A 288358-nucleotide genomic window follows, 5' to 3' on the forward strand; every position below is an offset into this window, starting at 1 on the left:
CTATCATTATACTTCCAGACTGTATGAGGAAACCAGAGAACCCAAAGGAACCCATGTAAACACAAAGAGTAAATACAAACTCCGCACAGATGGCACTGAAATTAAGAATCAAAAAGTAACATATGTACCTTGTTCACATGCCAGTCAGTCAGACTACCACACCCACCTCCACATGCCACTCAGCCCACCCTATCTGCCTTGCCTTCACATGCCACGCTAACGTCGCTAACCGCCCTATATGTTTGCAAATACCACAACACGTGCAACTATGACCACCCTACATGTGTGCAAGTAACACAACACGAAATACATATGTTTTACTGGCGGCATGGATCCCGGCTGTCATGATCCAGACAGCGGGATTCTGGCCAGCAGCGGTGCAAGTGCCAGAGAGCCCCATGCAGGCTTGACACACTGCATGCTTGGTAGCTCACTGCACTCGCCACAGGTTATATTCTTTTACTATGGGACACCCGCCGTGGACACCCACAGAGGGAGATAAGCCTGTGGCGCAGGTATTCCGGCGGCATTTCACCGCCTGTCGGGATTCCAGCGTCGGCATTGTGAGTGCTGGGATCCTGACAAGCGTTCTCATGATTGCCTCCCCAAAACACATGCCACTCTGATCGATCCCTACATATTTACAAATAATACAACACACGCCACACGGACCGCCTTGCATGTGTGCAAATACAACACATGCCACTGACCACCCTTCATGTGTGCAAATACCACAACACGTGCCACACTAACCACCCTACTTGTGTGCAACTACAACACATGCCACACTGACCACCCTACTTGTGTGCAACTACAACACATGCCACACTGACCACCCTACTTGTGTGCAACTACAACACATGCCACACTGACCACCCTACTTGTGTTCAAATACAACACATGCCACACTGACCACCCTACTTGTGTTCAAATATATCACATGCCACTCTGACAACCCTACATGTGTGCAAATACAACAAATGCCACGCTGACCACGCTACATGTGTGCAAATAATACAACACATGCCACACTAACCACCCATAATCACTCAAATCATGTATAGAAGGATGTTTTGTTTAAATGTTCACGAAGCAGGGAATTAGGGGCGTTGTGTGACCCACAAAACTGTGATTGACTGATGGAATCTGCCGCTCCGGATCAAAGCAACTGGTTGACCCTCTGAATTGTTTGGGAGGGACCAGCCTCCCCCATTGCACCAACACCGATGTCCCTCACCTTTCATGTCCGTCTTATGAGCCAATCTTTCCGGCCAGGAGTCACCACAAACCTCTGCTAGCCATCCATGCTTGTGCTGTGTGTGTTTCACAGTACACTGGAGCTAATGGCCCTCATTCCGAGTTGTTCGCTCGGTAGCTGCTTTTAGCAGCATTGCAAACACTAGGCCGCCACCCTCTGGGAGTGTATCTTCGCTTAGCAGAACTGCTACTAAATAATTCCCTGCAGTTTCTAAGTAGCTCCAGACCTACTCCTAGATTGCGATCATCTCAGTCCGTTTAGTTCCTGGTTTGACGTCACAAACACGCCCTGCGTTCGGCCATCCATTTCTCCAGCCACTCCTGCGCTTTTACCTGGCACGTCTGCGTTTTTTTGCACACTCACTGAAAACGGCCAGTTTCCGCCCAGAAACACACACTTCCTGTCAATCACACTACGATCACTCCAGCGATGAAAAAACGTCGCTCGAGCTTGTGTAAATCTACAAAGTTTTGTGTGAAAGTACTTAGCGCATGCGCGCTGCGTACCATGCACATTTTTGCCGTTTTTTCAGTTGATCGCTGCACTGCGAAAATCGGCAGCGAGCGATCAACTCGGAATGACCACCAATATCAGAAACATGGGATGTCGGCTGTATATAATGTTGCGTTTGTTGGAACTCATTTTTCTCCATGCCCCTTAATGTGGCAATGCCTAGCGTTGTGATGGCATCACCACCATGCCCTGTTCACAGCCAGCTAGCTATGGTTATGATACCAGGAACATCCCCTCCTCCAGCTGCTGCTATTATACAAGTAAGCTATGGCAAAGTGGGGGTAGGGGGTAAACATGGCAGACCCTCAAACAGGATGTGGTTAATTTACCGGCTGTTCGGATCACAGCGGTCAGAAGCCTGGTATTCCCATTCGGGTGGTGGTCCACTTAACTGTGCATATCACTCTGCACTCCTCACCTCTTCACTGTTATACCACCACTGAAAGAGCACAATACATAATTGAAGGGGAATGTTAATATACAGCAAGGTAGTTTTCATGTACCAAACCCTTGCCAAAAAAAGTAACAACAAAACAGAAGAGTCTACATATATAAAGTTTTAATTGTGAAGAAGCTGAAAAAAAACAGTAATTTATAAATTATTAAAACAAATACATAACCACGATCTTGCTTTGTGTAGTTCTACACAAAATACAAGTTATATGTAGAATTATACCCTAAATGGCCACTTTATCAGATGGATCTGCTTGTAAATGCAAATATCTAATAAGCCAATCATGTGGCAGCAACTTGATGCAGCTAAGCATGCAGACATGTTCAAGCGGTTCAGTTGTTGTTCAGACCAAACACCTGATTGGAGAAGAAATCTGATCTATGGGAATTTGACCGTGTAATGGTTGTTGGCGCCAAAGGGATGGTTTGATGATCTCCAGGGATATTCACACACAACAGTCCAGAGAATGGAACACAAAATAACTTTCAGTGAGTGGCAGTTCTGTGGGTAAAAATGTCTAGTTAATGAGAAAGGTCAGAGGAGAATGGCCAGAGCGGCAGAAGCTAATAGAATAGTTACAGTAACGTAATCAAACATTAAGACTCTGGTATACCAGAAGAGAGGTCTGGTATGATATGGTATAGTTGGGCAAGTGTTGGCAGTTGGATGATATGGAAGATGATGGGGTCTATGGGGATAAACCAGAGTTGATCACAGCAGCAAATTTGTTAGCAGTTGGGCAAAACCATGTGCACTGCAGGTGTGGCAGATATAACATTTGCAGAGAGAGTTAGATTTGGGTGGGTTATTTTGTTTCTGTGCAGGGTAAATACTGTCTGCTTTATTTTTACACTGCAATTTAGATTTCAGTTTGAACACACCACGCCCACATCTAACTCTCTCTGCACATGTTATATCTGCACCCCCAGCAGTGCACATTGGGCCTAATTCAGAGTTGATCGCAGCAGCAAATTTGTTAGCAGTTGGGCAAAACCATGTGCACTGCAGGGGGGGCAGATATAATAGGATTTTGATAACCTACCGGTAAATCCTTTTCTCCTAGTCCGTAGAGGATGCTGGGGATGACATCAAGACCATGGGGTATAGACGGGATCCGCAGGAGACATGGGCACTCTAAAGACTTTTCATTGGGTGTGAACTGGCTCCTCCCTCTATGCCCCTCCTCCAGACCTCAGTTGTAGGAACTGTGCCCAGGGAGACTGACATTTCGAGGAAAGGAATTACTTAACTAGTGGTGAGATATCTACCATCTCACACCCTCAACCATGCCGCACACATGGCATTCAACATAACACACGCCAACAGGCATGAACTAATTGCAGCAACATGCTGAAACCAAGATAACACAACTTGTGTAACTGTAATAATTAAACTGCAGGTAAAGTACGCACTGGGACGGGCGCCCAGCATCCTCTACGGACTAGGAGAAAAGGATTTACCGGTAGGTTATCAAAATCCTATTTTCTCATACGTCCTAGAGGATGCTGGGACGACATCAAGACCATGGGGTCTATACCAAAGCTCCAGTACGGGCGGGAGAGTGCGGATGACCCTGCAGCACCGATTGACCAAACTTTAGGTCGTCATTGGCCAAGGTGTCAAACTTGTAGAATTTTGCAAATGTGTTTGACCCTGACCAAGTAGCTGCTCGGCAAAGTTGTAATGCCGAGACCCCCCGGGCAGCCACCCAGGAGAAGCCCACCTTCCTAGTAGAATGGGCCCTCACCGACATCGGTAACGGCAATCCAGCCGTAGAATGAGCTTGCTGAATCGTACCTCTGATCCAGCGCGCAATAGTCTGCTTGGAAGCAGGACACCCAATCTTGTAGGGAGCATACAGGACAAACAAAACCTCTGTTTTCCGTATTCGAGCTGTTCTAGCGACATAAATCTTCAAAGCTCTAACCACATCTAGAGACTTTGACTCAGCGAACGTGTCAGTAGCAACTGGCACCACAATAGGTTGGTTTATGTGGAAAGAGGAAACCACCTTTGGAAGAAAATGTTGATGAGTTCTCAACTCTGCCCTATCTTCATGGAAGATCAGGTAAGGGCTCTTGTGGGACAAGGCCCCCAATTCAGACACCCGCTTTGCGGATGCCAACGGCAAAAGCATCACCACTTTCCAAGTGAGAAACTTCAACTCTATTTCTTGTAGAGGCTCAAACCAACCCGATTGAAGGAACTGCAACACCACATTAAGGTCCCATGGTGCCACTGGAGGTACAAATGGAGGCTGGATGTGCAGAACCCCTTTCACGAACGCCTGAACTTCTGGAAAGGTTGCCAATTGTTTTTGAAAGAAAACTTATAAGGCCGATATCTGGACCTTGACTGACCCCAATCTAAGGCCCGCATCCACACCAGCCTGCAGAAAATGGAGAAAACATCCCAACTCAAACTCTTCCGTAGGAGCCTTCTTGGATTCACACCAAGACACATATTTTCTCCAAACACGGTGGTAATGTTTAGACTTTACTCCTTTCCTGGCCTGAATAAGAGTGGGGATGACTTCCTTGGGAATACCCTTTCGGGCTAGGATCCGACGCTCAACAGCCATGCCGTCAAACGTAGCAGCGGTAAGTCTTGATATACACACAGCCCCTGCTGTAGTAGGTCCTCTCGAGGAGGAAGAGGCCAAGGATCTTCTATGAGCAACTCCTGAAGATCTGGATACCAAGCCCTCCTTGGCCAGTCTGGGGCAATGAAGATTGCTTAAACTCTTGTTCTTATTATTATTTTGAGAACTTTTGGAATCAGTGGAAGTGGAGGGAAAACATATACCGACCGAAACACCCACTGGGTCACCAGTGTATCCACTGCCATTGCTTGAGGGTCTCTCGACCTGGAACAATATCTCTGAAGCTTCTTGTTTAGACGAGATGCCATCATGTCTACTTGAGGAACTCCCCAAAGACTCATCACCTCTGCGAAGACTTCTTGGTGGAGGCCCCACTCTCCTGGATGGAGATCGTGTCTGCTGAGGAAGTCTTCTTCCCAGTTGTCCACTCCTGGAATGAAAATTGCTGACAGAGCTCTAACATGTCTTTCTGCCCAGAGGAGAATCCTTGTCACCTCTGCCATTACCGCTCTGCTTTTCGTTCCGCCTTGCCTGTTTATGTACGCGACTGCTGTTACATTGTCCGACTGGATCTGCACGGGATCTTGAAGAAGATGTACCGCTTGTAGAAGGCCGTTGTAAATGGCTCTCAATTCCAGAACGTTTATGTGAAGGCAGGCTTCCTGACTTGATCATTTTCCTTGGAAGCTTTCCCCCTGTGTGACAGCTCTCCAGCCTCGGAGACTTGCATCCGTGGTTATTAGGACCCAATCGTGAATCCCAAACCTGCGTCGCTCTAGTAGGTGAGAACCGTGCAGCCACCACAGGAGCGAAATCCTGGCTTTGGGGGACAGGATTATTTTCCGGTGTATGTGTAGGAGGCATCCAGACCACTTGTCCAACAGGTCCCACTGGAATACTCTGGCATGAAATCGGCCAAACTGTATGGCCTCGTAGGCCGCTACCATTTTCCCCAACAACCGAATGCATTGATAGATCAACACGCTTGTTGGTTTCAATATTTGTTTGACCATTTTCTGGATTTCCAGAGCCTTTTCCACTGGAAGAAATACTCTCCGTACTTCTGTGTCCAGAATCATCCCTAAAAAGGACAATCTTGTCGTCGGTTCCAACTGCGACTTTGGAAAATTCATGATCCAACCGTGTTGTTGGGAGTATTGACAGGGGTAGTGCGATGTTCTGCACCAACTGTTCCCTGGATCTCGCTTTTATCAGGAGATCGTCCAGATAAGGAATTTATATTGACTCCTTTTTAATGAAGGAGAACCATCATCTCCGCCATCACCTTGGTGAATACCCTCGGTGTCGTGGAGAGTCTTCCAGACTGGAAATCACTACCCTCAGGGATTCCATCTTGAACTTGAACCTTTTCAGGTAGAGATTCAGATTTTCAGGTTTAAAATCGGTCTGACCGAGCTGTCTGGCTTCGGAACTACGAAGAGGCTTGAATAAAAAAACCTTCTCCTTACTGTGCCAAGGGTACCAGGACAATGACCTGATCCTGACAATTTTTGAATTACCGTTGTTACTGCCTCTCTTCCTGGAAGAGAAGCTGGCAAGGTCGATTTGAAAAATCGGCATGGGGCTCGTCTTGAAACTCTAGTTTGTGCCCATGGGACACTATTTGTAAGACCCATTGGTCCAGGCCAGATTGAATCCAGATTTGGCTGAAAAATTTCAAACGTGCTCCCACCCGAGCGGACTCCCGCAAGGGAGCCCCAGCGTTATGCTGCAGATTTGGCAGAAGCAGGGGTGAACTTCTGCTCCTGCGATCCGGAAAACGCTGCAGATTTAATTCTTTTTCCCCTTCCTGCAAAAAAAAAGTCGAAAGGACTGTATGCGAGAGTGATGTGTCTTTTTCGCTGGTGTAGGAGAATAAGGCAAGAATGTCGACTTACCAGCGGTAGCCGCCGGGACTAACACATCCAGCCCATCCCCAAACAAGGCCTCACCTTTATACGGTAGAGCCTCCATAATTTATTTTGGAATCTACATCAGCATTCCACTGGCGAATCCACAACGCCCTCCGAGCCGATACTGCCATGGTAGCGGTTCTTGATCCCAAGAAACCAGTATATTTCATGGATTCTAGTACGTACGCAGCAGCGTCTTTGATATGACCTAATTTTAGGAGTATCTCGTCTCCATCTATTGTGTCAATGTCTAATGACAAGTTTTCTGACCACTTTTCAATAGCACTACTCACCCACTCACAGACAATGGTAGGCCTGAGTAGTGTCCCATTGACCACATCAATAAATCACCTCACTCACTTGCGGTCTGTCGGCTCCTTAAGTGAAGCCATTCCAGGCGCAGGGAGAAACACCTTTTCTCTTTTATGACAGGGCCCTGTCTAAAATGCGGGGTGACTACCACCTTTTTTGGAAAAAGGTAAGCTGCCTGAATTCCTTTTGAGAATCTGAAATTTCTTTTCAGGTTAAATCAGACCTGAGGTGGAGGGAAAATTACATTACTTTTTTACTAAAGTAAACCCTCTCCTTGTTGTTAAAGAAGGGGCTTCGTACCTTCTAACACCTCCTTTATAGCTAAAACATGTTTTGAATGCTTTTTGCTAACTTAGGACCTATTCCCCTGGAATCACTAGTGTCGACACACAAATCAGAGTCCGTGTCGGTATCCGTTTGTACTACTTGTGCAAATTTGTATGTGACCCAGAAAGGTCCCTGTGGATGAAAGGCAGAACTATTAAAAATCACATCTTCAACAGATTATTTTCATTTTCTGTATGAGATTCAGGCCAACATGTAACCTTTCACCCAGTCAGGCTCTTGGTGTCATATTACATCTCTGTGTCCCTAACATGTCTTCACTTTCTTGATTGAAGATCTGTCTTCTATGTCTTCTGACTTCTGGCTCTGTGAGGGGGGTGACGGCGTGCTGTGGGAGTAAGTAACTAGGCACGGCTAGCGTTCAGTTCCCTTCAGGAGCTAATGGTGTCCTGTCAGCCAGAAGCAGAGCCATGAAACTCTTTAGGAAGTTGGTTCCTACTTCTGCCCCCTCAGTCCCACGAAGCAGGGAGTCTGATGCCAGCAGATCTCCCTGAAAATAAAAAACCTAACATAAGTCTTTTCAGAGAAACTCAGTAGAGCTCCTCAGAGTGCATCCAGTTGACCTGGGCACATTTCTAAAACTGAGGTCTGGAGGAGGGGCATAGAGGGAGGAGCCAGTTCACACCCAATGAAAAGTCTTTAGAGTGCCCATGTCTCCTGCGGATCCCGTCTATACCCCATAGTCTTAATGTTGTCCCCAGCATCCTCTAGGACATATAAGAAAACATGTGCAGAGAGATTTAGATTTGGGTGGGGTGTGTTCAAACTGAAATCTAAATTGCAGTGTAAAATAAAGCAGCCAGTATTTACCCTGCACAGAAACAATATAACCCACCCAAATCTAACTCTCTCTGCACATGTTATATCTGCCACACCTGCAGTGCACATGGTTTTGCCCAACAGCTAACAAATTTGCTGCTGCGATCAACTCTGAATTAGGCCCTATGGGGGTCATTCCGGTTGATCGCTAAATAAAAAAGTGAAAAAGCGGCACTTCTGCGCATCCGTATGCGGCGCAATGCGCACGTGCGACGTACTTTCACAACAGCTGATGTAGTTGTACACAAGATCTAGCGAGGATTTTCATTCGCAATGAATGTTCGCCGCAGAGTGATTGACAGGAAGTGGGCGTTTCTGGGTGTCAACTGACCGTTTTCAGGGAGTGTCCGGAAAAACGCAGGCGTGGCTGGGAGAACGCAGGGCGTGTTTGTGACGTCAAATCCGGAACTGAACAGTCTGAAGTGATTGCAAGCGCTGAGTAGGTCTGGAGCTACTCTGAAACTGCACAATTTTTTTTTGTAGCCGCTGTGCGATCCTTTCGTTCGCACTTCTGCTAAGCTAAAATACACTCCCAGAGGGTGGCGGCATAGCGTTTGCACGGCTGCTAAAAACTGCTAGCGAGCGATCAACTCGGAATGACCCCCTGTGTACTAAGCCGTGGAGAGAAAGAAAGTGGACGGAGATAATGGTCCTCATTCTGAGTTGATCGCACGCTGAAGATTTTCGCAGCGCAGCGATCAGGTTGTGCAATGCTTCTAGCGACGATTCCATTCGCACAGCCGTTCGCAAGGAGATTGACAGGAAGAGGGCGTTTATGGGTGTCAACTGACCGTTTTCAGGGAGTGGTAGGGAAAACGCAGGCGTGTCCAGGCGTTTGCAGGGCGGGTTTCTGACGTCCGTTCCGGGACCGGACAGGCTGAAGTGATCGCAAGGGCTGAGTAAGTTCAGACCTACTCAGAAACTGCAAAAAACGTTTTCGTCCCGCTCGGCTGCACATGCGATCGCACACTTGCAAAACGAAAATACACTCCCCCGTGGGCGGCGACTATATGTTTGCACGGCTGCAAAAAGTAGCTAGCGCACGATCAACTCGGAATGAGGGCCAATGTACCAGCTAACCAGCTCCTGACTGCCATTTTTCAAACACAGTCTGTGACAGGGCAGTTAGGAGCTGATTGGCTGGTACTTTATCTCTGTCCATTTTATCTTTCTCCAATGCTTAATACATAAACCCAAATATCATGTAAAGTGTCAGTTGGCCTCAATGTAAATGTATATTGCCAGCTGCGCTTTCAGTTAGCACACTGACTCACAGGACCATGTGATGTATAGTAGTCATTCTACTTGACTTTTGCAGTAAGGCACTTACACTAGGACAACAACCTGCAGCAAAGGCCTCGTGCAATTCCTGTGGCTTGCCAGCAAGAGATTTCCATGTCGGGTAGCTTTAGAGCAGCAGGTCCTGTGTGGTGGAGCCCATTACTCCTCATAGAGCAGAAAGCGTATGACACGCTGAGGGACGGGGAGGCTTCCAATCGATAACAGTCTGTGTTTTCCAACCACCCTCCTCACAGCAATACGGCACAGGCTGGACAGGATCCGGGGACAGCCTGTAAGTGGAGAGGACACAAACTTAGACTGATAGATTTTAGCCGTCTGCATTGCGAGCTCCAAAATAAATGGAGATCCCCACCTGTATTCACAGTCTGCCACGCTGCCCCTATTTCTCCACTATCATCACAATATACAAGAGATGCCTCTGAATGGAGATACTTACCACTCTCCCCACATATGCTGGTCTACAGCGCACGCGAGTGTGAATATCCGCCGGTACAGCAGACCTGACTGCCACGCTGAACCAGCCCCTTCATCCTCAATCCACTAATTCGCTGCAGTTTTGTTCACTTTTATGAAAATCTTAAGAATTCTTCTCAGTAATAAACACATGCACGATGAAGGAAGTCTGAGAATAAATAATACTCCTGCATCTAAGTTTATCTTTGGGACAGTGTATTAATAAAGGATTATCTTTTTTCCTCTGGGATTTATTTATTGAACTGTAATTCCATCTTTACCCCATCTACACAACAACCGCTTACAGATGATCTGCTGTCATCAGTTGTATCTGGTAGATGTACAAAGCATAATTCCCTCTCCTCATTGGTTGCTTTTTCTCTGCCCCGTCCTTCTCTCCATGTCTTTGCCAAATACAAAGCTCTACTTTTCTATCTATGTCTAACGTGGGCTAAGATTACATTTGTGTGTACGGTTTACAGTTGCCCTAATATCAGAATATTAATAAGCCCCCCTATCCAGAGAGGATTAATACTCAATTGCAGCTCAATAAAACACAATAAAATTCTAAAGCAATGCTCTCTAAGGGTGGTCTTCAGTATGCCGACTGACGGGATCCCGGCGCACAGTATACCGGCGGCGGGATCCTGACAGCCGGCATACCGACAGTTATTCTCCCTCGTGGGGGTCCACAACCCCCCTGGAGGGAGAATAAAATAGCCGCACCACTGTGCCCGTAGCGTGGCGAACGCAGCAAGCCCGCAAGGGGCTCATTTGCGCTCGCCACACTGTCGGTAAGCCGGCGGTCGGGCTCCCGGCGCCGGTATGCTGGTCGCCGGGAGCCCGACCGCCGGCATATCGTAGTGAACCCCTCTCTAAAGTAATTGTATTTAACACTTGAGGTTTGTGTGTTTAGTGTAACCTTTGACTGTCCTGGCTATAATTGCTGGAGAGGGGGGGTGGAGCAAGACAGAGCAGCAGACAGAGGGGGCGGGACAAGACAGAGCAGCAGACAGAGGGGGCGGGACAAGAGAGTGACAGACAAGACAAAGTAGCAGGCACAGGGGAGTGGGACAGGACAGAGGAGCAGGAACAGAGGGGATGGGACAGGATAAGAGTAGGAGGTGGACAAGACAGAGGAGTAGGCACAGAGGGTGGGACAGGAGAGAGGAACAGAGGGGATGGGACAGGATAAGAGTAGGAGGCGGACAAGACAGAGGAGCGGGCAGAGTGGGGGAGGGGGAGCAGACTAGTACATAATAAGATTTTACTTACCGATAAATCTATTTCTCGTAGTCCGTAGTGGATGCTGGGGACTCCGTCAGGACCATGGGGATTAGCGGCTCCGCAGGAGACAGGGCACAAAACTAAAGCTTTAGGATCAGGTGGTGTGTACTGGCTCCTCCCCCTATGACCCTCCTCCAAGCCTCAGTTAGGATACTGTGCCCGGACGAGCGTACACAATAAGGAAGGATATTGAATCCCGGGTAAGACTCATACCAGCCACACCAATCACACCGTATAACTTGTGATCTGAACCCAGTTAACAGTATGACAACCGTAGGAGCCTCTGAACAGACGGCTCACAACAATAACAACCCGATTTTTTTGTAACAACAACTATGTACAAGTATTGCAGACAATCCGCACTTGGGATGGGCGCCCAGCATCCACTACGGACTACGAGAAATAGATTTATCGGTAAGTAAAATCTTATTTTCTCTGACGTCCTAAGTGGATGCTGGGGACTCCGTCAGGACCATGGGGATTATACCAAAGCTCCCAAACGGGCGGGAAAGTGCGGATGACTCTGCAGCACCGAGTGAGAGAACTCCAGGTCCTCCTCAGCCAGGGTGTGCCCCTGACCAAGTAGCAGCTCGGCAAAGTTGTAAAGCCGAGACCCCTCGGGCAGTCGCCCAAGATGAGCCCACCTTCCTTGTGGAATGGGCATTTATATATTTTGGCTGTGGCAGTCCTGCCACAGAATGTGCAAGCTGAATTGTACTACACATTCAACTAGCAATCGTCTGCTTAGAAGCAAGAGCACCCAGTTTTTTGGGTGCATACAGGATAACAGCAAATCAGTTTTCCTGACTCCAGCCGTCCTGGAAATCTATATTTTCAGGGCCCTGACAACATCTAGCAACTTGGAGTCCACCAAGTCTCTAGTAGCCGCAGGTACCACAATAAGCTGGTTCAGATGAAACGCTGACACCAACTTAGGGAGAAACTGGGGACGAGTCCGCAGCTCTGCCCTGTCCGAATGGACAATCAGATATGGGCTTTTGTGAGACAAAGCCGCCAATTCTGACACTCGCCTGGCCGAGGCCAGGGCCAACATCATGGTCACTTTCCATGTGAGATATTTCAAATCCACAGATTTGAGCGGTTTAAACCAACGTGATTTCAGGAATCCCAGGACTACGTTGAGATCCCACAGTGCCACTGGAGGCACAAAAGGGGGTTGTATATGCAGTACTCCCTTGTCAAATTTCTGGACTCCAGGAACTGAAGCCAATTCTTTCTGGAAGAAAATCGACAGGGCCGAAATTTGAACCTTAATGGACCCCAATTTGAGGCCCATAGACACTCCTGTTTGCAGGAAATGCAGGAATCGACCGAGTTGAAATTTCTTCGTGGGGCCTTCCTGGCCTCACACCACGCAACATATTTTCGCCACATGTGGTGATAATGTTGTGCGGTCACCTCCTTCCTGGCTTTGACCAGGGTAGGAATGACCTCTTCCGGAATGCCTTTTTCCCTTAGGATCCGGCGTTCAACCGCCATGCCGTCAAACGCAGCCGCGGTAAGTCTTGGAACAGACATGGTACTTGCTGAAACAAGTCCCTTCTTATCGGCAGAGGCCCTGAGTCCTCTGTGAGCATCTCTTGAAGTTCCGGGTACCAAGTCCTTCTTGGCCCATCCGGAGCCACGAGTATAGTTCTTACTCCTCTACGTCTTATAATTCTCAGTACCTTTGGTATGAGAAGCAGAGGAGGGAACACATACACCGACTGGTACACCCCTGGTGTTACCAGAACGTCCACAGCTATTGCCTGAGGGTCTCTTGACCTGGCGCATAAACCTGTCCAGTTTTTTGTTCAGGCGGGACGCCATCATGTCCACCTTTGGTCTTTCCCAACGGTGCACAATCATGTGGAAAAAACTTCTCGATGAAGTCCCCACTCTCCCGGGTGGAGGTCGTGCAGCGGAAGTCTGCTTCCCAGTTGTCCACTCCCGGAATGAAAACTGCTGACAGTGCTATCACATGATTTTCCGCCCAGCGAAGAATCCTTGCAGTTTCTGCCATTGTCCTCCTGCTTCTTGTGCCGCCCTGTCTGTTTACGTGGGCGACTGCCGTGATGTTGTCCCACTGGATCAATACCGGCTGACCTTGAAGCAGAGGTCTTGCTAAGCTTAGAGCATTGTAAATTGCTCTTAGCTCCAGTATATTTATGCGGAGAGAAGTCCCCAGACTTGATCACACTCCCTGGAAATTTTTTTCCCTGTGTGACTGCTCCCCAGCCTTTCAAGCTGGAATCCGTGGTCACCAGGACCCAGTCCTGAATGCATAACTGTGGCCCTTTAGAAGATGAGCACTCTGCAGCCACCACAGAAGAGACACCCTTGTCCTTGGAGACAGGGTTATCCGCTGATGCATCTGAAGATGCGATCCGGACCATTTGTCCAGCAGATCCCACTGAAAAGTTCTTGCGTGAAATCTGCCGAATGGAATCGCTTCGTAAGAAGCCACCATTTTTCCCAGGACCCTTGTGCAATGATGCACTGACACTTTTCCTGGTTTTTGGAGGTTCCCGACTAGCTCGGATAACTCCCTGGCTTTCTCCTCCGGGAGAAACACCTTTTTCTGGACTGTGTCCAGAATCATCCCTAGGGACAGCAGACGTGTCGTCGGAGACAGCTGCGATTTTGGAATATTTAGAATCCACCCGTGCTGTCGTAGAACTACTTGAGATAGTGCTACTCAGACCTCCAACTGTTCTCTGGACCTTGCCCTTATCAGGAGATCGGCCAAGTAAGGGATAATTAAGACGCCTTTTCTTTGAAGAATCATCATCATTTCGGCCATTACCTTGGTAAAGACCCGGGGTGCCGTGGACAATCCAAACGGCAGCGTCTGAAACCGAGTGACAGTTTTGTACCACGAACCTGAGGTACCCTTTGTGAGAAGGGCAAATTTGGACATGGAGGTAAACATCCTTGATGTCCAGGGACACCATATAGTCCCCTTCTTCCTGGTTCGCTATCACTGCTCTGAGTGACTCCATTTAGAATAGGTCTCACCGAGCCGTCTGGCTTCAGTACCACAATAGAGTGTGGAATAATACCCCTTTACTTGTTGTAGGAGGGGTACTTTGATTATCACCTGCTGGGAATACAGCTTGTGAATTGTTTCCAATACTGCCTCCCTGTCGGAGGTAGACGTTGGTAAAGCAAACTTCAGGAACTTGCGAGGGGGAGACGTCTCGAATTTCCAATCTGTACCCCTGGGATACTACTTGTAGGATCCAGGGGTCCACTTGCGAGTGAGCCCACTGCGTGCTGAAACTCTTGAGACGACCCCCCACCGCACCTGTTTGTGCGGCCCCAGCGTCATGCTGAGGACTTGGCAGAAGCGGTGGAAGGCTTCTGTTCCTGGGAATGGGCTGCCTGCTGCAGTCTTCTTCCCTTACCTCTATCCCTGGGCAGATATTATGGGGACGAAAGGACTGAGGCTGAAAAGACTATGTCTTTTTCTGCTGAGATGTGACTTGGGGTAAAAAAGGTGGATTTTCTAGCTGTTGCCGTGGCCACCAGGTCCGATGGACCGACCCCAAATAACTCCTCCCCTTTATACGGCAATACTTCCATGTGCCGTTTGGAATCTGCATCACCTGACCACTGTCGTGTCCATAAACATCGTCTGGCAGATATGGACATCGCACTTACTCTTGATGCCAGAGTTTCGCATATATAGAAATGCATCTTTTAAATGCTCTATAGTCAATAAAATACTGTCCCTGTCAAGGGTATCAATATTTCCAGTCAGGGAATCCGACCAAGCCACCCCAGCGCTGCCCATCCAGGCTGAGGCGATCGCTGGTCGCAGTATAACACCAGTATGTGTGTATATACTTTTTAGGATATTTTCCAACCTCCTATCAGTTGGCTCCTTGAGGGCGTCCGTATCTGGAGACGGTAACGCCACTTGTTTTTATAAGCGTGTGAGCGCCTTATCCACCCTAAGGTGTGTTTCCCAACGCGCCATAACTTCTGGCGGGAAAGGGTATACCGCCAATAATTTTCTATCGGGGGAAACCCACGCATCATCACACACTTCATTTAATTTATCTGATTCAGGAAAAACCACATGTAGTTTTTTCACACTCCACATAATACCCTTTTTTTGTGGTACTTGTAGTATCAGAAATATGTAACATCTCCTTCATTGCCCTTAACAAGTAACGTGTGGCCCTAAAGGAAAATACGTTTGTTTCTTCACCGTCGACACTGGAGTCAGTGTCCGTGTCTGTGTCGACCGACTGAGGTAAAAGGACGTTTTAACGCCCCTGACGGTGTTTTAGACGCCTGGACAGGTACTAATTGGTTTTCCGGCCGTCTCATGTCGTCAACCGACCTTGCAGCGTGTTGACATTATCACGTAATTCCTTAAATAAGCCATCCATTCCGGTGTCGACTCCCTAGAGAGTGACATCACCATTACCGGCAATTGCTCCGCCTCCTCACCAACATCGTCCTCATACATGTCGACACACAAGTACCGACACACAGCACACACACAGGGAATGCTCTGATAGAGGACAGGACCCCACTAGCCCTTTGGGGAGACAGAGGGAGAGTTTGCCAGCACACACCAAAAACGCTATATTATACAGGGACAACCTTTATATAAGTGTTTTTCCCTTATAGCATTTTAATACAGGTTGAGTATCCCATATCCAAATATTCCGAAATACGGAATATTCCGAAATACGGACTTTTTTGAGTGAGAGTGAGATAGTGAAACCTTTGTTTTTTGATGGCTCAATGTACACAAACTTTGTTTAATACACAAAGTTATTAAAAATATTGTATTAAATGACCTTCAGGCTGTGTGTATAAGGTGTATATGAAACATGAATGAATTGTGTCAATGTAGACACACTTTGTTCAATGCACAAAGTTACAAAACATATTGGCTAAAATTACCTTCCGGCTGTGTGTATAAGGTGTATATGTAACATAAATGCATTCTGTGCTTAGACTTGGGTCCCAACACCATGATATCTCATTATGGTATGCAATTATTCCAAAATACGGAAAAATCCGACATCCAAAATACCTCTGGTCCCAAGCATTTTGGATAAGGGATACTCAACCTGTATATATATATACATATCGCCAAATAAGTGCCCCCCCCCTCTCTGTTTTAACCCTGTTTCTGTAGTGCAGTGCAGGGGAGAGCCTGGGAGCCTTCCCACCAGCCTTTATGTGAGGGAAAATGGCGCTGTGTGCTGAGGAGAATAGGCCCCGCCCCCTTTTCGGTGGGCTTCTTCTCCCGTTTTTCTGAGACCTGGCAGGGGTTAAATACATCCATATAGCCTCCAGGGGCTATATGTGATGTATTTTTAGCCAGAATAAGGTATTATACATTGCTGCCCAGGGCGCCCCCAGCAACGCCCTGCACCCTCCGTGACCGTTGGTGTGAAGTGTGTGACAACAATGGCGCACAGCTGCAGTGCTGTGCGCTACCTTCATGAAGACTGAAAAGCCTTCTGCCGCCTGTTTCTGGACCTTCAATCTTCAGCATCTGCAAGGGGGGTCGGCGGCGCGGCTCCGGGACGAACCCCAGGGTGAGACCTGTGTTCCGACTCCCTCTGGAGCTAATGGTGTCCAGTAGCCTAAGAAGCCAATCCATCCTGCACGCAGGTGAGTTGAACTTCTCTCCCCTAAGTCCCTCGATGCAGTGAGCCTGTTGCCAGCAGGACTCACTGAAAATAAGAAACCTAAAAACTTTTTCTAAGCAGCTCCTTAAGAGAGCCACCTAGATTGCACCCTGCTCGGACGGGCACAAAAACCTAACTGAGGCTTGGAGGAGGGTCATAGGGGGAGGAGCCAGTACACACCACCTGATCCTAAAGCTTTAGTTTTGTGCCCTGTCTCCTGCGGAGCCGCTAATCCCCATGGTCCTGACGGAGTCCCCAGCATCCACTTAGGACGTCAGAGAAATATATTTTACAGATAACAAATAAAAAAAGAAAGAAAAAAAAGAAAGAAACATTCAGGTGACTTTTACTCCCAGAGTGCACCATGTTCCCCCTCCTACCCATAGCAGTCAGGACATACATTTTGCTTCTCTGAAGAGTTGCAGGGCTTCTGCATTCACTTTCTGTCTGGTGTGTCCTCCAGCACCCGATTCCCTGCACGCGAGATTCAGATCTGCCCCGAAGTCAATGAGTAGCCGAACAAACTGATAGTCACAGCCGTGGTGAAGAACAGCCTCAAGCAGGCAGGTTGGAGACGCCCGGGAAAGGTTTGCCTCAGAAACCAAGCCCCAGCTATTATAGTTGGGATTGGCACCGGCCTGGAGCAAGAGTCGGAAGCACGGTAGATTGTCGTAGGCTGCACTTATATACAGTGGTGTGCAAGACAAGGAGGTCAGACATCGCGGCTCAGAACCACATGACAGTTGGTGATCAACATCCACATCTGCACCGTATCTGGTGAGAAAATTATTATATAAAATATATATTCCCCACGAGGGCATAACACACACACACACACACACACACACACACACACACACACGTATATGTGTACCGAACATCAACAGTAAGACTCCTCTGTGACTCCCCACGCCCATTACTTACTAATTTACGATATATTATTTGCAATGACCTAGTGCAGAGTTTTCCAAACTCTGCCATTACAGTCCAGGTTTTTAATGATATCTATGCTTGAGCTCAGGTGACGTAATTATAGCCTTATTGTGATTTAACCATCTGGTCCAAGCATGGAGATCATTAAAACCTGGACTGTAATGGCATAGTTTGGGAAACTGCCCTAGCGCATCATCAAATCTTACATACAGCATACCTCCCAACATGACCCTCTCCAGGAGGGACACAATGCTCTGCTCCTGGACGTCCCTCTTAATTTAGGATCGCCATCACCTGTGCTGAAACACCTTTCTTATCCATTAACCTGTTCAACACAGGTGCCGGCAATCATAAATTAAGAGAAAAGTCCAGAAGCAGAGCATTGTGTCCCTCCTGGAGAGGGTCATGTTGGGAGGTATGCATACAGTGCCCCCTTTATAGAGCCCCAGACAAATAACAAGCAGTGGCGGTTCCAGAGGCAGGGCTGCAGCACAGTACAAAATGTAAAAAGGGGAGCCACACCAACTGCCAGTGAGTCCCGGCCAGTGATGTTTGGCAGGGTTTGTAGTGGCAGTTGGTGTGGCTCCGCTATTTGAATTTTGCACTGTGCTGCAGCCCCGCCTCTGGACCTGCCACTGATAACAAGCACCTTCATCAAAAGTCAACCATATACACGCAGCCCCTCTGTCAAATAGAACAGAGAATTCATCAGTCACTATATGAGTAAAATAAGATTTTACTCACCGGTAAATCTATTTCTCGTAGTCCGTAGTGGATGCTGGGACTCCGTAAGGACCATGGGGAATAGCGGCTCCACAGGAGACTGGGCACAACTAAAGAAAGCTTTAGGACTACCTGGTGTGCACTGGCTCCTCCCACTATGACCCTCCTCCAGACCTCAGTTAGGATACTGTGCCCGGAAGAGCTGACACAATAAGGAAGGATTTTGAATCCCGGGTAAGACTCATACCAGCCACACCAATCACACCGTATAACTCGTGATACTATACCCAGTTAACAGTATGAAATATAACTGAGCCTCTCAACAGATGGCTCAACAATAACCCTTTAGTTAAACAATAACTATATACAAGTATTGCAGACAATCCGCACTTGGGATGGACGCCCAGCATCCACTACGGACTACGAGAAATAGATTTACCGGTGAGTAAAATCTTATTTTCTCTGACGTCCTAAGTGGATGCTGGGACTCCGTAAGGACCATGGGGATTATACCAAAGCTCCCAAACGGGCGGGAGAGTGCGGATGACTCTGCAGCACCGAATGAGCAAACTCTAGGTCCTCCTCAGCCAGGGTATCAAACTTGTAGAATTTTGCAAATGTGTTTGACCCCGACGAAGTAGCTGCTCGGCAAAGTTGTAAAGCCGAGACCCCTCGGGCAGCCGCCCAAGAAGAGCCCACCTTCCTCGTGGAATGGGCTTTCACTGATCTAGGATGCGGCAGTCCAGCCGCAGAATGTGCAAGCTGAATCGTACTACAGATCCAGCGAGCAATAGTCTGCTTTGAAGCAGGAGCACCCAGCTTGTTGGGTGCATACAGGATAAATAGCGAGTCATTTTTCCTGACACTAGCTGTCCTGGAAACATAAATTTTCAGGGCCCTGACTACGTCCAACAACTTGGAATCCTCCAAGTCTTTAGTAGCCGCAGGCACTACAATAGGTTGGTTCAAATGAAAAGCTGATACCACCTTAGGGAGAAACTGGGGACGAGTCCTCAATTCTGCCCTATCCATATGGAAAATCAGATAAGGGCTTTTACATGACAAAGCCGCCAATTCTGACACACGCCTGGCCGAAGGCAAGGCCAACAGCATGACCACTTTCCACGTGAGATATTTCAAATCCACGGTTTTAAGTGGCTCAAACCAATGCGACTTTAGAAAATCCAACACCACGTTGAGATCCCAAGGTGCCACTGGAGGCACAAAAGGGGGCTAAATATGCAGCACTCCCTTAACAAATGTCTGAACTTCAGGCAGTGAAGCCAGTTCTTTCTGGAAGAAAATCGACAGAGCCGAAATCTGGACCTTAATGGAACCCAATTTTAGGCCCATAGTCACCCCTGACTGTAGGAAGTGCAGAAAACGGCCCAGCTGAAATTCCTCCATTGGGGCCTTCCTGGCCTCACACCACGCAACATATTTTTGCCATATGCGGTGATAATGGTTTGCGGTCACTTCTTTCCTAGCTTTAATCAGCGTAGGGATGACTTCCTCCGGAATGCCCTTTTCCTTCAGGATCCGGCGTTCAACCGCCATGCCGTCAAACGCAGCCGCGGTAAGTCTTGGAACAGACAGGGCCCCTGCTGCAGCAGGTCCTGTCTGAGCGGCAGAGGCCATGGGTCCTCTGAGATCAGTTCTTGAAGTTCCGGGTACCAAGCTCTTCTTGGCCAATCCGGAACAATGAGTATAGTTCTTAATCCTCTTTTTCTTATTATCCTCAGTACCTTGGGTATGAGAGGAAGAGGAGGGAACACATAAACTGACTGGTACACCCACGGTGTCACCAGAGCGTCCACAGCTATCGCCTGAGGGTCCCTTGACCTGGCGCAATATCTTTTTAGCTTTTTGTTGAGGCGGGACGCCATCATGTCCACCTGTGGCCTTTCCAAATGGTGTACAATCATTTGGAAGACTTCTGGATGAAATCCCCACTCTCCCGGGTGGAAGTCGTGCCAGCTGAGAAAGTCTGCTTCCCAGTTGTCCACTCCGGAAATGAACACTGCTGACAGTGCTAACACATGATTTTCCGCCCATCGGAAAATCCTTGTGGCTTCTGCCATCGCCATCCTGCTTCTTGTGCCGCCCTGTTGGTATACATGGGCGACCGCCGTGATGTTGTCTGACTGGATCAGCACCGGCTGGTGTTGAAGCAGGGGTCTAGCATAACTTAGGGCACTGTAAATGGCCCTTAGTTCCAGAATATTTATGTGTATGGAAGTCTCCTGACTCGACCATAGTCCTTGGAAGTTTCTTCCCTGTGTGACTGCCCCCCAGCCTCGAAGGCTGGCATCCGTGGTCACCAGGACCCAGTCCTGTATGCCGAATCTGCGGCCCTCTAGAAGATGAGTACTCTGCAGCCACCACAACAGCGACACCCTGGCCCTTGGAGACAGGGTTATCAGCCGATGCATCTGAAGATGCGACCCGGACCACTTGTCCAACAGATCCCACTGGAAGATCCTTGCATGGAACCTGCCGAATGGAATTTCTTCGTAAGAAGCTACCATCTTTCCCAGGACTCGCGTGCATTGATGCACCGACACCTGTATTTGTTTTAGGAGGTCTCTGACTAGAGATGACAACTCCTTGGCCTTTTCCTCCGGGAGAAACACTTTTTTCCTGTTCTGTGTCCAGAACCATACCCAGGAACAGTAGACGCGTCGTAGGAACCAGCTGCGACTTTGGAATATTCAGAATCCAGCCGTGCTGTTGTAGCACTTCCCGAGATAGTGCTACTCCGACCAACAACTGCTCCCTGGACCTCGCCTTTATAAGGAGATCGTCCAAGTAGGGATAATTATAACTCCCTTTTTTTTTTGAAGGAGTATCATCATTTCGGCCATTACCTTGGTAAATGCCCTCGGTGCCGGGGACAGACCAACGGCAACGTCTGGAATTGGTAATGACAGTCCTGTACCACAATTTTGAGGTACTCCTGGTGAGGAGGGTAAATGGGGATATGCAGGTAAGCATCTTTGATGTCCAGTGATACCATGTAATCCCCTTCGTCCAGGCTTGCAATAACCGCCCTGAGCGATTCCATTTTGAACTTGAACCTTCGTATATAAGTGTTCAAGGATTTCAATTTTAGAATGGGTCTCACCGAACCGTCTAGTTTCGGTACCACAAACATTGTGGAATAGTAACCCCGGCCTTGTTGAAGGAGGGGTACCTTGATTATCACCTGCTGGAAGTACAGCTTGTGAATTGCCGCCAGTACTACCTCCCCTTTCTCCGAGGGCAGCAGGCAAGGCTGATTTGAGGTAACGGCGAGGGGGAGTCGCCTCGAACTCCAGCTTGTATCCCTGTGATACTACTTGCAGAACCCAGGGATCCACCTGTGAACGAGCCCACTGGTCGCTGAAGTTCCCGAGACGCGCCCCCACAGCACCTGGCTCCACCTGTGGAGCCCCAGCGTCATGCGGTGGACTCAGAGGAAGCGGGGGAAGATTTTTGATCCTGGGAACTGGCTGTCTGGTGCAGCTTTTTCCCTCTTCCCTTGTCTCTGTGCAGAAAGGAAGCGCCTTTGACCCGCTTGCTTTTCTGAAGCCGAAAGGACTGTACCTGATAATACAGTGCTTTCTTAGGCTGTGAGGAAACCTGAGGTAAAAATTTTTCTTCCCAGCTGTTGCTGTGGATACGAGGTCCCAGAGACCATCCCCAACAATTCCTCACCCTTATAAGGCAGACGTGCCTTTTAACGTCAGCATCACCTGTCCACTGCCGGGTCCCTAATACCCTCCTGGCAGAATGGACATTGCATTAACTCTGGATGCCAGCCGGCAAATATCCCTCTGTGCATCCCTCATATATAAGACTACGTCTTTAATATGCTCTATGGTTAGCAAAATAGTATCCCTGTCCTGACAGGGTAACAGACCACGCTGCAGCAGCACTATCCATGCTGAGGCAATTGCAGGTCTCAGTATAGTACATAAGTGTGTATATACAGACTTCAGGATAGCCTCCTGCTTTATATCAGCAGGCTCCTTCAAAGTGGCCGTATCCTAAGACGGCAGTGCCACCTTTTTTGACAAACGGGTGAGCGCCTTATCCACCCTAGGGGATATCTCCCAACGTGACCTATCCTCTGGCGGGAAAGGGTACGCCATCAGTAACTTTTTAGAAATTACCAGTTTCTTATCGGGGGAACCCACGCTTCTTCACACACTTCATTCACTCATCTGATGGGGGAACAAAACACTGGCTGCTTTTTCTCCCCAAACATAAAACCCCTTTTTTGTGGTATTTGGGTTAATGTCAGAAATGTGTAACACATTTTTCATTGCCGAGATCATGCAACGGATGTTCCTAGTGGATTGTGTATATGTCTCAACCTCGTCGACACTGGAGTCAGCCTCCGTGTCGACATCTGTGTCTGCCATCTGAGGTAGCGGGCGTTTTTTGAGCCCCTGATGGCCTTTGAGACGCCTGGGCAGGCGCGGGCTGAGAAGCCGGCTGTCCCACAGCTGTTATGTCATCCAGCCTTTTATGTAAGGAGTTGACACTGTCGGTTAATACCTTCCACCTATCCATCCACTCTGGTGTCGGCCCCACAGGGGGCGACATCACATTTATCGGCATCTGCTCCGCATTCCACGTAACCTTCCTCATCAAACATGTCGACACAGCCGTACCGACACACCGCACACACACACAGGGAATGCTCTGACTGAGGACAGGACCCCACAAAGTCCTTTGGGGAGACAGAGAGTGAGTATGCCAGCACACACCAAAGCGCTATATAATACAGGGATTCACACTACCCACAGTGATTTTTCCCTTATAGCTGCTATAATACACAATTTTGCGCCTAAATTTAGTGCCCCCCCCTCCCTTTTTAACCCTTTGAGCCTGAAAACTATAGGGGAGAGCCTGGGGAGCTGTCTTCCAGCTGCACTGTGAAGAGAAAATGGCGCCAGTGTGCTGAGAGAGATAGCCCCGCCCCTTTTTCGGCAGACTTCTCCCGCTTTTTTCTAAGTATATCTGGCAGGGGTATTTTACACATATATAGTCTCTATGACTATATTATGTGTTATTTTGCCAGCCAAGGTCTTAATATTGCAGCCCAGGGCGCCCCCCCCCCCCAGTGCCCTGCACCCATTAGTGACCGGAGTGTGAGGTATGCATGGGAAGCAATGGCGCACAGCTGCAGTGCTGTGCGCTACCTTGGTGAAGACCGAAGTCTTCTGCAGCCGATTTCCAGCACCCTTCTTCTTGCTTCTGGCTCTGTAAGGGGGGCGGCGGCGCGGCTCCGGGACCGGACGATCAAGGTCGGGCCCTGTGTTCGATCCCTCTGGAGCTAATGGTGTCCAGTAGCCTAAGAAGCCCAAGCTAGCTGCAAGCAGGTAGGTTCGCTTCTTCTCCCCTTAGTCCCTCGTAGCAGTGAGTCTGTTGCCAGCAGATCTCACTGAAAATAAAAAACCTAAAAGTATACTTTCTTTTCTAGGAGCTCAGGAGAGCCCCTAGTGTGCATCCAGCTCAGCCGGGCACAAGATTCTAACAGAGGTCTGGAGGAGGGTCATAGTGGGAGGAGCCAGTGCACACCAGGTAGTCCTAAAGCTTTCTTTAGTTGTGCCCAGTCTCCTGCGGAGCCGCTATTCCCCATGGTCCTTACGGAGTCCCAGCATCCACTTAGGACGTCAGAGAAATTTCAAACACCCCCAATCTAACTTATCCTATTAACCTGTCTCAGTCACCTATTCATCCAGCAATGTCCTCAATCTTCCATCACAAACATAACATATGTTTGCAGTAACTTGCATACATGTGCCTCTGGGTTCTCACCGGATTAGCTCTTGTAGTATGTCGGCACGGCCCACTCGAGCCGCATGGTATACTGGGGAGCTCCTGTTATGTGGGCTGCCATTTGGATTTGCTCCAGCTTTCAGAAGAACTTGCACACATTCCAAGTGTCCATTCTCTGTAGCCACAAAGAGTGGGGTCTGACCTTTTACATCCACCAGTTCCAGGTCTGCCCCATGTTGGATAAGGAGAGACACACAGTCGGCGTGACCAGCGGTGGCCGCAACGCGAAGAGGTGAACAGGGAAGCCAACCACTGCACCACACAGACTTCTCGTTTATACGGCTGTTTACCAGAGGAAGGGGGAGATAATAATACATTTAAAAACATTTTTTTTAAAAAGGTATATGTTGGAGAATAAAGAGTGCAGACTCACAAAACAATTAAGGTAAGAAAATCAGAAAATTGGATTTTTATATTCCGTTATGTCTTTGGGGCACACTGGAAATACTGCGGTATAGAGTGCAGCTTGGGTACTTTCATATTAGCCTGCAGAAGCTCAAGATCCTCCTCTTGTACAGCCGGCCGGTAAGCTTAGTACTTTTCTAACGAAGCCCCGAGGACAGAATGTGAGTGAGACGGAAGAGCAAGTCCTCTAACAACACAAGGAATGAAAACCCTAACAAGGAGAACAGTAAAACAGTAAGGATGTGTCCTAAGAATGTAAGGAGACTCTTGTTGGGCTCTATATCCATTTGCTAACCGTAAGCCAGATAAAATATGGAGACTGCAGGGGCTTATATACTAGACCCAAAGAGTCCCACATCGATGGCAACATCCACCATATATTCGAAGACCTCATAAATATGCTTCACAACCAGAGGCGTAACTACAGAATGGCTAGACTGGCAAATGTCCAGGAGCCCACAAGGAGATGGGGATCCACCAAGCTGGCGTCTGGATAGGCCCAAAGCCACGGCCTGGATTTCCAGACTCCCGGATCACTGTCTGCTGCGACCACACCGATGCTGCTACCTTTGGGCCTGCCTGATCCCCATTTGGCTCCATTGAATAAAGGGTTTATAGAAATTAAATAGGAGGCTCAACTTGAGAGTTTGCCAGGGGCCCCAAAGCCTCTAGTTACGCCCCTGTTCACAAGCATATGTGCTCTGGGTCTGCCAAATTCAAATCTAGGATCCAAACCCTCCATCTTATTGACCCAAACTGCAGCTAGGGAGGCCAGTGATCCCATGTAAACTGACTTAAGGGTGGCCTCAATTTTCTTATAAGTGCTATCCCATAAGGGAGGAGCCATCGTACACATAAAAAAATAAGATTTTACTTACCGATAAATCTATTTCTCGTAGTCCGTAGTGGATGCTGGGACTCCGTAAGGACCATGGGGAATAGCGGCTCCGCAGGAGACAGGGCACAAAATAAAAGCTTAAGGATCAGGTGGTGTGCACTGGCTCCTCCCCCTATGACCCTCCTCCAAGCCTCAGTTAGGATACTGTGCCCGGACGAGCGTACATAATAAGGAAGGATCTTGAATCCCGGGTAAGACTCATACCAGCCACACCAATCACACCGTACAACTCGTGATCTGAACCCAGTTAACAGTATGATAAATGCAAAGGAGCCTCTGAAAAGATGGCTCAAACAATAATAACCCGAATTTTTGTAACAATAACTATATACAAGTATTGCAGACAATCCGCACTAGGGATGGGCGCCCAGCATCCACTACGGACTACGAGAAATAGATTTATCGGTAAGTAAAATCTTATTTTCTCTGACGTCCTAGTGGATGCTGGGACTCCGTAAGGACCATGGGGATTATACCAAAGCTCCCAAACGGGCGGGAGAGTGCGGATGACTCTGCAGCACCGAATGAAAGAACTCCAGGTCCTCCTCAGCCAGGGTATCAAATTTGTAGAATTTAGCAAACGTGTTTGCCCCTGACCAAGTAGCTGCTCGGCAAAGTTGTAAAGCCGAGACCCCTCGGGCAGCCGCCCAAGATGAGCCCACTTTCCTTGTGGAATGGGCTTTTACTGATTTTGGCTGTGGCAATCCTGCCACGGAATGTGCAAGCTGAATTGTACTACAAATCCAACGAGCAATCGTCTGCTTTGAAGCAGGAGCACCCAGCTTGTTGGGTGCATACAGGATAAACAGCGAGTCAGTTTTCCTGACTCCAGCCGTCCTGGAAACATATATTTTCAGGGCCCTGACAACGTCTAGCAACTTGGAGTCCTCCAAGTCCCTAGTAGCCGCAGGCACCACAATAGGTTGGTTCATGTGAAATGCAGAAACCACCTTAGGTAGAAATTGAGGACGAGTCCTCAATTCCGCCCTGTCAGAATGAAAAATTAAGTAAGGGCTTTTATATGATAAAGCCGCCAATTCTGACACCCGCCTGGCTGAAGCCAAGGCTAACAGCATCGACACCTTCCACGTGAGATATTTTAAGTCCACAGTGGAAAGTGGTTCAAACCAATGTGATTTTAGAAAACTCAATACAACATTGAGATCCCAAGGTGCCACTGGAGGCACAAAAGGAGGCTGTATGTGCAGCACCCCTTTCACAAATGTCTGAACTTCAGGTACTGAAGCCAGTTCTTTCTGGAAGAAAATCGACAAGGCCGAAATTTGAACCTTAATGGACCCTAATTTTAGGCCCATAGACAGTCCTGTTTGCAGGAAATGCAGGAAACGACCCAGTTGAAATTCCTCTGTAGGGGCCTTCTTGGCCTCACACCACGCAACATATTTACGCCAAATGCGGTGATAATGTTTTGCGGTTACTTCCTTCCTGGCTTTGACCAGAGTAGGGATGACTTCTTCTGGAATGCCCTTTTCCTTTAGGATCCGGCGTTCAACCGCCATGCCGTCAAACGCAGCCGCGGTAAGTCTTGGAACAGACAAGGCCCCTGTAGTAGCAGGTCCTTTCTTAGAGGTAGAGGCCACGGTTCGTCCGTGAGCATCTCTTGAAGTTCCGGGTACCAAGTCCTTCTTGGCCAATCCGGAACCACGAGTATAGTTCTTACTCCTCTCCTTCTTATGATTCTCAATACTTTTGGTATGAGAGGCAGAGGAGGGAACACATACACTGACTGGTACACCCACGGCGTTACCAGAGCGTCCACTGCGATTGCCTGAGGGTCCCTTGACCTGGCGCAATATCTGTCCAGTTTTTTGTTTAGACGTGACGCCATCATGTCCACCTTTGGTTTTTCCCAACGGTTTACAATCAGGTGGAAGACTTCCGGGTGAAGTCCCCACTCTCCCGGGTGAAGGTCGTGTCTGCTGAGGAAGTCTGCTTCCCAGTTGTCCACTCCCGGAATGAACACTGCTGACAGTGCTATCACATGATTTTCCGCCCAGCGAAGAATCCTTGCAGCTTCTGTCATTGCCCTCCTGCTTCTCGTGCCGCCCTGTCTGTTTACGTGGGCGACTGACGTGATGTTGTCCGATTGGATCAACACCGCCTGACCCTGAAGCAGAGGTTTTGCTTGACTTAAGGCATTGTAAATGGCCCTTAGTTCCAGAATGTTTATATGAAGAGATGTTTCCATGCTTGACCACAAGCCCTGGAAATTCCTTCCCTGTGTGACTGCTCCCCAGCCTCTCAGGCTGGCATCCGTGGTTACCAGGATCCAATCCTGAATGCCAAATCTGCGGCCCTCTAGAAGATGAGCACTCTGCAGCCACCACAGGAGAGACACCCTTGTCCTTGGCGACAGGGTTATCCGCTGATGCATCTGAAGATGCGATCCGGACCATTTGTCCAGTAGATCCCACTGAAACGTTCTTGCATGGAATCTTCCGAATGGAATCGCTTCGTAAGAAGCCACCATTTTTCCCAGGACCCTCGTGCACTGATGTACTGAGACCTGTCCTGGTTTTAGGAGGTTCCTGACTAGCTCGGATAACTCTCTGGCCTTCTCCTCCGGGAGAAACACCTTCTTCTGGACTGTGTCCAGAATCATTCCTAGGAACAGTAGACGTGTCGTTGGAATCAGCTGCGATTTTGGAATATTTAGAATCCACCCGTGCTGACGTAACACTACCTGAGATAGTGCCACTCCGACTTCTAACTGTTCCCTGGTTCTTGCCCTTATCAGGAGATCGTCCAAGTAAGGGATAATTAAGATGCCTTTTCTTCGTAGAAGAATCATCATTTCGGCCATTACCTTGGTAAAGACCCGAGGTGCCGTGGACAATCCAAACGGCAGAGTCTGAAACTGATAATGACAGTTTTGTACTACAAACCTGAGGTACCCTTGGTGAGAAGGGTATATTGGGACGTGGAGATAAGCATCTTTGATGTCCAGAGACACCATATAGTCCCCTTCTTCCAGGTTCGCTATCACTGCTCTGAGTGACTCCATCTTGAATTTGAACCTTTTTATGTAAGTGTTCAAAGATTTCAGATTTAAGATTGGTCTCACCGAGCCGTCCGGCTTCGGTACCACAAAACAGCGTGGAATAATACCCCTTTCCCTGTTGTAAGAGGGGTACCTTGATTATCACCTGCTGGGAATACAGCTTGTGAATGGCTTCCAAAACTGCCTCCCTGTCGGAGGGAGACTTTGGTAAAGCAGACTTCAGGAACCGATGAGGGGGAAACGCCTCGAATTCCAGTTTGTACCCCTGTGATACTACCTGTAGAATCCAGGGATCCACTTGCGAGTGAGCCCACTGCGCGTTGAAATTCTTGAGACGGGCCCCCACCATATCTGAGTCTGCTTGTAAAGCCCCAGCGTCATGCTGAAGACTTGGCAGAAGCAGAGGAGGGCTCCTGCTCCTGGGAAGCGGCTGCATGGTGCAGTCTTTTTCCCCTTCCTCTGCCCCGGGGCAGAAAAGAGTGGCCTTTTGCTCGCTTGTATTTATGGGAACGAAAGGACTGAGTTTGAAAAGACGGTGTCTTTTTCTGTTGATGTGAAGTGACCTGGGGTAAAAAGGTGGATTTTCCAGCCGTTGCCGTGGCCACCAGGTCCGATAGACCAGCCCCAAATAACTCCTCCCCTTTATACGGCAATACTTCCATGTGCCGTTTGGAATCTGCATCCCCTGACCACTGTCGCGTCCATAACGCTCTTCTGGCAGAGATGGACATAGCACTGACTCTTGATGCCAGGGTGCAAATATCCCTCTGTGCATCACACATATATAGCAATGCATCCTTTAAATGCTCTAAAGTTAACAAAATACTGTCCCTATCCAGGGTATCAATATTCTCAGTCAGGGAATCCGACCATGCGACTCCAGCACTACACATCCAGGCTGAGGCGATTGCTGGTCGCAGTATAACACCAGTATGTGTGTATATACTCTTTAGGATATTTTCCAGTCTTCTATCAGCCGGTTCTTTGAGGGTGGCCGTATCAGGGGACGGTAACGCTACTTGTTTAGATAAACGTGTGAGCGCCTTATCTACCCTAGGGGGTGTTTCCCAGCGCGTCCTAACCTCTGGCGGGAAAGGATATAGTGCTAATAATTTATTAGAAATTAGCTGTTTTTTATCGGGGAAAACCCACGCTTTATCACACACCTCATTTATTTCATCTGACTCAGGAAAAACTATTGGTAGTTTTTTCACCCCCCACATAATACCCTTCTTTGTGGTACTTGTAGTGTCAGAAAGGTTCAATGCCTCTTTCATTGCTGTGATCATGTAACGTGTGGCCCTGCTGGACATCACGTTTGTCTCGTCACCGTCGACACTAGACTCAGTATCTGTGTCTGGGTCTGTGTCGACCCACTGAGGTAACGGGCGTTTTAGGGCCCCTGACGGTGTCTGAGACGCCTGGACAGGCACTAATTGATTTGCCGGCTGTCTCATGTCGTCAACAGTTTTTTGCAAATTGCTGACATTATCACTTAATTGTTTAAATACAATCATCCAGTCAGGTGTCGACTCCCTAGGGGGTGACATCACTAACACAGGCAACTGCTCCGCTTCCACCTCATTTTCCTCCTCATACATGTCGACACACGCGTACCGACACACAGCACACACACCGGGAATGCTCTGATAGAGGACAGGACCCCACTTAGCCCTTTGGAGAGACAGAGGGAGAGTCTGCCAGCACACACCCAGCGCTATATATATATACAGGGATAACCTTATATAAGTGTTACTCCCTTATAGCTGCTGTTAATATATTTATTTGCTGCCAAACGTGCCCCCCCTTCTCTTTTTTACCCTGATTCTGAAGCAGGACTGCAGGGGAGAGTCAGGGAGCCGTCCTTCCAGCGGAGCTGTGAGGGAAAATGGCGCTTGTGTGCTGAGGAGATAGGCTCCGCCCCTTCACGACGTCCTTATCTCCCGCTTTTTCTGTGTAAAATGGCAGGGGTAAAATACATCCATATAGCCCAGGAGCTATATGTGATGTATTCTTTTTAGCCACCTAAGGTATATACTGTAATATTGCGTCTCAGGGCGCTCCCCCCCCAGCGCCCTGCACCCTCAGTGACCGGAGTGTGAAGTGTGCTGAGAGCAATGGCGCACAGCTGCGGTGCTGTGCGCTACCTTAGTCTGAAGACAGGATCGTCTTCTGCCGCCGATTTCACCGGACCTCTTCGTCTCTTCTGGCTCTGTAAGGGGGGCGGCGGCGCGGCTCCGGTGACCCATCCAGGCTGAACCTGTGATCGTCCCTCTGGAGCTAATGTCCAGTAGCCTAAGAAACCCGATCCACTCTGCACTCAGGTGAGTCCGTTTCTTCTCCCCTTAGTCCCACGATGCAGTGAGCCTGTTGCCAGCAGGACTCACTGAAAATAAAAAATCCTAATACTAAACTTTTATTCTAAGCAGCTCAGGAGAGCCACCTAGATTGCACCCTTCTCGGCCGGGCACAAAAATCTAACTGAGGCTTGGAGGAGGGTCATAGGGGGAGGAGCCAGTGCACACCACCTGATCCTTAAGCTTTTATTTTGTGCCCTGTCTCCTGCGGAGCCGCTATTCCCCATGGTCCTTACGGAGTCCCAGCATCCACTAGGACGTCAGAGAAACATAAGAATTAGCGCCTAGGTCTGGCAGGCATTTAATGAGCTGCTTCTGGGGTATAGAGGGGGAGAAGTTTGAGCTGTGGGAGGTTAATGTAAAAGTTCCCAGGTTCCTGCACCATTACCCTGTGTTTCCAGGGTCTGCCAACTGGTCAAAAGAGGAATGCCATGGAGTAAACTAACTCCACAGAAAACCAACAGACCCAGGTTGTTCTAGGAAGAGGGGATCAATATGTTAAATAAATTAATCAGCAATACTATAATTTCTCATGGTTATACAATGCACTGCTTTATTGCAATAGAACATAGAATTTGACGGCAAAAAAGAACCACTTGCACATCTAGTCTGCATATGCAGTATTTTACTCTACTACAGTACATATTTATAGCTTTGTAATCACATACCCCTTTTCTAGACATATGCTCTTAAATGTTACATATTACACCTCTAGTAAGATCTGCCCATCATACAGGATTACTGTATTTTTGTTTTATTATTGTAATCCATACAAGGGTAGGCAACCAGCGGCACTTTAGCTAGTGTGGAACTACATATCCCAGCATGCCATCACAATTTTTCTATTAAGGCATACTAAACAATGGCCGGGCATGCTGGGCTGTGTAGCTCCACTGCAGCTGGAATGACGCAGGTTGCCTACCTCTGCACTAAGACATGGGCACATATCTTTGATAAATGGAAGCCATTGAGATGAATATATAAAGTGCAAGGCAATTTATATCCCCAGTTACACCACTATAGATTTTTTTTTTTTACTCAATATAACTTCTTCAAAAGTGTTTGTTCGGACGTTTTTTTTAAAGCAGAAATAATTTACAAGGCATGGTTTTGCCTTGTAGATAATTGCCGCTTTAAAAAAACAAACCTTCGAGTTCGGCCAAGAATCGGCACCTCCGGCCAACTTGGACTTCATTACATCAGGCCCAATGTCTTTGTACGTATACAGAATATCCATTCCTCTGTTTATCTTATCACTCAGCCTTACCGCAGGAACCTCTCCTCCTGTAACAGGGTCCTCAGGGTATCCATGTCCCCCACACATGCGGCATTGTGCAGCAGTGGGTCCTGGCACTGCTCTGAATGATGGTCACAGTACTGGTCTTGCAGCCAGGCCTTCAGGTTGCGCCCTGTATAATGAGAAAGAGCTGCCATCTCAATTCATTTCTATACTTGAGGGCACGGTAAGTTTGTACTACCTAGCCTTCTGACATAAAGAGGAGTTGGGTATGTATCCCGGTAGTCGGGATGTCACATGACCGACATCCCGACATAGAAGATCCCGGCGACGATTTTTAGCCCTCCTACCTTAACACCAACTTTCCTGGGGTGGCGGCTAAGGTTAACCTCTTCACTGCTGCGGCCACTATTAACCACGTGGGTCTTGGGGGTCACCAGCCACAGGGCCCATTTATCAAACAATATTTTCAGCTATTTCCCCCAAAACACAGATTTTTGATCGTTATACTAACTTGTAAAGAGAAAACACAAATCTTTCTCATGTAATACAGTTCAAAATCAAAATGTCTCTAAATGTCCCATACAGTAAATCTAAATCACTGATAGAATTTCTACAATGTCACCACCAATTAATAAAATTTTAAACCTACCGGTAAATCTTTTTCTCGTAGTCCGTAGAGGATGCTGGGGACTCCGTAAGGACCATGGGGATAGACGGGCTCCGCAGGAGACATGGGCACTTTAAGAAAGACTTTAGGTCTGGGTGTGCACTGGCTCCTCCCTCTATGCCCCTCCTCCAGACCTCAGTTAGAGAAACTGTGCCCAGAGGAGACGGACAGTACGGGGAAAGGATTTTTGTTAATCCAAGGGCAAGATTCGTACCAGCCACACCAATCACACCGTATAACTTGTGATATACTAACCAGTTAACAGTATGAAAACAACATAGCATCAGTCCAAGACCGATGAAAACTATAACATAACCCTTATGTAAGCAAAACTATATACAAGTCTTGCAGAATTAGTCCGCACTTGGGACGGGCGCCCAGCATCCTCTACGGACTACGAGAAAAAGATTTACCGGTAGGTTTAAAATCTTATTTTCTCTTACGTCCTAGAGGATGCTGGGGACTCCGTAAGGACCATGGGGATTATACCAAAGCTCCCAAACGGGCGGGAGAGTACGGATGACTCTGCAGCACCGATTGAGCAAACAGGAGGTCCTCCTCAGTCAGGGTCTCAAACTTATAGAACTTTGCAAAGGTGTTTGAACCCGACCAAGTAGCAGCTCGGCACAGCTGTAGTGCAGAGACCCCTCGGGCAGCCGCCCAAGACGAGCCCACCTTCCTAGTGGAATGGGCCTTGACCGATTTCGGTAACGGCAATCCTGCCATAGAATGTGCCTGCTGAATCGTGTTACAGATCCAGCGAGCAAGAGGAGATTTTAAACTACAGCCTGGGGGGAGGGTTTAGCTAGAAACTACGGGTCATGCAGTGAGAATAGTGGGGATGGCGGTAGTAAACGAAATGGGGGAGAAGTTGGGGGGAGGGTAAGAGCAGGCGGTAAGGTTACCAACATGGGTACTAAAAGAGATTTTACCAAAGCACTAACCAATGACGATTACAGGTCATCATTGCTACATAAGGTGAAAGATGTCCCTAACGCAAGGGAAAATACTTATCTTAGTTGTATGTATGTAAATGCCAGAAGCATTACTGGTAAAAAGGGTGAACTAGAAATACTTGCAGCAAGCAAACAGTATGATATTATAGGCATTACTGAAACTTGGTGGGACGAATCTCATGATTGGACAGTCATTCTAGAGGGCTATACACTGTTTAGGAGAGACAGACTAAATAAAAAGGGTGGAGGGGTGTGTCTACGTAAAGCCGTTTTTAAAACCTGATATACGGGAAGATATTCAGGAGGGGACTGTAGACACTGTCGAGACGTTATGGGTAGAAATTGCATGCGGGGAAAAACAAATAAAAAAGTTAGTATTGGGTGTATGCTATAGGCCGCCTGGTATCAACGCATTTGATGAGGAATTGTTACTAAAGCAAATTGAAAGACCAGCAGGAGTAGGAGACATAGTAGTGATGGGAGATTTTAACTGTCCAGAGATAAACTGGAAAAACGATTCATGTGATACTGCTAGGGGCAATATGTTTTTAAACACACTTAATGATAACTACTTAGTTCAACTAATTGAGGAACCAACTAGGTACAATGCAATCTTAGACCTGGTATTAACAAACAATGGGGATTTGGTATCAGGTATTATAGTAGGGGAACCCATAGGAAACAGCGACCACAACATGGTCACATTCAATATCAGTTTCCATAAACAGCCCTATACTGGCTCAACTAGGAGTCTAAACTTTAGCAAAGCAAATTTTGAAAAGATGAGGGTATTTTTCAGGGATATTGAATGGGAAGGTTTGTTTTTAGGAAAAAATACTACGGAGAAATGGGAGGTACTAAAATTCCTGCTAGCTAAAAATACACTCAAATTTATTCCTACGAGCAGCAAAAAAAGGAATAAAAATCATAAACCGATGTGGCTTAAGAAAACGATTAAGGAACTTATGGGCAAGAAAAGGCGAGCATTTAAAAAATACAAATCTGACGGGGAAGCAGCGTAATTTCAGCACTATAAGGAATGTAACAAAATATGCAAAAAGGAAATAAGAGCGGCTAAAGTAGAAACTGAAAAACTAGTAGCAAAGGAAAGCAAAGCGAATCCCAAAAAATTATTTAAATACATTAATAGCAAGAGATTAAAGAAGGAGAGTATAGGCCCTTTAAAAGACAAGTTGGAAGTCTTAAGCAAAAATGATAATGACATAGCGGACACACTAAATGAGTTTTTTTCAACAGTATTTACTAGAGAGGACACAATTCAGGGACTAACATATAATCTCAATAATGAGAATATCTCACTGATAGGAACTTATTTAAGCGAGGAAGTAGTCTACGACCGATTAAAACATTTAAAGATGGGGGGCGTGGCTTGGCTGCTGAAGGAGACAGTTGTGCTCTGAGAGTGCTCCTGGGACCAACAACTATATATTACATATATATTCCTTTCCTGCCCTCTTCCAACTGCCCCAGTACTTGCTTTACCCCTGCTGTCCCCCCTGCTGTCCCCCCCTGGGGTGCCGCGGAATCGGGGAGCAGTTTTCACTGCTCCTGCGGGTTGCGGCCTGCGGGGAACACAGAAGCCGGGACCTCAATTTCCCTCTCATTCCAGACGTGACACCGGGACCCACAGTTCGGGCTGCTGACTCCCCCCGGAGCTCCCTTATACACGCCGCCGCTGACCGCGGCCAGAAGAAACCTCCCTGCTGCTGGCTGCTCGCCTCTGCACGGCGTGGAGGACTCACCGCTCGGGACGGAGCTGACGGAGGCCTGGCGGCCATTACTATACCGGGTCAGTGTCCCCCATCCTCCCTCCCGCACAGAGCGATACGCCTGAGTGCTCCCCCGTCCCTGCCTTACCTCCGTGGCACGTCCTCTGCCTGACGAGCCCGACGGGGGACCCTCTGCCCCGCTGTGCGGCCTGGAACGGGGCCCTGGGGATCGGCGCCGGGTGACGGCGGAGCACAGGAACTGGCGCGACCGCGAGAGTAGGTGCGCTGGACACAGCCGCCCGCTCAGCCTCCTGGTCCTGGCTGCTTGGGGAATATCTTACACTGCCACCAATGCTACGGGCCACTCCAGGGACACATTAGAAAACACAGTCCCGGAGGCCCCATAAGTGAAGCCGACGCCGCCATATTAGCTATGGGCTGCATGCCCACTCAGCCCCCTATACGTCCTGGGCTGCATCTATAATACCCTGCTGCAAACTAAAATAGTCAGGAGACTAATTATATGTGGGGACAACACCCCAGTCTTATGGGCCCCCCTGTATCTGCATATTAAAAACTGCCCAGCACTCTTGCTAGCTGAGAAGCAGGCAGTCAGCCTCACCTCTCTATACTGCTGCTGGGATTGGAGCTCCCTCTTGTGGCGAATCTTGAAACTGCACCCCTTTCCCCAGATTCTCTTATACTACCTCACTTTTTTGGCAGAGAGGCTAGGAAAGCATCAAGATGGATGAACGATATGCCGACACTCTCCAACTACGATACTTAACCCTTCGCTCTATGGTACCTGGACTTTAAACTACAATGATCTGATCAAGCCACGCTGGGGGGAACGCGCGTAATGACACCCGCACCTGTACGTGGATGCCCAGCTCGACGATAACCTCCTCCGATCACGCCTAGCATCGTGCCTCATGCCGGGCAGACGGTCTACCAAAAAAAGGTCATCTGCCTTAGCCAACTCATCCCGAACCAAGGCCTTTCAGACGCTATTTCGACCGCCGACACCTGTTCCTACTTCCACCACTCCTTCCTCGTCCTCCTTGCCCTCCAGAGCTATGGCAGACAAGACGGCTGGGGAGAAATCTGCTCTCCCTCTGCCATCTTCTCCCGTGGTGGAATCCTCAGACTTATCTACGATTCTCTCCACATTGCGGTCCCTGCCCACCCGGCAGGACCTTCAATCCATGGAACAACGAATACAGGATTCTATCCAGACCCGTCTCTCATCCTTGCAGTCGGACATCACGCAAGTCGCAGATAGAGTAGCAACACTAGAAGGTTGCGCTGAGAAGACGGATACAAAAATTTCAGACCTTCACGATCTTATCTCTCGGCAGTCGTCTTCTCTGGTAGCCATGGGTCGACGACTCGATGACGTAGATAACAGAGGTCGCCGGAATAACCTAAGAATACGAGGTTTGTCTGAGGACGTAGCACCCCAAAACCTTGAGTCTGCCCTAACCAAAATATTCAATGAACTTTTGGAGATGGACTCGGAATACCAGATAGTGTTTGACAGAGCACATCGGGCTTTACGTCCTAGAGGAGCGCCGACGGAACGACCCCGAGACGTTATCTGCAGACTCCACTACTTTCAAGAGAAAGAGGAGATCCTCAGAGCAGCTAGACGAGCACCGGACATTATTTTCCAGGGCCAGAGGATACAAATCTTCCCGGACATCTCGTGGTCTACCTTACAGCAGAGGCGTATACTTCGCCCCATCACAGATGAACTTAAAAGCCGTAACATCAAATTCCGCTGGGGTTTCCCAATATCTATCCAAGTGACCTATAAAGGTTCCCTTTATGTTCTGCAGGAGTATGATGGCGTCAAGGACTTCTGCTTAGCTCTAGATATCCCGGCCCCGACCCTCCCTAATTGGCTAGACCCGTCTGAACTTTCACTGGCTCCTCCACCCCAAAGGGAGCGATGGCAAAAAGTCCGTAATACTCGGAGGCGTCGGCGGAATGACACATCCGGAGAGCCCCCACCTGTGCCTGATGCTGCGAATACCACAGATGACATGAGATGACAGGACCGGACAAGAGTTCCGGCTAAGATCCATAAAGACGCGTGACTAGTAGATATGTTTATTGAATAGTGATATATTGTTTTCTCTTTTACGCTGTTCTTTCGATACAGGTTGAATAGTCTACTCTGACGGTTACTCAAACACGCGATTACCACTCATAGATGCCTACGTATTGATACCCCCTACCACATTATAATACCCTGGCTTATGTGTTTGTTTCCTGGTTTCTAGGTTACCATTTTTATACTGGACTACCGATTCCTGTTTCGTTGTCTTGCCCCCATAGACCTACTGCCCTACTGGGTTCTTACAATTTACCGATCTAGTCTTTCCCTTACTAGAACTATTATATCCACTGATTAGCATTGAACAGTACTGTTTATATCACAATGCTACCTATGATGGTGTGTCCCGGTTCCCCCCAGACCCCCCCCTTGCTCTGCTATACATTCGTAGATCATGGGCCTTTTCTGGTTTCCCATGACTAATGATGCAGAGTATTGCTGTTGCATTGACAGCAGCAGTTGTCTTTATCTCTTTAAGTCTCTGTTACCCCCCTCCCTCCCTCCCTCTTGTGTTTTCCTACCCCCCTCCCCTTATTTAGATAAGGTGTTCTGGGCGGCTGCTCTTTTCGTAAGACTACATGGGTATCACAGCGAACCAGCAATGCTGGTACCCACGACCATCAGACCAATATGGCTACCTTAAAGCTGGTATCGTTTAATGTGAAAGGCCTCAATATCCCTGAGAAGAGGTCCCGGCTCCTACACTCTCTACACACCGACAAAGCGGACGTGGTGTTCCTTCAGGAGACGCACTTTAAAAAAGGAGCCTCTCCGAAGCTACACTCTCGTCATTTCCCGCAGGGATATTATAATGATTTCTCTGGGGCTAAGGCCAAGGGAGTTGCAATCCTGTTTGCCAAACATATTAGATTACAGGATGTGTTAGAAATCCCTATTGGAGATGGGAGGGGCCTGATGGTGAAGGCTACCATTGCTGAACAAATTTTTACATTTGTTAACCTTTATCTTCCTAATCAGGGTCAGATTCGCTTTATGAGGGAGGCCTTGGAGTTGATAGAACAATCTTTGACAGGGGTATTAGTGATAGGAGGTGATCTTAATTGGGCATTGGAGCCTCTTCTAGATACTTCAACTGGAGCACTTAGATCCTCTAAGACTGATGTTAGACGCTTCAAGTCAATTTTGCATGATTTTCAGTTAATGGACACCTGGCGCCTGCTCCACCCCAAAGATAGAGACTACACGTTTTATTCCCACCCACATAATTCCTATACCCGTATTGACTATATCTTTATTGACCATAACTCCCTCGATTTTCTAGTAGATGCCACAATTGGTCAAATAGTCGGATCTGACCATGCCCCAATAACTGTTACCCTGTCCTGGCGCTGTCCCCCCCCACGTCAATGGCGCTGGCGCTTCAACGAGCATTTCCTTAGAGACCCAGACTGCCGAGCCCAACTGGACAGTGCCATTGAGGACTATATAGCTCTTAACATGACTAATGAAGTCTCCCCAGTGACGCTGTGGGAAGCCCATAAATGTGTTATTAGGGGCAAGTGTATCCAACTGGGCTCCCTCCTTAAAAAACAAAAAAACGAATGTCGAGAAGCCCTACTTACTAAAATTAAACGGCTGGAATCCATTCATAAATCCACGCTAACTTCAGACGTGTTAGCAGAATTGCAAGACGCTCGATCTTCTCTTAATGGCTTGCTAGACGAAGGCACTCGTAGGGCATTTCGCTGCTGTCGACACAAGTTCCACAGATGGGGTAATAAACCTGGGAAACTTCTTGCCCGCGCCCTTCGTGCCCAAAGATCCCTGACTTATATCAGAGAGATTAAGGACTCCTCTGGTGTCCCCCATGCTTCTGACGACAAGATGGCTGGGATTTTTCATACGTACTATACGAAACTCTATAATCTGACCTCTCAGCGCTCCCAGTGTGAGCAGTCGGTACATGGGAAGGCAATAGAGGATTATCTAGAAGAGATTAAATTCCCGTCCCTCTCCCCTGCTATAATTGAGGCCCTTGACATCCCTTTTACATCCGACGAATTGCTGTCCGCTCTGAAATCCTCCCCGTCTGGAAAGAGCCCAGGTCCTGACGGCTTTCCCATATCCTATTACAAAGCATTCCAAGATAAACTTCTCCCCCTCCTGCTCCGGGCATGTAACGCGGTCTCTCCACAGATCCCCTTCTCAAACCAGTCCCTGGAGGCCCATGTCACGGTCATCCCTAAAGACGGAAAAGATCCTTCATTACCATCTAATTACAGGCCAATCTCCCTCCTTAACGTTGACCTTAAATTATATGCTAAGCTCTTGGCGAATCGCCTGTGTCAGCTGCTTCCAACAGTAGTGCACCCGGATCAGGTTGGTTTCGTACGTGGTAGAGAAGCGAGGGACAACACCATACGAGTGATTGACTTGATTGCCCATGCGAACACCGCTAAGGTCCCCATGATGCTTCTCTCCATAGACGCTGAGAAAGCCTTTGACCGCATTGACTGGGTCTTTATGGAGGTCGCGCTGCGTCGGTTGGGCCTGGGAGAGGTGTTCCTGCAAAAAATATTGGCGCTATATCGAACACCCTCAGCACAAGTGCGGGTAAACGGAATACTATCTGACCCGATAGTCATCTCTAATGGGACTAGACAGGGATGCCCGCTGTCACCATTGATATATGTTATCTGTATGGAAGCTCTGGCAAGAGCAATTAGACAAAATCCGGATATCACTGGCCTGAGGGTGGGCGGAAACGAACATAAACTTGCATTATTTGCGGACGACCTTTTAGCGATAGTTACAAACCCTGCTGTTTCCCTGTCTGGACTTATGAAGGAATTTACACGCTTTGGAGCATTATCCAATTTCAAGATTAATTATGCTAAATCAACGGCTCTTAGTATCTCTCTCGCCACAGACTTAGTCTCGTCTCTAAAAACATCATTCCCATTTGCCTGGCACCCCTCACATATTAAATACCTAGGTATTCTGATCCCCTCCTCCCTCTCGACCACTGTCACTCTGAACCATATTCCTTTATTGCAAAAACTGCGTAAGGAAATGTCACAGTGGCTCCAACAGAAGTTCTCCTGGCTAGGCCGTATGAACATTGTAAAAATGAATATCTTACCACGACTACTTTATCTTTTCCAAACTATTCCCTTAAAGCTCCCCCATCAGTTTTTGGCAAATGCGCACAAAGCAATCAGCCACTTTGTTTGGAACGGCAGAAAACCCAGGTTTAAACACTGCTACCTATTCTTAAAGAAATCTCAAGGGGGCCAGCAGCTGCCCATGATTACGGCATACTATCAGGCTACAATTTTGAATAGGGTCCTGGATTGGTCACGGCCTGATGCCGGCTCTAAGCGGTGGGTTGACTTGGAGAAACGCTCTTCAGGTTTGCATTTACAGGCAGTACCCTGGCTTGGATCCATTGGCCGCTCTTCGCACCTGACGGTTGGGCCCACCTTGGCTCTATGGAGAACACTGAGATTCAAAATGGGTCTTTCCTCATCAACTTCTCTGCTTCTCCCACTCCTTGACAACCCACTGTTTGGACCAGGCATGGGTGGGGGTGTGCCCACTAGGTGGAACAGGGCAGGTTTGACTAGAATAACACACTTGCTCTCTGGAGGGAAGATTAAAGCTTTCAATGACATTAGAGAGGGAACTGATATTCCTGCGACTGACTTCTGGTTCTATCTCCAAACTCGCCATTTTATTTTATCTCATAGGACAGCTACTACACTGACTGGTAGTCTTACCCCTTTTGAAGCAATGTGCACCCAATCCTCTGAACCCTCACATGTTATATCAGGTATCTATAAGATATTACTGCATGGTCGCTACACCGGTAACCCGGCTTTCTGCGCGAAATGGGATGCAGATCTCATACCTAGAGGTATACACATCAACTGGCAGAAGCACTGTGAAGCTATGTCCCGTTGTTCTACTAGCTTAGAAGTTATTGAAACACAGTATAAACTTCTTACCAGGTGGTATCGCTGCCCTTCCCTTCTTCATAAGTTTTATCCCTCAGTATCCCCCTTGTGCTGGAGGTGTGGGAAAGAATGTGGCTCCCTTCTTCATATATGGTGGGACTGTCCCCTGATCACCACCTTTTGGAACCAAATAATTCAAATATCCTCCAAGATCCTGGTGTTTCAGGCGCCTACTGGAATCGACTTCTGGTTGCTCTCCCACACTACAATCCCACTGGCAAAATATAAACATTCCCTTCTCAAACATCTCAATAACGCAGCGAGAGCTGTAGTGCCAGTCCATTGGAAGTCCCGGGCCCCCCCTCAAATATGGGAATGGTTTCAGCGGATAGAATTCTATAGATCGATGGAGGATATTTTTCACTCTGTCCTTGACTCACGTGCCGATTATGTTGCCACGTGGTTCTCTTGGATAGAGTTTAAGTCTACCTCTACCTACAAAGACCAGATCCCACTAGACTCAACATGATGCCGTTTATCTGTGTATCACACCTCGCTACGTGGAACCCGCGCTAATATTTAATAAAGACTGATTAGCTTGCCCATTTCCCCCCCTGTTTCTATTCCCATTCCCCCCTCTAACCCCTGTCTTGTTTAGTGTGTAGATGTTGGATGTTTTATATTTTACAGTTACCTTAACCCATGTATTTCTACACTGTACGACTTGTTGTACTCTTGAAAATGTCCTAATTTTTTCTGTAAAACCAAAATAAAGAATATATAAAAAAAAAAACCATTTAAAGATTAATAAGTTGCCAGGTCCCGATGGTATTCACCCAAGGGTTCTAATGGAGCTTCATTCTGAACTTGCAAAACCGCTATTTTTGATCTTTAAGGATTCAGTAATATCAGGTATGGTTCCCAAAGACTGGCGTATAGCGGAAGTAGTGCCTATATTCAAAAAGGGAAGTAAAGCTGAACCAGGTAATTATAGACCAGTTAGTCTTACATCTATAGGTGGGAAATTATTGGAAGGTATTCTAAGAGATAGTATTCAGAAGTTCCTTGAAGTCAATAAGGTCATTAAAAGGAATCAACATGGGTTTATGAAGGACAGATCCTGTCAAACCAACTTACTTGGCTTTTATGAAACAGTAAGCGCAAACCTAGATCAGGGTAAAGAGGTGGATGTAATCTTTTTAGATTTTGCCAAAGCGTTCGATACTGTACCACACATGAGACTTATCTACAAGCTACAAGAATCAGGGCTAGGAAGCACAATATGCACTTGGGTCAAAAACTGGTTAGATAATAGGGAGCAGCGCGTTGTGGTTAATGGATCTTTTTCAACTCATCCCTACCTTAACTAACATCTGTAATCTCTCTCTCTACTGGTATTTTTCCTTCACTCTTCAAGCATGCAGTGATTACTCCCATTTTAAAGAAACAAAATTCTGACCCTAATGCTCTCTCAAACTACCGCCCTATCTCTCAGCTCCCTTGTCTCTCTAAGCTACTTGAGAGACTTGCCCACACTCGACTCACACACTTTCTTAACTCATACACTTTATTGGACCCACTTCAGTCAGGCTTCCGTTCCCAACACTCCACAGAGACAGCACTGACTAAAGTGGTTAATGATTTGGTCACTACGAAGTCTAAAGGCCATTACTCTCTACTTATTCTTCTAGATATATCTGCTGCATTTGACACTGTAGACCACTCTCTTCTCATACAGACATTACAATCCCTAGGTTTTAAAGACACAGCCCTTTCTTGGTTCCTATCCTACCTATCTAATCGCTCCTTCAGTGTTCGCTTCTCTGAATCTACCTCCTCTTCGCTACCTCTTTCAGTTGGAGTACCGCAAGGCTCAGTCTTGGGTCCTCTGCTTTTCTCTATCTATACCTCATCTCTTGGTAAACTAATCAGCTCTTTTGGTTTTCAGTATCATCTGTACGCAGATGATACTCAAATCTACCTATCCTCACCTGACTTGTCCCTATCTGTACTGGACCGTGTCACTGAATGCCTTTCTGCCATTTCATCCTGGATGACATCTCGCCACCTCAAACTGAATATTTCAAAGACAGAGTCAATTATATTTCCACCGGCCAATAGTAGGTACCAACCTGATATCTCTATCACTGTTGAAAACTCGACTATCTACCCTACCCCACAAGCTCGCTGCCTAGGTGTCATCCTTGACTCTGATCTGTCCTTTGTTCCCCACATTCAATCTGTCTCAAGATCATGTTACATGCATCTAAAAAACATATCCAAAATACGACCATACCTTACACAAGACACTGCTAAAACTCTAATCCACGCTCTCATTATCTCCCGCATTGATTATTGCAATAGTCTCCTAACTGGTCTTCCCAAAACGAGACTCTCACCACTACAATCCATTCTGAATGCAGCGGCGAGGCTTATCTTCCTCGTTAGACGTTCATCGTCTGCAGATCCACTCTGTCAGTCCCTCCATTGGTTACCTGTACTCTACCGCATTCAATATAAAATACTTTTACTCACACACAAGGCCATGTACCAAACTACACCAACGTACATCACTTCGCTTATCTCAAAATATCTCCTAATCCGACCTCTTCACTCTTCACAAGACCTGCGCCTCTCATCCACACTCATTACTCGCTCCCACTCACGATTGCAGGACTTTCATCGGGCTGCACCCACTATGTGGAATGCCCTACCACGCACAATAAGACTCTCCTCTAGTCTCCAAACCTTCAAGCGTTCCCTGAAAACTCACCTCTTCAGGCAAGCATATCAAATTCCAGAACCGCCCACATAACTTTCATAAACCTTCCTATCAAATTGCATCCACTCTGTACAGTCCACACATATCCTCACATGTCTTCTCATTCTATGCAATAGATAGCACCTTTCCTTATGTACACATGCCTATTTCCCTATAGATTGTAAGCTTGCGAGCAGGGCCTTCCTACCTCTATGACTGTTTGTTATCACCAATTTTGTTATTGTTATTTCAAATTGTAAAGCGCAACGGAATTTGCTGCGCTATATAAGAAACTGTTAATAAATAATAAATAATAATAAACTTGGACTGAAGTGCTAAGTGGTGTGCCGCAAGGCTCAGTATTAGGACCGCTATTGTTCAATATTTTCATTAACGACCTAACAGAAGGTCTAGAGAGCATGGTGTAAATTTTTGCAGATGATACCAAATTGTGTAAAGTTATAAATGCGGTGGGGGATGCTGAGTCGCTTCAGAATGACTTAGTTAAATTAGAAGCTTGGGCAGCGAAATGGAGAATGCGCTTCAATACAGACAAGTGGTAACAAGAACAAAAATAAAACCTACCTACTAAATGGGGTAAAATGAGGGGATTCTGTTCTGGAAAAGGACTTAGGTATCCTCATAGATAGCAAACTAAGCAGTAGTACCCAAAGTAGGACTGCAGCAAAGAAGGCTAATAAGATATTAGCATGCATAAAACTGGGAATTGATGCTAGGGACGAGAGTATTATACTCCCGTTATATAAATCACTTGTGAGGCCACACCTTGAATACCGTGTACAATTCTGGGCACCTTACTACAAAAAGGATATCCTGGAGCTAGAAAAGGTTCAAAGGCGGGCGACCAAACTAATTAAGGGTATGGAGACGCTGGAATACGAGGAAAGGCTTGCAAGACTAGGCATGTTTACACTGGAAAAGAGGAGATTACGAGGGGACATGATCAACATTTACAAATATATAAGGGGACAATATACAGATCTTGCGCAGGACCTGTTTTTGGTTAGATCAACACAGAGGACTTGTGGACACTCGCTCAGGTTAGAGGAGAGGAGATTCCACACAATACGGCGTAAAGGCATTTTTACGGTAAGGACGATACGTGTTTGGAATTCCCTGCCTGAGGGAGTTGTAATGGCCAACTCAGTCAACACCTTTAAGAATGGGTTAGATAAATTCCTAATGGATAGGGATATAAGGATATCCAGGGTTACGGGGCATAGTCACGCACTATGGTTATTATAAAAAAGAGGGGTTAATCGGAACGGCAGTCAGCAACTTCAGTCAAAATTTTATACAAAATAATCGTGCATAGGAGACCACAAATAGGTTGAACCCGATGGACAATTGTCTTTTTTCAACCTTAGATACTATGTTACAATAGTCTGCTTTGAAGCAGGGCACCAACCTTGTTGGCTGCATACAGGACAAACAGTGCATCTGTTTTTCTGACTCTAGCCGTTCTGGCCACGTAAATTTTCAAAGCCCTGACCACAGCAAGGGACTCGGAATCCTCCAAGTCACGTGTAGCCACAGGCACCACAATAGATTGGTTCATATGAAAAGATGACCCCACCTTAGGCAAGAATTGAGGACGAGTCCGCAATTCCGCTCTATCCATATGGAAAACCAGATAGGGGCTTTTATGAGACAAAGCCGACAATTCCGACTCTCGCCTAGCCGAAGCCAAGGCTAATAACATGACCACCTTCCAAGTGAGATATTTTAACTCCACCTTTTTAAGTGGTTCAAACCAATGCGACTTAAGGAAACTCAACACCACGTTAAGGTCCCAAGGTGCCACCGGAGGTACAAAAGGAGGCTGAATATGCAGCACTCCCTTCACAAAAGCCTGTACTTCTTGGAGAGAAGCCAATTCTTTTTGAAAGAAAATGGATAAGGCCGAAATCTGAACCTTAATGGAGCCTAATTTTAGGCCCAAATTCACTCCAGTTTGTAGGAAGTGAAGGAAATGACCCAGATGGAATTCTTCCGTAGGAGCATTCCTGGCCTCACACCAAGAAACATATTTTCACCATATACGGTGATAATGTTTAGAAGTCACGTCCTTCCTAGCCTTTATCAGCGTAGGAATGACCTCATCCGAAATGCCTTTTCCGCTAGGATCCGGCGTTCAACCACCATGCCGTCAAACGCAGCCGCGGCAAGTCTTGGAACAGACAGGGCCCCTGTTGCAACAGGTCCTGTCCTAGAGGAAGAGGCCACGGATCTTCTGTGAGCATTTCCTGCAGATCCGGATACCAGGTCCTTCGTGGCCAATCTGGAACAATGAGAATTGTTCTCACTCCTCTCTTTCTTATTATTTTCAACACCTTGGGCATGAGAGGAAGAGGAGGAAATACATAGACCGACTGGAACACCCACGTCTACAGCTACCGTCTGAGGATCTTTTGATCTGGCGCAATACCTCTGTAGCTTTTTGTTGAGGCGGGACGCCATCATGTCTATCTGGGGTAATCCCCACTGACTTGCAATCTGTGCGAAGACTTCCGGATGAAGTCCCCACTCTCCTGGATGCAGGTCGTGTCTGCTGAGGAAGTCTGCTTCCCAGTTGTCCACTCCCGGAATGAACACTACTGACAGTGCGCTTACATGAATTTCTGCCCAGCGAAGAATTCTGGTGGCTTCCGCCATTGCCACTCTGCTCCATGTGCCACCTTGGCGGTTTACATGAGCCACTGCGGTGATGTTGTCTGACTGGATCAGAATTGGTTGGTCGCGCAGTAATGTATCCGCTTGACGTAGGGCGTTGTATATGGCCCTCAGTTCCAGGATGTTGATGTGAAGACAAGTCTCTTGACTTGACCAAAGACCTTAGACGTTTCTTCCCTGTGGGACTGCTCTCCAACCTCGGAGGCTCGCGTCCGTGGTCACCAGGATCCAGTCCGGAATGCCGGACCTGCAGCCTTCTAGAAGGTGAGCACCCTGCAGCCACCACAGGAGAGATACCCTGGCCCTGGGGAACAGGGAGATCAACTGATGAATCTGTAGATGTGACCCGGACCACTTGTCCAGTAGGTCCCACTGGAAAGTCCTCGCAGTGAGTCTGCCGAAGGGAATGGCCTCGTATGATGCCACCATCTTTCCCAGGACTCGAGTGCAGTGATGCACTGACACCTGTTTTGGTTTCAATAGGTTCCTGACTAGAGTCATGAGTTCCTGAGCTTTTTCTATCGGAAGATAAACTCTTTTCTGGTCTGTATCCAGAATCATGCCCAAGAAAGTCAGACGAGTCGTCAGAAACCAACTGCGACTTCGGGATATTGAGAATCCAGCCGTGTTTCTGTAACACCTTCAGTGAAAGTGATACGCTGTTCAGTAACTGCTCTCTTGATCTCGTTTTTATGAGGAGATCGTCCAAGTACGGGATAATTGTGACACCTTGCTTGCGCAGGAGTACCATCATTTCCGCCATTACCTTGGTGAAAATCCTCGGGGCCGTGGAAAGCCCAAACGGCAACGTCTGAAATTGGTAATGACAATCCTGTACCGCAAATCTCAGGTACGCCTGATGAGGCGGATAAATGGGAACATGAAGGTATGCATCCTTTATGTCCAGAGATACCATAAAATCCCCCCTTCCAGGCTGGCGATGACCGCTCTTAGCGATTCCATCTTGAACTTGAACCCTTTCAATTATAGGTTCAGGGATTTTAAATTTAATATGGGTCTGGCCGAACCGTCCGGTTTCGGGACTACAAACAGTAGGAGTAATATCCCCTTCCTTGTTAAAGCAGGGGAACCTTGACCACCACCTGTTGAAGATACAATTTGTGAATTGCATTTAACACTATCTCCCCTTCCTGGGGAGAAGCTGGCAGGGCCAATTTGAAAAAACGGCGAGGAGGCACCTCTTCGAATTCCAGCTTGTAACCCTGAGAAACGATTTCTATTGCCCAGGGATTCACCTGCGAGTGGACCCAGATGTGGCTGAAAATTCGAAGACGTGCCCCCACTGGGGCGGACTCCTTTAGCAGAGCCCCAGCGTCATGCGGTGGATTTTGCAGAGGCCGGGGAGGACTTCTGTTCCTGGGAACTAGCTGTGTTGTGCAGCTTTTTCCCTCTGCCCTTACCTCTGGCAAGAAAGGACGCACCTCGTACTTTCTTGTTTCTTTGTGATCGAAAGGACTGCATTTGGAAATGTGGTGCTTTCTTAGGCTGTGAGGGAATATAAGGCAAAAAATTTAGATTTACCAGCTGTAGCTGTGGAGACCAGGTCCGAGAGACCTTCCCCAAACAACTCCTCACCCCTGTAAGGTAAAACCTCCATATGCCTCTTTGAGTCGGCATCACCTGTCCATTGCTGGGTCCATAGGACTCGTCTAGCAGAAGTTGACATAGCGTCTTTGAGCATCTCTCATATATAAGACAGCATCTTTTATATGCCCTAGGGTCAATAAAATGGTATCCTTATCTAGGGTCTCAATTTCCGCTGATAAGGTATCTGTCCATGCTGCTACAGCGCTACAAACCCAGGCCGACGCAATTGCCGGTCTGAGTAAGGTACCAGAATGTGTGCAAATGGACTTCAAGGTAATCTGCTTGCGGTCAGCAGGATCCCTGAGGGTAGCCGTATCTTGGGATGGCCGCGCTACCTTTTTGGATAAGCGTGTCAATGCTTTGTCCACCCTAGGGGAGGATTCTCACCGTATCCTGTCCGTTGGCGGGAAAGGATACGCCATAAGAATCCTTTTGGGAATCTGCAGTTTTTTGTCTGGAGATTCCCAAGCTTTTTCACATAATTCGTTCAACTCATGTGAGGGGGGAAAGGTTACCTCAGGTTTCTTTCCCTTATACATGTGTACCCTCGTGTCAGGGACAGGGGGGTTCCTCTGTGATATGCAAAACATCTTTTATTGCAATAATCATATATCGAATACATTTAGCCAATTTTGGCTGTAATTTTGCATCATCGTAGTCGACACTGGAGTCAGAATCTGTGTCGGTATCTGTATCTATTATTTGGGATAGTGGGCGCTTTTGAGACCCCGAAGGTCCCTGCGACATAGGAACAGACATGGGTTGACTCCCTGGCTGTACCCTAGCTTCAGCTCTAATCTTTTGTGCAATAAAAATAAGAATTCACTTACCGATAATTCTATTTCTCATAGTCCGTAGTGGATGCTGGGGACTCCGAAAGGACCATGGGGAATAGCGGCTCCGCAGGAGACTGGGCACAAAGTAAAAGCTTTAGGACTAGCTGGTGTGCACTGGCTCCTCCCCCTATGACCCTCCTCCAAGCCTCAGTTAGGATACTGTGCCCGGACGAGCGTACACAATAAGGAAGGATTTTGAATCCCGGGTAAGACTCATTACCAGCCACACCAATCACACCGTGCAACTTGTGATCTGAACCCAGTTAACAGCATGATAACAGAAGGAGCCTCTGAAAAGATGGCTCACAACAACAATAACCCGATTTTTGTAACAATAACTATGTACAAGTAATGCAGACAATCCGCACTTGGGATGGGCGCCCAGCATCCACTACGGACTATGAGAAATAGAATTATCGGTAAGTAAATTCTTATTTTCTCTAACGTCCTAGTGGATGCTGGGGACTCCGAAAGGACCATGGGGATTATACCAAAGCTCCCAAACGGGCGGGAGAGTGCGGATGACTCTGAAGCACCGAATGAGAGAACTCCAGGTCCTCCTCAGCCAGGGTATCAAATTTGTAGAATTTAGCAAACGTGTTTGCCCCTGACCAAGTAGCTGCTCGGCAAAGTTGTAAAGCCGAGACCCCTCGGGCAGCCGCCCAAGATGAGCCCACTTTCCGTGTGGAATGGGCTTTTACAGATTTTGGCTGTGGCAGGCCTGCCACAGAATGTGCAAGCTGAATTGTACTACAAATCCAACGAGCAATCGTCTGCTTAGAAGCAGGAGCACCCAGCTTGTTGGGTGCATACAGGATAAACAGCGAGTCAGATTTTCTGACTCCAGCCGTCCTGGAAACATATATTTTCAGGGCCCTGACTTTGTCCAGCAACTTGGAATCCTCCAAGTCCCTAGTAGCCGCAGGCACCACAATAGGTTGGTTTAAGTGAAATGCTGAAAACACCTTAGGGAGAAATTGAGGACGAGTCCTCAATTCCGCCCTGTCCGAATGGAAAATCAGATAAGGGCTTTTACAGGATAAAGCCGCCAATTCTGACACGCGCCTGGCCCAGGCCAGGGCCAACAGCATGACCACTTTCCATGTGAGATATTTTAACTCCACAGATTTAAGTGGTTCAAACCAATGTGACTTTTGGAATTCAAAAAAAAAAAAAACTACATTGAGATCCCAAGTGCCACTGGAGGCACAAAAGGAGGCTGTATATGCAGTACCCCTTTTACAAACGTCTGAACTTCAGGGACTGAAGCTAGTTCTTTTTGGAAGAAAATTGACAGGGCCGAAATTTGAACCTTAATGGACCCCAATTTCAGGCCCATAGACACTCCTGTTTGCAGGAAATGTAGGAATCGACCCAGTCGAATTTCCACCGTTGGGCCTTACTGGCCTCGCACCACGCAACATATTTTCGCCAATTGCGGTGATAATGTTTTTGCGGTTACATCCTTCCTGGCTTTGATCAGGATAGGGATGACTTCATCCGGAATGCCCTTTTTCCTTCAGGATCCGGCGTTCAACCGCCATGCCGTCAAACGCAGCCGCGGTAAGTCTTGGAACAGACAGGGTCCTTGCTGGAGCAGGTCCCTTCTTAGAGGTAGAGGCCACGGATCCTCCGTGAGCATCTCTTGAAGTTCCGGTTACCAAGTCCTTCTTGGCCAATCCGGAGCCACGAATATAGTGCTTACTCCTCACCATCTTATCAATCTCAGTACCTTGGGTATGAGAGGCAGAGGAGGAAACACATACCTTGACTGGTACACCCACGGTGTTACTAGAGCGTCTACAGCTATTGCCTGAGGGTCCCTGGACCTGGCGCAATACCTGTCGAGTTTTTCCCAACGGTTTATAATCCTGTGGAAGACTTCTGGGTGAAGTCCCCACTCTCCCCGGGTGGAGGTCGTGCTGAGGAAGTCTGCTTCCCAGTTGTCCACTCCCGGAATGAATACTGCTGACAGTGCTATCCCATGATTTTCCGCCCAGCGAAGAATCCTTGCAGCTTCTGTCATTGCCCTTCTGCTTCTTGTGCCACCCTGTCTGTTTACGTGGGTGACTGCCGTGATGTTGTCCGACTGGATCAACACCGGCTGTCCTTGAAGCAAAGGTCTTGCTAAGCTTAGAGCATTGTAAATGTCCCTTAGCTTCAGGATATTTATGTGAAGTGATGTCTCCAGGCTTGACCATAAGTCCTGGATATTCCTTCCCTGTGTGACTGCTCCCCAGCCTCGCAGGCTGGCATCCGTGGTTACCAGGACCCAGTCCTGAATGCCTAATCTGCGGCCCTCTAGAAGATGAGCACTCTGCAACCACCACAGGAGGGACACCCTTGTCCTTGGTGACAGGGTTATCCGCTGATGCATCTGAAGATGCGACCCGGACCATTTGTCCAGCAGGTCCCACTGGAAAGTTCTTGCGTGGAATCTGCCGAATGGGATTGCTTCGTAGGAAGCCCCCATTTTACCCAGAACCCTTGTGCATTGATGCACTGAGACTTGGCTCGGTTTGAGGAGGTTCCTGACTAGCTCGGATAACTCCCTGGCTTTCTCCTCCGGGAGAAACACCTTTTTCTGGACTGTGTCCAGGATCATCCCTAGGAACAGAAGACACGTCGACGGAACCAGCTGCGATTTTGGAATATTGAGAATCCAATCGTGCTGCCGCAACACTATCTGAGATAGTGCTACACCGACCTCCAACTGTTCCCTGGATCTTACCCTTATCAGGGAATCGTCCAAGTAAGGGATAACTAAAATTCCCTTCCTTCGAAGGAACATCATCATTTCGGCCATTACCTTGGTAAAGACCCGGGGTGCCGTGGACCATCCCTACGGCAGCGTCTGAACTGATAGTGACAGTTCTGTACCATAAACCTGAGGTACCCTTGGTGAGAAGGGTAAATTTTGACATGAAGGTAAGCATCCTTGATGTCCCGAGACATCATGTAGTCCCCTTCTTCCAGGTTCGCAATCACTGCTCTGAGTGACTCAATCTTGAATTTGAACCTCTGTATGTAAGTGTTCAAAGATTTTAGATTTTAGAATCGGTCTCACCGAGCCGTCTGGCTTCGGTACCACAATAGTGTGGAATAATACCCCGTTCCCTGTTGCAGGAGGGGTACCTTGATTATCACCTGCTGGGAATACAGCTTGTGAATGGCTTCCAAAACTGCCTCCCTGTCAGAGGGAGACGTCGGTAAAGTCGACTTTTGGAAACGGCGAGGGGGAGACGTCTCGAATTCCAATATGTACCCCTGAGATATTACCTGAAGGATCCAGGGGTCTACTTGCGAGTGAGCCCACTGCGCACTGAAATTCATTGAGAACGGGCCCCCACCGTGCCTGAGCTTGTAAAGCCCTAGCGTCATACTGAGGGCTTGGCAGAGGCTGGAAAGGGTTTCTGTTCCTGGGAACTGGCTGATCTCTGCAGCCTTTTTCCTCTCCCTCTGTCACGAGCAGAAAAGAGGAACCTTTTGTCCGCTTGCCAACAAAGGACGCCTGATAATACGGCGTCTTATTTTGAGAGGCGACCTGGGGTACAAACGTGGATTTCCCAGCTGTTGCCGTGGCCACCAGGTCTAAAAGACCGACCCCAAATGTCCCCTTTCAAAGGCAATACTTCCAAATGACGTTTGGAATCCGCATCACCTGACCATTTTACTGGTAGAATTGGACAACGCACTTATACTTGATGCCAGTCGGCAATTATTCCGCTGTGCATCATGCATATATAGAAATGCATCTTTTAAATGCTCTATAGGCAATAATATACTATCCTTATCTAGGATATCAATATTTCCAGTCAGGGAATCCGACCATGCCAACCCAGCACTGCACCTCCAGGCTGAGGCGATAGCTGGTCGCAGTATAACACCAGTATGTGTGTAAATACCTTTTTTTGGATACCCTCCTGCTTTCTATCAGCAGGATCCTTAAGGGCGGCCATCTCATGAGAGGGTAGAGCCCTTGTTCTTACAAGCGTGTGAGCGCCTTATCCCCCATAGGGGGTGTTTCCCAATGCATCCTAACCTCTGGCGGGAAAGGGTATGCAGCCAATACTTTTTAAGAAATTATTAATTGTTATCGGGGGGAAACCCACGCATCATCACACATTTTATTTCTCAGATTCAGGAAAACTACAGGTAGTTTTTCCCTCACCGAACATAATACCCCTTTTTTGGTGGTACTCGTATTATCAGAAATGTATAAAACATTTTCCATTGTCTCAATCATGTAACGTGTGGCCCTACTGGAAATCACGGTTGTCTCTTCACCGTCGACACAGGAGTCAGTATCCGTGTCGGCGTCTGTATCTGCCATCTGCCTGACGGCCTATGAGACGTCTGGACAGGCACAAGCTGAGTAGCCGGCTGTCTCATGTCAACCACTGTTTTTTTATATAGAGCTGACACTGTCACGTAATTTTCAACAGTACATCCACTCAGGTGTCGACCCCCTAGGGGGTGACATCACTGTTACAGACACTCTGCTCCACCTCCACATCATTTTCCTCCTCATACATGTCGACACACACGTACCGACACCCAGCACACACACAGGGAATGCTCTGATAGAGGACAGGACCCACTTAGCCCTTTGGGGAGACAGAGGGAGAGTTTGCCAGCACACACCAGAGCGCTATATATGTATAGGGACAACCTTACAATAAGTGTCTATCCCTTATAGCTGCTTATATCTGTTATTTTGCCAAATAAGTGCCCCCCTCTCTTTTTTACCCTGTTTCTGTAGTTGCAGGATGCAGGGGAGATTCTGGGAGCCTTCCTACCAGCGGAGCTGTGTGGGAAAAATGGCGCTGTGTGCTGAGGAGATAGGCCCCGCCCCCTTCACGGCGGGCTCTTCTCCCGCTTTTTACTGGAAAACTGGCAGGGGTTAAATACATCCATATAGCCCAGGAGCTATATGTGATGTATTTTTCGCCAACTAAGGTAAATTCATTGCTTCCCAGGACGCCCCCCCCCAGCGTCCTGCACCCTCAGTGACCGGAGTGTGAAGTGTGCTGAGAGCAATGGCGCACAGCTGCAGTGCTGTGCGCTACCTTATGAAGACAGGAAAGTCTTCTGCCGCCGATTTATGGACCTCTTCTTGCTTCAGCATCTGTAAGGGGGCCGGCGGCGCGGCTCCGGGACCCATCCATGGCTGGGCCTGTGATCGTCCCTCTGGAGCTAATGTCCAGTAGCCTAAGAAACCCAATCCACTCTGCACGCAGGTGAGTTCGTTTCTCTCCCCTAAGTCCCTCGATGCAGTGAGCCTGTTGCCAGCAGGTCTCACTGAAAATAAAAAACCTATTTAAACTTTTACTCTAAGCAGCTCAGGAGAGCCACCTAAATTGCACCCTTCTCGTTTGGGCACAAAATCTAACTGAGGCTTGGAGGAGGGTCATAGGGGGAGGAGCCAGTGCACACCAGCTAGTCCTAAAGCTTTTACTTTGTGCCCAGTCTCCTGCGGAGCCGCTATTCCCCATGGTCCTTTCGGAGTCCCCAGCATCCACTAGGACGTTAGAGAAATAAGATTTTACTCACCGGTAAATCTATTTCTCGTAGTCCGTAGTGGATGCTGGGACCATGGGGAATAGCGGCTCCGCAGGAGACTGGGCACAACTAAAGAAAGCTTTAGGACTACCTGGTGTGCACTGGCTCCTCCCACTATGACCCTCCTCCAGACCTCAGTTAGGATACTGTGCCCGGAAGAGCTGACACAATAAGGAAGGATTTTGAATCCCGGGTAAGACTCATACCAGCCACACCAATCACACCGTATAACTATACTCAGTTAACAGTATGAAATATAACTGAGCCTCTCAACAGATGGCTCAATAATAACCCTTTAGTTAAACAATAACTATATACAAGTATTGCAGACAATCCGCACTTGGGATGGGCGCCCAGCATCCACTACGGACTACGAGAAATAGATTTACCGGTGAGTAAAATCTTATTTTCTCTGACGTCCTAAGTGGATGCTGGGACTCCGTAAGGACCATGGGGATTATACCAAAGCTCCCAAACGGGCGGAAGAGTGCGGATGACTCTGCAGCACCGAATGAGCAAACTCTAGGTCCTCCTCAGCCAGGGTATCAAACTTGTAGAATTTTGCAAATGTGTTTGACCCCGACCAAGTAGCTGCTCGGCAAAGTTGTAAAGCCGAGACCCCTCGGGCAGCCGCCCAAGAAGAGCCCACCTTCCTCGTGGGATGGGCTTTCACTGATCTAGGATGCGGCAGTCCAGCCGCAGAATGTGCAAGCTGAATCGTACTACAGATCCAGCGAGCAATAGTCTGCTTTGAAGCAGGAGCACCCAGCTTGTTGGGTGCATACAGGATAAATAGCGAGTCAGTTTTCCTGACACTAGCTGTCCTGGAAACATAAATTTTCAGGGCCCTGACTACGTCCAACAACTTGGAATCCTCCAAGTCTTTAGTAGCCGCAGGCACTACAATAGGTTGGTTCAAATGAAAAGCTGATACCACCTTAGGGAGAAACTGGGGACGAGTCCTCAATTCTGCCCTATCCATATGGAAAATCAGATAAGGGCTTTTACATGACAAAGCCGCCAATTCTGACACACGCCTGGCCGAAGCCAAGGCCAACAGCATGACCACTTTCCACGTGAGATATTTCAAATCCACGGTTTTAAGTGGCTCAAACCAATGCGACTTTAGGAAATCCCACACCACGTTGAGATCCCAAGGTGCCACTGGAGGCACAAAAGGGGGCTGAATATGCAGCACTCCCTTAACAAATGTCTGAACTTCAGGCAGTGAAGCCAGTTCTTTCTGGAAGAAAACCGACAGAGCCGAAATCTGGACCTTAATGGAACCCAATTTTAGGCCCATAGTCACCCCTGACTGTAGGAAGTGCAGAAAACGGCCCAGCTGAAATTCCTCCGTTGGGGCCTTCCTGGCCTCACAGCACGCAACATATTTTCGCCATATGCGGTGATAATGGTTTGCAGTCACTTCTTTCCTAGCTTTATCAGCGTAGGGATGACTTCCTCCGGAATGCCCTTTTCCTTCAGGATCCGGCGTTCAACCGCCATGCCGTCAAACGCAGCCGCGGTAAGTCTTGGAACAGACAGGGCCCCTGCTGCAGCAGGTCCTGTCTGAGCGGCAGAGGCCATGGGTCCTCTGAGATCAGTTCTTGAAGTTCCGGGTACCAAGCTCTTCTTGGCCAATCCGGAACAATGAGTATAGTTCTTACTCCTCTTTTCTTATTATCCTCAGTACCTTGGGTATGAGAGGAAGAGTGTCACCAGAGCGTCCACAGCTATCGCCTGAGGGTCCCTTGACCTTGCGCAATATCTTTTTAGCTTTTTGTTGAGGCGGGACGCCATCATGTCCACCTGTGGCCTTTCCCAACGGTGTACAATCATTTGGAAGACTTCTGGATGAAATCCCCACTCTCCCGGTGGAAGTCGTGCCAGCTGAGAAAGTCTGCTTCCCAGTTGTCCACTCCGGAAATGAACACTGCTGACAGTGCTAACACATGATTTTCCGCCCATCGGAAAATCCTTGTGGCTTCTGCCATCGCCATCCTGCTTCTTGTGCCGCCCTGTTGGTATACATGGGCGACCGCCGTGATGTTGTCTGACTGGATCAGCACCGGCTGGTGTTGAAGCAGGGGTCTAGCCTAACTTAGGGCATTGTAAATGGCCCTTAGTTCCAGAATATTTATGTGTAGGGAAGTCTCCTGACTCGACCATAGTCCTTGGAAGTTTCTTCCCTGTGTGACTGCCCCCCAGCCTCGAAGGCTGGCATCCGTGGTCACCAGGACCCAGTCCTGTATGCCGAATCTGCGGCCCTCTAGAAGATGAGCACTTTGCAGCCACCACAACAGCGACACCCTGGCCCTTGGAGACAGGGTTATCAGCCGATGCATCTGAAGATGCGACCCGACCACTTATCCAACAGATCCCACTGGAAGATCCTTGCATGGAACCTGCCGAATGGAATTTCTTCGTAAGAAGCTACCATCTTTCCCAGGACTCGCTCGCGTGCATTGATGCACCGACACCTGTATTTGTTTTAGGAGGTCTCTGACTAGAGATGACAACTCCTTGGCCTTCTCCTCCGGGAGAAACACTTTTTCCTGTTCTGTGTCCAGAACCATACCCAGGAACAGTAGACGCGTCGTAGGAACCAGCTGCGACTTTGGAATATTCATAATCCAGCCGTGCTGTTGTAGCACTTCCCGAGATAGTGGTACTCCGACCAACAACTGCTCCCTGGACCTCGCCTTTATAAGGAGATCGTCCAAGTAAGGATAATTATAACTCCCTTTTTTTTTTTGAAGGAGTATCATCATTTCGGCCATTACCTTGGTAAATACCCTCGGTGCCGGGGACAGACCAACGGCACCGTCTGGAATTGGTAATGACAGTCCTGTACCACAATTTTGAGGTACTCCTGGTGAGGAGGGTAAATGGGGACATGCAGGTAAGCATCTTTGATGTCCAATGATACCATGTAATCCCCTTCGTCCAGGCTTGCAATAACCGCCCTGAGCGATTCCATTTTGAACTTGAACCTTCGTATATAAGTGTTCAAGGATTTCAATTTTAGAATGGGTCTCACCGAACCGTTTGGTTTCGGTACCACAAACATTGTGGAACAGTAACCCCGGCCTTGTTGAAGGAGGGGTACCTTGATTATCACCTGCTGGAAGTACAGCTTGTGAATAGCCGCCAGTACTACCTCCCCTTTCTCCGAGGGCAGCAGGCAAGGCTGATTTGAGGTAACGGCGAGGGGAAGTCGCCTCGAACTCCAGCTTGTATCCCTGTGATACTACTTGCAGAACCCAGGAATCCACCTGTGAGCGAGCCCACTGGTCGCTGAAGTTCCCGAGACGTGCCCCCACCGCACCTGGCTCCACCTGTGGAGCCCCAGCGTCATGCGGTGGACTCAGAGGAAGCGGGGGAAGATTTTTGATCCTAGGAACTGGCTGTCTGGTGCAGCTTTTTCCCTCTTCCCTTGTCTCTGTGCAGAAAGGAAGCGCCTTTGACCCGCTTGCTTTTCTGAAGCCGAAAGGACTGTACCTGATAATACAGTGCTTTCTTAGGCTGTGAGGAAACCTGAGGTAAAAAATTTTCTTCCCAGCTGTTGCTGTGGATACGAGGTCCCAGAGACCATCCCCAACAATTCCTCACCCTTATAAGGCAGATGTGCTTTTTAAAGTCAGCATCACCTGTCCACTGCCGGGTCCCTAATACCCTCCTGGCAGAATGGACATTGCATTAATTCTGGATGCCAGCCGGCAAATATCCCTCTGTGCATCCCTCATATATAAGACTACGTCTTTAATATGCTCTATGGTTAGCAAAATAGTATCCCTGTCCTGACAGGGTAACAGACCACGCTGCAGCAGCACTATCCATGTTGAGGCAATTGCAGGTCTCAGTATAGTACCTGAGTGTGTATATACAGACTTCAGGATAGCCTCCTGCTTTTTATCAGCAGGCTCCTTCAAAGTGGCCGTATCCTAAGACGGCAGTGCCACCTTTTTTGACAAACGTGTGAGCGCCTTATCCACCCTAGGGGATATCTCCCAACGTGACCTACCCTCTGACGGGAAAGGGTACGCCATCAGTAACTTTTTAGAAATTACCAGTTTCTTATCGGGGGAACCCACGCTACTTCACACACTTCATTCACTCATCTGATGGGGGAACAAAACACTGGCTGCTTTTTCTCCCCAAACATAAAACCCCTTTTTTTTTGGTACTTGGGTTAATGTCAGAAATGTGTAACACATTTTTCATTGCCGAGATCATGCAACGGATGTTCCTAGTGGATTGTGTATATGTCTCAACTTCGTCGACACTGGAGTCAGACTCCGTGTCGACATCTGTGTCTGCCATCTGAGGTAGCGGGCGTTTTTTGAGCCCCTGATGGCCTTTGAGACGCCTGGGCAGGCGCGGGCTGAGAAGCCGGCTGTCCCACAGCTGTTACGTCATCCAGCCTTTTATGCAAGGAGTTGACACTGTCGGTTAATACCTTCCACCTATCCATCCACTCTGGTGTCGGCCCCACAGGGGGCGACATCACATTTATCGGCATCTGCTCCGCCTTCCACGTAACCTTCCTCATCAAACATGTCGACACAGCCGTACCGACACACCGCACACACACAGGGAATGCTCTGACTGAGGACAGGACCCCACAAAGTCCTTTGGGGAGACAGAGAGAGAGTATGCCAGCACACACCAAAGCGCTATATAATACAGGGATTCACACTACCCACAGTGATTTTTCCCTTATAGCTACTATAATACACAATTTTGCGCCTAAATTTAGTGCCCCCCCCCCCCTCTCTTTTTAACCCTTTGAGCCTGAAAACTACAGGGGAGAGCCTGGGGAGCTGTCTTCCAGCTGCACTGTGAAGAGAAAATGGCGCCAGTGTGCTGAGGGAGATAGCCCCGCCCCTTTTTCGGCTGACTTTCTCCCGCTTTTTTATGGATCTCTGGCAGGGGTATTTTTCACATATATAGCCTCTAGGACTATATATTGTGATTTTTTTTGCCAGCCAAGGTGTTAATATTGCTGCTCAGGCCCCCCCCCCCCCCCCCCTCCTCCTCCAGCGCCCTGCACCCATCAGTGACCGGAGTGTGAGGTGTGTATGAGGAGCAATGGCGCACAGCTGCAGTGCTGTGCGCTACCTTGTTGAAGACCGAAGTCTTCTGCCGCCGATTTTCAGGACCATCTTCATGCTTCTGGCTCTGTAAGGGGGACGGCGGCGCGGCTCCGGGACCGGACGATCGAGGTCGGGTCCTGTGTTCGATCCCTCTGGAGCTAATGGTGTCCAGTAGCCTAAGAAGCCCAAACTAGCTGCAAGCAGGTAGGTTCGCTTCTTCTCCCCTTAGTCCCTCGTAGCAGTGAGTCTGTTGCCAGCAGATCTCACTGAAAATAAAAAACCTAAAATATACTTTCTTTTCTAGGAGCTCAGGAGAGCCCCTAGTGTGCATCCAGCTCAGCCGGGCACAAGATTCTAACTGAGGTCTGGAGGAGGGTCATAGTGGGAGGAGCCAGTGCACACCAGGTAGTCCTAAAGCTTTCTTTAGTTGTGCCCAGTCTCCTGCGGAGCCGCTATTCCCCATGGTCCTTACGGAGTCCCAGCATCCACTTAGGACGTCAGAGAAATTTACATTAGCACTTAAAACATTCCACATATCCATCCAGTCAGGTGTCGGCGTTGTCGACGGAGACACCAAATTCATTTGCTCCCCGTCTTCTCTAGGAGAGCCTTTTACCTCAGACATGTCGACACACACGTACCAACACACCACACACTCAGGGAATCCTCTTATCTGAAGATAGTTCCCCCACAAGGCCCTTTGGAGAGACAGAGAGAGAGTATGACAGCACACACCCCAGCGCTATATGACCCAGGAAAAAACACAATAAATATATGTTTATCCAGTAGCGCTGTGTATATATGTATATTTGCGCCTAATTATGTGCCCCCCCCCTCTTCTTTAAAACCCTCTTTCATTGTGGTATAAGCAGGGGAGAGTCCGGGGAGCTTCCTCTCAGCTGTGCTGTGGAGAAAATGGCGCTGGTGAGTGCTGAGGGAGAAGCCCCGCCCCCTCGGCGGCGGGCTTCTGTCCCGCTCAAATACACTAAAAATTGGTGGGGGCTCTTATATATATACAGTGGCCAGCTATATACATATATATTTTTGCCAAAGAGAGGTTCATATGCTGCCCAGGGCGCCCCCCCTGCGCCCTGCACCCTTACAGTGACTGCCGTGTGTGAGGTGTATGGTAGCAATGGCGCACAGCGTTACTGCTGTGCGTTACCTCAGTGAAGATCATGAAGTCTTCTGCCGCCTCTGAAGTCTTCTTTTCTTCTCATACTCACCCGGCTTTTATCTTCCGGCTCTGCGAGGAGGACGGCGGCGCGGCTCTGGGACGGACGGCGAGGGTGAGACCTGCGTACCGATCCCTCTGGAGCTAATGGTGTCCAGTAGCCTAAGAAGCAGAGCCTTGAAACTCACAGAAGTAGGTCTGCTTCTCTTACCTCAGTCCCTCGATGCAGGGAGTCTGTTGCCAGCAGGCTCCCTGAAAATAAAAAAACCTAACAAAATACTTTCTGACAGGAAACTCAGGAGAGCTCCCTGTAATGCACCCAGTCTCCTCTGGGCACAGTAGTAAACTGAGGTCTGGAGGAGGGGCAAAGAGGGAGGAGCCAGTGCACACCCAGACCTAAAGTCTTTCTTAAAGTGCCCATGTCTCCTGCGGAGCCCGTCTATCCCCATGGTCCTTACGGAGTCCCCAGCATCCTCTAGGACGTAAGAGAAAAACAGTTCGGTTTTTTGCGCTGAATAAATGTGATGGGCGCGATCACGAAAAGTGCAGTTTGTGCGCCCAAACGGGTCATTTTTCGCGCAATTCAGCTCACCACCCCAGGGGGGTGCGAGCTAATATGCAGGCGTCAGCAGCCATCACACCACAATGGAGCTACAATTGAATAGCTCTGTTTGGCCGCCATCTAGTGGCTACCGTCGGAGAAACATTTAAATTCCACCCAAAGTGTTAAATACTGTATGCACATCAAGTGTATCTTTAGGACTGGCTCCCACATGGATCTTTATCCTTCCTCTCCCACGTCCAGCTTCTCATAACCGGGCTCAGATTTGTTAAGGAGAATGCAGTGCAGCAAGATGGAAAGACAGGTCCCCGTTCCTCTGTGGAAGGAACCGCCTTAGTTCTGGTCAGGTCACATCCTCCTCAGCATCAGACTGCACCCACCAACGTGTTTCGATCCCAAGTGAATCATTCTCAAGGTATGGGGGTAGGCTGCTGCTAAAGGTTTCTATAACCTTACTAATGAGGCCATCTGACTCATGTGGGTTCAATTATTTAATCAATCCTAACACAGAATTACAATATAAAATCCATTCCACCAGACAGTAATGTTATACATAGTACATGTTCCTGGTACTCCCACCATGCACAAACATACTTCCAGTTTTCAGACCAGATGTAATGTGTCTCACTGGCGGAGGTAGATCCACTTGGGATCAAAACGCGTTGGTGGGGGCAGTCTGATGCTGAGGAGGAGGTGACCTGACAAGAACTAAGGAGGTTCTTTTTATGGAGGAACGGGGGCCCCATTTTTCCATCTTGATGCACTGCATTCTCCTTAGGAAATCTGAGCCCGGTTACGAGAAGCTGGACGTTGGAGAGGAAGCATAAAGATCCAAGTTGGAGCCAGTCCTAAAGATACAGTTGATGTGCATATTTAACACTTTCAGTCTATAAGTGCAACAATTATAGGGCATCCCCGCTGTTTAATTGGTGGTGGACATTGCATAAATCCTATCTGTGACTTGGATTCACTATATGGGACATTTAGAGACATCTTACCCAAGAAAGGTTTATGTTTTCTATTTACATGTTGGTGTAACGATTGGATCAAGCAAAAAGAAATGGAACTCCAACCGTGTGCATTCAACTCAGCATGAGCCCCTCAGGGCACCCATGGGGCTGGAACAATGAGCTCCAGCTCTAGCAAAGCACTATGGGTGGCTAACAATAGAGGTGACTCAGCTCCCTGTACGCAGCTGCTGCTACACACACATTGGGGAAAGAGTACACTCACTTGTGTAGGTAGACAGGTAGGGAGCCACCCGGAGATCACTGCTACAACTAACTGTGTAACTATAGCTGCTTACCTAATTTTGCCATCCACTTTACTACCAATGCCATCCACAACTCTACCTCATTTCTTCCCCCTCCCCCCCATCCATTTCCGGCACCCGGACTAGCTGTGTAATACCCCTTTCACACTGACAATAGCCGAGTCGCACCCGGGAATGTGTACACGGGTGCGACCCGGTTTGAGACCCCTTCAGACTTGCGGCCCGACCCGGCATATTGCCGGGTTGATGATGTCACCGCTGACGTTACCGGAGGCTGTGCTTGGAGATAATCTACAAGCGCCGCCTCCTCCTATGCAGAGAAAGGGTGCTGGGTCACCTTGACTCGGCATACCGTTCACACTGCACCGCATCCCGGGACGATCCCGGATTCAACCCTGGTCGAGACCTGGGATGAAATGCTGGGACGCTCGTCCCGGGATATTGTTCCTGTACCCTTGCACACTGAGCAATTTCCCGGGTTGATGCGCGTTCATGTGCAATAACCCGGGAAATATTTGTCAGTCTGAAAGGGGTATAAGTTGGTCTGCATCCCGTTCTGGCACCTGGCTGTGTAAGGCGGTCTGCATCCCGTTCCAGCAACCGGAACGCCTGTGTAAGGTGTTCTACATCCCGTTCTGGCACCTGGCTGTATAAGGCGGTCTGCCTCCAGTTCCGTCACCCGGAATAGCTGTGTAAGGTGGCCTGTGTCCCGTTCCGGCACCTGGAATATTGTAAAGTAGCTTGGGCTCCGTTTCAGCACCCAGAATGGCTGGCTGTGGTAGTCTGCGCCCTTTTGCGGCATTCCCAATTACTCAGCACAGTTACAGCCCCTGACCTCCCCACATTACCAGTGGGTAAAAGGCGTAATCACATAATGTAATTATATAGGTAATGTCTGTGCAACACACAGAGAGAAGTCTTGTAGTAGCCTCCCACCACCCCATTCACCTCCCTGCCTCCCTCTCCATATGCAGCTAATGTTAAATACATCAGTAGTTGTAGCAGCGTTCCGGTATTAAACCAACCCCCCTCTTCCCCCCGTCTTAGCGTTGGTAGAAGACACGGTTCTGCTGCTACCTACCTATTCTAGGGGCATATACAGTGGTGGTACCCCGTCCTGCCCCTCCAGGCTCCTCCTCGCCCATCAGGACAGGAGGAATCGCCCCAAAGCTGCTGCTGCTGTTAGATGCTGCTGCTGACTGCAATGCGCATGCGCCGAGAGAGGGACGAGGGGGCGTGACGTCAAACGTCGGTCAGGTTGCTGTCCACGCGATTGCGCCTATGGTTCCGATCCACCAATCGTAACATTGCACCGGGTCCTTAGAGCGAAGGGGAACTCAGTGTCAGCTGTTTGTTTACAATGACTATAGCGCGCCTTACACCAGTCTCCTCTGATTGGCAGATCGGTTGCCTGTAGCTCCCGCAGCGCTCCTGTGATTGGTTTCCGCTGACTCTGCTCATGTCAGCTTAGGCGGTGATGCAGAATCAGGCGGCGCGGTGCACTGTGGGGATTGTAGTCCTTTATCACGTTTTGCATCCTAAGCAGCGACCTAAGAAAACTACAAGTACCGTTAAACCTCTGTGTCTGGAGGCAATGCCTATTCAAGAGACGAGGCACCGCTGTAGATATGATATGAATGATATTTATAACACACTCGCAGAGACAGGAGAGACATGAGTGAGGGGATGTGAGTATTACATTGTCGCCTGCATATGTTTAATAGATGTTTTATTTTATTGCTCCCTGCACCTAAGCTGAGGCATTGGGGAACAATCAATATAGACAATCTAGACACTATTGGGTATATTTACTAAGGTGTGAGCTTTTTTAGAAGTGGAGATGTTGCCTATAGCAACCAATCAGATTCCACCTAACCTTTATCTAGATGCATCTAGAAGATAATTAGAACAAAAGGAAATAACTGCGCTTGGAAACACTTTACAAATGTTTATACGTGTGGTCTGTCATGTAGAATAAATAACTCAGTGAGACTTTGTATATTGATACTTTTATCTAAAAATATTTATAGTTAACATGTAACGTTTATCACAACACACAAGTAATAGTAAATTAGTAGCTATTAGGCATAAAAATCTAATTAATAATAAATGAATAGCTAAAAGCTTATAGATAAGCACTGAAAATTACTTTTTATATAGAGATATATTTAAATATTTATAAACACATCATGATAAGGTGTAAAATATTACTCTCTTTGTAGGTATTTATATTGTTGCACTGGCGTCCCAGTGTATTGCTGAAATAAATGTTCCGCAGAAAATTCACACTGATTACAGTCTCATAAAGACAGCAGCATATACTTGGATATAATTACCCCCGTGCTGGTTCCTGAAGGTTCCGTTAGCAGTGTTGCACGTGGTATATCTGATGATAGGTGATTGCTGCTTAATAGCGCTGTACAGAACAGCCCCGCTAGGAGATAAATATGGTAGCTGGATGCGGTCCTTACGGTGAATACCAATTGGAGAATAACTTCAAAAGAGTGGACGCCCACTCTTTTGAAGTTACTCTCCAATTGGTATTCACCGCTACTTCCAACAGCTCCCGCACACCGCTGAAATTACACCCTGCTACTTTCGGCTGAACTCTGCGTGGCCCCCGTGGTAAGATCCGGATCACCAATTAACAGCACGGGTGAATGCACAGGATCCAACTAGGCAGTGTCAGCATCAATCACTGCGAGGACTTGTTGCTATATGCTGGGTGAGTCCGGGCTGACCTCTGCCGTGAGGACCGCATCCAGCTACCTAATCACCAAGCCGTAGTGTGTAACAGCGGGCAGCATTGACGGGAGAGCAGGGACATATTTATCTCCTAGCGGGGCTGTTCTGTACAGCGCTATTAAGCAGCAATCACCTTTCATCAGATATACCACGTGCAACACTGCTAACGGAACCTTCAGGAACCAGCACGGGGGTAACTATATCCAAGTATATGCTGTCTTTATGAGACTGTAATCAGTGTGAATTTTCTGCGGAACATTTATTTCAGCAATACACTGGGACGCCAGTGCAACAATATAAATACCTACAAAGAGAGTAATATTTTACACCTTATCATGATGTGTTTATAAATATTTAAATATATCTCTATATAAAAAGTAATTTTCAGTGCTTATCTATAAGCTTTTAGCTATTCATTTATTATTAATTAGATTTTTATGCCTAATAGCTACTAATTTACTATTACTTGTGTGTTGTGATAAACGGTACATGTTAACTATAAATATTTTTAGATAAAAGTATCAATATACAAAGTCTCACTGAGTTATTTATTCTACATGACAGACCACACGTATAAACATTTGTAAAGTGTTTCCAAGCGCAGAGTTATTCCCTTTTGTTCTACTTGTTTTTGTTGTGCAGCCTAGCAAGCTGTTTTTGACTCAGCAGCTTTAAAGAGACACTGCTTTTTAAGGAAATATAAATAATTAGCGCCGGTTTCTGGGGTTTGAGACTATTGTCTCTAACCATTTGTTTTTCCGAATCTAGAAGATAATAGCTAGAATCTGTTTGCTATGGGCAAAATCTCCACTTCTGAAAAAGCTCACACCTTAGTAAATATACCACTAAATAGAGCCCTCACCCTATTTGTGATCGGGAGCACAGAGCGTGCTACCTGTGTCCTATGCATAGTGGTTGGGAAAGGCGGTTCAGGTGCGCAGAATACACGGTCTGTGCACGCAGAATACGATACAATTACACCAATGTGATGTGTGGTCTATACCTGGGACTCTGGACCTACTTATATAGGCTGACCATACTAGCCCTTTAAACTAGGACACTCATGAATTACACAGGTTCTGTGTCTGGCTGACTTCAAGCCTGCATGTCACCTGGTTTTAATCAGCCACAGAACCTGTGTAATTCAAGAGCGTCCCAGTTTAAAGGGCTTGTATGGTCAGCCTAATTATACTAACTAATTTTTTGGGAAATGACGGAACTCGCTTTGCCTGTGCCATCATCATATTCTAAAATATTACTCCTATTCTCATTAAAGACCGTAAACTTTAGTTCCATAAAGGAAACCTTTCTGGTTTACAGTTATTGATGGCAGTACCTTTCTCCGCATAAGCACACCTTCTAGTGTTTAGCTGTGGCCAGAAATCTCTCATTACTACATAATCGGCACCATGGGTACATACAGTACTTGTACGGCATACTGGCATATTGTGGTTGATTTTTTTTGCTACGTGCATAAAAGTTTCCAGTAACATATTATATTACCAGGTGCCTGCGCAGAAGGGGGGGCCCTTACCCAACTGCTCCAGCAACAGACCTGACACGCTGGCGCCTCTCTTGCTCAGAGGGTAGACAGACCTGGCACTATGTGGAAGGAGAAGTTCGAACTCAGAGTGTGCTGGAGGCGCATTCACTAGGACTGGATACGGTAATTCAGAAATTAAAATTAATACAACAGCATTTCCCAAGAGGGCAGAGGTAGTCAACCTATGGCTTGACAGCTACTGTGGGACTACAAGTCTCAGCATGCAGTTCCAGACACTGGCTGTAGAACCCAGATACAGTTTGTAGGACCATATGTTTTTTTGTAGCGAATTACACAATCTCTGTAGCGTTACAAGATTGCAAAGAAACTATTTTACTGCAGTGTACTATATTATATGAATTATAACCATTACTTGCAAATAGGACTAATTACAGTGTACCTCATTAATGGTAAGCACCTATTCAGCCTTGACAGTTATAAGTCAGAAAGCCTGCGCACTCTAATGCAGCCTTTAGTGGTGCCTTACCCTGATGTGTCACCACACACACCTGAAGAACATAAACAAGGCAAAACAATGGGATGGGAACCAACTGGTGGCGCAAAAAGAAAAACAAAGTGCATCAAACCAATGGATACAGATTACCTAGACACAGCTGAGACTAGGCAATGTCCTTATAGGTCAAAAGTCCGGAGTCCAAAGGCTTCTCAAATTTGCTTCTCGTGAATTGTCCAAAACCAAATGGTAACATGTAAAAAAACACAAATGGTACACACTAGTTCAGAGAAAAATCCCAGATGTGAAATAGGGAATATGAATGTTTCTTCCCGGGTTCCTTGTACTGGGATGTCTATGGGAAGTGGTGTTCTAGCCGTACAGGTTCACCTCGGTGTGAAAGGTGTTATGGGCTCCTCACATGTGTGCTTACTTCAATATGACTCCAAACAAGCTCCTAAAGGTTTCTTTGGATTCTTAACATATAGGCTTTATATGCTCCAATAGTGCTCCAATAGTGATTAATATCATATAATCTTTAAAATTGGCCGCTCACATTCAGGCTTACTTTAAAAGATGCCGTTCTTCCATGTAGCGGTTTCTTTATGGGTAAGTCGTCTTATCGTCCTCGAATGTCTCCTCACTTTGTATTGTGCTCGATAAAAAGCATACAAACGAGGGGACGTGTGAGGATACGTAATAAATTTATTATAAAAAAAGGTAAAAAGTGTTTCCAAAGATAAAACAGAGATAGGATCCCCACAACAAAAACCAGTAATGAGGATCTTAATACAGCCTAGTCCGACAGTAAGAAAAAGATATTACCCCGGGAAATCTCACCGCTTTCTGGCTGGAATAACTGGTTGCTGTGGTGATCCAACTTGTCACATGCTCCCACCAACGCGTTTCTACTAAAAGTCTTTGTCAAGGTGCATGTGTGGTGTGCCATGCCTTCTATTTATACCTGGCATGGTGTATAACCTACCGCCCCTTCCTGGGCGGGTCCTGGTTTATTAATTAATGTATAACCTTTATAAACTCAAAATTATAAAGGTGAAATACTGTAATGGGTGTTATGATAAAAACAATTGTATTTAAACGAAAAATAAGGATAGAGGGAGTTCGGAGAGTGTATATACGTTTTGTGCGTTCCATTACGTCTGGAACGCACACTACTTCCGCCGGACATCCGGCGGAAGTGATACTACATGTGAGCCAATGCATCGCTGCAGTGAGCGGTTACCGTGACCCCGCTCTGAGACGTGGTTGTCATGGTACCGCTCAAACATTGCGTCGCCCACGAGAGCTGGTTACCATGGTTATGCAGGGTGACGTGTCTGTAGAAACTGACGTCATCCCGCATTGTAGTGGCGTGACCCGTCACTCGGTGTATCACGCCTCCATGGCAGCTGTGCCGTGAGTCTTCCTGTTTCTTGCGTTCCAATTACAATGGAACGCAGGTGGGAAGTAAACACCTATATGAAATATCATTAAAAAGTATAAAAACTACGAGCTAATTGTACACCCAATAACGGGCCTAATTCAATACAGAACATAGAACACAGAAAATACATGGTACTCCATCTAATAATATTAAGCGGGTCTTTAAGATTTCCTTCCAATTCTGCATATAAAAAAACCTTTTTTAGGATGGGTACATGTGTTATATGTAGCAAAAAAGCATTCGGACAGAGGTAGGAATGGGGTCAGAGATAAATCACTTTCTTCTAAAGGGTGTTTATATGACGGTGATATTCCTATACAGAGAACTTATTCGGGTTCCCAAATGATGTATAGTATAAACCATGACTAAGTTTAGTGCCTCAACCTTGGATAAGGGTAAACCCTTGAGGCCCATATGGGAATGGTCTATAGAACATGAGACATTCCGATGATTTTTTAACGGGTGTTCAGATACGGAGTAGTGTATGGATTACTATTATATGTCATGATCATCTGGTATGATGTATGCCATTTTTAATGCCATTTAGGTTCCCTACATAGAATACACTTTACCCTAATCCTGGTTGGAATTTTTAGGTTTTCCAACCAGAAAAAGGCAAAGACTGAATGATGGAATCACAGGAACCATTTTGTCTCGAAGTCCAGGTTGAGACCTGCTGGATGTAGGGTACCCATTTCAAAAATGCTACGCATCTCTCTCTTGGCAAGGTCTTCCTCCATACTATTCTTCCTCCAGTTTCCCTTTATGATGTGGATTCCGCAAAAGGCGACCAAGTCTGTAGGTTGACATTGATGGAAATCCTTGAAGTGGGCCGAAACCCCATGTGTAATGACTCCTTTCTTAATGTTTCGAACGTGTTCGGCCATCCGTTCTTTCAACTTTCTCCCAGTCCTTCCAATGTATTGTTTATTGCATGAACAGGTAAGGAGGTATACTACGTTATTGCTGTTGCAGGTAATGAAGTGCTGGATACGTCCCACTCTTCCATTGGAAGTTGAGGTGTATTCCGTAATCTTTGATACAGAGCTTTTACAGTTCCTACACATGCTGCAAGTGCCGCATCTGTGGAAGCCCTTAGTCATAATCGTACCAGGTTTTCTTTTTTCATTTATTACGCTTTTCACTAAGTGATTCTTGAGCTTATCGGCCTTTCTGTATATGAACCTGGGCTTATCCCTCAGTGTTTCTTTCAGTGCTGGATCACGTAATAGGATGTTCCAGTGTCTTTTGATTATGGATTCCATTTGTTTATGTTGGCTGCTATACTTTGTTATGAATGGTATGCCCATTTCTTCCAAGGGATTCTCTAAATTCTTTTTTGATATCAGAAGATCTTCTCTATTACTAATCCGATACTCCTGGAAGGGGGTTTCCAATGTTCCAGCTGCGTATCCTTTGTCAATAAATTGCTTTTTGAGATGGGTCCCTTGTTTTTGATAGTCTTCTAATCTGGAGCAATTTTTTCTAATCCGGTGGAATTGGCTCTTTGGTACCGATGCTAGCCAGTTTTTGTGATGGTTACTATTTGAGGGTATAAACGAATTGCAATCCGTAGGTTTCGTGTACGTGCGTGTATGTAAAGTTCCTCCTTCTATGAAGATCTCGAGATCTAGAAAGTGCACCGACCTTTCACTGATGTCGAACGTGAGAATGATGTTTTTGTTATTGCTGTTAAGGGATAGGCAAAACTCCTGTAGAGATAAGTCCGTGCCATGCCATACAAAAAAGATATCGTCTATATAGCGAACCCAGGTGACCAGGCCCGCCCCCTCGCCACCCCACAGGTCCATGACTTCCTGTTCCCATTTGGCCATGAACAAATTCGCGTAGCTCGGGGCGAACCTGGTCCCCATAGCCGTACCATTAACTTGTAGGTAATAGGATTGATTATGAAAGAAGAAATTATTCTTAAGTATGAGTTCTATTCCCTCCAGGAGAAAGTCTTGTAGTAAATTGAGATTATGTTCTTTTGATACGAAGTAGGACACTGATTCCAAACCATCAGTGTGTTTGATAACGGTATATAGTGATGAAACATCAGCTGTCACTAGGCGATACTCTGGATTCCACTCAATACCTTCTAATTTTCTAATTAGGTCCGTCGAGTCCCTAAGATATGAAGGTGTTTTTATAACTAGAGGTTGTAACAGGTGGTCTATGAATTGTGACAGATTGGACATCAGAGAATCGGTACCCGCTACTATAGGTCTTCCGGGTGGTTTTTGCAGGTTTTTATGAACCTTCGGTAAGATGTAAAACACCGGAATCGAGGGATTCTGTATCAACATGTATTTGTGATTTTTCTCTGTGATAATGTCTCGTTGCTTATACTTGTCTAGGAAGGTGGTTAATTTCTTCTTTATCTGTTCTGATGGATTTCCTCTTAGCTTCTTGTATGTATGTTCATCTCCCAGCTGTCTCAAGATTTCTTCGTCATAATCTTTCTGATTCAAAATGACAATTCCACCCCCCTTATCGGCTGGTTTTATTACGATGGATGTCTGCTCCTTTCGATGTTTCAATGCATCCCGTTCTTTCTTATTTAAATTTCTGGATCCATTCTTCCAAGGGAACCCCTGTTCCAAATCTTCTTTGACGGCTTTTTCAAATGTTTCTATAAAGCAGCCTTTTTTGTGGGCTGGGTAGAAGATGGACTTAGGTTTAAAGATGCTTGTTGTTGCATCTTCCTGTATTGGTTGTTCTTTGAAGAATTTTTTGAGGGTAAGTTTTCGTACGAACTTCTGTAGGTCCACATATGCTTCAAAATTATCAATCCTTGATGATGGAGCAAACTTTAGGCCTCTAGATAGGACCTTTTCTTCCTCCTCTGAAAGCTTGTAGTTACTTAAGTTGAAGATTTTAACGTAACCTTGATCCTTTTTGTCCTGGATTTCTCCATCTTTACAGGGATCGTCACTCTCTTCCTGAGTTATTTTCTTCTTTTTCTTCTTTCTTTTACGCCTTTTCTTTTTCTTTGGACATAGGTTTCCCTCTTCAGTTTTCTTCCCCCCGCCACGTCTACCTCTTCTGATCTTAGGGGCGGGTTTTATTCTAAAAAAACCTTTCCCTCAGTGTCCTCTCTTTGGTGATAATCGTTCCTAAAACGATTTCTTCTTCCACCATACCCGTTTGGAGTATATTTTTGATGGTGGAGAATACTTCCCTCTCTTCTCCTATGTTGATATCCATCTCTCCAAGATTGTCCTCTCTGTCCGATATGTTCTCCTTGGAATACTTGGGGTTCTTGCTCTCCAGGACCTTCTCCTTTCCTCCCTGTAGTGATTTCTCACGGGGGAGGGATCCCTTCTCCGTTGGGGTGAATTCCTTCTGGGATTGAACCTTGTTCTCCTTCTTCCTTCTCCCTCTTTACTTCCCTCTTGGCGTTTCTCATTAAACCTAACTCTATTGTTGTTGTTGTTTCCTATCGTCTTTTGGAGTCCAAAAAAATTCCTCTCCTTTTTGGTAATGAGGTGTTGTTTTCCCTCTTTAAAGTCAGTGACATCGCGTAGATATTTTTTCTTTTTTTTCTGCATTAATTCCTTTTCGTTATCCCTCACTTTTTCTACAATATCTTGCTCCATTTCCTTGTAATCTGTGAGCTCCTTGAATGGCTCTACCAGATTTTTCAAGGAGTCTATCTCAGTTTCTACTTCCTTCAGTTCTTTTGTCCTCTCTCGTACCAAGAGTCTCATTAACGAAAGAGAACAGGAGTCTAGGATTCTCATCCATTCTACTTCGAAAGGTGAGGATCTGTTTTGAAATGAAGGTAGTTTGTCTATTCTTAGGCCTCTCGGAATGATTTCCTCAGAGATATATCTCTCTAGGGAAATCAATTCCCACCATATTTTTCCTTATTTCAGCAAAGCTTTCTGCAGTCTCTCCATCATACCTTCCAGATCCTCGTCCAAACATTGGACGGAATCTACATGGAATATTTCTTCCAATTTTTCCCTTCTTACATCTCTATGCGAGAACATGATAATGGTGCAGCTGGAAGACTACCTTAGGGTGAAATGACGAGCACAATACAAAGTGAGGAGACATTCGAGGACGATAAGACGACTTACCCATAAAGAAACCGCTACATGGAAGAACGGCATCTTTCGAAGTAGAATGGATGAGAATCCTAGACTCCTGTTCTCTTTCGTTAATGAGACTCTTGGTACGAGAGAGGACAAAAGAACTGAAGGAAGTAGAAACTGAGATAGACTCCTTGAAAAATCTGGTAGAGCCATTCAAGGAGCTCACAGATTACAAGGAAATGGAGCAAGATATTGTAGAAAAAGTGAGGGATAACGAAAAGGAATTAATGCAGAAAAAAAAGAAAAAATATCTACGCGATGTCACTGACTTTAAAGAGGGAAAACAACACCTCATTACCAAAAAGGAGAGGAATTTTTTTGGACTCCAAAAGACGATAGGAAACAACAACAACAATAGAGTTAGGTTTAATGAGAAACGCCAAGAGGGAAGTAAAGAGGGAGAAGGAAGAAGGAGAACAAGGTTCAATCCCAGAAGGAATTCACCCCAACGGAGAAGGGATCCCTCCCCCGTGAGAAATCACTACAGGGAGGAAAGAAGAAGGTCCTGGAGAGCAAGAACCCCAAGTATTCCAAGGAGAACATATCGGACAGAGAGAAGACAATCTTGGAGAGATGGATATCAACATAGGAGAAGAGAGGGAAGTATTCTCCACCATCAAAAATATACTCCAAACGGGTATGGTGGAAGAAGAAATCGTTTTAGGAACGATTATCACCAAAGAGAGGACACTGAGGGAAAGGTTTTTTTAGAATAAAACCCGCCCCTAAGATCAGAAGAGGTAGACGTGGCGGGGGGAAGAAAACTGAAGAGGGAAACCTATGTCCAAAAAAAAAGAAAAGGCGTAAAAGAAAGAAGAAAAAGAAGAAAATAACTCAGGAAGAGAGTGACGATCCCTGTAAAGATGGAGAAATCCAGGACAAAAAGGATCAAGGTTACGTTAAAATCTTCAACTTAAGTAACTACAAGCTTTCAGAGGAGGAAGAAAAGGTCCTATCTAGAGGCCTAAAGTTTGCTCCATCATCAAGGATTGATAATTTTGAAGCATATGTGGACCTACAGAAGTTCGTACGAAAACTTACCCTCAAAAAATTCTTCAAAGAACAACCAATACAGGAAGATGCAACAACAAGCATCTTTAAACCTAAGTCCATCTTCTACCCAGCCCACAAAAAAGGCTGCTTTATAGAAACATTTGAAAAAGCCGTCAAAGAAGATTTGGAACAGGGGTTCCCTTGGAAGAATGGATCCAGAAATTTAAATAAGAAAGAACGGGATGCATTGAAACATCGAAAGGAGCAGACATCCATCGTAATAAAACCAGCCGATAAGGGGGGTGGAATTGTCATTTTGAATCAGAAAGATTATGACGAAGAAATCTTGAGACAGCTGAGAGATGAACATACATACAAGAAGCTAAGAGGAAATCCATCAGAACAGATAAAGAAGAAATTAACCACCTTCCTAGACAAGTATAAGCAACGAGACATTATCACAGAGAAAAATCACAAATACATGTTGATACAGAATCCCTCGATTCCGGTGTTTTACATCTTACCGAAGGTTCATAAAAACCTGCAAAAACCACCCGGAAGACCTATAGTAGCGGGTACCGATTCTCTGATGTCCAATCTGTCACAATTCATAGACCACCTGTTACAACCTCTAGTTATAAAAACACCTTCATATCTTAGGGACTCGACGGACCTAATTAGAAAATTAGAAGGTATTGAGTGGAATCCAGAGTATCGCCTAGTGACAGCTGATGTTTCATCACTATATACCGTTATCAAACACACTGATGGTTTGGAATCAGTGTCCTACTTCGTATCAAAAGAACATAATCTCAATTTACTACAAGAGTTTCTCCTGGAGGGAATAGAACTCATACTTAAGAATAATTTCTTCTTTCATAATCAATCCTATTACCTACAAGTTAATGGTACGGCTATGGGGACCAGGTTCGCCCCGAGCTACGCGAATTTGTTCATGGCCAAATGGGAACAGGAAGTCATGGACGTGTGGGGTGGCGAGGGGGCGGGCCTGGTCACCTGGGTTCGCTATATAGACGATATCTTTTTTGTATGGCATGGCACGGACTTATCTCTACAGGAGTTTTGCCTATCCCTTAACAGCAATAACAAAAACATCATTCTCACGTTCGACATCAGTGAAAGGTCGGTGCACTTTCTAGATCTCGAGATCTTCATAGAAGGAGGAACTTTACATACACGCACGTACACGAAACCTACGGATTGCAATTCGTTTATACCCTCAAATAGTAACCATCACAAAAACTGGCTAGCATCGGTACCAAAGAGCCAATTCCACCGGATTAGAAAAAATTGCTCCAGATTAGAAGACTATCAAAAACAAGGGACCCATCTCAAAAAGCAATTTATTGACAAAGGATACGCAGCTGGAACATTGGAAACCCCCTTCCAGGAGTATCGGATTAGTAATAGAGAAGATCTTCTGATATCAAAAAAGAATTTAGAGAATCCCTTGGAAGAAATGGGCATACCATTCATAACAAAGTATAGCAGCCAACATAAACAAATGGAATCCATAATCAAAAGACACTGGAACATCCTATTACGTGATCCAGCACTGAAAGAAACACTGAGGGATAAGCCCAGGTTCATATACAGAAAGGCCGATAAGCTCAAGAATCACTTAGTGAAAAGCGTAATAAATGAAAAAAGAAAACCTGGTACGATTATGACTAAGGGCTTCCACAGATGCGGCACTTGCAGCATGTGTAGGAACTGTAAAAGCTCTGTATCAAAGATTACGGAATACACCTCAACTTCCAATGGAAGAGTGGGACGTATCCAGCACTTCATTACCTGCAACAGCAATAACGTAGTATACCTCCTTACCTGTTCATGCAATAAACAATACATTGGAAGGACTGGGAGAAAGTTGAAAGAACGCATGGCCGAACACGTTCGAAACATTAAGAAAGGAGTCATTACACATGGGGTTTCGGCCCACTTCAAGGATTTCCATCAATGTCAACCTACAGACTTGGTCGCCTTTTGCGGAATCCACATCATAAAGGGAAACTGGAGGAAGAATAGTATGGAGGAAGACCTTGCCAAGAGAGAGATGCGTAGCATTTTTGAAATGGGTACCCTACATCCAGCAGGTCTCAACCTGGACTTCGAGACAAAATGGTTCCTGTGATTCCATCATTCAGTCTTTGCCTTTTTCTGGTTGGAAAACCTAAAAATTCCAACCAGGATTAGGGTAAAGTGTATTCTATGTAGGGAACCTAAATGGCATTAAAAATGGCATACATCATACCAGATGATCATGACATATAATAGTAATCCATACACTACTCCGTATCTGAACACCCGTTAAAAAATCATCGGAATGTCTCATGTTCTATAGACCATTCCCATATGGGCCTCAAGGGTTTACCCTTATCCAAGGTTGAGGCACTAAACTTAGTCATGGTTTATACTATACATCATTTGGGAACCCGAATAAGTTCTCTGTATAGGAATATCACCGTCATATAAACACCCTTTAGAAGAAAGTGATTTATCTCTGACCCCATTCCTACCTCTGTCCGAATGCTTTTTTGCTACATATAACACATGTACCCATCCTAAAAAAGGTTTTTTTATATGCAGAATTGGAAGGAAATCTTAAAGACCCGCTTAATATTATTAGATGGAGTACCATGTATTTTCTGTGTTCTATGTTCTGTATTGAATTAGGCCCGTTATTGGGTGTACAATTAGCTCGTAGTTTTTATACTTTTTAATGATATTTCATATAGGTGTTTACTTCCCACCTGCGTTCCATTGTAATTGGAACGCAAGAAACAGGAAGACTCACGGCACAGCTGCCATGGAGGCGTGATACACCGAGTGACGGGTCACGCCACTACAATGCGGGATGACGTCAGTTTCTACAGACACGTCACCCTGCATAACCATGGTAACCAGCTCTCGTGGGCGACGCAATGTTTGAGCGGTACCATGACAACCACGTCTCAGAGCGGGGTCACGGTAACCGCTCACTGCAGCGATGCATTGGCTCACATGTAGTATCACTTCCGCCGGATGTCCGGCGGAAGTAGTGTGCGTTCCAGACGTAATGGAACGCACAAAACGTATATACACTCTCCGAACTCCCTCTATCCTTATTTTTCGTTTAAATACAATTGTTTTTATCATAACACCCATTACAGTATTTCACCTTTATAATTTTGAGTTTATAAAGGTTATACATTAATTAATAAACCAGGACCCGCCCAGGAAGGGGCGGTAGGTTATACACCATGCCAGGTATAAATAGAAGGCATGGCACACCACACATGCACCTTGACAAAGACTTTTAGTAGAAACGCGTTGGTGGGAGCATGTGACAAGTTGGATCACCACAGCAACCAGTTATTCCAGCCAGAAAGCGGTGAGATTTCCCGGGGTAATATCTTTTTCTTACTGTCGGACTAGGCTGTATTAAGATCCTCATTACTGGTTTTTGTTGTGGGGATCCTATCTCTGTTTTATCTTTGGAAACACTTTTTACCTTTTTTTATAATAAATTTATTACGTATCCTCACACGTCCCCTCGTTTGTATGCTTTTTATCGAGCACAATACAAAGTGAGGAGACATTCGAGGACGATAAGACGACTTACCCATAAAGAAACCGCTACATGGAAGAACGGCATCTTTTAAAGTAAGCCTGAATGTGAGCGGCCAATTTTAAAGATTATATGATATTAATCACTATTGGAGCACTATTGGAGCATATAAAGCCTATATGTTAAGAATCCAAAGAAACCTTTATGAGCTTGTTTGGAGTCATATTGAAGTAAGCACACATGTGAGGAGCCCATAACACCTTTCACACCGAGGTGAACCTGTACGGCTAGAACACCACTTCCCATAGACATCCCAGTACAAGGAACCCGGGAAGAAACATTCATATTCCCTATTTCACATCTGGGATTTTTCTCTGAACTAGTGTGTACCATTTGTGTTTTTCTCTATCGTCCTAAGTGGATGCTGGGGTTCCTGAAAGGACCATGGGGAATAGCGGCTCCGCAGGAGACAGGGCACAAAAAAGTAAAGCTTTTACCAGATCAGGTGGTGTGCACTGGCTCCTCCCCCTATGACCCTCCTCCAGACTCCAGTTAGATTTTGTGCCCGAACGAGAAGGGTGCAATCTAGGTGGCTCTCCTAAAGAGCTGCTTAGAGAAAGTTTAGCTTAGGTTTTTTACTTTACAGTGAGTCCTGCTGGCAACAGGATCACTGCAACGAGGGACTTAGGGGAGAAGTAGTGAACTCACCTGCGTGCAGAGTGGATTTGCTGCTTGGCTACTGGACACTAGCTCCAGAGGGACGATCACAGGTACAGCCTGGATGGTCACCGGAGCCGCGCCGCCGGCCCCCTTGCAGACGCTGAAGAGAGAAGAGGTCCAAAATCGGCGGCTGAAGACTCCTGAGTCTTCATAAAGGTAGCGCACAGCACTGCAGCTGTGCGCCATTTTCCTCTCAGCACACTTCACACAACAGTCACTGAGGGTGCAGAGCGCTGAGGGGGGCGCTCTGAGAGGCAAATAAAAACCTTATTAGAGGCAAAAAATACCTCACATATAGCCCACAGAGGCTATATGGAGATATTTAACCCCTGCCTAACTTCAAAAATAGCGGGAGACGAGCCCGCCGTAAAAGGGGCGGGGCCTATCTCCTCAGCACACAGCGCCATTTTCTCTCACAGAAAAGCTGGAGAGAAGGCTCCCAGGCTCTCCCCTGCACTGCACTACAGAAACAGGGTTAAAACAGAGAGGGGGGGCACTGATTTTGGCGATATTGTATATATATAAAAGATGCTATAAGGGAGAAACACTTATATAAGGTTGTCCCTATATAATTATAGCGTTTTTGGTGTGTGCTGGCAGACTCTCCCTCTGTCTCCCCAAAGGGCTAGTGGGTCCTGTCCTCTGTCAGAGCATTCCCGGTGTGTGTGCTGTGTGTCGGTACGTGTGTGTCGACATGTATGAGGACGATGTTGGTGAGGAGGCGGAAAAATTGCCTGTAATGGTGATGTCACTCTCTAGGGAGTCGACACCGGAATGGATGGCTTATTTAGAGAATTACGTGAGAATGTCAACACGCTGCAAGGTCGGTTGACGACATGAGACGGCCGACAATCTATTAGGACCGGTCCAGGCGTCTCAGAAACACCGTCAGGGGTTTTTAAAAAACGCCCATTTACCTCAGTCGGTCGACACAGACACAGACACGGACACTGAATACAGTGTCGACGGTGAATAACCAAACGTATTTCTCATTAGGGCCACACGTTAAGGGCAATGAAGGAGGTGTTACGTGTTTCTGATACTACAAGTACCACAAGAAAGGGTATTATGTGGGAGTGGAAAAAACTACCTGTAGTTTTTCCTGAATCAGATAAAATAAAATGAAGTGTGTGATGATGCGTAGGGTTACCCCGATAGCAAATATTGGCGTTATACCCTTTCCCGCCAGAAATTAGGGTACGTTGGGAAACACCCCTTAGGGTGATAAGGCGCTCACACGCTTATCAAGTGGCGTTACCGTCTCCAGATACGGCCGCCCTCAAGGAGCCAGCTGATAGGAAGCTGGAAAAATATCCTAAAAAGTATATACACACATACGGTGGTTATACTGCGACCAGCGATCGCCATCAGCCTGGAGATGCAGTGCTGGGTTGGCTTGGTCGGATTCCCTGACTGAAAATATTTTATTCATGTAGAGCATTTAATAGGATGCATTCTATATATATGTATGTGAGATGCACAGGGGGATATTTGCTCTCTGGCATCAAGATAAGTGCGTTGTCCATATCTCCCAGAAGATGTCAGGGACACGACAGTGGTCAGGTGATACAGATCCCATACGGCAGATGGAAGTATTGCTGTATAAAGGGAAGGAGTTATTTGGGGGTCGGTCCATCGGACCTGGGGACCACAGCAACAGCTGGGAAATCCAACCTTTTTTACCCCAAGTTACATCTCAGCTAAAAAAGACACCGTCTTTTCAGCCTCAATCTTTCCTTTCCCATGAGGGCATGCAGGCAAAAGGCCAGTCATATCTGCCCAGACATAGAGGTAAGGGAAGTAGACTGCAGCAGGCAGCCCTTTCCCAGGAAAAGAAGCCCTCCACCGCGTCTGCCAAGTCCTCAGCATGACGCTGGGGCCGTGCAAGCGGACTCAAGGTGGGGGGGTAGTCTCAAGAGTCTCAGGGCGCAGTGGGATCACTCGCAAGTTGACCCCTAGATCGTACGAGTATTATCCCAGGGGTAAAGATTGGAGAGTCGAGACATCTTCTCCTCGCAGGTTCCTGAAGTCTGCTTTACCAACGGCTCCCTCCGACAGGGAGGCAGCATTGGAAACAATTCACAAGCTGTATATCCAGCAGGTGATAATCAAAGTACCCCTCCTACGACAAGGAAAAGGGTATTATTTTTCCACACTATATTGTGGTACTGAAGCCAGACGGCTTGGTGACACATAGTCTAAATCTAAAATGTTTTGAACACTTACATAAAAGGTTCAAATCGAGATAAAGTCACTCAGAGCAGTGATAGCGAACCGGAAAAAAGGGGACTATATGGTGTCCCTGGACATCAAGGATTACCTCCATGTCCAAATTTTGTCCTTCTCATCAAGGGTACCTCTGGTTCGTGGTACAGAACTGTCAATATCAGTTTCAGACGATGCCGTTTGAATTATCCACGGCACCCCGGGCCTTTTTACCAAGGTAATGGCCGAAAAGATGTTTCTTCAAAGAAAAAAGGCATCTAAATTATCCCTTACTTGCACGACCTAAAAAGGGCAAGTTCCAGAGAACAGTTGGAGGTCGGAAGAGCACTATCTAAAGTAGTTCTTCGACGGCACGACTGGATTCTAAATATTCCAAGAATCGCAGCTGTTTTCCGACGATACGTCTGCTGTTCCTAGGGATGATTCTGGACACGGTTCAGAAAAAGGTTTTTCTTCCCGAGGAAAAAGCCAAGGAGTTATCCGACCTGTCAGGAACCTCCTAAAACCAGGAAAGGTGTCTGTACATCAATGCACAAGAGTCCTGGGAAAAATGGTGGCTTTTTACGAAGCAATTCCATTCGGCAGATTCCATGCATGGAGGGCCGCAGATTCGGCATACAGGATTTGATCCTGGTGACCACGGACGCCAGCCTGAGAGGTTGGGGAGCAGTCACACAAGGAAGAAACTTCCAGGGGGTATGGACGAACCTGGAAAAGTCTCTTCACATAAACATTCTGGTACTAAGAGCAATCTAAAATGCTCTAAGCCAGGCGGAACCACTCCTGCAAGGAAAACCGGTGTTGATTCAGTCGGACAACATCACGGCGGTCGCCCATGTAAACAGACAGGGCGGCACAAGAAGCAGGAGTGCAATGGCAGAAGCTGCCAAGATTCTTCGCTGGGCGGAGAATCACGTAATAGCACTGTCAGCAGTGTTCTTCCCGGGCGTGGACAACTGGGAAGCAGACTTCCTCAGCAGACACGATATTCACCCGGGAGAGGGGGGTCTTCATCCAGAAGTCTTCCACATGCTAATAAACTGTTGGGAAAGACCAATGGTAGACATGATGGCGTCTCGCCTCAACAAGAAACTGGACAAGTATTGCGCCAGGTCAAGAGATCCACAGGCAATAGCTGTGGACGCACTGGTAACACCTTGGGTGTACAAATCAGTATATGTGTTTCCTCCTCTGCCTCTCATACCAAAGGTATTGAAGATTATACGGTGAGGAGGAGTAAGAACAATACTAGTGGCTCCGGATGGCCAAGAAGGACTTGGTACCCGGAACTTCAAGAGTTGGTCACGGACGACCCGTGCCCTCTACTTCTGAGAAGGGACCTGCTACAACAGGGTCCCTGTCTCTTTCAAGACTTACCGCGGCTGCGTTTGACGGCATGGCGGTTGAACGCCAGATCCTAAAAGGGAAAGGCATTCCAGAAGAAGTCATTCCTACCTTGATTAAGGCAAGGAAGGAAGTCACCGCGAAACATTATCACCGCATTTGGCGAAAATATGTCGCGTGGTGCGAGGATCGGAGTGTTCCGACGGAGGAATTTCAACTGGGTCGTTTCCTACATTTCCTACAATCAGGATTGTCTATGGGTCTCAAATTGAGATCTATTAAGGTTCAAATTTCGGCCCTGTCAATATTCTTCCAAAAAGAATTGGCCTCAGTTCCTGAGGTACAGACTTTTGTTAAAGGAGTACTGCATATACAGCCTCCTGTGGTGCCTCTGGTGGCACCGTGGGATCTAAATGTAGTTTTAGATTTCCTCAAATCCCATTGGTTTGAACCATTGAAAAAGGTGGATTTTAAATATCTCACATGGAAAGTGACTATGTTACTGGCCCTGGCTTCCGCCAGGAGAGTATCTGAATTGGCGGCTTTATCTTATAAAAGCCCTTATCTAATCTTCCATTCGGATAGGGCAGAACTGAGGACTCGTCCGCATTTTCTCCCTAAGGTGGTATCAGCGTTTCACCTGAACCAACCTATTGTGGTGCCTGCGGCCACTGGCGACTTGGAGGACTCCAAGTTGTTGGACGTTGTCAGAGCCTTAAAAATATACATTTCAAGGACGGCTGAAGTCAGAAAATCTGACTCGCTGTTGATACTATATGCACCCAACAAGTTGGGTGCCCCTGCTTCTAAGCAGACGATTGCTCGTTGGATTTGTAACACAATTCAACTTGCTCATTCTGTGGCAGGCCTGCCACAGCCTAAATCTGTTAAGGCCCATTCCACAAGGAAGGTGGGCTCATCTTGGGCGGCTGCCCGAGGGGTCTCGGCATTACAATTCTGTCGAGCAGCTACGTGGTCGGGGGAAAACACGTTTGTAAAATTCTACAAATTTGATACCCTGGCAAAAGAGGACTTGGAATTCTCTCATTCGGTGCTGCAGAGTCATCCGCACTCTCCCGCCCGTTTGGGAGCTTTGGTATAATCCCCATGGTCCTTTCAGGAACCCCAGCATCCACTTAGGACGATAGAGAAAATAAGAATTTACTTACCGATAATTCTATTTCTCGGAGTCCGTAGTGGATGCTGGGCGCCCATCCCAAGTGCGGATTATCTGCAATACTGTACATAGTTATTGTTAACAAATTCGGGTTATATTGTTAAGGAGCCATCTTTAAGAGGCTCTTTCTGTTATCATACTGTTAACTGGGTTTAGATCACAAGTTGTACGGTGTGATTGGTGTGGCTGGTATGAGTCTTACCCGGGATTCAAATTGCCTCCCTTATTGTGTACGCTCGTCCGGGCACAGTACCTAACTGGAGTCTGGAGGAGGGTCATAGGGGGAGGAGCCAGTGCACACCACCTGATCTGGTAAAAGCTTTACTTTTTTGTGCCCTGTCTCCTGCGGAGCCGCTATTCCCCATGGTCCTTTCAGGAACCCCAGCATCCACTACGGACTCCGAGAAATAGAATTATCGGTAAGTAAATTCTTATTTTTTACATGTTACCATTTGGTTTTGGACAATTCACGAGAAGCAAATTTGAGAAGCCTTTGGACTCCGGACTTTTGACCTATAAGGACATTGCCTAGTCTCAGCTGTGTCTAGGTAATCTGTATCCATTGGTTTGATGCACTTTGTTTTTCTTTTTGCGCCACCAGTTGGTTCCCATCCCATTGTTTTGCCTTGTTTATAAGTCAGAAAGCCATTTATCATTCAATATTTGCGGCATATCCCCCGAAAACATCCATTTTCTGGGATCCCTGCAAATATTATAACCCCCAATATACCATGTAGAGACTACAGCAGATGTCTCTCCATTTCCAACAGCAACTGCATCCGCAACAGGTGTCTATGCGGGCGGCAAAGCTGTCAGTCCCTGTCCCCGAGTGCAAGTTTTGATATACAGTGCATCCGAAAAGTATTCATAGCGCTTCACTTTTTCCACATTTTGTTATGTTACAGCCTTATTCCAAAATGGAATAAATTCATTTCCCTCACAATTCTACACACAATACCCCATAATGACAACGTGAAAAAGTTTTTTTGAGATTTTTGCTAATTTATTAAAAATAAAAAACTAAGAAATCACACGTACATAAGTATTCACAGCCTTTGCTCAATACTTTGTTGATGCACCTTTGGCAGCAATTACAGCCTCAAGTCTTTTTGAATATGATGCCACAAGCTTGGCACACCTATCTTTGGGCAGTTTCATCCATTCCATTTTGGAATAAGGCTGTAACATAGCAAAATGTGGAAAAAGTGAAGCGCTGTGAATAATTTCCGGAAGCACTGTATTCAGGCCATATATAAATTCGTATTGCCGTGTATAGTGGTAATAAGAGATTACAATGATCTGGTCTAAAACCGGATTATTGCTTAACATGCCCCTATAGATGTGTCCTCATACATCTAGCCTCAGTACGCCATAAGTTGCGAGATGCCTGGCGCAAGTGAATTAACAGGTCTCATGCGACATCTTTTTTTGTCAAGAACGTGTCTTAGTCTCAATTCAATGCATCTAGGATGCACAAGGAACTCTGCTGATTAATATGATATGCAACACTTATCTATCTGTGTGCGACTGAGTCTGTTTATAAAGCACAATGGAACTTGTATTGAAAAACAGCCACCGCAGCTGCATCGTGGCAGTTCGTATACAAATTCAGAGACTCAGTCGCACACAGATACACTTGTGTCGCATATCAAATTAATCAGCACAGTCTCTTGGTGCGTCCTAGTCACATCGCATTGCAACTAAGAAGCCTTTACAGGTAAAAGATCCACAAAAAGACACTTGGCTCTAGCAGAGTCGCACGCGACCAGATGCGCCAAGAGTGGTTGTTTGATGCGACTACAGCAATGATGTATGAGGACACTTCTGGATAGATATCAGCAAACGATGACCAACAGATAGTCCTTTACCTTTGTGGCCCTGAAAGGGGTTACATGCAGGTCTCCCGGCCAGAGTAAATTCAGAGTCGCCCACCGCTGAGCTTAAAGAATGCATAAAACAATAATATATGACTTTCTTCTCTGCGCAGTGCGAATTTTTGAAGGACTTACCAAAGCCTCATACAGCTCAGGATGGAGCAGAAAATGGAATGACATTTTATTCTGCTTTGCAAGCTGAAGACGGACATTGGACTGGAGATTACGGCGGACCATTGTTTTTAATGCCTGGTGAGAATTTTCAGCTATAGGTATTTGTGATCTTAGGCTGATTTCCTTGTCAATACTTGCTGTAAATCTTTGACCCATTCCTAGGCCTCCTGATTGCTTGCCACGTGACTCAGACTCCGCTACCTGAATCCACCAAGAAGGAGATGGTGCGCTACCTACGTTCTGTGCAGCTCCCTGATGGCGGATGGGGCCTGTAAGTATATAACCTAGGGCCTTATTCAGACCTGATGGCAGCAGCATATTTGTTAGCTAATGGGCAAAACCATGTGCACTGCAGGTGTGGCAGATATAACATTTGCAGAGAGAGTTAGATTTGGGTGGGTTATATTGTTTCTGTGCAGGGTAAATACTGTCTGCCTTATTTTTACACTGCAATTTAGATTTCAGTTTGAACACACTCCACCCAAACCTAACTCTCTCTGCACATGTTACATCAGCCCCCCCCCCCCCCCCCCCCCCCCCCTGCAGTGCACGTGATTTTGCCCATTAGCTAACAAATTTGCTGCTGTGATCGGGTCTGAATTAGGCCCCTAGTCGTTGGGTTTTCACAACGCACCGAGAGAAAAACACAAATGTATACGCTGTATTACCTTTATGAGGCAGCATAACTTCTAGATTTTGGATTCATATTTAGTGCATCTATACACACGTCTTTGTAAGATTCAGGCTATATTTACCATATCGGCCTACCATCAACATGTGATTATTGACTTTTTCCTTCTGCTTGTGTTTTGCTACTCATCTGTTTAGAGTTTAAACTAATACATATAACTCAGAGGCGTTGCTAGGGTTTTTGGAGCCCAGGGCAAGATCACACGGTATGAACCGAAATTCACATTATAGCACACAGTATGACCCGAAATTCACATTACCCCACACGGCATGAGCCAAAATTCACATTATAGCACACAGTATGAGCCGAAATTCACATTACCCCACATGGTATGAGCCAAAATTCACATTATAGCACACGGTATGAGCCGAAATTCACATTATAGCACACGGTTTGAGCCAAAATTCACATTACTCCACATGGTATGAGCCAAAATTCACATTACCCCACACGGTATGAGCCGAAATTCACATTACAGCACACGGTATGAGCCAAAATTCACATTACCCCACACGGTATGAGCCGAAATTCACATTATAGCACACGGTATGAGCCAAAATTCACGTTACAGCACATGATATGAGCCAAAATTCACATTATAGAGTGAGGGGATCCTACCCGCAGAATTAACAAGGCCTGTGGGGCACTATGGTGAGGGGAGCCCACCCCCTAAATAGACTAATTGCAGAGTTTAGCAGCGGAAGGGCTGCAGCGGTTTCTCACCCCAAGCTGCGGCGCTTCTGCCACCTCCGACACTCCACATCTTCGGCACCACCCGGGATGCAGAGCACCGCACCGGGTATGCACCCTTTTCAGTGTGGTCTGCTGCGCTCCGAAGGGGTTCTTCTTTCCTGCTGCAGGATCCCGATGTGCGCCGTCCTCCCCGCTGTTACTGTTACGGTAAGCTTTAGTATCGTTTACTGCAGAGGCCATTTACTCAGGCATATGTGTTAAACCTCGGGAACTGAGATGCCCTTCTCACCATACAGCTGTGTGGCCGAGCCGGGCGGGGGGACAGCCAGCAGCAGCAGCAGCATGCCGGATATCAGCAGCAGAGGGTGCGGGCTGTACATACTTGAGGCAGCTGGATATTCAACAGTGCTGAAAGCCTCCGGAGCCCGCACCCCCGGAGCTGCAGTACACGGGCAGAGGACACCCATCCCCCGAACCCTGCGTAGCCCAAAGCCGGAGATCGGCAGCATGTTGAACGCGGAAGCAGAAGCTGCTTATTGCCGGTCAACATGCTGCTGATCTCCGGCTTTGGGCTCCGCACCGCTCCGCACGTGCCTTACAGCCCCCACCCTCGGCTGCTGATATCCGGCATGCTGCCCCTGCTGCTGACTTTCCACCTGCCCGGCTCGCTCACCCAGCTGGATGGTGAGTGAGAAGGGCATCTCCATGCCCGTGGTTTAATACATATCCCTCTTCGGTAAATGGTCATTAGTACATCCCTTACACACACACACAGACTGCCCCTCCCCCTTACACACACACACACACACACACACACACACACACACACACACACACACACACACACACACACACACACACACACACACTGTAGATTACACACACAGACTGGCCACCCCCAAACCTCACACACACCCACTCAGACTACACACACATTCTCATACTTTCCCCTCCCCCACACACACTGGACTGCAAAAATGTACACACACTCACACTGTCCCACACACACACAATTAACACACACGCACACTGTCCCACACACCAGTGGCATGCGGTGAGGTCAGTGGCTGGTGAGGCACTACAGCCATAATGTCCGCCGAATCCTGCCGATGACCCCTACCGCCACCGAGCCAATGCCCGTTACTGCCTCTGAGCCAATGCCTGCCACCACCACCAATGGCTTACAAACTTAACACACACGCACACTGTCCCACACACCAGTGGCGTGCGGTGAGGTCAGCAGCGTGCGGTGAGGCACTACAGTCATAATGTCTGCCGAATCCTGCCGATGACTCCTACCGCCACCGAGCCAATGCCCGCTACTGCCTCTGAGCCAATGCCCGCTGACACCACCAATGGCTTACAACCTCGCCCACCATCAACTGACCCAGCCCTCTGCCACTAATTTGTATCTCAGTTCGATGCAGCCAATGCCCGCTGCCTGCCTGCTCATCATACTTGTGATATATTGTACATTTTTATAGAAAAAAATAATAATTAGTGTTTGGGAATGGGAAGGGAGTGGGAGGAGGACATGAATGCTATTTTGTTGTCCAGGGCTTCCATTAACTTAATGGAGAAGGGTCTGAATGGGTTAAAAAAAAAATTTTTCAAAATGCGTGAGATCCCCCCTCCTAAGTATAACCAGCCTCGGGCTCTTTGAGCCGGTCCTGGTTGTTTAAATACTGGGAAAAAATTGGACAGGGGTTCCCCGTATTTAGACAACCAGCATCGGGCTCTTAGTCCGGTCCTGGTTCCAAAAATACGGGGGACAAAAGATGTAGGGGTCCCCCGTATTTTTAAAACCAGCACCGGGCTCCACTAGCCAGGGACATAATGCCACAGCCGGGGGACACATTTATGCAGGTCCCTGCGGCCGTGGCATTACCCCCCCAACTAGTCACCACTGGCCGGGGTTCCCTGGAGGAGTGGGGACCCCTTAAATCAAGGGGTCACCCCCCCTCCAGGCACCCAAGGGCCTGGGGTGAAGCCCGAGGCTGTCCCCCCCCATCCGTGGGCGGTGGATGGGAGGCTGATAGCCATGTGTGTAAAAAAAAGAATATTGTTTTTTGTTGTGAAACTACAAGGCACAGCAAGCCTCCCCCGCTTGCTGGTACTTGGAGAACCTCAAGTACCAGCATGCGGGGAAATAACGGGCCCGCTGGTACCTGTAGTTCTACAACAGAAAATACCCAAATAAAAACACAACTCACACACCGTGACAGTAAAAATGTATTAAAACACACTTACACACTCACACATACTTACCCATATCCCACGCCGGTCACGTCCACTTGTCCAGTAGAATCCAATAGGGGTACCTGTAAAAATGAGAGACAGATTACTTACCTACATCCCACGCCGGTCATGTCCACTTGTCCAGTAGAATCCAATAGGGGCACCTGTAAAAATGAAAATTATACTTACAAACTTCAATCCACAGGAGGAGAGAGAGAGAGAGAGAGGGGAGGGGGAGAGAGAGAGAGAGAGACTAACCTGCTGCTGCTGGGGAGAGCCGCACACACTGCAGTGCCACGCCGGGAGGACGGAGCCGGCGGAGGAGGGGGAGAGTCGCACACCGCCGCTCCTGTCAGCGGGAGGACGGAGCCGGCGGAGGAAGGGGAGAGCCGCACAACACCGCTCCTGTCAGCAGCGGAGGAGGATGGGGGACGGGGCGCATACTGCAGACGCCACTCACCGCCGGGACCCGTCTCCTCCAGCGCCGCGTGTGGGTGATTGGACAAGCGGATCCAGCACCGGATCCGCTGTCCAATCACAGGTGCCTCGCTGACATGGGGGTGGTGTCCCTGTCAGTGGTGTCCCTGTCAATTAACACACGCACACTGTCCCACACACACACACAATTAACACACACGCATACTGTCCCACACACACACAATTAACACATACGCACTGTCCCACACACACACAATTAACACACACTCACACTATCCCACACACACACACAATTAACACACACTCACACTATCCCACACACACACACAATTAACACACTTGCACTGTCCCACACACACACACACAATTAACACACACGCACACTGTCCCACACACACACACACACACACACACACACACACACAATTAACACACGCTCAAACTGTCACACACACACACACACACACAATTAACACACACACACTGTCCCACACACACACACACAATTAACACACACACACACTGTCCCGCACCCCCCTCCCCTACCCTCCACTCTCCTCCACTCCCCTCTCCTTTCCTCTCCTCTCCAGACAGGAAAGTATAAACCCCGCTCGGCACTCACCTGCACTTCTGAGGCCGCGCACCCCCGTGGTCGCGCGCAATGTACACTTTGCAGGGGGGGAGTAGGGGGAGGCTCCTGGCTGCCGCTGCCTGTCCAGTGTGACAGGCACAGCAGCCGGGGAGACAGGGAGAGCGCAGCGGGTAGCGCCGGCGGAATCCCTGTCCGTTGGGGCGAGCGGTCCGTGCAGGTGCCGGTGGCGCCCCCCTCTGTTGGGGCTGCCACGGCGCCCAGGGCACGTTCCCTGCTCGCCCCATGCTAGATACGCCTCTGATATAACTAAAGCATTGGAAAGGGAAAGGGCTAAGGTGCAAGAAAAGAGGGAATGCCATGCAAGCAAAATTCAGTATTCCAATACAAGGTTGAGTACCCCTTATCAAAAATTCAAAATCCCACATTTTTGGGTCCCCTACTGAGTTAATGACATATATATTATACTAGGTGCTTCATCGCGCCCTACGGGCGCTCTTCACACCGTCGCAAGGGGCTACGCCCCCTTAACCCTTGCATGCCTTTCTGGGGTTCAATATTTGTATTATATGGAGTATTACCTGCATTCCTTTGTTAGTGGTTAAATATTGCACAATGAAAGGGCGTGCGACGGTGAAGGAGGCACAGCCCCTTGCTATGGCGTGAACAGCACCTGCAGGGCACGATGTACAGAATGTAGCGGGTGCGGGGGGGACTGCGGATGGGGGAGGGTGTCTGTAGATGCTGCGGGTGGAGGGGGGGCCCGGATGGGGAAGGGTCGGGAGGTGCTGTGGGTGGGGGAGGGGCAGAGGAGTGGGGGCCGCAGATGGGGGATGGGTCCGGAGGCACTGCAGGTGGGGGAGGGGCAGGGGTGCCACGGGTGGGAGAGGGGCAGGTGTGGGGATGTTGCGGATGGGTGAAGGGTTCCGGAGGTGCTGTGGGATGGGAAGGGGCGGGGGTGCCGGGGGTGGGGTAGGGGGGCGGGGGTGGGGTAGGGGTCCGCAGGTGCCGTGGGTAAGGGAGGGGCAGGTACGGGTGGTGCGGCGGATGGGGAAGGAGGTCCAGAGGTGCTGCAGGTGGTGGAGGGGCAAATGCGGGGGTGCCATGGGTGGGGTAGGGGGGAACCGCGGATGGAGGAGGGTGTCTGCAGATGCTGCGGGTGGAGGGGGGCAGGTGTGGGGGGAGACATATATGGGGGGTGGATGGTGGAGGGGGTCTGGAGGTGCTGTGGGTGGTGAAGGGGCGGAGGAGTGGGAGCCGCGGGTGGTGTAGGGGGTCTGGAGGCACAGCGTGTGGGGGAGGGGTGGAGTGCCGCATGTGGTGGAGGGGAAGGTGCGGAGGTGTGGTGCATTGGGGAGCGGTCTGGAGGCGCTGCGGGTACTGTACCTGCCAAAAAGGTAGTTGGAGGGTATGCAGTAACAGGGCCAGGACAGGGGTGACAGGGTCAGGACAGGGGTGACGGGGCCAGGACAGGGGCGACGGGGCCAGGACAGAAATGACAGGGACAGGATAGGGGTGACAGGGCCAGGGTAGGGGCGGCAGGACCAGGACAGGGGTGACAGGGCCAGAATAGGGTTGACACGGGAAGCACAGGGGTGACAGGGCCAGGATAGGGGTAACAGGGCCAGGATAGGGGTAACAGGGCCAGGATAGCGGTAACAGGGCCAGGATAGCGGTAACAGGGCCAGCATATGGGTGAAAGGGCCAGGATAAGGGTGAAAGGGCCAGGATAAGGGTGAAAGGGCAAGGCCAGGGGTGACAGGGACATGACAGAACACAGGGCACGGGAGAGATTGGTATTAGGGACAAAACAGTGGTGACAGACAGATGTGTCTTACCGGAGTCACTGCTGCTGGCTGCTGCTGTTCCACTCCAACCTGTTGGGATCTGCTGCTGATGGAGACTTGGCATGGCTGACTCTCTCAGGCTGGAGTCCTGCTTCCTCTGCCCGTCCGCATCCCTCCCCCCCTCCTCAGTCAACCACCGCAGACCTCGCGCAGCTGCCGGGCAATGTGGTAAGGGGAGACTGGGAGTGACTGGTTAGCTCCCAGGAGACGCAGCGGCTGGAGGGAGGAGGGGGTCATAGCATGCAAGCGGCGCGGACCTCGCGGCTGCTGGGCACTGTGGTAAGGGGAGACTGGGAGTGACTGGTTAGCTCCCAGGAGACGCTGCGGCTGGAGGGAGGAGGGGGTCGGAGCCTGCAAGCAGCTCGGACTTCTGCATCGCTACCCGCCGGCTAAAGTGTGTGAAGGAGCTGGGCGCACCTCACTGCGGGTGGCAGCGCTGCAGCTAGCGGTGGGGTTGCCGGGGCTGGAAATAACAGAGGCAGTACGGAACCTGCACAGCGGCAGGTGCCCCACAAAACTGCAGCTAAGAAGCGTGGAGTGTGCCAGAAAGTGACGCTCCTCCGCGCCAGAGAGACCCTGCTGAGTATGCTGATGTGGGGGGTCAAGCACACAGTGAGCCGGTGCCCGTCTGTCTGTACGGCATACCCCCTCACACACCCCCATACCTCCCAACTGTCCCGATTTTCGCGGGACAGTCCCATTTTTTGGGGTCTGTCCCGCTCTCCTACCCGCGGGTCGCAGTGTCCCGCGGTGGGGGGGGGCAGTTGGAAAGCTCCTGTACTCGCTGTTCTGCTTAGTAGAGCAGCGGTGAATAATGGAGACAGAGGGAGAGGGGGCATCAGGGGGTACAGATTAAGGGGGGGGGGTTCCAGCGACAGAGCCAAATTAAGGGGGGGGGGGCTGGGGTTATGTACCGTTGGCCCTACAGTTTTAGGGGGCCCCCCGGCTCGAGTAGCTCCCCCGTCCTGCCAGCGGCAGCATTGTGCTACAGTCAGCACACGCTGCTGCGTATTGGCAGGTCTGTGGTGTTGCAGGGAGGCAGCAGTCTCCCTGCTTTCTTCTGCCTGTGCGGGTGTGTAGGGGGGAGCGACCAACTCCTCTGGATTTAGCCCTAGCTGAGGGGCCAAAATTCCATAAAAAAAAAAAAAACAACAACGGAATTTGCATAAGGGGGCGTGACCTCGCGGGCGCTATTAGGCCACGCCCCCAACCCACAGCAGGCACAGCAATGAGATAGGGCTCCCCTGTCTCAAGTGCCCTGGGCCCCCCGGACTCATAATCAGCCGCTGGGGGCATGCCAGCAGCTCACAGAGCGCTGGGCATGCCCCCTCACTGACGAAAACGGGGACACTCCTGTGAAGCCACGCCCCTTTTTCGTTGGTCACGCCCCATTTTCGCCACGTGTGTGTCCCTTTTTCTGCCTGAAGAAAGCTCCTGACGAAAGCTGGGAGCTATGCACCCCTGCCTGTGCCATGCCCATACTATCTGCTTCTGCTCCTAGTCTCCTATAGATTTGGCCAGATCTGTGACTCATTTGACTAACTCCGCCCAGTGTTGTGACTCCGCCCAGTGTTAGCAAATGAGTCACAAAGTCACAGATCTGGGCTATTATATAGGAGATATGTGTGTGTGTGTGTGTGTGTGTGTGTGTGTGTGTGTGTGTGTGTGTATATATATATACATACATACATACATACATACATACATACATACATACATACATACATACAATCTCCGGCACTCACTGGAAACCTTGGGAAACTGTGCCTGGTGCCTTCCTCACAAAAGTCCTTGGGCTATGTGTAATATATCCTCCATAGGCGGCACTTGGGAAAGTAAAGAAAGACTCTCACAACAGCTTATTAACAAGCTGTTGTGAGAGTCTTTCTTTACTGTCCTGAGTGCCGCCTATGGAGGATATAGATATATTATAATTATTACCCTTTCACACCGCACAAATAACCCAGTATTGACCTGGTATATTGCTGCGTCGACATGGGTCGCTGTGCGGTGTGAAAGGGGCCATGACGAATTCCCAGGTCGCCTGACCCGGTAATTCAACCCGGAAATAAAGCAGTGTTATTCCCGGGTTAAATACCGGGTCAGGTGCACTGTGAATGTGTTGCCGTGTCGATGCGAGCCAGGACCCGTTCACTGCATAGGGAGAGGTGGCCCGGAAATGATGTCATCTCCCAGCGCCGCCTCCGCACTCACCCCCGATGCCGTCTCCATCCCCGCTCCCCGATATTGCCAGGTTGGGATGAAAGTGTTAAAGGGTCCAATGCTGGGTCACACCCGGTTGGACCCGTTTCCAATCCCCGGGTGTGACCCTGCATTGCGGTATGAAAGTGGTATAAGTGGCCAAGAATTGCTTGATAAGAAACCATCTCCTCTACCGGGCTGAGCATCTCCAGCTAGAGCCAGGCTTAGGCAGGATAGAATGTTATAGAGACCGTTGCCTGCATCTGTACAGACTCTTGAGCTTGTTAGTTATTGTGCATCCCATGAGAATCCCTGTTATTAACGAGAAGCTTTTATCTTCCAGTGGTTATTGTGTGATAAGCATCTGTCTCTGATTTAGGCATATTGAAGATAAAAGCACTGTTTTCGGCACTGCTCTCAGTTACGCCTCCCTGCGCCTCCTGGGAGTGTCGCAGGATGACCCAGACCTGACTCGAGCTCGAAACAATCTGCATAGTAAGGGTGAGTTGTATACTCGTTCCTTGAGTGCTTTCTTAGCTTTTCCTGCAACATTTTATATTGATTCTCAATACCTTCATAAGTTCAAACCATTGTTATCACGCTACTGTAGTGGTTCTCAAACTCGGTCCTCAGGACCCCACACAGTTCACGTTTTTCCAGGTCACCCGGCAGGTGCACAGGTGTACTCATTACTCACCGATACATTTTAAAAGATTCGCAGGTGCAACTGATTATTTCACTAGGGATTCTGTAAGGAGACCTGGAAACGTGAACTGTTTGGGGTCCTGAGGACCGAGTTTGAGAACCTGTGCCTTACTGAATATACAGTGATTATATACCTTCGCCTTCACTTTCATAGCATTTTACCTTATATCTATTCGTATCTGATCTCACTTGTATTGCAGGTGGTGCCGTTGGTATTCCCTCTTGGGGGAAGTTCTGGCTGGCTGTGCTCAATGTATACAGCTGGGAGGGAATGAACACGCTCTTCCCAGAGATGTGGTGTGTTCTTTGTCTTCATTTACATGTAACGCTTTATCTGATCTCATTCTGCCGCTGATACATTCTTCTCACTGTCACACTATCCTGCTCTCATCCTCTACAAACTGCTCTCCTTCCAGCCACTGTCAAACCTCTTTTTATTCTATCTTTCAGGCTTCTTCCTGAGTGGTTCCCTGCTCACCCCAGCACCCTTTGGTGTCACTGCAGACAGGTGTATTTGCCCATGAGCTATTGTTATGCCACGCGATTGAGTGCCCGCGAGGATGACCTGATCTGCAGCTTAAGACAAGTGAGGGGAAAAGACTTGAATTGTGTTTAGTTTTACTGCGGGAACATGGTATTTACAGACCTGACTCTCCCCCCTTCAGGAGCTGTATGTAGAAGATTATAGCAGAATTAATTGGCCGGCACAGAGGAATAATGTTGCTTCCAGTGACCTGTACACACCCCATAGCACATTGCTTAATGCTGCTTATGGTAAGGACTGATGTGTGGACTGTCAGTGTTGCATACCTGAATTGTGGGGGTCATTCCGAGTTGATCGCTATCTGCTTTCGGTCGCTGTGCAGCGATCAGGCAAAAAAACTGCACTTCTGCGTATGCGGCGCACTGCGCACGCGCCTCGTACTATTGCAACGAACGATGTAGTTTCACACAGGGTCTAGCAAAGCTTTTCAGTCGCACTGCTGACCGCAGAGTGATTGACAGGAAGAGGGCTTTCTTGGTGTCAACTGACCGTTTTCAGGGAGTGTTCGTAAAAACGCAGGCGTGCCAGGAAAAACGCAGGCGTGGCTGGGCGAATGCAGGCGTGGCTGGGCGAACGCAGGGCGTGTTTGTGACGTCAAAACAGGAACTGAACAGTCTGAAGTGATCGCAAGCGCTGAGTAGGTCTGAAGCTACTCTGAAACTGCACAAAATTATTTTGTAGCCGCTCTGCGATACTTTCGTTCGCACTTCTGCTAAGCTGAAATACACTCCCAGAGGGCGGCGGCATAGCGTTTGTACGGCTGCTAAAAACTGCTAGCAAGCGATCAACTCGGAATGACCCCCAATGCCCATTGTAAAGAGACCATTAGTGGGGATGGGAGTGTTCCATCCAGGAAAACAGATTTCGTGTTGCAGGGTAAAATATTAGGAGTTAAGATGTGTATTTTTCAAAGTGCTTTTTTTTTTTTTTTGTTATGCACAGCAGGTCAATTTAGCACTTGCAATGCCTAGAGTGCAGTGATTTCATGTAAGTCTCCAGAGAGATTTTGAAAAGGTCATATGATTTGTAGGGGGACAGCTAAGAAAGTAACAATAAAAACTTCTATATGGGAGTAGTACTTTGAATACAATTTGTAGATTTATTTGCCTTCTTGCTTTTACTAATATAATAATGTTATAGCCATACACCTCTCTAATATTGTGTGTCCGCTCAATCATTACTTATATTGAGAAGCTGATGTCCTCACCTTGTTTGCAGTTCTTTTAAACATATATGAATCCTACCACATTGATGCCCTCCGACGCCGCGCAGTGCATGAACTCTATGACCACGTTATAGCTGATGACCGGTTTACAAAGTGTATCAGCATTGGCCCGGTGAGTGTCAGACTCCTACACCGATGGCATCTGAATGATTTGCTTGCTATATGTAGGTTTGAGACTGACTCTTCTATTCTGCAGATCTCTAAGGTGATCAATATGCTGGTCCGCTGGCACGTAGATGGACCGGAGTCGCCGCCATTCCAGCAGCATGTAGATCGTATACCCGACTATCTTTGGTGAGTGGATTGCACCTTATAATTCAGAGATGCGCTGACAACAGGGCACATTTGTGAAAACTGGCGCATAAGAAAAAGCTGGTGCTGCTGAGAGTAACCAATTAGATGGGTGTGATACGGGATCCTGGCGTTGAGGATGCCGGCGGTCAGAGTACCGACACGGCATCATGACAGTGAGAATCCCGACCATTTATCATAACAAACGTAAAACTAATCCTTACCCTCTGCCTAACCCTCCCCTCCCGCAGCCTAACCCTCCCCTCCCGCAGCTTAACCCTCCCTCCCTGCAGCCTAACCCTCCCCTCCCGCAGCCTAACCCTCCCCGCAACTTAACCTTAACCTCCGCCTCCCACAAGCTAACGCTCCTTCCCTGCAGCCTAACCCTCCCCGCAACTTAACCTTAACCTCCGCCTCCCACAAGCTAACGCTCCCTTCCCGCAGCCTAGCCCGCCCGCAGTCTAACCCTAAGCCTCCTGCAGCCTAACCCTAACCACCACCTCCCGCAGGCTAACCCTCCCCTCCACACAGCCTAACCCTAACTCTCCCATAGCCCAAGCCTCCCTTCCTGTAGCCAGGCCCGCCATCAAGGGGGACGGTGGGGACTCCAGTCTCAAACCCTGGCTGAGAGGGGGCCTGGGTGGCAGCAATGAGCATCGCGGGTACAGGATAGCTGCCTGCGCGGTGCGCATCGGCAGGGCAGGCAGCCATGGAGGCACACAGAGCAGCAGTGTGTATTCTTTCTATTCAGCCGGCCGTGAGCCAATCGGAGCTCACGGACCGACAGCCAATCAGGAACTGCCAGCTGGCCTGTACCCGCGATCCTCATTGCTGCCTCCCGGGACCCCTCTGGTAAGCTTTGGGGGAGCTACGGGTCGGGGTGGGGGCCCTTCCAAGTTTGTCAGTCCCGGGCCCCATCATTTCTGATGGCAGCCCTCCCCACAGCCAATCCCTAACCTCCCCTTCCCTCAGCTTAACCTTAACCCTCCCTCCCCGCAGTCTAACCCTCCGTCCCTGCAGTCTAGCCCTCCTTCCCCGCAGCCTAACTCTAATCTCCCCTTCCCTCAGCCTAACCCTCCCTTCCTGCAGGCTATCCCTAACCTTCCTTCCCTGCAGCCTAACCCTAACCCCCCCCCACCCCCCCTTAATACTTACGTTTGGGATGTCGGCTTTCTGGATTCCGGTGTCGGTATATTAAGCTGTGTCGTGATTCCAGCACCGGTCTTCTGTCCGCTGGCATCCCAAACTAAATTCAGATGTGTGGTTTAATTGTATTACTGAAACTAGAATTATATTACTGTGAGAATCTGGCAGCCCCGCCATCGTGCTTTCCGCTGGTTTTCAAAAATGTAAGATCTGCCATAATCTGCAGAACATCTTTACTTGCTGCGTTTTAGTGGTCTGTTCATCTCAATCACTCGCCCATTATATTACTCCTTGATTTTGTATCTTACAGTTCTCTCTTATTACAGGCTAGGTTTGGATGGGATGAAAATGCAGGTAATTATTTTATGCAATTTCCAGACAACAGAGTTGTAGAGTAAATAAGTATAAACCGTGACCTGCTGTAAGGTAACAGGCAGTGGGGGTCATTCCGAGTTGATCGTAGCCCTGCAAAATTTTGCATGGCTACGATCATGACAATAGACATGCAGGGGGATGGCGATGCTTTTGCACTTTAGGAGTAGATCCTGACCAGCGCAGCTTTAGTGTGCTGGCCGGGAGCTACTCGTCGCTCCCCGGCCCGCAGCGGCTGCGTGTGACGTCACGCAGCCGCTGCGGCCCGCCCCCCACACGGCCTGACCACACCTGCGTTGGCCGGACTGCGCCCCCATAACGGCGCCCAAACGCCACCGTGCCGCCCCCTCCCACCCAGCGACCGCCTCTGCCTGTCAATCAGGCAGAGGCGATCGCAGGGAAATGACTGCCTTCGGCCGCCCGGCATGTGCAATTCCAACCCGATCGCTGCGATAAACTGCAGCGAGCGATCGGGTCGGAATGACCCCCAATGTGCGCATCCTCCAGTGGAACATGGGCCTAATTCATGCTGGTATACACACGCCCATGCAGCCGGGAATTGTCAGGCTACAGAACTGCTGAACGTCACAAGTGAAGCTGCCACCCAGAAACCTATATAGACGCCCACCGGAGCCATCGCAAGGTGCTGAGCAACTGCGTACTCATACGCAGCACTGACGCAACAACAAGGCGCATCGACTCCTAAGGTTGACCTTTGTGTACACAGACTAGCTGCGGCAGTAACGACACTCTCGCCATGTTTCTCTGCGTACATGATCGGAACTGACGGCAGATACACGCCTCGAAAATGACCATGACACGCATGAGTTTTGCCGCCAATCCCATGTTAACTTCCCCAAATGGTCCCTTCCTGTCAATCACACTATGTATAAAATGTCAGTGCGATCACAAAGGTATCTTAGCGCGATCGCGGCACATGCGCCGTCTGCTGATAATCGCTCTGTTGCGAAGACATCGGCATTGCGTACAAGCATGAATTAGGCCCTGTGTGTCTGACAAATCGTGTGTGTAGTGGTAATGTATACGTACATATGATTTCTCTTTCATCCACTAGGGGACACTGGAGTCCTATACAGTAGGGGTGTGAAGCTTGCAACCGGAGGTGTGGCACAATCTAAAATTAGCATTGTCTGCCCAGCCGGCTCCTCCCCCTTCACATCCCTCCTCCCTCAGTTTGGAAAATTGTGCTGGAGGTACAGCATGTGGAGCACTGAGCTCCTGACAAAAACTTAAAAATCTATAATAAGGGCTGCGTCAACCTAACAAAAAGGGGGACAAGGCTGCTTAATATTGGAGAGACAATGATCCCAATTGAAGGGAACTGCATCTCTCTGCAAGGAGATCCTCTAATCCAGGCGCAGTGAGTACTGGTTGTATAATAGGGGCCCATGTTAGGTTTTTATTTATTTATTTATTTTCCACTGTCAGCATAAAGGTTTTTTATATTTAACCAAGCGCAGCGGTCACCGGCAAGCAGAGACTCAGCGGGGCTGGAAGAGCGCACCGGGGATATGATTAAGTCTCCAACTTACACATGAGGTCACCACAGCAGCGCAGCGATCACCGGCAAGCAGGGACTGAACGGGGCTGGAAGAGCGCGCCGGGCATATAGGTCTCCCACTTCAACTTGAGGTCACCACAGCGGCGCAGCGGTCACCAGCAAGCGGACACATAGCGGGGCTGAAGGACCGCGCCGGGGGTATGACTACGTCTCCCACACTATACAGCCGCTGACAAGCGCCGCTGGCGGTCCCGGAGCACGCAGAGGGCAGTGCCGGATCAGGTACAGGAGAGTTCAGCCGCCTGAGGGAAGACACAAAGCCGCGACGGGACTTAGTCTGAGCGGTCCCGGAGCGAGCGGAAGGGGGTTGAGACGCTGCAGTGATTTCCGCGCGGCTCAGGAGATCCCTCAGCCGCGTGAGGGAATGTACGCCCCCCTATGTATATATATATATATATATTATATATAAATCTATAATGATGGGCTGCAATCTTTGCTCATAAGCGCTGGCTGGTAGGTTATGATGGATGGAGTTTGCCTGGCAGGGTTCTCAGTTGGCGCCCATTTTACTTGTTCCTAAGTGGCGCCATTCTAAGGGGCAGGGATCAGCCCTCCCCCATGTATACCTGCCAAGAGGGATGGTTATTGTAACAACAGCTCCCTCTGCTGGTGAAAGTTTATATTTTAAAAAAGATACTGTGAGGATCTCCTGAACAAAATAATTCTACTTTCAAATTTATATTTTCAAAGGACTTCTATTACAAAGATCCTTAAGAAAATACAAGGAAGCAGGCGGATACCAACTCTACCATCGTAACTGATTTACAGTTGGGGTGTGGGGGTCGCAAGTCAGCTGGTGATTAAAAAAATAAATAAAATAAAAAATTATTTATTTATTTATTTTTATTTATTTATTCTTGTCCTGTTCCTTTTGCAATATAAGGAAGGAGAGAGTGATTCCAGCTGGACCTGACACCTTTGCTTCCGTCATCTAGCACAGTCTTTCTTTTCCTAGTTTAAAGGAGAAAGCGCTGCGTAGTACCCTGGTAGGGGGTCTAAACAACAAGACCTGTTAGTTTGTATGACACGACGAGCACGCGGGTTGCCAGCTCCGGGGTGTGCGACTCCTGCTTAGACAAGGACGCTACACCTGGGAGCAGTGCTCCGTCTAGGTCATGGGAAGAAAACCTTGCAGATAAAATCTCCAAGGAGATGGCAGAATCACGCAAGCAGCAATCGGAATGGGCTGCGGGATTCTCAAAAACAATGGAAGACTTTCTCATCAGGTTACCGCCGCCCGCACAAGCAGAAACAAATGTGCGCAAGGCAGTTAAAAAACCTCTTCCTATTGTACCAGAATCAGAGGAGGATGAGGGTCTTATTGATACAGAGGAAGGTGAGTTAATTGAATCTAACCTAGAGGCCGATTCTCTGTAAGAGGACACGGCAATCTCGGGTCTCCATTCCTTAATTGACACGGTAAAAGAGATCCTAAACTTTAAAGTGGAAGAAGTTAAGAAGCCAGAGAATTTCAAATTATTAGAATCCCAAAGACCGCGTTCAGCAGTGTTTCCCATTCCTACATCTAAAACTAATTTCAGAGGATTGGAAGCAACCTGATAAACGCTTTATATTACCGAAGAGGTTTCAAGTAACTTACCCTTTACCTAAAGGTGTAATGGATAAGTGGGAGACTCCACCAATAGTGGATACTTTCCTAGGAAGGTTGTCACAGAAGACAATCTTCCCAATACCTAATGTAATGACTTTAAAGGATGCTTCAGATCGTAAGTTTGACACAGCTTTAAAGTCAATTTTCATAGCAGCAGTAACAAGGCCATGGGAGCATGGTCTGGACGTATTGTACAGGCTGTTGAGGAGGAAAATATCTTGAAAGATATTACCCATCTGGCGGAACATATTCGAGAATCAGCTTCATACCTGTGTCAAGCCTCAAAGGATGTGAGCAGGATAGCATTGCGCATCTCCACATCGGCCATAACGACTAGACAGCTTTTATGGCTCAGAGCATGGCAAGGGGACTTTGACACCAAACAGCCGATGGAATCCATCCCCTTTGGGGGTGAAATGCTTTTCAGTCCAGAGTTGGACAAGTGGATTTCACAAGCTACAGCAGAGAAGTCCACTTTTCTGCCTACTCCTTATACGAGAGCCACTCCACAGGTTAGGAGAGGTTATTCGGGAACAATGTTTAGTTCCTTTAGATCACAGTCCTTTCGAGCCCGAGGAAGAGGTTTCGGTACACAGGCACGTGGAGGCAGAGGTGGAGACCGCTCACAGTCAACGACCAGAAAGCAGGATAAACCTGCTGACAAGGCCATGGCATGACGGCCTCCCAGCTCACCTGGGGTCCCCCTTGCTGGGAGCGCGTCTGGACATCTGGGCCAAAACCTCACCAAACTTTTTGGATAAACAACATAATTTCCCAGAGGTACAAACTGGATTTTCAATAGAGGCCTCACAGTCAGTTTTTTTACAACGGGATTGCCTCGGTGCCCTCAGAAAGCGAAGGCACTACTAACAGTAATTCAGAAATGGCTACGGTCAGGGGTCATTATTCCAGTTCCAGCCTCGCAGAGAGGAACGGGTTTCTATTCCAGTATTTTTGTCGTACCAAAACCATACCGATATTCGCATATCTGCATATCCCAATCTGGACTCCTCACCAGGCTTACTTAAGGTTCGCACTGGTGACTGATCACGACCAATTCAGGGCCTTGCCGTTCGGTCTATCATCAGCCCCAAGAATCTTTACGAAGATCATGGCAATCATGGTTGCAGGATTGAGACTGTTGTGGGTCACGATTATTCCTTATCTAGCCGATCTACTGATCAAGGCATCATCTCAGGAACTGCTGACCACGTATGTTCAGACAGTTCATCAATTTCTCATTCAACATGGGTGGATTGTGAATCGCCAGAAATCCAACCTCGTGCCTACTCAACGGATTCAGTCCCTCGGTCTCATCTTGGACACGGTTCAGTTGAGAGTATTCCTACCAGATAACAAGGTCCAGGACCTACAGAGATTAGCGACTCGGGTACTGAGGACGCCCAACCGGTTTCTCTAAACCTCTGGGTGCAACTTCTCGGGAAGATGGTGGCGTCGTTCAAGGCTCTCCAGTACGGCAGACTTCATTCCAGATGAACCTCATTACTCAGGGAGCAGTTTCGTACTGGCTTCTACATCTAGGAATCCGACTTCCACTGTGCATGCGAAGCTCCTTAATTTGGTGGTTGTTGCACAGGAATATCGCAACAGGCAAGAGATTCCACATTTGGGATTGGAGGATCCTAACAATGGATGCCAGCCTTAGAGGCTGGGGTGCTGTCCTGGAGGAACATCAGTTTCAGGGCAGGCGGACGGTACAGGAAAGCAGACTGCCCATAACCATTCTCGAGCTGAGAGCGGTTTACAATGCGCTTCTCTTAGCCGAAGACCTAGTCATAGGTCAACGCTTAAAGATACAGTCTGACAATGTCACGACGACGGCTTACATACACCGTCAAGGAGACAAAGTGCAGGATGGCGTTACAGGAAGCCACAAAGATCTTGTTGTAGGCAGAAAGACGAAACATCATCCTCTCGGCAGTGTTCATTCCAGGTGTGGAGAACTCGGAAGCTGATTATCTCAGTCGCCGAGACATGCATCCGGGAGAGTGGTGCCTACATCCACGGATGTTCAACAGGGTGGTGAGGAGATGGGCTCTACCTCAATTAGACCTGATGGAGTCTCAGCAAAACCAATAAGCTGCCCAGATATGTGTCCAGGACTAGAGATCCAACAGCAGACGGAGTGATCTCAATAACCCCCTCATACCCAAGGTTGTGAAACGGTTGAAACGAGAGCGTGTGTGGGCGATTCTAATTGTACCAGATTGGCCCCGCAGGAGTTGGTACTCAGTCCTGCGAGGGTTACTAGCGGAAGATCCTTGGCGGTTACCTCGGAGAGAGGACCTGCTATCTCAGGGACCGTTCCAACACTGAACAGGCTGCGTTTAACGGCGTGGCTATTGGAACCCAGATCTTAAGGAGTAGGGGATACCAAGAACGGCCATTCCTACGATGATTGACGCTAGGAAGCCGGTCACAGCCTTGCACTCCTACAGGATTTGGAAGAAGTACATGGATTGGTGTCAGGAACGTGGGTGAACATCAACGAACTTCCACTTATCCAGACTTCTACTTTTCCTTCAGGCCGGTCTAGATGTAGGACTGAGGCTGGGCTCTCTGAAGGTTCAAATTTCGTCTCTCTCTTCATCCTCTTTCAACAGCGGTTAGCATCCTTGCAAGAGGTTCAAACCTTTTTACCGGGGGTTTTGAGGATACAACCCCCTTTTCGTCCTCCCACTGCGACGTGGGACTTAAATTTGGTGTTAGTCTTTTTGAGATCACCAACTTTTGAGCCGTTGGCAAGAACAGACCTGAACTATCTCTCTAGGATGGTCACGTTATTGTTTGCCTTGGTTTCGGCCAGGAGGGTTTCTGAGTTGGGAGCCTTATCGTATAAGAGCCCCTTTTCAAATTTTCATGAGGATAGGGCAGAACTCTGTACAAGAGCAGGTTTCCTTCCTGAGGTTGTTTCGGGGTTTTCACGTAAACCAGACAATTGTGGTCCCATCTTTTCAGGGTCTCGCAGATGGGGACGTGTCCTTGGCTGTTGTCCGAGCTTTACCGGTATACGTACAAGTTACGTCGTCCTTCAGGAAGTCGGACTATTTGTTTGTTCTTTATGAGGGGCATAAGAAGGGTTGGTCAGCTTCTAAGCAGTGTTTGTCTAGACTTGCCATTCGGCAAGCTTATATTTCCTGTGGCATACAGGTTCCAGTTCAGACGGGTGCTCATACCACCCGATTAGTGGGTGCCTCATGGGCGGCGGCCAGAGGTGTTTTCACTACTCAATTTTGCAGAGCGATGACGTGGTCCTCAGCCCACCCGTTCGCAATATTTAACAAGTTGATACATTTGCGTCCGGTGACTCTAAGTTCGGACGTTTAGTTTTGCAAGCCACCGACAGCACTCCCTCCCTGGGTGATAACTTTGGGACGTCCCCTACTGTATAGGACTCCAGTGTCCCCTAGTGGATGAAAGAGAAAAGAGGATTTTGGTACTTACCGATAAATCCATTTCTCTGAATCCTCTAGGGGACACTGGACGCCCGCCTCAGTGCTGTCAACCTGCTGTGTTCAAAGTTCTTGTTCAAACGTTTTGTACAAACAGCGTTAATTTTTCTGTTAAGAAAAGTTTCTTATATGCTGTTTGATATGTTGTACGGTTCGGTTCCTCGCCATGTGCTATAGTATCATGTCCTATTCTCTCAGTCAAATTTTCCAAACTGAGGGAGGAGGGATGTGAAGGGGGAGGAGCCGGCTGTGCAGACAATGCTAATTTTAGATTGTGCCACACCTCCGGTTGCAAGCTTCACACCCCTACTGTATAAGGACTCCAGTGTCCCCTAGAGGATTCAGAGAAATGGATTTATCGGTAAGTACCAAAATCCTCTTTTCTCCGCTGTTGCGGTGCATTATAGTATGTTCTTTATCGTGTGAATTAGACCATACAGTTACTCTACAATCACTTAGGGGGAGGGTTATCGAATGTTAGCGATAAAAGGAGAATTTGCTCATACAAAGCTTCTGCCATGTTACTGGCCATGCTAGAAAATGGACAGTTAGAAGCTGGTTGCTATGAGGAACTTCTCCACTCTATCTCTCTAAATTTTGATAAATCTCCCCCCTAGTTTGTTACTAGGTTCTTATATACTGATTTCCAGAGTCTTAAAATGGACCGGACAGATTTTCTTAAGTGTACATACGTGCTTACATGCCAGAGAAAACACTTCCCCTCCTAAAGCCACTGTATCACAGAGTTGGCATTCACGGCAGCAGCAGCTGTTAGGTATGGGTATTTGCCAAACACAAGCAAGTGGAAAAACAAGGGGGGTCATTCTGACCTGATCGCATGCGGCTGTTCAGCGCAGCGATCAGGTGAGAAGTCCGTCGGCGCATGGCTGACAGCCGGCGGCTGTCGTTGCCCAGCGATTGCCTTTCGCTGGGCAGGAGTGGACAGCACGGCGGCCGTTTTGTGGGCTCGGTCTGGCCAACACAGGTGTGGCCAGATCGTGCTGGGGGTGGGTCGCAGCAGCTTCGTGACGTCACACGCAGCCACTGCGACTCAGGCAGCGACGAGTAGCTCCTGGCCAGCATACAAAAGCTGCGCTGGCTGAGAGCTACTCCTGAAGTGCAAAAGCATCGCCGCTGTGCGATGCTTTTGTACTTCTGGGGGGATGGGTGGGCCTGACATGCGGGGCGGACTAGCCCTGTGCTGTGGGTCCCCCCGCATGTCAGTATGCCTGATCGTAGCCCTGCAAAAATTTTCAGGGCTTCGATCGGGTCTGAATTAGGCCCTAGAACACTGGCCCTAATTCAGACGGGGTTGGAGGGTTATATTACTGTTCCTTACATAGAAGCGGCAGCAGCGATAACACTTTCTTGGTTTCAAGGCACTGATGACTTTATTTAATCTCTCAGTATATTATCTCTTCTCCCCTCTTATGTCATGTTTCCTTTGTCTTCAGGGCACAAATGGATCCCAGCTTTGGGACACAGCCTTTGCGGTACAGGCATTCCTGGAGGTACAGTAGTCCTGTGTGCAATGTCTTACTATGTCAACATGCTACACAAAAGCTTAGAAAGCATTTTGGTTGATGCCTCATCAGTGCCGTAACTAGACATTTTAGTGCTGTGTGCAAGAAACGGCATTGGCGCATACAGGCGGCTTGTAACGAGTCAATTTGACTCTTTACAAGCCGCTGACTTGGGATGTGGGCAGTTGTGCCCTCAAGGCGACTGCGCTGTGTGCCAGGCACACCTGGCACACACGTAGTTACGGCTCTGTGCCCCATACATGTATTATGCAATAGCAGGCAGTATATACTCTATGTGTAACTTGTCTCTGCTTTTTGCAGGCTGGAGCTCACAAGAAGAAACCATTACAGAAATGCTTGGAGAAGGCCCATGAGTTTCTACGCATCTCACAGGTGCTGTATAGTGACCGTTATAGGCTGGTGTTTCAGGGGGTATCAATGAATGGCAATGATCTTGGATAGGAAGAAAGTATATAGTGGAATAATATTATGGATTTAAATTCGACAGTGTGTGGATTTTGAAGGGCATTAGGATGGGCACAAGTTTGACACCTGTATTAGGGAGCACTAGATGTTTTGAAGCCATTAGAAGAAGGTGGTAGTAAGAGCAGTTGCATTTTAATGGCGCGCATTTCTGTATGGGTCCTCACCGCCAGAAAACTGGTGCTGTCCCATGCAGGAGATAGCACAGTCCCTGCGATGTCTTCAAAGATACAGATGTGTCCTTACATCTTGTCTCTATACTCCATGTAGCAGGAGATGCCCGACCTGAGTGAGCTGACAGGTTCCGTGCAACTCCGTTAGCGACAAGCGTTTTTTTTCTCTGACGTCCTAGTGGATGCTGGGCACTCCGTAAGGACCATGGGGAATAGCGGGCTCCGAAGGAGACTGGGCACTCTAAGAAAGAATTAGGACTACCTGGTGTGCACTGGCTCCTCCCTCTATGCCCCTCCTCCAGACCTCAGTTAGAATCTGTGCCCGGCTCGAGCTGGATGCACACTAGGGGCTCTCCTGAGCTTCCTAGAAAAGAAAGTATATTTAGGTTTTTTATTTTCAGTGAGATCTGCTGGCAACAGACTCACTGCTACGAGGGACTTAGGGGAGAGAAGCGAACCTACCTGCTTGCAGCTAGCTTGGGCTTCTAGGCTACTGGACCCCATTAGCTCCAGAGGGATCGAACACAGGCCCAGCCTCGGTCGTCCGGTCCCGGAGCCGCACCGCCGTCCCCCTTGCAGAGCCAGAAGCAAGAAGAACGTCCAGGAAATCGGCGGCTGAAGACTCCGGTCTTCATTAAGGTAGCGCACAGCACTGCAGCTGTGCACCATTGCTCCCCATGCACACCTCACACTCCGGTCACTGATGGGTGCAGGGCGCTGGGGGGGGGGGGGGGGGGCGCCCTGGGCTGCAATAAGATTACCTTACATTGGCAAAAATACACATAATATAGTCATTAAGACTATATATGTGTAAAATCCCCTGCCATATATCCATAAAAAAAAGCTGGAGAAGTCCGCCGTGAAGGGGGCGGGGCTATCTCCCTCAGCACACTGGCGCCATTTCCTCTCACAGCTCCGCTGGAAGGATGCTCCCCAGGCTCTCCCCTGCAGTTTCCAGGCTCCTTAGGGTAAAAAAGAGAGGGGGGCACTAAATTTAGGCGCAAATACTATATATATATATATATATATATATATATATATAGCTGCTATAGGGTAAAATCACTCATTATAGTGTACATCCCTGTGATTTATAGCGCTGTGGTGTGTGCTGGCATACTCTCTCTCTGTCTCCCCAAAGGACTTTGTGGGGTCCTGTCCTCAGTCAGAGCATTCCCTGTGTGTGTGCGGAGTGTCGGTACGGCTGTGTCGACATGTTTGATGAGGAGGCTTATGTGGAGGCGGAGCAGGTGCCGATAAATGTGATGTCACCCCCTGCGGGGTCGACACCTGAGTGGATGGATATGTGGAAGGAATTACGTGACAGTGTCAACTCCTTACATAAGAGGTTTGATGACATAGCAGATGTGGGACAGCCGGCTTCTCAGTCCGTGCCTGCCCAGGCGTCTCAAAAGCCATCAGGGGCTCAAAAACGCCCGCTACCTCAGATGGCAGACACAGATGTCGACACGGATACTGACTCCAGTGTCGACGACGATGAGACTAGTGTACATTCCAATAGGGCCATCCGTTACATGATTACGGCAATGAAAAATGTGTTGCACATTTCTGACATTAACCCTGGTACCACAAAAAAGGGTATTATGTTTGGGGAGAAAAAGCAACCTGTGGTTTTTCCCCCTTCCGAAGAGTTAAATGAAGTGTGTGATGAAGCGTGGGTTTCCCCCGATAAGAAACTGGTAATTTCCAAAAAGTTACTAAGGGCGTACCCTTTCCCGCCAGAGGATAGGATACGTTGGGAGACATCCCCTAGGGTGGATAAAGCGCTCACACGCTTGTCAAAGAAGGTGGCACTACCGTCTCCGGATACGGCCTCCCTAAAGGAGCCTGCGGATAGAAAGCAGGAGGCTATCCTGAAGTCTGTATATACACACTCAGGTATTATACTGAGACCGGCTATTGCTTCAGCATGGATGTGCAGTGCTGCAGCTGCGTGGTCAGATTCCCTGTCTGATAACATTGATACCCTTGACAGGGACACTATATTGCTAACTGTAGAGCATATTAAAGACGTAGTCTTATACATGAGAGATGCACAGAGGGATATTTGCCAACTGGCATCTAGAATAAATGCAATGTCCATTTCTGCCAGGAGAGTATTATGGACTCGGCAGTGGACAGGTGATGCGGATTCTAAAAGGCACATGAAGGTTTTGCCTTACAAGGGTGAGGAATTGTTTGGGGATGGTCTCTCGGACCTCGTTTCCACAGCGACGGCTGGGAAGTCGACATTTTTACCCCATGTTCCCTCACAGCCAAAGAAAGCACCGTATTATCAGGTACAGTCCTGTCGGCCCCAGAAAGGCAAGCGTGTTAAAGGCGCGTCCTTTCTGCCCAGAGGCAGAGGTAGGGGGAAAAAGCTGCACCAAACAGCAAGTTCCCAGGAACAAAAGTCCTCTCCCGCTTCCTCTAAGTCCACCGCATGACGCTGGGGCTCCACAGGTGGAGCCAGGTGCGGTGGGGGCCCGTCTCCGGAACTTCAGCGACCAGTGGGCTCGCTCACGGGTGGATCCCTGGATTCTACAAGTGGTATCTCAGGGGTACAAGATGGAATTCGAGACGTCTCCCCCTCGCCGTTTCCTCAAATCAGCCTTGCCAACTACTTCCCCAGACAGGGAGGCGGTGCTGGAGGCGATTCACAAGCTGTACTCCCAGCAGGTGATAACCAAAGTACCCCTCCTTCAACAGGGACGGGGTTACTATTCCACAATGTTTGTGGTACCGAAACCGGACGGTTCGGTGAGACCCATTTTAAATTTGAAATCCTTGAACACTTATATAAGAAGGTTCAAGTTCAAAATGGAATCGCTCAGGGCGGTTATTGCAAGCCTGGACGAAGGGGATTACATGGTATCACTGGACATCAAGGATGCTTACCTGCATGTCCCCATTTACCCTCCTCACCAGGAGTACCTCTGATTTGTGGTACAGGACTGTCATTACCAATTCCAGACTTTGCCGTTTGGTCTGTCCACGGCACCGAGGGTATTTACCAAGGTAATGGCCGAAATGATGATACTCCTTCGAAAAAAGGGAGTTATAATTATCCCGTACTTGGACGATCTCCTTGTAAAGGCGAGGTCCAGGGAACAGTTGTTGATCGGAGTAGCACTAGCTCGGGAAGTGCTACAACAGCACGGCTGGATCCTGAATATTCCAAAGTCGCAGCTGGTTCCTACAACGCGTCTACTGTTCCTGGGGATGGTTCTGGACACAGAACAGAAAAAGGTGTTTCTCCCGGAGGAGAAGGCCAAGGAGTTGTCATCTCTAGTCAGAGACCTCCTAAAACCAAAACAGGTGTCGATGCACCACTGCACGCGAGTCCTGGGAAAGATGGTAGCTTCTTACGAAGCAATTCCATTCGGAAGGTTCCATGCAAGGATCTTTCAGTGGGATCTGTTGGACAAGTGGTCCGGATCGCATCTTCAGATGCATCGGCTGATAACCCTGTCTCCAAGGACCAGGGTGTCGCTGTTGTGGTGGCTGCAGAGTGCTCATCTTCTAGAGGGCCGCAGATTCGGCATACAGGACTGGGTCCTGGTGACCACGGATGCCAGCCTTCGAGGTTGGGGGGCAGTCACACAGGGAAGAAACTTCCTAATGCCCTAAGTCAGGCAAGACCCCTGCTTCAACACCAGCCGGTGCTGATCCAGTCAGACAACATCACGGCGGTCGCCCATGTAAACCGTCAGGGCGGCACAAGAAGCAGGATGGCGATGGCAGAAACCACAAGGATTCTCCGATGGGCGGAAAATCATGTGTTAGCAATGTCAGCAGTGTTCATTCCGGGAGTGGACAACTGGGAAGCAGACTTCCTCAGCAGGCACGACCTCCACCCGGGAGAGTGGGGACTTCATCCAGAAGTCTTCCAAATGATTGTACACCGTTGGGACAGGCCACAGGTGGACATGATGGCGTCCCGCCTCAACAAAAAGCTAAAAAGATATTGCGCCAGGTCAAGGAACCCTCAGGCGATAGCTGTGGATGCTCTAGTGACACCGTGGGTGTACCAGTCGGTTTATGTGTTCCCTCCTCTGCCTCTCATACCGAAGGTACTGAGAATAATAAGAAGGAGAGGAGTAAGAACTATACTTGTGGTTCCGGATTGGCCAAGAAGAGCTTGGTACCCAGAACTTCAAGAAATGATCTCAGAGGACCCATGGCCTCTGCCGCTCAGACAGGACCTGCTGCAGCAGGGGCCCTGTCTGTTCCAAGACTTACCGCGGCTGCGTTTGACGGCATGGCGGTTGAACACCGGATCCTAAAAGAAAAGGGCATTCCGGAGGAAGTCATTCCTACGCTGATTAAAGCTAGGAAAGATGTGACCGTAAGACATTATCACCGCATATGGCGAAAATATGTTGCTTGGTGTGAGGCCAGGAAGGCCCCAACGGAGGAATTTCAGCTCGGTCGATTTCTGCACTTCCTACAGTAAGGAGTGACTATGGGCCTAAAATTGGGTTCCATTAAGGTCCAGATCTCGGCTCTGTCGATTTTCTTCCAAAAAGAACTGGCTTCACTGCCTGAAGTTCAGACTTTTGTTAAAGGAGTGCTGCATATTCAGCCCCCTTTTGTGCCTCCAGTGGCACCGTGGGATCTCAACGTGGTGTTGGATTTCCTAAAGTCGCATTGGTTTGAGCCACTTAAAACCGTGGAGCTAAAATACCTCACGTGGAAAGTGGTCATGCTGTTGGCCTTGGCGTCGGCCAGGCGTGTATCAGAATTGGCGGCTTTGTCATGTAAAAGCCCTTATCTGATTTTTCATATGGATAGGGCGGAATTGAGGACTCGTTCCCAATTCCTTCCTAAGGTGGTTTCAGCTTTTCATGTGAACCAACCTATTGTGGTGCCTGCGGCTACTTGGGACTTGGAGGATTCCAAGTTACTGGACGTAGTCAGGGCCCTGAAAATATATGTTTCCAGGACGGCTGGAGTCAGGAAAACTGACTCGCTGTTTATCCTGTATGCACCCAACAAGCTGGGTGCTCCTGCTTCTAAGCAGACTATTGCTCGCTGGATCTGTAGCACGATTCAACTTGCACATTCTGCGGCTGGACTGCTGCATCCTAAATCTGTAAAAGCCCATTCCACAAGGAAAGTGGGCTCTTCTTGGGCGGCTGCCCGAGGGGTCTCGGCTTTACAACTTTGCCGAGCTGCTACTTGGTCGGGTTCAAACACATTTGCAAAATTCTACAAGTTTGATACCCTGGTTGAGGAGGACCTTGAGTTTGCTCATTCGGTGCTGCAGAGTCATCCGCACTCTCCCGCCCGTTTGGGAGCTTTGGTATAATCCCCATGGTCCTTATGGAGTTCCCAGCATCCACTAGGACGTCAGAGAAAATAAGAATTTATTCACCGGTAATTCTATTTCTCGTAGTCCGTAGTGGATGCTGGGCGCCCATCCCAAGTGCGGATTGTCTGCAATACTTGTATATAGTTATTGCCTAACTAAAGGGTTATTGTTATGAGCCATCTGTTCGTGAGGCTCAGTTGTTGTTCATACTGTTAACTGGATATAGTATCATGAGTTGTACGGTGTGATTGGTGTGGCTGGTATGAGTCTTACCCGGGATTCCAAATCCTTTCCTTATTGTGTCAGCTCTTCCGGGCACAGTTTTCCTAACTGAGGTCTGGAGGAGGGGCATAGAGGGAGGAGCCAGTGCACACCAGGTAGTCCTAATTCTTTCTTAGAGTGCCCAGTCTCCTTCGGAGCCCGCTATTCCCCATGGTCCTTACGGAGTGCCCAGCATCCACTACGGACTACGAGAAATAGAATTACCGGTGATTAAATTCTTATTTCTCTAACGTCCTAGTGGATGCTGGGAACTCCGTAAGGACCATGGGGAATAGCGGGCTCCGAAGGAGGCTGGGCACTCTAGAAAGATCTTAGACTACCTGGTGTGCACTGGCTCCTCCCACTATGACCCTCCTCCAAGCCTCAGTTAGATTTCGTGCCCGGCCGAGGTTGGATGCACACTAGGGGCTCTCCTGAGCTCTTAGAAAGTTATAGTCTTAGAATTTGTTATTTTCAGTGAGACCTGCTGGCAACAGGCTCACTGCAGCGAGGGACTAAGGGGAGAAGAAGCGAACTCGCCTGCTTGCAGCCGGATTGGGCTTCTTAGGCTACTGGACACCATTAGCTCCAGAGGGATCGACCGCAGGCCCAGCCTTGATGTTCGGTCCCGGAGCCGCGCCGCCGTCCCCCTTACAGAGCCAGAAGCAAGAAGATGGTCCGGAAAATCGGCGGCATGAAGACTCTGTCTTCACCAAGGTAGCGCACAGCACTGCAGCTGTGCGCCATTGCTCCTCTCACACACTTCACACTCCGGTCACTGAGGGTGCAGGGCGCTGGGGGGGGCGCCCTGAGGCAGCAATAAAAACACCTTGGCTGGCTAAAATACCTCAATATATGGCCCCAGGGGCTATATATGAGGTAAATACCCCTGCCAGAATTCCATAAAAAACGGGAGAATAGGCCGCGAAAAAGGGGCGGAGCCTATCTCCTCAGCACACTGGCGCCATTTTTCCCTCACAGCTCGGCTGGAGGGAAGCTCCCTGGCTCTTCCCTGCAATTCTACAGTACAGTAAGAGGGAAAAGAGAGGGGGGGCATTAAAATTGGCACTGTATACAGTATATTATATAAAAGCTATTAGGGACATAACTCAGTTAGTCCCTGTATATATATAGCGCTCTGGTGTGTGCTGGCATACTCTTACTCTGTCCCCCCAAAGGGCTTTTGTGGGTCCTGTCCTCGTTTAGAGCATTCCCTGTGTGTCTGCGGTGTGTCGGTACGGCTGTGTCGACATGTTGAATGAGGAGGCTTATATGGTGACAGAACAGAGGCCGATATATGTGATGTCGCCCCCTGTGGGGCCGACACCAGAGTGGATGGATAGGTGAAAGGTATTAACCGACAGTGTCAACTCCTTACATAAAAGGGTAGATGACGTAACAGCTGTGGGACAGCCGGCTTCGCAGCCCGCGCCTGCCCAGGCGTCTCAAAGGCCATCAGGGGCTCAAAAACGCCCGCTCTCTCAGATGGCAGACACAGATGTCGACACGGAGTCTGACTCCAGTGTCGACAAGGTGGAGACATATACACAATCCACTAGGAACATCCGTGACGTGATCCCGGCAATAAAAAATGTGTTATACATTTCTGACTTTAACCCAAGCACCTCTAAAAATGGGTTTTAGGTTGGGGAGAAAAAACAGGCAGTGTTTTGTTCCCCCATCAGATGAATAAATGAAGTGTGTGAAAGCGTGGGTTCCCCCGTTAAGAAACTGGTAATTTATAAAAAGTTACTGATGGCGTACCCTTTCCCGCCAGGTGGATAAGTTACGCTGGGAGATATCCCCTAGGGTGGATAAGGCGCTCACACGTTTGTCAAAAAAGGTGGCACTGCCGTCTTAGGATACGGCCACTTTAATAGGTACCTGTTGATAAAAAACAGGAGGCTATCCTGAAGTCTGTATTTACACACTCAGGTACTAGACTGAGACCTGCAGATAGTGCTGCTGCAGCGTGGTCGGTGACCCTGTCAAACAGGGATACTAGTTGGCAAACATAAAAACATATTAAAGACGTCGTCTTATATATGGGGGATGCACAGAGGGATATTTTGCCGGCTGGCATCCAAAATAAATGTAATGTCCATTCTGTCAGGAGGGTATTAGAGACCTGTCACTGGACAGGTGATGCTGACTTTAAAAGGCGCATAGAGATTCTGCCTTATAAGGGTGAGGAATTATTTGGGGATGGTCTCTGGGACCTCGTATCCACAGCAACTGCTGGGAATAAATAATTTTACCTCAGGTTTCCTCACAGACAAAGGTACAGTCCTTTCGGCTTCAGAAAAGCAAGCGGGTCAAATGGCGCTTCCTTTCTGTACAGAGACAAGGGTAGAGGGAAAAAAGCTGCACCAGTCAGCCTGTTCCCAGAATCAAGATTCTTCCCCCGCCTCCTGTGAGGCCACACCATGACGCGGGTGCTCCACAGGTGTAGCCAGGTACGGTGGGGGGCCGTCTAAAAAATTTCAGCAATTAGTGGGCTCGCTCACAGGTGGATCCCTGTTTCTTTCAAGTAGTATTTCAGGGGTACAAGCTGGAATTCGAGATGTCTCCCCCCAGCCGTTTCCTAAAATATGCCTTGCTGACAACTCCCTCAGGCAGGGAGGCTGTGCTAGAGGCAATTAATAAGCGGTATTCCCAGCAGGTAATACTCAAGGTGCCCCTACTTCAACAAGGACGGGGTTACTATTCCACACGGGTTGGGGTACCGAAACCGCATGGTTCGGTGTGACCCATTTTATATTTAAATCCTTGAACACAAAAATTCAAGTTCAAGATGGAATCGCTCAGGGCGGTAATTCCAAGCCTGGACGAGGGGGATTACATGGTATCCTGGGACATCAAGGATGCTTACCTGCATGTCCCCATTTACCATCCTCGCCAGGAGTACCTCAGATTTGTGGTACAGGATTACCATTACCAAGTCCAGACACTGCCGTTTGGACTGTACATGGCACCGAGGGTGTTTTATCAAGGTAATGGCCGAAATGTTGATACTCCTTCAAAAAAAGGGAGTTGTAATTATCCCGTACTTGGACAATCTCGTTATAAGGGCGAGGTCCAAGGAGCAGTTGGTAGTCGGGGTAGCACTATTTTGGAAAGTGCTACAACAGCATGGTTTGATTCTAAACAGTCCAAAGTCACAGCTGGTTCCTATGACACGTCTACTGTTCCTGGGGATGGTTCTGGACATAAACCAGAAATAGTGTTTCTCCCGGAGGAGAAAGCCAAGGAGTTGTCATCTCTAGTCAGAGACCTCCTGAAACCAAAATAGGTAGCGGTGCATCATTGCACGCGAGTCCTGGGAAAAATGGTAGCTTCCTACGAAGCAATCCCATTAGGCAGGTTCCATACAAGAACTTTTCAGAGGGACCTGTTGGACAAGTGGTCCGGATCGCATCTTCCGATGCATAGGCTGATAACCCTGTCTCCAAGGACCAGGGTATCTCTACTGTGGTGGCTGCAGAGTGCCCATCTTCAAGAGGGCCGCAGGTTCGGCATACAGGACTAGGTCCTAGTGACCATGGATTCCAGCCTTTGAGGCTGGGAGGCAGTCACACAGGGAAGAAATTTCCAGGGACTTTGGTCAAGTCAGGTTATTTCCCTACACATAAATATTCTGGACCTGAGGGCCATTTACAATGCCCTGAGGCCGGCAAGGCCTCTGCTTCAAAACCAGCCGGTACTGATCCAATCAGACAACATCACGGCAGTCGCCCATGTAAACCAACAGGGCGGCACAAGAAGCAGGATGGCGATGGCAGAAGCCACAAGGATTCTCCGATAGGCGGAAAATCATGTGTTAGCACTGTCAGCAGTGTTCATTCCCGGAGTGGACAACTGGGAAGCAGATCTTCTCAACAGACACGACCTCCACCCGGGAGAATGGGGACTTCCTCCAGAAGTCTTCCAATAGGATTGTACACCATTGGAAAAGGCCACAGGTGGACATGATGGCGTCCCGCCTCAACAAAAAGCTATAAAAGATATTACACCGGGTCAAGGGACCCTCAGGCGATAGCTATGGACGCTCTGGTAACACCGTGGGTGTACCAGTCGGTTTATGTGTTCTCCCCTCTGCCTCTCATACCAAAGGTACTGAGAATAATAAGAAGGCGAGGAGTAAGAACGATACTCGTGGATGGCCAAGAAGAGCTTGGTACCCAGAACTTCAAGAATTTATATCAGAGGACCCATGGCCTCTGCCACTCAGACAGGACCTGCGGCAGCAGGGGCCCTGTCTGTTCCAAGACTTACCGCGGCTGCGTTTGTCGGCATGGCGGTTGAACGCCGGATCCTGAAGGAAAAGGGCATTCCGGAGGAAGTCATTCCTACGCTTACTAAAGCCAGGAAAGAGGTTACAGCAACTCATTATCACCGCATATGGCGAAAATATGTTGCATGGTGTGAGGCCGAAAGGGCCCCAACAGAGGAATTTCAACTAGGTCGATTTCTGCATTTCCTGCAAGCAGGAGTGACTATGGGCCTTAAATTGGGTTCCATTAAGGTACAGATCTCGGCTCTGTCGATTTTCTTTCAAAAAGAACTAGCTTCAGTACCTGAAGTTCAGACATTTATAAAAGGAGTGCTGCAGAGTCAGCCCCCGTTTGTGCCTCCTGTGGCACCTTGGGATCTCAACGTGGTGTTGAGTTTCTTAAAATCACATTGGTTTGAACCACTAAAAACCGTGGATCTGAAATATCTCACGTGCAAGGTGGTTATGTTATTGGCCTTGGCTTCTGCCAGGCGAGTATCAAAGTTGGCGGCTTTGTCTTGTAAAAGCCCTTATTTGATTTTCCATATGGATAGGGCAGAATTGAGGACTCGTCCCCAGTTTCTCCCAAAGGTGGTGTCAGCGTTTCACCTGAACCAGCCTATTGTGGTGCCTAGGCTACTAGGGACTTGGAGGACTCCAAGTTGCTAGACGTTATCAGGGCACTGAAAATATATGTTTCCAGAACGGCTAGAGTCAGAAAATCTGACTCGCTGTTTATCCTATATGCACCTAACAAGCTGGGTGCTCCTGCTTCTAAGCAGACTATTGCTCGTTGGATTTGTAGTACAATTCAGCTTGCACATACTGTGGCAGGCCTGCCACAGCCAAAATCTGTCAATGCCCATTCCACAAGGAAGGTGGGCTCATCTTGGGCGGCTGCCCGAGAGGTCTCGGCTTTACAACTTTGCCGAGCAGCTACTTGGTCAGGGGCAAACACGTTTGCAAAATTCTACAAATTTGATACCCTGGCTGAGGAGGGCCTGGAGTTCTCTCATTCAGTGCTGCAGAGTCATCCGCACTCTCCCGCCCGTTTGGGAGCTTTGGTATAATCCCCATGGTCCTTACGGAGTTCCCAGCATCCACTAGGACGTTAGAGAAAATAAGAATTTACTCACCGGTAATTCTGTTTCTCGTAGTCCGTAGTGGATGCTGGGCGCCCATCCCAAGTGCGGTTTATCTGCAATACTTGTACATAGTTATTGTTAACTAAATCGGGTTATTGTTGAGCCATCTGTTGAGAGGCTCTATTGTTTCATACTGTTAACTGTGTTTCATATCACGAGTTGAACGGTGTGATTGGTGTGGCTGGTATGATTCTTACCCGGGATTCAGAATCCTTCCTTATTGTGTACGCTCGTCCGGGCACAGTACCTAACTGAGGCTTGGAGGAGGGTCATAGTGGGAGGAGCCAGTGCACACCAGGTAGTCTAAGATCTTTCTAGAGTGCCCAGCCTCCTTCGGAGCCCGCTATTCCCCATGGTCCTTACGGAGTTCCCAGCATCCACTACGGACTACGAGAAACAGAATTACCGGTGAGTAAATTCTTATTTTTTTTCTTTTTTGCTGAAATGCGTCTTATTCACATCACTATGCGAATAAAATGCACAAGCTAATTATAGTGATATCCAGCATGCCTATATTCCCTGGGCATCTGCGGCTGTAACACCCATACAAAATGGTCCTAGGAAAACACTGTAGTGTAGCATTTCGTATGCAGATACAGCCACGGTCGCACACAAAATATAGGCATGCCGCATGTAATTTTAATCAACATAAGCTGCTTGTGCATCCTATTTTGCAGATGAGATGCCTTTTAATGGAAAAAGTTGCACATAAAGACGCTCGACGCTACCGAGTCACAGCATGGCGTTACTAGAAACTCTGTTTAATGTGCCTGCAGCAAGGATGTAGGAGGACACTTCTGTATGTGTCAACGCAATCGGATTTTATTCTGGCATGCAGGGTGTAAGGTGTAGGGCCCGCTCACCCAGGAAGCCCATGTCATGCACCCCTGAATAACAAGTCTAGCCTAGAATAATCAACTGACATAACGATTGTATTCAGGTAGAACAGAGGGGGAGCTGTATTATAGTGACAAGATCGTATAGCTCTTCCTGCTTTGCCTCTTTACCGAGGCGAAGAAGGAAGCAGTAGCGCTGAGATGTATTAACATCTCATCTCCGGCGATCCCATCCAGACCCCACAGCACATCAGCCTAGTGTGGGCTGTGTCTCTACTCCTGGCCAGATCCAGTGGGTTTGCGCGAGATCTTCCATGCAAAGCCCAGCAGCCACCGCAGCCAGGGACAGTGCTGTGGTGTATGGGCAACGACCGCTGCAGCAGTCACAATCGATAGCTGCCACTGACCGGTCATACATTTGGCGGCACATTGGCGTGCTATCTTGTAGATAGCAGCGCCGATAATAACTGAAGCATAGTACCCCCGGCGTTTTCCGCACGCCGCGGCTATCATACATAAAAGGAAGAGGTATCTCCGGCATATAACGTGCGCAGATACCACTGAGGAACATAGCGCTTCTTCCTACATCTCTCCCGGAATGATTTATGGGGAGATGTATCCAGCCTTTGAGACTGATAAAGTGGAGAAGTTGCCCAAAGAAAGCAATCGGCTACTAATTGTCGTTTATTTAGCACATTCTTTGAAATGACAGTTAGAAGCTGATTGCTTTCTTTGGGCAACTACTCCACTTTATCTCCCTCCAAGGCTGGATACTTCTGCCCCCTCACCTTTAGTAGTAAAGTCAGTGTAGATGAAGAGTAGTAGGTGAAAGGCTGACCAATACAGTTACACCGGTAATAGGAAATACAATAATCGCCTGATTCTGAGTCACTCGCAAGTTCTTATGTGGTTACATCTAGCGCGTTTATTGGTGTTAGAAGTGGGTGTATGCAGGGAAAAGCACTGTCTCATGGGAGTGTCCTGTTATGTAGCCAGAACCGCATCCTATTTTCTCTGACGTCCTAGTGGATGCTGGGAACTCCGTAAGGACCATGGGGAATAGCGGCTCCGCAGGAGACTGGGCACAAAAGTAAAAGCTTTTAGGTCACCTGGTGTGCACTGGCTCCTCCCCCTATGACCCTCCTCCAAGCCTCAGTTAGATTTTTGTGCCCGGCCGAGAAGGGTGCATGCTAGGTAGCTCTCCAGAGCTGCTTAGAGTAAAAGTTCTAAATAGGTTTTTTTATTTTCAGTGAGACCTGCTGGCAACAGGCTCACTGCATCGTGGGACTAAGGGGAGAAGAAGCGAACTCACCTGACTGCAGAGTGGATTGGGCTTCTTGGCTACTGGACATTAGCTCCAGAGGGACGATCACAGGTTCAGCCTGGATGGGTCCCGGAGCCGCGCCGCCGGCCCCCTTACAGAGCCAGAAGAGCGAAGAGGTCCGGAAAAATCGGCGGCAGAAGACGTTCCTGTCTTCAATAAGGTAGCGCACAGCACTGCAGCTGTGCGCCATTGCTCTCAGCACACTTCACACTCCGGTCACTGAGGGTGCAGGGCGCTGGGGGGGAGAGCCCTGAGACGCAATAAAACATGTTTAAACCTTATATGGCTAAAGAAATACATCACATATAGCTCCTGGGCTATATGGATGCATTTCACCCCTGCCAGTTTTCCTAAAAAAAGCGGGAGAAAAGGCCGCCGTGAAGGGGGCGGAGCCTATCTCCTCAGCACACAAGCGCCATTTTCCCTCACAGTTCCGCTGGAAGGAAGGCTCCCTGACTCTCCCCTGCAGTCCTGCTACAGAATCAGGGTAAAACAAGAGAGGGGGGGCACTAATTGGCAGAAAATACATATACAGCAGCTATAGAAGGGAGAAACACTTATATAAGGTTATCCCTGCATATATATAGCGCTCTGGTGTGTGCTGGCAAACTCTCCCTCTGTCTCCCCAAAGGGCTCGTGGGGTCCTGTCCTCTATCAGAGCATTCCCTGTGTGTGTGCTGTGTGTCGGTACGATTGTGTCGACATGTATGAGGAGGAAAATGATGTGGAGGCGGAGCAATTGCCTGTAATAGTGATGTCACCCCCTAGGGAGTCGACACCTGACTGGATGGTCGTATGGAAGGAATTACGTGACAGTGTCAGCACTTTGCAAAAAACTGTTGACGACATGAGACAGCCGGCAAATCAGTTAGTGCCTGTCCAGGCGTCTCAAACACCGTCAGGGGCTCTAAAGCGCCCGTTACCTCAAGCAAGGCCTCTGCTTCAGGGTCAGTCGGTTTTGATCCAATCGGACAACATCACGGCAGTCGCCCACGTAAACAGACAGGGCGGCACAAGAAGCAGGAGGGCAATGGCAGAAGCTGCAAGAATTCTTCGCTGGGCGGAAAATCATGTGACAGCACTGTCAGCGGTGTTCATTCCGGGAGTGGACAACTGGGAAGCAGACTTCCTCAGCAGACACGACCTCCACCCGGGGGAGTGGGGACTTCACCCAGAAGTCTTCCACGTGATTGTAAACCGTTGGGAAAAACCAAAGGTGGACATGATGGCGTCTCGTCTTAACAAGAAACTAGACAGATATTGCGCCAGGTCAAGGGACCCTCAGGCAATAGCGGTGGACGCTCTGGTAACACCGTGGGTGTACCAGTCAGTGTATGTGTTCCCTCCTCTGCCTCTCATACCCAAAGTACTGAGAATCATAAGAAGGAGAGGAGTAAGAACTATACTCGTGGCTCCGGATTGGCCAAGAAGGACTTGGTACCCGGAACTTCAAGAGATGCTCACGGAGGACCCGTGGCCTCTACCTCTCAGAAAGGACCTGCTCCAGCAGGGACCTTGTCTGTTCCAAGACTTACCGCGGCTGCGTTTGACGGCATGGAGGTTGAACGCCGGATCCTGAAGGAAAAAGGCATTCCAGATGAAGTCATCCCTACCCTGGTCAAGGCCAGAAAGGATGTAACCGCAAAACATTATCACCGCATTTGGCGGAAATATGTTGCGTGGTGTGAGGCCAAGAAGGCCCCTACAGAGGAATTTCAACTGGGTCGTTTCCTGCATTTCCTGCAAACAGGACTATCTATGGGCCTAAAATTAGGGTCCATTAAGGTTCAAATTTCGGCCCTGTCAATCTTTTTCCAAAAAGAACTGGCTTCAGTGCCTGAAGTTCAGACGTTTGTCAAAGGGGTACTGCATATACAGCCTCCTTTTGTGCCTCCAGTGGCACCTTGGGATCTCAATGTAGTGTTGAGTCTCCTAAAATCACATTGGTTTGAACCACTCACCACTGTGGAATTGAAATATCTCACATGGAAAGTGGTCATGCTGTTAGCCCTGGCTTCAGCCAGGCGTGTCTCTGAATTGGCGGCTTTATCATATAAAAGCCCTTACCTAATTTTTCATTCAGACAGGGCAGAACTGAGGACTCGCCCTCAATTTCTCCCTAAGGTGGTTTCAGCGTTTCACATGAACCAGCCTATTGTGGTACCTGCGGCTACTAGGGACTTGGAGGACTCCAAGTTGCTGGACGTAGTCAGGGCCCTGAAAATATATGTTTCCAGGACGGCTGGAGTCAGAAAATCTGACTCGCTGTTTATCCTGTATGCGCCCAACAAGCTGGGTGCTCCTGCTTCTAAGCAGACGATTGCTCGTTGGATTTGTAGTACAATTCAGCTTGCACATTCTGTGGCAGGCCTGCCACAGCCAAAATCTGTAAAAGCCCATTCCACAAGGAAAGTGGGCTCATCTTGGGCGGCTGCCCGAGGGGTCTCGGCTTTACAACTTTGCCGAGCAGCTACTTGGTCAGGGGCAAACACGTTTGCTAAATTTTACAAATTCGATACCCTGGCTGAGGAGGACCTGGAGTTCTCTCATTCGGTGCTGCAGAGTCATCCGCACTCTCCCGCCCGTTTGGGAGCTTTGGTATAATCCCCATGGTCCTTACGGAGTTCCCAGCATCCACTAGGACGTCAGAGAAAATAAGAATTTACTTACCGATAATTCTATTTCTCATAGTCCGTAGTGGATGCTGGGCGCCCATCCCAAGTGCGGATTGTCTGCAATACTTGTATATAGTTATTGTTACAAAAATCGGGTTGTTTATTGTTGTGAGCCATCTTTTCAGAGGCTCCTACGTTTATCATACTGTTAACTGGGTTCAGATCACAAGTTGTACGGTGTGATTGGTGTAGCTGGTATGAGTCTTACCCGGGATTCAAGATCCTTCCTTATTATGTACGCTCGTCCGGGCACAGTATCCTAACTGAGGCTTGGAGGAGGGTCATAGGGGGAGGAGCCAGTGCACACCAGGTGACCTAAAAGCTTTTACTTTTGTGCCCAGTCTCCTGCGGAGCCGCTATTCCCCATGGTCCTTACGGAGTTCCCAGCATCCACTACGGACTATGAGAAATAGAATTATCGGTAAGTAAATTCTTATTTATTCATTAATGGTAATTATTCATATCTTATAGCAGCTGTAATACTATAGCTATGCTCCATGTATGTATTGTCCAGTTACTAAACTTGCAGGAAACGCATAGAAAAGGGAAGTCTTTGTGGTGCAGTCAGATATTTCACTAGTACCTGCAGATGTGTCCTTCTACATCTAGCCTCAATATGCCAACCTGGCGTAAGGGAGCCATGCGGCTATGATGCACGAGGAGACTGTGCTGATTAAGGTTATATATTGTGTGTGGCTGAGTCTGTATACAGAGCACAGAACTTGTATTGGAAAAAAGCTGCTGCTGCTACATTGTAGCACTTCATGTACAGATTCAGAGACCGAAGCACACAGATATACAGCATTTTCAGCAAAAAATGACGGTCGAAACTAGAAGATCCACATGCACCCTGGCGTGCATTTGGCGCGACTGCAGCAATGATGTATGAGGACACATCTAGTTAGAGTAAAGGTGCATACACACGGAGCGATATAACTGAGCGATTTTGACTATATAGTCAAAATCGCTCAGAAAGTTAGTGCAGATCGCTCCGTGTGTACACAGCCAGCGATAGCGATGCGCGTCCCCGCTAGGTCGCTATCGCTGGGAAAAATAGTCAGTGCAGGCAAGTCAATTTTGGCTATGTCGCTGCAAAAGTTAGTCAAAATCGCTAACACTTTAAGAGGCCAGCGATTTTTCCCAGCGATAGCGATGTGCAGGCGGCGGTGGTGCGGGCGGCGGCGGGTTGTGGCGGCGGTGCGGGCGGCGGTGGCGGTGTGGGCGACGGCGGGTTGCGGCGGCGGTGTGGGCGGCGGTGGGTTGCGGTGGCGGTGTGGGCGGCGGCGGTGCGGGCGGCGGCGGGTTGCGGCAGCGGTGCGGGCGGGGGAAATTTACCTTTCTATTGCAGAGTTTGGCAGCGGAGCGGTACCAGTTTCAAAAATGGCGCCTCAGCGTCATTTTTGATATTCAAGATGGCCGCCGCGAGCCAATCACGGCTCGCCGCGTCATCGCCCCGCCCCCTCCCGCTGACTTATATAAGTCAGCGCGAGGCAGCGGCTGTCAGTCCGACGGCGGAGGAGGAGCGGAGAAGAGCTCCTGAAGACGCCGTGGAAGTCCTGGATGGGCGGCGGCTATGCAAAAGAGCTTAGCAGCCGCCGCCCACCAGGTGAAGACGCCGGAGCAAGACCCCAGAAGCCCTGGGGAGGTGGCGCCCCCCCAGGTGAAGACGCCGGAAGCCCTGGGAAGGCGGCGGCCATTCAAAAGAGCTTAAAGGCCGCCGCCCCCAGGTGAAGACCCAGTTTAATAAAGGATTTTTAAAATAATGTGTTGTGTTTTTTTTTAAATATTTTCTTTACAGGTGGACTACAGGTGCCAGCGGGCCCTTTATGTCCGGGCATGCTGGCACTTGTGGTTCTCCAAGTGCCAACCTGCTGGGGCAGGCTTGCTGGGACCTGTAGGCCTCCTGTAAAGAACAATATTACTATTGAAAGGCTATCAGCCTCCCATCCACCGGGCCACGGATGGGGGGGACAGCCTCGGGCTTCACCCCTGGCCCTTGGGTGGCTGGAGGGGGGGACCCCTTGATTTAAGGGGTCCTCACTCCTCCAGTGTACCCCGGCCAGGGGTGACTAGTTGGGGGGGTAATGGCACGGCCGCAGGGACCAATATAAAAGTGTCCCCCGGCTGTGGCATTATCTCCCTGGCTAGTGGAGCCCGGTGCTGGTTTGGAAAATACGGGGGACCCCTATGTCTTTTGTCCCCCGTATTTTTTAAACCAGGACCGGACGCAGAGCCCGGTGCTGGTTGTCTAAATATGGGGGAACCCTACTCATTTTTTCCTCTGTATTTTAACAACCAGGACTGGCTCAAAGAGCCCGAGGCTGGTTTTACATAGGAGGGGGGACCCCACGCAATTTTTTTTTTTAACTTTCAGCTATTTAAATACCAGCCACCCTGTAAAATCGTCCTATATATGACACTCATCCCCTTATTTAAATGAGATAGTCAAAATCTCCCATAGCCAAAATCTCTTGCATAGTTAGACAAAATCTCTGGTAAAGTTAGTCAAAATCTCCTACTGCCAGTTCAAGGGAAAAGTTAGTCAAAATCTCTCATAGCCAAAATCTCTCCGTGTGTATGCACCTTAAGATTCTCTGTTGTGTCATTAGTGGTATTGCCAGTGCTAGTTTGTATCCTGCTCTTATGGGGGGTAATTCCAAGTTGATCGCAGCAGGACATTTTTTAGCAGTTGGGCAAAACCATGTGCACTGCAGGGGAGGCAGATATAACATGTGCAGAGAGAGTTAGATTTGGGTGTGGTGAGTTCAATCTGCAATCTAAATTCCAGTGTTAAAATAAAGCAGCCAGTATTTACCCTGCACAGAAACAAAATAACCCACCCACATCTAACTCTCTCTGCACATGTTATATCTGCCTCCCCTGCAGTGCACATGGTTTTGCCCAACTGCTAAACATTTTCCTGCTGCGATCAACTTGGAATTACCCCCATTATCTCAATAAAAACAGATTGCATACAAAAGTTGCCGTTTCCTATGCTAATTATTGTTAGATAATTAGTTTAATTAGTAAATAACCATAGTGTATGCTGACATAAAAGGTGCAATAATATTTAAGTAACTATGGGGGTAATTCAGACCTGATCGCTGTTGTGCGAATCCGCAAGGCGGCCGATTATCGATCGTCTGCGCATGCATATGGATCGTAGTGCGCATGCGCGAGGCCAAACTGTGAAAAAAATCCTGCGTCTTTTCTGATCGCACGGTGTACGCAAGTTGATCGACAGGAAGTGTATGGTTGGGGGTGGTGACTGCCCGTTTTCTGGGAGTGTCAGGAAAAACGCAGGCGTTCCCAAGCGTTTTTAGGGAGCTGCGTGACGTCAGCTCCGGCCCTAATCAGCCTGTTTGTATTGCACTGCAGGAGTAGGTCGTGGGCTACGCACAGACTGGAAAAATCATTAGATGGTGAGTGAGTTGCGAACGGATTTGCAGCTGACCGGCGTTTGCAAAACTTTTTGCACGGCGTACGCAGACTTGCACGGGGCAGGTATTCACTCTGTCTGGGCGGCGACTATCTGATCGCAAATCTCTGCCAATCAGGTCTGAATTAGGCCCTATGTAAATAATAAAAAAGAAAGTCTAGTAACAAGTAACTGAGCCATAAACCAAACCGATATAATAGCGGTATGTAAGATTACTCTATGTACACTACGGCCTGATCTCTGATGCAATATTGATGTCACAAGCAGTTGAACGACTGAGTGCGTCTAATTTGCACTGTGCATGTGTCCATAGTCCGTGCGCGCAGATTCGTATTGCATTTGAGACATCTTGAAAATGTATTGGGCGTTCCAGGCTGGTGACTGGGAGGCGGCTAAGCAGACACACGGAGATGGTCCCTCTTATGGACGTGTTATAGGAGTGCCGCAGGCGTGTCGCTGAAGTGGTTGCAAACTCGGAAGCATAATCGCTCACATTGGAGGCCATACTCTGACGGATAGTCTGCACCTGGGATGGGGTTGGTGGGGCAATCATTGACTACATCTACAGGCGCTGGAAGTGGTTATCTCTGTCCTTGCACAGTCAGGCGCACGTCTGTACACCAGGGAAGGGCATGTAGCGGGATTTGCATAAGGTCGCAGTACCGGCAAAAGACTGTCACACAGACGCTGCAGCATCCGAACCAGAATCAGCCCATGTGTGCTGTATTTGGAAGATACGTGATTTATGTTGTCTGTGTTACAGATACCGGATAACCCTCCGGAGTACAAGAAGTACTACAGACAAATGAACAAGGTAAAGTCTGTCTCCTCAGCGGATGGTCATGTATGGGATTCTGGAGGGGGGGTTATTTATATAGTCACTGACATACACAGCATGATGCTTTCACCCTTATGGTAAGAATAGAAAGTTTACAGGTTTTTCATGGTGTATCCAAAGCATGGCCTGATAACATATCCTCACGCCTCCCCCCCCCTCCCCATCTTTTTAATTAATAAGGAGGAAGAGAGTGGATACAACAAGCTGCTTTTATGCAAGCATTTTGTTCTAGTTTGCAGAACTGCCATGTAATCTTTTTGATACTTTCATTTTTTTCTGCAACCCTATGGTAATTCTGTGCAGTGGCAGCGCGCTTTATGGTAACAGACACACACACACACACACACACACACACACACACACACACACACACACTCACACTCACACTCACACTCTCTCTCTCTCTCTCTCTGGGCGGGATGTACTAAAGCAAAAATGCGTTAAACCCCCCGAAAACGGGGGTTTTACCGCATTTTCATATTTACTAAGACACTACCGCAGCGTTTTCGGCGTCCAGGGTTTCGCCATCTCTGGATGGCGAAACCCTATAGAAGCCTATGGGCTTCTTTTCGCCGACCGCCGCAACCCGCCGACACCGTCGACCCCCGCCGCAGACGCCGACCCCCCTTCCCCCTGGCTTACCTTCCTCCAGGCTGCCCTGGACCCGGAAGGTAGTGTCCTCCTCCCCCTAGCAACGCAGCCGGACGTCCTTCCGGCTGCAGGGGGGAGGAGGAGGTGCCGGGGGCAGCCTGCTGCTGCTTCCCGGCATCTAGCCAGTGTGGGGACCCCGGGGAGGTGACGGAGACCCCCCGCAGACCACCTAACAGGTATCGCGGGGGGCCTCCGTCACCGCATCGCGATGTTGATCGCATATGTTAGTACATATGCGATCAACATCGCTGCGGTAACCGGCGAGGGGCGGCGATGTATGTTAATACATCCCGCCCTCTCTCTCTCTCTCTCTCTCTCTCTCTCTCTGTTTCATATCCTGCCCATAGCAGCACATTGTTCTCTGTGTGGCAGGGAGGATTCCCATTCAGCACCCGTGACTGTGGCTGGATCGTGGCAGACTGTACAGCCGAGGGACTGAAATCTGTTATGTTGCTGCAGGAAAACTGTTCCTATTTATCAGATCTCATTTCAAGGGACAGGTTACGCGACGCTGTGGACGTGGTAAGAATCTGGTAAGAAGCACAGAGTTTGTGTGAATGTAGTTCTGGCTGTAATGTGATGTCCTGATTTATCGTAGCTGCTCAGTATGAGAAATTCTGATGGAGGATTCGCTACGTATGAAACCAAACGTGGTGGCCGCTTGCTGGAACTGATCAATCCCTCGGAGGTGTTTGGTGAGTACCTGATACATTTGCAGTTTCTTTGAACAACAAGTTCTAAGGTGTCATCCTATTTGAGAAAGAAATATGTGCAAAGAACGGCATTGTATAGAAATATGTTTATTCCAGGGGACATTATGATTGATTACACGTACGTCGAGTGCACGTCTGCTGTGATGCAAGCTCTCAGACATTACCAGGCATGGGATCCGGACTACAGACCACATGAAATCAGGTGCCAGTCATATACCTGTCTCTCACGCTGATTTATACAGAGATGGTAGCCAATTCCTTATATTTATAATAGTACAGAATTTTCTCTGGCATTCAATCAGGGGGACACTTTTTATTTCCATATGTTATTTTCCCACATCAGTAAGCATTGCACGTCTATCCTTTTATGAACAATGTACATTGCATAATATTTTGGGAACCACATTCAAAGTTATTTACAAGTCATTATCTTTTAGGGCAGAATGAGACCAGCAGCAAGCTGGATTTTCTCTTTCATCCATAGGGAAACTAAAGAATGTGATGGGGTATAGAGGCTGAGCACTGGAGTTTGGGCACTTTACGTCTGGCTCTAAGGACTCCTTCTCCCTCTAACCCCCTGATTTCTGTGACTGCCATTGGCAGCTGGAAATATTCAAATCTATACTCACTTTTTACTCTATAATTTGTACCGGCATCTCCCCTGCCACAGCAGCTGCTGAATGTCTAAACGGTGTTGAGGAGCTGCCTCTGCTGGCGCCTGGTCCTGCCACTCGCCCGCTTCTGACGTGGGATTGCCTGCAGGGGGAACCCCAGTCGTTGCAGGTACAGTAGTGTCTGGGAGCCCCATGCCTCCGGGACCACCATCAGAGGGGGGAATCTTGAAGATAAGTTGCCAGTCTCTTAGCTGTGGTTAGTCCTCAATGTCAGGGCCTGCATGTTTAAAGTGGACGCATTGCTCCCATTTCCAGAGGTAAGGCTCAGATTGGGCCTCCGGTTATGGCAGCCCTGCTTGAGGCATGGGGAAGCAGAGAAGGCTATCTGGACAACCACTGTCCATTTGGTGATGGGCCTTGGAAGAGGGTGCTGTTCCTTTCCAGCACATTCTACTTGGCTTTCTTCCCTCACTGTGGCAACTCCACCAAAACAATATCCAGCCGCAGCTCCTTCATCTCGCCTTCAACCCTCTCCATATGCAGGGAAGTAGTGCGAGAGTTTTAGGTGTGGGGTAGTCCTGTTTTTGGCTTGTGTCTGCCATTTGCATTGTGCATTTCAGCTGTCTTCTCTAATTTCCGACATCTTCCTGTCATGTCTGGTAAGAGGAATACATCCAGGGCTAAGCCTGGAGGAGGAACAGCAGCAGAGGTTTTTGCCTGCTGCAACTGTCATGTCAAATTGCATAGTACCCAGATTGGGGCTGATGCCCTATGCACAGCATTTGAGACATATTACAAGCAGCCACACTCATCTGTAGTTGGGTAAGCCATCATGGGCAAGATCCTTGGCACAGTCTATTGTGAAGATTACAGTTTGTTGCACGTTCCAGCAAGGATTTCCCCCTCTCCACTTGAGGATTGGCATTTCCTCTTCTGGGTAACACAACTAGGGACCTTTGGGCCATTTGCCTACAGTGCTAGCCAGATTGGGCACGGGGTTTGTTGAGCTCAGTACAACACCTGGTAAAAGACTTGAGTTACCTTGGAAAGGATTATGGCATCTGCCACCACTTCTAGATTATAGACGCCTCCAGCTCCACAGGTTTCACACTCATGGAAGAGATTAGAAAGATGAGGTGGCTGAAGATCCTGACCCTGAGGTTTCTTCATGCATCAACGAGAAATCCAACTGGGAGTAGAGGATTTAGAGTAATAGGAGGTACATAACAATGAGCTGTTTAAGTGGAAGGAGAAACAGATTGTTTTCTACTCCCCTTTCCCTCAAGTGGAATAGCGTTTATCTGAAGCATGTACCAAGTGTATTCAGAGGTTTCAGATCTCAAACAGATTGCAGTCATGGCTTTATCATCCATCTAGTGGGGGATCCAGTACATTGGAGAGTCTCTGATAGTACATCTGTCCACCATTCAGGAACACCGGGCTCTGTGTGAGCAGCAGTGCTTGGCGGCCTTACCGACTTCGCTGCGCACTTTCACCAAGTTTTAAAGATTCAACATTTTTGCTTCAAAATATGTCAGTTTGGTACGGGAGGGAGGTGAGGGCAAGATTGCTTGTTGCCATGGCAGCAGATATTTGTGTACAGAAAAAGCTTTTAATCATATTTTTTATATTTGAAGGAATATTATGTGGAAATAGTATTACATTATTTTGCTCTTTATGTGTGTTGTAGTGCGTCATTTGATAAATGAAACAAACTGATGATTCTTTTGTCGCCTTTAGTGATACTCTCCAGCGTGGCCTGGAATACTGCCGCACATTACAGAGAGAGGATGGCTCCTGGGAAGGGTAAGTGGTAACAAAGTGATCCATCCTATTGACTCTTGTTGTCATTTCCATGTAGTAACACTGGGTATATTGTGCAGGTCCTGGGGGGTGTGCTTTACCTATGGCACTTGGTTTGGTCTGGAGGCCTTTGCATGCATGGGACATAAATATCCTGACAGGTAAGTACTTATTGGAAGAAGTAATGTAACTCAGCTGGCATGGGGATTATCTTTAATTCATATATTATCTATGTTACAATGCATGCAGGCTAAGGAAGTGGGTGGAGAGGAAAGTTATTTCACTGGGGGTACTATAGCTAGGGTTATGTCGCTGAGACAGAACAGATGCGTGATTTATAAACACTCGTCCTCTCCTCATACCCGTCTAGGTGCCCGGAGGTCACCCGCGCCTGTGACTTTCTGCTGTCACGACAGATGGACGATGGAGGCTGGGGTGAAGATTTTGAGTCATGCGAAGAGAGAAGATATGTTCAGAGTGCCAGTTCTCAGATACACAACACATGTTGGGCACTGCTGGGGCTGATGGCTGTTAGGTAAGTTTATCTATACCAGATATTTACAATGTACACTTGTCAATAGCTATTACCTTATTCATACAGTAACCTACTTTTACAATAGTGATGCATGTCTATACATCTTGTCAGGGGCAAGTAGTAAAGCTCTATCCGCTCCCAGCTAACAATCTTCTTGATCAGTTCATTTTTGCATGCACAAAGAAGCAGTGTCATAATTATTGACACTGCTGGTTTGTTTCTCAGTGGCTGCTGTGTCCTGACAACCAGTAACACATCTGTGATGGTGCACAATACAGTGCCTGGATCAGAGGTACAAAGCGTAAATGGGTCTGAAAGTCGGACATGGGAAGTGAAATGCTGGTTCACTTGTTTTTCATTTTAAAGGCTGCACCTCATGTACACAAAGTGGATGCAGCCAATGTATTGGCCTCAATTAATATTCCTTAGAATGGAGCTTATCAACTCACTATGAGCAGTGTGCAAGTGTCTCAGTGGTGCCCCAGTTCATTATGAATTGAAAGAATACAGGTTTTGACCAGCAGATGGCACTCATCTGTGTAGGTGACAGCCACAAATCTCAAACACTGTGATCTAGGATACTTTACTAAAAACGTTTCTGTTTCTGTTCTGTTTTATTTCTGGTATTGTCAATTATAAGGCAATCAGATAAGTATTTTTTTAATGGCAAAACAAAGCCCCGGCACCATCCACAGCATACTTCCCATTTCAGTATCACCCCTTTTAGGATCTCCTATGACGATGTTTCACTCTAGATCATTTGTAATATAACCTCCTCATCCGTACTTCTGTGTCGTCCAGGTTTCCAAATGTTGCTGTTTTGGAGAGAGGCATCAAACTGTTACTGGAGAAGCAACTTGGAAACGGAGACTGGCCCCAGGTGAGGCATCCAGCGAAGGCAGAACATGCATGTATGCAAACACCAAGGGACGAGTCTGCCCGTATTTCTAAAGCGGCAGTTATGTTACATGGCAAAACCAACCTGGTTTCACCAGGTAAATGATGGGCGCCTTAAAAATATGGGCAAACCCGCAGGAATTCCCACATGGCCTGCGCCTCACAGGCTATTACATAAGCCCACCATGAGTGTTTTATATACTTAGATCAGAATTCTGATTATGGTGATTATCTCTAACTCTATGCACATGTTCTGCAAGCCCCATCATGCCTGACTTGGCACTTGTAGTTCTACAACAGCTAGAAAGCAACAGTTTGCCCAAGCTTGCACTCACATGCACGTAGAATTCCTTAGACATGTATATGCACATAGGAGCACATATGAATTGTTAATAAGAATTACACGTTAAGGGCGGGATGTAATGCCGCCGAGTTCTGCCAGCGCGTGGATCCAGAAGAAGTTTTTTTTTAAAGGGGCAGTCACTAACAGGCATGGTTTTGCCTTGTAAGTGATTGCCCCTTTAAAAAATTGTCCAAGTTCGTCCGGAATCCCGCACGTCGGCCAAATTCGTTGGCATTACATCCCGACCTATGACTGAAGATCTTGCCTATATCATGGCATTGCAATCAACTAGACACATACTATTAACATTCACCTACGTGCCCACAATTTATACTTTTTCCACATCAACTATAAGATAGACCTAAAACAAACAACTTATACCTAGAGATGAGCGGGTTCGGTTTCTTTGAATCCGAACCCGCACGAACTTCACTTTTTTTTTCACGGGTCCGAGCGACTCGGATCTTCCCGCCTTGCTCGGTTAACCCGAGCGCGCCCGAACGTCATCATGACGCTGTCGGATTCTCGCGAGACTCGGATTCTATATAAGGAGCCGCGCGTCGCCGCCATTTTCACACGTGCATTGAGATTGATAGGGAGAGGACGTGGCTGGCGTCCTCTCCATTAGAATAGATTAGAAGAGAGAGAGAGATTGTGCAGACAGAGTTTACCACAGTGACCAGTGCAGTTGTTGTTAAGTTAACTTTTATTTAATATATCCGTTCTCTGCTATATCCGTTCTCTGCCTGAAAAAAACGATACACAGCAGTCACACAGTGTGACTCAGTCTGTGTGCACTCAGCTCAGCCCAGTGTGCTGCACATCAATGTATAAAAGCTTATAATAATTGTGGGGGAGACTGGGGAGCACTGCAGGTTGTTATAGCAGGAGCCAGGAGTACATAATATTATATTAATTTAAAATTAAACAGTGCACACTTTTGCTGCAGGAGTGCCACTGCCAGTGTGACTAGTGGTGACCAGTGCCTGACCACCAGTATAGTAGTATATTGTTGTATACTATCTCTTTATCAACCAGTCTATATTAGCAGCAGACACAGTACAGTGCGGTAGTTCACGGCTGTGGCTACCTCTGTGTCGGCAGTCGGCACTCGGCAGGCAGTCCGTCCATCCATAATTGTATAATTATATACCACCTAACCGTGGTATTTTTTTTTCTTTCTTTATACCGTCGTCATAGTCATACTAGTTGTTACGAGTATACTACTATCTCTTTATCAACCAGTGTACAGTGCGGTAGTTCACGGCTGTGGCTACCTCTGTGTCGGCAGTCGGCAGGCAGTCCGTCCATCCATAATTGTATTATTATAATATATACCACCTAACCGTGGTTTTTTTTTCATTCTTTATACCGTCATAGTGTCATACTAGTTGTTACGAGTATACTACTATCTCTTTATCAACCAGTGTACAGTGCGGTAGTTCACGGCTGTGGCTACCTCTGTGTCGGCAGTCGGCAGGCAGTCCGTCCATCCATAATTGTATTATAATATATACCACCTAACCGTGGTTTTTTTTTCATTCTTTATACCGTCATAGTGTCATACTAGTTGTTACGAGTATACTACTATCTCTTTATCAACCAGTGTACAGTGCGGTAGTTCACGGCTGTGGCTACCTCTGTGTCGGCAGTCGGCAGGCAGTCCGTCCATCCATAATTGTATTATAATATATACCACCTAACCGTGGTTTTTTTTTTCATTCTTTATACCGTCATAGTCAGTCATACTAGTTGTTACGAGTATACTACTATCTCTTTATCAACCAGTGTACAGTGCGGTAGTTCACGGCTGTGGCTACCTCTGTGTCGGCAGTCGGCAGGCAGTCCGTCCATCCATAATTGTATTATAATATATACCACCTAACCGTGGTTTTTTTTTCATTCTTTATACCGTCATAGTGTCATACTAGTTGTTACGAGTATACTACTATCTCTTTATCAACCAGTGTACAGTGCGGTAGTTCACGGCTGTGGCTACCTCTGTGTCGGCAGTCGGCAGGCAGTCCGTCCATCCATAATTGTATTATAATATATACCACCTAACCGTGGTTTTTTTTTCATTCTTTATACCGTCATAGTGTCATACTAGTTGTTACGAGTATACTACTATCTCTTTATCAACCAGTGCACAGTGCGGTAGTTCACGGCTGTGGCTACCTCTGTGTCGGCAGTCGGCAGGCAGTCCGTCCATCCATAATTGTATTATAATATATACCACCTAACCGTGGTTTTTTTTTCATTCTTTATACCGTCATAGTCAGTCATACTAGTTGTTACGAGTATACTACTATCTCTTTATCAACCAGTGTACAGTGCGGTAGTTCACGGCTGTGGCTACCTCTGTGTCGGAACTCGGCAGGCAGTCCGTCCATCCATAATTGTATTATAATATATACCACCTAACCGTGGTTTTTTTTTCATTCTTTATACCGTCATAGTGTCATACTAGTTGTTACGAGTATACTACTATCTCTTTATCAACCAGTGTACAGTGCGGTAGTTCACGGCTGTGGCTACCTCTGTGTCGGCAGTCGGCAGGCAGTCCGTCCATCCATAATTGTATTATAATATATACCACCTAACCGTGGTTTTTTTTTCATTCTTTATACCGTCATAGTGTCATACTAGTTGTTACGAGTATACTACTATCTCTTTATCAACCAGTGTACAGTGCGGTAGTTCACGGCTGTGGCTACCTCTGTGTCGGCAGTCGGCAGGCAGTCCGTCCATCCATAATTGTATTATAATATATACCACCTAACCGTGGTTTTTTTTTCATTCTTTATACCGTCATAGTCAGTCATACTAGTTGTTACGAGTATACTACTATCTCTTTATCAACCAGTGTACAGTGCGGTAGTTCACGGCTGTGGCTACCTCTGTGTCGGAACTCGGCAGGCAGTCCGTCCATCCATAATTGTATTACAATATATACCACCTAACCGTGGTTTTTTTTTCATTCTTTATACCGTCATAGTCAGTCATACTAGTTGTTACGAGTATACTACTATCTCTTTATCAACCAGTGTACAGTGCGGTAGTTCACGGCTGTGGCTACCTCTGTGTCGGAACTCGGCAGGCAGTCCGTCCATCCATAATTGTATTACAATATATACCACCTAACCGTGGTTTTTTTATACCACCTAACCGTGGCAGTCCGTCCATAATTGTATACTAGTATCCAATCCATCCATCTCCATTGTTTACCTGAGGTGCCTTTTAGTTCTGCCTATAAAATATGGAGAACAAAAAAGTTGAGGTTCCAAAATTAGGGAAAGATCAAGATCCACTTCCACCTCGTGCTGAAGCTGCTGCCACTAGTCATGGCCGAGACGATGAAATGCCAGCAACGTCGTCTGCCAAGGCCGATGCCCAATGTCATAGTACAGAGCATGTCAAATCCAAAACACCAAATATCAGAAAAAAAAGGACTCCAAAACCTAAAATAAAATTGTCGGAGGAGAAGCGTAAACTTGCCAATATGCCATTTACCACACGGAGTGGCAAGGAACGGCTGAGGCCCTGGCCTATGTTCATGGCTAGTGGTTCAGCTTCACATGAGGATGGAAGCACTCAGCCTCTCGCTAGAAAACTGAAAAGACTCAAGCTGGCAAAAGCACCGCAAAGAACTGTGCGTTCTTTGAAATCCCAAATCCACAAGGAGAGTCCAATTGTGTCGTTTGCGATGCCTGACCTTCCCAACACTGGACGTGAAGAGCATGCGCCTTCCACTATTTGCATGCCCCCTGCAAGTGCTGGAAGGAGCACCCGCAGTCCAGTTCCTGATAGTCAGATTGAAGATGTCAGTGTTGAAGTACACCAGGATGAGGAGGATATGGGTGTTGCTGGCGCTGGGGAGGAAATTGACCAGAAGGATTCTGATGGTGAGGTGGTTTGTTTAAGTCAGGCACCCGGGGAGACACCTGTTGTCCGTGGGAGGAATATGGCCGTTGACATGCCAGGTGAAAATACCAAAAAAATCAGCTCTTCGGTGTGGAGGTATTTCACCAGAAATGCGGACAACAGGTGTCAAGCCGTGTGTTCCCTTTGTCAAGCTGTAATAAGTAGGGGTAAGGACGTTAACCACCTCGGAACATCCTCCCTTATACGTCACCTGCAGCGCATTCATAATAAGTCAGTGACAAGTTCAAAAACTTTGGGTGACAGCGGAAGCAGTCCACTGACCAGTAAATCCCTTCCTCTTGTAACCAAGCTCACGCAAACCACCCCACCAACTCCCTCAGTGTCAATTTCCTCCTTCCCCAGGAATGCCAATAGTCCTGCAGGCCATGTCACTGGCAAGTCTGACGAGTCCTCTCCTGCCTGGGATTCCTCCGATGCATCCTTGCGTGTAACGCCTACTGCTGCTGGCGCTGCTGTTGTTGCCGCTGGGAGTCGATGGTCATCCCAGAGGGGAAGTCGTAAGCCCACTTGTACTACTTCCAGTAAGCAATTGACTGTTCAACAGTCCTTTGCGAGGAAGATGAAATATCACAGCAGTCATCCTACTGCAAAGCGGATAACTGAGTCCTTGACAACTATGTTGGTGTTAGACGTGCGTCCGGTATCCGCCGTTAGTTCACAGGGAACTAGACAATTTATTGAGGCAGTGTGCCCCCGTTACCAAATACCATCTAGGTTCCACTTCTCTAGGCAGGCGATACCGAGAATGTACACGGACGTCAGAAAAAGACTCACCAGTGTCCTAAAAAATGCAGTTGTACCCAATGTCCACTTAACCACGGACATGTGGACAAGTGGAGCAGGGCAGGGTCAGGACTATATGACTGTGACAGCCCACTGGGTAGATGTATGGACTCCCGCCGCAAGAACAGCAGCGGCGGCACCAGTAGCAGCATCTCGCAAACGCCAACTCTTTCCTAGGCAGGCTACGCTTTGTATCACCGCTTTCCAGAATACGCACACAGCTGAAAACCTCTTACGGCAACTGAGGAAGATCATCGCGGAATGGCTTACCCCAATTGGACTCTCCTGTGGATTTGTGGCATCGGACAACGCCAGCAATATTGTGTGTGCATTAAATATGGGCAAATTCCAGCACGTCCCATGTTTTGCACATACCTTGAATTTGGTGGTGCAGAATTTTTTAAAAAACGACAGGGGCGTGCAAGAGATGCTGTCGGTGGCCAGAAAAATTGCGGGACACTTTCGGCGTACAGGCACCACGTACAGAAGACTGGAGCACCACCAAAAACTACTGAACCTGCCCTGCCATCATCTGAAGCAAGAAGTGGTAACGAGGTGGAATTCAACCCTCTATATGCTTCAGAGGTTGGAGGAGCAGCAAAAGGCCATTCAAGCCTATACAATTGAGCACGATATAGGAGATGGAATGCACCTGTCTCAAGTGCAGTGGAGAATGATTTCAACGTTGTGCAAGGTTCTGATGCCCTTTGAACTTGCCACACGTGAAGTCAGTTCAGACACTGCCAGCCTGAGTCAGGTCATTCCCCTCATCAGGCTTTTGCAGAAGAAGCTGGAGGCATTGAAGAAGGAGCTAACACGGAGCGATTCCGCTAGGCATGTGGGACTTGTGGATGCAGCCCTTAATTCGCTTAACAAGGATTCACGGGTGGTCAATCTGTTGAAATCAGAGCACTACATTTTGGCCACCGTGCTCGATCCTAGATTTAAAGCCTACCTTGGATCTCTCTTTCCGGCAGACACAGGTCTGCTGGGGTTGAAAGACCTGCTGGTGACAAAATTGTCAAGTCAAGCGGAACGCGACCTGTCAACATCTCCTCCTTCACATTCTCCCGCAACTGGGGGTGCGAGGAAAAGGCTCAGAATTCCGAGCCCACCCGCTGGCGGTGATGCAGGGCAGTCTGGAGCGACTGCTGATGCTGACATCTGGTCCGGACTGAAGGACCTGACAACGATTACGGACATGTCGTCTACTGTCACTGCATATGATTCTCTCAACATTGATAGAATGGTGGAGGATTATATGAGTGACCGCATCCAAGTAGGCACGTCACACAGTCCGTACTTATACTGGCAGGAAAAAGAGGCAATTTGGAGGCCCTTGCACAAACTGGCTTTATTCTACCTAAGTTGCCCTCCCACAAGTGTGTACTCCGAAAGAGTGTTTAGTGCCGCCGCTCACCTTGTCAGCAATCGGCGTACGAGGTTACATCCAGAAAATGTGGAGAAGATGATGTTCATTAAAATGAATTATAATCAATTCCTCCGCGGAGACATTGACCAGCAGCAATTGCCTCCACAAAGTACACAGGGAGCTGAGATGGTGGATTCCAGTGGGGACGAATTGATAATCTGTGAGGAGGGGGATGTACACGGTGATATATCGGAGGGTGAAGATGAGGTGGACATCTTGCCTCTGTAGAGCCAGTTTGTGCAAGGAGAGATTAATTGCTTCTTTTTTGGGGGGGGTCCAAACCAACCCGTCATATCAGTCACAGTCGTGTGGCAGACCCTGTCACTGAAATGATGGGTTGGTTAAAGTGTGCATGTCCTGTTTTGTTTATACAACATAAGGGTGGGTGGGAGGGCCCAAGGATAATTCCATCTTGCACCTCTTTTTTCTTTTCTTTTTCTTTGCATCATGTGCTGATTGGGGAGGGTTTTTTGGAAGGGACATCCTGCGTGACACTGCAGTGCCACTCCTAGATGGGCCCGGTGTTTGTGTCGGCCACTAGGGTCGCTAATCTTACTCACACAGCTACCTCATTGCGCCTCTTTTTTTCTTTGCGTCATGTGCTGTTTGGGGAGGGTTTTTTGGAAGGGACATCCTGCGTGACACTGCAGTGCCACTCCTAGATGTGCCCGGTGTTTGTGTCGGCCACTAGGGTCGCTAATCTTACTCACACAGTCAGCTACCTCATTGCGCCTCTTTTTTTCTTTGCGTCATGTGCTGTTTGGGGAGGGTTTTTTGGAAGGGCCATCCTGTGTGACACTGCAGTGCCACTCCTAGATGGGCCCGGTGTTTGTGTCGGCCACTAGGGTCGCTAATCTTACTCACACAGCTACCTCATTGCGCCTCTTTTTTTCTTTGCGTCATGTGCTGTTTGGGGAGGGTTTTTTGGAAGGGACATCCTGCGTGACACTGCAGTGCCACTCCTAGATGGGCCCGGTGTTTGTGTCGGCCACTAGGGTCGCTTATCTTACTCACACAGCGACCTCGGTGCAAATTTTAGGACTAAAAATAATATTGTGAGGTGTGAGGTATTCAGAATAGACTGAAAATGAGTGTAAATTATGGTTTTTGAGGTTAATAATACTTTGGGATCAAAATGACCCCCAAATTCTATGATTTAAGCTGTTTTTTAGTGTTTTTGGAAAAAAACACCCGAATCCAAAACACACCCGAATCCGACAAAAATAATTCGGTGAGGTTTTGCCAAAACGCGTTCGAACCCAAAACACGGCCGCGGAACCGAACCCAAAACCAAAACACAAAACCCGAAAAATTTCAGGCGCTCATCTACCCCCTTCTCACATGTACAATAATCTGCACTCCTCTCTCTCACATATACATTGTAAACCGATAAAGCCCCCATTTATATGCACCCCATTTTTATATTTTTCATGTACATTAATATACTAGTCTGTATGCTTCCACTTTTTGCCCATTTCTAGCATATATAGTAATATACTTGTATAGTTCTCTTATTTCGATCCTCTTTTCTTTTACGTCCTAGAGGATGCTGGGGACTCCGCAAGGACCATGGGTATAGACGGGCTCCGCAGGAGACATGGGCACTCTAAAGACTTTAGATGGGTGTGCACTGGCTCCTCCCTCTATGCCCCTCCTCCAGACCTCAGTTGGATCCTGTGCCCAGAGGAGACTGGATGCACTGCAGGGGAGCTCTACTGAGTTTCTCTGAAAAAGACTTTAGTTAAGTTTTTTTATTTTCAGGGAGCACTGCTGGCAACAGGCTCCCTGCATCGTGGGACTGAGGGGAGAGAAGCAGACCTACTTAAATGATAGGCTCTGCTTCTTAGGCTACTGGACACCATTAGCTCCAGAGGGTTGGAACGCAGGTCTCATCCTCGCTGTTCGTTCCGGAGCCGCGCCGCTGTCCTCCTCACAGAGCCGGAAGATAGAAGCCGGGTGAGTATAAGAAGAAAGAAGACTTTAAAGGCGGCAGAAGACTTCAGATCTTCACTGAGGTACCGCGCAGCGGTAACGCTGCGCGCCATTGCTCCCACATTCACACACACTGACGCCACTGTATGAGTGCAGGGCGCAGGGGCAGCACCCTGGGCAGCAATTATATACCTCAAGGAACACTGGCTGACATATATATACTGCGGAGGCAGTATATTAAATAAACCCCCGCCAGTATAAAGAATTTGAGCGGGACCGAAGCCCGCCGTTGAGGGGGTGGAACTTGAACCTCCTGCACTAACCAGCGCCATTTTCTCCACAGCACGCTGCAGAGAAGCTGCACCCCGGACTCTCTCCTGCTGAACACAGGTACAGAGGGCAAAAAGGAGGGGGGGGGGCACACATTTATTTGGTGCAGTGAGTGTATTATTGATATATAAAGCGCTGTACAGACTGGGATTTTGTTCCAGTGTCCAGTGGCGCTGGGTGTGTGCTGGCATACTCTCTCTCTGTCTCTCCAAAGGGCCTTATTGGGGGACTGTCTCCATATATATATATATATATATATATATTTATATCCCAGTGTGTGGGGGGGTGTCGGTACGTGTGTGCCGGCATGTCTGATGCGGAAGGCTCGTCTAAGGAGGAGGTAGCGCAGATTATTGTGGTGTCTCCGACGGCACAGTCGACACCTGATTGGATGGATATGTGGAATGTTTTAAATGCAAATGTGTCTTTATTACATAAAAGATTGGACAAAGCAGAGTCCAGAGAAAAAGCAGGGAGTCAATCCATGGCTTTAACTGTGTCACAAGGCCCTTCAGGGTCTCAGAAACATCCCCTGTCCTAGGTAGCAGACACTGATTCCGACACGGATTCTGACTCCAGTGTCGACTACGATGATGCGAGGTTACACCCAAGGGTGGCCAAAAGTATTCATTATATGATTATTGCAATAAAAGATGTTTAGCATATCACAGAGGACCCCTCGGTGCCTGACACGAGGGTATGCATGTTTAAGGAGAAGAAACCTGAGGTAACCTTTCCCCCATCTCATGAGCTGAACGCCTTATTTGAAAAAGCTTGGGAAACTCTAGACAAGAGACTGCAGATTCCCAAGAGAATTCTTATGGCGTATCCTTTCCCCGCACAGGACAGGTTACGGTGGGAATCCTCGCCCAGGGTGGACAAGGCTTTGACGCGCTTGTCCAAAAAGGTGGCGCTACCGTCTCAAGGATCCTATTGATCGCAGACAGGAGACTACCTTAAAATCATTTTATACACATACGGTGGCCTTGCTCAGACCGGTAGTAGCGTCGGCATCGGTATGTAGCGCAATAGCAGCATGGGCAGATAACTTGTCATCTGACATTGCCACCCTAGATAAGGATAGCATTTATTGACCTTGGGTCATATAAAAGACGCAGCGTTATATATGAGAGACGCTGCGAGAGACGTTGGGTTCAAGAGCCAATGCCATGGCAATTTCTGCTAGGCAAGCCCTGTGGACCCGCCAATGGACGGTTGATGCCGATTCAAAGAGACATATGGAAACTTTACATAACAATGGTGAGGTTTTATTTGGGGAGGGCCTCACGGACCTGGTGTCCACAGCTACCACTGATAAATCTTCTTTTTTGCCTTATGTTCCCCCACAGCGAAAGAAAACACCTCAATATCAGATGCAGTCCTTTGGGTCGCATAAGTCCAGAAGGGGCCGGGGCTCTTCCTTCCTCGCCAGAGGTAAGGGTAGAGGGAAAAGAATGCCTGCTACAGCTAGTTCCCAGGAACAGAAGTCCTCCTCGGCTTCTACAAAATCCACCGCATGATGCTGGGGCTTCACTGCCGGAGTCCGCGCTGGTGGGGGCACGTCTTCAACTCTTCAGCCAGATCTGGGTTCTGTCAGATGTGGATCCTTGGGCGATAGAAATTGTATCCCAAGGCTACAAACTGGAATTCGAAGAAGTGCCTCCTCGACGATTTTTCAAGTCGGCTTTGCCAGCCTCTCCCCCAGAGAGGGAAATAGTTTTTGCTGCGATACAAAGCTGTGTCAACAGCAAGTGATTATCAAGGTTCCCCTAGTGCAACAGGGGAAGGGGTACTATTCAACTCTATTTGTAGTCCCGAAACCGGATGGCTGGGTCAGACCCATTCTGAATCTAAAATCCCTAAACCTGTATCTAAAATAGTTCAAATTCAAGATGGAATCTATCCGGGCAGTGATCTCCAGCCCGGAAGAGGGGGGGGGGATTTTATGGTGTCACTAGACATAAAGGATGCATACCTTCATATCCCCATTTATCCTCCTCATCAGGCATACCTGAGATTCACTGTACAGGACTGTCATTACCAGTTTCAGACGTTGCCGTTTGGGCTGTCCACAGCCTAAGGATTTTCACCAAGGTAATGGCGGAAATGATGGTGCTCCTACGCAGGCAAGGAGTCACACTTATCCCATACTTGGACGATCTCCTGATAAAAGTGAGATTGAGAGATCAGTTGCTGAAAAGCGTGTCACTCTCACTGAGAGTGCTGCAGCAACATGGCTGGATCCAAAATCTGCCAAAATCGCAGTTGATTCCACCGACTCGGCTATCATTTTTATGCATGAATCTGGACACGGAAAAGAAGAGGGTTTTTCTCCCAACGGAAAAAGCCCAGGAACTCCAGAGCATGGTCAGAGACCTGTTAAAGCCAAAAAGAGTGTCAGTTCATCAATGCACTCGAGTACTGGGAAAAATGGTGGCGGCCTACGAGGCCATACCATTCGGTAGGTTCCATGCGAGGACATTTCAGTGGGACCTTCTGGACAAATGGTCGGGGTCCCATCTACAAATACATCAGAAAATAAGCCTGTCTGCCAGGACCAGGGTGTCTCTCCTGTGGTGGCTGCAGAGTGCTCACCTTCTAGAGGGTCGCAGGTTCGGCATTCAAGACTGGGTTCTGGTGACTATGGACGCGAACCTCCGAGGATGGGGAGCAGTCACACAAGGAAGACATTTTCAGGGACTGTGGTCGAGCCAGGAGGCTTATCTACATATCAACGTGCTGGAATTAAGGGCCATATACAACGGCCTGCGACAAGCGGAGACTCTTCTTCGCGACCTACCTGTTCTGATTCAATCAGACAACGTCACAGCAGTGGCTCATGTAAACCGCCAAGGGGGGACAAGGAGCAGAGTGGCAATGGCGGAAGCCACCAGGATTCTTTGTTGGGCGGAAAATCACGTAAGCGCGCTGTCAGCAGTCTTCATTCTGGGAGTGGACAACTGGGAAGCAGACTTCCTCAGCAGACACGACCTCCATCCAGGAGAGTGGGGTCTTCATCAAGAAGTTTTTGCAGAGATAACAAGTAATTGGGGGCTTCCTCAAATAGACATGATGGCGTCACGCCTTAACAAGAAACTTCAGAGGTATTGTTCCAGGTCAAGGGACCCTCAGGCGGTAGCAGTAGACGCCCTGGTGACACCATGGATGTTTCCGTCGGTCTATGTCTTCCATCCTCTTCCACTCATCTCAAAAATACTGAGAATCATAAGACGAAAAAGAGTCCAGACAATACTCATTGTTCCGGATTGGCCTCGGAGGTCCTGGTATTCAGATCTTCAGGAAATGCTCACAGAAGATCCGTGGCCTCTTCCTCCCAGGGAGGACCTGTTGCAGCAGGGGCCCTGTGTGTTCCAAGACTTACCGCGGTTACGTTTGACGGCATGGCGGTTGAACGCCAAATCCTAGCTAGGAAAGGTATTCCGGGGGAGGTCATCCCTACTCTGATAAATGCTAGGAAGGAGGTGACGGCGAAACATTATCACCGTATCTGGAGGAAATATGTATCTTGGTGTGAAGCCAAGAATACTCCTACGGAAGATTTTCACCTGGGCCGTTTTCTTCACTTTCTGCAGACAGGAGTGGATATGGGCCTAAAGTTATTGCCGAAATTTGTACCTTAATAGAGCCTATCTATATTCTTTCAGAAGGAATTGGCTTCTCTCCCAGAAGTCCAGACTTTTGTAAAGGGAGTGCTGCACATCCAGCCTTCTTTTGTGCCTCCAGTGGCACCATGGAACCTTAACGTAGTGTTACAGTTCCTTACGTCACACTGGTTTGAACCTCTTCAAACAGTTGAGTTAAAATTTCTCACTTGGAAAGTGGTCATGTTGTTGGCCTTGGCATCTGCGAGGCGGGTGTCTGAATTGGCGGCTTTGTCTCACAAAAGCCCCTATCTGATTTTCCATGTGGATAGAGCAGAGTTGAGGACTCGTCCTCAATTTCTGCCTAAGGTGGTTTCATCGTTTCATATGAACCAATGTATTGTGGTGCCTGTGGCTACGGGGGACTTGGAGGATTCCAAGTCTCTTGATGTGGTCAGGGCCTTAAAGGTTTATGTAGCCAGGACAGCTCGGGTTAGGAAAACAGAGGCACTGTTTGTCCTGTATGCAGCCAACAAGGTTGGCGCCCCTGCTTCTAAGCAGACTATTGCCGCTGGATCTGTAACACGATTCAGCAGGCTCATTCTACGGCTGGCTTGCCGGTACCAAATTCGGTAAAGGCCCATTCCACTAGGAGGGTGGGCTCTTCTTGGGCAGCTGCCCAAGGTGTCTCGGCATTGCAACTTTGCCGAGCGGCTACTTGGTCGGGTTCAAACACTTTTGCTAAATTCTGCAAGTTTGATACCTTGGCTGAGGAGGACCTCATGTTTGCTCAATCGGTGCTGCAGAGTCATCCGCACTCTCCCGTCTGGTCTGGAGCTTTGGTATAATCCCCATGGTCCTTACGAAGTCCCCAGCATCCTCTAGGACGTAAGAGAAAATAAGAATTAAACCTACCGGTAAATCTTTTTCTTCTAGTCCGTAGAGGATGCTGGGCGCCCGTCCCAGTGCGGACTAAATTCTGCAAGACTTGTATATAGTTATTGCTTACATAAGGGTTATGTTACAGTTTTGATCAGTCTCGGGCTGATGCTGTTTTGTTTCATACTGTTAACTGGTTTGTATGTTCCAAGTTGTACGGTGTGGATGGTGTGGGCTGGTATGTATCTTGCCCTTAGATTAACAAAAATCCTTTCCTCGTACTGTCCGTCTCCTCTGGGCACAGTTCTGAGGTCTGGAGGAGGGGCATAAAGGGAGGAGCCAGTGCACACCCATCTAAAGTCTTTAGAGTGCCCATGTCTCCTGCGGAGCCCATCTATACCCATGGTCCTTACGGAGTCCCCAGCATCCTCTACGGACTAGGAGAAAAAGATTTACCGGTAGGTTTAAAATCTTATTTTTATACAGGGGCAGATTCAGTTGCACACTAGCGGCTACCGGGACCTTGCCCTGCGTGCATAAGTGCAATTCCGGCAGGCTGATTTCCGCTTGCACCTCCATAGGCTGCGAGCAGAAATATGGCAGGACATATCCCATATAGCGCAAAAAAGGAATAATAGAGGTGGATGCTTGAGCTGTAAGGATTTGTGCAGGCCTGGGGGTAGTCTGGGAGTTCCCTACAAACTCCAAACGGTAAAAATGCATTGAAAATGGTAAAGTGACTCCTCCCACTTTGGCGCTAATCCAATGCTACACTTCTTGCAGGAACTTCTATTTTCTCAATAAAATGTAATGTACTGGCTTGATGTGAATAAAATATGAATTTAATGCTACACAATGATTAAAAGTGAGACAAAAACAGAACCCAACATGGGAAATAGAGTCCTACCAAGATGATAATCGGAGCTGCAGGTGTTATGAATGCAAGGTATTTCCCGGGAACAATACCCTGCATGTGGCTCCGTCAGGCGTGTTCCCCAGTGGTCTCTTTCACAGTTAAGGATGTCCAGAAGCACAGGAAAGTACTGGAAAGCAGGTACCGATGCGTTTCGGGACATCAAAGTCCCTTTTTCAAGGCTTGAAAAAGGGACTTTGATGTCCCGAAACGCGTCGGCACCTGCTTTCCAGTACTTTCCTGTGCTTCTGGACATCCTTGACTGTGAAAGGGACCACTGGGGAACCCGCTTGACGGAGCCACATGCAGGGTATTGTTCCCGAAAAATACCTTGCATTCATAACACCTGCGGCTCCGATTATCATCTTGGTAGGACTCTGTTTCCCATGTTGGGTTCTGTTTTTGTCTCACTTTTAATCATTGTATAGTATTAAATTCATATTTTATTCACATCAAGCCGGTACATTACATTTTATTGAGAAAATAGAAGTTCCTGCAAGAAGTGTAGCATTGGATTAGCGCCAAAGTGGGAGGAGTCATTTTACCATTTTCAGTGCATATCCCATATAGCCACTGGGAGCCGTTCCACTGGCAGCTCATGTATCATCGAATCGGCCTACAGAATTTAATGTACATCTAGGGCGGGATTCATATCTTCTATTGCCCCCGATCTCCAGTCTAAAGTGACGGGAGATCGCGGGGCGATATTCTAATGACCCCCGTTTTGGCGCTGATCGCGCCCATAAGAGACGGGTTTAGCCGCTTAAAGCAGATAAACGCGACTAAAGACATGGGCGCGATCGTGAAAAGTCCAGTTTGGGCGTCCAAACGGGTCACTTTTCACACATTTCAGCTCGCCACCTCTGGGTGTGGCGAGCTGAAATGCTGATATTGCACCCATCGGCAGTAACATTTGAATACTGCCGGCGGGCGCGATGGGGGCGGGAGGGGGCAGAGAAGATTTGAATCCCGCCCGTAGAGTCTTTTCAATAAACTAAATTGTACTTGCCACATAGTCTATACCTATAGACCATAATCAAATGTGAACTTCTCATAGCACAGACTCTTGTCTGATTACTGGGTAAGTCCTACTGATTCTACTTGCATGTTTTAGAAGATATACGGCTGTCATTCTTACATGGACACCATCCTTGGTCACCAGTGTGATTTTCCACAGGCTGATCACTTACCATAATCTCATCTCATTTGTCCTTTCCAGGAGAATATATCAGGCGTGTTTAACAAGAGCTGCGCAATCAGTTACACCTCCTATCGAAACATATTCCCCATTTGGACCCTGGGACGATTTTCCCGTCTTCACCCAGACAGCCCTCTGGCTGGAGCTTACAAGACTAGACATGGATAAGCCCCAGCTGGTATCTGGACAGAACCTAGCAAAGTCTAACATCTTATCTACCTCCTAACCTCTGCAGCAGCATCAATTCCAGTTGTAATTTTCAAGAACTAATTTTCCCTTCTGTCAGACCCATTTTTAGTACTTTACGTCACTGTCAGTTTGTGCAATATTTAATATGAAGCAAGAAGATAACTTTAATTTTGTACATTAATGTAAATGTGGACATTTTGTATTGCTCAGAATAAATTCTTGGATCCGTTTTTAAATAATCCTAAATCTGAAACCCAGTTAATGTAGATGACATTACATAATCTGGTTACTGAATAGTGCATAGACAGGAAATGCAATAACACTACTGAATTTTTATCTCTGAAATAAAGATTTTATAGTAATTCTGTTTTGGGATATTTTTATTATCCAGTCATTTGGACTGTGTGAAGCATTATACAGATGGGTCCACGGTTATCTTGACTAGTTTTCTGCACCTAGGCACAACATGATTTATTAGCATAAACCATTCATCTATTGTTCTTAGCTGCAATACAATACAGAGAAAAATACAGTAGGGGATTAAGTCATTACAGCAGGGGATTAAGTTCGACTGGTCAGTCTCAGTTAATCCCATTAAAAGTCAAGATAAACGTGGACCCATCTGTATATAGGTTTTGTTACGAAACATACAGTACTTTCTCAGCCATTACTGCCCTACATTCAAGTTCATTATTTATTAACTTTTTTTTTCCATAGCGCAGCAAAGGGGGTATTCAGCATAAGACAGAATTGTGATGCGATTGCATCTGCCCCATAGTACGCATGCGCAGGACCTGCTCTGCGCAGCCGGGGAGATGTGATCTCCGTTATGCAAACGCCTCTGCCTGATTGAAAGGCAGAGGCGTTCGTGGAGTTGTAAGGGGTGGCAACGCAGCATTGGATGGGCGTGGCAATGAAAATGGGGCGGGGTTCAGGGTGGCCGCTTGACATCACACGTAGCCTGGCTGCGGAGGCAGGGGGGCTTTTACAAATCAGCGATGGTATCACAATTACATAGTGATCGCATCACTGCCGGGTATTTGCTTGCTGGGCGCCCCCAGCATGCGATCGCAGCCAGCTGCAGTTTTGCTAAAAACAGGACATAAGCTGGGTGATAACAGACAGACATAGAGGTAGGAAGGCCATGTTCGCAAGCTTACAAGCTATAGTTGGGGTATAGAATGGATCTAGGAGTGCGGGTACTGTCAATTTTAACCATGCCTTTAGCCTCATGCCCTGATCCTGCAGTAGCCCCAGTTTAGTTTTAGAGCTCAGGCATTGCAGCGCTTCTCAGCGTTTTTGCTGACATTAGTTTTCAATGTATTATGTATTATTTTCTACCATGACCACTGCGCGGTCAGTCTGGAGAAGTCTCACACAGCGCTGGATCATGAGATGTGCCTTTGAATCACTACATTCTAGTAAGCCTTTGCCACCTAAAAGGGGAATTTATTTAGGAAGTCCACAAGCGCTTAGCACTCCATTTTTTTTTTAACACAAAGGGGGTTAGGTAAAAGGTTTTGAGATTACGTACATGGGTGTAGCGAGGGTGGCTTCAATGGAGCGCAAGCTCCGGGCGCCGAAAAAGTTAGAGGGCGCGCTGCTGCCCACACCCTTCCCACAGGCCACTGTACTGGCAGCCACAGAACAGGAGAAGCAGGGGGCGCACACTGACTCGGAGACTAGGTAGGGAACAGGGCAGGCCAGAGGCGAGAGCAGGAGACACTGACAGCCGGCACATGCCGGAGCTCTGCCCACCCTCTTTATATGTCTCACTGTCTGCTTGTAGCTGTGCAGCAGGGTTACTTCTGTCCTGCCCAGGCTGCTGTGCCATCTCTGCCCCGGCTGCTGCAGCACTTCTCTCTACATTGATGTTGCAGCACCTCTCTCTGCCTCTCAGGAAATTCTGGGACATTATTTTCATTGAAGCATAGTGGGATTATTAGGTCTGGATATCCGTTCTAGGGTTAAGGCATTGGGGACTATGAAAGAGTATATGTGGGGGTGGTGGTGGGGCAATTTTGATGCAGTATTTTCATTGAGAGTTTAGGGAGGGTTTGGGTATGTGGGGGGTCACATTTGGGGCATTATTTTAATAGAGATATTTGGAGATTATCAGATTACCATGAGCTCCACAAGGTCTACAACCACCCTTGTCACCAATTTAGGATTTTTAAATAGTGTTTCTTTTCAAATGTAACATTCCACCACGTGTTGGCTAGGCCTCCAATTCAGTATAGGGGAGGGTGGCACCAAAACATGCCCTTGTTCCGGGCACCTTGGCGCCTAGCTACACCTCTGCTATCTCACATACAGTATTTCTGATATTTATGTATTTATCTTTTTATTTCATATCTATCTAAGGGCAGATTAGATGAGCCAAGATCTTCTTATCTGCCAATAATTTATATGTATCTAAGATGGTGCTACTCCCTAAACTTTTGTACACTTTCCATAATTCACCAGTTCTTCTCCCCTCTGCTATTTACAGACAGAAAAACTATCTCATTTCTTCCCTGGCTGTGGGACAATGTGTTCCCTCCCTCACACGCAGGTTCTTGACTCATTTCCCTGATGGTTTGTTGTAACAGTTTCACCGGGTTACTGCTAATCCTTACCGTACTCTTTTAAAAGAAGTGCTAGTATTGTGGGGTTGCAGGGGGAGGAGCTTAGAATTACAATGACAGTAGTTTGAGTGCCAAACTCCAGCTCATCTTGCAATCCCATGGTCCAGCGTCCCACAGCCTGCTTCAGAGAAAATGATTCAATGGTAAGTGACCAAAAAATCCTCTTTTTGCAAATTAAGCTGAAAGTTGTCAAAAAAGTCTGTCATGGCAAGTCTGACTGCGCATTTAGACTGTTCTAACTTAACAAAAAATTAATATTGCGTTGGTCCATGGTGGCTGTGCCACTACCAATTCATAAAGAACTGGTAACCCCATCGCCAAGGGGCCACGCCCGATAGCCATGCAATAACAGCCACGGGTGGGTTTCTTTGCCTTAGGTTCCCAAGCCTGAAATTGGGTTTCTTTGCCTTAGGTTCCCAAGCCTAAAATTGGGTTTCTTTTGCCTTAGGTTCCCAAGCCTGAAATGGGGTTTCTTTTGCCTTAGGTTCCCAAGCCTGAATTTGAGCTACTTTATGGTTCTCAAGCCAGAGCTGCAGAATTTTCATCAATGCTCACCACAATTACTGTTTACTGTTAGCCTCTACCACCTCTGATGGGAGGCTGATCCACCTTTGAGGCCGCACCGCCGGTTTTGGTAACGGGGCCTGTCCAGTATGATTTTAAGCTGATGTAATATCCTTCTGTCCACCCTCAGCTTTAAGATCCTCAAAGACCTGGGCAAAATACTGGGGGTCAGCATGGAAGCGGAGCATCTTTGCACTCATTAGGTTGATAACATAGAGGCAACGACTCCAAAAGGCTTCCTTCGAGCATTCAACAGGGAACGGCATCAGTGGGTAGGAGAGCTCACTGCCCACGTATGCATAGGATACATATAGACATGTTGATAGACTTGCGATTAGCTCCCACTCGCTGAGCAGCTCGGATGACATGACGTCTCGGCAGAGCATGTAGAGAAACACTAGATTGGTCGGAGTGATGAAACTGACATTCCGCCAGTATTGATAGAGGAAGTTGTCAACAGCGGTTATCCATAGAGCAATATATGTTGGTGATAACTCCACGAATTCTTTACACCTGCGGCAGAGGAACTCCATTAGACAGCTGAACAGGTCGCTGGTCGATGCCTGCACCGTATTGGATTTTGCAGGTGAGCGCACTTCCTGGTCTCTACCAGGTTCCTTGTCAGGAGCATCATGTGAGGCCTGTATTAAGGCTGGGAGATCCACACAGGATAGCATGGAATCCTTCCTGCTCTCAGTGATGAGGTGGGTAATGTTGGTTCCACCCATTTTGCCTTGCCTCCTCTTAGACATGAATCTCCTAAAGCGCGAGATGAGCGAACATCTCTCGGCAGGTCTTGCAGTCTCGCTGTTCTCAGTGCGATGGTTCCCACTTGAGTCCTCATCAGGCCGCCTCGCCTTGCGGCAGCACGGAAATGGCATACAGTTCCACATTCTTATTCAAGGAATGCCAGCAAGTCCGGTGTCTGTAATCTGTGGTGAGTCTGATTGTAAAACGTTATCCAATAGCTACGGTCTGTTTCCAGCACGTGACTGATGCTGCCCGGTTCAACACTAGGCAGCAATTGAGTCCAGCAGGTCGTAATCAGAGGTTTTCCCTGCTTACTGTGGCATTGTGACATCACTGTGATGCAACTGAGCTGGTGATTGTGATGCGTTGTTTATGCAAATGAGCTGGTGACTTTTGTGCCTTTATATGCAAATGAGCTACATGTAGGCAATTCAACAAGTGCTGAAAATTGGTGAAAATGTAGAAGGTATTATCCCCTCATTACAGCCCTGTAAGGGAGGGAATATATGTAAAATAAATAAATAATAAGATATTTTGAATAATCTGAGAGATAAATAATTAGTTGAAAATAAAACAAATACAAAATTATTTCCCTTCAGCAATGGATCCATAACGCTTCTCCTACTCTTTCTGTGTTTTAAGAAAAATTATTCTTCCTTTTTAATGTGAGATAAAGTCAGATGCTTTCATGTCTGTGAATGTAACGCTGAGATAATAGCGGGTCACTGGCTATGTCAGCTGGCACTGAAGTAATAATGTAACAGAAACTGAGGGTGTATGGCTGAATATTGGACATTTGGTGGATACATGTGATGGATGCTTATAGGCCCTACACACATGCCGATTTTTTGAAAGATATGAACGATCTCGTTCATAAATGAACGAGAACTCGTTCATATCTTTCAGTGTGGAGGCTCCAGTGATGAACGATGCGCTGCCCCGCGCTCGTTCATCGCTGGTCCCCCGTCGGCTGTGCATGCAGGCCAATATGGACGATCTCGTCCATATTTGCCTGCACGTCTATGGAGCCGGGTGACGGGGGGAATGAAGAAACTTCACTCCCCCCGTCACTGCCCCCCCGCCGCCGGGTCGCCCGTCGGCCGTATCGGCCATCGGGCACCTCGGCGGCACATCGCCATATGTGTAGGGCCCTTTAGAATCAGCACCTGATGTATTTTCTTAATAATCTTGTGCCTATCCTTGTTATGTAGTTTATTTTCTTATATAATGTAGTATTGGTAAAACTGACCCTGTAGGTAAGTGCACAGTGGATCACAGGCTTGTATCCTTCTAATGCGACACATAGGGGGTCATTCCGAGTCGTTCGCTCTGTATTTTTCTTCGCATCGCAGCGTTTTTCTGCTTAGTACGCATGCGCAATGTTCGCACTGCGACTGCGCCAAGTATTTTTGCTATGAAGATAGTTTTTTTACTCACGGCTTTTTCTTCGCTCCGGCGATCGTAATGTGATTGACAGGAAATGGGTGTTACTGGGCGGAAACACTGCGTTTTATGGGCGTGTGGATAAAAACGCTACCGTTTCCGGAAAAAACGCGGGAGTGGCTGGAGAAACGGGGGAGTGTCTGGGCGAACGCTGGGTGTGTTTGTGACGTCAAACCAGGAACGACAAGCACTGAACTGATCGCAGATGCCGAGTAAGTCTGAAGCTACTCTGAAACTGCTAAGTAGTTTGTATTCGCAATATTGCGAATACATCGTTCGCAATTTTAAGAAGCTAAGATTCACTCCCAGTAGGCGGCGGCTTAGCGTGTGTAACTCTGCTAAAATCGCCTTGCGAGCGAACAACTCGGAATGAGGGCCATAGTTCAGTGGCTGACTATGTTGCAGTCTGCTGTTTCCTAAAGCATGGCTGCAGGACACATCACACACTTACACTGTCACCCCATATCTATCTCCCTACCTTATATCTATATAGGTCATATCTATCTCATATCTATCTCCCTACCTTATATCTATATAGGTCATATCTATCTCCCTACCTTATATCTATATAGGTCATATCTATCTCATATCTATCTCCCTACCTTATATCTATATAGGTCATATCTATCTCATATCTATCTCCCTACCTTATATCTGTATAGGTCATATCTATCTCCCTACCTTATATCTGTATAGGTCATATCTATCTCATATCTATCTCCCTACCTTATATCTATATAGGTCATATCTATCTCATATCTATCTCCCTACCTTATATCTGTATAGGTCATATCTATCTCATATCTATCTCCCTACCTTATATCTGTATAGGTCATATCTATCTCCCTACCTTATATCTATATAGGTCATATCTATCTCATATCTATCTCCCTACCTTATATCTATATAGGTCATATCTATCTCATATCTATCTCCCTACCTTATATCTGTATAGGTCATATCTATCTACCTACCTTATATCTATATAGGTCATATCTATCTCATATCTATCTCCCTACATTATATCTGTATAGGTCATATCTATCTCCCTACCTTATATCTATATAGGTCATATCTATCTCCCTACCTTATATCTGTATAGGTCATATCTATCTCCCTACCTTATATCTGTATAGGTCATATCTATCTCCCTACCTTATATCTATATAGGTCATATCTATCTCCCTACCTTATATCTATATAGGTCATATCTATCTCATATCTATCTCCCTACCTTATATCTATATAGGTCATATCTATCTCCCTACCTTATATCTATATAGGTCATATCTATCTCATATCTATCTCCCTACATTATATCTATATAGGTCATATCTATCTCATATCTATCTCCCTACCTTATATCTATATAGGTCATATCTATCTTTCTACCTTATATCTGTATAGGTCATATCTATCTCATATCTATCTCCCTACCTTATATCTGTATAGGTCATATCTATCTCCCTACCTTATATCTATATAGGTCATATCTATCTCATATCTATCTCCCTACCTTAAATCTAAATAGGTCATATCTATCTCCCTACCTTATATCTATATAGGTCATATCTATCTCCCTACGATATATCTATATAGGTCATATCTATTTCATATCTATCTCCCTACCTTATATCTGTATAGGTCATATCTATCTCCCTACCTTATATCTGAATAGGTTATATCTATCTCATATCTATCTCCCTACCTTATATCTGTATAGATCATATCTATCTCCCTACCATATATCTATATAGGTCATATCTATCTCATATCTATCTTTCTACCTTATATCTATATAGGTAATTTCTCTTACGTCCTAGAGGATGCTGGGGACTCCGTAAGGACCAGGGGGTATAGACGGGCTCCTCAGGAGACATGGGCACTATAAAGATCTTTTAGTATGGGTGGGCACTGGCTCCTCCCTCTATGCCCCTCCTCCAGACCTCAGTTAGATTTTGTGCCCAGAGGAGAATGGGCGCACTACAGAGGATCTCTACTGAGTTTCTCTGATGAAGAATTTTTTTATTTTTTTTTATTTTCAGGGAGCACTGCTGGCAACAGGCTCCCTGCATCGTGGGACTGAGGAGAGAGAAGCAGACCTACTTAAGTGATAGGCTCTGCTTCTTAGGCTACTGGACACCATTAGCTCCAGAGGGATCGGAACGCAGGTCTCCCCCCGCCGTTCGCCCCAGACCCGCGCCGCCGTCCTCCTCGCAGAGTCGGAAGATAGAAGCCAGGTGAGTATAAGAAGAAAGAAGACTTCAAAGGCGGCAGAAGACTTCAGATCTTCACTGAGGTAAGCGCACAGTGGTAACGCTGCGCGCCATTGCTCCCACACATTACACACACTGACAGGCACTGATGGGTGCAGGACGCAGGGGGGGGGGGCGCCCTGGGCAGCAATATAAACCTCTGGACTGGCATTTTTAATATATGGGCTGCGGAGGCAGTAGATATATACATTCCCCGCCATTATTTGCACATTTGAGCGGGACCGAAGCCCGCCGCTGAGGGGGCGGAGCTTGGTCTCACAGCACTAACCAGCGCCATTTTCTCCACAGTGATCTGCAGAGAAGCTGGTTTCCCGGACTCTCCCCTGCTGAATGGTGATACAGGGCTGAAAAAGAGTGGGGGCACATGTAGGCGCAGTTAGTGTATATCACAGTTGATATACATAAAAGCGCTTTATCTGGGAATTGGTTCCAGTGTCAGTTGGCGCTGGGTGTGTGCTGGCATACTCTCTCTGTCTCTGCAAAGGGCCTTGTTGGGAACTGTCCCCTTATAGATATATCCCTGTGTGTGTGGGGGTGTGTCGGTACGCGTGTGTCGGCATGTCTGAAGCGGAAGGCTCATCCAAGGAGGAGGTGGAGCAGATGATTGTGGTGTCTCCATCGGCAACGCTGACTCGTGATTGGTATGATATGTGGAATATTTTAAATGCAAATGTGACCTTATTACATAAGAGAATGGACATAGCCGAGTCCAGGGAAACAGCAGGAAGTCAATCAATGGATTTGACTGGGTCACAGGGCCCGTCAGGGTGTCAAAAGCGTCCCCTATCTCAAATAGCAGACACTGATACCGACACGGATTCTGACTCCAGTGTCGACTATGATGAGGCAAGGTTACACCCAAATGTGGCCAAAAAGTATTCATTATATGATTATAGCAATAAAAGATGTTCTGAATATCACAGATGAACCCTCTGTCACAGACACGAGGGTGCGCATGTATAAGGAAAAGAAACCGGAGGTAACTTTTCCTCCATCTCATGAACTGAATGAATTATTTGAAAAAGCTTGGGAAACTCCAGACAAAAAACTGCAGATTCCCAAGAGGATCCTTATGGCGTATCCTTTCCTGCAAAGGACAGGGTACGGTGGGAATCCTCGCCCAGGGTGGACAAGGCTTTAACGCGTCTGTCCAAGAAGGTGGCGCTACCGTCTCCAGACACCGCAGCCCTCAAGGATCCTGCGGATCGTAGACAGGAAACTACCTTAAAATCTATTTATACACATACGGGTGCTTTGCTCAGGCCGGCAATATCATCGGCATGGGTTTGTAGCGCGGTTGCAGCGTGGACAGATACCTTATTAGCTGACATTGATACCCTGGACAAGGATACCATTTCACTGACTTTAGGTCACATTAAAGACGCAGTCTTATATATGAGAGACGCTCAAAGAGACGTGGGGCTGCTTGGTACCAGAGCCAACGCCATGGCAGTTTCGGCGAGACGAGCTCTGTGGACCCGCCAATGGTCGGGTGATGCAGACTCAAAGAAGCATATGGAGGCTTTACCTTACAAGGGTGAAGTTTTGTTTGGGGATGGTCTCGCGGATCTGGTTTCCACAGCTACCGCGGATTAATCTACATTTCTCTAACGTCCTAGTGGATGCTGGGGACTCCGAAAGGACCATGGGGAATAGCGGCTCCGCAGGAGACTGGGCACAAAGTAAAAGCTTTAGGACTAGCTGGTGTGCACTGGCTCCTCCCCCTATGACCCTCCTCCAAGCCTCAGTTAAGATTTTGTGCCCGAACGAGAAGGGTGCAATCTAGGTGGCTCTCCTGAGCTTAGAGTAAAAGTTTAAATAGGTTTTTTATTTTCAGTGAGACCTGCTGGCAACAGGCTCACTGCATCGAGGGACTAAGGGGAGAAGAAGCGAACTCACCTGCGTGCAGAGTGGATTGGGCTTCTTAGGCTACTGGACATTAGCTCCAGAGGGACGATCACAGGCCCAGCCATGGATGGGTCCCGGAGCCGCGCCGCCGGCCCCCTTACAGATGCTGAAGCAAGAAGAGGTCCATAAATCGGCGGCAGAAGACTTTCCTGTCTTCATAAGGTAGCGCACAGCACTGCAGCTGTGCGCCATTGCTCTCAGCACACTTCACACTTCGGTCACTGAGGGTGCAGGGCGCTGGGGGGGGGCGCCCTGGGAAGCAATGAATTTACCTTATTTGGCAAAAAATACATCACATATAGCTCCTGGGCTATATGGATGTATTTAACCCCTGACAGTTTTCCAGAAAAAAGCGGGAGAAGAGCCCGCCGTGAAGGGGGCGGGGCCTATCTCCTCAGCACACAGCGCCATTTTTCCCACACAGCTCCGCTGGTAGGAAGGCTCCCAGAATCTCCCCTGCATCCTGCAACTACAGAAACAGGGTAAAAAAGAGAGGGGGGCACTTGTTTGGAAAAATAACAGATATAAGCAGCTATAAGGGATAGACACTTATTGTAAGGTTGTCCCTATACATATATAGCGCTCTGGTGTGTGCTGGCAAACTCTCCCTCTGTCTCCCCAAGGGGCTAAGTGGGTCCTGTCCTCTATCAGAGCATTCCCTGTGTGTGTGCTGGGTGTCGGTACGTGTGTGTCGACATGTATGAGGAGGAAAATGATGTGGAGGCGGAGCAATTGCCTATAATGGTGATGTCACCCCCTAGGGAGTCGACACCTGAATGGATGGCCGTAATTAAGGAATTACGTGACAGTGTTGGCACGTTACAGAAAACTGTTGACGACATGAGACAGCCGGCAGCTCAGTTAGTGCCTGTCCAGGCGTCTCAAACACCGTCAGGGGCTATTAAACGCCCGTTACCTCAGTGGGTCGACACGGACCCAGACACAGACACTGACTCCAGTGTCGACGGTGAAGAAACAAACGTATTTTCCAGTAGGGCCACACGTTACATGATCACGGCAATGAAGGAGGTTTTGCACATCTCTGATACTGCAAGTACCACAAAAAGGGGTATTATGTGGGGTGTGAAAAAACTACCCGTAGTTTTTCCTGAATCAGATGAATTGAATGAAGTGTGTGATGAAGCGTGGGTTACCCCCGACAAAAAACTGCTAATTTCTAAAAAATTATTGGCACTATATCCCTTCCCACCAGAGGTTAGGGCTCGTTGGGAAACACCCCCTAGGGTGGATAAGGCGCTCACACGCTTATCAAAACAAGTGGCGTTACCGTCTCCAGAAACGGCCGCCCTTAAGGAGCCAGCAGATAGGAGGCTGGAAAATATCCTTAAAAATATATACACTCATACTGGTGTTATACTGCGACCAGCAATCGCCTCAGCCTGGATGTGCAGTGCTGGGGTGGCTTGGTCGGATTCCCTGACTGAAAATATTGATACCCTGGACAGGGACAATATATTATTGACTATAGAGCATTTAAAGGATGCATTCCTATATATGCGAGATGCACAGAGAGACATTTGCACTCTGGCATCAAGAGTAAGTGCGATGTCCATTTCTGCCAGAAGAGGATTATGGACGCGACAGTGGTCAGGGGATGCGGATTCCAAACGGCATATGGAAGTATTGCCGTATAAAGGGGAGGAGTTATTTGGGGGCGGTCTATCGGACCTGGTGGCCACGGCAACGGCTGGGAAATCCCCCTTTTTGCCCCAAGTCACCTCGCAGCAGAAAAAGATACCGTCTTTTCAGGCTCAGTCCTTTCGTCCCCATAAGGGCAAGCGGGCAAAAGGCCACTCATTACAAAAATTAAATAGAGGCGCTCATGTAGACACACACACCAAATTTTGAAAAAGTCACGGGTCACGTGACGAAACGCGTCAGGACTCCTCCCACTTTTCATCTCGTACTGAACACCGTCTACTAGGACGATTCCAGGACACAGCTACATCGCCCTGCATTTATCCACGGCACCCGAGAACGGCCGCATATCTGCTCCACACCCAGCCGCAGACGCTACGGGGCCACGATCACCGTCTCCACCGTTTTCAGCATCTTCCATCACGTTATCTGCCGGCGGACGGTGCACGTCCAGGTAGATTGAAAGGAAGTTTCTCACATCGCTGGACTATCCAGACGGCGTGTGAATTTACAGCATCACACACGCTGCCCCTCATCGTCTGCATAACACCAAATTGGGTGGATATCAGCAGGTGAACACAATACAACCAGCGGCTGGCTGCTACATTGTAACACGTTTAGTACCCTCCAGAATTATCATCGTTTGGGCACTTTTTGGACTTACCCGGGGACGCTCGGGTACACCAGCCCATATGGAGAGGTAATTTCATCTCTATTTAATCCATTCATGCGGGGAATCTGTATTATGCAGCTGTGACAATAATATTCCTAAAGGACTGCAACATATTGCCACCTGTCTGTATTCTCAGACTATCAATGTTCAGTGTAATTTTATTTACATATTATATTTATTGAAGCACATTCTATATGTGTGTTTTTGGTTATATATGGAACATTATTATTAAATAAATATATAGATTTATTATTATTAAATTTATTAATGTCTCTTGGTTGTTATTGAAACCATAAAAATTTGGTGTGTGTGTCTACATGAGCGCCTCTATTTAATTTTTGTAATCTGGTTAACCCTTTAGGAGTTTTGCACATCTCCTTATAGCGGCGTACGTGTTTCCACACCTCAAGTTCTGTGGTTTTTTTCATTTTTATATTGATATTTATTTATGAATTAACACAGGCGCAGCAAAAGAGTTTTCCTTCTTTTTCTAGTCAAAAGGCCACTCATATCTGCCCCGGGGCAGAGGAAGGGGAAAAAGACTGCAACAGACAGCTTCTTCCCACGAACAGAAGCCCTCCCCCGCTTCTGCCAAGTCCTCAGCATGACGCTGGGGCCTTACAAGCGGACTCAGGCACGGTGGGGGCCCGTCTCAAGAATTTCAGCGCGCAGTGGGCTCACTCGCAAGTGGACCCCTGGATCCTGCAGGTAGTATCTCAGGGGTACAAATTGGAATTCGAGACGTCTCCCCCTCGCCGGTTCCTGAAGTCTGCTTTACCAACGTCTACCCCCGACAGGGAGGCGGTATTGGAAGCCATTCACAAGCTGTATTCCCAGCAAGTGATAATCAAGGTACCCCTCCTACAACAGGGAAAGGGGTATTACTCCACGCTGTTTGTGGTACCGAAGCCGGACGGCTCGGTGAGACCCATTTTAAATCTGAAAGCCTTGAACACTTACATAAAAAGGTTCAAGTTCAAGATGGAGTCACTCAGAGCAGTGATAGCGAACCTGGAAGAAGGGGACTACATGGTGTCTCTGGACATCAAGGATGCTTACCTCCATGTCCCAATTTGCCCTTCTCACCAAGGGTACCTCAGGTTTGTGGTACAGAACTGTCACTATCAGTTTCAGACGCTGCCGTTTGGATTGTCCACGGCACCCCGGGTCTTTACCAAGGTAATGGCCGAAATGATGATTCTTCTTCGAAGAAAAGGCGTCTTAATTATCCCTTACTTGGACGATCTCCTGATAAGGGCACGGTCCAGAGAACAGTTAGAGGTCGGAGTAGCACTATCTCAAATAGTACTACGACAGCACGGACTTTTCAGTTGGATCTGCTAGACAAATGGTCCGGATCGCATCTTCAAATGCATCAGCGGATAACCCTGTCTCCAAGGACAAGGGTGTCTCTCCTGTGGTGGTTACAGAGTGCTCATCTCCTAGAGGGCCGCAGATTCGGCATTCAGGATTGGGTCCTGGTGACCACGGATGCCAGCCTGAGAGGCTGGGGAGCAGTCACACAGGGAAAAAATTTCCAGGGCTTGTGGTCAAGCATGGAAACGTCACTTCACATAAATATCCTGGAACTAAGGGCCATTTACAATGCCCTAAGTCAGGCAAGGCCTCTGCTTCAGGGTCAGCCAGTATTGATCCAGTCGGACAACATCACGGCAGTCGCCCACGTAAACAGACAGGGCGGCACAAGAAGCAGGAGGGCAATGACGGAAGTGGCAAGGATTCTTCGCTGGGCGGAAAATCATGTGATAGCACTGTCAGCAGTGTTCATTCCGGGAGTGGACAACTGGGAAGCAGACTTCCTCAGCAGACACGATCTTCACCCGGGGGAGTGGGGACTTCACCCAGAAGTCTTCCACATGATTGTAAACCGTTGGGAAAAACCAAAGGTGGACATGATGGCGTCTCGCCTCAACAAAAAACTGGACAGATATTGCTCCAGGTCAAGGGACCCTCAGGCAATAGCTGTGGACGCTCTGGTAACACCGTGGGTGTACCGGTCAGTGTATGTGTTCCCTCCTCTTCCTCTCATACCAAAAGTACTGAGAATCATAAGAAGGAGAGGAGTAAAGACTATACTCGTGGCTCCGGATTGGCCAAGAAGGACTTGGTACCCGGAAATTCAAGAGATGCTCACGGAAGACCCGTGGCCTCTACCTCTAAGACAGGACCTGCTCCAGCAGGGACCATGTCTGTTCCAAGACTTACCGCGGCTGCATTTGACGGCATGGCGGTTGAACGCCGGATCCTGAAGGAAAAAGGCATTCCGGATGAAGTCATCCCTACCCTGATCAAAGCCAGGAAGGATGTAACCGTACAACATTATCACCGTATTTGGCGTAAATATGTTGCGTGGTGCGAGGCCAGGAAGGCCCCTACGGAGGAATTTCAACTGGGTCGATTCCTGCATTTCCTGCAAACAGGACTGTCTATGGGCCTCAAATTAGGGTCCATTAAGGTTCAAATTTCGGCCCTGTCGATATTCTTCCAAAAAGAACTAGCTTCTGTTCCTGAAGTTCAGACGTTTGCCAAGGGAGTACTGCATATACAGCCTCCTTTTGTGCCTCCAGTGGCACCTTGGGATCTCAATGTAGTGTTGGGATTCCTAAAATCACATTGGTTTGAACCACTCACCACTGTGGACTTGAAATATCTCACATGGAAAGTGGTAATGCTGTTAGCCCTGGCTTCAGCCAGGCGTGTATCAGAATTGGCGGCTTTATCCTATAAAAGCCCTTACCTAATTTTTCATACGGACAGGGCAGAATTGAGGACTCGTCCTCAATTTCTCCCTAAGGTGGTTTCAGCATTTCACTTAAACCAACCTATTGTGGTGCCTGCGGCTACTAGGGACTTGGAGGATTCCAAGTTGCTGGACGTAGTCAGGGCCCTGAAAATATATGTTTCCAGGACGGCTGGAGTCAGAAAATCTGACTCGCTGTTTATCCTGTATGCACCCAACAAGCTGGGTGCTCCTGCTTCTGAGCAGACGATTGCTCGTTGGATTTGTAGTACAATTCAGCTTGCACATTCTGTGGCAGGCCTGCCACAGCCAAAATCTGTAAAAGCCCATTCCACACGGAAAGTGGGCTCATCTTGGGCGGCTGCCCGAGGGGTCTCGGCTTTACAACTTTGCCGAGCAGCTACTTGGTCAGGGGCAAACACGTTTGCTAAATTCTACAAATTTGATACCCTGGCTGAGGAGGACCTGGAGTTCTCTCATTCGGTGCTGCAGAGTCATCCGCACTCTCCCGCCCGTTTGGGAGCTTTGGTATAATCCCCATGGTCCTTTCGGAGTCCCCAGCATCCACTAGGACGTTAGAGAAAATAAGAATTTACTTACCGATAATTCTATTTCTCATAGTCCGTAGTGGATGCTGGGCGCCCATCCCAAGTGCGGATTGTCTGCATTACTTGTACATAGTTATTGTTACAAAAATCGGGTTATTGTTGTTGTGAGCCATCTTTTCAGAGGCTCCTTCTGTTATCATGCTGTTAACTGGGTTCAGATCACAAGTTGTACGGTGTGATTGGTGTGGCTGGTATGAATCTTACCCGGGATTCAAAATCCTTCCTTATTGTGTACGCTCGTCCGGGCACAGTATCCTAACTGAGGCTTGGAGGAGGGTCATAGGGGGAGGAGCCAGTGCACACCAGCTAGTCCTAAAGCTTTTACTTTGTGCCCAGTCTCCTGCGGAGCCGCTATTCCCCATGGTCCTTTCGGAGTCCCCAGCATCCACTACGGACTATGAGAAATAGAATTATCGGTAAGTAAATTCTTATTTTTTGCCTTTTGTTCCCCCACAGAAAAAGAAAACTCCACAATATCAGATGCAGTCCTTTCGGTCACATAAGTCCAGAAGAGGTCAGGGCTCCTCTTTCCTCGCCAGAGGTAAGGGTAGAGGTAAGAGAACACCTGCTTCGGCTAGTTTCCAGGAGCAGAAGTCCTCCCCGGCTTCTGCTAAATCCACCGCATGACGCTAGGACTCCAGTGAGGGAGTCCGCACCGGTGGGGGCACGTCTTCGACTCTTCAGCCAGGTCTGGGCTCGGTCAGACGTGGATCCTTGGGTGTTGGAAATTGTATCCCAAGGTTACAAACTGGAGTTCGAAGAGGTGCCCCCTCGCCGATTTTTCAAGTCGGCCTTGCCAGCCCCTTCCCCGGAGAGAGAAGTAGTATTAGATGCCATTCAAAAGCTGTGTCAACAGCAAGTGATTGTCAAGGTTCCCCTGGTCCAACAGGGAAAAGGGTACTATTCAACCCTGTTCGTGGTCCCGAAGCCGGATGGTTCGGTCAGACCCATTATTTTTTTATTTTAAATATATTTTTATTAAAGCAATATATGTAATACATACATACATTTTCACAGTAGGTCAAACCTATATCAAATAGGGGAACAGCGAAAGGGGAGTAAATAATAATACAACCGAGTCCCCAATCAAGAGACATTTTAAACACAATACAAACTACAATATTACACTTATATGGAACATGCCTCTCGGTGCTTCAGTAACCATTAGATTAGGAGCTGGTCTAGTCAGCTGACCCCGACGCATGCAGGTGAGGACAACAAACACAAAAAAAAAAAAAAAAAGGACCCCGTGCCCGTATGCCAACTTCCTCCCAGTCATCTACCGAGCTGAGAATGGCATTCAGTCCTATAGCACAATCGGCTGATCCCCCGCAATCGTTCTAGTCAAAAACCATTCTATGTTAGAGAAAGAGTTATGGAGCTGTGTCCTGACTGCTATCCCATACTTCAAAGAATCTCTGTATCTTAGTATCTTTGTCTAGCAAAATTCCTATCCATTCCATCCGAAAGAGATAAAATAATTTGGCCTTAAACAACGAAAGTGTAGGTGGGTCCCTAGCAATCCATACTTGCAGAATAGCCTTTCTGGCTGCTATACTAACTGCTAGCAGTAGCTTTCTACTTCCCTGAGAGAGACGTAGGTCCGGGGTGAATATACCAAAAAGCGCCCATTGTGGGCACAAGCTCCAATAATTCACTAGGTTAGTCGTTACGTAATTCCTTATCCTTATCCAAAACTGTTGAATCAGAGGGCATGTCCACAAGCAGTGATATAGGTCTGCCTGAGGAGAACCACACTTCCAACAATCATGTGTGTAAGTTATCCCTATGAGACATCGTCTATGAGGCGATAAATAAGTCCTGTGCAAAATATTGAGAGACATTTCTTTATACCTAGAAGAGGGAAACAGTTTACAAGCTTTTACATGGGCTGTAAGCAAGTCAGTCGTCTAGATCCCCGGGAGACATTCCGTCCAGGACCGGATACCTCCCTGTCCCATAGAGTAGTCTAGAACAGTCCGAAAGTATCCATATGCCATTGATATTGCCTTACTAACTCTAGGGGCTTGTTGCAGTAGTTTATCTATCGGATTGTTCCAATCCATAGGTGAGAAACAGCCAATAGTAGCAGAAACATGGGTGGTCATTCCGAGTTGTTCGCTCGTTATTTTTTTCTCGCAACGGAGCGATTAGTCGCTAATGCGCATGCGCAATGTCCGCAGTGCGACTGCGCCAAGTAAATTTGCAATGCAGTTAGGTATTTTACTCACGGCATTACGAGGTTTTTTCTTCGTTCTGGTGATCGTAATGTGATTGACAGGAAGTGGGTGTTTCTGGGCGGAAACAGGCCGTTTTATGGGTGTGTGCGAAAAAACGCTACCGTTTCTGGGAAAAACGCGGGAGTGGCTGGAGAAACGGAGGAGTGTCTGGGCGAACGCTGGGTGTGTTTGTGACGTCAAACCAGGAACGACAAGCACTGAACTGATCGCAGATGCCGAGTAAGTCTGGAGCTACTCAGAAACTGCTAAGAAGTGTCTATTCGCAATTCTGCTAATCTTTCGTTCGCAATTTTGATAAGCTAAGATTCACTCCCAGTAGGCGGCGGCTTAGCGTGTGCAATGCTGCTAAAAGCAGCTTGCGAGCGAACAACTCGGAATGAGGGCCATAGTGTTGGGCTAGTAGAAAGGCCACAGGATAGGCCAGTAAAACTGGATGCCCTGCAGTTGCTTCCTGGAACGTGAGCGGCCTCAAGCTTTGCGAATCCACCAAATGAGCTATCTTGGAGACACCCCCCATCCGCCAGATCAGTGGCGTAACTACTGCCCCCGCAGTCCTCGCGGTGGCTTGGGGGCGAGGGGCTGCGGGGGCGCCACTGACTTAGAACAGATTGTCATGCGGACGAGCGTCCGCATGTCAATCTGCGGTCTCCTTCCCTCCGCTGCTGTGTTGGAGGACACGGAGGGCACCTCGCGCGCCTCTCCAGTGTCCCTTCTGGCTCTCCGGCCGGCCTAATAAAAGAAGTGCCGTTCGTGAGCTCTGATTGGCTCACGAACTGGCACTTCCTTTATTAGACCCGTAGGAGAGCCAGGAAGGACATGGGAGAGGCGCGCGCTGTGTCCTCCGTGTCCCTCCAACACAAAGGAGCGGCGTGGGGGGGGGGGGGGGATAGGGGAGCAGGCACTGTGGGGGAATATCTGGCACTGAGGGCATGTACCTGGCGGCACTGTCGGAGAATATCTGGCACTGGGGGCATATACCTGGCACTGTGTGGAGGAATATCTGGCACTGGGGGCATATACCTGACACTGTGGGGCAATATCTGGCACTGGGGGGAGCAGGCACTGAGGGGGCATATGTGGCACTGTGGGGGAATATCTGGCACTGGGGGCAAATACCTGGCACTGTGGGGGAATATCTGGCACTGGGGGGAGCAGGCACTGAGGGGGCATATGTGGCACTGTGGGAGAATATCTGGCACTGGGGGCAAATACCTGGCACTGTGGGGGAATATCTGGCACTGGGGGGAGCAGGCACTGAGGGGGCATATGTGGCACTGTGGGGGAATATCTGGCACTGAGGGGGCATATGTGGCACTGTGGGGGAATATCTGGCACTGGGGGCAAATACCTGGCACTGTGGGGGAATATCTGGCACTGGGGGGAGCAGGCACTGAGGGGGCATATGTGGCACTGTGGGAGAAGATCTGGCACTGGGGGCAAATACCTGGCACTGTGGGGGAATATCCGGCACTGGGGGGAGCAGGCACTGAGGGGGCATATGTGGCACTGTGGGGGAATATCTGGCACTGGGGGCATATGTGGCACTGGGAGCACGGCCCTACCAACAAGCACTACCCCCTAGCAACGAGCATGACACCCAGTGCATGAAACCCCTGGCAATGAGCATGACACCCTGAGCATGAAAATCCCTGGCACCGTGCATGGAACCAAGAGCATGAAACCCCTGGCAATGAGCAGGTAATTTAAAAGTAATTAGAAGACTTACTGTAGAACTTAATGTGTAATGGACATTACGATGTGTGGCATAATGTATCACGGAATTTGCGGTGTGTGTCATAATGTGTCAGGCATTACGGTATGTTGTATACTATATCACGATCATTGTGGTATGTGGTATAATGTCTCAGGGTCATTGCGGTGTGTGTCATAATGTGTCACAAACATTGTATGTGCTATAATGTATCAGGGGCATTGCAGTGTGTAGCATAATGTATAATGGGCATTGCGATTCCTGTCATAATGTGTCACAGGCATTACGGTGTATGGCATAATGTGTCGGGGGCATTACAGTGTGTGCATATTGTGTCATGTGCATTATTGTGTGTGGCATAATGTCTAAGGCCATTGCAGTATGTGGAATAATGTATACTGGGCATTACTATAAGGAGGAAAAATGACAAATAATGTAAGGGGCATGAATCAGGATTATTTTTCTTTCCTGTGGTGGCTAACGTCTGGGCATGCAGGTTGCAAAACTGGGGTATAAGGTAGTCTTTTCCTGCAATGCCACGCCCCTTAATGCGAAGCGACACCCATTTCAACGAAGTCACACCCCCTTTTTGGCGGCGCGCACCTTCGACGCGCGCATATTTGTCCCTGTACTACTACCAATTATGGGGGGGGCGCCGGAGAGTTTTTTGGCTTGGCGGAGAAAAATTTCTAGTTACGCCACTGCGCCAGATGTTGAATGGATAATGTGCCCTACCCTCCTGGAAGTCTGGATTAGCCATGAACAGTGATTTGTGGGAATTCAGATCTAGTTTATTACGCATATCAGTCCATAGTTTTTTAATGTTCCACAATAATGGATTCCTCCTCCACTCTCCGGACACCTCCCGAGCATGCAAATGCAAAAAGGCGACCAGGTCCCCCCCTTGTAAAAATTCTCTATCTAAGTCAGTGTTTGTGTAGTTGTTGTCATTGTGTACCCAGTCATGCAAATACCGTAGTTGAGCGGCATGGGAATACCAAAGAACATTAGGAACATTAATTCCCCCATTCTCCGTGGTTTGCTGTAATTTAATCAACGCTATACGTGGTTTTCTTCCCTGCCAAATAAAGCGTATAAAAAGAAAACTGATGCTTTGAACATCTTTGGGTAGGAGCACATGAGGCATGGCCTGTATAAAGTACATCAGTTGGGGGAATGATATCATCTTTATCAAATTCGCTCTCCCCATGTATGATAAAGGCAGAGATTTCCAGGAGTCAAGTTCTGCCTCAATTTTTCTGATAGCCGAGGTAAAATTTAGGGTGTAAAGTCACTCCGGTTGTCTCGATATTCGAATCCCCAAATAGGTGAGCTGATCTGAGCTCCATGTCAGTGGTAAACCCCCCACCCCGTTTCTCAAAAACGCACCACTCCCCAGTCGTAATGCCACCGACTTCGACCAGTTAACATTGAAGCCAGAAATATGTCCATACACCTGCAGTAGATTGAATATATGAGTCAAGGAAGTCACCGGATCTGAAACATACAGCAGTAGGTCATCAGCAAATGCGGTAAGCTTTAGCTCTCGGCGACCTATCCGAATGCCATGAAACTGAGTGTCAGTCAATAGCAAACGATGGAGGGGATCTATGGCCAAATTGAACAATAAGGGTGACAAGGGACATCCCTGTCGTGTGCCACGATGCATAACCACCGGATCACTGGTATAGCCATTCAGTAAGAGGGTAGTGGAAGGGGAGTCGTATAAGTAGCGAATTATATTAACAAAGTCTTGGTGGAAGTGTCTACGTTCTAAGACCCTGAATAGATGGGGCCACAGTACCGTATCGAAGGCCTTAGAAGTGTCTAGGCTGAGGAGTATATTCCTGGATTGGGGCGAATAAGCAGAGGCTATGACTGCAGCAACAGCAGCCCGAATTCCTTTTACCGAATGTGTATTACGAACAAAACCAAGTTGATGAGTAGTTAGAGCGTGGGGGAGAATCGTTTGTAGTCGATCCGCCAAAATCTTGGTGAATAATTTTATGTCGGTATTTAACAACGTAATGGGCCTGTATGAAGTCACCAATTGAGGGTCCTGAGCAGGCTTGGGGATCATAATGGTATGGGCTGTTGTGAAATGATGAAAAGGGGCACGGTGCTGCAGCAGGCCGTTAAACAATTCTAGCAGAGTCGGAGTTATATGAGGCTGAAGGATTTTATAAAACTCATTGGAGAGGCCATCCGGGCCCGGGGATTTGTGCAGGTGGAGTTTGGACATAGCCGAGACAAGCTCCTCCTCAGTAATTGCACTCACCAGAAAGTCCAACTGCGTACTCGTTATAGGAGGCAAAGCTGACTCAGGTAAAAGTGTTGCATGAGCACATTCATTAAAAGGGAGATCCGAATATAAGTCGGCAAAATAAGATTCAAAATGCTTCACTATAGCAGGGGAGGAGGTAAGGAGATGCCCCGTGTCCCGATGTTTAACAGCCGTTATGAATTTTCGAGCAGTTTTCTTCCTAGCCATATTAGCCAAAAGTCTACCAGACTTGTTACCCCACTGGTAATACTTGTGAGAGGAAAACACCACGTCCCGCTTTGCTTGCGCCAGCAAGTGGTCATTCAGTAGTTGTTTTGCCTGCAAATAGAGCCGCAAAGATTCCTCAGTTTGTAGGGCATGGTGATTCTGCAGCGCAGCATCTAATTCTGAATGTAGTGCAATATAAGTCGCCAGATTTTTCTTTTTCAATCTATGGACATATTCAATAATTTGACCTCGAAGGACAGCCTTCGCTTCACCGCAGAGAATATTCGGGCGATCCCAGTGTTCAAGGTTATTGTCTAAGAAGTTAGCCCAATTAGTTATCAAGAATTTCCGAAAGTCATCGCAATTATAAAGATAACTCGGAAACCTCCAGTGTCTGGAGCCCCCTGACTGAAGAGTTCTCTGTAGCATCACTGTCACTGGTGCGTGATCCGAAATAAAAATGTTATGGATATCAGCATGCGCGACCCGTGTGACAAGAGAATCTGCAATTAAAATCGAGTCAATCCTGGACCAGGAACGATGGACCCCAGAGAAAAAAGTAAATGATTTATCGGAGGGGTTTAGGAGACGCCAAACGTCAGTAAGCTGGAGGGAGACCATTAAAGTTTGAAGGTGTGACCGAAAAGAAGATTGGGAAGTACGTGGGACAGGAGATTTATCAACAGTAGGATCATCTACAGTGTTCCAGTCACCCCCCAGGACAAGCTGAAAATTGTCGCGTTGCAACAGCTTAGAGCACAATCCCGGAGGAAGGCAGCAGTTTCGACATTGGGTGCGTAGACATTCACTAATGTATATTTAGTACCCCAAACTTCCACATCTAAAATTAAATAGCGCCCCTGTGGGTCAATAATAGAGTCCAGAATAGTGTATTGTAAATTCTTACTAAAGAGGATCGCAACCCCCTAGGTCTTTCGTGTATTGTCAGCGGAAATACAGTCATCTAACCAAGGTGTCCGAAGAGCAGAGGAGGCGCCCGACATCCAGTGCGTCTCTTGGAGAAATATAATCTGGGGTTTAAACTGTTTCAAATGCGTTAGAACCCGTTTACGCTTAATCGGGGAGTTGAGGCCGCCCACATTCCAGGACATAATCTTAAAAAAAGCATCCGATGAGGTGACACCTGTATCTTAGGCAGTCATTAGTCTGCTAACCTACACCCACCTGAGGGTGGTAATCCAGAAGGAACACTACATCACACAGTTGCCCTCCCCCATCTCAGCGAGCGGAGAGGGACAATCTGAACCACAGTGAGCCATAGAGCTCATTAACGGATCTGGTGAGGGAGGCTCGGTACGGGCAAAACAAAAAGAAAAAAAAAAAAAAAACACATACAGTATTGCTTCACATAACAATTTTCACATTTTCCAAACCAAACTAGTAACAGCGCAAGTGCTAAACCGTCTGGTAGCACTGGCGAGGAACACATCCTTAATAACTTTAGTAATTGACGTAAAGTAAAATGAAATTAAATTAAATTTAGCTGAGCAGCAGATAATGAGACCTAAGGCCCCATTCATGTGTACATTAAACCAACTCCGTATATTAGGCAAGGAATACCAAAACAACTAGAGTTCCGCAGCGCAGACAAGGGCCACCACAATCATAGATATTGCATTGAAGGGTAAGCTGGTTAGTGTGGTACGGGACTCACAGTCCCCGAGCTGTTAAAGATAAGCTCATCCAAGGCAGTAAATATGTTGTGGAGTGATACCTAATATTCATGTTACGGGTTCTCAGGAGTCAACATACTTCTGACAAGGGATTTGGCAGTAACAGGATCAGCAAATATTAGCGTGCGGCCATTGTCATGTACCCTCAACTTAGCTGGGTACATCAACGCAAATTTGGTATTTAAGATAATAAAATAATTGCCACGCTTGTATATGTTTTATGTCAGCAGCTCCATATAATAAATAACAATCAAAGAAACAATAAAAAGGAGCGCTTGATTATTTAAATTATGTATTGAACGCACATACCTGTAAAAAAGAAATTGGTTAATAACAATGTTACAGCTCTTTTGTGAAAAGGTGGTGTAACGGAGATAATTAGTAGTAGTGGTTTCCCAATTATGGTTGGGCTGGACAGGGGGGGAACGGGAAACACACAAGGGGGGAACGGGCTAAAGTATAGGGAGAGTGTATGCCGTGTTAAGAGCTGTTAATGGAAAAGGGAGGGGATAAGACATACAAAGTTAGTATCTGGGCAGCGCGAGCCGTGCATGCTCGGATCAGGGAGGTGTGTCGTGGTGAGCCCCGCAAGCCCAGGCGCCTTGTGCTCATCTTCACGGAACTCATGCTTTTCCTCTCCGCAGGTGTCCCCGCATGCAGCCGGGTAACTTTGCTGCTCAGAGCCGCTGTCTGTGACTGCTATGAAACTCCCCCAGGACAGAGCAGATTTCCGTCAGTTCGTGGCGCAGACAGGTCAGAAGGCAGTCACTCGTCCGGCGCACTTGACCCAAGCTCCGTCTCCAATAGGCGCTGTGCTTGCCTCAAGACCCGCAAGCAGGGAAGTCCCCTCAATCCAGTAACTCGGTGGGTAATGCCGCAGGGGCCACATCATCCATCTAGGGTGCCCCCAGCTTGTCCCGATCAGCATCCCGCTCCACCGCTCCTCCGCTCACAGCGACGCGCTACCCCAGGATAATAGTAGTTATGGAACAAGACGGCTTTGTGTCCAACTAGCGATGGGTGTCCTCAGGCCGTGTGCGCCCCGCTACACAGCCGACATCACTTTTGTGCCAACTCCATGCTGGCAGTCATGCTAGCCGTCTCTATCGATGGCCTGACTCTGGGGTAATCCTTTATCCCCCACAACAATCTCGATATCCCAGTGTATATCTAAAATGTAGGCAACAGGAATATGATGTCCTGGTGTCGAAATTAGTGCCCAAATTAGGGGATTGTGAAGGATTGTGTATCAGCTCAGTGAGCTGTGTTAAAAGGCAGCCAGAGTTCTTGAGTTCTGAGCTAGTCCCTGCCAGTTCCTGAGCTCCTGTCTAGCAGTGTCTGTCTAGCTGATTCCTGTGTCGGTTCCTGTGTCGGTTCCTGTGTCTGATCCCGTGTCCTGCCGTGAAGCATTCCTGTCCAGAAGTCCTGTGGCTTTGTCTGTGCCTGGTCGAATGTCTGGCTTCTTGGTGTCCACCGGTCTGTCGTTTGGGAGTCTGCCTGTCCTCCAGTTCTGAGAGTCTGTGTCGGCTACATTGGGGGTTCTTGTCCGTTTGCCAGTATTTGTACCGGTTCCGTGAATAGCGGCTTTGCCGCGTCCGTTGGCCTAGGCCGCAGTATTCTTTGGTTATATTTTGTTACTGGTGTTTTGAAGAGGGTTCTGCTTATGCTGTCACCGCCGGTACACAACAGTATTGTGTCGGCGAGTGGACAGCATTTCCTTGGTTGTTCTTTTCCTTTGGCGGCATGCCGCACATATATTTAGTTTTAGGGTTGTTAGTAGCCCCTAGCCTTCTGTTTGCTTTAGTTAGAGGTCCCCTTGTTATTATCCTGTCTCGGTTTACGCCTTGTCTCAATCTAAGACCTGGGGGCATCAGAGTTGGGCAGACCTAATCCGCCCTTCAAACGCGGCTGCCGTGGGCCCAAGAAACCATAGTCACTCAGGCGTGAACTGACCACACGGGTGAAACAATGGAGGTAGGGTGCTAGGGGCTATTTCCACACCACACCTTATTTCAGCATCACGTTCTGGTGCTCAGGACTCACTACGCAACATCTCCCTTGTTCAGAGCACCAGGAACCTAACATTATCACCAGCCATACAACAAAAAAGAAATAAAGCTTTTTCTTTTTTGGCCCAGTCCAGTGTCTTGTCTAGAATCTAGTCTTTTCTAGAATTCAGTGTGCAGAATCCAGTCCTGTCAAGAATCCAGTCCTGGCTAGAACTCAGTGTGCAGAATCCAGTCCGGTGTCAAGAATCCAGTCCTGTCTAGAACTCAGTGTGCAGAATCCAGTCCGGTGTTTAGAATCCAGTCCTGTCTAGAATTCAGTGTGCAGAATCCAGTCCGGTGTTTAAAAATCCAGTCCAGTCTTGTCTTGTCTAGTTTAAAAATCCAGTCTAGTCTTGTCTTGTCTAGAATCTTGTCTAAGAATCTTGTCTAGAATCTTGTCTTAGAATCGTGTCTAGAATCTTGTCTAAGAATCTTGTCTAGAATCTTGTCTTAGAATCGTGTCTAGAATCGTGTCTTGTCTTGTCTAGTTTGAAATCCTCCTATGCCTACTATGCAAGCCCTGCAGGCGTCTCTCTCAGCCCTGAACTCTGCTTTCAGTGCTTTGAAACCTGAGCAGCTGGAAGTTTTGCAGCAATCCTTAAAGCAACTGCAAAACCTTCTGTCAAAGTCGAAAAATATCATGCTGCACGTTGCCATATATTAACCCCATGCGCTTGCCCGCTGCACGTGCACATTCTCTCCCGTGCGTACGCATACTCACAGTTGCATGACGGCGACTCCACGGCCGTGCGCTCGGGCGCGTGGTATGTGCATTTACGGTAGAGTTTGTGTGCGTCTGGCGTGCGACTCAATCGTTACATAGTAAATCCAAATAGGATGTTTTACAATGTTGTGATGAAAATGTGATTCCACGGTCCGTTTCTTTCACCCGTTTCTCCTTTGTTTTCCTCCAAGGTACAAAGACATCCACTTGGAAGAAGAATTTGACAACCTCTTTTATACAGACCATTGATGAACTATGCCACAGACCCCCAATATCCCTAGTGACTTTAAATTTTTACGAAAGCCCAAATACTTTAGAGACTGTAATTTTATGGACATTGGAGAAAGCTTTTGTCGCCATTTATAGCAGAAGCATTGAGAGACATCAGACAACATGTACATCAAAACAAGACACCAGACAAGACCTCAATCGGCGAATGCATACTAAACTCACATAGTTTATGACTGCATTTATAATACTTGCTTCTTATCTTCACCTCTACAACCTTCAGGTAATGACACACATAGTCGATAGGGAATATAGACACAGATATCAGCACTCACATATTCCCCCCATTCATGTATCATCAACTAAATGTGCTCCCCCATTTGTTGCAACCAAAAGCCGAAAAGAGCTCGGTAAAGTTTGACAGCCCATCCACAGACCCTTAATACGGGATAAGAAGGATTCAAATGTATACTTCGCAATACCTCGAAGCTTGATTTAAAACACGTACGGCACGATGATACATGACCCCTCAAACATGGATTCATACACACATGCTTCTACTATCTCACTAGGTCATACCTTTTCCCACCTTCTCCTCTCCTCCCTTTACCCAATCATAAAAAGGTATTTACATGATGACATATATTTTTCTGTTTGAACTGTTTTAGGAAGTGGCAGTTATTGATGACTGCCAAAGGGTGGACTGTCAAAGTCGAAAAATATCATGCTGCACGTTGCCATATATTAACCCCATGCGCTTGCCCGCTGCACGAGCACATTCTCTCCCGTGCGTACGCATACTCGCAGTTGCGTGACCGCGCCTCCATGGCCGTGCGCTCGGGCGCGTGGTATGTGCATTTACAGTAGAGTCTGTGTGCGTCTGGCGGGCGACTCAATCGTTACATAGTAAATCCAAATAGGATGTTTTATAGATAATGTTCCCCTTAATAATAACTGAAAGTTTGTTTAGTGTAACTGGTCCCTGGACAGAGGAATTCCTCTTTGCATGATACGAAGGGTCAGACAGGGTTTGAGCAGTGGTGTTTGGTACCTAACTAAAGAACATTTTATTAGGAACAATCCGGTGCTGGTTAGGTAAAGATTAATCGCTACTGCGTATAGTTATGTCTATTAGTAGTTTCTGGACATTTACTATATTTGCGGTTCATTATCCATGCGGTGGGAATCCTGAGATTCCCTCCCACCTGAGCAGTTCGATATAGTCACAGCCCACCTGTTTAAACCAACCTATGACCTTTTGTTTTAATGCGGGGAGACATTCCTGTGTCCAATGAACAATGAGATTATAGGTCCCTTTGTAGTATACTGTATGCAGGGTATATAAGAACAGCCAGCCTGGCCCAGCTCAGTCTTCTCTCCACAACGGTTTTCATCATTGACTAACTCGAGAGCTGGTGACCAGGACTGCGCAGCGAATCATTCCCCAGTGTGTAAGTTTCTCTCTGTGACCACCCTTATTCTCTGACTGTATTTTGCCACGTTCTCTCGTTTACTCTCTCTCATTGTATGTTATTGTTTGCGATTGTGCCGCTACTGTATATTTATGTGTAGTTATTCTGTTAGATATTGATGTTAGCCTGTAGTGTATAAGATGTTAACTGTATTTTCCCTTTTTGCATAACTAAATCTCGTTAGTAAAGGTTTTGGAGCCTTAACAAGGTATTGTGTGTTTATTACATTGCTGAGGGTATTCGGAGCGTCTTAATCGCTCAAGCAGCATTTATATTAACAAGGTTAAGAAGCGTTATATCATTACAGTATTTCAGTAGTAAGGTTTACAATATAAACTCAATCTGTCAGTGTGTTGCATACAAGGTTTACTGAGTGTCATCCCGTGAGCGTCTGCGCCGCTCGTGTTCCACTCGTGGGCACGGCGTCCGCTATGCTAGTCGGCCGCCTATAGCATGCTCGATACCAAGCGTAAGCCATGAGCGAACGTGCCGCTCATGCGTCTCGACCACGGCTAAGCGTCTGCTACGCTAAGTGCGTACCCTTACGGTACCCCATACGCCAATTGCGTACTGAGTCTCTTACCCATATATAGTGAATGTTATAAGGTAAATAATCAGCTTTATCAATTGTGGGCTCGTCCGTCCTCCACATATCCGCACTAGCGAACACAGACTTTATCTGTCGGCAAAGGGCGGGAAAGTGGTATCCCTTCGTATCCGTATTGGTGGTGAGGGATACAGTAGTGCTGACTAGATAAGCGTCTGTTTCGCTACGCTGTAGGTGTGCTGGTGGAAACCGGAACCGGAAGATAAGAACAGTATGCTATTGTCTTTTAAAACTGTTTATTTCTGTTGGATACACATTGCGTACGCAACACACGCACACACCTGCATTTTTCCATTTGTGTAATTCTCACATCTCACCTTCCTGTTTCCCATTTATAATTGATAACGTGCTGAGAAAGATTTGTTGCTATTGGTAGTTAAAAGTAAAAATAATACGTTAAGGAGTAAATTGTAAAACACGCACACGGCTTTGCCTAAAGATACAAGGAAAGATCTGTGTGGTGCTCGGTAGATGATTAAAGTTAAAGATCATTTACATTGATATAAACGTGTTAGTTGTATTTCTGTGGACATATCTGGCCTGCGTACACGTGTCCCTAACAAAGGGCGGGACTAGCGTACGCGATGCAAGGGCCGACGCACGGAGCGTATATTACGCAACGGAGCATCTGGGTACGCCCACGTAATACAAATCACATGATAGTATTGTTTTAGTAGGCGATACGGAGGCAACGCGATAATAGCGCAAGCCAATCTCAGTGTCCAAAATTTTAATCTATAGATCCTTCTCTAGTTGCAACTCCTCTGGGACTAGACAGCGATACTGAATGAAAGGGATTTCTGTACAGAAACAAAAGTAAAGAGTATATGAGGTGAAAGAGTGTGTATATATATGTATTTTCTCATTTTTGGTTGGAACGTAGAAGTCGAGTTCTCGTGAGGACATCCGCGAAAGTGACGGCGCGTGGTGGCTTGGGAGGCATCCCTTGTTAAATATTGAAATTAGAGCATTAGAGTATAGCAGACCAGGAGGTCTACTGTAGACACGGACCAGGAGGTCCAGGTACAGCAGACTAGGAAGTCCGCTATAGATAGAGTCAAGAAGCACAACCACAGGAGGGTTGGTGCAGTACCCATATAGGCCATCAAGCTCTGGCTGAAGGAATTCGCAGCCAAAATTTTCGATTCCGCTGGTCGTTCCGCACATAAGATTAGTTGCTTGTGTGCAGTACGATTGTACCGCATGTAATTGTGTGCATTAGTTTGTAATTTGACCCAGTACCGTTTGCTTACGCTAGAGGGGTCGTAAACGCTATTTGTACATTCTAACATGATTTGTGTAATTTTTTTTATTTTAAGGGAGATCCGCTGGTCACTCGGGAATTCTCTAACAACCAATAGTTACTGGGAAGGGTAAGTGCTCTTCGGATCACACCCACATGTTCCAGTAAATAGAGGTTCAGGTCGCAGGGGCCCTGGGTTGAGTACGCCAGCGCTAGGGCAGCGTGTGGGCGTATTGGTCAACGTGGGCGAGTGTGTGAAGGTACTCGGTAAACTTTCACCGTCGGCCTACCCCGGACATCTTGGTTTTTGTAAGGGTTTACTGAAGACCCTGATTTGAAGGTCAGAGGTAGTGAAAGCAACACCTGCAAAGATGGGGGCCAGTTGTTCAGGTAGGGGGCGATCAACCTTGGTTCCGGTTGATTTAGTAAACGGTCCCATAAGGTCGGCAAGGATAACGTGTACTACAGACCAGGAGGTCCGAAATGTATCACAAGCAATGAATGGGAAAGAATGACTGTGCATGACGGGGAAAAGTTCCCACGGGTAGGCAGTTTTAGCCCAGAGGTGTTACAAAATCTAAGGAGAAGTATATGCCTCATTAAATCTGCAAAGAGACGGATCCGACATTATGACTATTTACAGTTATGGCAACAGGGAGGTGAAATACAAGGAGGATTAGTTTACACAGCTGACTCTCACTGTGGTAAGAAAAATATGGCAACAAGGGAGAAGGTGGTTACAGAGAGTGGCACGCTGGTGTATGATAAACATGCACTTAGCAACTGTATTATTGATGATAAGAATAAGTGTAACAAATGTAACAAGAATAAAAGTAACAAATGTAACAATGATAAAAGTAAAACTGTTAAATGTACAACTGTTAAACCGTACAAGTTGCACCCCATGTTAAACTTCCCTCAGGATTACCAGCAAGAAAGTGAGCCCAGCACGATGTCGGCACCTTTTCCAGCAGCCATCATACAAGACATCCAGGTGGACGCGACCAAATCGGTAAAGGCAGTAATCAAACCCCCTAACGGAGGGTCAGGTGAGGTCGTGTCCACAGGTACGTACGGTGTTATATATCACGCACAAACAAATGTACCTCATATTGTAGAGCCAACACAAGAGGATGTAGTTGAATTTAATCCTGTCAGGGTGATCACAGTCCCCAGTGGGAAGACTGACGCTCAGGGAATCATTCCCGTCAGGGACAGTGCAATGCGCTGTCCCTGGTCCCGGATGGAATTGAGAGCAATTATGTCTGAATTCCCTGATCCTAGGAAAGATCTAGTTGCATGTCAGAGGTTAATTAAAGAACTCGGAAACTCCACAGAACCCACCAACAAAGATTGGCGGACAGTGCTGAGGGCATGTTTGCCCTCCAGTGTTGACCCTGCGAAATTTATTACTGATTGTAAATTAGCCACAGAAGTACCTCAAATGGAGGAACACAATCAGGAATTGTCACAACTGAGGGCCTGAGCTGACGGGAGGCAGCCTCAGTTGTAGGGGTTGAGATGTAACGGAACCTGGGAGGTTGTATCAGACCCCTAGACATGTAAGTAACATGTAGAAGAACTGCCCGAAGGCGTGACCACGACAACCAGGGTAAAAGTCAATGATGTTTATTTATGACAAACTCCGTAACACAGCAGCAGTAAAAGAAAACATAAAAATCAGCAGAGGATAAATACAGTTCCTGGGTACTACAGGGTGGCAAGGGCCATAGGGCTCTGGTAGTGTGAGATATTTCTTATAATCTTCTAGATGGAAAGTCCTTACCAGGCCCGACTGTAGCAATGGAGATAGCCCAGGATCGTACCAGCTGGTGTTCCAGGGAAAGCTGGGCTGCTGTGGATAAAACGGCTGCTGTGGGTACTGGCTGGAACCAGGCTGATGTTGGCACGGAGTGGATACTGGCTGGAACCAGTTAAATAATAAATGTAGTTTGAGAGCGATGGAATATGAAGTGATGTTTGGAGTTTGAGAGGGGTGAAATTATAATGCCGGTGATAAATGATAATCTGCAGAAAAGGGTACCGGCACTTTAAGAAGAGCTGACCTCTGCTGGAAGCTGGATGCTGAAAGCAGGTGGATCTGTAGCTGGAAGCAGATGAATCCAAATGGATAGGAGAGTCAGGCTACACCGCAGGTGGAATGCTGGTGCGGGTCTCTTTAGTGGAAGTGTGGAGATAGGAGCTGGAACCTGGAAAACAACCACAGGAGAGAGACAAACTGGAACTAGGTTTGACAACCAAAGCACTGACGCCTTCCCTGCTCAGGCACAGATTATTTATACCTGCAGCAAGGAAGGGATTGGCTAGGCAATTATGCAGATTAACAATGCAGACAGCAGATTGGTGGAAATGAACAGATGACAGAATCCAAGATGGCTGCGCCCATGCAGACACTTGGAGGGAAGTTTGGTTTGTAATCCATGTGGGAACTTTAACAGTAAACAGGAGACGCCAGACTGATGAGTGCACATCCAAACCACGCGGGCACAGCGGAGGCCGCGGCTGACGTAATCACCACTCTGACATCCTGCATGCAGAAACTCAGGGACAGCGGCGGAGGCCGCGGGAGACGCCATTCCGGATGTAACATGGCGCCGCGGTGATTGCGTCTCAGAGTGACAGGAGAGGAGGCAGGAATGTGAACATCAGTATAACAGATGGGATCCGGTCCTGGAACGCTGAGCCAGCCTTAGGAGGCATCTGAAGGGTAAGTAATGGCGTCCAGATACCCGGATCGTGACAGCACCCCCCCCTTTAGGAGTGGCCCCAGGACACTTCTTTGGCTTTTGAGGAAACTTGGAATGGAATCTCCGGACCAAGGCAGGAGCATGGACATCAGAAGCATTGGTCCATGAGCGTTCCTCAGGGCCGTAACCCTTCCAGTCAATAAGATACTGTAGTTGACCGTAACGGTGACATGAGTCCAGGATCTTGGCCACTTCATACTCAATGCCTCGTTGAGTTTGGACTTTCGGAGTTGGAGGAAGTGAGGAATGAAACCGATTCAGGATCAGCGGTTTCAACAGGGAAACATGGAATGTCCTGGGTATCTTTAAGAAGAGAGGTAACTGAAGTCTGTAAGCAACAGGATTGATGACTTGCTCAATTTTGAAAGGACCAATGTAGCGAGGTGCAAACTTCATACTGGGAACTCTTAACCTCAAATTCTTCGTGGATAACCATACCCAATCACCCACCTTGAGAGCAGGAACCGCTCTACGCCTCTTGTCCGCAAACTTCTTATACCTGAACGATGCCTTGAGCAGAGCTGCTCGTACACTCTTCCAGTTGTTTGCAAACTGATGCAAGGTGATATCCACTGCTGGAACAGAAGTTGCTGGGAGCGGTTGGAATTCAGGGACTTTAGGGTGGAATCCAAAGTTGGTGAAGAATGGTGTTGAAGAAGATGAGGAATGATACTGACTGTTATGACAGAACTCGGCCCAGGGAAGTAATTGAACCCAGTCATCTTGAGAGGAAGACACATAGATGCGGAGGAAGGCCTCCAAGTCCTGATTCACCCTCTCAGTTTAACCATTGGTCTGAGGATGGTAAGCAGTGGAAAACTTTAGTTTGACTTGGAGGACTTGACATAAACTTCGCCAGAATTTGGCTGTGAATTGGACTCCTCGATCTGAGATAATTTCTTCAGGAAGACCGTGAAGTCGGAAGATCTCTTGTATGAACACTTGAGCCAACTTGGAAGCTGACGGAAGACCGGTGAGAGGAATGAAGTGTGCCATCTTGGTGAACCGGTCAACTACCACCCAGATGGTATTGAACTTGTTGCACATGGGTAAGTCTGTAATGAAATCCATCGACAAATGGGTCCATGGTCGACGGGGAACGGATAGTGGAACCAGTTGCACCGCAGGCGACTGGCGGGATACTTTATGTTGGGCACACTTTAGGCAAGATGCAATAAACTCTGTGACGTCCTTTTTCAGAGTTGGCCACCAATAGAACCTAGAGATAAACTCCAGGGTTTTTTGGATACCTGTATGTCCGGCAAAACGGGAAGCATGGGCCCAATGCATGAGCTTCTTCCTCAGTACCGGCTTCACAAAACTTTTCCCTAGTGGGGGCGTAGAGTCCATCCCTACCGTGGAGAATGCCAACGGATTAATAATAGGATGCTTGTCTGAAGACTCCGACTCATTTTCTTGCTCCCATGAGCGGGAAAGGGCATCGGCCTTGCGATTCTGAGAGCCCGGACAGAACTGGAGTTTAAAGTCGAACCTGGAAAAGAAAAGTGCCCATCTGGTCTGACGAGGATTGAGACATTGTGCGCCTTTCAGATATAAAAGATTCTTGTGGTCCGTAAGTATGGTGATTGAATGAGAAGCTCCCTCCAACAGATACCTCCACTCCTCTAGAGCGAGCTTGATGGCTAGCAACTCCTGGTCGCCAATGGCATAGTTGCGCTCAGCTGGGGAGAACTTCCGGGAGAAGAAACTGCAAGGGTGTAAATGACCATCTTTAGCCCTCTGAGACAACACCACTCCCACTCCAACGGAGGAGGCATCCACCTCTAAGATGAAAGGAGAGTCGACGTCGGGCTGCCTCAGAACTGGTGCAGAGATGAACCGTTGTTTTAAAAGATGAAAAGCTTGCGTAGCTTCTTCAGACCACTTGGACGGGTTAGCACCCTTCTTAGTTAAAGCAGTAATAGGCGCCACAATGGTGGAAAAGTCTCGTATAAACTTTCTGTAATAATTGGCGAACCCTAAGAACCTCTGGACCCCTTTGAGGGTTAAGGGTATCGGCCAATTCTGGATTGCTTGTAGTTTCTCAGGATCCATCTCTAGTCCGGAACCGGACACAATGTAACCCAGAAACGGAATGGACTTGACTTCAAAGACGCATTTCTCTAATTTGCAATAGAGATGATTGACACGGAGACGGGACAGAACCTCTTTGACCCAAAAACGATGTTCCTCTAAATTGTTGGCAAAAATGAGGATATCATCTAAATAGACCACGACATGACGGTATAAAATGTCTCTGAAGATCTCATTGACAAAATGCTGGAAGACAGCTGGAGCATTGCTCAATCCGAAGGGCATGACGAGGTACTCATAATGTCCGTCACGGGTGTTAAAGGTGGTCTTCCACTCGTCACCCTCACGGATCCGGATGAGATTGTATGCACCTCTCAAGTCCAGCTTTGTGAAGATGGTAGCTCCGCTAACTCTATCAAAGAGCTCAGTAATCAGGGGTAGTGGATAGCGGTTCTTGATGGTAATGTCGTTCAGACCTCTGTAGTCGATGCACGGCCGCAGACCACCATCTTTTTTCTTTACGAAAAAGAAGCCTGCGCCGGCTGGAGAAGAGGAAGGTCGAATTAACCCCTTTGCTAGGTTCTCTTTAATGTATTCCTCCATAGAATGCGTCTCAGGCAGAGACAACGGGTAAGTTCGGCCTCGAGGTGGAACCTTCCCTGGAACGAGATCAATCGGGCAGTCCCATTCTCTATGAGGAGGAAGGATATCAGCAGAAGCTTTACTGAACACATCCGTGAAATCTTGATATGGAGGAGGTGGAACATCAGACGACCTGGGGGAGGAAGAACAGACAGGCAATACTTTAAACAAACATGTCTCAGCACAGGAGGGACCCCATGCCAGAATCTGCGTAGTCGTCCAATCAATAGATGGATTGTGAAGACGGAGCCATGGAAGGCCCAGGACCACAGGATGTGTGGCTCTTGGAATCACTAAAAAAGAAATAAATTCGGAATGAAGAACTCCCACTCTCAGACGAACTGGTAGAGTCCTTAGGGAAATAACTGCATCAAAAATCTTGCTGCCATCCACGGCAGTTAAGGAGATGGATGAAGGAAGTCTCTCGGTGGGTAGGGACCACCGTTTAACATAGGCTTCGGTAATAAAGTTCCCAGCTGCTCCGGAATCAAGGAGGGCAATGACGTTCCGATAACGTTGAGCAACTTGAAGCGAGACTGGGAGATTACAATCATGAGGAGATGGAGAGGAGATCATTACTCCTAGCCGGCCCTCTCCTGGGCGAGCTAGGGTTTGGAGTTTTCCCGGACGTTCGGGACAGGCATTGATGGTGTGAGACGGAGCTGCACAGTAAAGACAAAGAGACTCAGAGAGACGTCTTCGGCGCTCAGCAGGAGTTAAACGGGAACGGCCAATTTGCACGGGCTCGTCTTTAGATGGTGACAGTTGGCGAGGAGGAGGAGCAGAAGATTTTGGAGCAGATGATCTTCCACGCTCAGTTGCTCTCTCTCTGAAACGTAAATCAACTTTCGTGCAGAGTGAGATTAGCTCATCTAACTTGGAAGGTAAGTCTCTGGTAGCTAACTCATCTTTAATACGCTCAGATAAGCCATGCAGAATGCAGCATACAGGGCCTCGTCGTTCCATGCCAGTTCGGATGCCAGGATCTGGAACTGTATAAGATATTATCCTACAGTACGTGATCCCTGGCGTAAACGGAGAATCTCAGATGAAGCTGAAGTTACCCGGCCTGGCTCGTCGAAGATACGCCTGAATGTTGACACGAATGCAGTGTAGGAGGATAGCAGGGTGTCGGACCTCTCCCATAACGGTGATGCCCAATCAAGGGCTAAGCCACTGAGAAGAGAGATAATGTAGGCAATTTTTGTACGGTCACTGGGAAAATTGCCAGGTTGTAGCTCAAACTGAATCTCACACTGGTTGAGAAATCCCCTGCAGAATCTTGGAGATCCGTCAAATTTTGCTGGCGTTGGAAGATGAAGACGTGGAGCAGAAATGGGTAAGGTGGGTGGGGTTATAGCTGGAGTCACTGTGTTTGACGCACCGGACGCGTCTGATCCATGGAGGGTTGTCTGAATCCCATCCAGCAGAGTAGAGAGATCCTGGAGACAGCGGATGATGTGGCCCTGTGCAGCCTCCTGATGTTCAAGTCGGGCTGCCAGTTCTTGCATCGGCCTGGCCGCTTGATCCTGGTCTCCGGCTGGATTCATAAGGTCAGTGCTTACTGTCACAACTGAGGGCCTGAGCTGACGGAAGGCAGCCTCAGTTGTAGGGGTTGAGATGTAACGGAACCTGGGAGGTTGTATCAGACCCCTAGACATGTAAGTAACATGTAGAAGAACTGCCCGAAGGCGTGACCACGACAACCAGGGTAAAAGTCAATGATGTTTATTTATGACAAACTCCGTAACACAGCAGCAGTAAAAGAAAACATAAAAATCAGCAGAGGATAAATACAGTTCCTGGGTACTACAGGGTGGCAAGGGCCATAGGGCTCTGGTAGTGTGAGATAGTTCTTATAATCTTCTAGATGGAAAGTCCTTACCAGGCCCGACTGTAGCAATGGAGATAGCCCAGGATCGTACCAGCTGGTGTTCCAGGGAAAGCTGGGCTGCTGTGGATAAAACGGCTGCTGTGGGTACTGGCTGGAACCAGGCTGATGTTGGCACGGAGTGGATACTGGCTGGAACCAGTTAAATAATAAATGTAGTTTGAGAGCGATGGAATATGAAGTGATGTTTGGAGTTTGAGAGGGGTGAAATTATAATGCCGGTGATAAATGATAATCTGCAGAAAAGGGTACCGGCACTTTAAGAAGAGCTGACCTCTGCTGGAAGCTGGATGCTGAAAGCAGGTGGATCTGTAGCTGGAAGCAGATGAATCCAAATGGATAGGAGAGTCAGGCTACACCGCAGGTGGAATGCTGGTGCGGGTCTCTTTAGTGGAAGTGTGGAGATAGGAGCTGGAACCTGGAAAACAACCACAGGAGAGAGACAAACTGGAACTAGGTTTGACAACCAAAGCACTGACGCCTTCCCTGCTCAGGCACAGATTATTTATACCTGCAGCAAGGAAGGGATTGGCTAGGCAATTATGTAGATTAACAATGCAGACAGCAGATTGGTGGAAATGAACAGATGACAGAATCCAAGATGGCTGCGCCCATGCAGACACTTGGAGGGAAGTTTGGTTTGTAATCCATGTGGGAACTTTAACAGTAAACAGGAGACGCCAGACTGATGAGTGCACATCCAAACCACGCGGGCACAGCGGAGGCCGCGGCTGACGTAATCACCACTCTGACATCCTGCATGCAGAAACTCAGGGACAGCGGCGGAGGCCGCGGGAGACGCCATTCCGGATGTAACGTGGCGCCGCGGTGACCGCGTCTCAGAGTGACAGGAGAGGAGGCAGGAATGTGAACATCAGTATAACAGATGGGATCCGGTCCTGGAACGCTGAGCCAGCCTTAGGAGGCATCTGAAGGGTAAGTAATGGCGTCCAGATACCCGGATCGTGACAGCACCCCCCCCTTTAGGAGTGGCCCCAGGACACTTCTTTGGCTTTTGAGGAAACTTGGAATGGAATCTCCGGACCAAGGCAGGAGCATGGACATCAGAAGCATTGGTCCATGAGCGTTCCTCAGGGCCGTAACCCTTCCAGTCAATAAGATACTGTAGTTGACCGTAACGGTGACATGAGTCCAGGATCTTGGCCACTTCATACTCAATGCCTCGTTGAGTTTGGACTTTCGGAGTTGGAGGAAGTGAGGAATGAAACCGAATCAGGATCAGCGGTTTCAACAGGGAAACATGGAATGTCCTGGGTATCTTTAAGAAGAGAGGTAACTGAAGTCTGTAAGCAACAGGATTGATGACTTGCTCAATTTTGAAAGGACCAATGTAGCGAGGTGCAAACTTCATACTGGGAACTCTTAACCTCAAATTCTTCGTGGATAACCATACCCAATCACCCACCTTGAGAGCAGGAACCGCTCTACGCCTCTTGTCCGCAAACTTCTTATACCTGAACGATGCCTTGAGCAGAGCTGCACGTACACTCTTCCAGTTGTTTGCAAACTGATGCAAGGTGATATCCACTGCTGGAACAGAAGTTGCTGGGAGCGGTTGGAATTCAGGGACTTTAGGGTGGAATCCAAAGTTGGTGAAGAATGGTGTTGAAGAAGATGAGGAATGATACTGATTGTTATGACAGAACTCGGCCCAGGGAAGTAATTGAACCCAGTCATCTTGAGAGGAAGACACATAGATGCGGAGGAAGGCCTCCAAGTCCTGATTCACCCTCTCAGTTTGACCATTGGTCTGAGGATGGTAAGCAGTGGAAAACTTTAGTTTGACTTGGAGGACTTGACATAAACTTCGCCAGAATTTGGCTGTGAATTGGACTCCTCGATCTGAGATAATTTCTTCAGGAAGACCGTGAAGTCGGAAGATCTCTTGTATGAACACTTGAGCCAACTTGGAAGCTGACGGAAGACCGGTGAGAGGAATGAAGTGTGCCATCTTGGTGAACCGGTCAACTACCACCCAGATGGTATTGAACTTGTTGCACATGGGTAAGTCTGTAATGAAATCCATCGACAAATGGGTCCATGGTCGATGGGGAACGGATAGTGGAACCAGTTGCCCCGCAGGCGACTGGCGGGATACTTTATGTTGGGCACACTTTAGGCAAGATGCAATAAACTCTGTGACGTCCTTTTTCAGAGTTGGCCACCAATAGGACCTAGAGATAAACTCCAGGGTTTTTTGGATACCTGTATGTCCGGCAAAACGGGAAGCATGGGCCCAATGCATGAGCTTCTTCCTCAGTACCGGCTTCACAAAACTTTTCCCTAGTGGGGGCGTAGAGTCCATCCCTACCGTGGAGAATGCCAACGGATTAATAATAGGATGCTTGTCTGAAGACTCCGACTCATTTTCTTGCTCCCATGAGCGGGAAAGGGCATCGGCCTTGCGATTCTGAGAGCCCGGACAGAACTGGAGTTTAAAGTCGAACCTGGAAAAGAAAAGTGCCCATCTGGCCTGACAAGGATTGAGACATTGTGCGCCTTTCAGATATAAAAGATTCTTGTGGTCCGTAAGTATGGTGATTGAATGAGAAGCTCCCTCCAACAGATACCTCCACTCCTCTAGAGCGAGCTTGATGGCTAGCAACTCCTGGTCGCCAATGGCATAGTTGCGCTCAGCTGGGGAGAACTTCCGGGAGAAGAAACTGCAAGGGTGTAAATGACCATCTTTAGCCCTCTGAGACAACACCGCTCCCACTCCAACGGAGGAGGCATCCACCTCTAAGATGAAAGGAGAGTCGACGTCGGGCTGCCTCAGAACTGGTGCAGAGATGAACCGTTGTTTTAAAAGATGAAAAGCTTGCGTAGCTTCTTCAGACCACTTGGACGGGTTAGCACCCTTCTTAGTTAAAGCAGTAATAGGCGCCACAATGGTGGAAAAGTCTCGTATAAACTTTCTGTAATAATTGGCGAACCCTAAGAACCTCTGGACCCCTTTGAGGGTTAAGGGTATCGGCCAATTCTGGATTGCTTGTAGTTTCTCAGGATCCATCTCTAGTCCGGAACCGGACACAATGTAACCCAGAAACGGAATGGACTTGACTTCAAAGACGCATTTCTCTAATTTGCAATAGAGATGATTGACACGGAGACGGGACAGAACCTCTTTTACCCAAAAACGATGTTCCTCTAAATTGTTGGCAAAAATGAGGATATCATCTAAATAGACCACGACATGACGGTATAAAATGTCTCTGAAGATCTCATTGACAAAATGCTGGAAGACAGCTGGAGCATTGCTCAATCCGAAGGGCATGACGAGGTACTCATAATGTCCGTCACGGGTGTTAAAGGCGGTCTTCCACTCGTCACCCTCACGGATCCGGATGAGATTGTATGCACCTCTCAAGTCCAGCTTTGTGAAGATGGTAGCTCCGCTAACTCTATCAAAGAGCTCAGTAATCAGGGGTAGTGGATAACGGTTCTTGATGGTAATGTCGTTCAGACCTCTGTAGTCGATGCACGGCCGCAGACCACCATCTTTTTTCTTTACGAAAAAGAAGCCTGCGCCGGCTGGAGAAGAGGAAGGTCGAATGAACCCCTTTGCTAGGTTCTCTTTAATGTATTCCTCCATAGAATGCGTCTCAGGCAGAGACAACGGGTAAGTTCGGCCTCGAGGTGGAACCTTCCCTGGAACGAGATCAATCGGGCAGTCCCATTCTCTATGAGGAGGAAGGATATCAGCAGAAGCTTTACTGAACACATCCGTGAAATCTTGATATGGAGGAGGTGGAACATCAGACGACCTGGGGGAGGAAGAACAGACAGGCAATACTTTAAACAAACATGTCTCAGCACAGGAGGGACCCCATGCCAGAATCTGCGTAGTCGTCCAATCAATAGATGGATTGTGAAGACGGAGCCATGGAAGGCCCAGGACCACAGGATGTGTGGCTCTTGGAATCACTAAAAAAGAAATAAATTCGGAATGAAGAACTCCCACTCTCAGACGAACTGGTAGAGTCCTTAGGGAAATAACTGCATCAAAAATCTTGCTGCCATCCACGGCAGTTAAGGAGATGGACGAAGGAAGTCTCTCGGTGGGTAGGGACCACCGTTTAACATAGGCTTCGGTAATAAAGTTCCCAGCTGCTCCGGAATCAAGGAGGGCAATGACGTTCCGATAACGTTGAGCAACTTGAAGCGAGACTGGGAGATTACAATCATGAGGAGATGGAGAGGAGATCATTACTCCTAGCCGGCCCTCTCCTGGGCGAGCTAGGGTTTGGAGTTTTCCCGGACGTTCGGGACAGGCATTGATGGTGTGAGACGGAGCTGCACAGTAAAGACAAAGAGACTCAGAGAGACGTCTTCGGCGCTCAGCAGGAGTTAAACGGGAACGGCCAATTTGCATGGGCTCGTCTTTAGATGGTGACAGTTGGCGAGGAGGAGGAGCAGAAGATTTTGGAGCAGATGATCTTCCACGCTCAGTTGCTCTCTCTCTGAAACGTAAATCAACTTTCGTGCAGAGTGAGATTAGCTCATCTAACTTGGAAGGTAAGTCTCTGGTAGCTAACTCATCTTTAATACGCTCAGATAAGCCATGCCAGAATGCAGCATACAGGGCCTCGTCGTTCCATGCCAGTTCGGATGCCAGGATCTGGAACTGTATAAGATATTGTCCTACAGTACGTGATCCCTGGCGTAAACGGAGAATCTCAGATGAAGCTGAAGTTACCCGGCCTGGCTCGTCGAAGATACGCCTGAATGTTGACACGAATGCAGTGTAGGAGGATAGCAGGGTGTCGGACCTCTCCCATAACGGTGATGCCCAATCAAGGGCTGAGCCACTGAGAAGAGAGATAATGTAGGCAATTTTTGTACGGTCACTGGGAAAATTGCCAGGTTGTAGCTCAAACTGAATCTCACACTGGTTGAGAAATCCCCTGCAGAATCTTGGAGATCCGTCAAATTTTGCTGGCGTTGGAAGATGAAGACGTGGAGCAGAAATGGGTAAGGTGGGTGGGGTTATAGCTGGAGTCACTGTGTTTGACGCACCGGACGCGTCTGATCCACGGAGGGTTGTCTGAATCCCATCCAGCAGAGTAGAGAGATCCTGGAGACAGCGGATGATGTGGCCCTGTGCAGCCTCCTGATGTTCAAGTCGGGCTGCCAGTTCTTGCATCGGCCTGGCCGCTTGATCCTGGTCTCCGGCTGGATTCATAAGGTCAGTGCTTACTGTCACAACTGAGGGCCTGAGCTGACGGAAGGCAGCCTCAGTTGTAGGGGTTGAGATGTAACGGAACCTGGGAGGTTGTATCAGACCCCTAGACATGTAAGTAACATGTAGAAGAACTGCCCGAAGGCGTGACCACGACAACCAGGGTAAAAGTCAATGATGTTTATTTGTGACAAACTCCGTAACACAGCAGCAGTAAAAGAAAACATAAAAATCAGCAGAGGATAAATACAGTTCCTGGGTACTACAGGGTGGCAAGGGCCATAGGGCTCTGGTAGTGTGAGATAGTTCTTATAATCTTCTAGATGGAAAGTCCTTACCAGGCCCGACTGTAGCAATGGAGATAGCCCAGGACCGTACCAGCTGGTGTTCCATGGAAAGCTGGGCTGCTGTGGATAAAACGGCTGCTGTGGGTACTGGCTGGAACCAGGCTGATGTTGGCACGGAGTGGATACTGGCTGGAACCAGTTAAATAATAAATGTAGTTTGAGAGCGATGGAATATGAAGTGATGTTTGGAGTTTGAGAGCGGTGAAATTATAATGCCGGTGATTAATGATAATCTGCAGAAAAGGGTACCGGCACTTTAAGAAGAGCTGACCTCTGCTGGAAGCTGGATGCTGAAAGCAGGTGGATCTGTAGCTGGAAGCAGATGAATCCAAATGGATAGGAGAGTCAGGCTACACCGCAGGTGGAATGCTGGTGCGGGTCTCTTTAGTGGAAGTGTGGAGATAGGAGCTGGAACCTGGAAAACAACCACAGGAGAGAGACAAACTGGAACTAGGTTTGACAACCAAAGCACTGACGCCTTCCCTGCTCAGGCACAGATTATTTATACCTGCAGTAAGGAAGGGATTGGCTAGGCAATTATGCAGATTAACAATGCAGACAGCAGATTGGTGGAAATGAACAGATGACAGAATCCAAGATGGCTGCGCCCATGCAGACACTTGGAGGGAAGTTTGGTTTGTAATCCATGTGGGAACTTTAACAGTAAACAGGAGACGCCAGACTGATGAGTGCACATCCAAACCACGCGGGCACAGCGGAGGCCGCGGCTGACGTAATCACCACTCTGACATCCTGCATGCAGAAACTCAGGGACAGCGGCGGAGGCCGCGGGAGATGCCATTCCGGATGTAACATGGCGCCGCGGTGACCGCGTCTCAGAGTGACAGGAGAGGAGGCAGGAATGTGAACATCAGTATAACAGATGGGATCCGGTCCTGGAACGCTGAGCCAGCCTTAGGAGGCATATGAAGGGTAAGTAATGGCGTCCAGACACCCGGATCGTTACAGCACCCCCCCCTTTAGGAGTGGCCCCAGGACACTTCTTTGGCTTTTGAGGAAACTTGGAATGGAATCTCCGGACCAAGGCAGGAGCATGGACATCAGAAGCATTGGTCCATGAGCGTTCCTCAGGGCCGTAACCCTTCCAGTCAATAAGATACTGTAGTTGACCGTAACGGTGACATGAGTCCAGGATCTTGGCCACTTCATACTCAATGCCTCGTTGAGTTTGGACTTTCGGAGTTGGAGGAAGTGAGGAATGAAACCGAATCAGGATCAGCGGTTTCAACAGGGAAACATGGAATGTCCTGGGTATCTTTAAGAAGAGAGGTAACTGAAGTCTGTAAGCAACAGGATTGATGACTTGCTCAATTTTGAAAGGACCAATGTAGCGAGGTGCAAACTTCATACTGGGAACTCTTAACCTCAAATTCTTCGTGGATAACCATACCCAATCACCCACCTTGAGAGCAGGAACCGCTCTACGCCTCTTGTCCGCAAACTTCTTATACCTGAACGATGCCTTGAGCAGAGCTGCTCGTACACTCTTCCAGTTGTTTGCAAACTGATGCAAGGTGATATCCACTGCTGGAACAGAAGTTGCTGGGAGCGGTTGGAATTCAGGGACTTTAGGGTGGAATCCAAAGTTGGTGAAGAATGGTGTTGAAGAAGATGAGGAATGATACTGATTGTTATGACAGAACTCGGCCCAGGGAAGTAATTGAACCCAGTCATCTTGAGAGGAAGACACATAGATGCGGAGGAAGGCCTCCAAGTCCTGATTCACCCTCTCAGTTTGACCATTGGTCTGAGGATGGTAAGCAGTGGAAAACTTTAGTTTGACTTGGAGGACTTGACATAAACTTCACCAGAATTTGGCTGTGAATTGGACTCCTCGATCTGAGATAATTTCTTCAGGAAGACCGTGAAGTCGGAAGATCTCTTGTATGAACACTTGAGCCAACTTGGAAGCTGACGGAAGACCGGTGAGAGGAATGAAGTGTGCCATCTTGGTGAACCGGTCAACTACCACCCAGATGGTATTGAACTTGTTGCACATGGGTAAGTCTGTAATGAAATCCATCGACAAATGGGTCCATGGTCGACGCGGAACGGATAGTGGAACCAGTTGCCCCGCAGGCGACTGGCGGGATACTTTATTTTGGGCACACTTTTGGCAAGATGCAATAAACTCTGTGACGTCCTTTTTCAGAGTTGGCCACCAATAGGACCTAGAGATAAACTCCAGGGTTTTTTGGATACCTGTATGTCCGGCAAAACGGGAAGCATGGGCCCAATGCATGAGCTTCTTCCTCAGTACCGGCTTCACAAAACTTTTCCCTAGTGGGGGCGTAGAGTCCATCCCTACCGTGGAGAATGCCAACGGATTAATAATAGGATGCTTGTCTGAAGACTCCGACTCATTTTCTTGCTCCCATGAGCGGGAAAGGGCATCGGCCTTGCGATTCTGAGAGCCCGGACAGAACTGGAGTTTAAAGTCGAACCTGGAAAAGAAAAGTGCCCATCTGGCCTGACGAGGATTGAGACATTGTGCGCCTTTCAGATATAAAAGATTCTTGTGGTCCGTAAGTATGGTGATTGAATGAGAAGCTCCCTCCAACAGATACCTCCACTCCTCTAGAGCGAGCTTGATGGCTAGCAACTCCTGGTCGCCAATGGCATAGTTGCGCTCAGCTGGGGAGAACTTCCGGGAGAAGAAACTGCAAGGGTGTAAATGACCATCTTTAGCCCTCTGAGACAACACCGCTCCCACTCCAACGGAGGAGGCATCCACCTCTAAGATGAAAGGAGAGTCGACGTCGGGCTGCCTCAGAACTGGCGCAGAGATGAACCGTTGTTTTAAAATATGAAAAGCTTGCGTAGCTTCTTCAGACCACTTGGACGGGTTTGCACCCTTCTTAGTTAAAGCAGTAATAGGCGCCACAATGGTGGGAAAGTCTCGTATAAACTTTCTGTAATAATTGGCGAACCCTAAGAACCTCTGGACCCCTTTGAGGGTTAAGGGTATCGGCCAATTCTGGATTGCTTGTAGTTTCTCAGGATCCATCTCTAGTCCGGAACCGGACACAATGTAACCCAGAAACGGAATGGATTTGACTTCAAAGACGCATTTCTCTAATTTGCAATAGAGATGATTGACACGGAGACGGGACAGAACCTCTTTTACCCAAAAACGATGTTCCTCTAAATTGTTGGCAAAAATGAGGATATCATCTAAATAGACCACGACATGACGGTATAAAATGTCTCTGAAGATCTCATTGACAAAATGCTGGAAGACAGCTGGAGCATTGCTCAATCCGAAGGGCATGACGAGGTACTCATAATGTCCGTCACGGGTGTTAAAGGCGGTCTTCCACTCGTCACCCTTACGGATCCGGATGAGATTGTATGCACCTCTCAAGTCCAGCTTTGTGAAGATGGTAGCTCCGCTAACTCTATCAAAGAGCTCAGTAATCAGGGGTAGTGGATAGCGGTTCTTGATGGTAATGTCGTTCAGACCTTTGTAGTCAATGCACGGCCGCAGACCACCATCTTTTTTCTTTACGAAAAAGAAGCCTGCGCTGGCTGGAGAAGAGGAAGGTCGAATGAACCCCTTTGCTAGGTTCTCTTTAATGTATTCCTCCATAGAATGCGTCTCAGGCAGAGACAACGGGTAAGTTCGGCCTCGAGGTGGAACCTTCCCTGGAACGAGATCAATCGGGCAGTCCCATTCTCTATGAGGAGGAAGGATATCAGCAGAAGCTTTACTGAACACATCCGTGAAATCTTGATATGGAGGAGGTGGAACATCAGACGACCTGGGGGAGGAAGAACAGACAGGCAATACTTTAAACAAACATGTCTCAGCACAGGAGGGACCCCATGCCAGAATCTGCGTAGTCGTCCAATCAATAGATGGATTGTGAAGACGGAGCCATGGAAGGCCCAGGACCACAGGATGTGTGGCTCTTGGAATCACTAAAAAAGAAATAAATTCGGAATGAAGAACTCCCACTCTCAGACGAACTGGTAGAGTCCTTAGGGAAATAACTGCATCAAAAATCTTGCTGCCATCCACGGCAGTTAAGGAGATGGATGAAGGAAGTCTCTCGGTGGGTAGGGACCACCGTTTAACATAGGCTTCGGTAATAAAGTTCCCAGCTGCTCCGGAATCAAGGAGGGCAATGACGTTCCGATAACGTTGAGCAACTTGAAGCGAGACTGGGAGATTACAATCATGAGGAGATGGAGAGGAGATCATTACTCCTAGCCGGCCCTCTCCTGGGCGAGCTAGGGTTTGGAGTTTTCCCGGACGTTCGGGACAGGCATTGATGGTGTGAGACGGAGCTGCACAGTAAAGACAAAGAGACTCAGAGAGACGTCTTCGGCGCTCAGCAGGAGTTAAACGGGAACGGCCAATTTGCATGGGCTCGTCTTTAGATGGTGACAGTTGGCGAGGAGGAGGAGCAGAAGATTTTGGAGCAGATGATCTTCCACGCTCAGTTGCTCTCTCTCTGAAACGTAAATCAACTTTCGTGCAGAGTGAGATTAGCTCATCTAACTTGGAAGGTAAGTCTCTGGTAGCTAACTCATCTTTAATACGCTCAGATAAGCCATGCAGAATGCAGCATACAGGGCCTCGTCGTTCCATGCCAGTTCGGATGCCAGGATCTGGAACTGTATAAGATATTATCCTACAGTACGTGATCCCTGGCGTAAACGGAGAATCTCAGATGAAGCTGAAGTTACCCGGCCTGGCTCGTCGAAGATACGCCTGAATGTTGACACGAATGCAGTGTAGGAGGATAGCAGGGTGTCGGACCTCTCCCATAACGGTGATGCCCAATCAAGGGCTAAGCCACTGAGAAGAGAGATAATGTAGGCAATTTTTGTACGGTCACTGGGAAAATTGCCAGGTTGTAGCTCAAACTGAATCTCACACTGGTTGAGAAATCCCCTGCAGAATCTTGGAGATCCGTCAAATTTTGCTGGCGTTGGAAGATGAAGACGTGGAGCAGAAATGGGTAAGGTGGGTGGGGTTATAGCTGGAGTCACTGTGTTTGACGCACCGGACGCGTCTGATCCATGGAGGGTTGTCTGAATCCCATCCAGCAGAGTAGAGAGATCCTGGAGACAGCGGATGATGTGGCCCTGTGCAGCCTCCTGATGTTCAAGTCGGGCTGCCAGTTCTTGCATCGGCCTGGCCGCTTGATCCTGGTCTCCGGCTGGATTCATAAGGTCAGTGCTTACTGTCACAACTGAGGGCCTGAGCTGACGGAAGGCAGCCTCAGTTGTAGGGGTTGAGATGTAACGGAACCTGGGAGGTTGTATCAGACCCCTAGACATGTAAGTAACATGTAGAAGAACTGCCCGAAGGCGTGACCACGACAACCAGGGTAAAAGTCAATGATGTTTATTTATGACAAACTCCGTAACACAGCAGCAGTAAAAGAAAACATAAAAATCAGCAGAGGATAAATACAGTTCCTGGGTACTACAGGGTGGCAAGGGCCATAGGGCTCTGGTAGTGTGAGATAGTTCTTATAATCTTCTAGATGGAAAGTCCTTACCAGGCCCGACTGTAGCAATGGAGATAGCCCAGGATCGTACCAGCTGGTGTTCCAGGGAAAGCTGGGCTGCTGTGGATAAAACGGCTGCTGTGGGTACTGGCTGGAACCAGGCTGATGTTGGCACGGAGTGGATACTGGCTGGAACCAGTTAAATAATAAATGTAGTTTGAGAGCGATGGAATATGAAGTGATGTTTGGAGTTTGAGAGGGGTGAAATTATAATGCCGGTGATAAATGATAATCTGCAGAAAAGGGTACCGGCACTTTAAGAAGAGCTGACCTCTGCTGGAAGCTGGATGCTGAAAGCAGGTGGATCTGTAGCTGGAAGCAGATGAATCCAAATGGATAGGAGAGTCAGGCTACACCGCAGGTGGAATGCTGGTGCGGGTCTCTTTAGTGGAAGTGTGGAGATAGGAGCTGGAACCTGGAAAACAACCACAGGAGAGAGACAAACTGGAACTAGGTTTGACAACCAAAGCACTGACGCCTTCCCTGCTCAGGCACAGATTATTTATACCTGCAGCAAGGAAGGGATTGGCTAGGCAATTATGTAGATTAACAATGCAGACAGCAGATTGGTGGAAATGAACAGATGACAGAATCCAAGATGGCTGCGCCCATGCAGACACTTGGAGGGAAGTTTGGTTTGTAATCCATGTGGGAACTTTAACAGTAAACAGGAGACGCCAGACTGATGAGTGCACATCCAAACCACGCGGGCACAGCGGAGGCCGCGGCTGACGTAATCACCACTCTGACATCCTGCATGCAGAAACTCAGGGACAGCGGCGGAGGCCGCGGGAGACGCCATTCCGGATGTAACGTGGCGCCGCGGTGACCGCGTCTCAGAGTGACAGGAGAGGAGGCAGGAATGTGAACATCAGTATAACAGATGGGATCCGGTCCTGGAACGCTGAGCCAGCCTTAGGAGGCATCTGAAGGGTAAGTAATGGCGTCCAGATACCGGGATCGTGACAGCACCCCCCCCCTTTAGGAGTGGCCCCAGGACACTTCTTTGGCTTTTGAGGAAACTTGGAATGGAATCTCCGGACCAAGGCAGGAGCATGGACATCAGAAGCATTGGTCCATGAGCGTTCCTCAGGGCCGTAACCCTTCCAGTCAATAAGATACTGTAGTTGACCGTAACGGTGACATGAGTCCAGGATCTTGGCCACTTCATACTCAATGCCTCGTTGAGTTTGGACTTTCGGAGTTGGAGGAAGTGAGGAATGAAACCGAATCAGGATCAGCGGTTTCAACAGGGAAACATGGAATGTCCTGGGTATCTTTAAGAAGAGAGGTAACTGAAGTCTGTAAGCAACAGGATTGATGACTTGCTCAATTTTGAAAGGACCAATGTAGCGAGGTGCAAACTTCATACTGGGAACTCTTAACCTCAAATTCTTCGTGGATAACCATACCCAATCACCCACCTTGAGAGCAGGAACCGCTCTACGCCTCTTGTCCGCAAACTTCTTATACCTGAACGATGCCTTGAGCAGAGCTGCTCGTACACTTTTCCAGTTGTTTGCAAACTGATGCAAGGTGATATCCACTGCTGGAACAGAAGTTGCTGGGAGCGGTTGGAATTCAGGGACTTTAGGGTGGAATCCAAAGTTGGTGAAGAATGGTGTTGAAGAAGATGAGGAATGATACTGATTGTTATGACAGAACTCGGCCCAGGGAAGTAATTGAACCCAGTCATCTTGAGAGGAAGACACATAGATGCGGAGGAAGGCCTCCAAGTCCTGATTCACCCTCTCAGTTTGACCATTGGTCTGAGGATGGTAAGCAGTGGAAAACTTTAGTTTGACTTGGAGGACTTGACATAAACTTCGCCAGAATTTGGCTGTGAATTGGACTCCTCGATCTGAGATAATTTCTTCAGGAAGACCGTGAAGTCGGAAGATCTCTTGTATGAACACTTGAGCCAACTTGGAAGCTGACGGAAGACCGGTGAGAGGAATGAAGTGTGCCATCTTGGTGAACCGGTCAACTACCACCCAGATGGTATTGAACTTGTTGCACATGGGTAAGTCTGTAATGAAATCCATCGACAAATGGGTCCATGGTCGATGGGGAACGGATAGTGGAACCAGTTGCCCCGCAGGCGACTGGCGGGATACTTTATGTTGGGCACACTTTAGGCAAGATGCAATAAACTCTGTGACGTCCTTTTTCAGAGTTGGCCACCAATAGGACCTAGAGATAAACTCCAGGGTTTTTTGGATACCTGTATGTCCGGCAAAACGGGAAGCATGGGTCCAATGCATGAGCTTCTTCCTCAGTACCGGCTTCACAAAACTTTTCCCTAGTGGGGGCGTAGAGTCCATCCCTACCGTGGAGAATGCCAACGGATTAATAATAGGATGCTTGTCTGAAGACTCCGACTCATTTTCTTGCTCCCATGAGCGGGAAAGGGCATCGGCCTTGCGATTCTGAGAGCCCGGACAGAACTGGAGTTTAAAGTCGAACCTGGAAAAGAAAAGTGCCCATCTGGCCTGACGAGGATTGAGACATTGTGCGCCTTTCAGATATAAAAGATTCTTGTGGTCCGTAAGTATGGTGATTGAATGAGAAGCTCCCTCCAACAGATACCTCCACTCCTCTAGAGCGAGCTTGATGGCTAGCAACTCCTGGTCGCCAATGGCATAGTTGCGCTCAGCTGGGGAGAACTTCCGGGAGAAGAAACTGCAAGGGTGTAAATGACCATCTTTAGCCCTCTGAGACAACACCGCTCCCACTCCAACGGAGGAGGCATCCACCTCTAAGATGAAAGGAGAGTCGACGTCGGGCTGCCTCAGAACTGGTGCAGAGATGAACCGTTGTTTTAAAATATGAAAAGCTTGCGTAGCTTCTTCAGACCACTTGGACGGGTTTGCACCCTTCTTAGTTAAAGCAGTAATAGGCGCCACAATGGTGGAAAAGTCTCGTATAAACTTTCTGTAATAATTGGCGAACCCTAAGAACCTCTGGACCCCTTTGAGGGTTAAGGGTATCGGCCAATTCTGGATTGCTTGTAGTTTCTCAGGATCCATCTCTAGTCCGGAACCGGACACAATGTAACCCAGAAACGGAATGGATTTGACTTCAAAGACGCATTTCTCTAATTTGCAATAGAGATGATTGACACGGAGACGGGACAGAACCTCTTTTACCCAAAAACGATGTTCCTCTAAATTGTTGGCAAAAATGAGGATATCATCTAAATAGACCACGACATGACGGTATAAAATGTCTCTGAAGATCTCATTGACAAAATGCTGGAAGACAGCTGGAGCATTGCTCAATCCGAAGGGCATGACGAGGTACTCATAATGTCCGTCACGGGTGTTAAAGGCGGTCTTCCACTCGTCACCCTCACGGATCCGGATGAGATTGTATGCACCTCTCAAGTCCAGCTTTGTGAAGATGGTAGCTCCGCTAACTCTATCAAAGAGCTCAGTAATCAGGGGTAGTGGATAGCGGTTCTTGATGGTAATGTCGTTCAGACCTCTGTAGTCGATGCACGGCCGCAGACCACCATCTTTTTTCTTTACGAAAAAGAAGCCTGCGCTGGCTGGAGAAGAGGAAGGTCGAATGAACCCCTTTGCTAGGTTCTCTTTAATGTATTCCTCCATAGAATGCGTCTCAGGCAGAGACAACGGGTAAGTTCGGCCTCGAGGTGGAACCTTCCCTGGAACGAGATCAATCGGGCAGTCCCATTCTCTATGAGGAGGAAGGATATCAGCAGAAGCTTTACTGAACACATCCGTGAAATCTTGATATGGAGGAGGAGGAACATCAGACGACCTGGGGGAGGAAGAACAGACAGGCAATACTTTAAACAAACATGTCTCAGCACAGGAGGGACCCCATGCCAGAATCTGCGTAGTCGTCCAATCAATAGATGGATTGTGAAGACGGAGCCATGGAAGGCCCAGGACCACAGGATGTGTGGCTCTTGGAATCACTAAAAAAGAAATAAATTCGGAATGAAGAACTCCCACTCTCAGACGAACTGGTAGAGTCCTTAGGGAAATAACTGCATCAAAAATCTTGCTGCCATCCACGGCAGTTAAGGAGATGGACGAAGGAAGTCTCTCGGTGGGTAGGGACCACCGTTTAACATAGGCTTCGGTAATAAAGTTCCCAGCTGCTCCGGAATCAAGGAGGGCAATGACGTTCCGATAACGTTGAGCAACTTGAAGCGAGACTGGGAGATTACAATCATGAGGAGATGGAGAGGAGATCATTACTCCTAGCCGGCCCTCTCCTGGGCGAGCTAGGGTTTGGAGTTTTCCCGGACGTTCGGGACAGGCATTGATGGTGTGAGACGGAGCTGCACAGTAAAGACAAAGAGACTCAGAGAGACGTCTTCGGCGCTCAGCAGGAGTTAAACGGGAACGGCCAATTTGCATGGGCTCGTCTTTAGATGGTGACAGTTGGCGAGGAGGAGGAGCAGAAGATTTTGGAGCAGATGATCTTCCACGCTCAGTTGCTCTCTCTCTGAAACGTAAATCAACTTTCGTGCAGAGTGAGATTAGCTCATCTAACTTGGAAGGTAAGTCTCTGGTAGCTAACTCATCTTTAATACGCTCAGATAAGCCATGCCAGAATGCAGCATACAGGGCCTCGTCGTTCCATGCCAGTTCGGATGCCAGGATCTGGAACTGTATAAGATATTGTCCTACAGTACGTGATCCCTGGCGTAAACGGAGAATCTCAGATGAAGCTGAAGTTACCCGGCCTGGCTCGTCGAAGATACGCCTGAATGTTGACACGAATGCAGTGTAGGAGGATAGCAGGGTGTCGGACCTCTCCCATAACGGTGATGCCCAATCAAGGGCTGAGCCACTGAGAAGAGAGATAATGTAGGCAATTTTTGTACGGTCACTGGGAAAATTGCCAGGTTGTAGCTCAAACTGAATCTCACACTGGTTGAGAAATCCCCTGCAGAATCTTGGAGATCCGTCAAATTTTGCTGGCGTTGGAAGATGAAGACGTGGAGCAGAAATGGGTAAGGTGGGTGGGGTTATAGCTGGAGTCACTGTGTTTGACGCACCGGACGCGTCTGATCCACGGAGGGTTGTCTGAATCCCATCCAGCAGAGTAGAGAGATCCTGGAGACAGCGGATGATGTGGCCCTGTGCAGCCTCCTGATGTTCAAGTCGGGCTGCCAGTTCTTGCATCGGCCTGGCCGCTTGATCCTGGTCTCCGGCTGGATTCATAAGGTCAGTGCTTACTGTCACAACTGAGGGCCTGAGCTGACGGAAGGCAGCCACAGTTGTAGGGGTTGAGATGTAACGGAACCTGGGAGGTTGTATCAGACCCCTAGACATGTAAGTAACATGTAGAAGAACTGCCCGAAGGCGTGACCACGACAACCAGGGTAAAAGTCAATGATGTTTATTTGTGACAAACTCCGTAACACAGCAGCAGTAAAAGAAAACATAAAAATCAGCAGAGGATAAATACAGTTCCTGGGTACTACAGGGTGGCAAGGGCCATAGGGCTCTGGTAGTGTGAGATAGTTCTTATAATCTTCTAGATGGAAAGTCCTTACCAGGCCCGACTGTAGCAATGGAGATAGCCCAGGATCGTACCAGCTGGTGTTCCAGGGAAAGCTGGGCTGCTGTGGATAAAACGGCTGCTGTGGGTACTGGCTGGAACCAGGCTGATGTTGGCACGGAGTGGATACTGGCTGGAACCAGTTAAATAATAAATGTAGTTTGAGAGCGATGGAATATGAAGTGATGTTTGGAGTTTGAGAGGGGTGAAATTATAATGCCGGTGATAAATGATAATCTGCAGAAAAGGGTACCGGCACTTTAAGAAGAGCTGACCTCTGCTGGAAGCTGGATGCTGAAAGCAGGTGGATCTGTAGCTGGAAGCAGATGAATCCAAATGGATAGGAGAGTCAGGCTACACCGCAGGTGGAATGCTGGTGCGGGTCTCTTTAGTGGAAGTGTGGAGATAGGAGCTGGAACCTGGAAAACAACCACAGGAGAGAGACAAACTGGAACTAGGTTTGACAACCAAAGCACTGACGCCTTCCCTGCTCAGGCACAGATTATTTATACCTGCAGCAAGGAAGGGATTGGCTAGGCAATTATGCAGATTAACAATGCAGACAGCAGATTGGTGGAAATGAACAGATGACAGAATCCAAGATGGCTGCGCCCATGCAGACACTTGGAGGGAAGTTTGGTTTGTAATCCATGTGGGAACTTTAACAGTAAACAGGAGACGCCAGACTGATGAGTGCACATCCAAACCACGCGGGCACAGCGGAGGCCGCGGCTGACGTAATCACCACTCTGACATCCTGCATGCAGAAACTCAGGGACAGCGGCGGAGGCCGCGGGAGACGCCATTCCGGATGTAACATGGCGCCGCGGTGACCGCGTCTCAGAGTGACAGGAGAGGAGGCAGGAATGTGAACATCAGTATAACAGATGGGATCCGGTCCTGGAACGCTGAGCCAGCCTTAGGAGGCATCTGAAGGGTAAGTAATGGCGTCCAGATACCCGGATCGTGACAGCACCCCCCCCTTTAGGAGTGGCCCCAGGACACTTCTTTGGCTTTTGAGGAAACTTGGAATGGAATCTCCGGACCAAGGCAGGAGCATGGACATCAGAAGCATTGGTCCATGAGCGTTCCTCAGGGCCGTAACCCTTCCAGTCAATAAGATACTGTAGTTGACCGTAACGGTGACATGAGTCCAGGATCTTGGCCACTTCATACTCAATGCCTCGTTGAGTTTGGACTTTCGGAGTTGGAGGAAGTGAGGAATGAAACCGAATCAGGATCAGCGGTTTCAACAGGGAAACATGGAATGTCCTGGGTATCTTTAAGAAGAGAGGTAACTGAAGTCTGTAAGCAACAGGATTGATGACTTGCTCAATTTTGAAAGGACCAATGTAGCGAGGTGCAAACTTCATACTGGGAACTCTTAACCTCAAATTCTTCGTGGATAACCATACCCAATCACCCACCTTGAGAGCAGGAACCGCTCTACGCCTCTTGTCCGCAAACTTCTTATACCTGAACGATGCCTTGAGCAGAGCTGCACGTACACTCTTCCAGTTGTATGCAAACTGATGCAAGGTGATATCCACTGCTGGAACAGAAGTTGCTGGGAGCGGTTGGAATTCAGGGACTTTAGGGTGGAATCCAAAGTTGGTGAAGAATGGTGTTGAAGAAGATGAGGAATGATACTGATTGTTATGACAGAACTCGGCCCAGGGAAGTAATTGAACCCAGTCATCTTGAGAGGAAGACACATAGATGCGGAGGAAGGCCTCCAAGTCCTGATTCACCCTCTCAGTTTGACCATTGGTCTGAGGATGGTAAGCAGTGGAAAACTTTAGTTTGACTTGGAGGACTTGACATAAACTTCGCCAGAATTTGGCTGTGAATTGGACTCCTCGATCTGAGATAATTTCTTCAGGAAGACCGTGAAGTCGGAAGATCTCTTGTATGAACACTTGAGCCAACTTGGAAGCTGACGGAAGACCGGTGAGAGGAATGAAGTGTGCCATCTTGGTGAACCGGTCAACTACCACCCAGATGGTATTGAACTTGTTGCACATGGGTAAGTCTGTAATGAAATCCATCGACAAATGGGTCCATGGTCGATGGGGAACGGATAGTGGAACCAGTTGCCCCGCAGGCGACTGGCGGGATACTTTATGTTGGGCACACTTTAGGCAAGATGCAATAAACTCTGTGACGTCCTTTTTCAGAGTTGGCCACCAATAGGACCTAGAGATAAACTCCAGGGTTTTTTGGATACCTGTATGTCCGGCAAAACGGGAAGCATGGGCCCAATGCATGAGCTTCTTCCTCAGTACCGGCTTCACAAAACTTTTCCCTAGTGGGGGCGTAGAGTCCATCCCTACCGTGGAGAATGCCAATGGATTAATAATAGGATGCTTGTCTGAAGACTCCGACTCATTTTCTTGCTCCCATGAGCGGGAAAGGGCATCGGCCTTGCGATTCTGAGAGCCCGGACAGAACTGGAGTTTAAAGTCGAACCTGGAAAAGAAAAGTGCCCATCTGGCCTGACAAGGATTGAGACATTGTGCGCCTTTCAGATATAAAAGATTCTTGTGGTCCGTAAGTATGGTGATTGAATGAGAAGCTCCCTCCAACAGATACCTCCACTCCTCTAGAGCGAGCTTGATGGCTAGCAACTCCTGGTCGCCAATGGCATAGTTGCGCTCAGCTGGGGAGAACTTCCGGGAGAAGAAACTGCAAGGGTGTAAATGACCATCTTTAGCCCTCTGAGACAACACCGCTCCCACTCCAACGGAGGAGGCATCCACCTCTAAGATGAAAGGAGAGTCGACGTCGGGCTGCCTCAGAACTGGTGCAGAGATGAACCGTTGTTTTAAAAGATGAAAAGCTTGCGTAGCTTCTTCAGACCACTTGGACGGGTTAGCACCCTTCTTAGTTAAAGCAGTAATAGGCGCCACAATGGTGGAAAAGTCTCGTATAAACTTTCTGTAATAATTGGCGAACCCTAAGAACCTCTGGACCCCTTTGAGGGTTAAGGGTATCGGCCAATTCTGGATTGCTTGTAGTTTCTCAGGATCCATCTCTAGTCCGGAACCGGACACAATGTAACCCAGAAACGGAATGGACTTGACTTCAAAGACGCATTTCTCTAATTTGCAATAGAGATGATTGACACGGAGACGGGACAGAACCTCTTTTACCCAAAAACGATGTTCCTCTAAATTGTTGGCAAAAATGAGGATATCATCTAAATAGACCACGACATGACGGTATAAAATGTCTCTGAAGATCTCATTGACAAAATGCTGGAAGACAGCTGGAGCATTGCTCAATCCGAAGGGCATGACGAGGTACTCATAATGTCCGTCACGGGTGTTAAAGGCGGTCTTCCACTCGTCACCCTCACGGATCCGGATGAGATTGTATGCACCTCTCAAGTCCAGCTTTGTGAAGATGGTAGCTCCGCTAACTCTATCAAAGAGCTCAGTAATCAGGGGTAGTGGATAACGGTTCTTGATGGTAATGTCGTTCAGACCTCTGTAGTCGATGCACGGCCGCAGACCACCATCTTTTTTCTTTACGAAAAAGAAGCCTGCGCCGGCTGGAGAAGAGGAAGGTCGAATGAACCCCTTTGCTAGGTTCTCTTTAATGTATTCCTCCATAGAATGCGTCTCAGGCAGAGACAACGGGTAAGTTCGGCCTCGAGGTGGAACCTTCCCTGGAACGAGATCAATCGGGCAGTCCCATTCTCTATGAGGAGGAAGGATATCAGCAGAAGCTTTACTGAACACATCCGTGAAATCTTGATATGGAGGAGGTGGAACATCAGACGACCTGGGGGAGGAAGAACAGACAGGCAATACTTTAAACAAACATGTCTCAGCACAGGAGGGACCCCATGCCAGAATCTGCGTAGTCGTCCAATCAATAGATGGATTGTGAAGACGGAGCCATGGAAGGCCCAGGACCACAGGATGTGTGGCTCTTGGAATCACTAAAAAAGAAATAAATTCGGAATGAAGAACTCCCACTCTCAGACGAACTGGTAGAGTCCTTAGGGAAATAACTGCATCAAAAATCTTGCTGCCATCCACGGCAGTTAAGGAGATGGACGAAGGAAGTCTCTCGGTGGGTAGGGACCACCGTTTAACATAGGCTTCGGTAATAAAGTTCCCAGCTGCTCCGGAATCAAGGAGGGCAATGACGTTCCGATAACGTTGAGCAACTTGAAGCGAGACTGGGAGATTACAATCATGAGGAGATGGAGAGGAGATCATTACTCCTAGCCGGCCCTCTCCTGGGCGAGCTAGGGTTTGGAGTTTTCCCGGACGTTCGGGACAGGCATTGATGGTGTGAGACGGAGCTGCACAGTAAAGACAAAGAGACTCAGAGAGACGTCTTCGGCGCTCAGCAGGAGTTAAACGGGAACGGCCAATTTGCATGGGCTCGTCTTTAGATGGTGACAGTTGGCGAGGAGGAGGAGCAGAAGATTTTGGAGCAGATGATCTTCCACGCTCAGTTGCTCTCTCTCTGAAACGTAAATCAACTTTCGTGCAGAGTGAGATTAGCTCATCTAACTTGGAAGGTAAGTCTCTGGTAGCTAACTCATCTTTAATACGCTCAGATAAGCCATGCCAGAATGCAGCATACAGGGCCTCGTCGTTCCATGCCAGTTCGGATGCCAGGATCTGGAACTGTATAAGATATTGTCCTACAGTACGTGATCCCTGGCGTAAACGGAGAATCTCAGATGAAGCTGAAGTTACCCGGCCTGGCTCGTCGAAGATACGCCTGAATGTTGACACGAATGCAGTGTAGGAGGATAGCAGGGTGTCGGACCTCTCCCATAACGGTGATGCCCAATCAAGGGCTGAGCCACTGAGAAGAGAGATAATGTAGGCAATTTTTGTACGGTCACTGGGAAAATTGCCAGGTTGTAGCTCAAACTGAATCTCACACTGGTTGAGAAATCCCCTGCAGAATCTTGGAGATCCGTCAAATTTTGCTGGCGTTGGAAGATGAAGACGTGGAGCAGAAATGGGTAAGGTGGGTGGGGTTATAGCTGGAGTCACTGTGTTTGACGCACCGGACGCGTCTGATCCACGGAGGGTTGTCTGAATCCCATCCAGCAGAGTAGAGAGATCCTGGAGACAGCGGATGATGTGGCCCTGTGCAGCCTCCTGATGTTCAAGTCGGGCTGCCAGTTCTTGCATCGGCCTGGCCGCTTGATCCTGGTCTCCGGCTGGATTCATAAGGTCAGTGCTTACTGTCACAACTGAGGGCCTGAGCTGACGGAAGGCAGCCTCAGTTGTAGGGGTTGAGATGTAACGGAACCTGGGAGGTTGTATCAGACCCCTAGACATGTAAGTAACATGTAGAAGAACTGCCCGAAGGCGTGACCACGACAACCAGGGTAAAAGTCAATGATGTTTATTTGTGACAAACTCCGTAACACAGCAGCAGTAAAAGAAAACATAAAAATCAGCAGAGGATAAATACAGTTCCTGGGTACTACAGGGTGGCAAGGGCCATAGGGCTCTGGTAGTGTGAGATAGTTCTTATAATCTTCTAGATGGAAAGTCCTTACCAGGCCCGACTGTAGCAATGGAGATAGCCCAGGACCGTACCAGCTGGTGTTCCATGGAAAGCTGGGCTGCTGTGGATAAAACGGCTGCTGTGGGTACTGGCTGGAACCAGGCTGATGTTGGCACGGAGTGGATACTGGCTGGAACCAGTTAAATAATAAATGTAGTTTGAGAGCGATGGAATATGAAGTGATGTTTGGAGTTTGAGAGCGGTGAAATTATAATGCCGGTGATTAATGATAATCTGCAGAAAAGGGTACCGGCACTTTAAGAAGAGCTGACCTCTGCTGGAAGCTGGATGCTGAAAGCAGGTGGATCTGTAGCTGGAAGCAGATGAATCCAAATGGATAGGAGAGTCAGGCTACACCGCAGGTGGAATGCTGGTGCGGGTCTCTTTAGTGGAAGTGTGGAGATAGGAGCTGGAACCTGGAAAACAACCACAGGAGAGAGACAAACTGGAACTAGGTTTGACAACCAAAGCACTGACGCCTTCCCTGCTCAGGCACAGATTATTTATACCTGCAGTAAGGAAGGGATTGGCTAGGCAATTATGCAGATTAACAATGCAGACAGCAGATTGGTGGAAATGAACAGATGACAGAATCCAAGATGGCTGCGCCCATGCAGACACTTGGAGGGAAGTTTGGTTTGTAATCCATGTGGGAACTTTAACAGTAAACAGGAGACGCCAGACTGATGAGTGCACATCCAAACCACGCGGGCACAGCGGAGGCCGCGGCTGACGTAATCACCACTCTGACATCCTGCATGCAGAAACTCAGGGACAGCGGCGGAGGCCGCGGGAGATGCCATTCCGGATGTAACATGGCGCCGCGGTGACCGCGTCTCAGAGTGACAGGAGAGGAGGCAGGAATGTGAACATCAGTATAACAGATGGGATCCGGTCCTGGAACGCTGAGCCAGCCTTAGGAGGCATCTGAAGGGTAAGTAATGGCGTCCAGACACCCGGATCGTGACAGCACCCCCCCCTTTAGGAGTGGCCCCAGGACACTTCTTTGGCTTTTGAGGAAACTTGGAATGGAATCTCCGGACCAAGGCAGGAGCATGGACATCAGAAGCATTGGTCCATGAGCGTTCCTCAGGGCCGTAACCCTTCCAGTCAATAAGATACTGTAGTTGACCGTAACGGTGACATGAGTCCAGGATCTTGGCCACTTCATACTCAATGCCTCGTTGAGTTTGGACTTTCGGAGTTGGAGGAAGTGAGGAATGAAACCGAATCAGGATCAGCGGTTTCAACAGGGAAACATGGAATGTCCTGGGTATCTTTAAGAAGAGAGGTAACTGAAGTCTGTAAGCAACAGGATTGATGACTTGCTCAATTTTGAAAGGACCAATGTAGCGAGGTGCAAACTTCATACTGGGAACTCTTAACCTCAAATTCTTCGTGGATAACCATACCCAATCACCCACCTTGAGAGCAGGAACCGCTCTACGCCTCTTGTCCGCAAACTTCTTATACCTGAACGATGCCTTGAGCAGAGCTGCTCGTACACTCTTCCAGTTGTTTGCAAACTGATGCAAGGTGATATCCACTGCTGGAACAGAAGTTGCTGGGAGCGGTTGGAATTCAGGGACTTTAGGGTGGAATCCAAAGTTGGTGAAGAATGGTGTTGAAGAAGATGAGGAATGATACTGATTGTTATGACAGAACTCGGCCCAGGGAAGTAATTGAACCCAGTCATCTTGAGAGGAAGACACATAGATGCGGAGGAAGGCCTCCAAGTCCTGATTCACCCTCTCAGTTTGACCATTGGTCTGAGGATGGTAAGCAGTGGAAAACTTTAGTTTGACTTGGAGGACTTGACATAAACTTCACCAGAATTTGGCTGTGAATTGGACTCCTCGATCTGAGATAATTTCTTCAGGAAGACCGTGAAGTCGGAAGATCTCTTGTATGAACACTTGAGCCAACTTGGAAGCTGACGGAAGACCGGTGAGAGGAATGAAGTGTGCCATCTTGGTGAACCGGTCAACTACCACCCAGATGGTATTGAACTTGTTGCACATGGGTAAGTCTGTAATGAAATCCATCGACAAATGGGTCCATGGTCGACGGGGAACGGATAGTGGAACCAGTTGCCCCGCAGGCGACTGGCGGGATACTTTATTTTGGGCACACTTTTGGCAAGATGCAATAAACTCTGTGACGTCCTTTTTCAGAGTTGGCCACCAATAGGACCTAGAGATAAACTCCAGGGTTTTTTGGATACCTGTATGTCCGGCAAAACGGGAAGCATGGGCCCAATGCATGAGCTTCTTCCTCAGTACCGGCTTCACAAAACTTTTCCCTAGTGGGGGCGTAGAGTCCATCCCTACCGTGGAGAATGCCAACGGATTAATAATAGGATGCTTGTCTGAAGACTCCGACTCATTTTCTTGCTCCCATGAGCGGGAAAGGGCATCGGCCTTGCGATTCTGAGAGCCCGGACAGAACTGGAGTTTAAAGTCGAACCTGGAAAAGAAAAGTGCCCATCTGGCCTGACGAGGATTGAGACATTGTGCGCCTTTCAGATATAAAAGATTCTTGTGGTCCGTAAGTATGGTGATTGAATGAGAAGCTCCCTCCAACAGATACCTCCACTCCTCTAGAGCGAGCTTGATGGCTAGCAACTCCTGGTCGCCAATGGCATAGTTGCGCTCAGCTGGGGAGAACTTCCGGGAGAAGAAACTGCAAGGGTGTAAATGACCATCTTTAGCCCTCTGAGACAACACCGCTCCCACTCCAACGGAGGAGGCATCCACCTCTAAGATGAAAGGAGAGTCGACGTCGGGCTGCCTCAGAACTGGCGCAGAGATGAACCGTTGTTTTAAAATATGAAAAGCTTGCGTAGCTTCTTCAGACCACTTGGACGGGTTTGCACCCTTCTTAGTTAAAGCAGTAATAGGCGCCACAATGGTGGGAAAGTCTCGTATAAACTTTCTGTAATAATTGGCGAACCCTAAGAACCTCTGGACCCCTTTGAGGGTTAAGGGTATCGGCCAATTCTGGATTGCTTGTAGTTTCTCAGGATCCATCTCTAGTCCGGAACCGGACACAATGTAACCCAGAAACGGAATGGATTTGACTTCAAAGACGCATTTCTCTAATTTGCAATAGAGATGATTGACACGGAGACGGGACAGAACCTCTTTTACCCAAAAACGATGTTCCTCTAAATTGTTGGCAAAAATGAGGATATCATCTAAATAGACCACGACATGACGGTATAAAATGTCTCTGAAGATCTCATTGACAAAATGCTGGAAGACAGCTGGAGCATTGCTCAATCCGAAGGGCATGACGAGGTACTCATAATGTCCGTCACGGGTGTTAAAGGCGGTCTTCCACTCGTCACCCTTACGGATCCGGATGAGATTGTATGCACCTCTCAAGTCCAGCTTTGTGAAGATGGTAGCTCCGCTAACTCTATCAAAGAGCTCAGTAATCAGGGGTAGTGGATAGCGGTTCTTGATGGTAATGTCGTTCAGACCTTTGTAGTCAATGCACGGCCGCAGACCACCATCTTTTTTCTTTACGAAAAAGAAGCCTGCGCTGGCTGGAGAAGAGGAAGGTCGAATGAACCCCTTTGCTAGGTTCTCTTTAATGTATTCCTCCATAGAATGCGTCTCAGGCAGAGACAACGGGTAAGTTCGGCCTCGAGGTGGAACCTTCCCTGGAACGAGATCAATCGGGCAGTCCCATTCTCTATGAGGAGGAAGGATATCAGCAGAAGCTTTACTGAACACATCCGTGAAATCTTGATATGGAGGAGGTGGAACATCAGACGACCTGGGGGAGGAAGAACAGACAGGCAATACTTTAAACAAACATGTCTCAGCACAGGAGGGACCCCATGCCAGAATCTGCGTAGTCGTCCAATCAATAGATGGATTGTGAAGACGGAGCCATGGAAGGCCCAGGACCACAGGATGTGTGGCTCTTGGAATCACTAAAAAAGAAATAAATTCGGAATGAAGAACTCCCACTCTCAGACGAACTGGTAGAGTCCTTAGGGAAATAACTGCATCAAAAATCTTGCTGCCATCCACGGCAGTTAAGGAGATGGACGAAGGAAGTCTCTCGGTGGGTAGGGACCACCGTTTAACATAGGCTTCGGTAATAAAGTTCCCAGCTGCTCCGGAATCAAGGAGGGCAATGACGTTCCGATAACGTTGAGCAACTTGAAGCGAGACTGGGAGATTACAATCATGAGGAGATGGAGAGGAGATCATTACTCCTAGCCGGCCCTCTCCTGGGCGAGCTAGGGTTTGGAGTTTTCCCGGACGTTCGGGACAGGCATTGATGGTGTGAGACGGAGCTGCACAGTAAAGACAAAGAGACTCAGAGAGACGTCTTCGGCGCTCAGCAGGAGTTAAACGGGAACGGCCAATTTGCATGGGCTCGTCTTTAGATGGTGACAGTTGGCGAGGAGGAGGAGCAGAAGATTTTGGAGCAGATGATCTTCCACGCTCAGTTGCTCTCTCTCTGAAACGTAAATCAACTTTCGTGCAGAGTGAGATTAGCTCATCTAACTTGGAAGGTAAGTCTCTGGTAGCTAACTCATCTTTAATACGCTCAGATAAGCCATGCCAGAATGCAGCATACAGGGCCTCTTCGTTCCATGCCAGTTCGGATGCCAGGATCTGGAACTGTATAAGATATTGTCCTACAGTACGTGATCCCTGGCGTAAACAGAGAATCTCAGATGAAGCTGAAGTTACCCGGCCTGGCTCGTCGAAGATACGCCTGAATGTTGACACGAATGCAGTGTAGGAGGATAGCAGGGTGTCAGACCTCTCCCATAACGGTGATGCCCAATCAAGGGCTGAGCCACTGAGAAGAGAGATAATGTAGGCAATTTTTGTACGGTCACTGGGAAAATTGCCAGGTTGTAGCTCAAACTGAATCTCACACTGGTTGAGAAATCCCCTGCAGAATCTTGGAGATCCGTCAAATTTTGCTGGCGTTGGAAGATGAAGACGTGGAGCAGAAATGGGTAAGGTGGGTGGGGTTATAGCTGGAGTCACTGTGTTTGACGCACCGGACGCGTCTGATCCATGGAGGGTTGTCTGAATCCCATCCAGCAGAGTAGAGAGATCCCGGAGACAGCGGATGATGTGGCCCTGTGCAGCCTCCTGATGTTCAAGTCGGGCTGCCAGTTCTTGCATCGGCCTGGCCGCTTGATCCTGGTCTCCGGCTGGATTCATAAGGTCAGTGCTTACTGTCACAACTGAGGGCCTGAGCTGACGGAAGGCAGCCACAGTTGTAGGGGTTGAGATGTAACGGAACCTGGGAGGTTGTATCAGACCCCTAGACATGTAAGTAACATGTAGAAGAACTGCCCGAAGGCGTGACCACGACAACCAGGGTAAAAGTCAATGATGTTTATTTGTGACAAACTCCGTAACACAGCAGCAGTAAAAGAAAACATAAAAATCAGCAGAGGATAAATACAGTTCCTGGGTACTACAGGGTGGCAAGGGCCATAGGGCTCTGGTAGTGTGAGATAGTTCTTATAATCTTCTAGATGGAAAGTCCTTACCAGGCCCGACTGTAGCAATGGAGATAGCCCAGGATCGTACCAGCTGGTGTTCCAGGGAAAGCTGGGCTGCTGTGGATAAAACGGCTGCTGTGGGTACTGGCTGGAACCAGGCTGATGTTGGCACGGAGTGGATACTGGCTGGAACCAGTTAAATAATAAATGTAGTTTGAGAGCGATGGAATATGAAGTGATGTTTGGAGTTTGAGAGCGGTGAAATTATAATGCCGGTGATAAATGATAATCTGCAGAAAAGGGTACCGGCACTTTAAGAAGAGCTGACCTCTGCTGGAAGCTGGATGCTGAAAGCAGGTGGATCTGTAGCTGGAAGCAGATGAATCCAAATGGATAGGAGAGTCAGGCTACACCGCAGGTGGAATGCTGGTGCGGGTCTCTTTAGTGGAAGTGTGGAGATAGGAGCTGGAACCTGGAAAACAACCACAGGAGAGAGACAAACTGGAACTAGGTTTGACAACCAAAGCACTGACGCCTTCCCTGCTCAGGCACAGATTATTTATACCTGCAGCAAGGAAGGGATTGGCTAGGCAATTATGCAGATTAACAATGCAGACAGCAGATTGGTGGAAATGAACAGATGACAGAATCCAAGATGGCTGCGCCCATGCAGACACTTGGAGGGAAGTTTGGTTTGTAATCCATGTGGGAACTTTAACAGTAAACAGGAGACGCCAGACTGATGAGTGCACATCCAAACCACGCGGGCACAGCGGAGGCCGCGGCTGACGTAATAACCACTCTGACATCCTGCATGCAGAAGCTCAGGGACAGCGGCGGAGGCCGCGGGAGACGCCATTCCGGATGTAACATGGCGCCGCGGTGACCGCGTCTCAGAGTGACAGGAGAGGAGGCAGGAATGTGAACATCAGTATAACAGATGGGATCCGGTCCTGGAACGCTGAGCCAGCCTTAGGAGGCATCTGAAGGGTAAGTAATGGCGTCCAGATACCCGGATCGTGACAGCACCCCCCCCCCCTTTAGGAGTGGCCCCAGGACACTTCTTTGGCTTTTGAGGAAACTTGGAATGGAATCTCCGGACCAAGGCAGGAGCATGGACATCAGAAGCATTGGTCCATGAGCGTTCCTCAGGGCCGTAACCCTTCCAGTCAATAAGATACTGTAGTTGACCGTAACGGTGACATGAGTCCAGGATCTTGGCCACTTCATACTCAATGCCTCGTTGAGTTTGGACTTTCGGAGTTGGAGGAAGTGAGGAATGAAACCGAATCAGGATCAGCGGTTTCAACAGGGAAACATGGAATGTCCTGGGTATCTTTAAGAAGAGAGGTAACTGAAGTCTGTAAGCAACAGGATTGATGACTTGCTCAATTTTGAAAGGACCAATGTAGCGAGGTGCAAACTTCATACTGGGAACTCTTAACCTCAAATTCTTCGTGGATAACCATACCCAATCACCCACCTTGAGAGCAGGAACCGCTCTACGCCTCTTGTCCGCAAACTTCTTATACCTGAACGATGCCTTGAGCAGAGCTGCTCGTACACTTTTCCAGTTGTTTGCAAACTGATGCAAGGTGATATCCACTGCTGGAACAGAAGTTGCTGGGAGCGGTTGGAATTCAGGGACTTTAGGGTGGAATCCAAAGTTGGTGAAGAATGGTGTTGAAGAAGATGAGGAATGATACTGATTGTTATGACAGAACTCGGCCCAGGGAAGTAATTGAACCCAGTCATCTTGAGAGGAAGACACATAGATGCGGAGGAAGGCCTCCAAGTCCTGATTCACCCTCTCAGTTTGACCATTGGTCTGAGGATGGTAAGCAGTGGAAAACTTTAGTTTGACTTGGAGGACTTGACATAAACTTCACCAGAATTTGGCTGTGAATTGGACTCCTCGATCTGAGATAATTTCTTCAGGAAGACCATGAAGTCGGAAGATCTCTTGTATGAACACTTGAGCCAACTTGGAAGCTGACGGAAGACCGGTGAGAGGAATGAAGTGTGCCATCTTGGTGAACCGGTCAACTACCACCCAGATGGTATTGAACTTGTTGCACATGGGTAAGTCTGTAATGAAATCCATCGACAAATGGGTCCATGGTCGACGGGGAACGGATAGTGGAACCAGTTGCCCCGCAGGCGACTGGCGGGATACTTTATTTTGGGCACACTTTTGGCAAGATGCAATAAACTCTGTGACGTCCTTTTTCAGAGTTGGCCACCAATAGGACCTAGAGATAAACTCCAGGGTTTTTTGGATACCTGTATGTCCGGCAAAACGGGAAGCATGGGCCCAATGCATGAGCTTCTTCCTCAGTACCGGCTTCACAAAACTTTTCCCTAGTGGGGGCGTAGAGTCCATCCCTACCGTGGAGAATGCCAACGGATTAATAATAGGATGCTTGTCTGAAGACTCCGACTCATTTTCTTGCTCCCATGAGCGGGAAAGGGCATCGGCCTTGCGATTCTGAGAGCCCGGACAGAACTGGAGTTTAAAGTCGAACCTGGAAAAGAAAAGTGCCCATCTGGCCTGACGAGGATTGAGACATTGTGCGCCTTTCAGATATAAAAGATTCTTGTGGTCCGTAAGTATGGTGATTGAATGAGAAGCTCCCTCCAACAGATACCTCCACTCCTCTAGAGCGAGCTTGATGGCTAGCAACTCCTGGTCGCCAATGGCATAGTTGCGCTCAGCTGGGGAGAACTTCCGGGAGAAGAAACTGCAAGGGTGTAAATGACCATCTTTAGCCCTCTGAGACAACACCGCTCCCACTCCAACGGAGGAGGCATCCACCTCTAAGATGAAAGGAGAGTCGACGTCGGGCTGCCTCAGAACTGGTGCAGAGATGAACCGTTGTTTTAAAATATGAAAAGCTTGCGTAGCTTCTTCAGACCACTTGGACGGGTTTGCACCCTTCTTAGTTAAAGCAGTAATAGGCGCCACAATGGTGGAAAAGTCTCGTATAAACTTTCTGTAATAATTGGCGAACCCTAAGAACCTCTGGACCCCTTTGAGGGTTAAGGGTATCGGCCAATTCTGGATTGCTTGTAGTTTCTCAGGATCCATCTCTAGTCCGGAACCGGACACAATGTAACCCAGAAACGGAATGGATTTGACTTCAAAGACGCATTTCTCTAATTTGCAATAGAGATGATTGACACGGAGACGGGACAGAACCTCTTTTACCCAAAAACGATGTTCCTCTAAATTGTTGGCAAAAATGAGGATATCATCTAAATAGACCACGACATGACGGTATAAAATGTCTCTGAAGATCTCATTGACAAAATGCTGGAAGACAGCTGGAGCATTGCTCAATCCGAAGGGCATGACGAGGTACTCATAATGTCCGTCACGGGTGTTAAAGGCGGTCTTCCACTCGTCACCCTCACGGATCCGGATGAGATTGTATGCACCTCTCAAGTCCAGCTTTGTGAAGATGGTAGCTCCGCTAACTCTATCAAAGAGCTCAGTAATCAGGGGTAGTGGATAGCGGTTCTTGATGGTAATGTCGTTCAGACCTCTGTAGTCAATGCACGGCCGCAGACCACCATCTTTTTTCTTTACGAAAAAGAAGCCTGCGCTGGCTGGAGAAGAGGAAGGTCGAATGAACCCCTTTGCTAGGTTCTCTTTAATGTATTCCTCCATAGAATGCGTCTCAGGCAGAGACAACGGGTAAGTTCGGCCTCGAGGTGGAACCTTCCCTGGAACGAGATCAATCGGGCAGTCCCATTCTCTATAAGGAGGAAGGATATCAGCAGAAGCTTTACTGAACACATCCGTGAAATCTTGATATGGAGGAGGTGGAACATCAGACGACCTGGGGGAGGAAGAACAGACAGGCAATACTTTAAACAAACATGTCTCAGCACAGGAGGGACCCCATGCCAGAATCTGCGTAGTCGTCCAATCAATAGATGGATTGTGAAGACGGAGCCATGGAAGGCCCAGGACCACAGGATGTGTGGCTCTTGGAATCACTAAAAAAGAAATAAATTCGGAATGAAGAACTCCCACTCTCAGACGAACTGGTAGAGTCCTTAGGGAAATAACTGCATCAAAAATCTTGCTGCCATCCACGGCAGTTAAGGAGATGGACGAAGGAAGTCTCTCGGTGGGTAGGGACCACCGTTTAACATAGGCTTCGGTAATAAAGTTCCCAGCTGCTCCGGAATCAAGGAGGGCAATGACGTTCCGATAACGTTGAGCAACTTGAAGCGAGACTGGGAGATTACAATCATGAGGAGATGGAGAGGAGATCATTACTCCTAGCCGGCCCTCTCCTGGGCGAGCTAGGGTTTGGAGTTTTCCCGGACGTTCGGGACAGGCATTGATGGTGTGAGACGGAGCTGCACAGTAAAGACAAAGAGACTCAGAGAGACGTCTTCGGCGCTCAGCAGGAGTTAAACGGGAACGGCCAATTTGCATGGGCTCGTCTTTAGATGGTGACAGTTGGCGAGGAGGAGGAGCAGAAGATTTTGGAGCAGATGATCTTCCACGCTCAGTTGCTCTCTCTCTGAAACGTAAATCAACTTTCGTGCAGAGTGAGATTAGCTCATCTAACTTGGAAGGTAAGTCTCTGGTAGCTAACTCATCTTTAATACGCTCAGATAAGCCATGCCAGAATGCAGCATACAGGGCCTCTTCGTTCCATGCCAGTTCGGATGCCAGGATCTGGAACTGTATAAGATATTGTCCTACAGTACGTGATCCCTGGCGTAAACGGAGAATCTCAGATGAAGCTGAAGTTACCCGGCCTGGCTCGTCGAAGATACGCCTGAATGTTGACACAAATGCAGTGTAGGAGGATAGCAGGGTGTCGGACCTCTCCCATAACGGTGATGCCCAATCAAGGGCTGAGCCACTGAGAAGAGAGATAATGTAGGCAATTTTTGTACGGTCACTGGGAAAATTGCCAGGTTGTAGCTCAAACTGAATCTCACACTGGTTGAGAAATCCCCTGCAGAATCTTGGAGATCCGTCAAATTTTGCTGGCGTTGGAAGATGAAGACGTGGAGCAGAAATGGGTAAGGTGGGTGGGGTTATAGCTGGAGTCACTGTGTTTGACGCACCGGACGCGTCTGATCCATGGAGGGTTGTCTGAATCCCATCCAGCAGAGTAGAGAGATCCCGGAGACAGCGGATGATGTGGCCCTGTGCAGCCTCCTGATGTTCAAGTCGGGCTGCCAGTTCTTGCATCGGCCTGGCCGCTTGATCCTGGTCTCCGGCTGGATTCATAAGGTCAGTGCTTACTGTCACAACTGAGGGCCTGAGCTGACGGAAGGCAGCCACAGTTGTAGGGGTTGAGATGTAACGGAACCTGGGAGGTTGTATCAGACCCCTAGACATGTAAGTAACATGTAGAAGAACTGCCCGAAGGCGTGACCACGACAACCAGGGTAAAAGTCAATGATGTTTATTTGTGACAAACTCCGTAACACAGCAGCAGTAAAAGAAAACATAAAAATCAGCAGAGGATAAATACAGTTCCTGGGTACTACAGGGTGGCAAGGGCCATAGGGCTCTGGTAGTGTGAGATAGTTCTTATAATCTTCTAGATAGAAAGTCCTTACCAGGCCCGACTGTAGCAATGGAGATAGCCCAGGATCGTACCAGCTGGTGTTCCAGGGAAAGCTGGGCTGCTGTGGATAAAACGGCTGCTGTGGGTACTGGCTGGAACCAGGCTGATGTTGGCACGGAGTGGATACTGGCTGGAACCAGTTAAATAATAAATGTAGTTTGAGAGCGATGGAATATGAAGTGATGTTTGGAGTTTGAGAGCGGTGAAATTATAATGCCGGTGATAAATGATAATCTGCAGAAAAGGGTACCGGCACTTTAAGAAGAGCTGACCTCTGCTGGAAGCTGGATGCTGAAAGCAGGTGGATCTGTAGCTGGAAGCAGATGAATCCAAATGGATAGGAGAGTCAGGCTACACCGCAGGTGGAATGCTGGTGCGGGTCTCTTTAGTGGAAGTGTGGAGATAGGAGCTGGAACCTGGAAAACAACCACAGGAGAGAGACAAACTGGAACTAGGTTTGACAACCAAAGCACTGACGCCTTCCCTGCTCAGGCACAGATTATTTATACCTGCAGCAAGGAAGGGATTGGCTAGGCAATTATGCAGATTAACAATGCAGACAGCAGATTGGTGGAAATGAACAGATGACAGAATCCAAGATGGCTGCGCCCATGCAGACACTTGGAGGGAAGTTTGGTTTGTAATCCATGTGGGAACTTTAACAGTAAACAGGAGACGCCAGACTGATGAGTGCACATCCAAACCACGCGGGCACAGCGGAGGCCGCGGCTGACGTAATCACCACTCTGACATCCTGCATGCAGAAGCTCAGGGACAGCGGCGGAGGCCGCGGGAGACGCCATTCCGGATGTAACATGGCGCCGCGGTGACCGCGTCTCAGAGTGACAGGAGAGGAGGCAGGAATGTGAACATCAGTATAACAGATGGGATCCGGTCCTGGAACGCTGAGCCAGCCTTAGGAGGCATCTGAAGGGTAAGTAATGGCGTCCAGATACCCGGATCGTGACAGCACCCCCCCCCCCTTTAGGAGTGGCCCCAGGACACTTCTTTGGCTTTTGAGGAAACTTGGAATGGAATCTCCGGACCAAGGCAGGAGCATGGACATCAGAAGCATTGGTCCATGAGCGTTCCTCAGGGCCGTAACCCTTCCAGTCAATAAGATACTGTAGTTGACCGTAACGGTGACATGAGTCCAGGATCTTGGCCACTTCATACTCAATGCCTCGTTGAGTTTGGACTTTCGGAGTTGGAGGAAGTGAGGAATGAAACCGAATCAGGATCAGCGGTTTCAACAGGGAAACATGGAATGTCCTGGGTATCTTTAAGAAGAGAGGTAACTGAAGTCTGTAAGCAACAGGATTGATGACTTGCTCAATTTTGAAAGGACCAATGTAGCGAGGTGCAAACTTCATACTGGGAACTCTTAACCTCAAATTCTTCGTGGATAACCATACCCAATCACCCACCTTGAGAGCAGGAACCGCTCTACGCCTCTTGTCCGCAAACTTCTTATACCTGAACGATGCCTTGAGCAGAGCTGCTCTACACTTTTCCAGTTGTTTGCAAACTGATGCAAGGTGATATCCACTGCTGGAACAGAAGTTGCTGGGAGCGGTTGGAATTCAGGGACTTTAGGGTGGAATCCAAAGTTGGTGAAGAATGGTGTTGAAGAAGATGAGGAATGATACTGATTGTTATGACAGAACTCGGCCCAGGGAAGTAATTGAACCCAGTCATCTTGAGAGGAAGACACATAGATGCGGAGGAAGGCCTCCAAGTCCTGATTCACCCTCTCAGTTTGACCATTGGTCTGAGGATGGTAAGCAGTGGAAAACTTTAGTTTGACTTGGAGGACTTGACATAAACTTCGCCAGAATTTGGCTGTGAATTGGACTCCTCGATCTGAGATAATTTCTTCAGGAAGACCGTGAAGTCGGAAGATCTCTTGTATGAACACTTGAGCCAACTTGGAAGCTGACGGAAGACCGGTGAGAGGAATGAAGTGTGCCATTTTGGTGAACCGGTCAACTACCACCCAGATGGTATTGAACTTGTTGCACATGGGTAAGTCTGTAATGAAATCCATCGACAAATGGGTCCATGGTCGATGGGGAACGGATAGTGGAACCAGTTGCCCCGCAGGCGACTGGCGGGATACTTTATGTTGGGCACACTTTAGGCAAGATGCAATAAACTCTGTGACGTCCTTTTTCAGAGTTGGCCACCAATAGGACCTAGAGATAAACTCCAGGGTTTTTTGGATACCTGTATGTCCGGCAAAACGGGAAGCATGGGTCCAATGCATGAGCTTCTTCCTCAGTACCGGCTTCACAAAACTTTTCCCTAGTGGGGGCGTAGAGTCCATCCCTACCGTGGAGAATGCCAACGGATTAATAATAGGATGCTTGTCTGAAGACTCCGACTCATTTTCTTGCTCCCATGAGCGGGAAAGGGCATCGGCCTTGCGATTCTGAGAGCCCGGACAGAACTGGAGTTTAAAGTCGAACCTGGAAAAGAAAAGTGCCCATCTGGCCTGACGAGGATTGAGACATTGTGCGCCTTTCAGATATAAAAGATTCTTGTGGTCCGTAAGTATGGTGATTGAATGAGAAGCTCCCTCCAACAGATACCTCCACTCCTCTAGAGCGAGCTTGATGGCTAGCAACTCCTGGTCGCCAATGGCATAGTTGCGCTCAGCTGGGGAGAACTTCCGGGAGAAGAAACTGCAAGGGTGTAAATGACCATCTTTAGCCCTCTGAGACAACACCGCTCCCACTCCAACGGAGGAGGCATCCACCTCTAAGATGAAAGGAGAGTCGACGTCGGGCTGCCTCAGAACTGGTGCAGAGATGAACCGTTGTTTTAAAATATGAAAAGCTTGCGTAGCTTCTTCAGACCACTTGGACGGGTTTGCACCCTTCTTAGTTAAAGCAGTAATAGGCGCCACAATGGTGGAAAAGTCTCGTATAAACTTTCTGTAATAATTGGCGAACCCTAAGAACCTCTGGACCCCTTTGAGGGTTAAGGGTATCGGCCAATTCTGGATTGCTTGTAGTTTCTCAGGATCCATCTCTAGTCCGGAACCGGACACAATGTAACCCAGAAACGGAATGGACTTGACTTCAAAGACGCATTTCTCTAATTTGCAATAGAGATGATTGACACGGAGACGGGACAGAACCTCTTTTACCCAAAAACGATGTTCCTCTAAATTGTTGGCAAAAATGAGGATATCATCTAAATAGACCACGACATGACGGTATAAAATGTCTCTGAAGATCTCATTGACAAAATGCTGGAAGACAGCTGGAGCATTGCTCAATCCGAAGGGCATGACGAGGTACTCAATGTCCGTCACGGGTGTTAAAGGCGGTCTTCCACTCGTCACCCTCACGGATCCGGATGAGATTGTATGCACCTCTCAAGTCCAGCTTTGTGAAGATGGTAGCTCCGCTAACTCTATCAAAGAGCTCAGTAATCAGGGGTAGTGGATAGCGGTTCTTGATGGTAATGTCGTTCAGACCTCTGTAGTCGATGCACGGCCGCAGACCACCATCTTTTTTCTTTACGAAAAAGAAGCCTGCGCTGGCTGGAGAAGAGGAAGGTCGAATGAACCCCTTTGCTAGGTTCTCTTTAATGTATTCCTCCATAGAATGCGTCTCAGGCAGAGACAACGGGTAAGTTCGGCCTCGAGGTGGAACCTTCCCTGGAACGAGATCAATCGGGCAGTCCCATTCTCTATGAGGAGGAAGGATATCAGCAGAAGCTTTACTGAACACATCCGTGAAATCTTGATATGGAGGAGGTGGAACATCAGACGACCTGGGGGAGGAAGAACAGACAGGCAATACTTTAAACAAACATGTCTCAGCACAGGAGGGACCCCATGCCAGAATCTGCGTAGTCGTCCAATCAATAGATGGATTGTGAAGACGGAGCCATGGAAGGCCCAGGACCACAGGATGTGTGGCTCTTGGAATCACTAAAAAAGAAATAAATTCGGAATGAAGAACTCCCACTCTCAGACGAACTGGTAGAGTCCTTCGGGAAATAACTGCATCAAAAATCTTGCTGCCATCCACGGCAGTTAAGGAGATGGACGAAGGAAGTCTCTCGGTGGGTAGGGACCACCGTTTAACATAGGCTTCGGTAATAAAGTTCCCAGCTGCTCCGGAATCAAGGAGGGCAATGACGTTCCGATAACGTTGAGCAACTTGAAGCGAGACTGGGAGATTACAATCATGAGGAGATGGAGTGGAGATCATTACTCCTAGCCGGCCCTCTCCTGGGCGAGCTAGGGTTTGGAGTTTTCCCGGACGTTCGGGACAGGCATTGATGGTGTGAGACGGAGCTGCACAGTAAAGACAAAGAGACTCAGAGAGACGTCTTCGGCGCTCAGCAGGAGTTAAACGGGAACGGCCAATTTGCATGGGCTCGTCTTTAGATGGTGACAGTTGGCGAGGAGGAGGAGCAGAAGATTTTGGAGCAGATGATCTTCCACGCTCAGTTGCTCTCTCTCTGAAACGTAAATCAACTTTCGTGCAGAGTGAGATTAGCTCATCTAACTTGGAAGGTAAGTCTCTGGTAGCTAACTCATCTTTAATACGCTCAGATAAGCCATGCCAGAATGCAGCATACAGGGCCTCGTCGTTCCATGCCAGTTCGGATGCCAGGATCTGGAACTGTATAAGATATTGTCCTACAGTACGTGATCCCTGGCGTAAACGGAGAATCTCAGATGAAGCTGAAGTTACCCGGCCTGGCTCGTCGAAGATACGCCTGAATGTTGACACGAATGCAGTGTAGGAGGATAGCAGGGTGTCGGACCTCTCCCATAACGGTGATGCCCAATCAAGGGCTGAGCCACTGAGAAGAGAGATAATGTAGGCAATTTTTGTACGGTCACTGGGAAAATTGCCAGGTTGTAGCTCAAACTGAATCTCACACTGGTTGAGAAATCCCCTGCAGAATCTTGGAGATCCGTCAAATTTTGCTGGCGTTGGAAGATGAAGACGTGGAGCAGAAATGGGTAAGGTGGGTGGGGTTATAGCTGGAGTCACTGTGTTTGACGCACCGGACGCGTCTGATCCACGGAGGGTTGTCTGAATCCCATCCAGCAGAGTAGAGAGATCCTGGAGACAGCGGATGATGTGGCCCTGTGCAGCCTCCTGATGTTCAAGTCGGGCTGCCAGTTCTTGCATCGGCCTGGCCGCTTGATCCTGGTCTCCGGCTGGATTCATAAGGTCAGTGCTTACTGTCACAACTGAGGGCCTGAGCTGACGGAAGGCAGCCACAGTTGTAGGGGTTGAGATGTAACGGAACCTGGGAGGTTGTATCAGACCCCTAGACATGTAAGTAACATGTAGAAGAACTGCCCGAAGGCGTGATCACGACAACCAGGGTAAAAGTCAATGATGTTTATTTGTGACAAACTCCGTAACACAGCAGCAGTAAAAGAAAACATAAAAATCAGCAGAGGATAAATACAGTTCCTGGGTACTACAGGGTGGCAAGGGCCATAGGGCTCTGGTAGTGTGAGATAGTTCTTATAATCTTCTAGATGGAAAGTCCTTACCAGGCCCGACTGTAGCAATGGAGATAGCCCAGGATCGTACCAGCTGGTGTTCCAGGGAAAGCTGGGCTGCTGTGGATAAAACGGCTGCTGTGGGTACTGGCTGGAACCAGGCTGATGTTGGCACGGAGTGGATACTGGCTGGAACCAGTTAAATAATAAATGTAGTTTAAGAGCGATGGAATATGAAGTGATGTTTGGAGTTTGAGAGCGGTGAAATTATAATGCCGGTGATAAATGATAATCTGCAGAAAAGGGTACCGGCACTTTAAGAAGAGCTGACCTCTGCTGGAAGCTGGATGCTGAAAGCAGGTGGATCTGTAGCTGGAAGCAGATGAATCCAAATGGATAGGAGAGTCAGGCTACACCGCAGGTGGAATGCTGGTGCGGGTCTCTTTAGTGGAAGTGTGGAGATAGGAGCTGGAACCTGGAAAACAACCACAGGAGAGAGACAAACTGGAACTAGGTTTGACAACCAAAGCACTGACGCCTTCCCTGCTCAGGCACAGATTATTTATACCTGCAGCAAGGAAGGGATTGGCTAGGCAATTATGCAGATTAACAATGCAGACAGCAGATTGGTGGAAATGAACAGATGACAGAATCCAAGATGGCTGCGCCCATGCAGACACTTGGAGGGAAGTTTGGTTTGTAATCCATGTGGGAACTTTAACAGTAAACAGGAGACGCCAGACTGATGAGTGCACATCCAAACCACGCGGGCACAGCGGAGGCCGCGGCTGACGTAATCACCACTCTGACATCCTGCATGCAGAAACTCAGGGACAGCGGCGGAGACCGCGGGAGACGCCATTCCGGATGTAACATGGCGCCGCGGTGACCACGTCTCAGAGTGACAGGAGAGGAGGCAGGAATGTGAACATCAGTATAACAGATGGGATCCGGTCCTGGAACGCTGAGCCAGCCTTAGGAGGCATCTGAAGGGTAAGTAATGGCGTCCAGATACCCGGATCGTGACAGCACCCCCCCCTTTAGGAGTGGCCCCAGGACACTTCTTTGGCTTTTGAGGAAACTTGGAATGGAATCTCCGGACCAAGGCAGGAGCATGGACATCAGAAGCATTGGTCCATGAGCGTTCCTCAGGGCCGTAACCCTTCCAGTCAATAAGATACTGTAGTTGACCGTAACGGTGACATGAGTCCAGGATCTTGGCCACTTCATACTCAATGCCTCGTTGAGTTTGGACTTTCGGAGTTGGAGGAAGTGAGGAATGAAACCGAATCAGGATCAGCGGTTTCAACAGGGAAACATGGAATGTCCTGGGTATCTTTAAGAAGAGAGGTAACTGAAGTCTGTAAGCAACAGGATTGATGACTTGCTCAATTTTGAAAGGACCAATGTAGCGAGGTGCAAACTTCATACTGGGAACTCTTAACCTCAAATTCTTCGTGGATAACCATACCCAATCACCCACCTTGAGAGCAGGAACCGCTCTACGCCTCTTGTCCGCAAACTTCTTATACCTGAACGATGCCTTGAGCAGAGCTGCTCGTACACTCTTCCAGTTGTATGCAAACTGATGCAAGGTGATATCCACTGCTGGAACAGAAGTTGCTGGGAGCGGTTGGAATTCAGGGACTTTAGGGTGGAATCCAAAGTTGGTGAAGAATGGTGTTGAAGAAGATGAGGAATGATACTGATTGTTATGACAGAACTCGGCCCAGGGAAGTAATTGAACCCAGTCATCTTGAGAGGAAGACACATAGATGCGGAGGAAGGCCTCCAAGTCCTGATTCACCCTCTCAGTTTGACCATTGGTCTGAGGATGGTAAGCAGTGGAAAACTTTAGTTTGACTTGGAGGACTTGACATAAACTTCGCCAGAATTTGGCTGTGAATTGGACTCCTCGATCTGAGATAATTTCTTCAGGAAGACCGTGAAGTCGGAAGATCTCTTGTATGAACACTTGAGCCAACTTGGAAGCTGACGGAAGACCGGTGAGAGGAATGAAGTGTGCCATCTTGGTGAACCGGTCAACTACCACCCAGATGGTATTGAACTTGTTGCACATGGGTAAGTCTGTAATGAAATCCATCGACAAATGGGTCCATGGTCGATGGGGAACGGATAGTGGAACCAGTTGCCCCGCAGGCGACTGGCGGGATACTTTATGTTGGGCACACTTTAGGCAAGATGCAATAAACTCTGTGACGTCCTTTTTCAGAGTTGGCCACCAATAGGACCTAGAGATAAACTCCAGGGTTTTTTGGATACCTGTATGTCCGGCAAAACGGGAAGCATGGGCCCAATGCATGAGCTTCTTCCTCAGTACCGGCTTCACAAAACTTTTCCCTAGTGGGGGCGTAGAGTCCATCCCTACCGTGGAGAATGCCAACGGATTAATAATAGGATGCTTGTCTGAAGACTCCGACTCATTTTCTTGCTCCCATGAGCGGGAAAGGGCATCGGCCTTGCGATTCTGAGAGCCCGGACAGAACTGGAGTTTAAAGTCGAACCTGGAAAAGAAAAGTGCCCATCTGGCCTGACGAGGATTTAGACATTGTGCGCCTTTCAGATATAAAAGATTCTTGTGGTCCGTAAGTATGGTGATTGAATGAGAAGCTCCCTCCAACAGATACCTCCACTCCTCTAGAGCGAGCTTGATGGCTAGCAACTCCTGGTCGCCAATGGCATAGTTGCGCTCAGCTGGGGAGAACTTCCGGGAGAAGAAACTGCAAGGGTGTAAATGACCATCTTTAGCCCTCTGAGACAACACCGCTCCCACTCCAACGGAGGAGGCATCCACCTCTAAGATGAAAGGAGAGTCGACGTCGGGCTGCCTCAGAACTGGTGCAGAGATGAACCGTTGTTTTAAAAGATGAAAAGCTTGCGTAGCTTCTTCAGACCACTTGGACGGGTTAGCACCCTTCTTAGTTAAAGCAGTAATAGGCGCCACAATGGTGGAAAAGTCTCGTATAAACTTTCTGTAATAATTGGCGAACCCTAAGAACCTCTGGACCCCTTTGAGGGTTAAGGGTATCGGCCAATTCTGGATTGCTTGTAGTTTCTCAGGATCCATCTCTAGTCCGGAACCGGACACAATGTAACCCAGAAACGGAATGGACTTGACTTCAAAGACGCATTTCTCTAATTTGCAATAGAGATGATTGACACGGAGACGGGACAGAACCTCTTTTACCCAAAAACGATGTTCCTCTAAATTGTTGGCAAAAATGAGGATATCATCTAAATAGACCACGACATGACGGTATAAAATGTCTCTGAAGATCTCATTGACAAAATGCTGGAAGACAGCTGGAGCATTGCTCAATCCGAAGGGCATGACGAGGTACTCATAATGTCCGTCACGGGTGTTAAAGGCGGTCTTCCACTCGTCACCCTCACGGATCCGGATGAGATTGTATGCACCTCTCAAGTCCAGCTTTGTGAAGATGGTAGCTCCGCTAACTCTATCAAAGAGCTCAGTAATCAGAGGTAGTGGATAACGGTTCTTGATGGTAATGTCGTTCAGACCTCTGTAGTCGATGCACGGCCGCAGACCACCATCTTTTTTCTTTACGAAAAAGAAGCCTGCGCCGGCTGGAGAAGAGGAAGGTCGAATGAACCCCTTTGCTAGGTTCTCTTTAATGTATTCCTCCATAGAATGCGTCTCAGGCAGAGACAACGGGTAAGTTCGGCCTCGAGGTGGAACCTTCCCTGGAACGAGATCAATCGGGCAGTCCCATTCTCTATGAGGAGGAAGGATATCAGCAGAAGCTTTACTGAACACATCCGTGAAATCTTGATATGGAGGAGGTGGAACATCAGACGACCTGGGGGAGGAAGAACAGACAGGCAATACTTTAAACAAACATGTCTCAGCACAGGAGGGACCCCATGCCAGAATCTGCGTAGTCGTCCAATCAATAGATGGATTGTGAAGACGGAGCCATGGAAGGCCCAGGACCACAGGATGTGTGGCTCTTGGAATCACTAAAAAAGAAATAAATTCGTAATGAAGAACTCCCACTCTCAGACGAACTGGTAGAGTCCTTAGGGAAATAACTGCATCAAAAATCTTGCTGCCATCCACGGCAGTTAAGGAGATGGACGAAGGAAGTCTCTCGGTGGGTAGGGACCACCGTTTAACATAGGCTTCGGTAATAAAGTTCCCAGCTGCTCCGGAATCAAGGAGGGCAATGACGTTCCGATAACGTTGAGCAACTTGAAGCGAGACTGGGAGATTACAATCATGAGGAGATGGAGAGGAGATCATTACTCCTAGCCGGCCCTCTCCTGGGCGAGCTAGGGTTTGGAGTTTTCCCGGACGTTCGGGACAGGCATTGATGGTGTGAGACGGAGCTGCACAGTAAAGACAAAGAGACTCAGAGAGACGTCTTCGGCGCTCAGCAGGAGTTAAACGGGAACGGCCAATTTGCATGGGCTCGTCTTTAGATGGTGACAGTTGGCGAGGAGGAGGAGCAGAAGATTTTGGAGCAGATGATCTTCCACGCTCAGTTGCTCTCTCTCTGAAACGTAAATCAACTTTCGTGCAGAGTGAGATTAGCTCATCTAACTTGGAAGGTAAGTCTCTGGTAGCTAACTCATCTTTAATACGCTCAGATAAGCCATGCCAGAATGCAGCATACAGGGCCTCGTCGTTCCATGCCAGTTCGGATGCCAGGATCTGGAACTGTATAAGATATTGTCCTACAGTACGTGATCCCTGGCGTAAACGGAGAATCTCAGATGAAGCTGAAGTTACCCGGCCTGGCTCGTCGAAGATACGCCTGAATGTTGACACGAATGCAGTGTAGGAGGATAGCAGGGTGTCGGACCTCTCCCATAACGGTGATGCCCAATCAAGGGCTGAGCCACTGAGAAGAGAGATAATGTAGGCAATTTTTGTACGGTCACTGGGAAAATTGCCAGGTTGTAGCTCAAACTGAATCTCACACTGGTTGAGAAATCCCCTGCAGAATCTTGGAGATCCGTCAAATTTTGCTGGCGTTGGAAGATGAAGACGTGGAGCAGAAATGGGTAAGGTGGGTGGGGTTATAGCTGGAGTCACTGTGTTTGACGCACCGGACGCGTCTGATCCATGGAGGGTTGTCTGAATCCCATCCAGCAGAGTAGAGAGATCCTGGAGACAGCGGATGATGTGGCCCTGTGCAGCCTCCTGATGTTCAAGTCGGGCTGCCAGTTCTTGCATCGGCCTGGCCGCTTGATCCTGGTCTCCGGCTGGATTCATAAGGTCAGTGCTTACTGTCACAACTGAGGGCCTGAGCTGACGGAAGGCAGCCTCAGTTGTAGGGGTTGAGATGTAACGGAACCTGGGAGGTTGTATCAGACCCCTAGACATGTAAGTAACATGTGGAAGAACTGCCCGAAGGCGTGACCACGACAACCAGGGTAAAAGTCAATGATGTTTATTTGTGACAAACTCCGTAACACAGCAGCAGTAAAAGAAAACATAAAAATCAGCAGAGGATAAATACAGTTCCTGGGTACTACAGGGTGGCAAGGGCCATAGGGCTCTGGTAGTGTGAGATAGTTCTTATAATCTTCTAGATGGAAAGTCCTTACCAGGCCCGACTGTAGCAATGGAGATAGCCCAGGACCGTACCAGCTGGTGTTCCATGGAAAGCTGGGCTGCTGTGGATAAAACGGCTGCTGTGGGTACTGGCTGGAACCAGGCTGATGTTGGCACGGAGTGGATACTGGCTGGAACCAGTTAAATAATAAATGTAGTTTGAGAGCGATGGAATATGAAGTGATGTTTGGAGTTTGAGAGCGGTGAAATTATAATGCCGGTGATAAATGATAATCTGCAGAAAAGGGTACCGGCACTTTAAGAAGAGCTGACCTCTGCTGGAAGCTAGATGCTGAAAGCAGGTGGATCTGTAGCTGGAAGCAGATGAATCCAAATGGATAGGAGAGTCAGGCTACACCGCAGGTGGAATGCTGGTGCGGGTCTCTTTAGTGGAAGTGTGGAGATAGGAGCTGGAACCTGGAAAACAACCACAGGAGAGAGACAAACTGGAACTAGGTTTGACAACCAAAGCACTGACGCCTTCCCTGCTCAGGCACAGATTATTTATACCTGCAGCAAGGAAGGGATTGGCTAGGCAATTATGCAGATTAACAATGCAGACAGCAGATTGATGGAAATGAACAGATGACAGAATCCAAGATGGCTGCGCCCATGCAGACACTTGGAGGGAAGTTTGGTTTGTAATCCATGTGGGAACTTTAACAGTAAACAGGAGACGCCAGACTGATGAGTGCACATCCAAACCACGCGGGCACAGCGGAGGCCGCGGCTGACGTAATCACCACTCTGACATCCTGCATGCAGAAACTCAGGGACAGCGGCGGAGGCCGCGGGAGATGCCATTCCGGATGTAACATGGCGCCGCGGTGACCGCGTCTCAGAGTGACAGGAGAGGAGGCAGGAATGTGAACATCAGTATAACAGATGGGATCCGGTCCTGGAACGCTGAGCCAGCCTTAGGAGGCATCTGAAGGGTAAGTAATGGCGTCCAGACACCCGGATCGTGACAGCACCCCCCCCTTTAGGAGTGGCCCCAGGACACTTCTTTGGCTTTTGAGGAAACTTGGAATGGAATCTCCGGACCAAGGCAGGAGCATGGACATCAGAAGCATTGGTCCATGAGCGTTCCTCAGGGCCGTAACCCTTCCAGTCAATAAGATACTGTAGTTGACCGTAACGGTGACATGAGTCCAGGATCTTGGCCACTTCATACTCAATGCCTCGATGAGTTTGGACTTTCGGAGTTGGAGGTAGTGAGGAATGAAACCGATTCAGGATCAGCGGTTTCAACAGGGAAACATGGAATGTCCTGGGTATCTTTAAGAAGAGAGGTAACTGAAGTCTGTAAGCAACAGGATTGATGACTTGCTCAATTTTGAAAGGACCAATGTAGCGAGGTGCAAACTTCATACTGGGAACTCTTAACCTCAAATTCTTCGTGGATAACCATACCCAATCACCCACCTTGAGAGCAGGAACCGCTCTACGCCTCTTGTCCGCAAACTTCTTATACCTGAACGATGCCTTGAGCAGAGCTGCTCGTACACTCTTCCAGTTGTTTGCAAACTGATGCAAGGTGATATCCACTGCTGGAACAGAAGTTGCTGGGAGCGGTTGGAATTCAGGGACTTTAGGGTGGAATCCAAAGTTGGTGAAGAATGGTGTTGAAGAAGATGAGGAATGATACTGATTGTTATGACAGAACTCGGCCCAGGGAAGTAATTGAACCCAGTTATCTTGAGAGGAAGACACATAGATGCGGAGGAAGGCCTCCAAGTCCTGATTCACCCTCTCAGTTTGACCATTGGTCTGAGGATGGTAAGCAGTGGAAAACTTTAGTTTGACTTGGAGGACTTGACATAAACTTCGCCAGAATTTGGCTGTGAATTGGACTCCTCGATCTGAGATAATTTCTTCAGGAAGACCATGAAGTCGGAAGATCTCTTGTATGAACACTTGAGCCAACTTGGAAGCTGACGGAAGACCGGTGAGAGGAATGAAGTGTGCCATCTTGGTGAACCGGTCAACTACCACCCAGATGGTATTGAACTTGTTGCACATGGGTAAGTCTGTAATGAAATCCATCGACAAATGGGTCCATGGTCGACGGGGAACGGATAGTGGAACCAGTTGCCCCGCAGGCGACTGGCGGGATACTTTATTTTGGGCACACTTTTGGCAAGATGCAATAAACTCTGTGACGTCCTTTTTCAGAGTTGGCCACCAATAGGACCTAGAGATAAACTCCAGGGTTTTTTGGATACCTGTATGTCCGGCAAAACGGGAAGCATGGGCCCAATGCATGAGCTTCTTCCTCAGTACCGGCTTCACAAAACTTTTCCCTAGTGGGGGCGTAGAGTCCATCCCTACCGTGGAGAATGCCAACGGATTAATAATAGGATGCTTGTCTGAAGACTCCGACTCATTTTCTTGCTCCCATGAGCGGGAAAGGGCATCGGCCTTGCGATTCTGAGAGCCCGGACAGAACTGGAGTTTAAAGTCGAACCTGGAAAAGAAAAGTGCCCATCTGGCCTGACGAGGATTGAGACATTGTGCGCCTTTCAGATATAAAAGATTCTTGTGGTCCGTAAGTATGGTGATTGAATGAGAAGCTCCCTCCAACAGATACCTCCACTCCTCTAGAGCGAGCTTGATGGCTAGCAACTCCTGGTCGCCAATGGCATAGTTGCGCTCAGCTGGGGAGAACTTCCGGGAGAAGAAACTGCAAGGGTGTAAATGACCATCTTTAGCCCTCTGAGACAACACCGCTCCCACTCCAACGGAGGAGGCATCCACCTCTAAGATGAAAGGAGAGTCGACGTCGGGCTGCCTCAGAACTGGTGCAGAGATGAACCGTTGTTTTAAAAGATGAAAAGCTTGCGTAGCTTCTTCAGACCACTTGGACGGGTTAGCACCCTTCTTAGTTAAAGCAGTAATAGGCGCCACAATGGTGGAAAAGTCTCGTATAAACTTTCTGTAATAATTGGCGAACCCTAAGAACCTCTGGACCCCTTTGAGGGTTAAGGGTATCGGCCAATTCTGGATTGCTTGTAGTTTCTCAGGATCCATCTCTAGTCCGGAACCGGACACAATGTAACCCAGAAACGGAATGGACTTGACTTCAAAGATGCATTTCTCTAATTTGCAATAGAGATGATTGACACGGAGACGGGACAGAACCTCTTTTACCCAAAAACGATGTTCCTCTAAATTGTTGGCAAAAATGAGGATATCATCTAAATAGACCACGACATGACGGTATAAAATGTCTCTGAAGATCTCATTGACAAAATGCTGGAAGACAGATGGAGCATTGCTCAATCCGAAGGGCATGACGAGGTACTCATAATGTCCGTCACGGGTGTTAAAGGCGGTCTTCCACTCGTCACCCTCACGGATCCGGATGAGATTGTATGCACCTCTCAAGTCCAGCTTTGTGAAGATGGTAGCTCCGCTAACTCTATCAAAGAGCTCAGTAATCAGGGGTAGTGGATAGCGGTTCTTGATGGTAATGTCGTTCAGACCTCTGTAGTCGATGCACGGCCGCAGACCACCATCTTTTTTCTTTACGAAAAAGAAGCCTGCGCCGGCTGGAGAAGAGGAAGGTCGAATGAACCCCTTTGCTAGGTTCTCTTTAATGTATTCCTCCATAGAATGCGTCTCAGGCAGAGACAACGGGTAAGTTCGGCCTCGAGGTGGAACCTTCCCTGGAACGAGATCAATCGGGCAGTCCCATTCTCTATGAGGAGGAAGGATATCAGCAGAAGCTTTACTGAACACATCCGTGAAATCTTGATATGGAGGAGGTGGAACATCAGACGACCTGGGGGAGGAAGAACAGACAGGCAATACTTTAAACAAACATGTCTCAGCACAGGAGGGACCCCATGCCAGAATCTGCGTAGTCGTCCAATCAATAGATGGATTGTGAAGACGGAGCCATGGAAGGCCCAGGACCACAGGATGTGTGGCTCTTGGAATCACTAAAAAAGAAATAAATTCGGAATGAAGAACTCCCACTCTCAGACGAACTGGTAGAGTCCTTAGGGAAATAACTGCATCAAAAATCTTGCTGCCATCCACGGCAGTTAAGGAGATGGACGAAGGAAGTCTCTCGGTGGGTAGGGACCACCGTTTAGCATAGGCTTCGGTAATAAAGTTCCCAGCTGCTCCGGAATCAAGGAGGGCAATGACGTTCCGATAACGTTGAGCAACTTGAAGCGAGACTGGGAGATTACAATCATGAGGAGATGGAGAGGAGATCATTACTCCTATCTGGCCCTCTCCTGGGCGAGCTAAGGTTTGGAGTTTTCCCGGACGTTCGGGACAGGCATTGATGGTGTGAGACGGAGCTGCACAGTAAAGACAAAGAGACTCAGAGAGACGTCTTCGGCGCTCAGCAGGAGTTAAACGGGAACGGCCAATTTGCATGGGCTCGTCTTTAGATGGTGACAGTTGGCAAAGAGGAGGAGCAGAAGATTTTGGAGCAGATGATCTTCCACGCTCAGTTGCTCTCTCTCTGAAACGTAAATCAACTTTCGTGCAGAGTGAGATTAGCTCATCTAACTTGGAAGGTAAGTCTCTGGTAGCTAACTCATCTTTAATACGCTCAGATAAGCCATGCCAGAATGCAGCATACAGGGCCTCGTCGTTCCATGCCAGTTCGGATGCCAGGATCTGGAACTGTATAAGATATTGTCCTACAGTACGTGATCCCTGGCGTAAACGGAGAATCTCAGATGAAGCTGAAGTTACCCGGCCTGGCTCGTCGAAGATACGCCTGAATGTTGACACGAATGCAGTGTAGGAGGATAGCAGGGTGTCGGACCTCTCCCATAACGGTGATGCCCAATCAAGGGCTGAGCCACTGAGAAGAGAGATAATGTAGGCAATTTTTGTACGGTCACTGGGAAAATTGCCAGGTTGTAGCTCAAACTGAATCTCACACTGGTTGAGAAATCCCCTGCAGAATCTTGGAGATCCGTCAAATTTTGCTGGCGTTGGAAGATGAAGACGTGGAGCAGAAATGGGTAAGGTGGGTGGGGTTATAGCTGGAGTCACTGTGTTTGACGCACCGGACGCGTCTGATCCACGGAGGGTTGTCTGAATCCCATCCAGCAGAGTAGAGAGATCCTGGAGACAGCGGATGATGTGGCCCTGTGCAGCCTCCCGATGTTCAAGTCGGGCTGCCAGTTCTTGCATCGGCCTGGCCGCTTGATCCTGGTCTCCGGCTGGATTCATAAGGTCAGTGCTTACTGTCACAACTGAGGGCCTGAGCTGACGGAAGGCAGCCTCAGTTGTAGGGGTTGAGATGTAACGGAACCTGGGAGGTTGTATCAGACCCCTAGACATGTAAGTAACATGTAGAAGAACTGCCCGAAGGCGTGACCACGACAACCAGGGTAAAAGTCAATGATGTTTATTTGTGACAAACTCCGTAACACAGCAGCAGTAAAAGAAAACATAAAAATCAGCAGAGGATAAATACAGTTCCTGGGTACTACAGGGTGGCAAGGGCCATAGGGCTCTGGTAGTGTGAGATAGTTCTTATAATCTTCTAGATGGAAAGTCCTTACCAGGCCCGACTGTAGCAATGGAGATAGCCCAGGATCGTACCAGCTGGTGTTCCAGGGAAAGCTGGGCTGCTGTGGATAAAACGGCTGCTGTGGGTACTGGCTGGAACCAGGCTGATGTTGGCACGGAGTGGATACTGGCTGGAACCAGTTAAATAATAAATGTAGTTTGAGAGCGATGGAATATGAAGTGATGTTTGGAGTTTGAGAGCGGTGAAATTATAATGCCGGTGATAAATGATAATCTGCAGAAAAGGGTACCGGCACTTTAAGAAGAGCTGACCTCTGCTGGAAGCTGGATGCTGAAAGCAGGTGGATCTGTAGCTGGAAGCAGATGAATCCAAATGGATAGGAGAGTCAGGCTACACCGCAGGTGGAATGCTGGTGTGGGTCTCTTTAGTGGAAGTGTGGAGATAGGAGCTGGAACCTGGAAAACAACCACAGGAGAGAGACAAACTGGAACTAGGTTTGACAACCAAAGCACTGACGCCTTCCCTGCTCAGGCACAGATTATTTATACCTGCAGCAAGGAAGGGATTGGCTAGGCAATTATGCAGATTAACAATGCAGACAGCAGATTGGTGGAAATGAACAGATGACAGAATCCAAGATGGCTGCGCCCATGCAGACACTTGGAGGGAAGTTTGGTTTGTAATCCATGTGGGAACTTTAACAGTAAACAGGAGACGCCAGACTGATGAGTGCACATCCAAACCACACGGGCACAGCGGAGGCCGCGGCTGACGTAATCACCACTCTGACATCCAGCATGCAGAAACTCAGGGACAGCGGCGGAGGCCGCGGGAGACGCCATTCCGGATGTAACATGGCGCCGCGGTGACCGCGTCTCAGAGTGACAGGAGAGGAGGCAGGAATGTGAACATCAGTATAACAGATGGGATCCGATCCTGGAACGCTGAGCCAGCCTTAGGAGGCATCTGAAGGGTAAGTAATGGCGTCCAGATACCCGGATCGTGACAGCACCCCCCCCCCCCCCCTTTAGGAGTGGCCCCAGGACACTTCTTTGGCTTTTGAGGAAACTTGGAATGGAATCTCCGGACCAAGGCAGGAGCATGGACATCAGAAGCATTGGTCCATGAGCGTTCCTCAGGGCCGTAACCCTTCCAGTCAATAAGATACTGTAGTTGACCGTAACGGTGACATGAGTCCAGGATCTTGGCCACTTCATACTCAATGCCTCGTTGAGTTTGGACTTTCGGAGTTGGAGGAAGTGAGGAATGAAACCGATTCAGGATCAGCGGTTTCAACAGGGAAACATGGAATGTCCTGGGTATCTTTAAGAAGAGAGGTAACTGAAGTCTGTAAGCAACAGGATTGATGACTTGCTCAATTTTGAAAGGACCAATGTAGCGAGGTGCAAACTTCATACTGGGAACTCTTAACCTCAAATTCTTCATGGATAACCATACCCAATCACCCACCTTGAGAGCAGGAACCGCTCTACGCCTCTTGTCCGCAAACTTCTTATACCTGAACGATGCCTTGAGCAGAGCTGCTCGTACACTCTTCCAGTTGTTTGCAAACTGATGCAAGGTGATATCCACTGCTGGAACAGAAGTTGCTGGGAGCGGTTGGAATTCAGGGACTTTAGGGTGGAATCCAAAGTTGGTGAAGAATGGTGTTGAAGAAGATGAGGAATGATACTGATTGTTATGACAGAACTCGGCCCAGGGAAGTAATTGAACCCAGTCATCTTGAGAGGAAGACACATAGATGCGGAGGAAGGCCTCCAAGTCCTGATTCACCCTCTCAGTTTGACCGTTGGTCTGAGGATGGTAAGCAGTGGAAAACTTTAGTTTGACTTGGAGGACTTGACATAAACTTCGCCAGAATTTGGCTGTGAATTGGACTCCTCGATCTGAGATAATTTCTTCAGGAAGACCGTGAAGTCGGAAGATCTCTTGTATGAACACTTGAGCCAACTTGGAAGCTGACGGAAGACCGGTGAGAGGAATGAAGTGTGCCATCTTGGTGAACCGGTCAACTACCACCCAGATGGTATTGAACTTGTTGCACATGAGTAAGTCTGTAATGAAATCCATCGACAAATGGGTCCATGGTCGACGGGGAACGGATAGTGGAACCAGTTGCCCCACAGGCGACTGGCGGGATACTTTATGTTGGGCACACTTTAGGCAAGATGCAATAAACTCTGTGACGTCCTTTTTCAGAGTTGGCCACCAATAGGACCTAGAGATAAACTCCAGGGTTTTTTGGATACCTGTATGTCCGGCAAAACGGGAAGCATGGGCCCAATGCATGAGCTTCTTCCTCAGTACCGGCTTCACAAAACTTTTCCCTAGTGGGGGCGTAGAGTCCATCCCTACCGTGGAGAATGCCAACGGATTAATAATAGGATGCTTGTCTGAAGACTCCGACTCATTTTCTTGCTCCTATGAGCGGGAAAGGGCATCGGCCTTGCGATTCTGAGAGCCCGGACATAACTGGAGTTTAAAGTCGAACCTGGAAAAGAAAAGTGCCCATCTGGCCTGACGAGGATTGAGACATTGTGCGCCTTTCAGATATAAAAGATTCTTGTGGTCCGTAAGTATGGTGATTGAATGAGAAGCTCCCTCCAACAGATACCTCCACTCCTCTAGAGCGAGCTTGATGGCTAGCAACTCCTGGTCGCCAATGGCATAGTTGCGCTCAGCTGGGGAGAACTTCCGGGAGAAGAAACTGCAAGGGTGTAAATGACCATCTTTAGCCCTCTGAGACAACACCGCTCCCACTCCAACGGAGGAGGCATCCACCTCTAAGATGAAAGGAGAGTCGACGTCGGGCTGCCTCAGAACTGGTGCAGAGATGAACCGTTGTTTTAAAAGATGAAAAGCTTGCGTAGCTTCTTCAGACCACTTGGACGGGTTAGCACCCTTCTTAGTTAAAGCAGTAATAGGCGCCACAATGGTGGAAAAGTCTCATATAAACTTTCTGTAATAATTGGCGAACCCTAAGAACCTCTGGACCCCTTTGAGGGTTAAGGGTATCGGCCAATTCTGGATTGCTTGTAGTTTCTCAGGATCCATCTCTAGTCCGGAACCGGACACAATGTAACCCAGAAACGGAATGGACTTGACTTCAAAGACGCATTTCTCTAATTTGCAATAGAGATGATTGACACGGAGACGGGACAGAACCTCTTTTACCCAAAAACGATGTTCCTCTAAATTGTTGGCAAAAATGAGGATATCATCTAAATAGACCACGACATGACGGTATAAAATGTCTCTGAAGATCTCATTGACAAAATGCTGGAAGACAGCTGGAGCATTGCTCAATCCGAAGGGCATGACGAGGTACTCATAATGTCCGTCACGGGTGTTAAAGGCGGTCTTCCACTCGTCACCCTCACGGATCCGGATGAGATTGTATGCACCTCTCAAGTCCAGCTTTGTGAAGATGGTAGCTCCGCTAACTCTATCAAAGAGCTCAGTAATCAGGGGTAGTGGATAGCGGTTCTTGATGGTAATGTCGTTCAGACCTCTGTAGTCGATGCACGGCCGCAGACCACCATCTTTTTTCTTTACGAAAAAGAAGCCTGCGCCGGCTGGAGAAGAGGAAGGTCGAATGAACCCCTTTGCTAGGTTCTCTTTAATGTATTCCTCCATAGAATGCGTCTCAGGCAGAGACAACGGGTAAGTTCGGCCTCGAGGTGGAACCTTCCCTGGAACGAGATCAATCGGGCAGTCCCATTCTCTATGAGGAGGAAGGATATCAGCAGAAGCTTTGCTGAACACATCCGTGAAATCTTGATATGGAGGAGGTGGAACATCAGACGACCTGGGGGAGGAAGAACAGACAGGCAATACTTTAAACAAACATGTCTCAGCACAGGAGGGACCCCATGCCAGAATCTGCGTAGTCGTCCAATCAATAGATGGATTGTGAAGACGGAGCCATGGAAGGCCCAGGACCACAGGATGTGTGGCTCTTGGAATCACTAAAAAAGAAATAAATTCGGAATGAAGAACTCCCACTCTCAGACGAACTGGTAGAGTCCTTAGGGAAATAACTGCATCAAAAATCTTGCTGCCATCCACGGCAGTTAAGGAGATGGACGAAGGAAGTCTCTCGGTGGGTAGGGACCACCGTTTAACATAGGCTTCGGTAATAAAGTTCCCAGCTGCTCCGGAATCAAGGAGGGCAATGACGTTCCGATAACGTTGAGCAACTTGAAGCGAGACTGGGAGATTACAATCATGAGGAGATGGAGAGGAGATCATTACTCCTAGCTGGCCCTCTCCTGGGCGAGCTAAGGTTTGGAGTTTTCCCGGACGTTCGGGACAGGCATTGATGGTGTGAGACGGAGCTGCACAGTAAAGACAAAGAGACTCAGAGAGACGTCTTCGGCGCTCAGCAGGAGTTAAACGGGAACGGCCAATTTGCATGGGCTCGTCTTTAGATGGTGACAGTTGGCGAGGAGGAGGAGCAGAAGATTTTGGAGCAGATGATCTTCCACGCTCAGTTGCTCTCTCTCTGAAACGTAAATCAACTTTCGTGCAGAGTGAGATTAGCTCATCTAACTTGGAAGGTAAGTCTCTGGTAGCTAACTCATCTTTAATACGCTCAGATAAGCCATGCCAGAATGCAGCATACAGGGCCTCGTCGTTCCATGCCAGTTCGGATGCCAGGATCTGGAACTGTATAAGATATTGTCCTACAGTACGTGATCCCTGGCGTAAACGGAGAATCTCAGATGAAGCTGAAGTTACCCGGCATGGCTCGTCGAAGATACGCCTGAATGTTGACACGAATGCAGTGTAGGAGGATAGCAGGGTGTCGGACCTCTCCCATAACGGTGATGCCCAATCAAGGGCTGAGCCACTGAGAAGAGAGATAATGTAGGCAATTTTTGTACGGTCACTGGGAAAATTGCCAGGTTGTAGCTCAAACTGAATCTCACACTGGTTGAGAAATCCCCTGCAGAATCTTGGAGATCCGTCAAATTTTGCTGGCGTTGGAAGATGAAGACGTGGAGCAGAAATGGGTAAGGTGGGTGGGGTTATAGCTGGCGTCACTGTGTTTGACGCACCGGACGCGTCTGATCCACGGAGGGTTGTCTGAATCCCATCCAGCAGAGTAGAGAGATCCTGGAGACAGCGGATGATGTGGCCCTGTGCAGCCTCCTGATGTTCAAGTCGGGCTGCCAGTTCTTGCATCGGCCTGGCCGCTTGATCCTGGTCTCCGGCTGGATTCATAAGGTCAGTGCTTACTGTCACAACTGAGGGCCTGAGCTGACGGAAGGCAGCCTCAGTTGTAGGGGTTGAGATGTAACGGAACCTGGGAGGTTGTATCAGACCCCTAGACATGTAAGTAACATGTAGAAGAACTGCCCGAAGGCGTGACCACGACAACCAGGGTAAAAGTCAATGATGTTTATTTGTGACAAACTCCGTAACACAGCAGCAGTAAAAGAAAACATAAAAATCAGCAGAGGATAAATACAGTTCCTGGGTACTACAGGGTGGCAAGGGCCATAGGGCTCTGGTAGTGTGAGATAGTTCTTATAATCTTCTAGATGGAAAGTCCTTACCAGGCCCGACTGTAGCAATGGAGATAGCCCAGGATCGTACCAGCTGGTGTTCCAGGGAAAGCTGGGCTGCTGTGGATAAAACGGCTGCTGTGGGTACTGGCTGGAACCAGGCTGATGTTGGCACGGAGTGGATACTGGCTGGAACCAGTTAAATAATAAATGTAGTTTGAGAGCGATGGAATATGAAGTGATGTTTGGAGTTTGAGAGCGGTGAAATTATAATGCCGGTGATAAATGATAATCTGCAGAAAAGGGTACCGGCACTTTAAGAAGAGCTGACCTCTGCTGGAAGCTGGATGCTGAAAGCAGGTGGATCTGTAGCTGGAAGCAGATGAATCCAAATGGATAGGAGAGTCAGGCTACACCGCAGGTGGAATGCTGGTGCGGGTCTCTTTAGTGGAAGTGTGGAGATAGGAGCTGGAACCTGGAAAACAACCACAGGAGAGAGACAAACTGGAACTAGGTTTGACAACCAAAGCACTGACGCCTTCCCTGCTCAGGCACAGATTATTTATACCTGCAGCAAGGAAGGGATTGGCTAGGCAATTATGCAGATTAACAATGCAGACAGCAGATTGGTGGAAATGAACAGATGACAGAATCCAAGATGGCTGCGCCCATGCAGACACTTGGAGGGAAGTTTGGTTTGTAATCCATGTGGGAACTTTAACAGTAAACAGGAGACGCCAGACTGATGAGTGCACATCCAAACCACGCGGGCACAGCGGAGGCCGCGGCTGACGTAATCACCACTCTGACATCCTGCATGCAGAAACTCAGGGACAGCGGCGGAGGCCGCGGGAGACGCCATTCCGGATGTAACATGGCGCCGCGGTGACCGCGTCTCAGAGTGACAGGAGAGGAGGCAGGAATGTGAACATCAGTATAACAGATGGGATCCGGTCCTGGAACGCTGAGCCAGCCTTAGGAGGCATCTGAAGGGTAAGTAATGGCGTCCAGATACCCGGATCGTGACAGCACCCCCCCCTTTAGGAGTGGCCCCAGGACACTTCTTTGGCTTTTGAGGAAACTTGGAATGGAATCTCCGGACCAAGGCAGGAGCATGGACATCAGAAGCATTGGTCCATGAGCGTTCCTCAGGGCCGTAACCCTTCCAGTCAATAAGATACTGTAGTTGACCGTAACGGTGACATGAGTCCAGGATCTTGGCCACTTCATACTCAATGCCTCGTTGAGTTTGGACTTTCGGAGTTGGAGGAAGTGAGGAATGAAACCGATTCAGGATCAGCGGTTTCAACAGGGAAACATGGAATGTCCTGGGTATCTTTAAGAAGAGAGGTAACTGAAGTCTGTAAGCAACAGGATTGATGACTTGCTCAATTTTGAAAGGACCAATGTAGCGAGGTGCAAACTTCATACTGGGAACTCTTAACCTCAAATTCTTCGTGGATAACCATACCCAATCACCCACCTTGAGAGCAGGAACCGCTCTACGCCTCTTGTCCGCAAACTTCTTATACCTGAACGATGCCTTGAGCAGAGCTGCTCGTACACTCTTCCAGTTTGCAAACTGATGCAAGGTGATATCCACTGCTGGAACAGAAGTTGCTGGGAGCGGTTGGAATTCAGGGACTTTAGGGTGGAATCCAAAGTTGGTGAAGAATGGTGTTGAAGAAGATGAGGAATGATACTGATTGTTATGACAGAACTCGGCCCAGGGAAGTAATTGAACCCAGTCATCTTGAGAGGAAGACACATAGATGCGGAGGAAGGCCTCCAAGTCCTGATTCACCCTCTCAGTTTGACCATTGGTCTGAGGATGGTAAGCAGTGGAAAACTTTAGTTTGACTTGGAGGACTTGACATAAACTTCGCCAGAATTTGGCTGTGAATTGGACTCCTCGATCTGAGATAATTTCTTCAGGAAGACCGTGAAGTCGGAAGATCTCTTGTATGAACACTTGAGCCAACTTGGAAGCTGACGGAAGACCGGTGAGAGGAATGAAGTGTGCCATCTTGGTGAACCGGTCAACTACCACCCAGATGGTATTGAACTTGTTGCACATGGGTAAGTCTGTAATGAAATCCATCGACAAATGGGTCCATGGTCGACGGGGAACGGATAGTGGAACCAGTTGCCCCACAGGCGACTGGCGGGATACTTTATGTTGGGCACACTTTAGGCAAGATGCAATAAACTCTGTGACGTCCTTTTTCAGATTTGGCCACCAATAGGACCTAGAGATAAACTCCAGGGTTTTTTGGATACCTGTATGTCCGGCAAAACGGGAAGCATGGGCCCAATGCATGAGCTTCTTCCTCAGTACCGGCTTCACAAAACTTTTCCCTAGTGGGGGCGTAGAGTCCATCCCTACCGTGGAGAATGCCAACGGATTAATAATAGGATGCTTGTCTGAAGACTCCGACTCATTTTCTTGCTCCCATGAGCGGGAAAGGGCATCGGCCTTGCGATTCTGAGAGCCCGGACAGAACTGGAGTTTAAAGTCGAACCTGGAAAAGAAAAGTGCCCATCTGGCCTGACGAGGATTGAGACATTGTGCGCCTTTCAGATATAAAAGATTCTTGTGGTCCGTAAGTATGGTGATTGAATGAGAAGCTCCCTCCAACAGATACCTCCACTCCTCTAGAGCGAGCTTGATGGCTAGCAACTCCTGGTCGCCAATGGCATAGTTGCGCTCAGCTGGGGAGAACTTCCGGGAGAAGAAACTGCAAGGGTGTAAATGACCATCTTTAGCCCTCTGAGACAACACCGCTCCCACTCCAACGGAGGAGGCATCCACCTCTAAGATGAAAGGAGAGTCGACGTCGGGCTGCCTCAGAACTGGTGCAGAGATGAACCGTTGTTTTAAAAGATGAAAAGCTTGCGTAGCTTCTTCAGACCACTTGGACGGGTTAGCACCCTTCTTAGTTAAAGCAGTAATAGGCGCCACAATAGTGGAAAAGTCTCGTATAAACTTTCTGTAATAATTGGCGAACCCTAAGAACCTCTGGACCCCTTTGAGGGTTAAGGGTATTGGCCAATTCTGGATTGCTTGTAGTTTCTCAGGATCCATCTCTAGTCCGGAACCGGACACAATGTAACCCAGAAACGGAATGGACTTGACTTCAAAGACGCATTTCTCTAATTTGCAATAGAGATGATTGACACGGAGACGGGACAGAACCTCTTTTACCCAAAAACGATGTTCCTCTAAATTGTTGGCAAAAATGAGGATATCATCTAAATAGACCACGACATGACGGTATAAAATGTCTCTGAAGATCTCATTGACAAAATGCTGGAAGACAGCTGGAGCATTGCTCAATCCGAAGGGCATGACGAGGTACTCATAATGTCCGTCACGGGTGTTAAAGGCGGTCTTCCACTCGTCACCCTCACGGATCCGGATGAGATTGTATGCACCTCTCAAGTCCAGCTTTGTGAAGATGGTAGCTCCGCTAACTCTATCAAAGAGCTCAGTAATCAGGGGTAGTGGATAGCGGTTCTTGATGGTAATGTCGTTCAGACCTCTGTAGTCGATGCACGGCCGCAGACCACCATCTTTTTTCTTTACGAAAAAGAAGCCTGCGCCGGCTGGAGAAGAGGAAGGTCGAATGAACCCCTTTGCTAGGTTCTCTTTAATGTATTCCTCCATAGAATGCGTCTCAGGCAGAGACAACGGGTAAGTTCGGCCTCGAGGTGGAACCTTCCCTGGAACGAGATCAATCGGGCAGTCCCATTCTCTATGAGGAGGAAGGATATCAGCAGAAGCTTTACTGAACACATCCGTGAAATCTTGATATGGAGGAGGTGGAACATCAGACGACCTGGGGGAGGAAGAACAGACAGGCAATACTTTAAACAAACATGTCTCAGCACAGGAGGGACCCCATGCCAGAATCTGCGTAGTCGTCCAATCAATAGATGGATTGTGAAGACGGAGCCATGGAAGGCCCAGGACCACAGGATGTGTGGCTCTTGGAATCACTAAAAAAGAAATAAATTCGGAATGAAGAACTCCCACTCTCAGACGAACTGGTAGAGTCCTTAGGGAAATAACTGCATCAAAAATCTTGCTGCCATCCACGGCAGTTAAGGAGATGGACGAAGGAAGTCTCTCGGTGGGTAGGGACCACCGTTTAACATAGGCTTCGGTAATAAAGTTCCCAGCTGCTCCGGAATCAAGGAGGGCAATGACGTTCCGATAACGTTGAGCAACTTGAAGCGAGACTGGGAGATTACAATCATGAGGAGATGGAGAGGAGATCATTACTCCTAGCCGGCCCTCTCCTGGGCGAGCTAGGGTTTGGAGTTTTCCCGGACGTTCGGGACAGGCATTGATGGTGTGAGACGGAGCTGCACAGTAAAGACAAAGAGACTCAGAGAGACGTCTTCGGCGCTCAGCAGGAGTTAAACGGGAACGGCCAATTTGCATGGGCTCGTCTTTAGATGGTGACAGTTGGCGAGGAGGAGGAGCAGAAAATTTTGGAGCAGATGATCTTCCACGCTCAGTTGCTCTCTCTCTGAAACGTAAATCAACTTTCGTGCAGAGTGAGATTAGCTCATCTAACTTGGAAGGTAAGTCTCTGGTAGCTAACTCATCTTTAATACGCTCAGATAAGCCATGCCAGAATGCAGCATACAGGGCCTCGTCGTTCCATGCCAGTTCGGATGCCAGGATCTGGAACTGTATAAGATATTGTCCTACAGTACGTGATCCCTGGCGTAAACGGAGAATCTCAGATGAAGCTGAAGTTACCCGGCCTGGCTCGTCGAAGATACGCCTGAATGTTGACACGAATGCAGTGTAGGAGGATAGCAGGGTGTCGGACCTCTCCCATAACGGTGATGCCCAATCAAGGGCTGAGCCACTGAGAAGAGAGATAATGTAGGCAATTTTTGTACGGTCACTGGGAAAATTGCCAGGTTGTAGCTCAAACTGAATCTCACACTGGTTGAGAAATCCCCTGCAGAATCTTGGAGATCCGTCAAATTTTGCTGGCGTTGGAAGATGAAGACGTGGAGCAGAAATGGGTAAGGTGGGTGGGGTTATAGCTGGAGTCACTGTGTTTGACGCACCGGACGCGTCTGATCCACGGAGGGTTGTCTGAATCCCATCCAGCAGAGTAGAGAGATCCTGGAGACAGCGGATGATGTGGCCCTGTGCAGCCTCCTGATGTTCAAGTCGGGCTGCCAGTTCTTGCATCGGCCTGGCCGCTTGATCCTGGTCTCCGGCTGGATTCATAAGGTCAGTGCTTACTGTCACAACTGAGGGCCTGAGCTGACGGAAGGCAGCCTCAGTTGTAGGGGTTGAGATGTAACGGAACCTGGGAGGTTGTATCAGACCCCTAGACATGTAAGTAACATGTAGAAGAACTGCCCGAAGGCGTGACCATGACAACCAGGGTAAAAGTCAATGATGTTTATTTGTGACAAACTCCGTAACACAGCAGCAGTAAAAGAAAACATAAAAATCAGCAGAGGATAAATACAGTTCCTGGGTACTACAGGGTGGCAAGGGCCATAGGGCTCTGGTAGTGTGAGATAGTTCTTATAATCTTCTAGATGGAAAGTCCTTACCAGGCCCGACTGTAGCAATGGAGATAGCCCAGGATCGTACCAGCTGGTGTTCCAGGGAAAGCTGGGCTGCTGTGGATAAAACGGCTGCTGTGGGTACTGGCTGGAACCAGGCTGATGTTGGCACGGAGTGGATACTGGCTGGAACCAGTTAAATAATAAATGTAGTTTGAGAGCGATGGAATATGAAGTGATGTTTGGAGTTTGAGAGCGGTGAAATTATAATGCCGGTGATAAATGATAATCTGCAGAAAAGGGTACCGGCACTTTAAGAAGAGCTGACCTCTGCTGGAAGCTGGATGCTGAAAGCAGGTGGATCTGTAGCTGGAAGCAGATGAATCCAAATGGATAGGAGAGTCAGGCTACACCGCAGGTGGAATGCTGGTGCGGGTCTCTTTAGTGGAAGTGTGGAGATAGGAGCTGGAACCTGGAAAACAACCACAGGAGAGAGACAAACTGGAACTAGGTTTGACAACCAAAGCACTGACGCCTTCCCTGCTCAGGCACAGATTATTTATACCTGCAGCAAGGAAGGGATTGGCTAGGCAATTATGCAGATTAACAATGCAGACAGCAGATTGGTGGAAATGAACAGATGACAGAATCCAAGATGGCTGCGCCCATGCAGACACTTGGAGGGAAGTTTGGTTTGTAATCCATGTGGGAACTTTAACAGTAAACAGGAGACGCCAGACTGATGAGTGCACATCCAAACCACGCGGGCACAGCGGAGGCCGCGGCTGACGTAATCACCACTCTGACATCCTGCATGCAGAAACTCAGGGACAGCGGCGGAGGCCGCGGGAGACGCCATTCCGGATGTAACATGGCGCCGCGGTGACCGCGTCTCAGAGTGACAGGAGAGGAGGCAGGAATGTGAACATCAGTATAACAGATGGGATCCGGTCCTGGAACGCTGAGCCAGCCTTAGGAGGCATCTGAAGGGTAAGTAATGGCGTCCAGATACCCGGATCGTGACAGCACCCCCCCCTTTAGGAGTGGCCCCAGGACACTTCTTTGGCTTTTGAGGAAACTTGGAATGGAATCTCCGGACCAAGGCAGGAGCATGGACATCAGAAGCATTGGTCCATGAGCGTTCCTCAGAGCCGTAACCCTTCCAGTCAATAAGATACTGTAGTTGACCGTAACGGTGACATGAGTCCAGGATCTTGGGCACTTCATACTCAATGCCTCGTTGAGTTTGGACTTTCGAAGTTGGAGGAAGTGAGGAATGAAACCGATTCAGGATCAGCGGTTTCAACAGGGAAACATGGAATGTCCTGGGTATCTTTAAGAAGAGAGGTAACTGAAGTCTGTAAGCAACAGGATTGATGACTGGCTCAATTTTGAAAGGACCAATGTAGCGAGGTGCAAACTTCATACTGGGAACTCTTAACCTCAAATTCTTCGTGGATAACCATACCCAATCACCCACCTTGAGAGCAGGAACCGCTCTACGCCTCTTGTCCGCAAACTTCTTATACCTGAACGATGCCTTGAGCAGAGCTGCTCGTACACTCTTCCAGTTGTTTGCAAACTGATGCAAGGTGATATCCACTGCTGGAACAGAAGTTGCTGGGAGCGGTTGGAATTCAGGGACTTTAGGGTGGAATCCAAAGTTGGTGAAGAATGGTGTTGAAGAAGATGAGGAATGATACTGATTGTTATGACAGAACTCGGCCCAGGGAAGTAATTGAACCCAGTCATCTTGAGAGGAAGACACATAGATGCGGAGGAAGGCCTCCAAGTCCTGATTCACCCTCTCAGTTTGACCATTGGTCTGAGGATGGTAAGCAGTGGAAAACTTTAGTTTGACTTGGAGGACTTGACATAAACTTCGCCAGAATTTGGCTGTGAATTGGACTCCTCGATCTGAGATAATTTCTTCAGGAAGACCGTGAAGTCGGAAGATCTCTTGTATGAACACTTGAGCCAACTTGGAAGCTGACGGAAGACCGGTGAGAGGAATGAAGTGTGCCATCTTGGTGAACCGGTCAACTACCACCCAGATGGTATTGAACTTGTTGCACATGGGTAAGTCTGTAATGAAATCCATCGACAAATGGGTCCATGGTCGACGGGGAACGGATAGTGGAACCAGTTGCCCCGCAGGCGACTGGCGGGATACTTTATGTTGGGCACACTTTAGGCAAGATGCAATAAACTCTGTGACGTCCTTTTTCAGAGTTGGCCACCAATAGGACCTAGAGATAAACTCCAGGGTTTTTTGGATACCTGTATGTCCGGCAAAACGGGAAGCATGGGCCCAATGCATGAGCTTCTTCCTCAGTATCGGCTTCACAAAACTTTTCCCTAGTGGGGGCGTAGAGTTCATCCCTACCGTGGAGAATGCCAACGGATTAATAATAGGATGCTTGTCTGAAGACTCCGACTCATTTTCTTGCTCCCATGAGCGGGAAAGGGCATCGGCCTTGCGATTCTGAGAGCCCGGACAGAACTGGAGTTTAAAGTCGAACCTGGAAAAGAAAAGTGCCCATCTGGCCTGACGAGGATTGAGACATTGTGCGCCTTTCAGATATAAAAGATTCTTGTGGTCCGTAAGTATGGTGATTGAATGAGAAGCTCCCTCCAACAGATACCTCCACTCCTCTAGAGCGAGCTTGATGGCTAGCAACTCCTGGTCGCCAATGGCATAGTTGCGCTCAGCTGGGGAGAACTTCCGGGAGAAGAAACTGCAAGGGTGTAAATGACCATCTTTAGCCCTCTGAGACAACACCGCTCCCACTCCAACGGAGGAGGCATCCACCTCTAAGATGAAAGGAGAGTCGACGTCGGGCTGCCTCAGAACTGGTGCAGAGATGAACCGTTGTTTTAAAAGATGAAAAGCTTGCGTAGCTTCTTCAGACCACTTGGACGGGTTAGCACCCTTCTTAGTTAAAGCAGTAATAGGCGCCACAATGGTGGAAAAGTCTCGTATAAACTTTCTGTAATAATTGGCGAACCCTAAGAACCTCTGGACCCCTTTGAGGGTTAAGGGTATTGGCCAATTCTGGATTGCTTGTAGTTTCTCAGGATCCATCTCTAGTCCGGAACCGGACACAATGTAACCCAGAAACGGAATGGACTTGACTTCAAAGACGCATTTCTCTAATTTGCAATAGAGATGATTGACACGGAGACGGGACAGAACCTCTTTTACCCAAAAACGATGTTCCTCTAAATTGTTGGCAAAAATGAGGATATCATCTAAATAGACCACGACATGACGGTATAAAATGTCTCTGAAGATCTCATTGACAAAATGCTGGAAGACAGCTGGAGCATTGCTCAATCCGAAGGGCATGACGAGGTACTCATAATGTCCGTCACGGGTGTTAAAGGCGGTCTTCCACTCGTCACCCTCACGGATCCGGATGAGATTGTATGCACCTCTCAAGTCCAGCTTTGTGAAGATGGTAGCTCCGCTAACTCTATCAAAGAGCTCAGTAATCAGGGGTAGTGGATAGCGGTTCTTGATGGTAATGTCGTTCAGACCTCTGTAGTCGATGCACGGCCGCAGACCACCATCTTTTTTCTTTACGAAAAAGAAGCCTGCGCCGGCTGGAGAAGAGGAAGGTCGAATGAACCCCTTTGCTAGGTTCTCTTTAATGTATTCCTCCATAGAATGCGTCTCAGGCAGAGACAACGGGTAAGTTCGGCCTCAAGGTGGAACCTTCCCTGGAACGAGATCAATCGGGCAGTCCCATTCTCTATGAGGAGGAAGGATATCAGCAGAAGCTTTACTGAACACATCCGTGAAATCTTGATATGGAGGAGGTGGAACATCAGACGACCTGGGGGAGGAAGAACAGACAGGCAATACTTTAAACAAACATGTCTCAGCACAGGAGGGACCCCATGCCAGAATCTGCATAGTCGTCCAATCAATAGATGGATTGTGAAGACGGAGCCATGGAAGGCCCAGGACCACAGGATGTGTGGCTCTTGGAATCACTAAAAAAGAAATAAATTCGGAATGAAGAACTCCCACTCTCAGACGAACTGGTAGAGTCCTTAGGGAAATAACTGCATCAAAAATCTTGCTGCCATCCACGGCAGTTAAGGAGATGGACGAAGGAAGTCTCTCGGTGGGTAGGGACCACCGTTTAACATAGGCTTCGGTAATAAAGTTCCCAGCTGCTCCGGAATCAAGGAGGGCAATGACGTTCCGATAACGTTGAGCAACTTGAAGCGAGACTGGGAGATTACAATCATGAGGAGATGGAGAGGAGATCATTACTCCTAGCTGGCCCTCTCCTGGGCGAGCTAGGGTTTGGAGTTTTCCCGGACGTTCGGGACAGGCATTGATGGTGTGAGACGGAGCTGCACAGTAAAGACAAAGAGACTCAGAGAGACGTCTTCGGCGCTCAGCAGGAGTTAAACGGGAACGGCCAATTTGCATGGGCTCGTCTTTAGATGGTGACAGTTGGCGAGGAGGAGGAGCAGAAAATTTTGGAGCAGATGATCTTCCACGCTCAGTTGCTCTCTCTCTGAAACGTAAATCAACTTTCGTGCAGAGTGAGATTAGCTCATCTAACTTGGAAGGTAAGTCTCTGGTAGCTAACTCATCTTTAATACGCTCAGATAAGCCATGCCAGAATGCAGCATACAGGGCCTCGTCGTTCCATGCCAGTTCGGATGCCAGGATCTGGAACTGTATAAGATATTGTCCTACAGTACGTGATCCCTGGCGTAAACGGAGAATCTCAGATGAAGCTGAAGTTACCCGGCCTGGCTCGTCGAAGATACGCCTGAATGTTGACACAAATGCAGTGTAGGAGGATAGCAGGGTGTCGGACCTCTCCCATAACGGTGATGCCCAATCAAGGGCTGAGCCACTGAGAAGAGAGATAATGTAGGCAATTTTTGTACGGTCACTGGGAAAATTGCCAGGTTGTAGCTCAAACTGAATCTCACACTGGTTGAGAAATCCCCTGCAGAATCTTGGAGATCCGTCAAATTTTGCTGGCGTTGGAAGATGAAGACGTGGAGCAGAAATGGGTAAGGTGGGTGGGGTTATAGCTGGAGTCACTGTGTTTGACGCACCGGACGCGTCTGATCCACGGAGGGTTGTCTGAATCCCATCCAGCAGAGTAGAGAGATCCTGGAGACAGCGGATGATGTGGCCCTGTGCAGCCTCCTGATGTTCAAGTCGGGCTGCCAGTTCTTGCATCGGCCTGGCCGCTTGATCCTGGTCTCCGGCTGGATTCATAAGGTCAGTGCTTACTGTCACAACTGAGGGCCTGAGCTGACGGAAGGCAGCCTCAGTTGTAGGGGTTGAGATGTAACGGAACCTGGGAGGTTGTATCAGACCCCTAGACATGTAAGTAACATGTAGAAGAACTGCCCGAAGGCGTGACCACGACAACCAGGGTAAAAGTCAATGATGTTTATTTGTGACAAACTCCGTAACACAGCAGCAGTAAAAGAAAACATAAAAATCAGCAGAGGATAAATACAGTTCCTGGGTACTACAGGGTGGCAAGGGCCATAGGGCTCTGGTAGTGTGAGATAGTTCTTATAATCTTCTAGATGGAAAGTCCTTACCAGGCCCGACTGTAGCAATGGAGATAGCCCAGGATCGTACCAGCTGGTGTTCCAGGGAAAGCTGGGCTGCTGTGGATAAAACGGCTGCTGTGGGTACTGGCTGGAACCAGGCTGATGTTGGCACGGAGTGGATACTGGCTGGAACCAGTTAAATAATAAATGTAGTTTGAGAGCGATGGAATATGAAGTGATGTTTGGAGTTTGAGAGCGGTGAAATTATAATGCCGGTGATAAATGATAATCTGCAGAAAAGGGTACCGGCACTTTAAGAAGAGCTGACCTCTGCTGGAAGCTGCATGCTGAAAGCAGGTGGATCTGTAGCTGGAAGCAGATGAATCCAAATGGATAGGAGAGTCAGGCTACACCGCAGGTGGAATGCTGGTGCGGGTCTCTTTAGTGGAAGTGTGGAGATAGGAGCTGGAACCTGGAAAACAACCACAGGAGAGAGACAAACTGGAACTAGGTTTGACAACCAAAGCACTGACGCCTTCCCTGCTCAGGCACAGATTATTTATACCTGCAGCAAGGAAGGGATTGGCTAGGCAATTATGCAGATTAACAATGCAGACAGCAGATTGGTGGAAATGAACAGATGACAGAATCCAAGATGGCTGCGCCCATGCAGACACTTGGAGGGAAGTTTGGTTTGTAATCCATGTGGGAACTTTAACAGTAAACAGGAGACGCCAGACTGATGAGTGCACATCCAAACCACACGGGCACAGCGGAGGCCGCGGCTGACGTAATCACCACTCTGACATCCTGCATGCAGAAACTCAGGGACAGCGGCGGAGGCCGCGGGAGACGCCATTCCGGATGTAACATGGCGCCGCGGTGACCGCGTCTCAGAGTGACAGGAGAGGAGGCAGGAATGTGAACATCAGTATAACAGATGGGATCCGGTCCTGGAACGCTGAGCCAGCCTTAGGAGGCATCTGAAGGGTAAGTAATGGCGTCCAGATACCCGGATCGTGACAGCACCCCCCCCTTTAGGAGTGGCCCCAGGACACTTCTTTGGCTTTTGAGGAAACTTGGAATGGAATCTCCGGACCAAGGCAGGAGCATGGACATCAGAAGCATTGGTCCATGAGCGTTCCTCAGGGCCGTAACCCTTCCAGTCAATAAGATACTGTAGTTGACCGTAACGGTGACATGAGTCCAGGATCTTGGCCACTTCATACTCAATGCCTCGTTGAGTTTGGACTTTCGGAGTTGGAGGAAGTGAGGAATGAAACCGATTCAGGATCAGCGGTTTCAACAGGGAAACATGGAATGTCCTGGGTATCTTTAAGAAGAGAGGTAACTGAAGTCTGTAAGCAACAGGATTGATGACTTGCTCAATTTTGAAAGGACCAATGTAGCGAGGTGCAAACTTCATACTGGGAACTCTTAACCTCAAATTCTTCGTGGATAACCATACCCAATCACCCACCTTGAGAGCAGGAACCGCTCTACGCCTCTTGTCCGCAAACTTCTTATACCTGAACGATGCCTTGAGCAGAGCTGCTCGTACACTCTTCCAGTTGTTTGCAAACTGATGCAAGGTGATATCCACTGCTGGAACAGAAGTTGCTGGGAGCGGTTGGAATTCAGGGACTTTAGGGTGGAATCCAAAGTTGGTGAAGAATGGTGTTGAAGAAGATGAGGAATGATACTGATTGTTATGACAGAACTCGGCCCAGGGAAGTAATTGAACCCAGTCATCTTGAGAGGAAGACACATAGATGCGGAGGAAGGCCTCCAAGTCCTGATTCACCCTCTCAGTTTGACCATTGGTCTGAGGATGGTAAGCAGTGGAAAACTTTAGTTTGACTTGGAGGACTTGACATAAACTTCGCCAGAATTTGGCTGTGAATTGGACTCCTCGATCTGAGATAATTTCTTCAGGAAGACCGTGAAGTCGGAAGATCTCTTGTATGAACACTTGAGCCAACTTGGAAGCTGACGGAAGACCGGTGAGAGGAATGAAGTGTGCCATCTTGGTGAACCGGTCAACTACCACCCAGATGGTATTGAACTTGTTGCACATGGGTAAGTCTGTAATGAAATCCATCGACAAATGGGTCCATGGTCGACGGGGAACGGATAGTGGAACCAGTTGCCCCGCAGGCGACTGGCGGGATACTTTATGTTGGGCACACTTTAGGCAAGATGCAATAAACTCTGTGACGTCCTTTTTCAGAGTTGGCCACCAATAGGACCTAGAGATAAACTCCAGGGTTTTTTGGATACCTGTATGTCCGGCAAAACGGGAAGCATGGGCCCAATGCATGAGCTTCTTCCTCAGTATCGGCTTCACAAAACTTTTCCCTAGTGGGGGCGTAGAGTTCATCCCTACCGTGGAGAATGCCAACGGATTAATAATAGGATGCTTGTCTGAAGACTCCGACTCATTTTCTTGCTCCCATGAGCGGGAAAGGGCATCGGCCTTGCGATTCTGAGAGCCCGGACAGAACTGGAGTTTAAAGTCGAACCTGGAAAAGAAAAGTGCCCATCTGGCCTGACGAGGATTGAGACATTGTGCGCCTTTCAGATATAAAAGATTCTTGTGGTCCGTAAGTATGGTGATTGAATGAGAAGCTCCCTCCAACAGATACCTCCACTCCTCTAGAGCGAGCTTGATGGCTAGCAACTCCTGGTCGCCAATGGCATAGTTGCGCTCAGCTGGGGAGAACTTCCGGGAGAAGAAACTGCAAGGGTGTAAATGACCATCTTTAGCCCTCTGAGACAACACCGCTCCCACTCCAACGGAGGAGGCATCCACCTCTAAGATGAAAGGAGAGTCGACGTCGGGCTGCCTCAGAACTGGTGCAGAGATGAACCGTTGTTTTAAAAGATGAAAAGCTTGCGTAGCTTCTTCAGACCACTTGGACGGGTTAGCACCCTTCTTAGTTAAAGCAGTAATAGGCGCCACAATGGTGGAAAAGTCTCGTATAAACTTTCTGTAATAATTGGCGAACCCTAAGAACCTCTGGACCCCTTTGAGGGTTAAGGGTATTGGCCAATTCTGGATTGCTTGTAGTTTCTCAGGATTCATCTCTAGTCCGGAACCGGACACAATGTAACCCAGAAACGGAATGGACTTGACTTCAAAGACGCATTTCTCTAATTTGCAATAGAGATGATTGACACGGAGACGGGACAGAACCTCTTTTACCCAAAAACGATGTTCCTCTAAATTGTTGGCAAAAATGAGGATATCATCTAAATAGACCACGACATGACGGTATAAAATGTCTCTGAAGATCTCATTGACAAAATGCTGGAAGACAGCTGGAGCATTGCTCAATCCGAAGGGCATGACGAGGTACTCATAATGTCCGTCACGGGTGTTAAAGGCGGTCTTCCACTCGTCACCCTCACGGATCCGGATGAGATTGTATGCACCTCTCAAGTCCAGCTTTGTGAAGATGGTAGCTCCGCTAACTCTATCAAAGAGCTCAGTAATCAGGGGTAGTGGATAGCGGTTCTTGATGGTAATGTCGTTCAGACCTCTGTAGTCGATGCACGGCCGCAGACCACCATCTTTTTTCTTTACGAAAAAGAAGCCTGCGCCGGCTGGAGAAGAGGAAGGTCGAATGAACCCCTTTGCTAGGTTCTCTTTAATGTATTCCTCCATAGAATGCGTCTCAGGCAGAGACAACGGGTAAGTTCGGCCTCGAGGTGGAACCTTCCCTGGAACGAGATCAATCGGGCAGTCCCATTCTCTATGAGGAGGAAGGATATCAGCAGAAGCTTTACTGAACACATCCGTGAAATCTTGATATGGAGGAGGTGGAACATCAGACGACCTGGGGGAGGAAGAACAGACAGGCAATACTTTAAACAAACATGTCTCAGCACAGGAGGGACCCCATGCCAGAATCTGCATAGTCGTCCAATCAATAGATGGATTGTGAAGACGGAGCCATGGAAGGCCCAGGACCACAGGATGTGTGGCTCTTGGAATCACTAAAAAAGAAATAAATTCGGAATGAAGAACTCCCACTCTCAGACGAACTGGTAGAGTCCTTAGGGAAATAACTGCATCAAAAATCTTGCTGCCATCCACGGCAGTTAAGGAGATGGACGAAGGAAGTCTCTCGGTGGGTAGGGACCACCGTTTAACATAGGCTTCGGTAATAAAGTTCCCAGCTGCTCCGGAATCAAGGAGGGCAATGACGTTCCGATAACGTTGAGCAACTTGAAGCGAGACTGGGAGATTACAATCATGAGGAGATGGAGAGGAGATCATTACTCCTAGCCGGCCCTCTCCTGGGCGAGCTAGGGTTTGGAGTTTTCCCGGACGTTCGGGACAGGCATTGATGGTGTGAGACGGAGCTGCACAGTAAAGACAAAGAGACTCAGAGAGACGTCTTCGGCGCTCAGCAGGAGTTAAACGGGAACGGCCAATTTGCATGGGCTCGTCTTTAGATGGTGACAGTTGGCGAGGAGGAGGAGCAGAAAATTTTGGAGCAGATGATCTTCCACGCTCAGTTGCTCTCTCTCTGAAACGTAAATCAACTTTCGTGCAGAGTGAGATTAGCTCATCTAACTTGGAAGGTAAGTCTCTGGTAGCTAACTCATCTTTAATACGCTCAGATAAGCCATGCCAGAATGCAGCATACAGGGCCTCGTCGTTCCATGCCAGTTCGGATGCCAGGATCTGGAACTGTATAAGATATTGTCCTACAGTACGTGATCCCTGGCGTAAACGGAGAATCTCAGATGAAGCTGAAGTTACCCGGCCTGGCTCGTCGAAGATACGCCTGAATGTTGACACGAATGCAGTGTAGGAGGATAGCAGGGTGTCGGACCTCTCCCATAACGGTGATGCCCAATCAAGGGCTGAGCCACTGAGAAGAGAGATAATGTAGGCAATTTTTGTACGGTCACTGGGAAAATTGCCAGGTTGTAGCTCAAACTGAATCTCACACTGGTTGAGAAATCCCCTGCAGAATCTTGGAGATCCGTCAAATTTTGCTGGCGTTGGAAGATGAAGACGTGGAGCAGAAATGGGTAAGGTGGGTGGGGTTATAGCTGGAGTCACTGTGTTTGACGCACCGGACGCGTCTGATCCACGGAGGGTTGTCTGAATCCCATCCAGCAGAGTAGAGAGATCCTGGAGACAGCGGATGATGTGGCCCTGTGCAGCCTCCTGATGTTCAAGTCGGGCTGCCAGTTCTTGCATCGGCCTGGCCGCTTGATCCTGGTCTCCGGCTGGATTCATAAGGTCAGTGCTTACTGTCACAACTGAGGGCCTGAGCTGACGGAAGGCAGCCTCAGTTGTAGGGGTTGAGATGTAACGGAACCTGGGAGGTTGTATCAGACCCCTAGACATGTAAGTAACATGTAGAAGAACTGCCCGAAGGCGTGACCATGACAACCAGGGTAAAAGTCAATGATGTTTATTTGTGACAAACTCCGTAACACAGCAGCAGTAAAAGAAAACATAAAAATCAGCAGAGGATAAATACAGTTCCTGGGTACTACAGGGTGGCAAGGGCCATAGGGCTCTGGTAGTGTGAGATAGTTCTTATAATCTTCTAGATGGAAAGTCCTTACCAGGCCCGACTGTAGCAATGGAGATAGCCCAGGATCGTACCAGCTGGTGTTCCAGGGAAAGCTGGGCTGCTGTGGATAAAACGGCTGCTGTGGGTACTGGCTGGAACCAGGCTGATGTTGGCACGGAGTGGATACTGGCTGGAACCAGTTAAATAATAAATGTAGTTTGAGAGCGATGGAATATGAAGTGATGTTTGGAGTTTGAGAGCGGTGAAATTATAATGCCGGTGATAAATGATAATCTGCAGAAAAGGGTACCGGCACTTTAAGAAGAGCTGACCTCTGCTGGAAGCTGGATGCTGAAAGCAGGTGGATCTGTAGCTGGAAGCAGATGAATCCAAATGGATAGGAGAGTCAGGCTACACCGCAGGTGGAATGCTGGTGCGGGTCTCTTTAGTGGAAGTGTGGAGATAGGAGCTGGAACCTGGAAAACAACCACAGGAGAGAGACAAACTGGAACTAGGTTTGACAACCAAAGCACTGACGCCTTCCCTGCTCAGGCACAGATTATTTATACCTGCAGCAAGGAAGGGATTGGCTAGGCAATTATGCAGATTAACAATGCAGACAGCAGATTGGTGGAAATGAACAGATGACAGAATCCAAGATGGCTGCGCCCATGCAGACACTTGGAGGGAAGTTTGGTTTGTAATCCATGTGGGAACTTTAACAGTAAACAGGAGACGCCAGACTGATGAGTGCACATCCAAACCACGCGGGCACAGCGGAGGCCGCGGCTGACGTAATCACCACTCTGACATCCTGCATGCAGAAACTCAGGGACAGCGGCGGAGGCCGCGGGAGACGCCATTCCGGATGTAACATGGCGCCGCGGTGACCGCGTCTCAGAGTGACAGGAGAGGAGGCAGGAATGTGAACATCAGTATAACAGATGGGATCCGGTCCTGGAACGCTGAGCCAGCCTTAGGAGGCATCTGAAGGGTAAGTAATGGCGTCCAGATACCCGGATCGTGACAGCACCCCCCCCTTTAGGAGTGGCCCCAGGACACTTCTTTGGCTTTTGAGGAAACTTGGAATGGAATCTCCGGACCAAGGCAGGAGCATGGACATCAGAAGCATTGGTCCATGAGCGTTCCTCAGAGCCGTAACCCTTCCAGTCAATAAGATACTGTAGTTGACCGTAACGGTGACATGAGTCCAGGATCTTGGGCACTTCATACTCAATGCCTCGTTGAGTTTGGACTTTCGGAGTTGGAGGAAGTGAGGAATGAAACCGATTCAGGATCAGCGGTTTCAACAGGGAAACATGGAATGTCCTGGGTATCTTTAAGAAGAGAGGTAACTGAAGTCTGTAAGCAACAGGATTGATGACTGGCTCAATTTTGAAAGGACCAATGTAGCGAGGTGCAAACTTCATACTGGGAACTCTTAACCTCAAATTCTTCGTGGATAACCATACCCAATCACCCACCTTGAGAGCAGGAACCGCTCTACGCCTCTTGTCCGCAAACTTCTTATACCTGAACGATGCCTTGAGCAGAGCTGCTCGTACACTCTTCCAGTTGTTTGCAAACTGATGCAAGGTGATATCCACTGCTGGAACAGAAGTTGCTGGGAGCGGTTGGAATTCAGGGACTTTAGGGTGGAATCCAAAGTTGGTGAAGAATGGTGTTGAAGAAGATGAGGAATGATACTGATTGTTATGACAGAACTCGGCCCAGGGAAGTAATTGAACCCAGTCATCTTGAGAGGAAGACACATAGATGCGGAGGAAGGCCTCCAAGTCCTGATTCACCCTCTCAGTTTGACCATTGGTCTGAGGATGGTAAGCAGTGGAAAACTTTAGTTTGACTTGGAGGACTTGACATAAACTTCGCCAGAATTTGGCTGTGAATTGGACTCCTCGATCTGAGATAATTTCTTCAGGAAGACCGTGAAGTCGGAAGATCTCTTGTATGAACACTTGAGCCAACTTGGAAGCTGACGGAAGACCGGTGAGAGGAATGAAGTGTGCCATCTTGGTGAACCGGTCAACTACCACCCAGATGGTATTGAACTTGTTGCACATGGGTAAGTCTGTAATGAAATCCATCGACAAATGGGTCCATGGTCGACGGGGAACGGATAGTGGAACCAGTTGCCCCGCAGGCGACTGGCGGGATACTTTATGTTGGGCACACTTTAGGCAAGATGCAATAAACTCTGTGACGTCCTTTTTCAGAGTTGGCCACCAATAGGACCTAGAGATAAACTCCAGGGTTTTTTGGATACCTGTATGTCCGGCAAAACGGGAAGCATGGGCCCAATGCATGAGCTTCTTCCTCAGTATCGGCTTCACAAAACTTTTCCCTAGTGGGGGCGTAGAGTTCATCCCTACCGTGGAGAATGCCAACGGATTAATAATAGGATGCTTGTCTGAAGACTCCGACTCATTTTCTTGCTCCCATGAGCGGGAAAGGGCATCGGCCTTGCGATTCTGAGAGCCCGGACAGAACTGGAGTTTAAAGTCGAACCTGGAAAAGAAAAGTGCCCATCTGGCCTGACGAGGATTGAGACATTGTGCGCCTTTCAGATATAAAAGATTCTTGTGGTCCGTAAGTATGGTGATTGAATGAGAAGCTCCCTCCAACAGATACCTCCACTCCTCTAGAGCGAGCTTGATGGCTAGCAACTCCTGGTCGCCAATGGCATAGTTGCGCTCAGCTGGGGAGAACTTCCGGGAGAAGAAACTGCAAGGGTGTAAATGACCATCTTTAGCCCTCTGAGACAACACCGCTCCCACTCCAACGGAGGAGGCATCCACCTCTAAGATGAAAGGAGAGTCGACGTCGGGCTGCCTCAGAACTGGTGCAGAGATGAACCGTTGTTTTAAAAGATGAAAAGCTTGCGTAGCTTCTTCAGACCACTTGGACGGGTTAGCACCCTTCTTAGTTAAAGCAGTAATAGGCGCCACAATGGTGGAAAAGTCTCGTATAAACTTTCTGTAATAATTGGCGAACCCTAAGAACCTCTGGACCCCTTTGAGGGTTAAGGGTATTGGCCAATTCTGGATTGCTTGTAGTTTCTCAGGATCCATCTCTAGTCCGGAACCGGACACAATGTAACCCAGAAACGGAATGGACTTGACTTCAAAGACGCATTTCTCTAATTTGCAATAGAGATGATTGACACGGAGACGGGACAGAACCTCTTTTACCCAAAAACGATGTTCCTCTAAATTGTTGGCAAAAATGAGGATATCATCTAAATAGACCACGACATGACGGTATAAAATGTCTCTGAAGATCTCATTGACAAAATGCTGGAAGACAGCTGGAGCATTGCTCAATCCGAAGGGCATGACGAGGTACTCATAATGTCCGTCACGGGTGTTAAAGGCGGTCTTCCACTCGTCACCCTCACGGATCCGGATGAGATTGTATGCACCTCTCAAGTCCAGCTTTGTGAAGATGGTAGCTCCGCTAACTCTATCAAAGAGCTCAGTAATCAGGGGTAGTGGATAGCGGTTCTTGATGGTAATGTCGTTCAGACCTCTGTAGTCGATGCACGGCCGCAGACCACCATCTTTTTTCTTTACGAAAAAGAAGCCTGCGCCGGCTGGAGAAGAGGAAGGTCGAATGAACCCCTTTGCTAGGTTCTCTTTAATGTATTCCTCCATAGAATGCGTCTCAGGCAGAGACAACGGGTAAGTTCGGCCTCAAGGTGGAACCTTCCCTGGAACGAGATCAATCGGGCAGTCCCATTCTCTATGAGGAGGAAGGATATCAGCAGAAGCTTTACTGAACACATCCGTGAAATCTTGATATGGAGGAGGTGGAACATCAGACGACCTGGGGGAGGAAGAACAGACAGGCAATACTTTAAACAAACATGTCTCAGCACAGGAGGGACCCCATGCCAGAATCTGCATAGTCGTCCAATCAATAGATGGATTGTGAAGACGGAGCCATGGAAGGCCCAGGACCACAGGATGTGTGGCTCTTGGAATCACTAAAAAAGAAATAAATTCGGAATGAAGAACTCCCACTCTCAGACGAACTGGTAGAGTCCTTAGGGAAATAACTGCATCAAAAATCTTGCTGCCATCCACGGCAGTTAAGGAGATGGACGAAGGAAGTCTCTCGGTGGGTAGGGACCACCGTTTAACATAGGCTTCGGTAATAAAGTTCCCAGCTGCTCCGGAATCAAGGAGGGCAATGACGTTCCGATAACGTTGAGCAACTTGAAGCGAGACTGGGAGATTACAATCATGAGGAGATGGAGAGGAGATCATTACTCCTAGCTGGCCCTCTCCTGGGCGAGCTAGGGTTTGGAGTTTTCCCGGACGTTCGGGACAGGCATTGATGGTGTGAGACGGAGCTGCACAGTAAAGACAAAGAGACTCAGAGAGACGTCTTCGGCGCTCAGCAGGAGTTAAACGGGAACGGCCAATTTGCATGGGCTCGTCTTTAGATGGTGACAGTTGGCGAGGAGGAGGAGCAGAAAATTTTGGAGCAGATGATCTTCCACGCTCAGTTGCTCTCTCTCTGAAACGTAAATCAACTTTCGTGCAGAGTGAGATTAGCTCATCTAACTTGGAAGGTAAGTCTCTGGTAGCTAACTCATCTTTAATACGCTCAGATAAGCCATGCCAGAATGCAGCATACAGGGCCTCGTCGTTCCATGCCAGTTCGGATGCCAGGATCTGGAACTGTATAAGATATTGTCCTACAGTACGTGATCCCTGGCGTAAACGGAGAATCTCAGATGAAGCTGAAGTTACCCGGCCTGGCTCGTCGAAGATACGCCTGAATGTTGACACAAATGCAGTGTAGGAGGATAGCAGGGTGTCGGACCTCTCCCATAACGGTGATGCCCAATCAAGGGCTGAGCCACTGAGAAGAGAGATAATGTAGGCAATTTTTGTACGGTCACTGGGAAAATTGCCAGGTTGTAGCTCAAACTGAATCTCACACTGGTTGAGAAATCCCCTGCAGAATCTTGGAGATCCGTCAAATTTTGCTGGCGTTGGAAGATGAAGACGTGGAGCAGAAATGGGTAAGGTGGGTGGGGTTATAGCTGGAGTCACTGTGTTTGACGCACCGGACGCGTCTGATCCACGGAGGGTTGTCTGAATCCCATCCAGCAGAGTAGAGAGATCCTGGAGACAGCGGATGATGTGGCCCTGTGCAGCCTCCTGATGTTCAAGTCGGGCTGCCAGTTCTTGCATCGGCCTGGCCGCTTGATCCTGGTCTCCGGCTGGATTCATAAGGTCAGTGCTTACTGTCACAACTGAGGGCCTGAGCTGACGGAAGGCAGCCTCAGTTGTAGGGGTTGAGATGTAACGGAACCTGGGAGGTTGTATCAGACCCCTAGACATGTAAGTAACATGTAGAAGAACTGCCCGAAGGCGTGACCACGACAACCAGGGTAAAAGTCAATGATGTTTATTTGTGACAAACTCCGTAACACAGCAGCAGTAAAAGAAAACATAAAAATCAGCAGAGGATAAATACAGTTCCTGGGTACTACAGGGTGGCAAGGGCCATAGGGCTCTGGTAGTGTGAGATAGTTCTTATAATCTTCTAGATGGAAAGTCCTTACCAGGCCCGACTGTAGCAATGGAGATAGCCCAGGATCGTACCAGCTGGTGTTCCAGGGAAAGCTGGGCTGCTGTGGATAAAACGGCTGCTGTGGGTACTGGCTGGAACCAGGCTGATGTTGGCACGGAGTGGATACTGGCTGGAACCAGTTAAATAATAAATGTAGTTTGAGAGCGATGGAATATGAAGTGATGTTTGGAGTTTGAGAGCGGTGAAATTATAATGCCGGTGATAAATGATAATCTGCAGAAAAGGGTACCGGCACTTTAAGAAGAGCTGACCTCTGCTGGAAGCTGCATGCTGAAAGCAGGTGGATCTGTAGCTGGAAGCAGATGAATCCAAATGGATAGGAGAGTCAGGCTACACCGCAGGTGGAATGCTGGTGCGGGTCTCTTTAGTGGAAGTGTGGAGATAGGAGCTGGAACCTGGAAAACAACCACAGGAGAGAGACAAACTGGAACTAGGTTTGACAACCAAAGCACTGACGCCTTCCCTGCTCAGGCACAGATTATTTATACCTGCAGCAAGGAAGGGATTGGCTAGGCAATTATGCAGATTAACAATGCAGACAGCAGATTGGTGGAAATGAACAGATGACAGAATCCAAGATGGCTGCGCCCATGCAGACACTTGGAGGGAAGTTTGGTTTGTAATCCATGTGGGAACTTTAACAGTAAACAGGAGACGCCAGACTGATGAGTGCACATCCAAACCACACGGGCACAGCGGAGGCCGCGGCTGACGTAATCACCACTCTGACATCCTGCATGCAGAAACTCAGGGACAGCGGCGGAGGCCGCGGGAGACGCCATTCCGGATGTAACATGGCGCCGCGGTGACCGCGTCTCAGAGTGACAGGAGAGGAGGCAGGAATGTGAACATCAGTATAACAGATGGGATCCGGTCCTGGAACGCTGAGCCAGCCTTAGGAGGCATCTGAAGGGTAAGTAATGGCGTCCAGATACCCGGATCGTGACAGCACCCCCCCCTTTAGGAGTGGCCCCAGGACACTTCTTTGGCTTTTGAGGAAACTTGGAATGGAATCTCCGGACCAAGGCAGGAGCATGGACATCAGAAGCATTGGTCCATGAGCGTTCCTCAGGGCCGTAACCCTTCCAGTCAATAAGATACTGTAGTTGACCGTAACGGTGACATGAGTCCAGGATCTTGGCCACTTCATACTCAATGCCTCGTTGAGTTTGGACTTTCGGAGTTGGAGGAAGTGAGGAATGAAACCGATTCAGGATCAGCGGTTTCAACAGGGAAACATGGAATGTCCTGGGTATCTTTAAGAAGAGAGGTAACTGAAGTCTGTAAGCAACAGGATTGATGACTTGCTCAATTTTGAAAGGACCAATGTAGCGAGGTGCAAACTTCATACTGGGAACTCTTAACCTCAAATTCTTCGTGGATAACCATACCCAATCACCCACCTTGAGAGCAGGAACCGCTCTACGCCTCTTGTCCGCAAACTTCTTATACCTGAACGATGCCTTGAGCAGAGCTGCTCGTACACTCTTCCAGTTGTTTGCAAACTGATGCAAGGTGATATCCACTGCTGGAACAGAAGTTGCTGGGAGCGGTTGGAATTCAGGGACTTTAGGGTGGAATCCAAAGTTGGTGAAGAATGGTGTTGAAGAAGATGAGGAATGATACTGATTGTTATGACAGAACTCGGCCCAGGGAAGTAATTGAACCCAGTCATCTTGAGAGGAAGACACATAGATGCGGAGGAAGGCCTCCAAGTCCTGATTCACCCTCTCAGTTTGACCATTGGTCTGAGGATGGTAAGCAGTGGAAAACTTTAGTTTGACTTGGAGGACTTGACATAAACTTCGCCAGAATTTGGCTGTGAATTGGACTCCTCGATCTGAGATAATTTCTTCAGGAAGACCGTGAAGTCGGAAGATCTCTTGTATGAACACTTGAGCCAACTTGGAAGCTGACGGAAGACCGGTGAGAGGAATGAAGTGTGCCATCTTGGTGAACCGGTCAACTACCACCCAGATGGTATTGAACTTGTTGCACATGGGTAAGTCTGTAATGAAATCCATCGACAAATGGGTCCATGGTCGACGGGGAACGGATAGTGGAACCAGTTGCCCCGCAGGCGACTGGCGGGATACTTTATGTTGGGCACACTTTAGGCAAGATGCAATAAACTCTGTGACGTCCTTTTTCAGAGTTGGCCACCAATAGGACCTAGAGATAAACTCCAGGGTTTTTTGGATACCTGTATGTCCGGCAAAACGGGAAGCATGGGCCCAATGCATGAGCTTCTTCCTCAGTATCGGCTTCACAAAACTTTTCCCTAGTGGGGGCGTAGAGTTCATCCCTACCGTGGAGAATGCCAACGGATTAATAATAGGATGCTTGTCTGAAGACTCCGACTCATTTTCTTGCTCCCATGAGCGGGAAAGGGCATCGGCCTTGCGATTCTGAGAGCCCGGACAGAACTGGAGTTTAAAGTCGAACCTGGAAAAGAAAAGTGCCCATCTGGCCTGACGAGGATTGAGACATTGTGCGCCTTTCAGATATAAAAGATTCTTGTGGTCCGTAAGTATGGTGATTGAATGAGAAGCTCCCTCCAACAGATACCTCCACTCCTCTAGAGCGAGCTTGATGGCTAGCAACTCCTGGTCGCCAATGGCATAGTTGCGCTCAGCTGGGGAGAACTTCCGGGAGAAGAAACTGCAAGGGTGTAAATGACCATCTTTAGCCCTCTGAGACAACACCGCTCCCACTCCAACGGAGGAGGCATCCACCTCTAAGATGAAAGGAGAGTCGACGTCGGGCTGCCTCAGAACTGGTGCAGAGATGAACCGTTGTTTTAAAAGATGAAAAGCTTGCGTAGCTTCTTCAGACCACTTGGACGGGTTAGCACCCTTCTTAGTTAAAGCAGTAATAGGCGCCACAATGGTGGAAAAGTCTCGTATAAACTTTCTGTAATAATTGGCGAACCCTAAGAACCTCTGGACCCCTTTGAGGGTTAAGGGTATTGGCCAATTCTGGATTGCTTGTAGTTTCTCAGGATTCATCTCTAGTCCGGAACCGGACACAATGTAACCCAGAAACGGAATGGACTTGACTTCAAAGACGCATTTCTCTAATTTGCAATAGAGATGATTGACACGGAGACGGGACAGAACCTCTTTTACCCAAAAACGATGTTCCTCTAAATTGTTGGCAAAAATGAGGATATCATCTAAATAGACCACGACATGACGGTATAAAATGTCTCTGAAGATCTCATTGACAAAATGCTGGAAGACAGCTGGAGCATTGCTCAATCCGAAGGGCATGACGAGGTACTCATAATGTCCGTCACGGGTGTTAAAGGCGGTCTTCCACTCGTCACCCTCACGGATCCGGATGAGATTGTATGCACCTCTCAAGTCCAGCTTTGTGAAGATGGTAGCTCCGCTAACTCTATCAAAGAGCTCAGTAATCAGGGGTAGTGGATAGCGGTTCTTGATGGTAATGTCGTTCAGACCTCTGTAGTCGATGCACGGCCGCAGACCACCATCTTTTTTCTTTACGAAAAAGAAGCCTGCGCCGGCTGGAGAAGAGGAAGGTCGAATGAACCCCTTTGCTAGGTTCTCTTTAATGTATTCCTCCATAGAATGCGTCTCAGGCAGAGACAACGGGTAAGTTCGGCCTCGAGGTGGAACCTTCCCTGGAACGAGATCAATCGGGCAGTCCCATTCTCTATGAGGAGGAAGGATATCAGCAGAAGCTTTACTGAACACATCCGTGAAATCTTGATATGGAGGAGGTGGAACATCAGACGACCTGGGGGAGGAAGAACAGACAGGCAATACTTTAAACAAACATGTCTCAGCACAGGAGGGACCCCATGCCAGAATCTGCATAGTCGTCCAATCAATAGATGGATTGTGAAGACGGAGCCATGGAAGGCCCAGGACCACAGGATGTGTGGCTCTTGGAATCACTAAAAAAGAAATAAATTCGGAATGAAGAACTCCCACTCTCAGACGAACTGGTAGAGTCCTTAGGGAAATAACTGCATCAAAAATCTTGCTGCCATCCACGGCAGTTAAGGAGATGGACGAAGGAAGTCTCTCGGTGGGTAGGGACCACCGTTTAACATAGGCTTCGGTAATAAAGTTCCCAGCTGCTCCGGAATCAAGGAGGGCAATGACGTTCCGATAGCGTTGAGCAACTTGAAGCGAGACTGGGAGATTACAATCATGAGGAGATGGAGAGGAGATCATTACTCCTAGCTGGCCCTCTCCTGGGCGAGCTAGGGTTTGGAGTTTTCCCGGACGTTCGGGACAGGCATTGATGGTGTGAGACGGAGCTGCACAGTAAAGACAAAGAGACTCAGAGAGACGTCTTCGGCGCTCAGCAGGAGTTAAACGGGAACGGCCAATTTGCATGGGCTCGTCTTTAGATGGTGACAGTTGGCGAGGAGGAGGAGCAGAAAATTTTGGAGCAGATGATCTTCCACGCTCAGTTGCTCTCTCTCTGAAACGTAAATCAACTTTCGTGCAGAGTGAGATTAGCTCATCTAACTTGGAAGGTAAGTCTCTGGTAGCTAACTCATCTTTAATACGCTCAGATAAGCCATGCCAGAATGCAGCATACAGGGCCTCGTCGTTCCATGCCAGTTCGGATGCCAGGATCTGGAACTGTATAAGATATTGTCCTACAGTACGTGATCCCTGGCGTAAACGGAGAATCTCAGATGAAGCTGAAGTTACCCGGCCTGGCTCGTCGAAGATACGCCTGAATGTTGACACAAATGCAGTGTAGGAGGATAGCAGGGTGTCGGACCTCTCCCATAACGGTGATGCCCAATCAAGGGCTGAGCCACTAAGAAGAGAGATAATGTAGGCAATTTTTGTACGGTCACTGGGAAAATTGCCAGGTTGTAGCTCAAACTGAATCTCACACTGGTTGAGAAATCCCCTGCAGAATCTTGGAGATCCGTCAAATTTTGCTGGCGTTGGAAGATGAAGACGTGGAGCAGAAATGGGTAAGGTGGGTGGGGTTATAGCTGGAGTCACTGTGTTTGACGCACCGGACGCGTCTGATCCACGGAGGGTTGTCTGAATCCCATCCAGCAGAGTAGAGAGATCCTGGAGACAGCGGATGATGTGGCCCTGTGCAGCCTCCTGATGTTCAAGTCGGGCTGCCAGTTCTTGCATCGGCCTGGCCGCTTGATCCTGGTCTCCGGCTGGATTCATAAGGTCAGTGCTTACTGTCACAACTGAGGGCCTGAGCTGACGGAAGGCAGCCTCAGTTGTAGGGGTTGAGATGTAACGGAACCTGGGAGGTTGTATCAGACCCCTAGACATGTAAGTAACATGTAGAAGAACTGCCCGAAGGCGTGACCACGACAACCAGGGTAAAAGTCAATGATGTTTATTTGTGACAAACTCCGTAACACAGCAGCAGTAAAAGAAAACATAAAAATCAGCAGAGGATAAATACAGTTCCTGGGTACTACAGGGTGGCAAGGGCCATAGGGCTCTGGTAGTGTGAGATAGTTCTTATAATCTTCTAGATGGAAAGTCCTTACCAGGCCCGACTGTAGCAATGGAGATAGCCCAGGATCGTACCAGCTGGTGTTCCAGGGAAAGCTGGGCTGCTGTGGATAAAACGGCTGCTGTGGGTACTGGCTGGAACCAGGCTGATGTTGGCACGGAGTGGATACTGGCTGGAACCAGTTAAATAATAAATGTAGTTTGAGAGCGATGGAATATGAAGTGATGTTTGGAGTTTGAGAGCGGTGAAATTATAATGCCGGTGATAAATGATAATCTGCAGAAAAGGGTACCGGCACTTTAAGAAGAGCTGACCTCTGCTGGAAGCTGGATGCTGAAAGCAGGTGGATCTGTAGCTGGAAGCAGATGAATCCAAATGGATAGGAGAGTCAGGCTACACCGCAGGTGGAATGCTGGTGCGGGTCTCTTTAGTGGAAGTGTGGAGATAGGAGCTGGAACCTGGAAAACAACCACAGGAGAGAGACAAACTGGAACTAGGTTTGACAACCAAAGCACTGACGCCTTCCCTGCTCAGGCACAGATTATTTATACCTGCAGCAAGGAAGGGATTGGCTAGGCAATTATGCAGATTAACAATGCAGACAGCAGATTGGTGGAAATGAACAGATGACAGAATCCAAGATGGCTGCGCCCATGCAGACACTTGGAGGGAAGTTTGGTTTGTAATCCATGTGGGAACTTTAACAGTAAACAGGAGACGCCAGACTGATGAGTGCACATCCAAACCACGCGGGCACAGCGGAGGCCGCGGCTGACGTAATCACCACTCTGACATCCTGCATGCAGAAACTCAGGGACAGCGGCGGAGGCCGCGGGAGACGCCATTCCGGATGTAACATGGCGCCGCGGTGACCGCGTCTCAGAGTGACAGGAGAGGAGGCAGGAATGTGAATATCAGTATAACAGATGGGATCCGGTCCTGGAACGCTGAGCCAGCCTTAGGAGGCATCTGAAGGGTAAGTAATGGCATCCAGATACCCGGATCGTGACAGCACCCCCCCCTTTAGGAGTGGCCCCAGGACACTTCTTTGGCTTTTGAGGAAACTTGGAATGGAATCTCCGGACCAAGGCAGGAGCATGGACATCAGAAGCATTGGTCCATGAGCGTTCCTCAGGGCCGTAACCCTTCCAGTCAATAAGATACTGTAGTTGACCGTAACGGTGATATGAGTCCAGGATCTTGGCCACTTCATACTCAATGCCTCGTTGAGTTTGGACTTTCGGAGTTGGAGGAAGTGAGGAATGAAACCGATTCAGGATCAGCGGTTTCAACAGGGAAACATGGAATGTCCTGGGTATCTTTAAGAAGAGAGGTAACTGAAGTCTGTAAGCAACAGGATTGATGACTTGCTCAATTTTGAAAGGACCAATGTAGCGAGGTGCAAACTTCATACTGGGAACTCTTAACCTCAAATTCTTCGTGGATAACCATACCCAATCACCCACCTTGAGAGCAGGAACCGCTCTACGCCTCTTGTCCGCAAACTTCTTATACCTGAACGATGCCTTGAGCAGAGCTGCTCGTACACTCTTCCAGTTGTTTGCAAACTGATGCAAGGTGATATCCACTGCTGGAACAGAAGTTGCTGGGAGCGGTTGGAATTCAGGGACTTTAGGGTGGAATCCAAAGTTGGTGAAGAATGGTGTTGAAGAAGATGAGGAATGATACTGATTGTTATGACAGAACTCGGCCCAGGGAAGTAATTGAACCCAGTCATCTTGAGAGGAAGACACATAGATGCGGAGGAAGGCCTCCAAGTCCTGATTCACCCTCTCAGTTTGACCATTGGTCTGAGGATGGTAAGCAGTGGAAAACTTTAGTTTGACTTGGAGGACTTGACATAAACTTCGCCAGAATTTGGCTGTGAATTGGACTCCTCGATCTGAGATAATTTCTTCAGGAAGACCGTGAAGTCGGAAGATCTCTTGTATGAACACTTGAGCCAACTTGGAAGCTGACGGAAGACCGGTGAGAGGAATGAAGTGTGCCATCTTGGTGAACCGGTCAACTACCACCCAGATGGTATTGAACTTGTTGCACATGGGTAAGTCTGTAATGAAATCCATCGACAAATGGGTCCATGGTCGACGGGGAACGGATAGTGGAACCAGTTGCCCCGCAGGCGACTGGCGGGATACTTTATGTTGGGCACACTTTAGGCAAGATGCAATAAACTCTGTGACGTCCTTTTTCAGAGTTGGCCACCAATAGGACCTAGAGATAAACTCCAGGGTTTTTTGGATACCTGTATGTCCGGCAAAACGGGAAGCATGGGCCCAATGCATGAGCTTCTTCCTCAGTACCGGCTTCACAAAACTTTTCCCTAGTGGGGGCGTAGAGTCCATCCCTACCGTGGAGAATGCCAATGGATTAATAATAGGATGCTTGTCTGAAGACTCCGACTCATTTTCTTGCTCCCATGAGCGGGAAAGGGCATCGGCCTTGCGATTCTGAGAGCCCGGACAGAACTGGAGTTTAAAGTCGAACCTGGAAAAGAAAAGTGCCCATCTGGCCTGACGAGGATTGAGACATTGTGCGCCTTTCAGATATAAAATATTCTTGTGGTCCGTAAGTATGGTGATTGAATGAGAAGCTCCCTCCAACAGATACCTCCACTCCTCTAGAGCGAGCTTGATGGCTAGCAACTCCTGGTCGCCAATGGCATAGTTGCGCTCAGCTGGGGAGAACTTCCGGGAGAAGAAACTGCAAGGGTGTAAATGACCATCTTTAGCCCTCTGAGACAACACCGCTCCCACTCCAACGGAGGAGGCATCCACCTCTAAGATGAAAGGAGAGTCGACGTCGGGCTGCCTCAGAACTGGTGCAGAGATGAACCGTTGTTTTAAAAGATGAAAAGCTTGCGTAGCTTCTTCAGACCACTTGGACGGGTTAGCACCCTTCTTAGTTAAAGCAGTAATAGGCGCCACAATGGTGGAAAAGTCTCGTATAAACTTTCTGTAATAATTGGCGAACCCTAAGAACCTCTGGACCCCTTTGAGGGTTAAGGGTATCGGCCAATTCTGGATTGCTTGTAGTTTCTCAGGATCCATCTCTAGTCCGGAACCGGACACAATGTAACCCAGAAACGGAATGGACTTGACTTCAAAGACGCATTTCTCTAATTTGCAATAGAGATGATTGACACGGAGACGGGACAGAACCTCTTTTACCCAAAAACGATGTTCCTCTAAATTGTTGGCAAAAATGAGGATATCATCTATATAGACCACGACATGACGGTATAAAATGTCTCTGAAGATCTCATTGACAAAATGCTGGAAGACAGCTGGAGCATTGCTCAATCCGAAGGGCATGACGAGGTACTCATAATGTCCGTCACGGGTGTTAAAGGCGGTCTTCCACTCGTCACCCTCACGGATCCGGATGAGATTGTATGCACCTCTCAAGTCCAGCTTTGTGAAGATGGTAGCTCCGCTAACTCTATCAAAGAGCTCAGTAATCAGGGGTAGTGGATAGCGGTTCTTGATGGTAATGTCGTTCAGACCTCTGTAGTCGATGCACGGCCGCAGACCACCATCTTTTTTCTTTACGAAAAAGAAGCCTGCGCCGGCTGGAGAAGAGGAAGGTCGAATGAACCCCTTTGCTAGGTTCTCTTTAATGTATTCCTCCATAGAATGCGTCTCAGGCAGAGACAACGGGTAAGTTCGGCCTCGAGGTGGAACCTTCCCTGGAACGAGATCAATCGGGCAGTCCCATTCTCTATGAGGAGGAAGGATATCAGCAGAAGCTTTACTGAACACATCCGTGAAATCTTGATATGGAGGAGGTGGAACATCAGACGACCTGGGGGAGGAAGAACAGACAGGCAATACTTTAAACAAACATGTCTCAGCACAGGAGGGACCCCATGCCAGAATCTGCGTAGTCGTCCAATCAATAGATGGATTGTGAAGACGGAGCCATGGAAGGCCCAGGACCACAGGATGTGTGGCTCTTGGAATCACTAAAAAAGAAATAAATTCGGAATGAAGAACTCCCACTCTCAGACGAACTGGTAGAGTCCTTAGGGAAATAACTGCATCAAAAATCTTGCTGCCATCCACGGCAGTTAAGGAGATGGACGAAGGAAGTCTCTCGGTGGGTAGGGACCACCGTTTAACATAGGCTTCGGTAATAAAGTTCCCAGCTGCTCCGGAATCAAGGAGGGCAATGACGTTCCGATAACGTTGAGCAACTTGAAGCGAGACTGGGAGATTACAATCATGAGGAGATGGAGAGGAGATCATTACTCCTAGCCGGCCCTCTCCTGGGCGAGCTAGGGTTTGGAGTTTTCCCGGACGTTCGGGACAGGCATTGATGGTGTGAGACGGAGCTGCACAGTAAAGACAAAGAGACTCAGAGAGACGTCTTCGGCGCTCAGCAGGAGTTAAACGGGAACGGCCAATTTGCATGGGCTCGTCTTTAGATGGTGACAGTTGGCGAGGAGGAGGAGCAGAAGATTTTGGAGCAGATGATCTTCCACGCTCAGTTGCTCTCTCTCTGAAACGTAAATCAACTTTCGTGCAGAGTGAGATTAGCTCATCTAACTTGGAAGGTAAGTCTCTGGTAGCTAACTCATCTTTAATACGCTCAGATAAGCCATGCCAGAATGCAGCATACAGGGCCTCGTCGTTCCATGCCAGTTCGGATGCCAGGATCTGGAACTGTATAAGATATTGTCCTACAGTACGTGATCTCTGGCGTAAACGGAGAATCTCAGATGAAGCTGAAGTTACCCGGCCTGGCTCGTCGAAGATACGCCTGAATGTTGACACGAATGCAGTGTAGGAGGATAGCAGGGTGTCGGACCTCTCCCATAACGGTGATGCCCAATCAAGGGCTGAGCCACTGAGAAGAGAGATAATGTAGGCAATTTTTGTACGGTCACTGGGAAAATTGCCAGGTTGTAGCTCAAACTGAATCTCACACTGGTTGAGAAATCCCCTGCAGAATCTTGGAGATCCGTCAAATTTTGCTGGCGTTGGAAGATGAAGACGTGGAGCAGAAATGGGTAAGGTGGGTGGGGTTATAGCTGGAGTCACTGTGTTTGACGCACCGGACGCGTCTGATCCACGGAGGGTTGTCTGAATCCCATCCAGCAGAGTAGAGAGATCCTGGAGACAGCGGATGATGTGGCCCTGTGCAGCCTCCTGATGTTCAAGTCGGGCTGCCAGTTCTTGCATCGGCCTGGCCGCTTGATCCTGGTCTCCGGCTGGATTCATAAGGTCAGTGCTTACTGTCACAACTGAGGGCCTGAGCTGACGGAAGGCAGCCTCAGTTGTAGGGGTTGAGATGTAACGGAACCTGGGAGGTTGTATCAGACCCCTAGACATGTAAGTAACATATAGAAGAACTGCCCGAAGGCGTGACCACGACAACCAGGGTAAAAGTCAATGATGTTTATTTATGACAAACTCCGTAACACAGCAGCAGTAAAAGAAAACATAAAAATCAGCAGAGGATAAATACAGTTCCTGGGTACTACAGGATGGCAAGGGCCATAGGGCTCTGGTAGTGTGAGATAGTTCTTATAATCTTCTAGATGGAAAGTCCTTACCAGGCCCGACTGTAGCAATGGAGATAGCCCAGGATCGTACCAGCTGGTGTTCCAGGGAAAGCTGGGCTGCTGTGGATAAAAAGGCTGCTGTGGGTACTGGCTGGAACCAGGCTGATGTTGGCACGGAGTGGATACTGGCTGGAACCAGTTAAATAATAAATGTAGTTTGAGAGCGATGGAATATGAAGTGATGTTTGGAGTTTGAGAGCGGTGAAATTATAATGCCGGTGATAAATGATAATCTGCAGAAAAGGGTACCGGCACTTTAAGAAGAGCTGACCTCTGCTGGAAGCTGGATGCTGAAAGCAGGTGGATCTGTAGCTGGAAGCAGATGAATTCAAATGGATAGGAGAGTCAGGCTACACCGCAGGTGGAATGCTGGTGCGGGTCTCTTTAGCGGAAGTGTGGAGATAGGAGCTGGAACCTGGAAAACAACCACAGGAGAGAGACAAACTGGAACTAGGTTTGACAACCAAAGCACTGACGCCTTCCCTGCTCAGGCACAGATTATTTATACCTGCAGCAAGGAAGGGATTGGCTAGGCAATTATGCAGATTAACAATGCAGACAGCAGATTGGTGGAAATGAACAGATGACAGAATCCAAGATGGCTGCGACCATGCAGACACTTGGAGGGAAGTTTGGTTTGTAATCCATGTGGGAACTTTAACAGTAAACAGGAGACGCCAGACTGATGAGTGCACATCCAAACCACGCGGGCACAGCGGAGGCCGCGGCTGACGTAATCACCACTCTGACATCCTGCATGCAGAAACTCAGGGACAGCGGCGGAGGCCGCGGGAGACGCCATTCTGGATGTAACATGGCGCCGCGGTGACCGCGTCTCAGAGTGACAGGAGAGGAGGCAGGAATGTGAACATCAGTATAACAGATGGGATCCGGTCCTGGAACGCTGAGCCAGCCTTAGGAGGCATCTGAAGGGTAAGTAATGGCGTCCAGATACCCGGATCGTGACAGGAATGTATTAAGCAGATCAATTGACAGTTAGGAGTATATTTCCCTGCCGTTGTCGAGTGGAACAAAATCTTCTCCATAAGACAAAACGAAGGGGAAAGTACTTCTAATTATTTCCATCGGGCATTGCAGGACATGAATAGTTATACAGGGATAGAAAACATCGAAACAAATGCACCGCATAGAGAAGTAGCAGTATCTGTGTTAATGGATGGTTTAAAGAAAGTGTTGAGAACAAGGGTACAGACCACCAACCCAAACGGGAGAAATATCTCTGTGGCTGCATTAAGAAAGTCCGCTGTTGGGCATGAGCAAAACACAGGGAAGCACAGGGAGGTAAGAAGCCTCAGATCCCTGTGGGTAAGTCAAAGGTGATAAGGTGTTATAATTGCCAGAAGGAAGGTCATTATGCACGAGATCGTATGTTCAAAGATTTACAGAAGGTATATCAACCCCCTAGACCACAGGTTCTCAAACTCGGTCCTCAGGACCCCACACGGTGCATGTTTTGCAGGTCTCTACACAGAATCACAAGTGAAATAATTAGCTTCACCTATGGACCTTTTAAAATGTGTCAGTGAGTAATTAATACACCTGTGTGCCTGCTGGGTTACCTGCAAAACATGCACTGTGTGGGGTCCTGAGGACCGAGTTTGAGAACCACTGCCCTAGACAACAACATAACCATGGTATCCAAGGAATCAGGGAAGTACAGGGAAAGCGGTTGATGGTGATGAGCATCCAAGCGTTTGAGGAGGCATCAAATCAACCAAGACCCCAGGTCACTGGCACTTGGAGGAAGCCCAGGGTTTGTTATCTTTGTAAAAGAGAAGGGCATTATGCCAGCAACTGTAACAGCCCACATAAAGTCAGAACCCCTAGACAAGAACACGAGCAGAGTTATGACACACAAAATTGTAATCAGGGATCGCATAGGAAGAAGTTTGGGCCGCACCTGTAATATGATCAGGAAAGTTGGTCATTTAACCTTGACAGTAAGCCTGAGGTTACAGTTAATGTAATTGGGAGGTCATTCCTTGAAGACACAGGAACGGCCGGGTAAACTTTGTAATTTATCTGTAAATGTTTATTTTTCCCCATCTCTGACGTTCATCGGCAGAACTCAAACATCACATAGCCACTTGGTCTTTGCAGAAGTCTACCTAACCCCAGTGTGACCTACCGACATCGGTGTCCTGGCCAGGCACAAAAGGGTGAAGTGTGGAAATACTGGTGGGGGAGACTGCGCAAAGATACCAATGGATGTGTTGGTGTGACAGCCTGATGGTGAACGGAAGATCTGACAATGTTTTTTGTCTGTTGTTTAATGTAATATATATATTGTCAAAGTCAGAAAAATATCTCTATGCACACTACCATATTTGCACCTCACACAGGTCCGTGCTGCGCATGCGTACGCTCTCCCGTACGTGCGCATACTCACAGTCGCGGGCACCCGCAGGCGCATGGTATGCGTATTTACGGTAGAGTTTATGCGATCATAGCGTGCGACTCAATCATTACATATTTTCTCTAATAATGTAATTTGTAGATCATGGTCCCTTTGATAGATTCTGAAAGTTTGGTTAATATAGAATGTTTATGAACAGAGGAATCCCTCTTTGTTTGATACGAAGGGTCAGATAGGAGTAATACAGTGGTGTTTAGTATCCATCGGAAGAATATGTAATTAGAAATATTCCGGTGTTGGTTTGAAGCAGATCAATCGCTCGTGCGAATAGTTATGGACATAAGAAGTTTATGAACATCTACTTTATTTGCACTTTATTACCCATGCGGCGGGAAACCCAGTTTCCCTCCCACCTGAGCAGTTGGAAATAGTCACAGCCCACCTGTATGAATCAACCTATGACCTTTTGTTATAATGCGAAGCCGAATTCCTGTGTCCAATGAACAATGAGATTGTAGGGACCATTGAATTGTATTGTGTGTGGGGCATAAATAGCAGGCCGACCATATCCAACTTCACTCTCTTCAACGGTTCTCATTGCTGATAATCGGGAGCTGGATATCGAGGCGCATGCGATCGTTCCCCTTGTGCGTAAGTTCTCTCCGTAATCATATTGTCTTACTGTGAGCCATTTCACTCTCTCCCTCTCTTCTCTTTCTCTCGTATTTTTCCTTGATTAGACTTGAATTGTATTGTATTGTATTTCCTGTGTAGTTATCTGGTTAGTTGGTTTATGTTATATTGTAGTGTATGCTTTGTACTGTGATTCCTTTTGCAAGTATAATAGTCATAATACACATAATAGGTTTCGGACCCTAAGCCCAGGTATCTGTGTATTCTTTATAGTGTTAAGTACTCCCTGAGCGTCGGTGACGCTCAAGCAGCTTTGTAGTTAATTAGGTTACACAAGGTTGCACTTACACTTTGTCTCTACACTAAGGTTTGCTGTGTATTTCATTGCCAAAGGTATAGATATAAAGGTTTAACGTTGTGAGCGTCTGCATCGCTGGTGATCTCCTCGTGGACCCGAGCGCTGCTACGCTATAGCGAATCATTACGATAAGTCCACAGCCGATAGTCTGCCTACCTGCGATCACTTGGCCGTGAGTGAACGTGACGCCTGAGCGTCTCGATCACGGCTAAGCGATCGATACGCAACTTGCGTACCCTTACGGTACTTCTTACGTAGATAGCGTACAGTGTTCTTAGACCTCATAAAGGGTTATATACACGATAAATATTTAGCTTTATCAATTGGCGGCTCGTCCTGTCCTTCACATATCTGCACTAGGTAGATCAGCAGACATTATCCCTCAGCAAAGGGCGGGAGGTTGTCTCGTAGTGCTGACGGGATAAGCGTCTGCTTCACTTAGATAAAAGAGTGCTGAAGGAATCCGGGAACCGGAGGTAAGAACAAAACGCTAGTGTCTTTTAAAACTGTATTTTTTTGTCTTGCGTACACACGCACGCACACATATATATCTGCATTTCTTTTTCTTTTTCATTTTCGTATATCACTCTCCTGTCTGCCAGTTTTATAGTCGATAGAAGTGCTAAAAAAAAGATTTGCCGTTATTTCATAGTTTAAGAGTAAAGGTAATATAGTTAAAAGATAGACAAACACACAGTTTTGCCTGGGAGATAAGGCGAAGTCAGTGTGTTGTGTGGTAGATGACCAGGGATCATCTACATTGATAAAAATATAAATTGTGTTACGGTGGATCTTTGCTTTGCGTACACGTGTCCCTAACAAAAGACTTGTGTACGCAATCCAAAGGCGGACGCACGCAGCGTACATTACGCAACGGAGCGTCCGGTTACGCCCACGTAGCTCAAGTCACGATAAGTTGATTTTTAACGCAACGCGATAAGTAACGCAAAGCGGTAAATAGCGCCACAGGCGATAAATAACGCAAGTCTATTTTTGGAAATCCAAAATTTAAATTAACAGATCCTGCTCCTAATTGGTAACACAGCTGGGCTAAAGAAAAATTTCTGCGCAGAAATAGAAGCAAAAGAGTACATGTGATGAGTGAGTGTTTTTGTATTACATAAGTTTATATAACTTAAAGGTTGAACCACAAGAAAAGTCGAGTACTCGTGAGGTACACGCGTGTAAGTGACGTGCACGGTGGCTAGGGAGGCATCCTTGGTTAAACATAATATTTGAGCATTAGAGTATAGCGGACCAGTATAGAACAAGACCAGGAGGTCAGACCAGGAGGTCGTACAGAAAAAGACCAGGAGGTCATAGTAGACCAGCAGGTCCAGGTACAGTAAACAGGGAAGTCCGCTATACAGTTCAGAGGCACAACACCAAGAGAAGGGTTGGTGCAAGACCCATATAGGCCGTACAAGCTCTGGCTGAAGGAATTCGCAGTCGTAAGTTTCGATTCCATTGGTCTTTCCGTACACAAGCTTAGTTGTTTGTGTACTGAACGACTGGACCGCACGTAATTGTGTACAGTAGTTAGTAATCTGACCTAGTACCATTAGAGTAAAGGGGTCACAAACGCTATTTGTACATTCTGACGTGATTTGTGTAATTTTTTATTTTTCAAGAAGGGAAGTTCGCTGGTCACTCAGGAACTATCTGACAAACCTCACCTTTACTGGAAAGAGTAAGTGTTCTGCGGATAACCCTCGCATGTTCCAGTAAACAACGGTTTTTATAGGTGCCCTGGGTCGAGTGCGCCAGCACCATATCGGTGTGATCAGGTCGCATTGGTCGGCGTGGGCGAGTGAGTGGGGTACTCGGTAAACCGCCACCGTCAGCCTATTGTGAACAACCTGGTTTTCTGTAAGGGTTCGCTGAAGACCTTGATATAGAGATCAGAGGTAGAGCAAGCAACGCCTGCAGAGTTATGGGGGCCAGTTGTTCAGGTAGGGGGCGATCAACCTCGGTTCGGGTTGATTCAGTGGTCCGACCAATTGGGTCGGCCAGGTATATCATTTGTGAGAAATATGGAAGTCACACAGAGGTTTTATGTGATGAATGGGAGAGAATGACGGTACAAGACCGGGAGAAATTCCCAAGAATAGGTAGCTTCAGCCCAGAGGTGTTACAAAATTTAAGGAGGAGGATATGTCTCATAAAATCAACAAAGAGACGAGTTCAGCATTATGATTATTTACAGTTGTGGCAACAGGAAGGTGAGATACAGAGAGGTTTGGCTCAGGCGGCGGGATCTGGCTCTAACAGAAAACTGATTGCCACGGCCCCGCCGCCACCATATATATCAGGAGAGAAGTTGATTACGGAGAAAGACGCACTAAAGTGTAACACAAAATCACTTAGTAACTGTGTAAATGTTAATGATAATGTTAACCCATTAACCCATGCAAGTATTAACCCGTGCAAGTTGTACCCTGTTTTGAACTTTCCTCAGGAGTGTGATCAAGAGGACGAAGCGACAACGATTTCAGCGCTCTCTCTAGCAGCCACCATAGCAGAGACCACAGTAGGCACAGCAACACCCACGAGATTAGTAAAGGCCCCTAGCGGAGGGATAGGTGAGGTCGTATCAACTGGTAAGTACGGCACCATGCATTATGCTGAGACTATTTCACCACAAGCTGTAGAATCTACACAGAATGAGGTTGTTAGAATTACTCCTGTTAGGGTAATAGCAGTTCCCAATGGGAAAACAGATGTATCAGGAGCCACTCCCATAAGGAACATTGCCATGTACAGCCCATTTTCCCGAATGGAATTAAGGACCATAGTGTCTGAATTCCCTGACCCTAGAAAAGATTTAGTTGCCAGCAAAAAATACATCACAGACTTAGGAAATACTTTAGAGCCCAATAATAAAGATTGGCAGATATTGCTAAAAGCTTGTTTACCCTCCAATGTCGACTCAGCTCAATTTTTAGCTGATTGTGGACTAGATCTGGATGTACCTCTTACAGATGTGTACAACAAAGATAACGTAAGAAGGATAAACTTACAGTTAAAGGAGCATTTCCCAGCAGTTGTTAAATGGAACAAAATATTTTCCATTAAACAAAAAGAGTCAGAAACAGCTGCAGAATATTTTCACCGGGCACTATTAGAAATGGCAAAGTACACTGGTATAGAGGACATTAGGACAAATCCAAACCATCGAGAAGTAGCAGTATCTGTACTAATGGATGGTTTGAAGGAAACATTAAAGGCAAGGGTACAGACCACGCAACCATGTTGGCGAGGTCTGTCAGTGTCCACTTTGAGAGAGGCTGCTATTGATCACGACCGAAACATCACCAGACACAGGGAGTCGCAGAGTGATAAGCTAATGTCAGTAAGTATACAGGCTCTGACCACAAAGCAGCCTGCGTATGTACCATCCAACCCTGTGGGTAAGTCAACTATGATAACATGTTATTCTTGTCAAAGACAGGGACACTATGCACGAGACTGTAGAGCGAAAAATTCGCAAAGATCATACCAACCCCCTAGACAACGACACGACACACGACATTGGGAGCAAGGTCCGCAGAAACGAAGTTATGAGCCACATACAGGGGAAACAAAAAGATATCCCCCAAACAGAGACTGGCATGCCTCTGGTAGTTCCCAACTATCTCCCTCACAAATAGTTGCTGCCAGCGGGATTCAGAGAGGTCACCATACCCAATAGGGGTGTGGCCATACCTGTAATCTGCAGCCAGTGAAATTGATTGCCAACCTTGAAAGTGAACCCGAGGTCGCAATTAATGTAGCTGGTAAAACTTTAAACTTTCTTGTAGACACAGGGGCGGCCAAGTCAGTGATAAATTCGACAGTGGGCATGAGAACCACTGGTAGGACAATTCCAGCCATGGGAGTAACAGGAGTAGTCCAGCACTACCCTGTTAGCAAACCAGCCGAGATTACAATAGGGCCTTTGCATACCAAGCATTCCTTTTTGCTGGCTGCATCGGCACCAACCAATCTCCTGGGAAGAGACTTACTGTGTAAAATGGGGTGCGTCATTTATTGTACTCCTGAAGGTGTATTCTTGGACATACCTGAGAATCACGCTCAGGAAGTGCGAGACATGTTAGACTCCCCATCAAAATTAATGTCACATACCATTATGACAAATAGGAATCCATCCCAAGTAGAAGAGATGACATCTCAGATACCAGAGTCACTTTGGACAAAAGACGGACAGGACACTGGATTAATGGCAAACGTAGCTCCAGTAGTTGTACAAGTAAAAGATGGTAGGATAGCTCCAAAAATCCCACAGTATCCTCTGAAGCCAGAGGTGGAGTTAGGAGTTTACCCAGTAATAGAGCGCTTGCTACAACAGGGCATTCTGGTAAGAACGTCCAGCACTGCCAATAGTCCCATCTTCCCTGTTAAGAAGAGTGGGGGGAGGGGTTACAGGCTAGTGCAGGATCTAAGGGGGATTAACAAAATAGTTGAGAGTCAGTTCCCCGTAGTGCCAAATCCAGCTGTCATCCTAATGCAAATCCCTTCCACTGCCAAATTTTTCACTGTTATTGACCTCTGCTCCGCTTTCTTTTCGGTACCTCTGCACCCTGACAGCCAATATTTGTTTGCATTCACATACAGAGGAGTCCAATACACGTGGACTCGATTGCCCCAAGGTTTCATAGATAGTCCAAGTATATTTTCTCAGGCTTTGCATGATTGTTTACAGTCTTTCCAACCAGACAGTGGATCAGTATTGATACAGTATGTGGACGATTTATTACTGTGTTCAGATTCACTGGAAGCATCTCTGAAGGATACGAAACAGCTCCTGTTTCATCTTTCAGACACCGGACACAAGGTGTCCAAAGACAAGTTGCAATTATGCCAAACTAAGGTAAAATATTTGGGACACTGTCTAACACAAGGACTGAGACACCTGACCGCTGATAGAATCCAAGCAATTAGAGACATGACCCTGCCACAAACCCAGCAACAGATCAGAACGTTTTTAGGAATGTGTGGGTATTGCCGTAATTGGATCCCAGGGTTTTCCATTTTAGCGTTACCTTTGCAGGAAATGGTCTCCTCGAACAAACCTGATAGGATTTCGCATACAGACGAGTCCGAAACAGCATTTGAGAGACTCAAACAGTGCCTAACGCAGGCACCAGCACTAGGTATGCCAGACTATGGGAAACCCTTTGAACTATACGGAACAGAAAGTGCTGGTTGCGCGGCAGGCGTACTAACCCAAAAACACGGTGATGCCAGCAGGCCAGTTGCATACTACAGCGCTCAGCTAGATACGGTAGCGCGATCCCTCCCCACATGCTTGCGAAGCGTTGCTGCGATAGCATTGCTAGTGACAAAAAGCGAAGATGTCGTGCTAGGCCACAACCTCACAATCTATACACCACATGCAGTATCAGCCTTATTGAATTCTGCCCAAACCAGACACGTCTCATCAGCGAGGTTTACAAGATGGGAATTAGCACTAATGGCCCCCGTAAACATCACCATAAGGAGATGCAGTGCATTAAATCCTGCAACATATCTCCCAGGTGTGCCTGGTCAGGCACAAAGGGTGGAAGGTGAGAGTGCTGGGGAAGGAGGATTTAATACAAAGGAAGATACACATGATTGTATGGAATATTTGACCCAAAATTTTACCGCAAGGCCTGACATCAGTGACAACCCACTGGAAGATGCAGAACTCACGTTCTACACGGACGGTAGTTGTCACAGACAGTCAGACTCGGGAGACTTGTGTACTGGATACGCAGTCGTAGATGACCAAGACACCATAGAAGCGGAACCGCTAGGCCCACCTCACTCAGCCCAGGTTGCTGAACTGGTCGCCCTAACCAGAGCATGTGAATTGGCTAAGGGTAAGTCAGCCAATATCTACACCGATTCTAGATACGCATTCGGGGTAGTCCATGATTTCGGAGCCCTATGGCGCCTCAGAAATTTCATGACGGCAGCTGGTACACCGGTAGCGCATGCAGCTCACATAAAAAGGCTTCTAACAGCGATACAGGAACCCGACAGAGTGGCTGTTATCAAGTGTAAAGCACACACATATAGCCAAGACCCGGTATCACTTGGTAATAGCCGAGCAGACGAAGCTGCTAAGTTAGCAGCTGCTACCCCCATACAGACAGACACCACACAACTGATGGTATTCAATACCATCAACACACAGAAGTTGTGTAAAATGCAAAATTTGTGTTCCACACAGGAAAAGGCAGTCTGGAAGGCAAAGGGATGTGGCCAAGAGTCCTCAGGACTCTGGACGGATGGACATGGTAAACCAGTGGCCCCCAGAGCATATCTTCCATGTCTGGCTGAAGCAGCTCACGGGCTGACTCATCTAGGCAAGGAGGGAATGTGCAAATTGGTAAGAGCCTATTGGTGCGCCCCAGGATTCTCCTCTCATGCGAGTAAAAGAGCAATGTCATGCCTTACCTGTCTGAGAAAGAATATTGGAAAGGCAATACCTACAGAACCATCCCATATCCCACCTGCCGGCGGCCCTTTCCAGGTAATACAAATTGACTTCATTCAATTACCCCCTTGTCGGAATTTTAAATATGTACTTGTTTGTATAGATGTTTTCTCGAATTGGGTCGAAGCATTTCCTGCAGCTACAAATACCGCTATGTTTACAGCTAAGAAAATTGTGCAGGAATTTGTATGTAGATATGGTATCCCTAGAATAATCGAAAGTGATAGGGGTACCCATTTTACAGGTGATGTCTTTCAAGGAATGTGTAAGTTGATGGGAATTGATAGCAAGCTGCACACTCCGTACCGTCCACAGGCGAGTGCGAAGGTCGAAAGAGTGAACAGCACTAATAAAAATAAATTGAGTAAAGTGATGGCAGAGACAGGATTGACATGGCCAGAAGCTTTACCCATTGTATTGTACAGTATCAGAACCACTCCCAGGTCCCCTCTTAATCTGTCCCCCTTTGAAATCTTATTTGGTCGACAACCGCATGTCATGATTAACCCTCAGGATGATTTGAAATGTAACAATGAAGTAACTGTAAAGTACTTGATTAACATAAGTAAACAGTTAAGGAATCAAAATGATAATCTAAAGTTGGTGATTCCTGATCTACCTGATAGTAGTTGTCATGACATTGAACCTGGGGATTATGTAATGATACGAAATTTTCTACGCTCAGGTTGCCTTATTGACAGATGGGAAGGACCATACCAGGTCTTATTGACTAGCACTACAGCATTGAAGGTTGCTGAGAGAGAGACTTGGGTCCATTCATCCCACTGCAAGAAGGTTGCTGATCCAGAGAAGTCCCGTGATAAGGAACAGACGGTAGAGGTTGTATCACTGGAGTGTCTGTTCCAGGAGGACTGAGGCGGCACCTGAGCCTTGAAGACCGAGAGCTGTTGTCGACTCCCCACTCCCTTTTATTGTTTTTTTTCCACTTCCCATCCCCTCTCCCTCAAATGTATTTTTCCTCCTTCTCATTCTTCTTCGTCTCCTCCTCAAAGATGGACTTGCCCCAAGAGACTGTGATCCGGATTTTCCTGTTGACCATGATGTTGACCAGAGCAGTCTGTTCCGGCGAGAGTACCATGGAGGTCGATAGAGGTTCTGGAATGGGTTCTGATGATAAAGATGGAGGCGTAGTTTTCCAAGATCAACCTAACCAACAAGCAAAGGCGAGTATCAGAAAACGATCCGATAGCATTGACCATAGAAGAAATTGTGACGGATTGTTAGCTGAAGAAAACTGTATCTGTAGGCTCTGTAACAATGTCATTGAAGATGGGTGCATTAAGAAATGCCAATCCAGTTTTAATATCCATATGGACCGGCATCCATTGAGTGATTATCACTCCTTAGTGGGTAATGTATTAAACAAAACAGATTGTTGGGTATGCTCTCAAGTACCTCAGGGTCATAGCAAATCAGGGCTAGTACCATTTCCTTTAACGATAGGGGAGGTACTTGAGTTAAATGGTGGGAGACCGGTGGACCGGAGGTTTAATATCTCCAGCCCTCCTAGTTTGAAGCTCCACCAATACCACGTGGATAGGTCCCTATTATGTTTTAACATCTCCAATCCCAGAAAGCCAGGAAATTGGGAAGTATCATGGAGTAACCACACCATGACCTTTTCACATAGAGCAGATAGAATGCCTACAGATACAGAGCTTGTACGCCACATAGCCAGTAGAGGAAAATCTTTCCGGTATAGATACACCTTAGGAAATAGGATTACTAGAGTTGGAGAAGTATCACCAGGATACTGTGCACATATTGTACAACCTGATACGTGCATTAAGCAGATGGAAGAATTAGGGCTAGGAGATTTCACCTGGAAGGTGTGTAATATGGTAATGTCTTTCTCCGTCCCATATGTTCTCCCCGATGATGCATATTTCATATGCGGGAGAAAGGCGTACAAGTGGCTTGCCCCAAACTCTGAAGGATTGTGTTATATTGGAAGAGTATTGCCTGAAGTAATGACTGTAACTCATGATAAAATGAAAGACATACACCGTGGTGCCCAAGCTCCTTATACTCACACTCATTACGAGCACCTCGTTAAAAGACAACTGTCAGAAAGGTTAGAGCATCCGGCCTCTGATCTGATCCATGAATCCACCGGGATTCAGGTTCTGGTGGCGTTAGATTTCACTCGCACCGCTCGAGGAGTGATGAATTATAGATACATTTCCGCACTCGCCAATTTGTTAGATAATATCACTGAAATGTATGATGACACGTTTAGATACACTGGAAGAGAACTTCAAGCTTATAAAACAGAACTGGTACAGCATAGAATGGTTCTTAATTACCTCACAGCAGTGACAGGCGGATATTGTGTTACATTGGCAACACAGTACGGCGTGAAGTGTTGCACGTATATCACAAATAGCACCGAGGATCCGGTAGAGGTCATAGACCAAAAGATGGACGATATTCTCCAATTAAAGTGGGAATTTCGCCGAAAACACAATCTCACTCTTGCTGCTGTAGGTAATGAGCTGACTGGTTGGGTGTCATGGTTGAACCCGCGAAATTGGTTCTCTGGTTTAGGAGACTGGGCTCAAGGAGTCATAATGGATGTTGGGAAGTTTCTACTATGTATCTTAGGTGTCGTTATATCGATTGGATTAATATTTAGATGCGGGCAGGCTTTAATGAGGTGCAAACAAAGTACCAGAGTGATGAGTTTGAGGAGTGAGGAAACTGTAATTAACCTGGATTTGATTTACGACCCAACGATAGAAACAATGATGTGATGAAAATGCGATTTCTACGGTCCGTTTCTTTCACCTGTTTTTCTGGTTTTTCTCCAAGATAACAAGACCCCCTTGGACGAGGAAGTTGATGAGACGCTATACAGACAACGGATAGACCAAAGAAGAAGTTTTTGACCACTTGAGATATGGACACTTGATGAACTTTGCCATGGATCCCCAGTTTCCCTAGAATTCTTAAAATTACGCTAGCCCAACATTTTTTGTAAATCTAATGGCATTGACAAAGCTTATTGCTCACGCTTAATGAGCAAAACAGCGCAAAGAAGACGACTTTCAACTGATACCGAACAAAACTTCAACCGACAGATGTACATTAACCTGACATAGAATACCACCGCATTTACCGTAATTATGTCTTTTCTTCATTTCTACAACCCTCAGGTAATGACACACATAGTATAGGGAATACAGGCACAGATATCAGCAATCACATATTCCCCCATTCATGTATCATCAACTAAAATGTGCTCCCCATTTTGTTCAAAATCCGAAAAGAGCTCGGTAAAGTTTGACAGCCCATCCACAGACCTGTACCACGGGATAAGAAGGAATTCAAATGTATACTTCGCAATACCTCGAAGCTTGATTTACAACACGTACGGCACGATGATACATGACCCCCCAAACATGGACTCATACACACATGCTTCTGCTATCTCACTAGGTCATACCCTCTTCCCACCTACTCCTCTCTCCTCCCTTACCCAACCATGGAAATGAATTAACCCCTGACATATATTTTTCTCCTTTTGAAATGTTTTCAGGAAGTGGCAGTTATTATTGACTGCCAAAGGGTGGACTGTCAAAGTCAGAAAAATATCTCTATGCACACTACCATATTTGCACCTCACACAGGTCCGTGCTGCGCATGCGTACGCTCTCCCGTACGTGCGCATACTCACAGTCGCGGGCACCCGCAGGCGCATGGTATGCGTATTTACGGTAGAGTTTATGCGATCATAGCGTGCGACTCAATCATTACATATTTTCACTAATAATGTAATTTGTAGATCATGGTCCCTTTGATAGATTCTGAAAGTTTGGTTAATATAGAATGTTTATGAACAGAGGAATCCCTCTTTGTTTGATACGAAGGGTCAGATAGGAGTAATACAGTGGTGTTTAGTATCCATCGGAAGAATATTTAATTAGAAATATTCCGGTGTTGGTTTGAAGCAGATCAATCGCTCGTGCGAATAGTTATGGACATAAGAAGTTTATGAACATCTACTTTATTTGCACTTTATTACCCATGCGGCGGGAAACCCAGTTTCCCTCCCACCTGAGCAGTTGGAAATAGTCACAGCCCACCTGTATGAATCAACCTATGACCTTTTGTTATAATGCGAAGCCGAATTCCTGTGTCCAATGAACAATGAGATTGTAGGGACCATTGAATTGTATTGTGTGTGGGGCATAAATAGCAGGCCGACCATATCCAACTTCACTCTCTTCAACGGTTCTCATTGCTGATAATCGGGAGCTGGATATCGAGGCGCATGCGATCGTTCCCCTTGTGCGTAAGTTCTCTCCGTAATCATATTGTCTTACTGTGAGCCATTTCACTCTCTCCCTCTCTTCTCTTTCTCTCGTATTTTT

The 288358-nt window shown here is 48.0% G+C and overlaps 3 protein-coding genes across 4 annotated transcripts; 1 reads left to right on the top strand and 2 right to left on the bottom strand.

Annotated features, from left to right (window-relative positions):
• Window positions 1-2315: 2315 nt before the first annotated feature.
• On the bottom strand, window positions 2316-64548 carry ASB1 (ankyrin repeat and SOCS box containing 1). 2 transcript variants are annotated; one of them, XM_063933269.1, is made up of 6 exons: window positions 64362-64545; window positions 32353-32494; window positions 24383-24685; window positions 17319-17692; window positions 9547-9787; window positions 2316-2726 (listed from the first exon to the last, which is right to left on the bottom strand). In XM_063933269.1, exons 1-5 carry the CDS (start codon window positions 64423-64425, stop codon window positions 9657-9659), a joined length of 1014 nt encoding a protein of 337 aa, XP_063789339.1. In that variant the 5' UTR covers window positions 64426-64545; the 3' UTR covers window positions 2316-2726; window positions 9547-9656. The 2 variants fall into 2 exon arrangements, with proteins under 2 accessions (XP_063789339.1, XP_063789340.1); XM_063933270.1 differs by lacking the exon at window positions 24383-24685 and having other exon boundaries at window positions 64362-64548.
• Window positions 64549-64685: 137 nt separating this feature from the next.
• On the top strand, window positions 64686-148672 carry LSS (lanosterol synthase). The gene is made up of 22 exons (XM_063933268.1): window positions 64686-64968; window positions 67532-67691; window positions 85588-85726; window positions 85811-85919; window positions 94726-94847; window positions 95252-95348; window positions 95502-95637; window positions 95717-95825; window positions 96814-96932; window positions 97017-97114; window positions 98584-98611; window positions 106751-106807; window positions 107141-107212; window positions 127503-127553; window positions 128601-128750; window positions 128827-128923; window positions 129038-129143; window positions 131296-131361; window positions 131439-131519; window positions 131729-131893; window positions 132695-132773; window positions 148169-148672. The coding sequence occupies exons 1-22, from the start codon at window positions 64955-64957 to the stop codon at window positions 148313-148315; spliced, it is 2202 nt and encodes a 733-aa protein (XP_063789338.1). The 5' UTR covers window positions 64686-64954; the 3' UTR covers window positions 148316-148672.
• Window positions 148673-151622: 2950 nt separating this feature from the next.
• Window positions 151623-152420, bottom strand: LOC134944010 (cyclin-dependent kinase 5 activator 1-like). The gene has a single exon (XM_063932554.1). It carries the CDS (start codon window positions 152418-152420, stop codon window positions 151623-151625), a length of 798 nt encoding a protein of 265 aa, XP_063788624.1.
• Window positions 152421-288358: the final 135938 nt, after the last annotated feature.

Source organism: Pseudophryne corroboree, chromosome 7 (genome assembly GCF_028390025.1).
Source record: "Pseudophryne corroboree isolate aPseCor3 chromosome 7, aPseCor3.hap2, whole genome shotgun sequence".
Taxonomy (NCBI): Eukaryota; Metazoa; Chordata; class Amphibia; order Anura; family Myobatrachidae; genus Pseudophryne; species Pseudophryne corroboree.

Bases quoted from the DNA above. Each gene is read 5' to 3' on its own strand.
- ASB1 (XM_063933269.1), bottom strand. From the start codon at position 64,425: ATGGGCGAGGAGGAGCCTGGAGGGGCAGGACGGGGTACCACCACTGTA. The intron at 24,686-32,352 runs GTAAGGCTGAGT...TCTGGTAAACAG, and splicing joins CAGGAGGAGAGGTTCCTGCG to CCGTATAAACGAGAAGTCTG. The intron at 17,693-24,382 runs GTGAGAACCCAG...TTTTCTCACCAG, and splicing joins ATACTACAAGAGCTAATCCG to ATACGGTGCAGATGTGGATG.
- LOC134944010 (XM_063932554.1), bottom strand. From the start codon at position 152,420: ATGTGGAACTGTATGCCATTTCCGTGCTGCCGCAAGGCGAGGCGGCCT.
- LSS (XM_063933268.1), top strand. The intron at 95,638-95,716 runs GTGAGGGGAAAA...TCCCCCCTTCAG, and splicing joins TGATCTGCAGCTTAAGACAA to GAGCTGTATGTAGAAGATTA. The intron at 128,751-128,826 runs GTAAGAATCTGG...GATTTATCGTAG, and splicing joins TACGCGACGCTGTGGACGTG to CTGCTCAGTATGAGAAATTC.